The sequence below is a fragment of the Mesocricetus auratus genome, unplaced genomic scaffold, assembly GCF_017639785.1.
Source record: "Mesocricetus auratus isolate SY011 unplaced genomic scaffold, BCM_Maur_2.0 Super-Scaffold_4256, whole genome shotgun sequence".
NCBI classification, from domain to species: Eukaryota; Metazoa; Chordata; class Mammalia; order Rodentia; family Cricetidae; genus Mesocricetus; species Mesocricetus auratus.
In genome coordinates this window covers 22,938,569-23,226,926 of record NW_024429182.1, presented here as the reverse complement: position 1 = coordinate 23,226,926, position 288,358 = coordinate 22,938,569, and the positions used below count along the sequence as shown (strand labels likewise).

The following is a 288,358-nucleotide window of genomic DNA, read 5'->3' as shown; positions in this document are numbered from 1 at the left end:
AAGACAAATGACAAATAAAACCACCATCTCCATACCCAAGGGAACATATTTATTGAATATGTACATTTATTTCTGTTCTCAAAGAAACTCTGAAGCAGGCAGGCCTGGTGGTACAGTCCTGCAGTTCCAGCACTGGGGAGGTGGAGATAGCAGTATTGGCATTGCTGGGGTCATATCCAGAGTCCTGGCAGTCTTAACAAGCTGGGCTCTGTCACTGCCCTCAGTAAGCCAATTAAAGAATCAAATTGTAGCGTAGTGGGAAGAGGTTCAGCCACAGCCTCTTCTGCAAAGCCCATCTTTTGAACCTGAATGGAGGGCAGAGATACACTCAACTAAGCAGCCCCATCAGGGTGTGGGCCAGCCACCACTGACCCATCCTTGTCTCGGCTCCCACTGCCCCCAAGGCAAACCGTCAGAACTGAAAGTAGGCTTCTGCTTGCTCCCAGCATGAGACTTCTAGGGAAATTTCTTGGGGATCTTAGTTTCAGTAGTCTGACAGTCACAGGGAAAAACACAGTGTCTTTTTAGAATTTCAGTATCTTCACTCCTGTCAGAAGGATTGCAACGAGAGGACTGGGAGTTCAAGGTCATTCTTAGGTACATAGTGAGTTCAGAGCTAGCCCAGGCTACATGAGGTCACATCTCAAACAAAACAAAACAAAACAAGACACCAAACAACAACAGAAAATTAACTAAAACTGCAACCCCCAAACTTTGGAGCACAAGCTTTATGACTTCAAAGCTTGGAGTTCCAGCCATGGAGGCAGAAACCTGGACATGTGAATTTGAAGTAGCCTGGATCCTGGAAGTGAGAAAGCGGCTGATGTGGGTGGGGGTTTGCCTGGTTTGGAAGAGGATGTATGAGGTGAGGTCTGAGAGCTATGGGTCTGTTAGGCTGAGTGCTTCTCTAATAGATAGACCCTACCGAGCCTGGACATGGAGTGTGCTTCTCTAATAGACAGGTTCTACCGGGCCTGGACACGGGGTGCAGCATCCCAGAAGGATCCTACTGGCCCAAGCTGCCGCCACCGCTCTGCCCTTCCTCTGAGTACAAGCGAGTTCGCTCAGTGAGGCGGGTGAACGGAACAGATGTGGCAGGCCATGGGCTTGCCCTAGCCTGCCTGTCTTCCTGGCAGGACAAGCAGTTATTAGAGGCTGGTGACTACTCCTTGTGTCTGGGGACAAGCTGTCTGCATTTCTAGGCGACGGCTCCTTCCCAAGTGGGGAAGGAAGAGGTGCCAGGCTGTAGAAGGGCCCAATTATTGGCAGCTCTTACTTTTCAGAATGACTGTTTTTGAGTGAAGTGTGTACTTTGAATCCAATGTGGCATTTAAAAATCGAACACAAAATAATTTCAGTTCTTACCTCTAAGTCCACGTATATAAGAAGGGGATTTTTTTTTAAAACTCTCTTGCCAGAGGGTGGCTTCAGAGTTGCCTTGCTACCTTCACAATTGTTTTGGACAATGTCCCAAGGGTGATGACAAACACATGGTTTCATAAAAGAGTTTTTCTAATTCAGTGGTATTTTGAATGAAACTATTATTCAGCTTTCTTAGGATAAAAAAGTCCTAACTATTACTATCCGAGGTGACTCTGCTGGCATCGGAGATAGAGCAGGTCTGGGGCATACAATCAGTGCCAAACATCTTGGACAGAAGAGTTTCCCGGGAACTTTTGGGATTCAGAGAGCTCAGTGTTACAAGACCTCGGCAGTGTCTCAGAGTCTCAGAGAGCTGATGAATGGGGACTGATCTGACTCTGATCTTTGTGTGAATGACACTGAACCTGATTTGACTTCTGATCCTAGTTCTGTTACATACAAATTGTGTGACCTAGTGAAGTCAACTAAGTTCTCTGAGCCTTATGAAGTGGGAAAACATGTCCTTCAGCCAAGGCTATTTGAAAGAGACTAAAATGAGGTTATTTAATAAGGAACCCTGAAAGAGCTATGCCAGAAACATGGGTGGACACAATTGTGTCTTTCTACAATGTCAGAATTTATTGAGTAACTGTAAATTGTAATTTATCAAGCATTCCTATTTCCCTCTATAGGCAATCACAGGTTCTCCTATTCCATTCTTACTTACTCATATGAATTCTCTCATCACACATTATAATTCATGCAGTAACACACACCCAGAGAGACATACATGTACGTTACAGAATGTCCACGAAAAGGCTGAAGAACCCCCAAAGTTTCAAGTAGCCCTGCTGAAGGCAGAGGTCCCAGATAGATGTCAGGAAAGTCACGGGAATGCTTAGGTAAGAGTTTGGGGATGCATTTGGAGGGTTTCGGAGCCCTAGAGAGCCTGGTTATAGAGTCTGTACAGAGGTGAGCGTGGAGGCAAAGTGTCATCCAGACAAGGAACAGTACTGGATCTTTGAGTGGGTGTCACGGAACAATTGGGACCAGGCAGAGCTGAAGCCTTGGGGAGAGTAAAGTGTTCTTTTTCTGCTGGTCTCTCAGCTCACACACCGTAGTAGGTGGTTGGATGACCAATCAAATCGGTGGAGCCTTAGTCACCGTAGTGTTAGGTGTCCTTCCTTTTATGGTGTCCAGGTGAAGCTGTTGCTCCTTTCACTGTTCTGGTGCCCATGTGTTCATTCCCAATCTACTTTGATAGATTTATAGCTGGTGCCTTTTTACTTGCATGATTAAATTATCTGTCAGTTTGTGCCTCATGGGTGGTACTGGGGACAGATGGTGGTGTCTGTGCAGGGTTATCCTGCTTCTGTGTTTGTACTCAAAATGGGACCAACAGGTGCCTTGTAAATCAGTCAGTCAGAGTGAGGCACAGCCTGGGAACCATAGTCTTCTGGTGTGGAGTAACTTAGAGCAGCGCACAGTGTCATTAGCACAAGTGGTGGTTCTACCACACTAAACGTAAATGGTCCAAACATTGATCTTTGCTTCTGCTGCCTCCACCAAACAAACACAAACACAGAAACGGCAAGAGCCAGAAACTCTGTTTCCCTCTCTTATGTCAACTACCAACTGCCTCACAGATTCCATTATATTTTCCTTCTAGGTTTTATATGTGCCAACAGAAATTCCTAGATCTGTCCACCCTAATTTCTCTCTGACCCAATTTCTCGTGTTCTCTGTTTCAGCCTTGCATCTCCATTTACTTCTACTTTCATTCCCTTCTCCAGCCTGTTGTTTTCCTGTTCCAATCATACTACCTCTTCCTGTAGTTCCCAGACCAGATAGGGCTTCTTCACTCCTTGGTAAATGGTTAGAATCACAGTCCTTTCTAGCATTCTATTATTTCCACCAGTGTCTACTCCTTCATTATATTCTGAGGGCTATGTACTATGTAAGATATGAGATATCCCCAGGACCCTGTAATAACATAGATCATTTGCTAGGTACATGACTGGGTCAGTTCCTTAGATTCTCTTACTATTTTACCACTTTGTAAAGATTAGCGGCAATGCCCTAGGCACATAGCTGTTGTCCCTTAGGGTGCAGAGGTCCCCAGTAAGAGGCAATAAGTAGGTGTTAATATTTTTTTTTCTGAGACAGGATTTCTCCTTGTAGCTCTGGCTGTCCTGGAGCTCACTGTGTAGACCATGCTGGCCTCAAACTGACAGAGATCCTCCTGCCTCTGCCTCCCAAGTGCTGGGATTAAAGGCATGTCCCACTACCCCCTGTCTGGTGTTAGTATCTTTAACTCCCACTTGTTTATGCTTCCTTCCTTCCCTATTTTTTCTTTTTGTGGCACTAGAGATTAAACTCGGTGCATTGCATCTGTTGGGCAAGTACTTGATTTACTGTGTTACATTCCCCAGGCCATTTAGATTTTTTTTTAGTTTGAAAGAGCCTTTTGTAGAAATTTCCCAGGCTGGACTCAGATTGTGTAGCCCAGGGAAGGCTTGAACTCATGATTCTCTTTTCTCAGTTTCTCAAGTGTTTGGAATCACGTGTCACCATATCCCAATTGTTTAACTTTTCAGAGAAGATTTATCAGTAATCAAAATTGACTATGACACCAAATCTCTTATTTTGGACCTTGGTAGATGTTAAGCTGTACCTTTGATTAAAAGATTGATTGGGATTTAGGGAGATGGCATAGTGGATAAAGAACTTGACATGCAAACACGAGGACTTGAGTTAAAATTCTCAGAACCTATGTAAAGCCAGACACCACATTGTGCATCTGTAATCCCAATGCCCTTATAGTAAGATGAAAGATAGAGACAAAAGTATGTCCATCATCCAATGGTCCAACTCACCAAGAATACGCAGTGGTAAACAATATAGAATTCCTGTCTCTAACATGGTTGTCTTCTGACCTCCACATTGTAGTCATGACCCATAGCCATATGCCCAATGAATGCATACACATTACACACACACACACACACACACACACACACACACACACACACACAAAGAATACATGAAGCAAGGAAGGGAAGAAGGAAGGAAATGAGAAAATGAAGGAAGGAAGAGATAAAGGAAGGAAGGAAGGAAAGAAGGAAGAGAAAGAGAGAGAGGAAGGAAGGAAGGAATAGAATTGGACACAGTGATTGACTGGGTTGTGAGATTTTTAAATCTAGGATTAATATGACTTTCTTCTCTGTGTGAGGATATTCTGGTCTAGAAATTTGGGAAGCACCAGAAATATGAGTTTAAACCAATTCTGTGTTGAGTTACAGAAACTCCAGGGTAGGAATTTCTAGTCAATTTTCATTTCTATTTGTGGGAGTCTTCAAATAATCAAAGTGAACTTCCAGAAGGCTGGATACAACTAATTCCTGGCCATTAGAAATCCCAGCACAGTTTATATGTACACATGTGTATATGTGCTCTTGTATGTTGTGAACATACATACCCATTAAAATTAGCGCGTTTGGGTCTCACTTCAGTATAATTTGTGTCTTCTCCATTTTCCTACCTTAGACATTTTGGGTTTGAGTGCGTGCACAGGTCTGACTGACTACAGGTTTGTCTCGAGACATGGGAAAAGGCCTTCTTGAAGGATAGCTATCTGCATCTGACCTACAGGTAGTTTGACTTAAGGGCCAGGTCCTCAGGAACCCAGTGTTGCTGGAAGAGGCCATAAAGGAGAAGGTCATGGAATTTTCAGCTCACAAATGAACTTTGCCATTTTCTTGAAAATCTGCTTTTATTTCAGGGATACTCTGTTGAATTTGACACTATAAATTATTCCATGTGTATATGTGTAGGTGAGCATTTGGAATGCTTGCTTTCTTGGCACTCTGGGCTTCCAGAGCATTTGAAATAGAAATTGAATGTGTAATTTTATTTATTTAAACACACTGTCAGGTGCAGTGTGTCAGGTAGCATCTTGGGTCTCTTGGAGGATTGAGGTGCCTACCATCTAGGTAGTTAACAGGATGAACAAATGGTAAGTTGGGTTGCTGAGTTTTCTCTTGCCTTATCTCCAGCCCATTGAAGACAATGCCTCAGAGTTATGGCTACTGTCTGTAAGACATGGATTTGCCTGTTTGTAGATGCTGGGTGTGGGTAATGTGAAAGGTGCAATGCTTCCTGAAGGATCAGCTCTGCACCTCCAAATGGACCAAGTCTGAGGGGAGAGGACCAGAATGATAGAAAAGACTTAGGGGTAAAGAGCTTGGAAAGAAAGCCAAGGAACACAGGGAAGGATTTTTGAGTCATTGTTGTTAGATGGCTGGCCTTCTCAAGGGTTTGGGAAGGGTGGGCTGTGGTTGAAGCATTTGTAGGCCTCATGGTTGGGGTATAATCTTAGTGTTTGACTTGGGACAACACTTCGCTGACATCTGAGCATGCCATTCTTGTCATTCCTCCTTAGCCTTTGATTCTCTAAAATAATCCTTTCACCCCAACTAGGGGTTCATATAATTTTCTTTAGCTTGATATGTATAGGGTCCATTGGATTTCCATGTCTGGATTCTAGATTAGTGAATAGGCTAATGGCCTGAGTTGAGAGTTCCTGAACTAGAACTCCACTCTGCTCTGGCACTGCTGACTGCTTCATTCTCCACAACTCCACTGGCCCCAAGACAACAGACCTGGGTATTTCTCTTCTTTGCTAGTGAGCTTTGCAATTAGCCTATCCTGGGCCCCTATTCATTTTCTGCCAGTTATTTGCTTCATGGCTTAAACTTTAGTGTGGGTAAGAGCATGGAATGAACATGGGTGTAGAGCATGCAATAGACAGACATGCAGCTAGGGGTGGAGGAGAAAAAGGAAGTGGCGAATGGGACTGAAATGAAACCCAGAATTTGAGCTTACTGAATAATAAAGGTAGAAAAGACAATTAGCAGCTCTTTACTGAGCCAAGGATAAGGAACCTGGAGGAATTTGAATCTTCTAAGCTTTCCTATGGTGCCAAGTGTTCTAGAAGGAAAGAGACTTGGAGGGACGGGACTTCTCTCGGGGGCCACTGAAGATGTTGGATGTTAAAGGATGAGGAACATGCCATCCTTTCATTTGAGGCAGATGAGAAGGCCTTTCTTTAATTTATAAACAAAGTGTGACATTTCTTACCAGGTCTGTGCTGTTGTTCTTTATGCCTGGTAGGAGACAGCTTGGAGCATGCAGGGCAGGATGCAGGTATCCGTGTGCTCAGTCTTTGTGCTCTGGCTCCACCACTTCGTGTGTGAGATGCTTGTGCGTTCCACAGCAGGCAGCGCTACTCTTTTTTTTTTGTTTTGTTTTGTTTTGTTTTGTTTTGTTTTTGTTTTTACGAGACAGGGTTTCTCTGTATTGTTTCGGAGGCTATCGGTCCAGCCTGGCCTCGAACGCACAAAGATCCGCCTGCCTCTGCCTCAGTGCTACTCTTTTAACCCCTGTTTTTCTCTCTAGAAAATGGATAGAATGGTAATCACAGACTACTGCTGTTGCCAAAGAATCAGTAGCTAGACTATTAAATGCCCAGTTTGGGAAGTGCCTTGTAAATGGGAGATACTGCTATATTGAGAATACTTAACATTTAATTTGATCTTGCACTTATCAGCAAATGTGAGTCCCTCATTAATTTCTGGTGTGACTGTGCCATTTTGGCCTGGTTCTGGAGAACAAGCTGGAGGCTGGCTTTTCATGGGGGTAGCCAGGTGGGGAAGGTATGCACTGAGCTCTGGTTGAAGCGTGGCTTTCTGAGAAGGGTCCTCAGAGGGGAACCGGTTACTTAGGCCCCAGTACCTCTGGTGTGAGAACACCAGAGAACAGAAGGTCCCCAGAGACAGGTGGCCTGGCGTTTGTGGCTCAGAGCAATGGGGCAGTGCAGTCCTGAGGAAGAGGCTGCTGAGCTGCATTTTAAAGGGCTGCGTACAAGTCATCAGGCTCCACCGAAAGGGCTGTGTCCCAGGCTGCCAAGAGCACAGGACAAAGGCTACTGCGCAGCAGGTACTCACAATGCTAGCTACCACTGCTTAAGAGCAGTCTAGAATATAGAACTACCGATGGAAACAGAAGGGAAGTCTTAGGGGAAGACAGGGCAGTCTGGGATATGGTTGGCAGTGGGAATATCTGTTCAACATGCATGCAGGATCTGTTCCCCAGGACAAAGGCTACTGCGCAGCAGGTACTCACAATGCTAGCTACCACTGCTTAAGAGCAGTCTAGAATATAGAACTACCGATGGAAACAGAAGGGAAGTCTTAGGGGAAGACAGGGCAGTCTGGGATCTGGTTGGCAGTGGGAATATCTGTTCAACATGCATGCAGGATCTGTTCCCCAGCCATCTCTCTCACCGACTTCTTGGTCTCCCTGGCTTCTGATCCTGTGACTGCGCTCCTTAGAAGACATTGAGTTTTATAAATCTCAGAGGATTCCTCCCCGTGAAGTTGATGGCTTTGTTCCTGGCTGGTTAAAGCATCCAGCCCTGGGACAGAGTGTGCAAGAGCGTTGCTAAAAAGCCCCAGCTGTGCCCTGTGTCCTGCACTTGGTGTGACTCTCCATTATGGCAGTCTCCTGCTTCCTGCTGAGATCCTGTGTGGGTTTTCAAAGCTTGGGGCCTGATGAGTCATGTCTTATTTATCCCACGATTCTTGACTTACATGTTACGTGTGGTCAGTATCCCATTCATAGCTGGCAACAGTTCTTGAGTTCCTGATTTGCTTACTGTGCTGTCTGTTTTATATATATCTCACCATTTTGTCCCCGGAATGTGAAGCTTACTAAGACAAAACTGAAGTCCCTGAAGTAAACACTCAGTGCCATTATCCCCATCTTGCAGCTAAGGAAACTGAACTTAGAAAGGCACACACCTTTAATTCCAGCACTCAGGAGGCGGAGGCAGGAGGATCTCTGTGAGTTCGAGGCCAGCCTTATCTACAGAGAGAGTTCTAGAATAGTTAGGACTACACAGAGAAACCTTGTCTCCAAAAACAAACACCCCCCAAAATAAAAATAAAAAGAAAGAAAGCTAAGTTCCTTGCTCATGATACACAGCTGGTGGGTGGAGGCACTCAGGTCCAAGTAACCCAGAGTCCTAACCTCTGCTGGACTACTGACTTTCATGGTTGAGACTTAAATATTTGATAAATTTAATATGGTCCACTTTCTAGATTTGTCTAGAACATTGTCTATAATGCTTATTCCTGCCACTTAGGGGTAATTGAATGTTTCCCATTTTTAAGCCCACGCCCAAATATCTGCAAAAATAGCATCTCCTTGAATTGCTTGTCATTCAGGAGAGGGTGGGATGGGGCAGAAGATTGAAAGTATTGCATAGTGTTGTTCTTAGCATAGACAGGGCTCTTTGGGATGACAACATATATAAGCCATATCTCAAGTTCTGAAAGAGTCTGAAGCGCTGGGAAATATTTTCCTCTACTTTCCTCAGGCCAACACAGCAGTTCCTCTAGCTAAGTGACTTACCCCAGGGTGTGACGCACAGAGGATGTTCACGTCTCACAAAAAGGCCCTGGTGATTTATTTTCCCTTTTCTGTTAAAGTCATTGAATTGAATCATACTTCCAATGAAACACTTTTAAAATTCATTTATGAATATGTCACTGCTTTTACGCAGCACCATGATATCCATCTAGATTTAAACATTTATTAGGCAGGCAGGAGACACGCTTCTGTCTCCTCATGAAAACCAGTCAAAATCACCCTGAAGCCCTGTCTTGTCAATAACGTCACATACCAGCCACACTCGTCCCCTTACCTGCTTTCAGAGGACTAAAATCAGTCAGCCGAGACCAAGCTACCGTGTAAGGAATAGATTAAACTAGCATACATCAAGGTGAAAGATAATTATTACTTGTGTCAGACAACACCTGTTTTTGCAGCATTCCTCAACTTAGTGAGACTGGAGACAGGCTAAACTTTCCAGTGAATTTTCCATCTGACAGTCGCTCCGGGCAGTTCGTCTGCAGAACACCCTGACAATGTTTACATTTTTGAGGTAGATTAAAAATGTCATCTATGAAATATAGTCTGAAAATCTCACACTGTGCCACATTAACATATACAACTACAGGGCTGGAACGGGAATCAAACCGGGGGACCAGGAGAGCACGCAGCTATCTCTCCCACAGAAATCTTTTATGATGTCAAACTAACAGGTCCTTAGTGGGGCCTCCTCAGCCTTCAGTTCCAGGCCTTCAGATCATCCCGCACTTCACTGCTTGGAGCTATCATCATTTCTCAACAGCCCATGATGTTTTCTTCCTGGTAGAGAGTCAGGAGTCAGGTACCACTTGGGATTTGTTGGCCTCTGGGCCTTCTTGTCTGTAGCACTGACCATGACTTGTGATGACAATCCTACCTGGGAGAGCGATCTCTGAACCAGAGGCAAAACTCTGAAGTGATTTTTAAATTGAAATGTGACACCAGTGTGGCTTCCACAGACGGGTTAATGTCATTGCCATGTCTGAGCTCTGGTGCAGAAAAACACAAGTGCAGGAGAGATTCTGGAGCACTTTTAGAGAAGACAGAAACAGCACTTGTTTCCTTCTCTGGAGAAGTGTGTAGACCTGCAGTTTTCAGGGCGGAAATCTTATGGCTGGCATCTGTGCTGCCTCCAATCGTGGTTTCAGCTGGCATGCTCTAAATGCAAGTTCCAGTACAGGTGAAGGTAGAGAAAAAGAGGGCAGGAGGCATCCCTTTAACAAGGGTTAGGCATCCAGAGGCGTTTAAGGCACTGCACTCTGGGGACTATAATCATGAGTTTGTATTTTACAAGTCATCCTCTCAGGGCCCAAGCTCTCCCACAGCAGTGGAATCTGGCTCTATTTTCCTCAGTCTCCAGCCACCTCCCTCTTTGTTCAGCTCTTGGTAACCTTTGCACAGACCGTTTTGACAGCCTCTTTCCACTTTCTTCATCCAGTCTGTCCCCAGTCTTCTGGGTACCAGCAGCCATTTGTCTAAAGGCAAGTTAGGTTTTCCATCTCTCGTCATGACTTTCATGAGCACAGGAAAGCCTTCATCCTCCTGCCATTCCCTTAAAAAGACCTTTGTGACTATATTGGGCTCACCTCATAATCAAGGACAGTCCTTGCTTCAAGGTTGCTGATGTAATCACATTTCTATGCAAGTTACTCCCCTACCACAAATGGTGGCTCAGTGTTCATGGGTTCCAGAGATAGAACATGGCTTCTGTTTGGAACTGGCATGGGTCTCATGCCTGTGAGCCCAGAATTTGAGAGGTGGAGGCAAAAAAGTGTGAGGCTTTCATGGTCAAACATGGCTCTATAGTGAGTCTGAGGCCAGCATGGGATACAGGAACCTCTTGTCTCAAAAATAAAACAAACAAAACAACATGCAGACATCTTTTGGGGAGCCGTGCTGACCTTTCATGGTGACTCAGCACAATGCTACCTTTACTATGATATCTCTTCCTTGACTACATCTCAGAAAACTCCCTCAGACCAAAATAGCAACAAAAGATTGTGGGGAGAGGATGTTTGACGACCTCAAGGTGATGGTCTCAGAACCTCTGCTCTGGGCTGTGCAGGGAGGGCTGGACCACGTCCGTGTGTAGCTCCTCCCTGTGATCTGCTCTCCAGGCACGCCCTCTCACCTCCCTTTCTCTGTGCTTTGACCTGACATTGAACTTCCTCCATGTCTGAGTCAAAGAGACTTTATACCCAACCCACTGTGGTTTATGGAGGCATTCACTAAAGGAAATAAAGAGGAAACTCTACCCACAGGACAGTGTTGGCTTTATCTGCCTCCAGGGTACAATGATTTGTCCTGAGTGAGTCCTGGCTGAGCCTGGGTACTTATCTGTGGACAAAGGTGGCTAAGTCACGTCAGAATGGCCCTCTGACTCTGTCTTACTCTCTCCAAATACTTACTTCGTGTTTTGGAGAGACATGATGGTGGACTCCTTTGAGGGGAGGTGCAGTTTCCCAGACAGAAGCTCTGAGACACAAAAGACCCTAGTAAAGTGATTGATTTGCAAGTACTCATAGGGAAAACCTGAAAGGACAAGGAGTAGGGTGGGAAAGTAGGATTGTGATCAAGGAAGAACTACCAAGTGCAGTCCCGATGGGTATTGAACTACCAAGTGCAGTCCCGATGGGTATTGAACTACCAAGTGTAGTCCCGATGGGTATTGAACTACCAAGTGCAGTCCCGATGGGTATTGAACTACCAATGCAGTCCTGGTGGGTATTGAACTACCAAGTGCAGTCCTGGTGGATAGCATTGACTCTGTCCCCCAGGGCACTCTAAGAGTGTAGGTCACCCTTACATTGCCCTTATCAGGAACAGCAGTCATTACTTAAGGACTGCCCTAAGAAAACATAAATTCCTATGACATCTGGCACCCCTGGAGCCCAGAAAAAGAGACGCTAATAATCTGAGGACCACCCCTCTCCCTGGCAAAGCTATAGGTGCTTCTGGGAATGGGGAGCCAGTATGCCAAGAGATGATGTAGAGATCCAAGCAGGTCTGACCAGGGCTCTGATGTCCTCTACTACACCCAAAATGGTCCTGTGTTCAGGCACTTCCTTTCCTCATGTGATCCAACCATGCCCACCCAAGCCTGTCACTGTTAGTTTTATTTTCAGTCGGGGGCCTTGTACCATACATTCCTGGCCTGAAAGGAAGCCGAGCTTCATCTTGTGGAAGCTGCTGGCCATGCTGCGCTTCTCAGGTTGTTGATGTTGGAATTCCGAAGGGAGAAACCCATTTCCTCTTAGAGTCACTTGGTTGCCCAAGGATACTGGGTTTATCTGTCTCCCGGGGATGCTAGGGCTCTCAGCCTCTGTCCATTGCTGAGCTGTCAGCTGAGCCCATTTCCTGAGCACCTTGGTCTGTACCTAACCATGGTGTCTTCTCCCCTGTCTCTCCACTCTTGGGAGTCCGACTTCACTCTTGATATTCCTCACTTGGCCTACACTTCCCTGATACTCAGTAGAGGCTGGTATGCAATTGAAGTTCACGCAAAACTTCTAGCTCTATTCCCTGGACACTCTATGTGTGGGTGGCATGTCCAACTACTTAACGTTGTTACATGATATCATCCACAAAGTGTGTGGTGGAGAACTGTGCATTTGAATTACAAAATAAATAGAAAAAGAAAGCTTCATAATGTTTTGGGTGTTTGGCGGCTTTCATAGCTAGCATGAAGCCTACAGGCTGTGGATTAGACACACTTGTTTAGCCGCCACAGTTGCTTCCTTGGGCATTAACAAAAGATGCTGCCCACTCAAGTAATAACAAGGAAGACTTCGCAAACTATCTAACTCTTAAAAATATGAAATAGTGATTCCATTTTACTTACACTGATATGTAAACAGTAGTAATAATAGCAGCTAATTGTGCACCATTCATTTTACATATGCTATTTCACTTCATTCTTCCTCCCTCAATGACCTGCCAAGGCAGGGGCTATCATAATCTCCATTTCTCTGCTGGGGAAGTTGAGGTTTAGAGTTACGTAATGAACAAAGTTTACAGAGCTGAGACTAGAACCCAAGTCTGTTCTAGTTAGATAAAATCCATCACAGTGAGAGAAGGAGGATCTCCTACTCAAAGTTGAGGGCATAGGACACAGACGGATCGGGCAAGTGAGAATGTTTTTTCAGAACTTTGGATTCTGATGGTGTTTAGTCACCCCCATTTATTAGGTTCCTTACCCAAGAGTTAAACAGTAAATGGACTCTTTCTCCCAAATCCCTTTCAGATGTGCTGGCCAGTAAGGCAGCCTTCATCGCCCCAAAGTGAGTCACTGGACAAGCCAGTTGTACTTCAGTGTGCTTTTCTGGGAGAGGGGCTTAGACTTTCCACGTAGTGGTTTCTCTCTCTCTCTCTCTCTCTCTCTCTCTCTCTCTCTCTCTCTCTCTCTCTCTCTCTCTCTCTCTCTCTCTCTCTCTCTCTCTCTCTCTCTCTCTCTCTCTCTCTCTCTCTCTCTCTCTCTCTCAAATAAAAGAGCTTTCCTGGAAGCCCCACCCAGTATCTGCTGCTTTGTTTCCTTAGCCAGAACCCTATCAAATGACGACCCACCCTTAGCTGCAAAGAAGGTTGGGAAATAAAGTTTGTTTTGTTTGTTTTTTTAAGCATAGCTTTCCCAACAAAATCACCATCTTATTAGGAAGCAGGAGATGGTGGGTACTAAGTAGATAGCCGATACTGTCTGCGGCACCCCGCTCCTGTTCTCACTGTCTCATATAATTTGGTTCATAGACTATGATTTCAACTAACCTTGGACCAATATGCCAAACTCTTCTCTCTTTATCCTTTCAACACATTTATGCGTCCCCCACACATCCAAACTCAGTATGTCTTTCATAGAACCTATCTTTTCCCCTACCCACTTCTCTGTGTTTTATATTTAAGTGAACACCATCACCGTCTATCTAGCAGTTCCAATGAGAGGTATGTACGCCATCCATGCTTATTCCTTAGCCTTCACCTGTGATTGCTCACCAAGCCTGTGTTTTTGCTTCTCATTCCTTGATCTCGTCTATCCCCCCTCACCTTTACCCAACAGTGTCTGGAAAACAGAATGAATGCATCATGACCAATTAAGGTTTATACCAGAATTAAAAGACAATTCAGTGGTGGGAAATTTGTTGTTGTAATTCAGCATCCTTACAAATTAAAGGGAAAACACATAGGCTTATAGAATGAGAAAGAAATAAACTAACAAAATTAACATGCTTTGCTTGTCTGCAGTTAGAAATGAATAAGAAAACATACTTACGAGTGAATTTATTCGAGAGTTGCCAGACATGTACACTGTGAGCTATGAAATATTGTTGAAAGAAATTAAAGATCTAGATAATTGGAAAAGCATACCGTATTCATGGTGTAGAAGACCGAGGATTGTCAAGACGGTAGTACCATTCCAAGAGAGCTTTGGCTTCAGCACCATCTTTATCACAATCCCAATTTCAGCTTTTTATTACTTCCCAGAAATGGGAAAGTAGATCCTAAAATATATGTTAAATTTCAAGCAACTCTGAATAGTCAAGAAAATTTGGAAGATAAACAACTTAAGTTGAAGTTCAGCTTCAAAACTTAGTGGAAGTCTATGGTGAGCAAAACAGTGAGCCCCTGTGTTAAGAGAAGCTTTTTCTTTGCTAGCCGCTTTGGTTTATCCCCCACCAGCCACCTGGGCTCTGCTGCTTTGTAGTCCCCAAATAAACACACAAGACGCTGTATTCATTATGAAGCTGTTGGCCTTGCTTATTTCTTACTAGCTAGCTCTGACTTAAGTAATTACCCCATAATTGTTAATCTAAGTATGTCTCTTACCGGAGAGGTTTCCGGGCTTCCTACCCCAATGGCGTTACATCTCGAACTCTCTTGTGTTTCTCCTTCCCAGAATCCTCCTGGACTCCTAGCCCCACCTATCTAGATTCCTATAGGCTCAACACTACTTTATTGACAAATAACAGGCAAATAACAGGACTTCCCCAACACCCCTGGGATAGGGACAGAGGTTCAGGCTGATACAAAAGAACTGAGAGCGATTTTTGTCAGCTATGGCTACCATGACAACATACCATCAAGTGGGGAGCTGGAACAGCAGAAATGTGTTTCTTGTGCTGCTAAAAGATCTGGGGGCTGGATGTCCAAGGTCACAGCCGTTGCCTGGTGCTAGTCCTGGTGGAGGCTCTTTACCTGACTTGGGGCTTGAGGAGGCTCTTCTCACAAAGTAACAAATTCTATTATGAAGGCTTTATGACTGAATCTAACCCTAATTACATACCATCACATCCATTAAACACCATCACATTGATGATTAGGGCTTTACTATATGATGAGGGGGCCCATAAACTTTTAGTCTATAATAAGAGACATGAAATAAACCCATCGTCTATGGTCAATTTATTTTTGACAAAGTGGCCAAGGCTGTTCTGTGGGAAAAGTCGTTTTTTGAACAAATGGTATTGGGACAACTGATAGCTACATTTAAAAAGATCCAGGCTATACACAAAATGAATCAAATACTGAAATATAAGAACTAAAGGCATAACCCAGAAAAACAAATGTTGCATATTTTCTTTCATTTGTGGAATAGCTTTGAATATTCAGATACATGTGTTCATTCAGAATATCCATAGAGGTCAGGGAAATTATAAGGCACTATAGAAAGGGGCCTTAAAGGGAGGGGAGATAGAATGTACTGGTAGAAAGAGTTAAAAGGAAGTAATGGGACAGGAAGAGTTAAACTGAGGAGGGGGATGGGGAGCAGGGTTGAGAAGAAAACACAGAGAAGGATAAATAACACCAAAGGCCTTAAAAAATGTCATATGGAAACCTACTGTTGGAGAAGCTTCCTAATACACACACAAATATTTCAGAAGAGTTAAAAGGGAGTTAGTTACCTTATAACAGGGTGACAATGCCCTGCTAGACACCACAGGCTAATAAATAAAAGACTCAATATCAGGAATCAGTTACTTCTTTTGGAGTTGTTGGCCAGTGAGTTTCCAGAGACCCCCAAGCATTGCAGGGCTATTGCTGATGCTATTGGCCATCCTCTAAATCTTGATGTTAGACCCTATTGCTGAAGAAACTGTATACTTGAGTCATAGGTCATGGGAAAACCAAGCTCATTCTGACATGGAGGCTTCTTCCATAAGGTGCTATGCATGCTACCAGAGGAGAAAATCATGCTGTGAGCCCTATGAGTTATAAAAGTGACTGGCCAGGAAAGACACGCCCACTGATGCAATAGCGGCATGAATGTCATCAGAGTAACCAACTGCTTTATGGTTGGATTTAAGTACTACTCTTCAAGATGAAATTCATGTCTTGCACCATTACCTAGCCAAGAACTCATGGAAAGGTAAGTCATAGGTCCTAGGGGAGAACCTACTATTGTTATTCTGCTAAATAGACATAGTATTTGTCTGTTTTTGAGACAGAGTCTCACTATGTAGCCTTTGCTTGCCTGTAACTTGATACAGAGATCAAATTGGCCCCAAACTCACAGGATCCTCCTGCCTATGTCTTGTGAGTGCTGGGATTAAAGGCATAGAGCACCATGCTCATCTTAAAAGGACAGAGTATTAAGCTGACTTCTAGTGACTTATCACCATTATACCTGTAGATTGATGCAACCCTTTCATCGAAGAAGCTTCTATTTTGAGTAGATGCTGACTAACACAGAAACCCACAGCTGTTAGAGGAGCAGAGAGCAAGAGACTGTAGAATGCCTAGCTCTGAACAGGACATCTATACCACAACACCTTCTCCCAAGGTTCAGGGATCACTTTGGAAGAGGGAGTAGATGATTACAAGGCAAACAGTGTCTTCTGTACACTGCAGGGCAGCTGTACATGTGAACTCAAAGCAGCTACGACAACACGCACAAGATTATACAAGATCAAGCCATACTGAACCTCAGCACGGAAGAGTCTCACCACTTGCCAGGAAGTTACCAGCAATTGTCAGCTGCTGGGAGAAGAGTCAATTTTCTCCAAGAGTTTTGTCCCTGATAATTTGACCATTCTCCAGTGGAAGGCCACACATCCAAGACTATATGAGTGGCACAAACTGATCTTGATAGTTTCAAAAATATAATATAAAACAAATACATAATGTTGGGTTGTTAGAGAAGGAGGGTGGGATTGGGAGGAGTGGGAGGAGAGAATGAATATGATTAAGACACATTATCCAAAATTCTCCAGCAATAACAACAACAACAAGAATGAAAGTCATAAAATCTCCTGCCAGGCAGTGGTGGCTCAAGCCTTTAATCCCATTGCTTGGGAGGCAGAGGCAGGCGGGTATCTATGAGTTTGAGGCTAGCTTTGTCTGCAGAGTGAGTTCCAGGACAGTGAGAGTTATACAGATAAACCCTGTCTCAAACAACCAAACTAAACTAAAATGAAATGAAATCTCCTGGGTAAAGAGGAGGCTTTAGATTTTAGATTTGGCAGTAGTCATTTGGCTATAACACCAGAACTATAAGCAACAAAGGAAAAAATAGACAAATGAGAATTAAAGTGAAAACTTTTGTGCATCAAAAGAGCAGAAAGACAATCATAGGGTGGGAGATAATACTTGCAATTCATCTATCTGACACAAGCCTAATACCCAGTATACATAAATAACTCTTAAAATTGAACAACAAAAAGTAAGGACAAGTGGCCAGAAAGATAGCCAAGTGGGTAAAGGTGCTTGCTATACAAGCCTGATAATCTGAACTCAATCCCTGGAAAGAAACTGAGCCCACATGGAAGGAGAGAACTTACTACTACTGCAGGCTGTCCTACCTCCATGTGTGCTCACCAACACATCACATTCTCTCCGTCTCTGTCTCTTTCCAATAATAATTTTTAAAAAGGAAACACAAAAGTAAGAATTGAATAGACTCTTCTTCAAAGAAGAGTTGGCTCACATCTATTAAGATGATCCTCAGAACTGTTAGTCGTTAAGAAAATGCTAACAGTAACCAGGAGTGGTTGCATACCTTTCAGTCAAAGCACTTGGGAAACTGAGGCATGAGACTTGTTACAAATTCGAATTTAAGACCAGCTTGGACTACAGATGAAACTGACCCTATCTGAAGAAAGGAAGGAAGAAAAAGAAAGAGAGGGCAAAAACCCAACCAAAGAGGATACCATTCCATACTCCTTAAGACAGAGACAATAAAAACCCAACCAAAGAGGATACCATTCCACACTCCTTAAGACAGAGACAATAAAAACCCAACCAAAGAGGATACCATTTCATACTACTTAAGACAGAGACAATAAAAACCCAGAGTTGGCAAGTACATGAAGAAGCTGGAACTCTTGTACATTGTCAGCGTGAATGTGAAATGATGCGAATAGTGTGTAAAATAGTTTGGTAGCTCCCAATAAATCAAATGTAGAATTACCATTCAATCCAATGAATGCATTCCTGATATATAGGTGACATAACTGAAAAGGATGTCAAAAACATGTACAATGATTTTCACTGCAGCCCCATTCACAGTGGCCAAAAGACAGAATAACCCAGTGTCTACTGACGGACAAACGCCCTGTGGTGTGTTCAGATCACAGAGTACTATGCATCAAGGAGTGGATTATCAAAACACACTACAACCTGACTGAATCCTCACCACATCATGCTAAGGGACAGGTGGCAGGTGCCAAAGGCCACACATCACATGCTTCTACTTTGACAGTGTGAAAACCTACAGAGATTTGAGCGGGCTAATGGCTGCTAGGGATTCGGGTTGGGGAGAAGCTGAGAGGAATATCTCAATGGGCACAGGCTTGCTTTTAGTGTGACGGATAGGTTCTGGAACAAGTCAGTGGCAATGGTGGCTCAGCGCTAAGCAAGCAAGCACAAGGTATGGTTTACCATGGGTGACGTTCAGTGGGACCAGTATCACTGAAAATCATTTTAACCAGCTGGTTTAAGCACATGCCCTTATCATCACAGTGGGCTTCTGCTGTGTGGCCTTTGTATGAGACCCAGGAGGCTGGATGGGCTAAATTTTTCTCTGGACCTTGTAACTGTCGGTTGTCACAGGATCACAAAGCACAATGAATCCAGGCATATTCTTGTGATTAGAAATCAGAAGGAAAAGGAAGATGTTTGCCGAGTGTCCAATGTTTGAGCCTGGAAAACAGATGTCAAGGTTTTTAGCAGGAAGTATTAGCCTAGACCAGATGAGAGGCAGAAGGACAAGGTTAGGGCCAGAAGCCAACTGGTCCAGAGGCAACAGAGTTGGGTAAGGCGGGAGCTGTAAGAGTGTCTGCAAAGCCACCAAAGAGGATTTCTTTAGTGTTATGGAATGGGGCTGTTTAATGAAGTCCTTTTTTGTTCTTGAGGGAACGCTTGAAAATATAGAATGCTGTGGCTTTTAGAACAAATGATCCTTGGTCTCCACCATTTCTTCCCTGCGACCCAACTGTGCTATCCCAATGAATTTCCCCAGCTTCCAACTTCTTCCTCCGTGAAATGAGACTAACTACATCTCCTAGGTAGGATTATTGTGATAACGGGGGTGGTATATGCACATACATGTAGTAAAGCGCCAGAGAATAATACCAAAATTATCCAATGGTAGGAATTGATTATTCTTGGCCTGTATTTTAGCCATCTGACTTTCCTAAGACAAAGTACATTGAACTGTCGGTGAATAGCTCACTGAAGAACCAGCTATCCCTCCGCCAACCCGAGCCTCCTACAGTGGTCATGGTTCTCATGCTGTGTCTTGCCTGCTGAGGACATTCCCGTGGCTGTGCTCCCCACATTGGCGGTGCTTGGAGGCCTCCACACATGGTGGCTGTGGGAGGCCTGGCCTTTGTTTTCCTGTGTGCCCAGTGTCTGTTGAGGCTGCTGTTGTTTGTGGCTTGGCTGCTCTGCTTCCCACTCTGCCTGTGAGGAGCCGCACTGTCTGTTCTCCAAGCCAAGCCTGTCTGCTACTGCTGATTCCTGGGAATCAGCCACTTCCCTCTTTTGGGGCAGCATATCGTCACAGCATGGATGACAACTGCTGGGAAGCCCAACCTTGGCTGGAATGAAGCCATAGCTTTCAAGGCAGCCATGTGAGAGAGCAAACACGAGCTGGAGTAATCTGGTAATTCTGCTGAATGACATAGCCCAGCTTAGCCATAGTGGATACCCACATGTGGGCAGAGAGTAAAAAGACTGTCATCTTGTGCAGAAGTCCCCCAGAAAGGTACTTTGGGCAAGGACTCTTGCCATGGGGAACAATCTGCACCTAATAGTCATTTCATTGGGTGAAAAATAAAATATCAGCCGAGAAGAAACTGCTTCAGATGACACCCCAGCCCCCCAGCCCCCCAGCCCCCCAGCCCTCCTCCTGACATCCTCTCTGGGCAGACGACGAGATGTGGAGAACATGAATGGGTGAACTCAGAACAATTGTGACAACTGAATTCGATCATCATTGTCAAGGGACAGAAAGAGAGAAATGGGGGTTAAGAAGGGACAGCATGATAATCACAGAGCAAATGTGAAAACTAGCAGGACAGGGTGTCAAGGAGACTTAGAACAGCAATGTCCACTATCCAGTTTCATATTCGAGTCATACCATCTGGTCTGTCTTAGAGAACCCTTAATGTGTACTTGAAAAGAATGTGAGCTCTGCAGTCATTCAGGACTCCATGAATATTACTTAGGCCGAGTTGTTTAACAATGTCACTTAAATTATTCCCTCATTGACATTATCTTACTTCTGTCAATTACCAAGAACAGTATTGCAGTCTCTCAAATAACTGTACATTTTGTCTATGTCTTAGTTAACTTTTTTGTTGTTGCCATAAAACACTCTTCAAAAGCAGCTTAAGGAAGGGAGGATTTATTTCGGCTCGTGGTTTGAGGAGATACGTCATCACTGCAGGAGAGTCACAGTGGCAGGACTTTGGGGCAGCTGGTCACAGTCACTAAGCAGAGAGTGACGGATGCACACTGTGGCTCTGCTCCATTTCTTCATTGCACACAGTCCAGGATTCCAGCCAGAGAACAGTGCCACCCACAATGAGCACACTCTCCCACCTCCGCTAACGCAATCAAGTTCACCCTTCACAGACATGCTTAGAGGACAAGCTCCCGGGTGATTCCAGAGCCTGTCAAAGTTAACAGCAATAACAGTCACGATCCATTTCTCTCTGCTGAGTCTGCCAGTTTCACTTTGCATATTTTGAATTCTTGTTTCCACGTGTATGTCTCCTTAGGATTGTTACTTTCTTCATTGATCAAGTAAAATCTCTCTTTCCAGCTCTGTTAATTTTCCCTACTTTGAAATATTTGTGATGTGACAACATGTTTAGTGTTTCATGATTCATCTATTTTTTATTTCCTTTTCAACTTACCTGTGCCTTTAAATTTAATGCATTTCCTGCAAATAGTGCATAGTCCAGTCTGGCCAAGCCTAACTCCCAGTTGAGTGTTTATTTGTAGTTGATAGAATGATGACTGTCTCCTGGTTCCGTCTTCAAACTTGCTGTTCCATTTTTATTTGTTGCCTCTATTCTTTATTTCTCTGTTCCTAATTTTCTGCTTTTTTGTTGTTGTTGTTAAAAAGGTTAATTTAACATTCCATTTTATTTCTTGACATTTTAATTATATCTTCTCTATTGGTTGTTCTAGGTACAACAGCACACCCCTGCACATTAAAAAGTCTACCTTTAAGCCAGGTGTGAGCTCACACCTTTAGTCTTAGCATTAAGGAGGCAGAGGCAGGTGGATTTTTGTGAGTTCGAGGCCAGCCTGGTCTACAAAGCAAGTTCCAGGACAGCTAGGGCTGTTACACAGAGAAACCCTGTCTCAACAAACAAACAGACAAACAAACAAAAAAGTTTACCTTAAGTTAATATTCTATCATTACATCAAGGAAACGTGCTATGGAATTTGATTTAAGTGGCCCCGCCCCTGTCCTTTGACTAGTCATTTCCAGCTATTTCTTTTTACGAATCTTGTAAATCATATGACCACATGACTGTTTTAAATTTTTTAAAGGGATTTACTGAATGAAACAGAAATATTCTCTTATTTTTACCACATATTCACCATTCTCAGTGCTTTTCATGTCATGTTCACCTGGATTTCTATCTTGTATAATTTTCCATCACCGTTAAAATTTCCTTTAGTATTTTTAGTACAATTCTGCTTGTGGTCAATTTTTCAGATTACTTTGTCTGAAAATGCCTTGACTTTTACTCTAATTTTAAAGGACACTTTTCTGTAGATAATGAATTCTAGGCTGTCAGATTATACTTTATTTTCCCTAGCACTTTAAAAATGGTATTCTATCATTTCCTCCTAAAAGCCATTGTTTCCAGGAGCAACCAGCTGTCACTTAGTGTCCCTCTCTGTGTCATTCAGCCTTCTTCTCTGGCCACCTTTCAGGTTTTACCGGTAACGCTGGTTCTCAGCAGCTTTACTGTGGGATGGCTGGCTGGAGTTTTTCTTTTCTGTTTGCTGGTTTGTGCATGGTGTGTGTGTGTGTGTGTGTGTGTGTGCAGATGTGCTTATGTCTCATTGTCCATATAGAATGGAGAGGTCAGTACAATCTCCGGTGTCCATCTTTGCCTTGCACTCTGTTTAAGTCAGGGTCTGTTTGTGCTGAGTCTCATGGAGCACAGGCTTGCCTGGAGATTCCTCAGGTAAAATCTATATGAAAACATGTTTCATCCATTCTAGTTTCTGTGTGTATGTGTGTGTGTGTGTGTGTGTGCATGTGGTGTGATATGTGTGTATATGAGTGTGTGATATATGTGTGTACATGTGTGTGATATGTGTGAGTGTGTGATATGTGTGTGTAGTGTGATATATGTGTAGTGTGATATGTGTGTGTGGTGTGTGTATGTATGTGTGGTGTGATGTGTGATGTGTGTGTGTGTGTGTGTAGTGTGATATATGTGTAGTGTGATATGTGTGTGTGGTGTGTGTATGTATGTGTGGTGTGATGTGTGATGTGTGTGTGTGTGTGTGTGTGTGTGTGTGTGTGTGTGTGTGTGTGTGGTGACATGTGTGAGTGTGGGCCTGTGCATGCCACAGAATGTCTTTGGATGTCATAGGACAAGCCGGTCCTCATCATCACTTGTTTGACACAGGTATCTTTGTTGTTCACTACTGTGTAGATCAGGATTGCTGGCCTGTGAATCCAGGAATTCTCCTGCCTCCTCTCCCCACCTCACTAGGGAAGCACTGGGATTAAGGGCATGCTCTAATGCATCCAACTTCATATAAGTCCTTGGGATCTGAACTCAGGTCCTCATGCTTGCCCATGACCTTTACCTACTGAGTTACACCCTGTTCCTCGTTTATTTTTTTAAGTCTATCTCCTCTAGCTTCTGTTGGGTTCTGGTTGCTTACCTGAATGATTTGAACTGTCATTTTTTTGTTGTTGTTCAGTGCTTATAGTTATTTATGAATGCCAATTCAGTATAAAGGAGCCCATTATTTTAGAAGCCAGAAGTTCTTGAGTGAGTCCTCAGAAGCACAACTATTTCCTTGACTGTTCCCATCTTTCCATATTGGTATTATCTTGGAAGCAGGTTTAGAGACAGGCTTTTTAGTGCTGTTTAGTTAATTTGGAAGGTGATCCCAGAAAACCCCTTCAAGGAAGTTGAGAAGCGAGCAGGAGGCAAGAGCAGGTTTGTTAAATTATCATCTACAATGGAGGTCAGCCCTGCTGAAGATGCTCAAGAGGCAGTGAATTGTGTCTCAGAGTTACCCCAGCCAGGTGCAGCGTAGATGTCTGCCAACTCCCTGTATTGCCTTCTAGAGAGCATAATTTAGGGGAATTGTTCCCAAATGTTCACTTGTTTGCATGTAATCTTCAGCCAGACAATACAGGGATCTTTTTCATAAATCCCAGTGGCACTTAGATATGAATGTTAAGAGGCTGTGAGACCTCTTCATGTCTGCTACTCTATCCTATCAAGAAGCACATGCATACAAAACAAACAAACAAACAAACAAGGCTGGAGAGATGGTTCAGCAATTAAGAGCACTGACTGCTCTTCCAGAAGACCTGGGTTCAATTCCCAGCACCCATATGGCAGCTCATGCCTGTCTATAACTCCAGTTCTAGGGGATCTGACACTCTCACAAAGACATACATGCAGGCATAACACCAATGTACAGAAAATATATGTATTTTTGTTTAAGAAAAAGCCAAAACTTATCCTGTCTTAAAGCGTATTGGGATGCGGGTGGAGGCCTGCTTGGCCCCTCCCTCCCTTCTTTCCTACTTCCCTCCTTCCCTCCCTCCCTCCCTTGAGCAACCTAACTTGTCCCTAACTGGTTCCCTCTTCTGAGCCTGTGTACTTACTTAACTTACTGTCTCTGCCTCGAATGCTGTTCACACATCCTTGGTTTCTGTTCTACATTTAAAACTTTGCCTGTGTGTCCTCTTTTAAAAGACCTTTTTGCTTGGCACCATGTCTAAAGTAGCTTTCCACCTCCCTAGTTTAATTCTATGTGTATCATACTGAATATTTTGTTTTCTTGGACAGACTCTGTAAACTTTTCTCTGTCTTGTCTGGTCCCGCTGGACTGGTTTCTCTTCCACCAGTCAGTCCCTGATGTCCCTTTAAAAATAATCACTCTGAAGCTTAATATTAATAACAATTGCTTGGCCAATGACTCAGGCATATTACTGACTAGCTCTCACAATTAAATTAACCCATTTAGCTAATATTTTATTACGATGCTCATGGCTTGTTACCTCACAACTTGCTTCTCCGGTAAGACGTGGTGTCTCCCTGAGTCCACCTTCTTTCACTCTGTAACTCTGTTTGGATTTCAGCCTGGCTCTATCCTGCCTGGCCATTGACCAAATCAGCTTTATTCATCAACCAATAAAAGCAGCACACATTCTCAGCCTACAGAAGGACATCCCACATCAAGGCTCTCATATTGTAGACTCAAATTGGTCTGAAACTCACTGTGAAGCCCATATTAGCTTTAAACTCATTGAGTTCCTCCTACCTCAGTCTTCCTAGTGAGCGATTACAGACATGAACCACCATATTTGACTCTACTGCCTGACAGGACTTTCTTATGTAATTTACACATTTGCTTGTCTACCATTTGTTCTCTTACCAATATAATATCTGTACGAGAGCAAATGGCTTGTTCGAATTGTCATAGCTATAAATTTTTATTCTTAGTTATGAATTCTCAGCCTTAGCTTATGCCCTATTCTAGCTAGCTCTTATAACTTAGTTTAGCCTGTTTCTCTTCATCTATGTTTTGCCTTGGGTTTTTTTAATCTTTCTTTCATTCTGTATGTCCCACTCCATGTCTGACTAGCTGGTGACTGCCTGCCTGGGCTGTCCCTGGGCGTCTCCCTCACTTTCTGCCTCATTCTCTGTTCTCTCTTGAGCCTAGATTTCTCCTTCTACTTATTCTCTCTGTCCACCAGCCCCACCTATCCCTCTATTGCATAGCTATTGGCTATTCAGCTTTTTATCAAACCAATCAGGTGACTAGGCAGGCAAGGTGAAACAAATGTAACATATCTTTATATAGTTAAACAAATGCATCATAAACAAATGCAACACACCCTTACATAGTTAAACCCTTGAGTTTGTGATAGGAATTCATGAATATTTGTTGAGTAAAAAATAGATATTGAATAAATACATTAAACTTTGTAAGTAAAATTAACTGCAAGTAAAAGATGGAAGCAACCTGAGGTTATTATACCAGGTGAATAAGCTAGTCTCAAAAGGAGAAATGTGACTCCACCTACACTAAATATTTATGAGATAAGAAGCTGAATGGTTTTTGCATTGATTGCAGGGTGGTGAAAATGGGAAATTAGTGTTTGGTGTACACAGATTGTTAGTTGGGGAAGAAGTCCTGCAGAGGAATATCATGATAACTGTACAACAGTACAAACATACTTAATACCACTGAAGTCTAAGTTTAAGGACAGTTGAAAGGGTAGACTTTATATAGTTCATATTTAACCACAGTAAAAATAATTAAGTTCAGTTTCCACAGGAAGTAAAGCTGGGCTTGGAATCTGCCTCCACACTTACTTGTGCATGATCTTGAGGAAGCTGCACTACAGACGTCTATGAACTGGTCTCTTCATCTGAAAATGAGAGTAATGAACAGCCAGGCGGTGGTGGTGCACACCTTTAATCCCCGCACTCGGGAGGCAGAGGCAGGTGGATCTTTGTGAGTTCGAGGCCAGCCTGGTCTACAGAGTGAGTTCTGGGACAGTCAGGCCTACACAGAGAAACCCTTTCTTGAAAAACCATAAAAAAAACTATGAAAAGGAGAGTAATGGTAGTTCTCTATAAAACTATATTACAATGTTATAATTGTAATTAGGTAATTATGTAGGCATTTATAGAGCTATACATTTCATAAATCATTCAAAGTTTAGAAGAACTTTGGGGACTGATGTTAGGTTGATATTAATTCAATTAAGTAAGATTAAAAACAGAACATACTAAAACAAAAGTTTCATCCATTCTTTGTAGAGTGTAGTTTTCCCCACCAGTTGCCTGGGCCCTGCTGTGCTGTCTGAACCCCCAAATAACACACAGGACACTATATTAATTATGAAGCTGTTGGCCATTTGCTTGGTTTCTTACTGACAAGCTCTGACTTAAGTATTTAACGAATAATTGTTAATCTAAGTATTTTTCTTACCAGAGAAAAGGGTCCGGACCTCTTACTCCTCTGGCAACCTATATCGTGTCTCTGTGTCTCTCTTTCCCAGAATCCTCCTCAACTCCTAGTTCTACTATCTTGCTTCCCTATTGGCCAACAGTGCTTTATTCAACAACCAATAAGATAAGCACATACACAGAAGGACTTCCCCATCAATTCTTACCATCACTGTGTAACTGAAAATAACATTTTGATATAAAAAGAGTTATGAATTATTTTCAAATGAAGAACATTAAAAATTATTTTTGAAGACTGGACAGATGGCTCAGTGGTCAAGGGCATTGGTTGTTCTTTTAAAGGATCCTGGTCCCAGCATTCACATGGTAGCTCACAACTGTCTGTAACTCCAGTTCCAGGGAATCTGATAACTTCTTCTGGATTCTATAGGCACTGCATATACATACATTCTTCACAGATATACATGAAGGCAAAACACCCATTTACAAAAAATAAATAAATAAAAATATTTAAATTATTTTTGAAAACTTATAGTGTCAACAATCATAGAAAAAATACTTTGGATTAACTCTCCTGCTGTTTAAAAGATAAACAACCCTATGTTGGTTCACAGTCTGTAACTCTAGTCCTAGGGGATCCAATGCATTTTTTCTGGCCTCTGTGGACACCAGGCATGCATGTGGTACCCAAACATAAACGCAGGCAAGACACTCAGACACATAAAGTTTAAAAAACAAAAGTCAAATAATAACTATGCTTTAGATGCTTTTTAAAGACATCAATAAGAAAGAGATATTGACACTCTATTGATACAAGTTCCAAAATAAAGAGGAAATCCCCAAAAGTGGATCCTGGACTTCAGAATATTTGCAGTATCTGGATGAGGTAGCCAAGAGACTGACCAGTGCTTTCTACAGGGTCATGGGGCTAATGGAGTAAATGGTGGAATTTAAGATTATAAAACTAGCTGTCTGGTGTTTGCTCTGGCAGCACATATACTAGAAAATAGTTGTCGGGCCCCTCCCACTACTGCATCTTTGGGTTGAGAGACTTAATGGCCACCCCTACAAGCAAAAGTGAACTCTGGGTTTTCTGATCAAACTTTAAATGCTATCAGGATGAGAAACTGAATTAAGCTAAGCCTGGATTTCTAATGCACCTAACAACTGGAATAAGTAGATACGAACTTTTTCTAATACCCCAAGCCTCAAAATAATTCTACAAATAATTTTACAAACACAATGTGCAGTGCATACCCAGGCATAGGGGAAGACTCTGAAAATAAACTAAATCAGAAAAAAACATGAAGAAATAGAACAGGAATTCTGGTTTATTTTGCCAGTGGTGAGACCAAGCCCAGGAGTTTGTGCTTGCTAGGCAAGTACTATGCAAACAGACCATATCTCTAGACCCTAGATATTGGAATTCTTGAACATAGTTTTTAAATACCTAGGTTTGGTGTTCAAAGGAAAACACTGAGACTTTTTGTAGTAATCTAGTGCATTAGTCACTTTTCATTGCTAGGACAAAGTATCCAATAGATTCCTGAAAGGAAGAAAGGTTTGCTTTGGCTCACAGGTTCCGGGTTGCAGTCCATGGTCACTTGACTCCACTGCTCCAGGGCTCAGGCGTGGTGAGATGAAAGCATGTATCAGTAAAGTAGAGAGAGTAAAGGCTCTCCTCGTGGTGAGCCTGAGGGGGACCATGAAAGGAGCAAAGAGAAGGACTAAGGTAATGTATTTTCTTCAAGAGCAAACTCCGAGCAACCTACTTCCTCCAACTAGGTCCCTTGTCTCAGTTCCCATCACCTCCCAATAATGTTTCAAACTATGAATCTGTCATTGATTAGTGCTGCAGCCTCATGATCTAGTCACTTTTCAATAGAGCCACCATCGGAGGACCAGATTTTCAATATATAAGCCTTTTGGAGGATACTCTAAATCTAAACCATAGCATGCAGGAACTACAAGAAAGGACATGGTATATTTGGAAAAGAATCAAGTAGTAAATCTAGAACTTAAAAATAATATGCTTGATAGGCTTCGTAAAAGATTAGACATGGTTGAAGAAAAAGTGAGTGAAATGAAAGATATGTAAATGGAAAAAATCTAGAATGATACATAGGGAAACAGAAAATATAGAAATGCAGAAAGGAAAAAAACAGACAAAAAATAGTGAGAAAATCGAATAACATACATGTGTTTGAAATTCCAGAAATTAATTGGAGAACATGTGGAACAGATGTAAGTATGAAGAGATGAAGGTTAAGAATTTTTCTAACTTTTCACCAAACCACAGATTCAACCCAAACAGATAATGTACCCGGAACTGCTAGAAATCAAAGATGAGAAAAAAAACTCCTTAAAATGGCTGCGGAAACATTGATCATCATTAAAAGGACAACAGAGACTGCTGCTTCTCAGAAACAGCAACAAGGATTCTAAACAGGAGCAACGGAAGGAAGGAAGCAGAGGGATGCGCCTGTGATACGCTGAGAGCAAACAGCCGGCAGCGTGCTATGATAAACCCTAAAACTTATCATTCAAGAATGAGGTCAGTCGCGTACATCTTTAGTCCCAGCGCTCCAGAGGCAGAGGCAGGCGGACCTCTGAGTTCAAGATCAGTCTGGTCTACAGAGTGAGTTCCAGGACAGCCAGGGCTACAGAGAGAATCCCTATCTCAAAATAAACAAACAAATAAATGAAAGAATGAGACCAAAAAATTAAGAAAATGTACCATACCATTCCAAAAAGGAGTTATAAAATAGTTCTTTAGACAAAATGGACTCATAAAAAAAGCTTCCCTCCATTATTTATTTGTTTGGGGGTGGGGAGGGAGGCTCATGTGCACCAGGGCCCACGTGTCAGGGTCAGAGAAGAGCTTTCAGAAGTTTCTTCTCTCCCCATAATTTGGGTTCTGGGGATTGAACCCAGGTCATTCACAAGGTTGGTGCCAAATGCCTTTGAGTCATCTCAGCAGCCTCCAAATGTTGACTTCACATAAATTCCAAGATGTAGAAAGCAATGCGAACAACAACAAAAAATATGTGCCAAATATAAGTAGTATTTATATAAAATGATTATATTGAGGGAAACAGAATATAGAAAGTTACAAACACGTTATGGTGGCATAGCATTATGGAGGAAGGGTTACTAAGACACTGGTGAAAACATTATCACTTGATCAGCCAAGGATGCCAGTTAAATCTAACTGTTATCATCTTCATGCAGTGCCCTCCCTTCTCCAGATTCATACTCTGATTCATGGAGGACCAAGGCCTCTGGGAGCAGTTGTGAAGACAGAGCCATCCCAATGGGGCAGTTGTTCTTATAAGGGCGGCCCAAGGGAGGACTTGAACCCTTTCTGTCGCAAGAAGACATAAGGAGAGGTGCTATGGATTAGGGAGCAAAGCAAAGAAGCAATGAATGTGCTGCCACTTGGCCTTGGTCATAGCCTCTGGGATGCAAGAAACAAATCTGTTTATAAAACCAGTGTGTGGTGTTTTGTTATAGCATCCTGATCATACTCAAACATGATGGTAGTCCCCTAAATCAATAAAAATGTGTATTTTTTCTTAACTGATAATGGGACAGGTGGAATAATAAAACAATGTTTGTTTAACCAGAAGAAGCTGAGAAAGGAGACAAAAAGAATACAAATCAAGCAGAACAATGCAGAAAACAAATCATAGGGTGGCAGCTTTAAGCTTAGTAACTGCATGAATGTAACTGGAAGAAGTCTCCAATTAAGAGACAAAAATGTGGTTGGGGAGACGGCCATAGCAAGACTGAAGACCTCAGTTCAATCTCTAGAACCCACGTAAAAAGCCAGGCACCCGGTGCACTGTAATTTCAGAGACACTGTGGTTGGAAGTAGGGACAGGTAGATCCCTGGAAGCTTACCAGCCAGCTAGATGGCTTTGTAAGCATTTGCTAAGGGACTAGACAAGTAAGTCCCAGATTTACTAGTGTCACATAGGCTCTGTCTCTTACCCAGATACCAAGAGGAAGGAGGATGAACACGGGACAATGAAGACCAGCACCACACCCCAGGAGGGTTTTCCAGGTTATAGTCACACCTCCCCACCCTGAGTCCAAGGGGCAATGATTTCATCTTTAGGATAAAAACACTGATGAAATCTAACAAAACAAATTCTCTTCCCCACCCCTTGCCTCCCAGCCTTCACTCTAAGGCTCATTGTGAACGTGAGGTTTTAGTGGCTGAGGAGACCCAGAGAATAACACACAGGCTTTGGAGCTGCAAGATGAAAGGACCAGGCGTTCCAGAGCCGGAGATTCTATACTAACTGCTTTTGCCACTTGTGAGACCTGGGCAAGTCAATTGGCCCTACTGACCTCAGGCCATCAATAGAGTCGGGGTGATGATACCTGCCTCATGGGCTGTATTAGGGTTGCAGAGAATGGCTGTGTTTCTGTTGTTTTCATGGGCCATTCCCTCTCTAATTGTGGCACGGGCATAGAGAAACACTTAACATGCCAAGTCTGAGACTGCTCAGTTGAGTATTTTTGTTTTACAGATGAGAAAAACTGAGGCAGAGAGCCCAAATTCTTGCTTGTGATTTAATGAAAACTGTTCGTTCTCTATGGTGTTGATTTTACCTCCGTCCTGCAGCATTTGGTTGCTGTTTAGAGACACTGGAGTCACTATCGCACTTGAAGTGAATATTGTTATATTTTACATAGGGGTTGAAAAGTCACCCTGTTCAGCAGCATCAAGAGCTGGCAGGCTACAGTCATTGGCTCACAAATCCCTGGGTTGGTGGCTTGTCCTGGAGAGACCTTCCTTGTGGGGTCAGGTAGAGTTCAGAGAACTAGCAAAGAAGCGAGATTTTTAGACTCTCCAAGGTGCATCTACTCACCTCCTCTCCTGCCTGTTGTTAACCGGGTAGCTTTTACAACATCAATAAAGAACTTTCCTACCCAATTACCCCAGACAATAGGCTGAAAAGCCATTTCGACTATGAAAACTTTGAGTTGGGTTCATTTAGATTGTTTTGCTGTGTCAAATCCTCGCTTGAGTTCAAAAGTTCAGCTGAACCATGAACTTTGTGATTTCACAGCAGACAGTTCTACAAATATACTAGCGGTGAGAAAACACGCAATATTTCAGGTGGGCTTGTCACACTGTATATAACACAGTCAGAAAAGGTGTGTATAGAATAACCCTTCATTTCCAGAGCCCGGTGACTTATCGAAAAAGAAAGGGAAACAAACTATTCCTTGAGTTACCTGACCGCTGAGGCTTCCCAGGGAATGCATACTGAGTGACTAATTGTTCAGGGACACACGAAAGCCAGCTAATCTTCTTAATAAATTGTGAAGTCTTGTATACCTCTTGGTTTTAGCGGTGGCTTTTCTGCCTGTCTGGAACAGGCAGCCCATCAAAACAAAGGGGTCATGACTTCGTGTATTTGTTAAAGCTAAAATCCACGTTCTCATACAACTCGGGCTTGATTTGACCTGGTTACACAAGTGTAGGTGGAGGGAAGTTTACACAGGAATGAGAATAATGCAGCGTCTGCGCTCGGCCATTAATAAATATGCACACAGAGTTCAAGAACCCTTCATCTTGAAAGCATTATATGTCTGCGGATTATGCTCTGGCATAATACAAGCCCCATGTCAGGTCAGGGTGTCTCTCGGCTTCATCCCAGCCGTGCGACTGAAGATTTCTCGACGTAGGGACACACTCTTTGTTATGTCTCACCTGAGCTCCTGTGTCGCTTCTGTGAAAATGAAGGCGTTTCACAGCACAGTCTCGGGTGAGAGGGCCCATGTGAGTGAGGCCTTCTTGTACAGCACCTGTGTATTTCCTTGTGTTTAGCAAAGGGTTGGTCTACAGGTCACGAGAGGGAAGACACGCTCAGGCATTCTGGAAGTGAGAGGAGGGGAGGGGGTGAGAAGGTCAAGTCCTGTGACGGATGGGTGGCTTCTTGGGAGTCAGAAAGGACGAGTTTCATTAAAGCGCTTTTCCTTTCTTGGTGACTTTTACCTCCAAGTTGCCAGGGCTTTGCTCTAGCCAGCCCAGGATTCCTTTTAGAAAAATCCCCCAGTGGAGATGGGCCAGTGTTAGCCTATTGTCCTCCATGGTGTACTTTCCATACGGGAAGGTCTTGTACAATTCAGTCAAGAATAGACAAATCCACTCTTCCAGACATAAATCATCACAGTAAATGTTGTGCCTCCAACTGAGAACCCCTATAATGAACGGGTGAGTGCTGAGTGAAGACTGTGAAATTGGGTTGACCTAGTTAAAGGTGGTCCGTCTTTCTGGTGAGGTTATGAGGCTGGAAGGAAAAACAAGGTTCGCTGCTTTTGTGGCTCCGTGACCTGGGCTGCTCGGGTTTTACAGCTCTGTTTTTGGTTGACCTGCACTGCACAGAGGGGCTGCACGTCTCCCGGTGAGGCCAGGCCAGGAGCTGAGTTGGTGGTATTCTTTTAAAGGGTTTGCAAGAGAGTGAATAGTGACCGTTTTCGTTCATTCCAAAGGTATTTATGAAGGACCCACCTCGGGGGAGCCATGGCTAGGAACTGATCGGTCAGGAGGTCGGAGAAGGAGGAAAAGATTTGTATAGCAATAGGAGAGGAACACTCGGAGTGCCTGCTGGTGCTGCTGCACCCCTGGGTTTGTATCATAGTGAGTGGTAGAATAGAATAAAAGATAGCTTTTTAAATGCAAACAAAGTCCAGCTTTTTCCTGCTTACTGTGGAGTTATGCTGTGTCCCTATGACTTTCTGCATCTCTGGAGTTCTGGTCACCACCCTCAGCAGTTATTTGTCATGCTCTCTGTGTCTTATCCCATATATCCATCCATCCATCCATCCATCCAGCCAGCCAGCCAGCCAGCCAGCCAGCCTTATCATCTATCTATCTATCTATCTATCTATCTATCTATCATCTATCTATATCTATCTATCATCTATCTGTCTATCTATCATCTATCTATCTATCTATCTATCTATCTAGTTTAAGAAGAGTCGTATATTTGGAGTTTATGGTGAGGAAACAAAGACACAGAGGTTAAACGACATAATTCTACTTGTCTAGAATGTAGTGGAGATGATCTAGGGGTCAGATCCTTTGAGGAGAAAGAAATCACATCTGAGTCCTGGAGTGTTACACACAGAAATGACTGCCCTTGAGGATGGGCTCAGGCTACCAGGGGCATTGCTCAGGTCTGTACTTCCACACCATGGATGGGTTTGAGAAGTCTTGGACTGTGTTGGTAACATCCTTAGCCAGGAGGTCTCAGCATCACTTCTATAGCCATCACTGGACAAGGCTTTGAACTTGGGTTCTTGCCCACTAGGACACTATAAAAACAGACTATCCAGGGGTAGGGACGCACGCCTTTAATCCCAGGACTTGGGAGGCAGAGGCAAGTGGATCTCTGTGAGTTTGAGGCTAGCCTGGTCTACCTAGTGAATTCCAGGACAGCCAGAGCTACATAGTGAGATCTTGTCTTGAAAAAAACTAAGAAAGAAAATAAAAACAAAAACCAAAAAACCAGACTAAAACTCTTTTTAACTTGCCTCAAATTCAGTTCAGGAGAGTTTGGGAGAACCTGTCAGTGAAGAGAAAAGCTAAAAGCAGGCTCGATTCACATGGACTTTGCAACTTCCAGTCCATCCTCAGGGACATCAACAGGTCTGTGGGGTTGAAGGCCACAGCCCCGGGAAGCTGTTTGGTCCTGATCCATTCATTTTCTAGATCAGGGCTCATGGGATGTGCAGCTGACATGATATTTCAGAATGTGGCTGAGACACTGGGAGGGTTGGCTTGGGAAACTGAGTCTTCGTTAGGAGAAATCAAATGTTTTGAAAAGGCAGCATTGGAGGAGTCTAGAGCAAAGAAAACAAATAGCCAGTCACATTCACAAAGGTGACAGGGTTTCTTCATGTTTAGACAGCCAATCACTTTTCTCAGAATGGCATATTGGTACAGGGTGGGCTCAAGCAGTAGGAGTTTAGGGAAACCCTCAGATGTCAAGCCCAGGAGTTTGATATACATATATATATATGTATGTATATATATGTATATATATATAATATTTATTTACTCATTTATTGAGAGACAGGGTCTCAAGTAACCCAGGCTAGCCTCAAAATCACCACTGAGGATGACCTTGAACTTATAATCCTCCTATGTCTACCTTCCAAGTTCTAGGTCTAGAGCTGCATACCACCGTACAGTTTATTGGGTCCTAGGAATTGTATCTAGGACCTCCTGCATGCCAGGCAAGTACTGTACCAACTGCACTGCACCCCCATACTGGAGTTTGGTGTGTAGATTATGGGATGCTAGTGAAAGCTAACTATGTGTGGGGCAGGCATGAAGTCTGTTTTCAGAATATTAGCCCCATAGCAGTGTGCAGAATGGGCTAAGGAACACAAATGTGGTAAGTAATAAATGCCAGACAATTGACTACAGCAATTGTTGGAACTAGCATCTAAGTCAACATAAAGATGACTATTATCTGAACCACTTGTGTTTCTGCTGCCTTCTCTATCTTCAAACTGATGACTGGGTTCTGTTCGTTTGCCACATGTTATTTAGCACCTCTACTGTTCCAGCAGGACACCTTTCCCTCTGCTTAGCACTATCAACCTTCCACTTCACATAGGGCTGTTTCTGTCTGTCTCCATTGCGATAGCACTGTCCTAGGGAATCTAAATGTTCGGTTTGGGTCTGCTGCCTAGAGCATGCCTGGACTAAGATTACTGGAGCCAAGGAGATCTCTATCAAAGAAATAGCAACCCCACTTTCCTAGCTCTTGAACTTAGCTTCGAGAGTGGAATCCATTATTAAATAAATAAGGTATTAACCAAATCAAACAACTTTTAATGACCCAGAAAAAAAAATCATTGAGTTCACAGAGGGGGGAAAATGGGAAAGCGATGAAGAGTAGACATTTTAGTAACAACTCCCAGTGAAGGGGTGTGGGCATGCCAGCAGCAATGTGACCTCATGGAGCTTCTTAGAATAAATGCCGTTGTACAGTTCATCTAGAAGACGGGCTCTGCTTCCTGATGGCCACCTCACTCATAGGCAAGAAGAGAGGCTAAAGGGAGACCTTCATCAGTATATAATGAGTCACCATAGTGACAACCCCATGAGGGACACGAAGAATGTCCAAGTGAAGCCCACCTCTCAGCGGCTGGAGCAGGTACAGATGTGTCAACAGATGTGTGACTAGGATTTCCCACGGGGGCTAGCCAGTTTAAGTGAGGATTTAAAGAAAGAGCTATGCACTCTGTTATAGAGGCTGGATTCCAAGCTAGGTCTTTGAGCAAGAGAAAGCAGAGTAGAAAAGTATGAGCCACAAGCATTCTAGACAGGAAGTGTGGCAGGACCACAGATTGGAGCCATTGACTCTAGACTGAAAAGGCTTAAGTAACAGGTGGCTTTTTGGCATTTTGGGCTGGATTGTCATAGGACAATCCCCACCATACCGCACACATGCAAGTTGCATCCTTTATCTGGTTGACACTGTGTAGAGACAAACAGTGGTTTCTAAGCCTTCCTCAAACCTCCCTCTCCAGGGTTGGGCAGGGATGGGGTGGGGGTAGGACTACTTTTTGCCTGCATGGGCTATTTTGGCACTGCTTGAGGATCAAGTGGAGGCTGGTGTCATATTATATAAAGCCTTTTCCTTTGTGTTTGAAGAAATAATCTGAATTCTAGACAAGAGAAAGGCCTGGTCAGAATGCCACAAAAAGATGTGCCTTCAGTCTACCGAGAGAAAGCCTGGCCTTGTATTAAAAGCCGGCCTATACTTTGGTAATGAACAATTACCCCTCCCCCCCAAGAAATGCCTGCTTTTTACCAACTGTCCTTCATAGTCTCTATAGGACACGTAGACTTAGTGCAGGGAGAAGGGACTGGGATAGTTTAAAGATACAGAGGCTAAGGATACAAAGGAAAGCTTTGACTTTTAAATCACTTGGTATTGTTGCTATTGTGTGCATGTATGCATATGATGGGGAGGGGCGAGTGTGGCACAGCATGTGTGTGTGTGGACGTCAGGGACAACTTTGTGGGTTCCAGGGACTGAACTCCGCACACTAGGCTTGTGCAGCAAGCACTGCTTCCTTGGGAGTCCTCCTGCCAGACCAGGATATATGTATTTCTAATGTGGATCTACTTCTACCAACACACAACTAACAAATGGTTCCCTGCTTTCTCCGGGCCGTTCAGTTAGGACTTGGAGAGAAAGAAGTGTCTCTGCCGTGAGGTGCCATCCTTTCTAGAGAAGCCTTTGTCAGAAACAGAAGCAATGACTCTTCGGCTATGACCCAGATTGTGTCTGGGTCTCACTTTATGGTAAGGTCACTCAGTAAGGATGGAGAGACTGAAGTTCTGCAGGCTGAATCAAGTAGCCAGCTTTTAACTGCGACCATGTATCAACTGAGACTTTTTTGTTTTTGCTGACATTTCATCACGAAGTCAAACCACTCCACCCACCCATCCATACAGCAGCGTGACGCCCAAGGAGGCATTTATGAAAGATAATGGCTGGCTTTCCTTTCACCCCTTTCCTTGTTTCTGTCAGCTTTTCAGACAATGAAAATGATCCCTTGTGCTCTCTAGATCCACCATCCTGGAGGGTACTGCCTTGATGTCCTGAAGCGAGAAGCCACAGGCCTTTGGTTTCCTTTTGGAGAAAGACTTTTTTTTTAATTGAAAATCTCTCACTGCTCTGATATCTTTAGCCAAGATACTCTCATTTTCTCAGAGCCAGAATAAGATGGGAGGGTGCAGGCGTCGACGCCGGCTGGGCCCCACGTGTGCTTCCCGCTGGCCCAGCGTGAGCCGCCGAGCAGCAGCATCCTTCAACCCAGACTTCCCCCGGCCTGATTTATCACTCCCGTCTCTCGCACTGGCTTTTCACTAAGCTTTCCTTCCAAAATCTTCACCGCTGATCCAGGACTGTCCATGTGCGTTTTCGCTTTGCCACTGTTGACGCGAGCTTTGGGTGAATGCTCAGACAGCACTGCTCCTGCCCTATCTGCTGGAGCCATCTTTAATCTGTCAGAACTCAGGTCTGTGCACGAGCTGCACAGGGTGGCACGTGTCCAAAGCCACTTCCGCCCTGTCCCCTGCTCCAGCCACATGGCCTCAGGAGTGGGCCCATCCTCTTTGCATCCTGAACCAGGCAGGCCACCTCTTCCTTCTTTCTCTGGTCAATTGCATCAGAGATTTTTTTTTAATATATAAAAAGAAAAAATTGTCATAATGTTTTCTCAAGAGAACGAGAGTAGCCATTTATTTTGGCTTTGCCATACGGGTTCAAGGAACTCTCCTCCCTCCTTTTCCAACGGTTCCTGCACTTGGCTCAACCATTGCCCAACCCCTCGGAATCCCACTTGCCAAAGAGGAAAACACTCAAGCAAAACACCTTCCCTTAAATTAGTGAAAGGCTCCTTTTGAAGATCCCTAATGAAAATCAGGCGTTTGCTTTGGTGTAATGTCTTATTTCAGAAGCCGAGGCTTTAAGACGTGCAAACAGACAGAGGCCTTCCTGGGTGCTTAAGATGAACCTTCTAGATGTCTGGAGCTGTGAGTTCCAGCTTCAGGAGGCAGAGCTTGTGTGTGTGTGTGTGTGTGTGTCTGTGTGTGTGAGTGTGTGTCTGTGTGTGTGTATGTGTATGTGTGTATATATGTGTATGTGTGTACGTGTGTGTGTCTGTGTGTATGTGTGTGTGTCTGTGTGTGTGTCTGTGTGTATATGTGTCTGTGTGTGTGCGTGTGTCTGTGTGTGTATGTGTGTGTATGTGTATGTGTGTGTACGTGTGTGTATGTGTGTGTGTCTGTATGTGTGTGTCTGTGTGTGTATGTGTGTGTCTGTGTGTGTGTGTGTGTGTGTGTGTGTGTGTGTGTGTGTGTGTGTCCCTCTTGCCCTCCCTCACATAGCTCACATTTTCCTGTCATTTCAACATCACTCTAGCTGCACGGGGTGAAACTAGAATTTTTATTTTTGACCTTTGGATTTTTTTCTCCTAGTGCCTAGAGACAGTACAGCTGAACTATTAGACTACATTTTTTAAAAAATAGGTCTTGTGTTTCCCTGAATTGCAGAACATCTGAGTCTGGTCTTGAGATCTGCCTGTATCAGCAGCTGCCACTCAGCCCCTTTTCTCTGGGGTGATGGTGGGGACAGGTATGTGTTTAATAAGGGATTTTTCAAAGATGGCAATGATAAATGCCACCATGTGTCTGTCACACTCCCCAGTCTAAAACAGCACATGATTTGACCCCTCCCACTAAACTCACAGGGTTCCAGGTCCAGGTTTTGGTTCTGTAATCTTAAACCATTTATTTCTTTGTTTTGGTTTCATCAAAATGACTGAGATGGTTCTATGTAGGTGTCTCGCTGCCACTGTTGTCAGTGTCAGAATCCTCTAAGGGTCTACACGGTCTTTTCAGTTTGTCTCCATTAGGCTTAAATTCCTTGTGAAAATGTAGCTCAAAGGTTATAACCATTTGGAATATCTGGTTCTTACTCTGAGAAATAGGAGGGGTACATGCCTTGCAGAGGTGTGTTTGTGAGGACTGAAGGCACAGAATGTGTGTGTCCAACAGATCACTTCATCGATGGCCATTATAACCACGATAAGGTTATCAACAGCTTGTAGCAAAATGACTTGATTCCTTTACTCTGGAAAACAGGGCAGGGATGGCTCTGAAGAAATTATCCAAATACAAATGCACTCTCAGAGTTGCTAGACACCACTGCTACTACTGTTTTGAGACTGAATGTAGCCACTGTGACCACTCTTCAGAAGGAATTCTCTTTTTATTTCGCTTTGGAAGTTACCAGATCCTAGTTCTTGGTCTGGATAGGAGGGACTTTTACTTGCCTCAATTTGGGTCATTGCCCCATTCTGCTATAAGAGATGATAGGAAATTGAGTATTTGACTCTTGGGAGAAAGGGAATACCCTTTGTTTCAAGGCTCACATGGGGTGAAGAAGTTCCCAAAGTGTAGAGAAAAAATATCACAGAGCATCCCAAAGCCACCAAATGTCTAGCACAGTAAGAAATCTGGACTGGCCATCCGCCTTGAACATGCCCGATCCTTCCTTCTGAGACCATGTTTCTATTTGTTTTTATTTTATGTGCATGGGTGTTTTGCCTGCATGTTTGTCTCTGTAAGGTGCTAGATCAACTGAAACTGGAGTTACAGTTTAGTTGTGAGCTTCCATGTGGGTGCTGGGAATTGAACTCAGGTCCTCTGGAACAGCAGCCGGTGCTCTTAACTGCTGAGTCATCCCTCCGGCTCCCTTCTAAGACCTTTAGTAAGGCATATAAAGTCCTGCCTCTTTCTCCTAGTTGGCTGTTTATTATCAACAGACCAAACAAAAAGCTCGTCCCTCAGCAGGTATTTACATGGTTTTATTTCCTGAAATTATAATAAACAAGGTACTTGTTAGTCCTATCCAACCTCAACCTCCTTGGTACTCAAATCAAGAAGGCTAGAGTCTGGGGACCCTTGAGAAGGCAGTCTCTGACTGTGATAGAATCATGGAATATTTGGGTGAAAAGAATTCTTGAAATGGTCCCACCTAGCTCTTTACTTCTGGAGAGGAAGGATAAACACAGGACTCCACCAATCACCCCAGGGCAGATCTTACCATTCAGCTGCCAAGCTAGAGTCCCAGCTTGTAAGACACTCTGAAGGAAGGAAGGAAACTGAAATCAAGCCAGTAGAGCAAGCAGAATTCAATGTAACCTTCCTGAAGAATAATTCAACAGTGTATTGGTTGATTCATGAATATCTTTTCTTTTCTCCAATTAAAAAATATTTTTTTGAAACACAGTTTCACTATGTGGTCTCCAACTCTGTGTAGCTCAGGTTAGCGTTGCCTCCGCCCTGGGATTCCAAGCATGTGTAACCAATCCTGGCTAACTAATCTCTATTAAAAGTCAAGCATAATTATAGGTAACTGGGGAAGACCAAGAGTGGGAAAAGTGGCCTTCTCAGGGAAAAGCACATCAATTGGTTGTCCAGTCCCAAATGCTCAGCCCTAAAAACATACATACAAGCAGTATTACGTGAACCAAACAGGTTATACTTAGGAAATATATGTGTGTATATGTATATATGTGTATGTATATGTGCACATGTACATATATACATATATATGCACACACATACAATAACAATTAGTAAAAAAATAAGAGGCTATGAATTTGAAGAAGAGTGTGGAGGGGTATATGGGAAAGTTGGAGGGAGGAAAGGGAAGGGATAAATGTTGCAATCAAATTATAACATCAAAAAAGAAGGAAAGAGTAAAAGGAAAAAACAGGTATTAATTTAAATAAAAAATCAAGCACAGAGAAAAGTAGTGATGGATGCAGAAAGAGTTGATGTTCCAGGATATTCATTATAACAAGGTAATATATACTAGAAAAATATTATTACTTAATTTTAAAAAATACATCCACACCCACATATACTCTCATAAAATATAATAATACATCAAAATATCAATGATGATGTTATTTTTGGGTGGAAGGATTACAGTTATTTTTAAATGTTTTATACTTTCTTGTGATTTCTAGCACTTTCTACAATAAACGTGATACTTCTTTTACAGTTAAAAAAAAGTGTATGTGTTGCTTTAAAAGTTTCCTTCACACAGTACTGTCTTCAAAGAAGCCAATGTGTTAAAGAGTTAAATCAGTTTTAGGAGGAAGGGCTGCTTCCAGGTTTCTCTAGGGACCTTCTGGGTAGAAGGCAAATTAAAGCCTGGAAGTTTAAAGTCCATCAGTTTGTCTTAATGGGCTTTAGATGGGGGAAACTTCAGTCACTGCCCTTGCCTGGCACTCTTGTGGTTGGAGGATGAAATCCAATCATGGGGTCAGTTGGGTTTCTGCATTCCATGGCAAACCAATTTGGCCATTTCTCTGCATTTCCCAAAAGTTCTCTGACTTCTAGACAGGAACCGTGAGCACAGGGGACCTTTATTCTGGTTGCTGGTGCACATCTGGTTTCTAGCCTGTACCAGATGGGTTCCCTTTCATCTGGCGAGGAAGGCAGGAGGGGATACCCGAGCCTCTGTAAGTCCAAGGAACTTCCTCAATGGCGGCTCTAATTTTGGATGAAGTGTTTCAAGTTAAGTTTGGAGTCATAATGTCCCTCAACTTTAGGGGAATGTGCTTTCTGTTAGTTTTTTCACCTGGCCTAAAGGCTCACAACCCATCTTGAAGAGCTTTTTTTTTAAAATAAGCTGTTGATTAATATCTGATACCAAAATGTGCTACATGAATATGTATTGAACATCTATTATGTTCCCTGCATTGGGGAACAATAATGAATAAGAAAGATCTGACCCTGCACCTAGGGAGATTTTAAGGAACAGCCTGACTTTCTGCCTTCACTGCCTGGCTACGGTTCGGTTGATACCAGGTCACTGATTGTGCCAGCCACTCTAGCAACTTAGATTTGAGGGCTTACAGCAACTTAGATTTGATGGCTTAAAAAATGAAACATTGAAAAATATCCAAATTTACAAGCCCAGTGACTCTGAAAGAAAAGGTGTACTGGGGAAGGGTGACTGAGTCCTTCCAGAGGCTGAGATTGACGACACTGATGCTAACACCAACAAGGGGAAGAAGTCAAAGAGGAAGGGACCAATGCAGGATCAGACTTTGGTGAAGGCTAAACACAGACCATGCGCTGAGCTGTGTCTCTGCTCTGGGGATTCTCCTCTCATTCTCCATTCCGTATTGAAATCTTGGAGAAAGGAAGGCAGATCCACCTGCCCTCTTCTTTAGTGACCATAAACTCTCCGTGTTAAGTCTGACTGACTTGCATATTCCTTCTGTGGCATTTTTCTAGACACCCAAATGGACCTTATCAACCATCCCACCCCATCCATCCCATCCCTCTGTATCTGTGCTGGCTAGATTTATGTCAACGTGGCATAAACCATAGACATGTGAGTGTAGAAAACCTTGATTGAGAAAACGCCTCTATAATTGGGGCTGTGGGCAAGCCTGTAGAAATTTTTCTTAATTAGTGATTGATGGGGTAGGGCCTGGTCCATTGTTGGTAGTGTCACCCCTGATCTAGTGGTTCCTGCCCTGTTTGACTTCCTGTCTTAGCTTCCTTCAGTGATGGACTACAGTGTGGAAGTGTAAACCCAAAAACCCTTTCGCTCCCAACTTGTTTTTTGGTCATGGTGTTTCATTGCAGCAATAGTATCCCTAAGACATCCTCATATTCCATCCTAACCCACCCCATCCCATCCCACCCCACCTACCCCACCTTATCCCATTCCACCCCACCCCACTCTGTCCCATCTTGCCTCACTCTATCCTATGCTATCCTACGCTATCCTAGCCTATGCTATCCTACCCTACCCTACCCTTTGTCATCCCCGTCCCATTCTCTTCCTATCCATGGAACTTAAAACACCTTTTAAATCTATGGAACACAGAAATGGTGCTTTGAAAGTTCTTGACTTACATGTTTAGTGTCAGTTTTTAATTTAAAAGAAAAACTAACGTATGCAGGCCCGCATACATTATATATGTGTGCCAAGTAACCACTTAAGATCAGGGTTGAGGAAACCTGCATGGAAATGGAGACACTTAATGGACCTGGTCTGAAAAGGCAAGGGGAGGAGCCCATTTTGCTTCAGTAAAGGCTGGGATGTGCAGGAGCTGGTAGGAGCCATTATGTCAAAAAGCTGCAGCCTTGACCAGAATCAAGGTGCTGAGGCAGAAGGAGAGACAAATAGTGCTGCCTCTTTCTCCTCCAAACTGCTCATCTCTACCAGGAAAATGCAACCAGAAGCCGGGGAGGGAAAGAGACAGGTGGTAGCATCATTTGTGGCAGACCTCCAGTACACAGACCAGGGCAGAAGATGGTAGAGGATGGATTGTGTGGACAGAATGGATGCAATTAAGAGTATAACTCATACAGGTGCCAACTCTGTCACCCCAGTGTGGAACAGCTCGGATCACTGTTTCTACCACTCTCATTAAATGCCGCTTTACCAGTCAGAACAGCCCCCAAACTGAGGGTGTTCCTAGCTTAAAAGGCGAATCCTTTCTGCAAATCATGACTGGTTATCTTTGCAACAACATCATCTTCATTTCTCTAGAAATAGTCTCTTGGTACTTAACTACATATTAGAAGATCCTCCTTAGTCTCCAACCACTGTAGGAGTTACCTTACCTCTTAATTTTCAACGAAATTCTAAGGAATCCTCTCCACTTGGGCCAGTATTTATATAACCAGATATTCTTGTTTTCTTGCTTTAATTATTGGTTTGCTCCATTTACCTATTTGTAAAATTTTAGTTTTGTTTGATTTGACAACCCACACTGCAGTTTTGTTTTGTTTCTAGCTTAGAAGCTGCCTTGCTGGAGGCTCTTTTTTTTTACTTTCTTTTTATTTATTCTTTGTGTCTTTCACATCATGTAGCCCTATCCCACCCATCTCACATCCCCTCACATTCACCCTCTGCCCCTGTAGCCTCCCCTCCACACACAAATAAAACAAAATAAAATTAAAGAGAAAAAAGGAAGAAAGGGAAAATCTCATCATGGAAGGAGGCTCATTTTTATTTCAGGGTTTGCATTTTTGTTTCTATGAAGAACTTTCAAAAATAAAAATTGTTCTTGCTCAATGGAGGTAATACTTTAGGAAGAACGAAGGCCCTTCTAAGTTTGTCTCCGTGGATTTCAACATCTTCTCATTGCAGCATACAGTCTTTAAAAACCATTTTCTAGCAAAATCCTGTTTCGTAGATCAAAACTCGGCATTTCCTTGTGTTGGTGTGTTCTGTACTATTTTCTGTAATCCTGCCCTCGGTGTTTTGTTCTGTTCATATGTTTTAAAGACACCAGTGTGTCCTGCTGGGTAGATTTCAAGCTATAATAGAGGCTGACTCTCTGCAGTTTGGAAAACACTGTCTTACACTTTCATTTTGTCTTGTTTTGAGACAGGATTTTGCTGTGTGTCTCAGGCTGGTGTTAAATATGCCTCAGCCTCCTAAGTGTTCAGGTTATAGCCTGGGCTACCATGTCCATCCCTACATAGTATTTTCAAGCTAGTTTAAAAATAGTCCCAACACTGGAATCTATATTTAAGGGGAGGTTCATATGCCCTTAAAATTATTTTCAACCATCATCCAAGTGCCAGTTTCATAATTTTGCTTTCATTTTAAGAGAGCCAAATTTGTTTTACCAGAGACACTTCCTGGTAAGAGACTAGCTCCCATCCTGACTGGGGGTCTAGTGCTGACTCCTTAGCCTGTGGTTACAAGTCAGGGGCAGAGAGATTAAATGGGGCAGACCAAACCCTCTTCCAAAAACAGGTGTTGTTTTTGTTTGCTTTCACCCAGGGAAACCTGCCTGCGCTTGGCTGATAGCTATCCAGTAAAATGTTCCACTGCAGACAGTACAGGTGTCCTGTGAGGGCATCTAACCCTGAAAGGCTCACGGGAGATGGGATGTGAGAGGCTGAGATTAGACTTAGAAGTCCTCTCTCCAACAAGGACCACAAGAACTTAGCACGTAGCCAGGCTGGCTTTGAGCTCTCAAGATCCTTCCTGCTTCAGGTTTCTGAGTGCTTTGACCACAGAACTGAGTTACCGTGGGAGGCTTTTATTTCATATTTATGACAGTTCGCTGAGTCATTGATGTAACTAAGGCACAAAGTTGCTGTAGTTAAGACAGAGGGAAATATTTTATTGTCATCTCTGTGTGTTATATGCATGTGTATGTGTTTGTATGCACATGTGTACACGTGTGTGTAGAGGCCAGAGGCTGATGCTAAGTGTCTTGTTCTCCATCCATTGTGGGATCCGGAGATGGATCTCAGATCATTAGATTTGTAAGGATGTTTGTTACCTGGCGGACCACCTCTAAGGTCCATCTCTATCTTAGTTTTTGATACAGGGTTTCTCGGTCTGGAGCATGGATTCAATTGAGTTGGTTAGTCAGTGAGTTTCAGGCATCTGCCTGTCTTCATCTCCTAGTCCTGGAGTTATAGATGCATTCAGCTTTTATATAGATGCCGGGGATCCAAACTCAGAGCCTTATGCTTTTGTGGCAAGGACTTTGTTCACAGACCCATGTCCCATGCTCCATCATTGCCAGTTTAACAGGAACAAACTGGAATTCCAGATGGTTTCATAGTTTCCAATCATGGAGTGCAGACAAGCTAGGAATTACTGTCATTTCTTTCCCATGACTGTCCTGCATCTGAGTTAGTGGAAGAAGAGTCAGGGGAGAGGGTTCTTTCAGCTACTGGGTGTTGGAGGCAATGGCTGGGTGGAAGGTCTCTCCTAGTTCCTGGGGCTACATGAGGAAAAGAGTCAGCATGAACACTTGCAGCAAGGTGGACTCCAGCCAACTCATACCAGTTGATTAAGTTCCAACATGTTTCAAAAACACTTCTTGAAATATTGCATAAAGAGACAAAACAAGATGAATGCAGTGGTTCACACTCCTAATTTTAATCCCAGCCCTTGGGATAAATGGTGCAAATTTAAGGCTACATAGGACAGCACGAGCTACAATGTGAGGCCTTGTCTCACATAGGTGAGTAAGTAAGTAAATAAATAAATAAGTAGATAAATAAGAGGTTGGCAAGATGAGTCAAGCCTGCCAACCTAAGTTCCATCCCCAGAACCCACATGCTAGAAGGAGAAAATTGCATCCCCCAGGCCATCATCTGACCTTCACAATGTTGCCATGGCATGAAACTGCCCCAGTTCCAAATAACTGAATAAATGTATAAAAACAAACTAAATAGAGACATAAAATATATTCATAGACAAGACCAGAAGCCAAGTATACCTTCTTGGTACTTAGACCTTCTCATTTCCTTTATGCGATGCGGTTCAAAATTATGTTGGTTAAGTGGATTAAGTAGAGATTTTTAGGGTCTGTTGGATGATTATCTGTCTTATGTAAATATTGGTAAAATATCTCTCTGTGTTTCAGCTTTCCAGGACTTAAATTGCCCATAAAATAACTATTCTGGTCATTATGTTAGCCAAAAGGAAAACAAGGCAGGCCCCTTGATGGTTACAACTTCAGTGTAGGTTTCCTTTTGAGATATGTCCCCAAACCTTAAACATGGATACACAAATTTTCAAAAAATAGAATTAAAACAAGTTGGGGAAACCCACATAGAATTCTAAAATACCTACATCTCCCAAATAATACAAATTCCAAGGTTGTGGACCCACAGAATAAAATGCTGTGGTGGTGCCTGGAGAGTACAATGTATTCTCAAAAAATCTAGCATGTCTGGAAACTTCATGTTCTCCTTAGTAAAAAAAAAAAAAAAAAAGATTTGTGATTAAAACAGTAGTGGTTCTGCATAGACACCATCTCAAGAAAAAAAATTGCAGGTGACTTTCAAATAAACTCAGCTTTGTTTTTGCCTTTGAAAACAAATATTTCCATTAAATTTGATACACCCATCCCCAGAAGAAATAGATGGTTAGTTGCCTGCTAACTCCCACCCTTTGGTCAAGGTATTCTGCCTTGCATCATTGGCCGTTATGGTGGGTTCCCTGTTTCAAACCAGGGACCCGTCAACAGACATGTTCCCATGAAGATTAAGATTAAAGATTAGGCTGGGTGGTGTGGCTCACACCTTCAATCCTAGCACTAGGGAGGAAGAAGCAGGCAGATTTCTCTGACCTACAGAGATAGATCCAAAACAGCTAGGACTATACAAAAAAAAATCCTGTCTCAAAAAAACAAAGCAAACAAAAAGATTAAAGATGAGTCACTAACTCTGCGGACACTACCTGAGAGGTAGGCTCTGGATTGTCCAAACAGATTCCAATCTTTGTCAGTCTTGGTGCAAATAAAACAGAAAGAACAGAGAACCAAGTCTGGGGTCAGCGTGGATGGGGAAAATGGAATGCAGATTCATCTGGAGCTGTGATTAGAAGGGCCGACTCATTAGGCGGAATTTTCTCTCTTCCAACTGGACATGCACAGGAGCTGACTCTTTTCTTTTCAGCATTAACTTTTTTTCCCCTTCAAGCTTAGCCAGAGACCTCATGGAGGTCTAAACCCAAGCCAAGCCTGATCTGTTTTAATTCAACCACTGTTGATTTATGGCTTAGCAAAAAATGTCTGAGACATTTTTTTAAGCTACATTTTTTTTTACCTCAACTTAACTCTCACATCTCAAACAGGTGAAAGGGCTCAGCCTGCCAGAAGACAAAGCCAGCTTAGGAGCAGAGACAAGCTTTGAAAGCTCCAAATCTCATTGAGAAATCCCATGAAGAGTCATAGACAAGCGAGAGCAGACATATGGAAGACTGTAGGTATCACACAGTAAACGCCTTTGTTTGGTTTCCTTAGAATAGAATCAATGCAAGGCGAGAGGGAAGTTCTAGGGGAGGGCAGTTGGGGTTTCTGGTGTCTGAGGACACTAAAGTTCTCTCTTTTTAAACCTTCTCTCTTTTTCCTTCTTATCATTTCCCTTCTTCAAAAGCAAACTTAAAGTATACACTCACACACACACACACACACACACACACACACACACACAAAACCTCTTATGATCACCCCCCCCTCAAAAAAAGTGGCGAATTTTCTCTCTATTTAGCTCTGCAATGTACATTGTTACACAACACACAAAGGAATTGAGACTCATGAGCAATTACCAACCACAAATAGAAAACCCAGTCCAGGCCACTGGTGCCTCCTAGCTCTGGCTTCTAACTAGGCCAACGGAGCTCACAAGAGGAGATCCTGGGCTGTGAGATTTTAATCTGCCCTCAGATGTGGGCTCAGAGTTTTCAATTTGATTTTTTTTCTGTATGAGCACCCATCTTTACCTTAGAAATGTGAGTTAACCCTGTCAGTGGTGGTAGTGGCACACACCTTTAATCCCAGCACTCGGGAGGCAGAGACAGGTGGATCTCTGTGAGCTTGAGGCCAGCTTGTCTTCAGAATGAGTTTCAGGACAGGCTTCGAAGCTACAGAGAAACCCTGCCTTGAAAAAGGAAAAAAAAGTGAGTTAAATGAGGACCAATCACATATTTTGCCTCATTTTCCACTGTAGTGATTTCCAGTCAACCTGTTTTACAAAGAGCATGCACAGGAATAAAGAGAAGAGAAATTGGTCTTCTGATGCTTTGGAAAACATACACACGATCCATGGTAGTTGCGATGTATCTTCCTTACCAGGATACGTTTGAGAACCTAGGAGGGGCCCTTCTCTACCCCCACGTCCTTATGTACTATGATGCTCCACCAGAAACCTCTCTTCATGGCAAATGGCCTGGTTAGGCAGTGATGCTACTCTTGATTGCTTACACACACTCAAAACTTGAATTGCCTGTTTTTCTTCTAATGCTTGAAGTGCTTCCACCATTTTTAGTTTTTCAATGTCAAGAACATTATTCCACTCTTCTCTCCTGTGACTGCAGTTAACTCTTCAGAGACCAAGGCATTGTGTGCGTCATATGTTAGTTTCCATGTCCCAGACATCATCCTAGCTACACACTACATAAAGAATTAATGGGTAAGAAATAGACCTGGCCATGGAAACCAATAAAACAGAATTGTGTTTATGTACAAGAGAAAAGTGTGAGTCTTGTCATACCTGCTGGGGTGGTTTGGATGTTTGAATACTTGGAACTTTCTGGAAAGATTAAGAGGTGTAGCCTTGTTAGAGTAGGTGTGTCACTGGGAGTATGCTTTGAAGTTTCAAAGCCCACACTAGGCCCAGTGTGGTCTCTCTGCCTTTGCTTTTAGATCAAGATGTGAACTCCCAACTGTTCCTGCCACGATGCCTTCCTTTGCATTGCCATCATGGACTCCAGTCCTCTGAAACTGTAAGATCAATTTGAAGCCTCTTTTATTAGTTGCCTTGGTCGTGGTGTTTTATCAGAACAAAAAAGTAACTAGTATACATGTTTTTGCCAAAATAAGAGAACACACTTCTAAATGAATAATGAAAAAAATCTTGACTTCCTTTGAACAGCTAGCTACGCTAGCCATGTGCTCCCATAAAAAGCATTTTGTAACTACATCTCATTTCCCCCTCATGTTAAGTCTAGGGGACTTACTATGTACAACTAGATTCTATTGCTGTTGGATGTGACCACATGCTCAGTCTGGTTCACTTGATCCGGGGTTGTGACAGAGTCAGTGTTGTTTCTTATTACATGAAGATTTCATGGTGTGTTTCTGTATGTCATATCTGTGTTTCCTGTATTTATTGCTAAGAGAAAGAGACCCAGAACCAGCTGCTTCAAGAACAGAAACATGTCTTCCTTTCCCCTGTAAACGTCCTGGAGCAGGTAACAGTTTGGCTACCGGCATCCCCTACACAGTCACACTCCATATTTCATCTTCACTATCTCCTGGTAAGATTACTGTTATCAGACCAGAAGCAGCATAAACCCCTCCTTACCTTGGAGAAATTTTCACACTGGGGCATATCTAACTTCAAAGGAGTCTGGAAAGAGTGTGAGGTGGGCAGTTAGTGTGTCCAGGAACAAGAAGAAAGCACGGACTGGACTTGAGTGGAAGTTCATTGCGTGGACTGGACTTGAGTGGAAGCTCATTGCGTGCATCGCCGGCTCCAACAAGTACACTGTGAACAGTAAGAGAGCAATGCCTGAGTCCTGTTGTTTCTATCACTGGACTAAACACCTGCTGCAGGAATACCAAACCCGTGCCTTCTCTGCCAGCGCCACCTCCTTTGGTATTTGTGGCAGGTATCACTAATCAACCATAGCACTTTGCTCTGCTGAACTTGGACGTGACTCAGAATCCTTTGCAATACTGTGCCCCTGGAAGCTGGGAGCAATAAATGGGAGCTGACACAGGATCTGAATCCAATTAGCCCTTCCTGATTGTAGATATGCAAACATTGACTGGAGAAGAAAGAACCATAGCCATTTTCCTTCTGTTCCCAAGGAAACAGATACATTATTCGCTGTGGTGATTTTAAAATGTGTTTTCAAATACTTTGACATGCTTTCCTTGAAAAGGTGGAGTTCATTTCCCCTCGTTGAATGCTGGCCACAGATGACTCACTCCTAACAAGTACAATGTGGCAGAAGTCATGCTATGTGGCTTCTTAGACCAGAGGTGCTCAAACTTCCTAATACTGCAACCCTCTAATACAGTTCCTCATGTTGTGGTGACTCCCAACCATAAGATTAGTTTGTTGCTACTTCATAACCGTAATTTTGCTGTTGCTATGAATCATAATATAAATATCTGATATGCAGGATAGCTGATATGTCACCCCACACACAGATTGAGAACCACTGTCTTAAACCATCATGAAAAGGACACTTAGCTCTCTCATCTCAGAAATTCTTATCCTGGGAAAGGCCAGTTGCCACGTCCTGAGGAAACTAAAGCAGCCTTGTGACATCTACAAGGAGAGGAACCAAGATTCACCAACCAACAATCAACCATGGTACTGATGTCTAGTATGGAATCAGATCAGCCAGCCTGTCAAGCCTTCAGATGACGCAGCACCAGAGACTTTGTAAAGATCCCCAAGTCAGAATGGCTCAACCAAGCTGCCCCCTCCCCCAAACTTTGATCTATAAGAACATAAGAGAATAATAAATGGTTTAAGATACAAAGTTTTGTTGTGTGATAGTTTGGTTGAATTCTGATAATAAAAATTATCTGAATAAAGAATTCAAAGATTCTGCTTTGAATCAGAGAAGCAGCAGCTAAGTTACCAGCGACCTCCTATCTCTTCCATTCCTCCACCCAAAAGGACTGCTTTACTACTTCCTGTCTCTCTATCTGCCCTCAGTCATCCAGAACCTCTCTGGTTAATTTTGGCCAGCTAGTGGCTAGCTCCACCCCCCTTTGATTCAAAGCAAATTCTGTTGCCAGAATGCAATCAGAATATCATCAACAAAGTCTTGGGGGCTGATTTTATGTAACAAATAATGGAGATAAGTAAATATGGTGCTTGCTTTCTTGGAACAGAAGCTCAGAAAGTGTCTGGAGAATTTGGGAGCAAGAAGTGGAACAAAGATGGGACACTTCTGCTTTGGTTGATGGGCTGCTGCAGTGACAGCTGTGCCTGACTTGGACCATGCTGGGAATGAGTACATCTTTATTAGGTGACAAAACATAGACTTGACCCATGGCACTTGATGAATACGTGGCTTTCCCCACTGGCTAGAACATAGGAGCTGCACAGACTCAACACTTTTTTTTAACTCTAACACGTCTACCACAGCACACTCTTAACCTGTATTCCCACAAGGTAGGACTTGTGGTAGACATGCCTGAAATGGCTGCTCCTACCAAGTGTCATTCTAGTCACCCCATCTCTTACTGTACACATTTCTGTTCTCTGCTCTAGTCACTCAGTAGACTTCACCTGGGTGAAAGGAGATAAACCCACTTTCCCACCAGCCCCTCTATGGTAGGGATTTTTGACCTAGAGCTGTGTTGTACATGAACATGTATTAATCTGTGCTCCTTAGGAGACAAATAACTGATACATTTGAACTCTGAGTGTGTGTGCATAGGTTTGTGTGTGCTATGGTGTCTTCCTTTATCATGTTCCACTTTAATTAATTGATTGATTTTTCAGGCAAGGTCTCTCTGGCTGGCCTTGAAATCACAGAAATCCTCTTGTGTCTCTCTCCCCGGTATTAGGATTGGTGATTAAAGGCATGGACCATGTTGCTTAGCATCCATCTTTTTTTTTTTTGGTAGTGATTTATTCTTTTTAATTATGAGCATCTGTGTCTGTGTTTGAGTATGTGCACATGAGTGCAGGTGTCCACCAACAGACAAATCTTTCTGGGCCAAGAACTATTGTAGTTTGCAGGGTTCACAGCTATATAAAACTGTCAATAACTTCTCTCTCAACAGTATACATAACACCTCTAGCACCCTGAAAGCTAGCCAGGAGAACAATGCTTGGAGCTTGATTCCAGGTAGATTGTCCCATGTCCTATGACTAAAGTCACAGCAATAGGGTCTTGCCATCAAGCTTTGGTGGGCAACCAAGAGCAATGGGGCAAGATTGTTTAGGGGATCTCTGGGACACATGCAACTGACTGGGATTTTTATTTACTAGCCTGTCTTTTAGAGAGGAGCACTACATGTCTCTCCCACACCCATGGAAAGAACTTCCATTCAAACTAAGCAAAGATTGGTAATTTGTTTTTGAATTGTCAAGGAATTCTTATTATATTAAGGATTAAGAATGAGTCAAGCATTGCTGAAGGCTAGAAATATGCTAGCCTTTATTGCTGGGGGATGGGCCCTGCGCTTCTTCAGTGACTCAGTTAATGATAAGTTGCCTTTGCTCCTGTAAATAACCTCCCACCCACACTCATGCAAAGAGCTCTAATTAATCTCAGCAGGGTTACACACACACACACACACACACACACACACACACACACACACACACACACAGTGTCATGGAAGTAGGAGGGTGACTTCTGAAAGAACTAGCCTGTCTGGCAAGAAGGGCGTTAAGGACTGAATGGTTCTTAAAGGTCTTAAGGGATAGGGCCAAACCTCACAGCAGAAGCGTTGCTAAGTGTGTGCAAGACCCTGGTCTCACTCCCACACTACACAGAGGGAAGAAGAGACAGAGGAAGGAGTGAAGGGAGATGGCAGGGATGAGAGCAGAAGGAAGAAAAGAATTATAACAGTTCGTATTCAAGATTCCCAGTCTGACTGAGAGCAAAATTCAACTCTACCCAAGAGGCAACTCTAAAGTCAGAGCTTCTGCAACAGTTTGTATTCAAGCCATAGCAGTGTGTCTTTACAGGCCTGATGCTGTACTCTAATGCATCCCAACTAGTGGTGATGCTGGCCTGGGGCCACAGTTTGAGGATCACTGGCTTACCTCATCCAGGCCTTAAAAATTCTGTGTGATATTCTATTCCTAAAAGGTTAGGTGGGGAAGCCCAGGCTTAGAGAGGCCACAGGGTGCCAGAGCTAACCATTTGAAAGCAAAGTGGTGTGAACCCATGTTGCTTTCCTCCCCGATTCAACATCCTGTATTTCTAGTTTACCAACGACAAAATCCATGCATCTAAGAGCAAATCAAAGCTCTTCAGAAACCCCCAGGAAAAGTGCAATTTCTGCCTCTGGCCTGTGAGTCAAGGCCTGAATTCCAGAGCAGATGTGACAGGCAGGGTGACAATGGGCTGAGACTCAATTCCTTTGTGCACCCAACTACTTTGCAGGGGTCTAGAGGGATTGCAGCTGGCACACGCCACCCCCTTCCAGTCCCCACCCCAGACACTGACTTGAACTTTCCTTTCCCTTCTATAGTTTGTTTGGCATCCTCCCTTAATCCTCAGTGTCTTTTAGGTGGGAAGAAGGAGCAAGTCTTCCGTGTTGACTTTTCCTTTCAAATTCCTAATGATGTGGTGTCCCCAGGAATGGCTTTTCCTCCCCTTTCCCCTTGTGTGAATTCTCCAGTAAGTAGCAAACGATTTCAAATGCATGCCAATTGCGGTGGACAGCTGCCAGGGGAGAAGTGAAAATAAACCGGTGACAGGAAGTGTCACAGTTCATGGAAAGGGCAGCAAGGATACAGCACAGCGAGCCCATGACACCTCTGAGTCCGCAGGCTGAAAGATGGACCCGACAGACCGGGCAGCCACAAATCTAGTAATTCATTAAGTAAGGGGAAAGGCTCCCTGCAGCAGCTCGCTCTCCTAACCCTTTGTCTCTTAATTTTCAAACTCTGGGTTCATTCCTATGTCAGGAAGGACCGGCTTGGTCTCCATACAGCCAGTTCATTCCCCATCAACATCCTGCGGCCAATGGGCTTTGATTCTTAAGTGACTTAACAGCCCGAGGCTTCCAAGCTTTATGATACATGATCAGTGAGAACTCGAAAACAGCACCAAAAGCAGCATGAAGGATGGTGGAAACCGGAGAGACCCGCGTGGAACTCTGCCCGGTGAAGGGGATTACCAGACTGCAAGGGAAGCTTCAGGGATAAAAATGATATTAAAAGTTAATCATAAGATAAAATAAGATGTCAGAGCTGGGGTCAAGCACATCAATCAGGTCCTCAAATGTAAATAGTCTTAATTTACATGCAATTCTTAAAAAAAGAAAAGAAAAAAGAGTTCCAGAAAAAGATTCTCAGGCTGGCTGGGAGCAAAATCCAACTCTACCCGAGAGGCAACTCTAAATAAAGTCAGAGCTTCTGAAAGGATAAAAATAGAGAACAGACAAAGATCGCAAGTGCAAACTAGAGTTCAAAAGCTCAGATTGTAATCTTAATTTCTGACGAGGCAGGGTTGTGACCATGCAAGTGTGGGTGCACACTCCTGTGCAACACACAGAGGCCAGAGGGTATCTTCTGCTTCACTGCCCTGAGATGGAGTCTGCCTCTGAATCCAGAGCTCACTGTTCTCCTGCTACACTGGCCTGCCAGTGAGCTCTCAGGATCCACTACGTCAGTGCTCCAACTCTAAGTTACAGACATACACAGCCATGCCTGGCTTTGTGGATGCTGGGGATTTGAACTCAGGTCCTCACGTTTATAGAATATCCTGTGTTATCCACTGAGTCGTCTTCCCAGTCCTGAAGATAATTTATTTTAATGTTAAGAAGCTGCCAAATACACAAGCTGGAAATACAGAATGGGGGGGCGTTAATGATAATAGAAGCACAAATAATTAGATCTATGTATTCAGCTAAAGTAGTTAATAGAGGGCAAGGTCTAACATTAAACACTGATATCACTAAATAAAAAATTAAACTAATCAAACATCCCATCCACAATACAAGAACAGCAGAGTAATGCCAAATAACCTACAAGGAAGGGATTAATGAAAATGAAAATAGGAATGAATGAACTGGAAATAGGGTGACTGAATAAACCCAAGGCTGAAATAATGAATAAAATATACAAATCACTGCTAAAATGGTCACAAGAAGGGGAAGGAAGTACAAACTCCCAAAGTTAGAAATAATGGCCTAGTCATATGCATCAAAGCGGGGGGGGTTTGAAGAACAAACACAAGAAACTGTTTTTCTCAGCTCTATGCAAAATATTTGAAAATTTAGATGAAATGGATAGTTTTCTAGAATAATATAGCCTGCCTAAAATGATCTCAGAAGACAGACAAACTGTCAACAGACCAATTATTGGAAGAAAATAAAGAGTTAACCCACAAGGAAGCACCCAGGGCCAAACCATTCCAGGGGGAAAGTCTAGCAGGCCTTTGCAGATTAAGTAATACAGTGCTGATCTAAGAGTTTACTCCTGCCCATGGCTTAACATACAGATACCAAGTGGTAGTATTACAGAACAAACCAAGCAACAAAATTCACTAGTCGCTTTTGAATTATGTCAGGGATTTGTTTGTTTATTTGTTTATTATTCATGGACCCACATGTGAGGCAATTGGTCTACCACTGAGCTACAGCCCCCATCCTTGGTCTTTATTTTAAGAATTGCCCATGCAAAACCCCCATCCATTCATCTTGTTTTTCCTGTGAGAATTATATCTCATGATGAAGGTAAATTTTTCTTTATAGGAAATCCCAGCTAATACATGGAAAATACTGATAAATTTAGACTATAAGTCTGCGTAGCTCCCAGCAAACCACAAGGATCTAAGCTGTGTTCATCAAAGCTTGCTCCCTTCTCCAAGGAGAAACCATGAGGAGCAGACGCATGTCTTCCAGAGTGGAGATCCATCACACTACCCATAATGCAGCTTTGGCCCCGAATCAATTCAGAATTGAACTAAGCCTGTAAGACAGCTAATTTACAAGAAGCATGCAGGTCAGCCGAATGCATTGAGTAATATTGTAGGGATAAGATTAACAGGATCTAGAGATGGAAAACCTACAGGACAAATGACTGTGTCTTAAACAAATGCACTTCGAGGAGGAGATGGAGGACAGACTTACAGATTAAAAGAAGTTTAAGAAATATTAGCCAGTCCAACATGTGGGTGCAATTTGGATCCTGACTCAAAAAATTAGCATTGATGTGACAAGGGAAATACAGATACTGTAATATGATATTACAATTTTATTAAGTTTTAAAGGTGTGGCATTGGTATTATAACTTTTAAAGTGAGGACATACAGATTTTGGAGATATGCACTAAACATAGAGAAATGAAATCATATGAGGGCAGGAATTTGCTCCAAAAGGTAGGACTAAAAGAACTACAAATGATGGTGTAAATGGAAAAGATGGCCCGAAGGTTAGTAGTTAAGGAATCTGGGGAATCTCCCATTATGATCTTTTTCATTATTCTATTTGGTGGGAAGCTTTCAAAGTAAAAAGTGTTTTGCTTTGCTTAATACAGCTACCATTGGGCTGGCAGAAGCAACTCTGATGAGCTGAGCTTGGTCTCTGTAGCTCATGTAAAGGGAAAAGGAGAGAATGGGATCCACAGATTTGTCCTTTGACTTCCAGGTACATACTGCAGCATAAACACCCACCTCCTCTCTCACACACTTATAGATATCTCTTATAGTCTCTGGCTCTGGCATTTGAATGCTTTGTCCCCTGCCAGTAGCCCTGTTTGGAGAGGCTTAGGAGGTGTGGCCTTGTTGGAAGAAGTGTGTCACTGGGGTTGGGTTTTAAGAGCTTAAAGACTTGTTCTGAGTTTGTCTGGTCTGCCTTCCTGTTTGTGGTTGAGATGTGAGCTTCCTGCTCTTAGTTTCCAGTCCTAGCTGCCGTGACTGCTGCCTGCTATTTCCACCATTATGGGCCCAATCCTCTGGCACCATAAGTCCCAAATAAATTCTTTCATCTATAAGTTGCCTTAGTCCTGGTGTTTTAGCACAGCAATAGAAAAGTAGCGGATACACAGATACACACCTATGCACACAATAGTAAATAAATTTAAATTAGTTACCACCATAGGTGATTTTCCATATTTCCCTTATACTTATTTGTCCTTCCCAGATTTTTCACACTGATAGTAGTTTACTTTAAATCAGGAGAAACACACCTTCTACAAGTCATTGTCTATTTTCTTAGTAGCTCATTGTGTAACATTTAGTTCACCTAATATTTCCCAAATTCTCAGTTTATAGGAATAGTCTAAGTGTCTTGATAAATTAACTTATTTTTTTCATAAGCATATTCTCATTTTTTCTTAGGGATGAAGAAACAGAAGCCCAGAGAATATAAATGACAGCTGGGATAGGAGATAAAGGCAGATTTTTTTAAAATGTGCATTTATTTGTAGGCCATAGCAATAAGAAGGGATGTATCTATACCATAGTTTATACATAGAAGACAAATAAAACTTTCCAGGAATCGATTCTCTCCTTCCACATTGTGGAAGGGACTCAAACTCAAAGCTTAGTGGCAAGCACCATGGGCCATATTCTGGAGGGACAGAATATGACCTCAGCCTGTCAGCTCTAGATGAGACCCTCCAGAATCCATGTCAAGGTGGAAGGAGAGAACCAACTCCACAAAATTGTCCTCTGACCTCCACATATGCATGCCACATACCACACAAATGATAATCAATACATAAATAAATAAAGCACAATGATATCCTGATTTCAGCAATCCTTTGCTGAACTCATCCCCTTTCTTCTTTCTTAGATGGAAGCTGTTTGTGTGTGTGCTGAGAGCATTGCAGAGACACCGAGCCTGACTCTTACTCACAGCTCTGTTTGTTGGTGACTTTGGGTATCAGTGGCTTCATCCTCTGAGCTCTGGTTTTATCACCAGTAAAACTGGACAGTGATAAGAATGGGTTGTTTAGTGATGCAGTTGGGCTCTTTCATGTTGTCTCTTAAAAGGCAATGTAGCCTTGGAGAAGTCATGTGACCTCTTGGAGTTTGGGTCTTTATTTTTAAAAAAGAAATTACTGTTCTGACTCCATAGGTGGCCGAGAAGACAAAAGTCCACTTGTGACAGATATGGGGCACAGTAATAATGATGAATGATGACTGTTATTGTCTTCTTCCTAGAAGGGCCCTAGTCTGGAGAAGTTAGTACAAAGAGTACATCTACCCTAGCAGGTCGTCCAAGAGCATGGTGAGTAGACAGTCATCGACAGACACTCAATAGTGTAAGGATGAATAAAGAGAATCTTGAGGTAGCACAGAGTTCAGTAACATGCACACCCCAATTATGAATCCCTCACTATTCTGTCTGATTAATAATTATTCCCACTTTCAGGCTTCTGTCCCCCTGGCAGAGTGGATATTAACAATGCCTGGGATTCAAATCATGTTTCTCTTTATTACTTTCCTACTTTAGTTCTTACCTAGGATTTGTACCCTGTGTGCAATAGTGCCATACTATTAGCATAAAAATGCCAATGTCAATGGTCAAATAGATTTTCCCAATTACAAAGTAATACATACTCAATATGGCAGGTAAAAAAAATACAGGCAGAGTGGTGGTGGCGCACACCTTTAATCCCAGCACTCAGGAGGCAAAGGCAGGCAGATTTCTGTGAGTTTGAGGCCAACCTGATCTACAGAGTAAGTTCCAGGATGGCCAGGGTTGCACACAGAGAAACCCTGTCTTGAAAAAAAAAAAACAAAAGAAAACACAAAAAAAAAAAAAAACCAGGAAAGGAAAGGAAGAAAATTTCAGAAAAGGAAACACAATTCTCTTAAAAATCTGCCACCCCAAACTCAAGACAATCAAAATTATCACACTCTTCTAGTCTTTTTTCCCTCCTTTGTACGTTTTTCTTATATAACTGATACCAGCAAATGGGTGATACTTTCTTTGATCTCAGTATAGTCAGTCTAAGATTGCTTTAGCTCAGTGGATTTCGACTGTGTTCAACCTTGCTTCCCAAAGGACATTTGGCAACATCTAGAGACATTTTTGGTTGTCATAACTTGGAAGAGGGATGTTGTTGCTGGCATTTAGTGTAGAGAGGCCAGGCATGCTGTTGGGCATCTTTGTCATACATAAGAAAGTGCCCACAACAAAGAATTATCTGACTCACATGTCAATAGCACTAAGATTTGGGGGTCGGGGGTTTTATCTGATACCCTAAGTGTAATGTATTGTCAATAGGATACAGGCAAACTACAGCCTATGTATCTCCATGCCCTGCCCCTCAAAATGTGGAGGGTGCAGCCTGATAATGTTGTGAGAGAGCCTGAAGTTTTGGCCTCACCTCTGAGGAAGCCAGGATCCCATTCCTGCATCTGGTAGGAGTTTGGTGTGGCACAGCGGGAATGTGACACAGCTTTCCTGGTGAGGCAGTGTCCCACTTTGTCAGAGATCGGGAGGAAGTCCAGAGGCTTGGAAGGAAAACCACAATGTCGCTCCCACTGGCCATGAGAAGAGTCCGGGGTGATAAACCAGAGGGCAGAGACACAGTGGGAATTAAGGCCAGGGCAGAAACACACAAGTCTACTCATGCTGCTGCTACCAATGCATCATGGGAGCTGGCAGGGTCCCAACAAAGAGGGTTTGGCACTGGGGCTTCTCAGAGGCTCAATTCCTCCTGTCTTTCACCTCCTTCCATCCCGAGGGAGCTGGGTCAGGAACAGATCCACCAGTGAGTCTGGACTAGAGACTTCGCCCGATGCGTTCATCTGCCAGGGCTGCTGTAACAAAACGCTACAAGCCCAGAGGCTTACCCAACAGACATCTTTTCTCACATTCTGGAGGCTGGAAGTCTGAGATCAAGGTCTCCGCAGGGCCACATTCCCTTGGAAAGCACTGGGGAAAAAGCCTCACTCCTGGCTCCTGGTAGATCCTTGGCTTGTGTCAGGGTTTCTCCAATCTTCACATGGTGTTCTCCCTCTGTGAGCGTCTGTCTCCAAATTTCCCCTTTCTTATAAGGACACCAGCCATGTTGGGTTAGACGCCCTCCCTACTCCAGTATGACCTCATCTTTACTTAATTACTTACATCTGCAGCAGTGCTTTTTCCAAATAAAGTTGCATTCTGAAGCCCGGGGCTTAGGACTTGAGCATACAAATTCTCAGAGGACAGAATTTAATCTCCATCAGACGCCATGCTCAGAATGGGGTTTCAATGTCGCTAGCCAGGCAGAGTGTCTGAAGCAGGCGGGATGCTAAAGGACACTCACCAGCAACAGGCACATCCCTGAGCAGAGTTCTGATTCCCAGAGAGGATCCCAACCCTTCCTAAACCTGGGGGGAGGCAAGGATGAGGGAGCCAGAATGGCCACAGGAGATTTAAATAAGAGGACTCTTGGCAATCTGAAAGGGTGGAGGATTTAACTTACTGCCAAAAGTCCAAGTGTGAGAGGGAGACAAAGGAGGAAGGAAGACTGAAGACTGGGATAGAGGTAGAAATAGACATGACTGTTGTGTTTCACCGCACTGCCACGGAGGTCTTGCAGGCTGGGAAGGAACTCTTGAAATTATTTGATTTAAAAACTTTCATGTGTGTGCCTCTATGTCTCTGTCCCCCCCCATATGTGTGTGTGTGTGTGTGTGTGTGTGTGTGTGTGTGTGTGTGTGCATGCTCCATGTGTGCTCAGGTGCCTGTGGAGCCCAGAAGTTTCCCATGGAGCAGGAGTTGCAGGTTATTGTGAGCTCCCTGACATGGATGCTGGGAGCTAAACTCCGTCCTCTAGAAGAGCAGCAAATGCTCTTCACCTTTTCCAGCCCCCAGGGGAAAACACCTTCACAAATATGCTGGCTAAACACAGTGGGGATTCCCAAAGTGGGCCCCAGGCAGTAGCAGTTTGTAGGCTTTACAAGAAGAAGGAGTCCTATGCCAGAGTATACTGAAAGCAACATTAAACTTAATTCTATTTTCAGGAGCACCATTTTAAAGCTTCCAATATGTATTCTCAAAAGGAGCACAGAGCAATAACATTCATGCACTTGACTGCATAGAAACCTTATCTTTCCTTAGGAACATCTTGTGGGGTGTGCTTTTGGAAATGTCTGGGGTTGAAGAGATGAGTTAGTAGTTAAGAGCACTTGTTGATCTTTGATAGAACCCAGGTTAGAGTCCCAGCACCCACCTGGTAGGTTGCAATAACCTGTAACTCTAGTCCAAAGGGCTCTGAGACTCCTGCAAGGCATTCATTACATATTTTCAGGCAAAAAACATTTATACAAGTGAAATAAATATAAAAAGAACCAAAAGAAAGACAGACAGACAGACAGACAGATAGACAGACAGATAGATAGATTAAAATAGGTGACAGAAGAACCTGTTATGAGCAAAGCCAAGGGTGTGGCAGGAAAAACGAATGACAGTCCTGGGAAATTTCCCTTACAGGGCCACCTCTTCTAGTCCCATCTTCCATGTTGTCCTACCCACCTTGACCCTCCTTTTCTTCATGTCTCTATGCATCTCAAACTGTCCCCAAGCTGCCCTGGGCTGGGTCTCACACAGGCCTTGCTCATAGACCTCTTACCACAGTCTCGTAGTCTCTGTGGTCTCCTGAGTGCTGGGATTAGGGACCTGTAACACCATGCCAGGCTGTGAAACATTTTTCAGGAATGACTAATCAAAATCCTCAACACTGATCACACAGCCAACAGCAACACCTATGTAACTCCATGGGCCTATTGGCTTTAAGGCACAGCTCTCCCAAGCATGGCCTTCCATAAACAGAGGCCAAATGCAAGGGGTCTGTGGGTCCACAACAATCCACGGATATCAACACAGCAGAGAAAGTGACCATCAGATTACCCAGGAGAGGTCAAAGTCTAATGCATGCCTTGAATGAGGAGGCCTGAGAACAGACTCAAGGTCTGAGATTAATTTTCTTTCCATCTCTAATCTAAAGTGAGCCATACATTTGGTTTCTGACCACCAAGGAGAAAACAACCCAGAGAAAGTAGTTTCTATGCAAGCTGGTCCCACAGGACAAAGCAAGTAGGGAAAGAGATACAGAGGAATAAGGAAAGCCGATAGTGGGAGCATTTGATCAGGCTCTTGTGAGGTAGGTTAGTTGGGGACCCTTTGTGAAATTATGTAGATGGTGACTAGGAAGTGGAAGAGGGTCTCCACTGAGCTGAACAGGGTCCAGGTTTTATATCTGGGAAGTTAGAATGTGAGGTCATACTACGGTGGGGTAGGCCCTTAGTTCAACAAGACAGAATTTCTTTCCAAAGGAGATGAGAGGCAGAGACATGATGGCTAGAGATTATAACAATCCACAAACCAAGAAGTGGCAAAACTTAAATGCAACAAGGAAAGCTAAGCAGAGACTAAATTTCTGTTATTTGAAGCTGCTCCAGTTTGGGGATTTTGTTATAGCAACTCTAGACAAATCCATGGACAGTGTCAAGCACCACCCCCCATTCACACACACTTCTTCCTGTACCCATGCAAGCCTACAGGCAGAGAGCAGAGAATCAAGACACAGAACCTGAGGTCATATGTTGTCTGTGGGCTGGAAGCTCTCCTGGCTGCAGTGAGCTCAGATGAGCCAAAAAAAAAAAAATCTCATGACAGGACATGACATCAGCAGCGTCAGCTACCACTAGCATCCTTATTAACAAAGAGGCATTATGAGATGTTGAGTGCGTGAGCTCAAAGTCGGATTTAAATCTCTGCATTATCACGTAGAAGTTTCAAGACTGATGTAGTAAGGCAGCTTCTCTGAGATTCGGTTTTCCTTATACAAAATGAGCTCAGAACCATGCTTCACAGCAGCAGTTTGAGCACAAATGAGTTCACTATTTATTTTATATATGTCAGTGTTTGCCTGAATGTGTGTATGTGCCTGGTACTCTATAAGGGCAGCAAGTGACTTTTTGTTTGTTTTTTGTTTTTTGTTTGTTTGTTTTTTTGAGACACCGTCTCTCTACATAGCACTGGCTGTCTGGGAATTCACTGTGTAGAGCAGGCTGGTCTCAAATTCACAGCTGTATGCCTGCCTCGGCCCACTGAGTGCTGGAATTAAAGGCATGCAGCAATACATTCTGCTACAGCAAGTGCTCTTAACCACTGATTTATGTCTCCAGCTCTGCGAGCTCACTTTCATAAGGAACATGGCATGATGCAAGACACGCAGCTTCCTTCAGTAACCGTCACCCGTTGTTATTATACGTTATGGGTGGAAAGAGTGCCACCTTTGGAGTCCACTCTACTTAGTTTTTAGTAAAATATTTACAGTAATTTAAAAAAAAAAACAGGGTCTCATGTACTCCAAGTATGCCTAGTCAGTTATGTAGCCAAGGCTGAACTTATTCTCTTCTGGTGCTTTGTCTCCTGAATACTGGGACTACAGGCTAGTACCGCCATACTGGGTAAGACTTACATTTCAATTCGTTTTTGTAGCTGAATTGAAGCTGCAGGCAAGTTGTTTATTTGAATTCCATTTTCCAGGAAGAGAATAATACCCTACCATGCTTGCCGTGCCCTCCCCCAGCATAAAAGGGTCACAGGGATATCTTTGAGAGCTTCCCGTCAGCGCGGGCTCTGAGGTTCCAGGTAGAATTCCTGGAGTCTAGAAACTCCCTGTAGCTGTGAAACTGTAAGACGCCTGAGGCAGATGTGCCCTCCACTTGACCTGCAGCTGGCGCGAGTGCTTGTTCAGGGCCCCTGGTTCTGTGCCCCTCACACCTTTACACCTGGCTGCCATGACTGCATCTGGCTCACAATGAGGTCCAAATCCCGAAAGTGCCACGTAGAGTCTGAGATGCAGCGGGCTGGCTGCCGGGTTGGCATTCCTTTGCGAGGAAGCGCAGCCGCCTGCCCTGCATCTGCCCCGTGGCCTTGTGTCTGATCTGGAAACATGGCCTCCACCTGCGGAAACGTTGGCAGTCTGCGATGGAAAGGAGCTGGGGAGGGTTTCCGTGGGCGCGGTGAGCAGGTCTCTGGTCTGGATTCTCCTCGACGTGCCAACAGTGAGGTGGTGCGGCAGGTGTTTCCGGGGATGACTTTGCCCACGGAATCTTTCCAGCTTCATCACTCTCGCTAGTGTTGGTCCAGCACGATGGAAAGCATGCACGGGGCCGGGGGGCGGGGGAGGAGAGTAATGCTCTTGGCACCTCTTCTCCCTCTCCCCACCCCCGTTCTCTTTCATTCTCCAGTTAATGTTGTCCAAAATGGTAGACACATACTACGATAGTGCTCCTCAAGTATGGCTCATACTGCACTTAAAGTCACACATCCACTGCACAGACATGTTTCTGGCTGGCAGGGCCAGGTGGAGAACACCTACAATCCCAGCTCGAGGGAGATGGAAGCAGAAGTAGGAGTTCAAGGTCAGTCTTAGCTGCATAGTGAGTTCCAGGCAAGCTTAGACTACAGAGACAGGCTCAATCTCCAAAAACATTTCCATCAATGACAGGCTACATATACACAGGTGTTCCCATTCGATTCCCATGCAGCTGAAAATTTCCTAGGGCCTCGTGTTGTGGTGACATTATAGCATAAGACAACAAGCCTGATTACTGTACTGCCAGTTGTATAAAAGTCTAGTACATACTTATATAGTATGTAAGGCTTGACAACAAACTGCTCTGTTCTGGGTTTACATATCTACTATGCTTTATTTATAACAATTAGAGTATACTTTAGCTATACCCAGTGGGTAATGCTTGCCACCAAGGCTGGCAGCCTGAGTTTGTTCCCCAGAAGCCACATGGCAGAAAAAGAGAAGCAATTCACTGAGTTGTCCTCTGACTTCCACACACATGACATTGCACATTTGCCACTCCCTCCCAAATAAATAAATAAAAAGATGTTTGCTATAAAAGAGTGTGCTTTTATATTAGCAGCAATTCTGTGCATCTATGTTTCCAAACACGCCACACGGCCTAAGTGTGTGTAGTAGGGCACTTAGCCTGAACATACCTATTCATTCAGTGATGGGTCACACAACTATGAAATCTAACGATACAGTTCTCAAAATGTCCCTCCATCAGAAAGTCACATGTGGATGGATTTCCTTTGAATTTCAAAGAGCTGATTCTTGATTGGCTCGTGTCCTTCACTTTTACGACTGCAAATGTGGAGACTCTAGAGGCAGGCCAAGTATTTCCAGGGAAATTTCATCACAGGAGTTGATGTGTACTGTCAGCATAGACTACTCCCTAGGAAAAGAACGTAGAGTGTCGTTTCTCAAACACTGGTTACTAGTTGAGGTGCTAATAGTGTGCATGTCAAGGGTTAAATAAAATATATTCAAGTTACCGCCACTGTCTTCTTCATGTTTCTTAATGTGGTGACCAGAAACTTTGAAATCATATGAATGCCTCATGTTGTATTTCTCCTTGGAGGCACTGTCCTGAGTGGGCACAAAGACAAGACAGTAGAGCTGTGGGGCATTAGGTGAGGTCTAGAGAGTTCTCCCCTTTTTGTTTAAGTGAAGACTGTACTCTTAGGAGGTCTCATAGCCGTGTGAGCATCAGTGTTCATACAAAGCAAATGGGACCTGTCACATGAGGACCTTCAATGGCATCTTAAGGGGGCCCCAGACCTCTTTTCTCCTGGCCAAGTTACAGATGAAATAATGCATTGGAATGCATGAGTGTAAAAAACAAGATGGAGCTCTCACTTATGCCTTTCAAATGGACAGTAGTCCTTGTCTTGACTGTGCTCTTCTCTGAGGCGTGCAATAGAACCAGGAAGGGTCCCTGGAGATGCTTCAGAGGGACAGGTTTGGGCTTTTCCTCCCCCCCCCACCTGCTGCATCCTAGAACCTGGACACCCTGGGCCCATCTAGGATGGTGTTGCCTTCTCCCGTAAGGAGTGTTCTTTCCATTTTCTGTACATAATGTAGAGGTTGGCTACCTGTTGGTATGCACAGGGAAATCCTCTGCTTTCTTTCTTGTCTCCCTGGTTCTCTTCTCTTCCTTTCCAACTTCTCCCACTATTTGGCTACTGGGAGATGGGGAATAGTTGAAGGATGTAGTGAATCTCCATGATGAGACCCTAGCTAGCCACAGTTTCCACCACTTGACATTCAGACACTGGAATTTATAGTCTGAAGGTCTTTTTTATACCTTGTTTGTACATTGAGCTGTGTGTCTAGCGCACTCAGGGGCATACGTGAATGAATGGAAGTGTAATTTGAGAATGGTATGCTAGAATCTGAGACCTATCAAGGTGGAGGTAGTCATGTGACAGTGATGTGAAGTAAAGTCCCAGGAAGTAGCCAGGCTTACACTAAAGAATCTACAAGGCTAATTGGCTAATTAGAACGACTTGGAAGTGCAAAGTTGGAATGTCACAGATTCAGAGAAATTATCTTGGGCCTATCTTCAGTCTTTTCAATAGCTATTCATTGCCCACTGACAGGTGGAAATATTAACTTAATAGACAACTAGTTTTTTACCAACCCCAAAGCCAAGAATGTCATCAGATAGGCCAAGACTGAGAGCATAGATTTCCTTGTTTTGTTGTATGTCACTCATGTACGTAATGTCCCCAACAGCACTTTTGAAAAATGCCTTGATTTATGACTTCATTTTGTTCTGTGACTGTAGAGAGAACATATAACCACTCCCCCAATAAAGCACATTGTTTGGGGACCCCGAGCTCAGGTGATCATGCATACTTGGCTCAGAACAAGTGTTTCCCTCTTTCTCCTTGAGGGGAAAGCAGTGTTTGTCATAAACAATGGGAGGTGGGGGGGTTGTGAGGGGGGAGGTGACCCGAAACACTCCTATAGATCTCTGGGATCTTGAGACTGTCGTGTGAGGTTGAAGGTTACTCTGGTACAGGAGTCTCTGGATCATTCTGACCATGTGTCTGAAGCTCATGTGTTCTCATGGTGTGGAAGACTCTTAATTTTAAAACTCAGGACATTTACCCCTGACACCAAAGCATTCAAGACCTACAGTGAGGTCGTTAGTGCCCGCCAGTCCTCCCCTTCTCTTTCCTCCTCTCTCCTTTTCATTCCTTTCTTCTTTGCTCCTTTTTTCCACATTTCATTTCATGAGTTCAGAATTCCTGCCAAGACAGGTACTATATTGGGATTGCCACTGCCTTCTTCCTCACACACAAAACCTTCAAAGCACCCTGGTGTCTGATCTCCACTGTATGGCTTTATGATGAAAGACACTTCCCACAAGTACTTGGGGAGCTCTGACTCAGTAAGTGCTAGGAGTTTGTCTCTTCCTTAAGTCCTGCTCGTTGTGACTCCACTCCTGTCCAAGAAGAAGAATGTGGGAAAGGCTTGGGAGAATCATGCCTCTGTGGGTCATTTTTTATGGGCACAGGAACAGCCGAGCAGTCAGGTGACTTGACTCAGTGGTCTCTATTCCTGCTGTCTATTTCCTGGCAGGTGTATCAGACTCCAGTGACACCAAAGTCTGTGGCATCTCAAGTCATGATCAACTGCCATGTTTGGCCTGGGCTGGCTCACAGGCTAGGGTTTGGATGTCTTCTACTGATTTCCTCTCAGCAGCCTAGGCCTGAACACTCTGGTTGCATGTATACCTACCTATAAGCAGACCTTTCTGTGTGTAACAACAGTCAGCTCTGTCCTGCCAGCCGACTCCCAAATAGTCACACAGAGACTTATTATTAATTATAAATGCTCGGCAGATGGCTTAGGCTTGTTACTAACTCTTTCAATTTAACCCATATTTTTTTTATCTATGCACTATCATGTGGCAGTACCTTTTTCAGCACAGCATGTTCATCTCCTGCTTCCTGTTAGTTTGGCTCTCCTGCCTAATTTCTTCCTGCCTAGCTACTGGCAAGTCAATTCTTTATTAACAATGAGAGAAACACATCTTCACAGTGTACAGAAGGATTATTCCACAGCATGTACCGACGTGAATACCAGATCCTACCTACAGGGCCTACACCTAGGGGCTATCACAGGACATGATAGGGCTCCTTGGTCTTCCTTCGAGCCAGTGACCATGGGATCATTTCTTTTCAATTTTATTTTTATTGCATGTATGCATGGTTGTGTGTGGGGGCACATGCTTGCCACAGTATGTGACAGTCAGAGCAAAATTTAATTTCCTTCCACCTTTGTGTGGGACCTGGGGATCAAACTGAGATCATCAGGCATCTCCAGGATTGTGCCATCTTGATGGTCCTACCATGGGGTCGTTTCTGTTCCCTTGGGCTTCTGGCTCTGCTGTGACCCATAATCAGGCCAGTAGTGGTTCCCTGGGAAGGAATTACAAAGGCATAGGTTTTAGAACCTGGTGGCAGCTGCCACAGTATCTGTTGAACCCCGACTGTGCCACCCTCCCAGGCTGTTTACTATGCTCATCATCATCCCAACCCTCAACTTCACCAGCTCAGCTACAAGGAGCTCACAAATAGGTCTAAACAGAAAGGGGTGTGGCTATCCTTCCCTTTGGGAACCTGGAGCCTTGTCCTTCACTTTGTATGCCCAACCCCTTGGGCACATAAATTTCTCTTCTTATAAAGACATCAGGGACTGGAGAGATGTCTCAGCAGTTAAGAGCATCTGTGCTTTTGCAGAGGACCTGGGTTTAATTCCCAACCATTCCTAACTCCAGTTCTAGGGGATAATGCCCTCTTCTGGCTTCCAAGCACACCAGGCATACATATGGTACACATATATGCATGCGGGCAAAACATTCACCTATAAAATAAAATGAATAGAACTAACTTTTATTATTAAAGGCACAAGTTTTGTTGAGTTTAAGATTCACATCTAAGCCTGGCAGTGGCGGCTCATACCTTTAATCTCAGCATTCATGAGGCAAAGGCAGGCAGTTCCCCAAATTCAAGGCCAGCCTAGTCTACAAATAGAGTTCCAGAAGAGTCAGGGCTGTTACAGGGAGAAATCCTGTCTCAACAAAACAAAACAAAAATTCACATATAGGATCTCATTTTTACCTTAATGGCAACTTTAAAAGTCCTTACATATAGGAACATTCTGAGGTATTGAGTGTAAGAACTTGACTATATTAAACTTTAGTTTCCTGGGAAGGGAATCCGTTCTTCAAAGTGCTTTTAATTCTTCTCCTGAAAAAGACAGAGATTCCCCTTTAGAAACCTGTAAACCTCCCCTCTCAGGATGTCCTGTGTCCTGGTCACTGTGACTCTGCTACATGGAGATGAGTCAGGCATTGGCTCCCTGGAAGGCCCAGCCCAGCACTGCTTCAGAGCCTGGGATGCTCTGCTCTGGCTTTCAAAGCAGCATCCTTCCCACCAGAGACAGCTTCACAAAAGCACATTTCAGCAGCAAGTTCAGCCTCCTCACCAGCCACGCCAGGAGCCCTGGGGGAATCTGCATTCAACCAGAGGAAAGTGAGCCTCTATATAAGCTCACACATAGTCTGTCCAGGCTGATTGTTCCCGTAGGAAACACCCTTCAGTCTCTGCTTAAGGCTTGAGGGTCCTGGTCTTCCCAATTCAGGATGGCAGAAGTCATCGTGAGATGAGCAGAAAAGACCTGCAGACTCTCCACGTGACGTTGGCAGAGCCCAGTCCACCAGTTCTCAGTTCCAGGGTGCCCCAAGAACCAAAGCAGCCTGACAGTGTTCCTGATGCTCTGGAGTCCTGAGAGGTGGCGACTTTGGGTGTCCCCATTGCCCCGAGGGGATGCGATGCAAAGCCCTGTGGAAAAACCCTGATTTCTCTTTGAAAATGAAGCATTTGGAGAGAGCAGCCTAGAGGACAAACACAGGACATCACGATGTAAGGCAGCCAAATGCCACTCTGGACTCAGACGCCACCTGCTTTAAAAGATCTGAGACGCTCTAAGTCACTAAAAGCTTTCAAAGTAACTTTCTATCAAAATAATATTTGAACACAGTTAAATAATGCTAACAAGTTTTTAATATCAAAAAATCAAAGCACACAGTTAATTTCGTTTAATGTTGATCCAAATGGTGCACCATCATGATATTTGTTTTATTGTATTAATTTTCAGTTTCCTGGAACTAATTATTGTTGGTTTTCTTTCCTTCCCCTTCTCCCCCTTTGCTTGGATTTCTTTGAACTTTTGGGTAACTCGCCTTACATCCTCCAACACAGTTTTTCTCAGGGCCAGTTTCCCCATTAGTAAACCTATCTGCTCACCTCCCAGCTTGACATATTCCAGAAGACGGCGCTTCTAAGCCACCCTTCCTTTCGCGCTTCTCGAGTACTGCTGGCTCTCTGGGTCTCTCGGTCACGACTTAACAGTGGTTCTCAGCCTTCCCAAGGCTGCCGCCCTTTAATATAGTTCTTCATGTTGTGGTGACCCCCAACCATAAGATCATTTTCATTGCTACTTTGCAACTGCAAATTTGCTATTGTTACGAATCACAATGTAAGTATCTGTGGTTTCAATGGTCTTAGGTGACCTAGAGGTCTCGACCCACAGCTTGAGAACCACTGACCTTTGAAGCTAGCAATGGCTCCTTTCTAGCCCACGTCCTTGGCCCCATGGCCGTGTTCAGCCCCCTTCTCTCACATGTTTCTTTTAGAGGGTTTTGCTGACAGTCATGGCAGAGCAGAAGTAAGGGGAAGAGGAGGTAAGGTACTATTACACTTTGCCTGGACCCTGGCAATATTTTGTGTTAGCACTGTTGTTGCATGTGGTTTGGGCAGGATTTTGAGAGCCTTTTGGCTGGACTATCACTGAAATAAATATTATGGTGTGTCTGAATTTACTCAGGCTCAAAAGTTCTGTGATAGCTAGTTAATTAGGGAAAGAGAAACTTCCAGTGTCTCTCAGTTCTCACTTCTGAGCAGCCATATGTGTCTTCAGTATTGAAGGGAATTCTGAAGACCCCTGGACCTGAATCAGTCATTGAACTAATGACTAGGCCTGGAGATTTGTTGTGGAAACTTAACACTTTCCTTGGAGGTGGGGGTCATACTTAATATTTTTAAATTATTTATAAATACATATTTTTATTAGCTAATTGAAAATTCCCTACAAACATATTTTAATTTCTACCCCCTAACCCCCTTAACTCTTCTTATATCTACCCTTACCTACACAGATCCCTACCCACCCCAATTTCTTGTCCTTCTTTGGTTTGTTTTAATTTAATTCCCCATCAGCTCCAGTTTGGAGGTGTCATACTTTAAACCGCATTCAAGATTCTGCTTTAGAGGAATGTGTATTAACTGCTTTCTATAGAGCAGGGTGTGGGCGTAGGAGGCAGAGGACAGAGCTGTCTCACAAGCCAGCAGTCCCTCAGCTCCTACAGAGGGGTGATGGACTTTCCACAGGCAGGTTTGCCAGTGGGAGGGCGGTACCAAGACTGGACTGATGCATCTGGATCAAAAATTATCTCTCCATGCCTCCTTATCCTAACCTGGGCTTTTCATGAACAGCTCACCTTCGGGATTTTCCAAATTCTTTTTATGCCATGGCAGCAAAACAAAACAAGACAAAACAAAAAAGCAAATCCCAGAATGAAGAGAGTGGCTCTTAGCTCCTGCCCAAGGCATGATCGTGACAGTGAAGACACCCTGAAGAATCTTACCTTTATTTCTTATCCTGCTGACACAAGGACTCCAGCACCACCCTGTGGCACCTTGGTAACAGGGACTCTGCCCCAGTGCCCACAAGGGAGAGGCTGCTGAGATCTCCCTGGCTGGAGCTGGCTGGCAGAGAGGCTTGGTCAGTGTGTGCAATGGCAGAGCACCTGAATTCTCTAAGGGGCTCCCAGATGTCTAAGTAGCCTAGACAGAAGGACTTCTCTCCTGCTGCAATTTGTCTGCTTTGCAAAGAGAATTTGGAGAGGGGTTAGCCAGGGCCGAGGCAGTCTGGGCTAGTCAGCTGGCATCTCGCCAAGGGCCATCTCTCCCCTTCACCTTTTTCCTCCCCTTCCTTGGTCCCCTTTCTTTCTCTATTGGAAGCTCTGAAACAGTGACACAAACCTGGACCTCTGAAGGTCTGGGCTGGACATTTTGCTTGGCAAGGGCTGTGCAGGAGTGTAATAGGTTCATTTTCTGACATTTTTACACCACATGGGTGGGGGGAGGGCTGGTTCATCTCCCCAGCAGGATGTGGGCTGTTCCATCAAGGACGGAAACCATGGGTTCACATTGGATTAACCACACATGTCCTTACCCTCCAGGTTCTGACAGAGACTGTCTATGACCTTAAGCTTGTCCTTGATATTAAAGATAATCAAATTCAAAAGTAGATCAAATTGATATCGTTATGAATGCAGAGAAGAAAGAACTAATCCTAGAAGGTACTGAAGACAGTCCACTAACTGCCCACCCTGTGGGAGCAGGGCTGTCAAATTCCAGGAACCTTTATCCTTCTTTAGATGGCTTGTGGTAGATGGTGATTGTGATGAAATAATTCCCAAACTGTCTTGTGTGTATCACACCAAATGAGTACACAGATTGTCATTGCGAGAAGCTAGGGTTTTACTGTGGGAGAAGACGGGAGAACGGAATGGGAGGAGAGGGGAACTTGGGGGTTTGACAGGAATTAGCATTAGCAGGAGAAATACAACCTTTAAAAATAGACTTGTATTTCCCAGTTCTGCTCACATCAAAGAAAGGCCTAGAAGCAATGACAGTGATGACATTGGGGCTCAGCCCCACCCTGAGCCAGAGGTCTCTGGAGAAAGGGAAAACACAAGGCAAGGCAAGGCTGTGATGTTGCTGTATTCAAAGCACTCCAACTGATGAGATGTCAAGAGACTGGGACACCACCTTGAAGGGCCACACCAGTTAATCCCGAGAGCATTAAAAAGAATCCTGAAGGCTGGGGGTGGCTGCCTAGGGGGCCTGAAGCCCCAAGTTTTACCCCCAGCACTGTACAAACTGGATGCAGAAATTTGTAACTATTATCTCAGCACTTGGGCAAGCAGAATAAGAGTTTCAGGCCAGCCAGAACACATGAGACTTTTTCTAAAAGAAAAGAAAGGAGGAATACTGAGAGAGATAAGTAATGATGTAGGGGGGAAAATCGGATGTTCAATGAGATCCCAAATAACACTAATCAGAAAGGAAGTCAGGTGTGAAATCTTTTCTTAGCAGAATAGTGCCGTCAAATAGTTGTAAAAAAAATGACTGACATTAGGAAATGGTTATTTTCTGACCATTTCAACAACGCAAGTAAACGCACCAGGTTTTAAAGGCACTGGCTAAAACCACTAGGAACAGGATAGTTACACAGCCTCAAAATAGCATCCTGTTGAAGTCCATACTTAAAGGGAAAAAATAACATTGTTTCAAATGATCAAACTCACATGTCACCTGCAATGAGACAAACTGACCGCATATGCCTCCTGATGGAAGGTAATGGGAAAGACACAAGGCCACCTCTCTCGTGTCCTTGAACACGTGTTCTCCTTGAACCTCATCATGAAGAAGCAATCAGACAAGCCCAAATTGAGGCATATTTTACAAAATAACTTGTCTGCAGGGCTTAAAATAATCACAAGGATGAAAAAGAGGGGCAGAAGCTTTTATAATAATTAAATGTGAAGCATGTTTCCAAGTTACATTATTTATTTGTTTTTGAGACAGTGGCCTCATTATGTAGACCAGGTTAGCCTTGAATACAGAGATACAATGGCCTCTGCCCCCTGAGTGCTGGGAATAAGGACGTGACACCACACCTGGCCTGATTGGGTTTTTTAATGTTTTCATACACGCACGCGCACACACACACACACATACACAGAGAGAGGGGTGGGGAGCATACTTTAGAGAATACAGATTTGAATAGGAACCCAAATTATGGAAGAGTACTATATACTATTAAATTTCCTTTCCTTTTCAGCCGGGGTCATAGAAGGCCATGTAAGCAGTGTTTGACTGTTGAGCATCTTGAATCTCTAGTCTGATGTGAAATTTCTTCTCCCTGTGTGATAGCACATGCCTTTTGTCCAGGCACTGGGGAGGCAGAAGCAGGCAGATGTCTGAGTTTGAGGCCAGCTTGATCTACGTAATGTGTTCCAGGCCAGCCTGGATTATAAAATAAGAGCCTGTCTCAAAAGAAATATCCCCTCCTTTTTATCTTTTCCTTGAGCATACTGGTTACACTTCGAAGCAAAATGTTCTTGTCCTTTGGAAAGAAATGCCTAAGTCCTGAGGAGAGTGTTTCGACGTCTGGTACTTACTCTATGGTGATTATGAGGCGAGAAGAAGCATTTACAGGAAGAGAATAGAAAGAGCACATTTCAGAAAAAAGAGGCTAAACTGATGACCAAAATTTCTAGGCAAAGAGTATACAGCATGGCTGTCCTGTGCTTTCCCAACACACAACTTTTCTGTGGGCTCCATGACTATTTCCACTATTCTGTTCATGAAATATATGCTGATCAGAGTTTTCACTTCCTCCAACTTCTCCCAGACCTCCCCACCCTCGTACCTCCCACATCTGATACTATACCCTTTTGTAACGTGTACTCTTCCTGCCAGCCGTCTGGGTCCCACCCCTGTCTCTGCCCCCAAATAACACAGCAGACACTATATTAATTATGAAGCTGTTGGCCATTTGCTATGGTTTCTTAATGGCTAGTTCTGACTTAATTATTAACTTATAATTACTAATATATATTTTTATAAGGACTTGCCTTTTCAAGGACACCTTCCTGACATGTCCTCTCCTCCCAGGATCACATGGCAACTCTCCACTCTTGACTACATTTCCCAGAATCCTCCTAGACTCATAGTCCCACCTATCTTGCTTCCCTATTGGCCAACAGTGCTTTATTCATCAACCAATAGGACAACATATACACAAAAGGACTCCCCCATCATCCTTTTTTTTTTCTTTCTCTCCTAAAAAAACAAACAAATGCCTGGTGATGGGTTGCTGCACACACCTTTAGTCTCAGCACTTGGGAGGAAGAGGCACTCTGATCTCTGTGAGCTCAAGGCCATCCTGGTCTACAGAGCTAGTTCCAGGATATCTAGGGCTGTTATAAAGAAATACCCTGTCTTGAAAAACAAACAATCAAGCAAATAAACAAAAAAAAATACAAAAATCCAAGAAACACATGTACAAAACTCCCAGAAACCAAAATATATAAACAAAAGAACAATAAGGCAAAAAAAAAAAAAAAAGCCAGACAAAGCAACATGAGACAAAAAGACTACAAAATTACTATTGCATTCACTTAGTGTTGGCCATTTACACCTGGGCATGGGGCCTACTTTGAAGTGAGTGGTTAATATACCCAGTGAGACCCCATTGGTTAAAACTAATTTTTCTTTTGCAAGCAGGTATCAGTTGCAGATAACTTCTTGGTCAGGGGTGGGAATCTGTTTCCATTTGCCCCTCTCAGTGCTGGGACCTAGTCTAGCTTGAACCCGTATAAACCCTGTGCATGCTGCCACAGTCTCTGTGATTTTATGTGTGTACCAGTCTTGTTTGGAAAACAGTGCTTTCTTGAAGTTGTCCATCATCTCTGGCTCTTACAATCTTCTTGCCTCCTCTCCTGCATAGATCCCAATCCCCAAGGGGAGAGGTTTGATGAAAATAGCTCATTTAGACTGATCACTCCAAAGACTCTCTGCAAGATGTCCAGTTGTTGAACTCTGTGTCAGCTCCTGTCTACTATAAGAAGAAGACCCTTTGATGATGGCTGAGTGAGTCACTGACCTACGGATGTAGCAGGATGCCATTAGGTGTCACTTTATTGCTACCTTCCTTTAGTAGAGCAACAGTATTTGATTTTCCCCTAGGTCCATGGCCTATCTAGTCTCAGATTCTTGACCACCAGAGCATCGTTGGAAATGGGTTTGATCTCATGATCTTAAATTCGAGCAGAGAGTGGTTGGTTACACCAACAATGTTCATGCCACTACAGCACCACCAGCATTGTCAGAGACAGTCGTTATTGTAGGTCACAGAGTTTGTAGCTGAATTAATGATTACCCTTCTTCTTTAGTAGCATGCTGAGACCCTTCTAGTACTGTAAATGATCGTCAGTAGGGGTGAAGCCTCTACTTAGACACCAGTTCAACTTCTCTTTGTTTAATGAGATATAGAAGTGTTGTCTTCAGCAATAGGTCCTTATCTTCAGTTTACAGAGAGCAGCCAATAGACCTGATGACTTTTAAAAATCAAAAGTAGACCCTGCATGTAACTTATGGTAGAGCACTGACTGACCTGAAATACATGAGGATCTATATTCAACTGCCAGCATGGTGGCAGGGAAGAGGGTGGGCATAAAATGAAAAGGTTCTTGGAAAGTGAGTTTATGGCTATAAACAACTCTATGACAGCTTGATCTGCACATGGCAGTTTATCTTGGTATAAGGCTAGCCAGAGTAGGCATGCCACAGGTATAGTGTCTGGGAACAGAGGAAAGAGCCAAGTCTTCCCATAGGCGAGTCTCCAAGCTGAAGCCCCTCAGGCTGAAGGAGTCCTTCAGGCCACACCTGGAAGATACAGAAACTCATTCTCAGTGACTGTGCCTCCTCCTGCCCCAGAACAGGAACCCCTGGTACTTTCCCAGGTGCCACTTCACAAGTGGAATTCTAGAAGTCTCATCTCTACTGCAGAGTGTTAAAACTATCCTCTAGGGATATTCCCATAATTCCAAGATGACAGAGATGGCAATGTGTCTTAATCCCAACTGTTCTCAAAATCACTTGCAGTGCTACTAAGCCACACATTAATGGGCTCTACACCTCAAGTTTCTCTTTCAGTCATTCTAAAATGGGCCCCAGGAGTCACATTTTGAAAGAAATGTCCAGGTCCACTGAATTTGGAAATGGAATTTGGAAACCACAGTACATATGGCCTTGCAGGAGCTGCCTCTTGTTGAATACAACTTAAAAAAACAGAGGGAGGAAATGGGGAATAGGTGCAACCATATTTCATCATATGCATGTAAGAAAATTTCAAAAATAAAGAAAATTTTATACTTAAAAAAGTGGCATTCAATAAAAGTAACAAATGAACAATGAACCACAATTTAAATGAAAAAATAAGAAGCAAGAAGTCACTCAACATCAACCTTGTGCCTCCGTGTGCATGCGCACATAAGTGCAACCTCATGCTTGTGAACATGCACACCACACACACACAACTAAGAAGAACCAGGCCTTGCTCACTCTAGCCACACAAACACCTTGTGCCTACAATTAGGGCGGCTGTGTAAAGTAATACTTAGCGCTTCTGAGCAGGTTAAACAGTCAAGCCTCAGCTTGGGTCTTGAGGTTGGAAAGGTACTTTCATGTCACAGACACTGGGTATTTGATCAGGAATGTGGTCTGGGAGCCTTCCAGAAGAGTCTGTGCCGGGCTGGCAGGTTCTCAGTGCAGCCCAGCCCGTCTCCCTGGGCTTCTTGGAGAGCTGTCTGTGCTGTGAGGGAAGGAAACTGGCTACGTCTAAAAACACCCCGATCCATCTGTGGACACGAGGACCCGGGAACCTGAGGCTAACTAGAGCTCAAACCAAACTAGTGGTGGTCTAGGTTTCCTCGGTGCTTTGGAGAGAGGAGCTGTGAGAGTCAGAAAGCTTTATCACGTATGTGGGAAGCCTTACAGTTGGGTCTAAGTCACGACCCAGTGCACCGCTCGCTTTGCTGTATCTCTGGTCCAAACACACCTTGTGTGAGATGAATATGAAGATGACGAAAGTGAACCACCGGGCTGAAGTGGGAACTGCCGAGAGTTTAACCCAAGAAGATGAGGCTACAGCTCTAGGGCAAAAACACGCTTAGGAAGTTTGGGGGTTCCCTCTCTTTACCTCTTAGTCTTTCCCCCAAGGTTACTGTTTTGAACGCCTGCTTGTCCTCAAAAGACAACCATATTTATGTCTTTGCGATAATGGTAAATTTCACTTTTGCTATCAGGTTTTTTCTTATCTGGGTAAATGAGAAATTAAAACAAAAGTGGATGTAGTGGCACACCCTTTTAACCCTGGCACTCGGCAAGCAAAAGGGGAGGCAGGCAGATCTCTGTGAATTTGAGGCTAGCAGTGGTTCTCAACCTTACTAATGCCATGACCCTTTAATACAGTTCCTCATATTAGGGCGACCCCCAACCATAAAATTATTTTTGCTGCTACTCCATAACTGTAATTTTGGTAATCATAATGTAAATATCTGGTATGCAATTCCCAAAGGGTTCATAACCCATGGATTGAGAATCACTGACATAAAGAGTTCTAGGCCAGGTGGTGGTGCACACCTTTAATCCCAGCACTCTGGAGACAGAGGCAGACAGATCTCTGGGAGTTCAAGGCCAGCCTGGTCTACAGAGTGAGTTCCAGGACAACCTGGAACTACACAGAGAAACAAAGAAACACAGCTACATAGAGAAACTCTGTCTTGAAAAAAAAAGAAAGAAAGGAAAAAGAAAAAAGAAAGGGGAAAAAAGTGATCTAGGCCAGCCAGGGACACCCTGTCTAAAAGAAAGAAAAAAGATAAACCTCAAAGACACCATTGTTCATGAAATCTTCTTAAATTGATGGAACTGCAGTGAAAATTTAATTAATCAAATAATGATGCTTTTAGTATTACTTTAAGTTTTAAAAACTCACACAAAACCTAAATATCTAGACGACTTTCTCTCCTAGATACTGCAGTCTACTAGAAAAAAAACCAAAAAAACTAGACACAAATGCATTAGGCCATTTGTAGCTGTTGTCTAAATAAATACAACTTTAAGTTTTAACCATCAAACACGACTTACCACAGATTTTCAAGTCTTTTCATTTTAAAAGTATCTGTTTTTGTGTGGGTACGGTGTCCTCGACAAGAGCAGTAAGTACCCACTCTCATCTCTCCAGCCTCCATTTTCTTTTTCTTAACCAGGGCTTCGGAATTGCAAGATCCTCGATAAAACTATTGCATATATTTGCACATCTGTGCACCCTTTAAATAACAAAATCAAACAAATAAGAACACCTGTGGAGTTTTTACGGTTTCTGAAACATATTTCTCTTAATGATACTTCTGGATTTAAAAGGATTGCCAGTGGGTGCTTGGGCTTGAGCTTCCCTGAGGCACAAGACATTTGTCTCCAGAGTGCAGAAGATTCTAGTCATCGCCCATCTGTTTACAGAGAACAGAGACCCACTTGAGTATGCTTAAGATGGGAGACCCTGCCTTCACAGCCCAAAAGGAAAACACTGAGACATCCGTCCGTCCGTGGCTGGGAGTACAGCACAGAGTCCTCCCTGGACCTCTCTGGGCCTCTCAGCTTCACCTCAGCATGGCACTTCCTCTCCTCTCCCTCCCCGTTTTCTCTGCGTGTTTTAATTGCTGCTCTCGCGCAAGTCTCAGAACAGCGACCCCCCCTCAGCTCTGCCCCGGTTTTCAGTGGCAGGGTTGACCAAACCTGCGCTTGATCACTTCCTTTCCCAGGGCCTTATTTTAAGTTCTCAATAGAGAAATGTAACTGATTGCCTCATTCAGTCCTACTCAGACTTCTAAGACACAGGTTTCTGTCTGACTTACCGGTGAATGGCCTCCCTTTGGTTAAACATCACTGTGCCCAGAGACAGGTGGATAGAAATGCTCACTGAGGACAGTAGCCTCCACAAAAGAAACTGATTCCCCAATAAGACAGTGTTTGGAGACAGGTATTATGTTAGTCACTTTTGTGTCACTTTGACCAAACACCCTACAGAAAGAATTTCAGAGGGGGATGATTTAGATAGAATGATTTAGTTTGGCCGGTGGTTTTGTTTGGCCGGTGGTTTTGTTTGGCCGGTGGTTTTGCACAGCCATCAGTGCACCATGGCAGGAAAGGCCCTGAACAGCTCCATCCATGGCAGTAGGATGTGATGGCTGCAGTTAGCATGACTGCAGACCAGGAGACAGAGAATGGTGGAACCTGGGAGGTCAGGCTTTATCTTTCAGAGGCCCACCCTAGTGACCTTCTTCTGCCAGTCAAGGCTACATCCTAAAGACTCCATGAAACCCCCAAATGGCACAACCAGTTGGGAAACAAGAACTCCAAACATGAGCCTTTGGGAGATGGGAAAAATGTTGTGGTTTGAAATGTACCCCATAAGATCAGGTTTTGAGTATTTGTCCCCTGGCTGACAAGGTGATGGAGCCTTTAGGAAGTGGTCCTGGCTCGCAGAAGGTCACTGGGGAAAGGTAAGCCTTTTAGGTTATAGCTCTGCCCCTGGTTTCCACTGCTCTCTGCTTTATGGTCCATTACAGCGTAACCAGCCCCATCTCCTGCTCCTGCAACTATAAACAGAGTCACTTTTCCATGTCCTCCCTGATGTACTGAAATCCCCAGAATCCATGAGCCAAGATAACTCTTTCTTCCCTTAGATGTTTCTGGTATTTTGGTGGCAGGGATATGAAAGCAACAATAAAAAGTTGTTTTGGGCTGTGTTGGCATTTATTATTGAATCAGAACCATCAGGGATGGCCATGCTTGTTCCTGAGCTTCTGGAGCTGAGCATCAAGTAAGACTTGGTCTCCTTTTCCAGAAAGGTTGAGACAGGACCTACTTATTCCAGCATTTTGAAGGTTATACATGATGTCATCTGTCAAGTTGAAATCTTAGCTATTGTTCAACCAACTATAGCCATAAGAACATTTGCTGTCTGCTTTCGACAAAACATTATCTGGTAATATTTCACTTGGCTTTGGCCATTCAGATCTGTAGTTCTTGACACAACAATGAACAAAAATCAAAAGAGAAGGAAAACATTCTTACTACTTCCTTTGAGGTTCTCTCTTCTTTGTAGAAGCCTCTTTAATCTGTGCTCCAAGCTTTATTCTGGAGTTGAGGGTTGAAACCTCTGGGAAAGGCAAGACTTGAATTAACATGCACACTGCAATTCTAAACAACTAGTAAGAAACATTATGAGACATGTTTCTCATAGTAAGAACAGAGATAATGATGAGGAAAACAGCTTAGAGGAAACAAAAGTGAATGAAAATAGGAAACAGAGCCCAAGCCCTCGTCTTCCCTTCAGACAGCTTGGCATTTGTGTTTCTCAAAAGTTCTCTTTGAAGTTGTGACCTCTCTCCGAAGTAATAGTGTGGGCTGCTGTAGTGACGCTTCTGCGAAGTTCTCCAGCCAAGAAAGACCTCTCGATGCCTTCTGCTTAGAAGGCCTGGCTCTGTCCACAGAAACCCTTTTCCACATCAGCTCTCCCAGTCCCTGAAGGAAGTTCTGCTCCACATCTGATTAAGGGAGGGAATCCTCTCACCGTGTCCTCTTTGTGTCAAGTTTTCTTATAGACTGTCTTTGGAAAGACAGCCCACAGATAACAACACGGAAACTTCTTATTGTTTATGAAAGCTTGACCTTTAGCTTAGGCTTGTCCCCAACTAGCTCTTATAACTCATATTAACCCCCCCCTTTTTTTTTTTTTTTTTGGTTTTTACGAGACAGGGTTTCTCTGTATTGTTTTGGAGGCTATCGGTCCAGCCCGGCCTCGAACTCACAGAGATCCGCCTGCATCTGCCTCCCGAGTGCTGGGATTAAAGGTGTGCGCCACCACCGCCCGGCTTAACCCCTATTTTTAATCAACACCTTGCCGTGTGACTCAGTTACCTCTCCACAGTACAGCATGTCCAACTTGCTCTGAGTCTGCTGACAAAATCCCAGCTGAGATTCCTCCTCCTCCTGGAAATCACACCTACCCTCTCCTGCCTAGCTATTGGCCATCCCGCTCTACTAAGCCAATTAGAAGTCACCTTAGCAAAGACCCATCTTCACAGTGAACAAAAAAATTATCCCACAACACTTCTTAAGGTTCATTGGGCAAATTAGCTAACTGCCTTCAAACCCATGTCAGAGTACAGCTTTCCTACCACTCCATGCAGCATCAGAATCCAGTGTGTGTGTGTGTGTGTGTGTGTGTGTGTGTGTGTGTGTGTGTGCACGCGCGAGAGAGAACCGGTGAAAGCCAATAGTCAGATAGAAAACACATAATGCAAAATTTAACAGGTGTCATTATTATGTAAGATGTGGTTCATAATGCCCCTATAAATGCCTGGTAGGACAACTACATGGAAAAGCAACATATTCCACAACCCAGCCATCTCTAGGCTTACAATTCAGTGATAGTTTTCTGTATCTGTGTCAGATGTGCATAAGAATGCACTGGGCAGACAGTAAACACCAAATTAGGGAGAATGGGTAAGTAAATTATAGTACTTTATGGAATAAAATAGTATATAGTGATGAAAATGAAAACACTAGACACAGGCAACATAGAAAAGGTGATGCTAAGAGGCAAGTTATAGAAGCCTAGAGAGCACCCGACAGCTTTCTGTTTCTTTCTGTCAAACTCAGGTCCTAAACATGTGGGGCAAGTACTCTGCCACTAAACTCTATTATCATCCGGTGACACTGATTAGGTTTATTCTGTTTTTGTTTGTTTGGTTGGTTGGCTTTTTGGTTTTTCAAGACAGGTCTCTCTGTGTAGCCCTGGCCTGGCTGTCCTGGAACTCACTCTGTAGACCAGGTTGTCCTCCAACTTACAGAGATTCACCTTCCTCTGCCTCATGAATTGCTGGGATTAAAGGTGTGTGCCACCACCACCCAGTTTATTCCATTTTGTTTTGTTTTTGAGACAAAGTTTCATGTAGTCCAACCTGGTATCAAAATTATTAGATAGTAAAGGGTGACTTTGAACTTCTGATCCTCCTGGTTCTACCTGAATGGCTTTCACATACACATACATACACACAAAATGATTACATTGCTAAGGGTGCAGATGTATGCTGCCAGGCCTGGATGAGAGCTTTTATTTACCCAAAAGATGAAGCAATATATTACATAAGGATGTTTATATAATAATTTTTTGATGGCAGATGTCATTCTGAAATCTGTTTCTTATTGGTTGTTGAATAAAGCACTGTTGGCCAATAGGGAAGCAAGATAGGTGGGACTAGGAGACCAGGAGGATTCTGGGGAGGAGAAACACATGGAGTCAAGATGTAACTGCCATAAGGGTAAGAAGTCCAGAAACTTTTCTCTGGTAAGAGAAATACTTAGATTAACAATTATGGGATAAATACTTAAGTCAGAGCTAGCCAGTAAGAAACAAGCAAGGCCAACAGCTTCATAATTAATACAGCGTCTTGTGTGCTATTTGGGGATTACAATGTGGCAGGGACAAGGCAACTGGTGAGGAAAAACCAAAGTGGCAGACAAGAAAAAGGCTTCTCTCTACAATTTTTAATATAATAAGAAGCAATATTATTTGTAATGTAACAGGGCAGGACAGTGCAGAGTTTCCTCCATCTTGCATTCTTGCTAAGGCCATTTCATGTTTAAGCAGAATTTGATCTCCCTTATGGAAAATCCCACAGAAAATTACTCAGCTCTATTCTAAGCACCCAAGGCCAAGAAGCCCCAGCCATCTGAGTTTAGCTTCTACTTTACTGTCTGTTGTTCAGAACCTCTCTCTCCAACTATGGCTTATCCCAGCTTCTGTGAAACTTCTGGCTTGTGCAAACCTTCCTGTGCAGCTGCTGGGTGTGATAACCAATGTGGCTTCTGTCTTTAAAAGCCCCTTAGTCAGTGGTTGTGGTGGGGCATGCCATTAGTCCCCTGGCACTGGGAGTGGAGGTAGAGGCAGAGGCAGGCAGATCTCTGAGTTTGAGGCCAGCCTGATCTACAGAGTGAGTTCCAGGATAGCCAGGACTATGCAGAGAAACCTTGTCTGGAAAAACAAACGAAAAATTGTCCTTAAGCTACAAAAAAAAATCTCTTTAATCTAGATGTTCAGGGCTACACACTGGTACCTAAATTCCTCAGTGTAGTCTCAGACAGCTAGAATAAAAACTTTCAATTGGCCATAAGCTGTGGATGAGTGGTCATCTCTGTAATAGTAATAGCCCCAAATAAAAAACCATTTTTCAGTTGCTAAATGGATAAATAAGATGTGATCTAATTACAAAAGGAACATACCGCAATATGGATGAATGTTCAAAATATTACATTTAACATTAAACAAGCAAACAAACTAGTGATAGAAGACCACATACTATTATTATATATATTGCCAACTTTTGGCTGAAGATAGCTATAAATGGGGTCCACTACAAAGTCATAAAGTTACTCAAAATATTGTGAGGTGTTTTGGCAATTGGAGATGTGTATCACATTGATATATGTAATATATATATATATATACACACATACACATATCTTTTTCAAGTGTAAACTTTGTAAAATGACAATATTGTATCACAATGTCAAGAGATTGGACACACCTAGCACATGAAATTTCTGACTAAGAAAGAGAAAATAGACTCCTGGATGCCTTGGTTGGTGGAAGGCAGACTAGAAGGATAGAGGGGTGACTGCTATCAGGCATAGCATTCCTTGGAGGGGGAAGAAAGAGTCTAAATTTGATATGGTAACAATTGTACAAATGTTCTAAAAACCACTGATATATATATATATATATATATATATATATTTCAAATGGGAAGATTATGTGATGTATGCCTTGTGTCTCAGTAAAGCTCTGACTCTTAGGCAGGAAATTCAGAGAGGGGATGTTTGCAGGGTTGTCTCAGGGACAGGCCACATGCAGAGAGGAGACTGCATGAGGAAAGGTTCCAGATACGGCATTCGCCCCGTGCATGTGTTTGTTAGGAGAAGCCACTAGCATTCTTGATTTTTTTAAATAATTGTACCATACAACTTACGTGTATGTTGCCCATATCTTTTTGTAGGTGTTAAATAGTTCATAATAAAATGTTATCACTACATTAGGAAGAAATATAACCGTGGGTCTCACTCAGGTTGCCCAGTCATTGCTCTCAGTTTTCTTCAAGTTCTTCCAGGATGTCAGTGTGTTCCACAAACACAACAAAAATGTACATTTCCTCTGCACACCATCCCCACATTCTGCACACTGTCCCCACGGTTTACTTCACACGCCCCACAGGCTTTGCAGAGCATTCCAAAGCTGGGCACAGTCGCCTCTCTTATGTCGATGGCCAGGGCTCTTTAGTCCTATTCAGCAAGAACACCGGGTCTAGGGTCAATCTATCCTGGTCAGCCTCACAGCTTGCCCCTTTACTCCATTCCTATTTAAAAGATAAAAAGTCTACCTGAACCAGAGTGGCTCCTTCCATCATTCTCTACCTCCTAGTCAACATTGTTTCTCCTTGGCATAACCTGCCCCTCAGGTCTATGGTTAGCAAACTAGACAAGTCTCTTTGCCATGTATACATAGAATAGTATAATGGACACAAATACCAAGCACATGAAAACGTTTAGAACCGGGCCTGGCACATAGTCACATCCACTGTATGTGGGCTCTTGCTAGCAGAGGACGGGGTGTCTAGGGCTCTTTAACTGGTCTTTGACTGTGATGCAGATCTTTCCACCTAAGGTCACTTTGCGAAAGAGCCGTTCTAGCTGTTGGATTAATTTCCAGAAGTGGAGTAACTGGACCCAGAAGAGCACAAACATCCAGGTTTAAGAGATAAAGCCTGCTGAGTGTGGAGGCATGTGCCTGTGCTCCCAGAACTTAAAACGTGGGGACAGGAAGATCAGAAGTTCAAGATCATATTCCCTTATATAGCCAGTTTGAGTCCAGTCCCGTATCTGTGAAAACTTGTCTCAAAACAATACCACAAAGGAGGAGCAGGGTAGACAGATGAAAGATAAAGTAAATGATGAAAAGAACCAAACCTGGAAAGTTCTACCTGAAGGACATATTTGGCCACTGGGCTGTGGGACTAGGTCTCAGCACAGTGGGATTAATTCCTTCTGCTAGTCTGGACTGGGCCCTGTATGCCGCAAACTTTCTCCAGATGCAAAGGAATGAACCCTGATACCATTGGTTAAGCACCAGATACATTTGCTGCTCAATAAAATGCAAACCTAAAATACTTCCTTTTCTGTTTAGTTGGCAGTTAGGAGGAGAGAGAATCTTTTATCTTAAAACCCATCCTTTTCATTTAAACTGCAGTATTTTCATTTTTTTAAAGATTTATTTATTTATTCTGTATATGGTATTTTGCCAGATCTCATCATAGATGGTTGTGAGCCACAATGTGGTTGCTGGAAATTGAACTCAGAACCTCTGGAAGAGCTGCCATTGCTCTTAACCTCTGAACCACCCCTTTGCAGCCCTCATTTTTTAAACCTTATTTAGGACCTTTCTGAAGGTATTTGGTGCCAAAAATGTGAAAACATCCAACATGTCTTTAAAAAGAAAGTGGGGTCCACTATTTGAGCTTTTCCCATACAAATTAAACTTTAATATAACTCTTGGGGTGGAAGGTGGGTCAAGGAATACTGTATTTCTTTCTCTCTCTTATTTTTTACTTTATTGGATTTTTTTCCTTGTTGAGTCTAGTCAATAATCCACATTCTGTAGCCACTCAAATGTCAAAATGTTTCAAGAAATATATATAAAAAAATAAAGAAACGAATAGAGGCGGTCTTGTTCTTAAGTTAGTTCTGTGTCCCCCTGAACTGTAGGTGAACTCCCCGGACTTATAAAGGAGCAGCTGTTCCTGCAATTGAAACCATGGTTCATTACAAGCTGACCTTGGATTCAGGACTGAAACTTCCTCTATTTTACTACGACTATTCAGACAGGGACTGGAGATAAACAATAATCAAAATCAGGATGGAACTTGACTGGGAAACCCTCTATGTTCTTTGGCTGAATTATAGCAGCTCACAAATTGCCAGAAGTGAGGCAATGGAAATGACCCCCGAACATTCCCTTTTGAAATGCCGTGGTCCAGGCTGCCAACTTGAGCACACAAAGGCTGATTGTAGTGGCTGCTTAAGCATGTACTTATAGAAACATTAATTATCACCAATCCTATGTTAAACATTTATAGAGTTGAGATGAAAGAACTCTTTTATATCCATTTCATATATATGCATATATATGTATATATTCCTCCTTGTTAAAAAAAAAGTATGATTACAGAGTGTTTGGAGTTTGTTTCTTCTCCCTGGAAAGTCTTATTTCTAGGTCTTATTCCTAAAACACTGAGCTCAGTTTGAGGCTTACATGCTAATCAAGTGAGCAGTGAGATGGCAACTGGGAGAGTGAATGTGTAAGTGGGCGTGGCGGAGGGAACCGGGTGGGGGCTCATGCAGTGTGGGAGGTATGGGCACCTTTGGTGTGGAAAGTTTGGAACCTCAGTGTCCCGGTTTGGAATTGGTAGAATTCCCTTTGCTAAGATGAGAAAATCTAGAGGGAAGACAATGGTTCTCATGCATTAGAGGTTGCTTTAGAAATGCACGTGATAGTCAGGTATGATGACACGCTCCTTTAAACCCAGGACTCAGGAGGCAGAGGTGGTCAGATATCTGTGAGTTCAAGGCTAGCCTGGTCTACTTAGTGAGTTCCAGGCTATCCAAGGAAACAGGAATTTTTCTTTCCTCCCCTGTATATAGACTTGTGTGTACATGGATGGCACGCGCGCACGCACACACACACACACACACACACACGTTCTATAGCTGACAGGATGGCTCAGCAGGTAAAGGTGTTTGCCCTGCAAGCCTGGCTACATCACTGAATCCCACATAAAAGGAAGAATGGCAGAACTGACTCAACAAAGCTGTCCTCTGACCTCTTCACACACCAATGCAGGTGCTATTCTCCAATAATAAATAAATAAATAAATAAATAAAACAAATGAATTTAGAAGGTGCACATGATGGAGTCTGTCCTAGAGAACATGTGTTTGTTTGCTTGCTTGTTTAAGGTAATGATCTAACTATACCAGCTCAGGCTGGTTCCAAACTGACAATCCCCTGCCTCAGCCTCCTAAGTGCAGAGATTGCAGGCTCATGCTAAGGCTGCCTTTAAAAATGGCCTGTTGTGAGCTGTGTGCAAGGCATTCTTTACTCTGGAAGACTATCTCGGCCTCTTGAAGTTGACTGTTATTCGTTATGGGGTGTGGGGAGAGTGGCCTGAGCTATCCACTGACAGGGACTAGCTGCCCTTGGCACGTAGGATGGTGAGCTGGGCATGGTAGAGTACCGGAGAAGCTTGGCCCTGCACTGATAATGCTTGTGGTTTCATGAGCATTGTGTGGGTATGGAGACCTAGACAAAAGCTGAGCTGTTTGAAGAAGTCATGAAACTGCACAGATTCCACTGAATTACAAATTGAGACCTGGATCTGTTCATTTCCAGTTTTCCCTCCCCCTCCCTTCCAGCCTCTTTTCCCGGGCCTGCCAGAGAGGGTGTGTCTGCCAACAGATTACTGTCCCAGCCTCCGATCTGTGCTGGTGAGCATGAGGAAATGGGAAAACAAGGTGTTAGCAGATCAGGGATGCACTGTCTTAGTTAATTTTCCGTTGTGCTAGGACACCATGACTGAGGCAGTTTATAAAAGAAAGCATTTAATTAGGGTTACAGTTTCAGAGGGTTAGAGCCTGTCCTAGCGAGGGTTTCTATTGCTTTGATGAAATACGATAACCAAAAAGTAGGTGGGGGAGAAAAGGGCTTATTTGACTTACATTTCTATATTGGTTTTCATCATCAAAGGAAATCAGGACAGGAACTCAAGCAGGACAGGAACTTGGAGGCAGGAGCTGATGCAGAGGCCATGGAGGGGTGCTGCTTACTGGCTTGCTGTCTCATAGAACCCAGAACCTCCAGCCCAGGCATGGCACCACCTGCAATGGGACTGGGTTCTCCCCGTCAAGGTTTCTCTGTGGCTTTGGAGGCTGTCCTGGAATTAGGTCTTGTAGATCAGGCTGGCCTCGAACTCATGGAGATCTGCCTGCCTCTGCCTCCTGAGTGCTGGAATTAAAGGCATGTGCCGCCACTGCCCAGCATACAGCTGGGTCTTATGGAAGCATTTTTCTCAGCTAAGGTTCCTCCTTTCTCTTTTCAGATAACTCTAGTTTGTATGTCAAGTTGACATCATAAGACAAGCCAGCACGGATTCCATGATGGTCGAACAAAGATGTAACAGAAAAGTAGAAGGACTGATATTGGGGTTCAAACTTCAAGTTGAAGAACAGAAAGGCAAAGTATCAAACCACTAGCTCTTACCACTGCCTCGGGCTGAATAGGCTGATCCTGCTACCTCTCCTCAGCTTGGCTGGAGAATGAATGCCTCCTACTGAATACTGAAGACTCTGCTTCTATCTTTTATACCTCTCTAATGCTGGAATTAAAGGCTTGTTGATCTGTTACTCATTTAGACTGATTCAATCTCATGTATCCCTGGGTGGCCTTGAACTCAGAGAGATCCATCTATCTCTTAATCCTGAATCCTAGGATAAAAGGTGTGTACCACCACCTCCTAGCTTCTGGCTGCTGGGATTAAAGGTGTGTGCCTGGCTTCTATGGTTTTTGACTGATTTTGCTTTCTGAATCCTCAGACAAGCTTTAATAAATCGTAAATAATATATCACCACACAAGGCATGGTGGCAGAAACAGCTGAGAGCTTGCATATTAATTCAAAAGTAGGAGGCAATTGCTAGCTACTGGAAACAGCAAGCACTTTTGAAACCTCAAACTCCACTGGCAGTGACACACCTCCTCCTACAAGGTTCAGAATGTCCTTTCTTTTTAAGTTTGGAGAGGTGGGTATAGTGTTTCACACTTGTAATGCCAGCACTGGGGAGGCTGACAGAGAATTATAATTAGTTCAAGACTGGACTAAACAACATAGTAAGTGTGAGGCCAGCCTGGGCTCCATGAGGCCTTGCCTCAACACACTCATGCATGGTCAAGCACACACAAGGTTGAGTAATAGTAAGTTATATGAGGACCACAATTTGTTCAGGCATCTGCCCATCAATGATCACGTGAGCTGCTCCCACCTTTCATTATTATAAATAATGCAACAAGTGTTTACAATTATGCATACATATAGACCATACATAGCATAAATAGAAATGAATCCATTATATTGGCATATAATTGCTATATTGTTGAGTGATGCCTTTTTCTTGACAGCAGCTTGGTTTTTCCCCCCACCAGTCGCCTGGGCTCTGCCGAGTTGTAGTCCCCAAATAACACACAAGACGCTATATTAATTATGAAGCTGTTGGCCTTGCTTGTTTCTTACTGGCTAGCTCTGACTTAAGTACTTATCCCATAATTGTTAATCTAAGTATTTCTCTTACCAGAGCAAAGTTCCGGATATCTTATTTCTCTGGTGGGCTACATCATGACTCCCTGTGCTTCTCCTACCCAGAGTCCTCCTTGACTCCTAGTCCCACCTATCTTGCTTCCCTATTGGCCAACAGTGCTTTATTGACATATACACAGGACTTCCCCATCATCTCCTCTTTTCTGTCTAAACAAAAAGAAAGGTCTTAACTTTAACATAGTCAAATTATATATAACAGAACAGCTATCAAGCAAGAACACAGTTACAATATTTTGTCCATCATTTAGAAAGATTTAAAGAAAATATCATCCATCCCATCTTTGTGAATCCAAAGTACTATATGTAGCTTATCTTTTATCATAACTAAGGAAAACTATAACTATCTGTCTTCAACTCCATCAAAGACTACAGAAGGATAGTATATAAACACTAGAATTGACAGAGACATCTTGCTATCTGGACAGTCACCCGGAGTTCCTCTGTAATGTTGGGGCATCCATCTTCAGCCCATAGGCCACAGTGTGTCTGGAAGACTTCTCAGCAAAGCAGGAAATTTCAAACTGTCCATCTGCACTGGCAGTCTGTCAGTCATTTTTCTGTATCCTCAGAAAGTCTGGTAGACTCTTCCATGAAGCAGGAACCCTGTAAGACTGAGTTCAGCAGTCACTTTCCTGTGGGTCCTGCATGTCCAGTTTATATGGCAACAGTCAAGCAGTCCAGGCAAGAGCAGTTTCTTGCCCAAATGGCTAATCTTGCCATGTTGAAAGCAAACTCCATAACAAGTTTCTTTGATGTCCATATTGTTTATAAATCTTTGTTTGCTTATAATTGGTTAATGATCACAACCAATCTCTTTTTAAAGGAAAAAGGGGATTATGGTATGGAAATGAGTACTTTGTATTGGTTTTTCATTTATTGATACAAATTCAAGGTCAATTTTGTGATGTGTATATTTCTCCTCTTGATTAAGTATTGTGCTTATACTAATCTTTTAAAGCATAATGCATAATTGAATACAGACTATAGATAGTTACTCATAATAGTCAGAACTTATAGTTAGGTTAGTTAGGTTTGCTAGATATACAGAGATATATTTGAGATAGACAGACAGTCTTCAAACCTTTCAAAGACCTTCAGAAAATGGCATTTAAAATGGTTTAGGGTTTTTCTTGACAATGAGAAATGTCTGCTCCTGGCACACCAATTACATCTGAGAGGAAGATGGGCATCAAAGAAACCTTCAGCACTGGTGGGTGGGACAAAGAAATCAATGGGTTAAAATGAAAATGTCAAACTAGGACCTCCTTGGAACCTTTCCAGTGATGGCAAGCCTGGGGTGTGAGTAGCCCCAGAGCTTGGAAGGTGGCAGCTCTGTGGTCCAGGTTTAACTAGGTCTCCAATCCCATCTAAGGGTAGTGATAGAACAGAAGCCTTTTTACACCCATGTCTTCAAGAACCATGTTTTTTTTTCCTGCCATTAGAGGTAAACAAAGCAAAGAAGCCAGACCCAGACTGTTTCTGCCAGCTCAATCTTTTGGGAGCCAAGATTGGTATCTTGTTGTCATAGAACCTGAGTTTTGCATGGGGGAGGGTCTGTGATCCTATCAAGGGCCATAAAAGATCATGGCCGGAGAAGATAGGAGAGTTTTAAACAATTAACTCGAGAAAGGAGCCACAAGGAAGTTTATACTCAGGTGTCTAGGCATGTTAGCTATGTGCCGCAAGATAACCAAATCCCTGTCAGAGTCAGAGGACCCCGACATTAGCAGCTTCTGGAGAGTTCTGGCCTGTTCCTTTTAATATGGAACGTTTCACACTGTGATACTTCTTCACTATCTATGAAAAGACAGTACTCACTGGCAGGCTGGGATGCTGTTATGAAAGCCATTGCCTAAGCTGAACTGGGACTAAGCCAGCTGGGCCTCTCTGGCCTCCTCATCCGAGGCTGTTCACATGAGTTGGTGCATACTTCATTTGAACTCCCAGAATGCTTAGAGGAGGAGAGAAGGGAGGGCCCATAGATGACAGATTCGGCTTTCTTGTGTAGATACAGGGCTAGCATCAAGGATGAACCTTCTTGTGTAAGATACAGAGCTTGCATCAGGGAAGGACCTGTGCTTGTAAGGGGACTTTAGAGACCCTGTCAAGTACAGGACCAGGGACAAAATGCCACACTGAGCAGAGTGAAGGCTGGCTTTCTTCATGCCCCTTCCATTTTGCCAGTAGAGATCAGAAGCAGCATAGACGGTGTTGTGGATACATAAGGTCTCTCCCAACAAGCAGACTCTCCAGGGATTGGACATGGCATCTCACAGAGAAAAGACCATGAGTAGACGCAGTGCTGCATATGTGAAGACTAGACTCCCCTGGGAATTCAGGAAAATGATGTCGAGAGAGTCAAGCCAAACAAGTCCTGCTTTGATTAGTAGATGGGAGATGGGAGATGGCAAGAATCATCAGCTGGGGATGGTGCTCAGCTGGGAGAGCGCTGACCGCAAATACTCAAAGCCCTGAGCTCAGCTTACAGACCAGACATGGCGACCCAAGAGTAGAAGAGAAAGGATCAACCTTGGCTACTTAGCAGCAAGTTTCAGGCTATCTTGAGCTATAAGAGAATGTCTTTGTTTGTCCATTTGTTTGTTGATCTCTTTTGCAACACTCCTATTTTGAGAGTGGGATACAAAAATAAATCACCATTCCCATAGAAAGTGTGGGAAATGACCTGAGGATGTAGCCCAGTGATATAACACATGCCTACCTAGCATGTGTGAGGCTCTGGGTTTGATCGAAGGTTATCACCATACACACATGCATATACACAAACACGCTGGCAAACACACACAAGCATGCACACACACACATATGCATGCATACATGTGTCTAGATTTGATCCTCAGTTTATTAGTCTAATCTGTCTGTCTGTCTGTCTTCAGAAACCCAGAGGAACTCCTTTTCATTGTGAATATAGGACATAGTAAAATATCACATACCTAGTTGCTTCCTTAAGATTGTGGTTACCAAGGTATTACACTTGTTGAAATTTGTTTGTTTGTTTGTTTATTTGTGTGTGGGGGTGAGTGTAGGTTAGGAGTTGGTTCTTGCCTTTCTCCTTGCTGAGGCAGGGTCGGTTCATCTCCAGGCTAGCTGGTCCACAAGCATCCCATTTTCTTGTCTCTGCTTCCCATCTCGGGTTAGAGTGCTGTGGTTCCAGATGAGTGCTACTACATCCAACTTTTTCATGGGTTCCAGGAATCAAACTCCAGTCGTCAGGCTTGGGCACATAGTGTTTTTACCTGCTGAGCCATCTTGATGGCCCTTAGACTTTTATCACTGGGTAGTAGATAAGCTAACAGAGTCAGCTGACTACTGGCATGAAAGCTGGGATTCAGTCAGGAATCTCTGGTCCCAAAGGCCATTTCCTTTCATTCTAAGATAACTTTTCCTTTAAACTTCTCTTGGGCAAAAAGAAACACCTTCCATCAATCAAAGAGAAATGTAGTCAGTTGTGCAAGGTAGCTGATGTTTCTGGGCTGATCCAAAGCGTGCTGGTAACCTTCATGCCCAACTGACCATAAAGGCAAGGTCAAAGCCAACCAGGAGACCATCCATTGGCTCCTGGGAAAAATGACCAGCTGGTAGGCTGTTTCTTGGAATGTCAGAACCAAGGCAGAGAGAACAGATGCATACAATTACCAGTGTGTGTTCCATAGAAATCTCATTTCTTCCGTTACCATTGTAGATGCCAACCTGACCAGTGTTTCAAAGGCAGTGGAGTAATCTTCCAGGTAGCAGTTACGAAGAATAACTGAGTGGAGCCTGTTTCCTATGGAGTAGAGGCAAACTTGCTACCCACTCAGCTAGTAGAACATGAGTGAGAATTCTGTGAAGAAAGCTACTAACTTCTCTGGATTCTCTGTTGTTTTAATTATATTATTTTAGCAATTAAACAGGCCTCTCAATAAAATGGTAAGGGCCATCAGGCATGTGACACCACCATTATCAATGTCAACAAAATTAATAGTGATTCTTAATTCTTATCTGATATTGTGAGACAGAAAATTGTATATACTTTTCTTCAATATAAGAAAAATATAGAAATATAGTACGTATCACCAATTCTATTCCCAGGAATGTAGCCAAAAGAATAGGTGGTCAAACAGGAACTGGTACCTGTGTAATCCAGTGGTGGGATGCTTGCCTGCCTGGTATGTGCAAAGTCCTAAGTTTGACCTCTAGCACAGCAAACAGCAGCACCAACTTGCATACTTTGAGTAGCAGTGCCATTTGCAATAGCCAGCGTGTGGAAACAGGGCTGGTGAGATGGCTCAGTGGGTATAGACAATTATCACCAAGTCTGACAAACTGAGTTCCATCCCCAGAATTCATGTGGTGGGAACAGAGAACCTACACCCACAGGTTTGTTCTTTGACCTCCACTCGTATGCCATGGCATGGGTATATACACACATGACCCAACACATGCACACACAGATTAAATAAAGTGTAATAAAAATTGGGGAAACACAAATATAGAGAGAGGAGTTGAAAGCAAAAATGTAATATATCCATGGAGTGGAATAGTATTCATTCATAAAATGGAATGAAATACTGATATTTTCTACACCATGAGTTAACTTTGAAAACTTGCTAAATGACAATCCAGTCATGAAGGAATATATGTTACATAATTCTAACTGTGTCTTGCCCAGCATAGACAAATCCATAGAGACCAAAAGCAGATTAGTGTTGCCAGGTTCTGAAAAATGAATAGTGAGTGACTGCCCAGAATTTCCTGTGGCGGTGATAAGGATGTTCTAGAACTAGACAGTAATGGCATGGCCATTGCACAGTCTCTGAATATACTAAGTGCCATCAAACTGTATACTTTAAAATAGTTAAGATGAGTATAACTGTGATGTAAAAACATAGCTCTCAAAGGGGAATAAAACATAGGGGGTTTTTGTTTTGTTTTGTTTTGTTTTGTTTAAACTGGGGCCATATTGAGTGGCTACGGCCCAGAAACACAAATTTCTGTTACCCCAAATTCCATATGCCAGCATGGAGGCAGTTTCAAGAAGTTTTATAGTTTTATAGAACGAAGAAATTCATGAGTTACGGCCTGCTTAAAATACACTGGTCCGTATATCAGAGAGGGGACTGCAGCAAGGCAGGGAAAGTTTTTCTCTAGGTCTCAGATGTTACCTGTCGACATGCCATCGCATGTGACTGAAACCAGAGAACAGCTTGTGAAAGTTGGTTCTCTCTTTCTCTCACCTGGGAATCAAACTTAGATCGCTAGGCTTGGAAGCAGTTCAGTCATCTTGCTGGCCTTCCTTGGGGAGTCTTCAGGAGATTTTTGAAGACTCTCTCCAAGTTGTTCAATGTCCTAGGATCAATTCTCAAAGTAGCTGAGCTCCTGAATTACCCGGGAAGTGCGGATGGCCCCCCCTTAGTCTGGGTGTGCTGTGATTGGTCTCACTGTGACAGAGGCCCAGCCCATTGCCATTGGGCCACTCCCACCAACACTGCCACAGGCAGTCCTGGACTTGGCGCCTTGCTCTCTTGCTGCAAGTACATTCTTAGAAGGGAGAACCGTGTTGAAGGCATTCTTGTAAACGTTCTGTTTAGAAAACTGAAGCATTCAATCACGTTCGTGTGAAACCTGGCTTAAGAGAGTCAGGCACCGCTACCCTGGGGACTTTTTCCATGGTGATACGTTATACACTGGGAATCAACATACGGTTCGTGACTTCTATGAACTGTCTTTGACTTTTTATTGTTTCCTTTTTTTTTTTTTCAGAGATCGATGGGCAATAAGCCGTGGGGATGCCCAGGAGAGCAGCCAAGAGAAAGACAGGGGGAAGCTCAGGTCAGCAAGATAGTAACCTGAGGAAAGAAATAGGAAGGTGCTTGAGGCTGGCAGAGGTAAGGTTGAGCGAAAGGAAGCGGGGTAATACCCCCAGGGTTTTGTTGATTTTGCTTTGTCAGGGTTTCCCTTTGGAAGCCCACAACTTGAGTAAGCAGCAAGGTTCTGGGAAGAAGAGTCAGGAAGTAGGAAGAGACCTCAGGCTCCATCTCTTAGTTTACAGATGAAGAGCAAGCTGCATCATGGAGATGCATTCTCTCTGGCATTTGGGTGGCACTGCGGCCTGCCCCTGGCCTCTGGCAGTTGGGTGGCATTGCAGCCTGCCCTTGGCCTCTGGGTTTTGTGCCTCTCCACTTATCCCTCTATAATTACTACTTAAGCAATATAGATCTTTCGTTCAGAATGGCAGCTTCGTTTTCTCGTCTCACTGAGTTTAAATAGAGATGATAGGGTCTATTCTTAACATTTAACAATCAAATCCAATTATGACTCTTCCTTTCCCTCCTGCAAAAAACACACTATCCCTTTCAGAATGAGGCATTCACTCTGTGACATCAATAGGCCGTGGGAACAATAAAACAGCAATAAAACCTCCAGAGAAGAGAGACACTAAATATAGTCAGGTAAGCCCAGTTATTCAGGATTGTACAACAGTACCATGGAGACGAAGTAAAAGTAGTCCAGAGGGTAATGGGCGTGGGTCAGGCACACTTGTGTGCGTCTTCATCCCTAACCACTTGCAACAAGCTCTGCTCTGCCTCTTGGAGTCCAGTGGCAAGTCATTGGATGCTTTCAAATAGAAAAAGATTCTCACTACATAGCAAAGAAAAACTGAGTTGAGACATCCTGAGGGCTGGGTGTGTAACTTAATTGCTAGATTGCTAGCCTAGCATAGGTTCCTTATAAAGCACTGGGTTCCATTCCCAGCCCTATAGAAACTAGGCATGGTGGTATATGCCTACAATGCCAGCATTCCCAGCCCTATAGAAACTAGGCATGGTGGTATATGCCTACAATGCCAGCATTCCCAGCCCTATAGAAACTAGGCATGGTGGTATATGCCTACAATGCCAGCATTTAGGAGGAGGAGGCAGGAGGATCAGATGATCAAGGCCACCCTTAGTCTCAAAAGGAAAAGGAAGAAAGAAGAGAGAAAGAAGGGATGATGGAAGGAAGGGAAGAAAGAAGGAAGAAGGGACAGTGTAAAGAGAAGCCTTCCCGCCAGCCTGGTTCCAGAGCCGCATCAGTCCCAATTAAACACACAGGAGGCCTTGCTTGTTTCTTACTGGCTATCTCTGACTTAAGTATTTATCCCATTATTGCTAATCTAAGTATTTCTCTTACCGGAGAGGTTTCCGGACTTCCTACCCCATGGCGTTACATCTTGACTCTCTGTGTTTCTCCTTCCCAGAGTCCTCCCAGACTCCTAGTCCCACCTATCTTGGTTCCCTATTGGCCAACAGTGTTTTATTGACAAATACACAGGACTTCCCCCATCAGGACAGCCATCCTGAATACTGGTTCAGCTAACTGCCCAGCCATCCATTGGGTCACACCTACTTCTTTCTCCCATCGTCTGCTGTTAAATTCCCATCCTGAAAGCTTTGTCCTGCTCTGGAGTCTGTTGTATGCAGTTGTTTCTCTTCTCTGTGCCAAGAAGAACTGTGCTAATGAACCATGAATTTTAAATCATCATAATTAAGCTACAATACATCTTCAGTAATGAAAATAGGAACTACCACAATCAGCATACTTTGACCATAAGGGTTGGTTTTTATAGCATAAAGGCTCAAATTTGAGGATTAGACTGGTTGTGAAGACGTTTTCCCTGAAAAAAGACTTTCACGATGCTTGAAGAAGTGGCGGTAGGGCCGGGTGTTGGTGGTGCATGCCTTTAATCCCAGCGCTCGGGAGGCAGAGGCAGGTGGATCTCTGTGAATTCAAAGCCAGCCTGGTCCACAGAGTGAGTTCCAGAACAGACTCCAAAACAATACAGAGAAACCTGTCTCGAAAAACAAAAACAACAACAAAAAAGAAGTGGTGGTAGGTTGGCAGAGGTCATGTGAAATGACAAAGTAGATAACCTGACCCTCAGTCTCCAACCACTATGAGGACAGGGACTCAGCCCATCACACTCCCTGTGTTTGTTATTTGTGATATCAAACAATATGGTGCTAACACCTTTGTTCAGTTAATAACAGCTGCTGCAGTCTGCCTATGTAACATCTGTAGCACCAAACTGTCCAGAGAGCAAGTCTGTCTTGGAGTAAGAAATCAAAAGTCTGACTTCTGGTCTCCCTGTTCACTAGCTGTGAGCTGTGAACATCACTTTTTATGTCCTTAAAGTGGAACCAATGTAGATTCCCATTTATCATTCTGCACAAACTCAACTCCATAGATCAAGGGCCTCAGCATAAGGCCAGATACTCTGAATCTAAGAGAAGAGAAATAGGGAGCAGTCTTGGCCTCACTGGAGAGGACTTTCTGTCGGGGTCCATTAAAGTGACTTTGCTTCATCTTGGCGTAAGGTCAGAGAGTTCAGAACTACCCTTACTCTTCTAAGGTTAAAGTCATAAAACCTAATGGTCTAAGATGTGGCCACTGTAGGATGTTTGGTCTTAGGTGTGGATGTCTTATCTAAATAACCAGAGACTTGGTTCAGGGTGTGGCTACTCTTAACTAACCCTCAAGTCCAGATACGGAGAAATTTAATCTAAGGCATGGTTACTAAATGTTTGGAGAATTAAGGAAGAAATTCTGTTTGTTTCTTATATCATGATTGCCCTCCTGACTCTAGTCTGTGTCTCTGTCTTTACTGCTGTTTCTCAATCCACACTCGTCCTTTCAGGTGCAAACCAGGCAAGTGGGCCAGATCCGACTGAAGCCCCCACGAAGACAGGTTACTACAACTTTCTAAACAGGACCCCAATAGCACAGGCTCTAAGACCAACCTGTAAATAGCCAGGACCTCATGAAGCTAAAAAGCTTTTGTATGACCAAGGACACCATTGTCCATGAGAAGTGGCAGCCCACAGAATGGGAAAAGACATTTACCCATGCATCTGATAAAGGATCTACTGTAAGGATGCAGGCATTACGCTGGCCTGCCCCTGTCACCTGGCAGAATGCACTCAGACAGTACTCTGGTCAGCCCAGGGGTCCATGAGCACTAGTCTGCACGCAGATATAAAGAACCTCTTTAAAAGAAAGGACTCCGCCCACTTCCGTTCTCTTTCTCCCCCGCCCACTTCCGTTCTCTTTCTCCTCCGCCCACTTCCGTTCTCTTTCTCCTCCGCCCACTTCCGTTCTCTTTCTCCTCTCTCTGTTTGCTCTCTTCTCTCTGTGCCCTTTTCCAGCTCTCTTCTGGCTCTCTCTTCCCACTGTTCCCCTGGGGCAGACAGGACTTTTCCTGTCTCCCTCTTCTCTTCTGTCCTCTCTCTGTCTCTGTGTCTCTTTACCTCTTTTCTCTTTCCTTCCCCCTCCCTCCCCTTTCTAATAAAACTTCTTACTTAATCTCTGTCTGCCTGGTGTGTTTGTCCCCCACTCCTCGATCACCCTCGCCTGTCATGGAATCCACCATGGTCCCCCAAGAAAGGTCCCCCCTTGAGCTTTATCCTAACATCTACCATTGCATTCCATGATCAGTGTTCATCAGAGAAGCTTCCTCCTGCAGTAAATGGGAAATAACAGAGAGACTCACACCTGTGCAGAGAGTGAGAGACTTTGGAGCAGTCAGTCCTAAATAGAACGTTTTTATCAAACCCTGTCCTCTATGCCTCTATGTGGAAGAGGAGGCTGAAAGATTGTAAGAGTCAGAGGGGTGGATAACTCCAAGGAAACTGTCTTCCAGACACAACAGGACTGATACACAGATGAGCTCATAGAGACTGAGGCAGCATGCGCAAGATCTGCACAGGTTCCAGCCAGATGGGGTCGCAGCACTGAGAGGGCAAATAGACACAGGGTCCCACTCCTAACAAGAAGCTCTCTGCGCTGGGAGGTGGTGGCGCACGCCTTTAATCCCAGCACTCGGGAGGCAGAGGCAGGCAGATCTCTGAGTTCAAGACCAGCCTGGTCTACAAGAGCTAGTTCCAGGACAGCCTCCAAAGCCACAGAGAAACCCTCTGGAAAACTCGCCCTACTCCCCCCCGCCCCCCGAAAAAAAGAAGCTCTCTGCAATTGATACCTACTGACAAAGAAAAAGAGTCAGCTTTTTGCAGTGGATTGTCATTGGGTATCTCTAGTTAGCCAATACCCAATGAACTCTATAGGTTTTTTGTTTGTTTTAATGGGCTTTTTGTTTCATTTTGGCATTTTTTGTCATATTTGTTTTTTTTTTTTGTTTTGATTTTCATTTTTGTGATTTTTCAAAAAGAAGTAACAAGAGAGAGAGAACATGAAGGTGTGAAGTTGTAAGGTAGGGAGGATGGGGAGGAGTTGGGGAGGGGAAATATGATCAAAACATATTATTTGGAAAATATTTCAAATAAAAAAGAACACATTGAAAAATGGGATCAAAGCCAGGTGGAATCCAAGCACTCAGGCAGGAGGATCTCTTGAGTTCCAGGCCAGCCTGGTCTCATAGCAAGTTCCAGGATGGCCAGGACTACACAGAGAAATCCAGTCAAGGAAAATGAAAGAGAAGAATATTGTTAAAATGGGAAATCGATGGATACGCTTGTCTGTGTCTTTGGTAATTTTCTGTGCTAACTGATTTCATATGACTGAGACAGCTTTCCTGAGTTATGAAATGATGACTTATTAGTTTCCTTTAGGGCCGGAGTGCAGCTGGGCTGTAGAACCCATGCCTCTCATGCATGAGACCTGGAATTTGATCCCCAGAGTTCTCATTAAGAGAAATTGTCCCAAACCTGGGAATAACCAGAGCAGTTATTACATGCCCTTTTTAAATGACTCATTGGAGAACCCAACAAGCTCTCCTAGAGACCTCCAGATGCTATGGGAGTTATCATTTTGTTTAGCTTACTATTTATTCTCTGCTCAGATCTGACTACTTGTATTGTCCTCCAAATTCCTATGCTCCCAGTGTAATTGCATTTGGAGGTGCCCTAGTATACTTTCCATTGCTCTGATAAACACCATGATGGAAAACAACTTGAAAAGAAATCAGGATCCTTGAGGCGGAACTGAAGCAGAGACCATGGAGGAGCACCGCTTACTGGTTTACTCTTCATGGCTCACTCAGTTTGATTTTTATGCAAGCCATGAGCACCTGACTAGGGATGGCACTGACTACAGTTAGCTGGGACTTCCCACATCAATCATCAAGGGAAAAAAAAATCCCAAAGACTTGCCTACAGGATATCTTCTCAACCGAGGTTCCTTTTCCTCAAATGACTCTACTTTGTGTCAAGCACACACACAAAAAAGAGGTATATGACTCTATGGAATCAAACTGGATTGAGTAAGGCTGAAAGAGTGGAACCCTGTTCTAATAGGAGTCAGTCCCTATGAAAGACACCAGTCTGTACACACTGAAGAAACGTGTGTGAGGACACAGCTGGAAAGCAGCAAGGGAGCCCTCACCCAAAACAGTCACCAAACCTCGGTCCTGGACTCTAGGGGCTGTGAGAGGGTATGTTTTACTGCTGAAGTCAGACAGCCATGGGACTTGGTCCTGAGAGCCTGTGTTGACAATGTACGATTGCTTAAGGTTTGGTTAGGGAACTTTGGATATTAACTTGTTGAAGATTGATAAGCTGTTTGTGAGTTGTTCCAGTGAAGACATAAATTATTTCTGTTTGTAAAATGAGAGCCTCCAAGGTCACTTTTGATGTGTGGTTGTGAGCCTAGCCTTTAGCCGCTGAGTCACCTCTCCAGCCCTAAGGTCACTGCTATTGACTTGTAGAACATTAACCAGTGTATCTAACTTGGTAATCTGAGTGTGTTTTTCTGCTTTGTAAAATGTCATTGATAGTCTCACCTGACTGGGCACAGTGGTGTGTCGTCCCCACACAGTGGTGTGGAGAGGCTCAAGTTTTCCTGAGTCCAGGAGGTCTGGACCAGCCTGGTCTACATGGTGAGCCCTTCCTCCATCTCTTAAAAAAGTAAACAAATCAATGGAGTCTCTTTTCCAAGGTTGCTGTAAGATTGCGTGTAGCACGTACAGCACCTGCCAGCACTGTTGCACACAAAGCAAGCTCTCAGTCAAATGATAGACACTGGGGCATTTAGATAGGAGGCCCGCAGGTGCATTTTGTTAGAGTTCTACAATGTCGAAAGATATGGACAGTCAGTAGGTAAAAAGTCAGGGCATTTCAGAGCTTGAATTTCAAGCTCTCTTGAAAAGGTAAAGGGTTGGTGAGTACCAGGCTTAATTATCATGACAACTAACAAGTCTAAGTGGGTGGCATTTGGAATGGACAGGCACTGCTCTATTTACTGTCAGCCACACCCAGGCCCCTTTGTTCCTCTGCATTACCTGCCTGGCCCTCAGGGTTTCAGTGTTCAATGAAGAGCTATCATCTCCTTGTTTCCAGGTTGAAATAAATAACCTTTGGCAGAGATTCCAGAATCAGGACCACCTAATAGGAGCTCAGGGATGCTTTAGGGGAGTCTCAGAGCTTCCTGGTTCAACCTGTTGATGTGGGGCATCCTCGCAGAACTCTGCCCTCTTCTGTTCTCCCTAAAGAGGTCTAAGGAGTGCACTGTATACTTAGATTAGGTAACGAGGTTAGGAAAGGCTTCTTCCCGGGACATGCTAAGATCAACCCGCCTGTGGGAGGCTCTCCGTGACTTGATAGCTCATGATGCTGTGGCCTGGCAGTGGACCTGAGTTAACTTGAACATAAGAGTTAACTGGAATGTAGAGATCCACCCACTGACTGGCAGCCTGTCAATGCTTCAGTGACAGAATCAAGACTGTTTGTGTGCATTTGTGTGTGGCACAGCTTAGAGATCCAACCCAGAGCTTTGCACACAGTAGGCAAGCACTCTACCACTGAACTATACCTTTATCTCCTTGGGCTTTATTTTGAGACAGAGTCTTGCCAAGTTGCCTGAGCTATCCTCTAACTTATGGTCCTCAACATTCCTAGTGACTGGGATCAAGAATGTGTACCCCCACTCCCAGATTTTCCATACCATTTGGGAGATGGTTTTATAGATCCACAACCTAAAATTCTGAAACGACAAATGAACAAATAAATAACTTGCTTTGGAGACAGGGGCTCTTGTAGCCCAGATTGTAGCCCAGTCTCATGTAGCCCCAATTTCAACTGACTATGGAGCTGAGGATGGCCTAACCCTTCTGCCTCCACCCCCAAAGTGCTGGGATTACAGGGGTACACCACTGTACCTAGTTTTAAGATTGTCCCTAGCCCTGTAGTGCCATCCAAGCTGAGCTACACTTCTCCGTACCCTACCACACGCCCTTTATTTTTCCGACTTCATGTAATTACCCTGCTTTCCTGAAGAAATGCTGAGATGACCAATTCTTGGGTTTTGCCCTGGCCCCTCTGCAGGTTTGTTATTCCCACAGAAGCCTCGAAACCCAGCTCTGAGGTCGTCAGAGAAAATATTGACAGTCTGTGTTATAACATCCTTCTAAAGGTAAAGACGTGGGATTCTCAGGAAAATAACAAAAGTCTACATAGTGAGTGCATTATCACTGCACTGGGTCTCAGCTGTTGTTTGGCAAATGCAGACCAGCATTGTTAGCTGTGTGTCACACATACAAAGGGCTCCAGGGTCATTTCATCTTTTAACACCATCCTACAACAGGGGATTTGCTCTATCTTTACTTTGAGAATCAAGACACTGAAGCTCAAAGAAATTAAACACATTTCCAAAGGCTACCTTGCCAGTCTTTGTCCTGCATGGGAGAACTGCTATGTGAACCAGACCTATCACCTTTGGGGCTACTCTTTCATGGGGTCCACAGGTTCTCATAGCTGTGATGGTAATCTTTCTTAAGCGTATCTGTACCAGAGTTCTTCACTGCAAAAGCAAATGCCTGGTCCACTCTTAGTTGACACATTCTGGCAGGCAGGAATCTGACAAAGGGGACACAGGGCATCTGTGAAAAGGTGTTTACTATCTCCTACCTGGGACCTCCTGGAGGGGGGTTCCCAAAATGTCAATCTTCTGGCTATTGCTAGCATTTTCTAGGACCTCACCTCAGTAGTCTGTCTCTCTAACTTCCTGCTGTAAAGAGTTCTACAAGTAGGTGTGACATTTCTCTAGGGGCTTTTAGCCCCAATAGGTCTGAACCCAATAGGCCCAAGCTCCTGTTAATGAGGTCTGTCCCTCCCCCTTCCTTCCATCTTTCCTGGGTGATTGTCTTCTTCTCAGCTGGGGGACACAAGAGAAATCACAGGAGTTTCTGGCTTACTGGCTTGGGAAACCCTGGTTTCATTTCCAAAGAGTTGTGCACTGATTCTCCAACCATTCGAGCTGTCCAAGGCAGGCTGGCTCTTTCTACCACAGCCTATTTTCCAGCCCAGTGCCCAGCAGGGCTGTGATATGGGAATTCAGTCTGCTGTGGGGAGAAGGGCAGCAGCAATAGATTTGACATTATAGACAGTACATGTAAGCCCGAGGGCAGCAGATGAATTATGGCTAAAGATGGAAGAGTGAGAACTGGAAATCAGTTGCACAGAGACGAGGTTACAAGCAGTCGATGGAACTCCAACAGACTTTGATAGATGATCCTGGCCTGCCGTGTTTATTTCCAAAGCCTTTTCCTGCTTCAAGAGAGTGAATGGCTGAGATTTTAGAATGACCCGAGAATTTTGTTTCCATGAGTCATTTGAAAGCGTTTTGTATGATTTAAGATTGGGACCAGAACAAAAAATGCACTGGAGCTTTAAATGAAGGGAAGTAACATAATAAGCTGGGCTAAAGTTCAATGGCATAGTTGCCTAGCAGAGGCCCATGTTTAACTATAGTGTGCGTGTCGAGGGGAACAAGTAGCGGAAACAGCCTGCATCTGCTTCTGGTGGTGAAATTAACAGAGATGGATTATAAAACGCTTCTTTACAATGGAAATTACTAACTTGGACATATTAGAAAGGGCTAGTGAATGAAAAAAAATGTAGCAGATGTGAAGAAAACAAAAACAAACAGAACTTCCACAAATAGAACACAGAGGTGGGGGTGCATTCGAAGGTCTAGTCTCACCACAGAAGGTGAGAGGTCAGGTTCCAGCAGAAGTGCACATTAGGCCTGGTGTGACTGGAGGAAGGGAAGCACCAAGCTGAGGATAGCCCAGGCTGGCTCAAACTCACGATCTTCTTGCCTCCTGGGGCCGGATAATAAAAGCAGACTACCACAGCCGTTTGCTACCTTTGGACTCTTCAAATGGAAGCCAGGAATTCAGGCTCACAAAGTTTTCTAAAGAGGAAAGATGGTGTCAGAAACCGAACAGTTAGGTCAGGCCCTGGCCTTTGGGAAAGGTTTAGTAGTGATGCGAACAGTTATAAAGAATGAATGGACACACACATTTACATGGTTGGCTGCAAATAGCAATTTATTTGGTAAATGGTTGGCTGGCAAGAGCTAGTTACAGGACAAGAAGGTGAGCCTGCTGGGGAAGCCTGAGAGAAGATGAACTTGGAAGTGTACCATCTCCGAACTCACTGGGCCCGACCCTACTTAGCTTCTGAGACTAGATGAGCTTGGCCACACTCATTGACATTTATTTGGGCTTATGGTTTGGGAGGATGTGAATTTCAAAATCATGGCACTGATGGTTTCAGGTGAGGTTTCATGCTGCTTCAATTCAAGGCAGAGTGATGGCCAAACAGGTGTGTGTGAAGACAAAACACCAGGTAACCGTGGTTGTTTCTTTCTTAACCTTTTCTTGAAGTAATAGCCCTTTCTTGTGACAATCCACTTACCCCTGTCAGAGGGCATTGATTTGGCTATAGTTCTTTCTTGGCCCAAACATCCCTCAAGGTTCCACCAACTCTCAACAGCACTATGCTGGGTGTTGAGCGTCAACATGAATTTTGGAGGGGACAAGTATATTCCAACCACAGCACATGGTCACCACGGATTACATGAAGAAATGGGAGGGTGCTTCAGGCTGGGGAAATGCTATGGGCCTTGGGAGGGGGCACACAGACTGGTAGAATGGAGTCATTCCCTCAGTCGGCACTTTCACAGACAACCTGGATGGCCCTGCTCTTAGGGAGCTCATTGCCCTGTGGTGGCTGGTAAGGACAAGGAGGGAGACATCCCTGGGAATTCCATGTCAACTGGGGAAGAAGATCTTCAAAGAGTTTGGCAGACTAGCAAGGACAGCGACTTGAGGCTGCCAACCTTGGGAGAAAGCAGAACACATCCTGCCTGTGGTCTCAGGGACAAGGGACAAGTGCCTTCCCATCCATTTGTGGCAGCAAGGTTCAGATTGGGATGACATCTGCCTTAGCACCAGGTTGCTGGTGAGTGCTCCCTCCCTCCTGTCACCTGTGATCCATAGACCAGACTGTGGACGCGCTGGGGTTCCCTTGTATTTCTCTAGCTTTTCCTGCAGGAGTATTTCTTATAGTCTAAGATATTCACTGATTTGGAATCAGTAAAAAAAAAAAAAAAAACAACGATTTTTCATAGAGCATTTAAGCTACTGCCAAATACATTGAAAGGTTCAGGCATTACGCTGGCCTGCCCTGTTACCTGGCAGGATGCGCTCAGGCAACACTCTGGCCAGCCCAGAGTTCCGTGAGAACCAGGCAGGTGCAAAGGACCCCTTTAAAGGACTGACCCCTGCCCGTTTACTCTCTTTTACTCTCTTCCTCTCTTCCTCTCTTGCTCTTACTCTGTCTCTCTCTCTGTCTCATATCTTATCTCTCTCTCTGCTCTGCACGGGTTGGTTACCTCTCACCCCCCTTTTCCCTCCCCGTCCACCAATAAACTCCACGTGGGATCGTTGAGTCGCGGTCTGTGTCTCCTTACTGGATAAACCTAAACATTTTAACAACATACATCCCTATAGAAAGATGTCCACAGTGTATCACTGGGTGAAGAATGGCCAGGGAGCCACACAGGGCAGACAGCATCATCTCATTAGGGCCTGTTCTTGCTCTGGGCGTGAAGTTCTGCTGTCTCATCCATCTGAAACCCCAAGCCAGTGACTCTTGTGTAGTTTAACACACCCCCACCCATCTTGTCTTCAGGCATCATTCACTGCACTTATTAATGTCAAGGGCTGAATTAAGTCCCTGTGTCTCGCTCCTGGAGGCTTCCTCGGAGGCCGCTGGGGACAAGATCCTGTGACTGAATCCTTCCATCTCCTGCCCTTTGGATCTTTTCTACAGAGGCTTGTACATCCTCCAGGTGTGGTCATATTTTGAGTGGCAGAAGACGGTGGGGGGGGGCTTGCTGGGGGAGCTAAGGGGTACTTTTAGGCCTCCTTTGGCTCTCTGATCCACCCAACTTCTTTGCCAGGAGACTTCTTCGTGGCGGAGATGGTGGCGGGAGGGAGCCACAAGCGCAGCCCCTGACAAAGCCAGCTGAGCAGGGGATACCGGAGGCGGGAGGATTAGGAAACGCCCGCGCGGCTACCAGGACTCTCACCTCTGGCCAAGGGTCCCACCGTGTTTTGTTCCTCTCCCGAGTCCTTTCCAGGAAGGAGGTGGCCGTAATTAACACCTAAGTGGAAACACTTCTAGTGAGGTTAAACTCCTCCAGGAATTTGCATTTGAAAGCCTGGCTGCTAATTGCGGAATGCGAGGCTTTGTCTCCCCCGAAAGGAAACTCAGGCAATGGAAGTCTGATAAAGAAAGAAAGGGGTCCTCCCCCCCACCTCCCGACACCCCTGCTCCGGAAGTTCTACTTCCAAGCCTGGTGCAGGAGAAACTGGGGAGCAGGGCATCCCCCAAATATTGATTTGCTTTCCAAACTCCCAGAGTTTCTGAAAATGAAGTCCATTTCAGAGATAGTCTACTTGCCTATAACCTGGGACACGCGTGGCGTCCAGGTCCTGGATAGCCTGTGTGAAGATGCTCATCTAGGGGACCCAGGGAGGAAGGGTGCCCCATGAGCCAAGAGGACCCAGTTACTGTATTTATAATAGCTTTTAAAAGCCCCCTTTGTCCATATGTGATGTTCATGTCTGTAACAACTATGCTTGGAAGGATGAGGCAGGAGGATTGCTGTGATTTTGAGGCCAGTCTATACTTCAAAGGGAAACCCTCTTTTAAAAACCAAAGGGCAAAATTCTTTCTTTCTTTCTTTCTTTCTTTCTTTCTTTCTTTCTTTCTTTCTTTCTTTCTTTCTTTCTCTATCTAGTCCAACACTAGCCCCAAACTCATGTCAATCCTCCTGCCTCAACTTCTCTAATGCTAGGATTTTAGATGCATACTTTCTATCTTATGTCCAACTTTCTATTAATTAACTTCTTGAGTGGGTAATACATGAAAAAAAAAAACAAAAAAACCCAAAAACACTTTCACTTTCTAAAGTGAAAGACAGGGTGGGGTCTGCCATGGGGAACTGGCTGATTGTAGATCTGTCCAAAGCCCAAACCACCAAAATAAAGGCATACTTTCACTGAAAGAATCAGCTATAGTGACAATTGTATTGCGTGTGTGTGTGTGTGTGTGTGAGTGTGTGGTGTGTAGTGTGTGTGTGAGTGTGTGTGTGTCTGCACCCCTGAGAAGTGAGAATAACGTGATTGTGATGGAGCATGGCTTTGAGCCTCACAGAGCAAGGCCTGAGTGTGTGTGTGTGTGTGAGTGAGTGTGTGTGTGAGTGTGTGAGTATGTGTGTGAATGTGTGAGTGTGTGACTCTGTGTGTGTGAGTATGTGTGTGACTGTGAGTGTGTGAGAGTGAGTGTGTAAGTGTGAGTATGTGTGTGAATGTGTGTGTGTGTGGTGTGTGTGTGCTGTAAAGGTTCCACAATGAAGGTCAAATGTCCTTTACAGCCAGCACCCTTTCCTCTGTGTGCACAAACAGATACACATACTCCTGGCTGTGAATGTATATGTATTGAACATATCTTGCTGGGGTTTTTTGTTTGTTTGTTTGTTTTGTTTTAGTTTAGTTTTTAAAAAGATTTATTTATTTATTGTTTATACAGTGTTTTGCCTGTACACCAGAAGAGGGCAACAGATCTCATTGCAGATGGTTTTGGTTTTTTTTCCCTTGAGAACTTCAGTTTACAACTTTTATTATTATTGTTGTTGCTATTATTGTCGGAACTCCACCCTTATGCTGGCCCCACCCCCTGACGACAGCTGGGGCACACACAGTGACCCGGCTACATCATCACTGTATCGCTCATTACAGGACTCAGTGCGTGTGCGCGGCTTCTCCTTTTTAATCTCCGCTGCCATCTGTCCCCCTCCTCACCCCCTTCTTTTCCTCTCTACCAATAAACTCCATGTGGGACTGTTGACTCGCAGTCCGTGTCTCATTACCAGTAAACTTAAACAAAATAACAACAATTATTACTATTAATCACTGGGTTAGAAATGAGTTTTTGCCTATATGCTCAATAAAACTTGAAGATCTTAAATTTTTGTTTTTGACGTGTGTTGTGTATGCGTTTGTGTGTGTGTGTGTGTGTGTGAGAGAGAGAGAGAGACAGAGAGAGAGAGAGAGAGACAGAGAGACAGAGAGACAGAGAGACAGAGAGACAGAGAGACAGAGACAGAGACAGAGAATATGATGATTTAATAAGGGGAATTGAGAGAACTGAGATTCTTGTCTGGAAACTGAAACTCAGCCACAACAGCTTCTGCCTTCTGCCATCTGCCCTCCAGTCTAACAGGCACTGGGGAGGCTCCATCCCTGGACTTTGGTTAAGATTTTCAACAGAGCTTTGAATGCTGGTGTTGTCACAGTGAGCCTGGGGTTGATCTGCAGAGGGAAAAGTCACAATACACATGTACTCACACACACACACACACACACACACACACACACACAATGTTATTGTCACTATAGCTGATTCTTTCAGGGTAAAATATGCTTTTGGTTTGGTGTTTTGGGCTTTGGACAGGTCTGCAATCAGCCAGTTCCCTGTCTGCAATCTTTTATGTGCTGTATCAGAGGAACCTGCAGACACAGTGTTGATAGATCTGTCTATAAATTCAGGACCCAGGAGCATCAGAATCAATTCTACGAGGTTACAAGGGATCTTTTGAGAGGAAGTTTCTTGTCACCACCATCCTGGGCTGTCTGGGCTCTAGGTAGCCCAACTCATGCAAAGCATGAAAATCACCAGTGTCTAAGGTGCCAAGTGCCCTAGGGCATTGACACGATGGGGCACAGATACAGTCATATGGTGTGGACTCCCCTGCTTTCTCGGATGTGGGTGGACAGCTGGGGTCTTCCTTCTCCAGCCTGCATGGGGCCCAGAGAAACTCGGTACATCTGGTCACTTCTTAGGGGCCTAGCTTTGGGTTTCTAGGCAGGCTTAGCTTTCTCAGGATGTGCCTGGAACTCTTTGTACTGAAGAGCTGGTTCAGGGAGAGTAAAACCAACAGTGGCCATTCTAAGCAAATGCCAATGAACAATCCACAAAAAAAAATCAATCACGGGACAGATTGCCTAATGGGCTGGAGTGGTACCATTGTAAATTCTGCCCTGCGCCCCTGGCTCTTTTGTTTTGTGAACAGCCTGTCCACACACCTATTTTGCTATTCTTCTGTTGAGCTGTGCACAGAGATCTTGCTGATTGGGGTGAGTTCTTTGTAAACCAGGAAACCCTTTTCTCTGCAGCCTTCAGCTGAGTCTAGTCTTCTAAGTACTGGGATTCCAGGTTGTCTCACTGCTCATGGCAGAAATTAATCTTTTCATTAGCCAAAGATTATAAACAGGTTCCACAGCTTTATTTATATTATTTGTTAATTGCATACATTATTACCTTATAGACATTACACCTTTTTTGTTTTGTTTACTCGTATCCACTAGCTTGCTGAGAAATGGTGGCTGAGGCAAGACAATTTTGAGTGAGCCAGCCTGGGCTACATAGTCAGAGTATTAATAAAATAATTGTTTCTTTTGGATTTGTTTCCTTGTGATCAATGTAGAAAGATCTTCTCTACACTTAATTGATGTGTTTTAATGCTCTCTTCTCTCCTCTTCCCATACCCTCTCTCCAGACAGGGCCTTGCTATGTGGCTTCTACAGGCTTGGAACTCTCAGCCTTCTGTCTATCCAGGGCATCACGATGCCTGACTGCCTAAAGCGTTTAGACTTCTTGCTGTAGACCGTATTTTGGTATTTAGGAGGGTGACTCTTGCCTCCTTACCTTTGGACTTTCTCCAGATGAGTTTCACGTCATCTCATCAAGGCCTTGGCTCTCTCTACAGTTGTTGGGAAGTGTGTGGAACTGCAGGCTCACTTAGGGAGTATGAGCTGACAGAGAGGCCACTTTCCCACTCACTGCCATTGTCTTTGGACAGCCCATTGGAGCTTTAAAGTGTCCCCAGTCCCACTGCCACTGCCAGGCCCTGCACACTCAGAAGTCCCAGAGGTCATCCCTAGGACCTTTTCTCTTTTCAGCTCCCTCAACAAATGAAATGCAGACTTCTCGGGTTTGACTTCTGTGTCTGCTGTATGGTGCTGGAGATGGTTGCTGGAGCCTCCTGCACAGCTGGTGAGGGCTTTGTCTGGGCGGGGACCTTCATCCAGCCACCTCCGGTCCTGCCTCTCATCTTCTGACTGGGCTGACTTGCCACAGTTCGCCTTCTCCAGGCCTCAGTGCACTCATCTGTAAGGAAGGGAGCTGGGCTGGAGAGAGAAGTTAGCAGGTGATGCTCTTTCAGGGGACCCGGGTTCAGCTCTCAGCATCCCAGTCAGGTGGCTCACAGCTGCTTGTCTGGCCTCCATGGACACCTGCACTCATGCGTGCAGCACGCTCACACATACAGACAACTTGAAACACACACACACACACACACACACACACACACACACACACACACACACGAGCTTATTCCTGAGGGGCAAATTTCATCCCCCCACCAAGGCAGCTAGGTGCTCTGAGGTGATCCTCCTGCATGTAGAGATTTTTTAGGATAGCTTTGCCCTCATTGCATTTTCATGAGAAAGACCCTGGGTCAGCACAGTGTCTCTGGTCCCAGCTGTGCAAACAAATGCCTAGGCCAACCTTAATTGGAGCCCTCTGTGAGTCACTCTCAGAGACTGTGCCCCAGCAGGATGGGCAGCAGCTTTACCATCTACCCAGGGCCAGGTACCAAGCCTGCCTAAGGATGTGCCTATGGATGTTTATCAGGGTAAACATCTTAGCATCACTTGGATCTTCAAGTACAGTTTGTGTTGGAGGGGTGGTTTGAGATCTCTCTCTCTCTCTATGTAAAGACCCCAAATAAAAGAAACTTAGAGGCATTTTGTTCAGGGAGAAGACACAGGCTGGGTTCAGTGAGGTGCCATACTTTAGTAGGCATTAGGAGAAGATGATGCCTAGAGAGAGAGAATTTTTCAGAGAAATTAAGAATGTCAGCCTGGCCAGCTGGCCAGGTCACCAGTTCAACCTCCCACCCGGAGCGGAATCTCTTCCAGGCTTTCCTGCTGCCCACCATTGCACCCCACCGTGCTGATGGCTGGGTGACAGGCTTGCACTCCCGGCTAATTCCAGCAAAGACACAGTTACCATTTAGCCTAATTGTTTCTCTAATTGAAAGCCAGCGGTAAGCACTGAGTTCTTTCCCATGCAAAAGAAGCCTGAACCAGAAGAAACAGACCAAAGGCAAAAGAAAGCAAGGGCTGGCCTAAGCTGGCTTTGGGGACTTGCATCATAATGCATTTGAGTTAATTTGACTGGTGGGGGTGCTTGGTTACCCAAACACTTTAATAGGATTGAGGTTGGCTACTCTCAGGCCTTGCACGGATAAGAATGGACTAGCTAAGCCTTCTTTTCTTTAAGCAAACAGCTCCCACACTTGTACAGGCCAAAATAATTAAGTAATTAGCAAAGGCATTTGTCAAAATGCCCGGTGGGGCTGACCAAAATGACAGCTTTGAGAAGGCTGAAGAGCTTGCAAATAGCATTTTCTCTGAGCTCCGAGTGGGGGTCAGGCTTGGAGTCCATGAAGTGAGTGCCTGCCTGGGACTCTGGGGTCCCAGCACAACCTTTGGGGTTCAAGTTCACTTCCCCGTGGCAAAAGCCAAGCTCCTATTTCTAAGGAGGCCTTCTTGAAAGGCTTTTGGAACATCAAAGGCCTCTCACTCTGCAGCGACTAAGTAAAAAATAAGGGAGTCATTTTCCTTTTCAAAGGATTGAAACCGTTAGGCAGCCAAGTCCAGGGTGGAAAATAACATTTGTGGTTTATTGAAATTAAACTACAGGAAATGGCTGAAGGCTACAAAGCAGTCCAGCGTACGTATTTCATACCTACTGTGTGCACAGAAAGCTCTTAGACTTTCTGGGGGACATAAGGTCTCCACTCTGTAGAGGTGAGTATCTCAAGAGAGATTCAGGACAGGGGAGAAGTAAGGCCAACATAGTGGAGCTGTGCACATGATTTTTTCATTGTTCTCAACAACCCCACTATGGCTGCTGTATCCCCATCATTAGGGTCAACATTCATTCATAAGACAGGTCAACAGGAGACCAAAAACAGTCTTCAGGTAAAACTGACAAGACACAAGAGGCTTTGGGTATGGAGACCCAGTGACTGGGGAAAAACTTTTTGTTTGAATTTGATGAAGAATGGACAGCCATATTGAAATATGATTGGACAAAGAGTATATGATCTGCTGGGCGTAGCAGTGGGTGTGTGTAACCTGGCAGTCAGGGGAAGGCAAGAGGTAAGGTCTAAGCCAGCGTGGGTTCTAACAGGAAGACCTTGTCTGAGATGGGCATGGGGGAAGGAATGGAACAGGAAGGAGGAAAAGAGGGGCGAGGATTCCATCTTAAGTAACAGACCAGATGGAAGGCGAAACCCAGCAAGGCTCAGTTTTCACATTCTCCTTGGTCTCTCTGGATGTCATTTCTTCCTCCTTGGTTAGGTCACAAGGAAGAACTGAGAGGTCATTGGAGTCAGACACTAAACGTTGGTGACTCTGTGAAGACAGGAAGATGACCTTCCAACTGGGTATGCATGCCTGTAACTCCAGTTCTCAGCAGGCTAAAGCCTAGGATTGCTGGAACTTTGAGGCTATACAGTGAATTTAAGTCTAGCCTGGGCTACATAGTGAGCCCTCATTTCAAAAGAAAGTTGGATGTGGTGACATATGCTTTTAATCCCAACAGGTGAATCTCTGAGTTCAAGGCTAGTCTGGGCTACAGGACTAGTTCCAGAATGGTCAGGGCTACACAAGAAACCCTGTCTCAAAACAAACAAACAAAAAACAAAAAAGAAAACCAAACCAAATTTAAACAAACAAATAAAAAGCAAGAAAGGAAACCAAACTGTATCTAAACAGCTGAGTCCACTTTGATAGAACCTGGAGCTTGAACATGTCTTCAGGCTCTGGAAAGTGACCTTGGGAGTTAGAAGTGCCAGAGGACAGGCAGGGACTGAGAAAGGCAGGCAGCTTAGAGAAGAGATCAGGCCAAACTGTTCCCGAGAAAGAGGAAAACGCTGTGAGAGGTGGGATACCTGAAGTTAGAGAGGGACAATAAGTGGTCTGCTGCGGTGGTGGCGCACGCCTTTAACCTCAGCACTCGGGAGGCAGAGGCAGGCGGATCTCTCTGAGTTGGAGGTCAGCGCGTTGACATAGAAAGTTCCAAGCCGGCCAGAGTTACATAGTGAAACTTTGTCTCAAAAGAGAAAGTGGGGGGTGGGAGGATAGGTGGAGGCAAGATGGCTGACTTGAGGTCTGCGGATGAAGGCAAGGCCCGGGCTGGAGGACAGGATGGTTAGGGTGAAAAGAATTGATGCATGTGGTAAGCAAGTATTTCCTGGCTCGGGTGGTGTGGAGTTAAGGGACTGGAATTGTTGGTCTTGGAGGTGAAGTTTCTTCACAGAGCATGAGTGGTGTCTGAGCTGGAGGTATGATTAAAACTACAGGACCTCAGAAGGCCCAAGATCCAGAGGTCAGGGGACAGTCAGCGGTTAGGTCCTGGGCAAAGTCAAGGAAGGGGGAGAGGATGGCCAGAGGAAGAGAAGAGAAACCAGGAAGTGATGAGGGCTTCCGATGGAAGAGTGGCGGGCGCCTTGACGCTGGAGGACAGAGAGGAAGCCTTTGCAAACTGTTCCTGTTAGAGAAAGTGAGAAACACTAAACATTTATGCCCCCCAATCTACATATTGAAACCCAACCACTGGTGGGGGGTGGGGCTCTGGAAGTAAGGCTTTAGGGGAGTAGCTCTTCACATCATGAATGGGGTTAGTGCTCTGTGGAAGAGATCTCACACCTTCTCACATGGTAAAAATACGGTGCAAACACAGTCTTTGAACCCGGAAGCTGTTTACTCAGAAGCGGTGTTTGCTGAAGAGCTCTGACTCCTCACCTGGGCCCACAAGGTAACTAAAAGCAGGATGAAGTAAAGTCTGGCTTCTGCCTTCCTTTCACACCTGCCACCTCTAGCCTGGTCACCTTCTTAACCTCTGCACAGGGGCATGTTAATCACTCCCAGAGCGGCTATTTAGAAACGGTGATACCTAACCTATCTTAGTGCCCCTCCCGACGGAAAGCACAGAGATAAGAGTGACCGAGGCATCTTCCAATGTCCTCTTCCAGACCTCCAGAAGGTGCCTGAAGGTCTCCAGTCCAAGTCCTAACCCTGCAATCACCTTAGATTCCAGAAACGGCAGAGGCTTGCAGAACACATTGCCCCAGATGCGGGTGATTATCTGGGATGGTGAGGCTGGCCTTTGGAGCAGGGCTAATCGTTGCCTGGGAACAATAAGGATCTCAAGCAGCAAGAATTGCTTCCCACCACTTTGCAGAAGCAGAAATGCCAGTGACCCACCAGACCACACTTTAACCAGGGGTGCTTAATGACCGAAGTTATTTGGTCCTCTCCAGGACTGTTTCACTTAAATCTAAGGCTCGAGTTGGTATCTCAAAGATAGGCCCTGGGTCTCTGGCCTCTCATATGCTTTTCTTCATTCTTTGAGCACACTGATCGAATCTCTCTCCTACCTCTTTAGTTGGGATTGGGACAGGACAAAGCTGAGTCCTTTGGGACTCTGGGAGCTGTGCTCAAACACTCTATCAACGAACTCTCACCAGACAGAGAAATCTGCCTGACTTTGGACTTCCAAGCTCCCAGAACTGTGAGAAACACGTTTCTGTTGTTCATAAGCTACTCAGTTTGGGGTATTTTGTCCATTAACCCTGGAAGGGTCAAAAGGGTCAGTCTACTTGGTTTCTGCTGATGGCTTTCAGTTTGTGTGACCCTGGAGAAGTCACTGGATTCTTATCTCTAAGTCTTGTTTTCCTAATCTACAAAGGCCTCGTGGTGTGTATGTGAAGATGGGAATGGGCAGATTGTGAAAACCTGAACCCAGCCTCCGCCCACCCCGGTGCATGGTGCATGGCTAGTAAACTGTAGCTCTGAGAGGCGTCTCAGCTGAAAGAGACCTTGGTCACCTGGCCTGACAGAGCAGGAAAAGTTGACTCAGGAAGGTCACAGGTTAGGACAAATGATAGAATTCCAGTGCTGGTCATGGAGTGTAGGACTCTGACTGAAGCCACATGCAGGAAGAGGTGTAGCATTGAGGAGGTTCTAGATTCCAGACTCTGAGAGGTCCCCAGTCTGGCTGGCACTGGCTGCAGAATGGTGTGTGTGTGTGTGTGTGTGTGTGTGTGTATGTGTGTGTGTGTGTATTTGTGTGTGGGGGGTATGTGGGTTTGTGTGTGGGGGTATGTGGGTTTGTGTGTGTGTGTGTATTTGTGTGTGTGGGGGTATGTGGGTTTGTGTGTGTGTGTGTGTATTTGTGTGTGTGGGGTATGTGGGTTTGTGTGTGGGGGTATGTGGGTTTGTGTGTGTGTGTGTGTATTTGTGTGTGTGGGGGTATGTGTGTTTGTGTGTGTGTGTGTGTATTTGTGTGTGTGGGGTATGTGGGTTTGTGTGGGGGGTATGTGGGTTTGTGTGTGTGTGTGTGTCTATGTGTATGCATGCGTGTGTGTTTAGTGACATGACTGACCAGGCAAGCATGTGGTTAGCATATGAAGAGACTGGCCATTAATTTGCAGTTCTCCTGAACACTGGGGACTGACTTCCCCCTTTGGTGCAGCCCGTGTAGATCCCTTCAAGCTCAGAGTTAAGTTTGGGTGAAGCCAATTCTCACTTTCCACCCCTGCAGCTGGCTGGCTGCATGGGGCTGAGGAAGCCAGGAGGTTGACGGATGAGGGTTCAAATCTTACTCTTTTCACTTACAACTGGGGACTTGCTCCAAAGATGGCTCATCTATGATGACAATAGTGCCTCTTTCACTACGACACTCAGTGATGTGTGGACACCAGCACCACCCCTGTCCCCACACTCTAAGCAGAGTGCCAGGTGTGACAGAATACACCACTCAGTGTAGAGCTGAGTGCCATTCTGCCCCATGTTCTAGAAAGTGCTGCGAGGAAGGCCGGGGACTAAGAAGATGGCCTCTGCCTTCCCTCCTCCGAGCCCCACTAATGCCCATCTGGTTTGGCACTTCAGAGCCCTCAGAGGCAAGACAGCTGTCCTTTGATTGCAGCCTCAAGGTGTATCCGACCTCAGGTGTGGCAGCCCCGGGGGTGGGGGTGGGGGCAGGTCAGGGCTTGCTGCAAACGCCTAGAGTTTTGGGTGCTCACCGCCAGCAGGAGAAACCTTCTGCGTGGAAATTACTTTAATTTGCAGTTGACAAAAGGCAAATTGCTGGCATTTTTTTGCTAGGAGCCTGGAATGTAACCTTGCACTACTGCCCCAGACATTCCTGGTGGCAACTTCCATTAGTTGGCCCAGATTTCTAACTTTAAGCAGGCTGTAGAAAAAAGAACTTAAGTCGTTTTTTTACAGGGGCAAAGCAAAGCTGCAGTTGTGATTTAACTCTCTCTCTCTCTCTCTCTCTCTCTCTCTCTCTCTCTCTCTCTCTCTCTCTCCCTCTCTCTCTATTCTCTGCTGTTCTTGACAGTTGACAGACAGTGTTGGGAGCTGAGTCCTTGTGAGCATTTTGTCCCATGGTGCTTTGCAGCAGCCTGTAGGATAGAGACTTAGTTGGAGGCAGACCCTTCTGATTTAGTACCTGTGTGTAAGCTGACTGTGAGGTCATGGGAACAGATGTCTGCTTCACCTCTTTGCGGGAGGCACGGGATTCAGCAGGGTCTCAGTACCTCGATGAGTGAGTGAATGACTAAGTGAATGAATGGGTGGTTTCCAGTTTTTCTCAAGGCTGGAGCATTTTTGTCTGTCTAGTCGAAAACTTCCAGAGCATTCCAGAAGAAAGGGCATCCTTTAGATGCGGTGGTGCTGGTCACCTTCCACTTAAAATATGTCCCAGAGATGCCTGTCTTGGGTGGGGTTCCGGGGAATGCAGACTAAGTGGAATGCCTTGTGTGCCAACTGAGAACCTGAGGTTGCTGCTGCCATCTTGTGGACACTATTTGAAATACACTTCTATTTCTTCCCAAGAATCTTTGGCCCGTTCTACAATGGAATATTTTCCTTCGCAAAGCATTAGGCCATGTTTCCAGAGCCACCCTTAGCTTATTTCTGTTCTTATGTGGAAATAATAATAATTACGATAATATTAATAATATCATAGTTATTACGTTTTAGACTAAGATCTGCCCCCAACCTGTCTACTTTGACCTAACTCTTGGCCACTTATGGCCCACTTTCCTAATTGTTTCTTTTCCTTCTTCCTCTGTCAAGGCCTGGTGTGACAGTGCATTGGTACCCGTAACCATGTTGTGTCTCAGAGATTTGCTTCCCCAGCTGACAGGGATCTGAGAACTGGTCAAAGCTACTTAGTACAGATTTTAAAAATTAAACAATTCATTTATGTTTTGCAGGGCTGTGTGAACCTAGGACTTCACACTTGCCAATTACATATTCTTTTTTTTTTTTTTTTTGGTTTTTCGAGACAGGGTTTCTCGGTATTGTTTTGGAGGCTGTCCTGGAACTCGCTCTGTAGACCAGGCTGGCCTCGAACTCACAGAGATCCGCCTGCCTCTGCCTCCCGAGTGCTGGGAATAAAGGTGTGCTCCACCAAAGCCCTAATCACACACTCTTAAATTGAACTATGCCCTTGACCTCTGAGTACTAACTATGTATAAGGCCCTGTGTTGTCTTAGGAGAATGCAAACATTTGTTACATTGGGTCATTGGGCATGCCCAGTGTGTCCGTGTTGCCGGAGGATGCAAACTCACAGGAGAGGAGGTATGCGGTATGTTCTTAGAGTCTATTCTCTGTTTTGTTTTGAGACCTGGTCTTACTATATAGCTCTGGCTGGCCTAGAAATCGACATGTAGTTTGCTGGTCTCAAATTCACAGAGATTTGGCTGCCCCAGCTCTTTCAAGTGTTGGGTTAAAAGTGTGTGCCACCACAACCAGTCCTAATTGATGATTGGTGTAGATTTTTATCGGGGTGTTTAGCAATTGCCTTAGTTACTTACAGTCTCATTTTACATGAATCACTCTCCCCAGAAACTGCTCAGCTGAGCTGTAACCATTATTTAAATCATTGTTTATATATATATATATACAAATATACATATATGTATGTATTATATGTATATATGTCTCTGTGTGGGTCTGTGCACATGAGTAAAAGTGCCCACAGGGCCCAGGGGTGTTGGATGAGTGGTTATGAGTCAGGTATTGTGGGGTCTGGGACTCGAACTCAGGTCCTCTGCAAAAGCAATACATGTGCTTAACCACTGGACCATCTCTCCAGCGTGAGCTGTAACTACTGCTAAATTCATACCTGCACTCTGTTTGGAGCACTTGGCATGGGAGAAGCCATTTGCTGGCATCTGGGAGTGAGAGGAAGAGCAACAGCCCATCGATGGAGGCACAGGGTTAGTCTCCCATAGACCTGTGAGTACCTCTGCAGTTTGAGCTGAGCTAGTTAGTCTCACATAGACCTGTGAGTACCCCTGCAGTTGTTTGAGCTGAGCTAGTTAGTCTCACATAGACCTGTGAGTACCTCTGCAGTTGTTTGAGCTGAGCTAGTTAGTCTCACATAGACCTGTGAGTACCTCTGCAGTTGTTTGAGCTGAGCTAGTTAGTCTCACATAGACCTGTGAGTACCTCTGCAGTTGTTTGAGCTGAGCTAGTTAGTCTCACATAGACCTGTGAGTACCCCTGCAGCTTGAGCTGACATCTCCAAGTGTAGCCTCTGTGTCGGATGAAGACTTTTGAACAGTTTTCTTTTTGTACTAGATGTCATCAAAAGTTAACTTTTTAAAAACCCGTGAGATGGAATAAAAAATAGAATACATTAATAAAAGGCTGACAGAAAGCTTTAGACCTGCAGGCACATACTTTGTGGGTCTAACTGTGTTATTGTGTGTTAGGGCATCTGGAGAAACTGCTCCCCAAATACCCATACGCCATCCTTGTGTAGAGACAACGCCACACCCAGTAGCTCAGCTCAGGCAGTTGTTCTTCCTACTTCATTCAGGAACAGAAGACAGGCACATGCATCAGGCCAGGTGCTTCTGGGACAGGATCTCTGCCCTGTCCTACAGGGGTAGGCATCACAGCTGTAAGAACCAGAAACAGTGCGGGTAAGGCCACAGACAATGGAGAGACAGAAACATAAAGAGGGGAAGTGGGGGGGGATAGGAGAGGGGAGGAAAGCTAGAGAGGGGCTGGGGAAGGAAATGGAGAGCTAAGGGCAGTGAAGTCAGGGTGGTCCCTCAGGGTTGGGGACCCTTGCATTGTGTCCTGAGAGCTTGGGCTTGGCTTGAACACCACCACCACCAGCAAGCCTGTTTGGGTGCCTCTGACATGCCTGGCAGGAACAAATTTCTGTACCACCCCATAATCTCTGCCCAAGTCACCGAAGAGTCCTACTCTCTCCGAGTGTCCCCAGCAAGGTCAAGTTGTTGGTGACCACAGCAGTGTCTGTGAGTCCCTGTGGAGACTGGGACATGATCCTGGGATAGCCTCTGAGGGGACACAGCCCCCTCTATCCCGAGGTCGGTTTTACCGAAGGTGGCACACTGGTTTTCTCACCGCAGACTGGTCCGGGGCCCACCATCACTGCAGACCTGGAACCCTGTCCGTCAGCTTCTGCCTCTCACAAGACTGGCCAATAACTGACACTACGTTCTCAGCAATATTCTGGCATCTTGCTCTTCCTGAAGAGCAAGGCCTTGTTCTCTTCAGCACCCTCCTCACCCTGAAAAAGCCTGGTGGAAATGAACAATAACTCGGGAAGAGTTTAAAGAGTTTAGCTCAGCCGGGCGTTGGTGGCGCTCGTCTTTAATCCCAGCACTTGGGAGGCAGAGGCAGGAGGATCTCTGAGTTCGAAGCCAGCCTAGTCTACAGAGGAAGTTCCAGGACAGCCTCCAAAACAGTACAGAGAAACCCTGTCTCGAAAAACCAAAAAAAGAAAAAAAATGAGTTGAGCTCTTCATCATAGGTACATATGCTAGCCGGATCAGCAAAGCCCTTTGAAGGGTTATTTGATGGGATTATGTTTTTTGTTAAATGTTTCTAGTAATAATTAACAATAATAACTATTATTGTTAATAAGAAGCCCTTCCGTACTGTTACCAATAATAAAAATACCAGCCAGTCTTGATTGCGGACTCAGCAAATGTAGGGGCCATATTGAAAATTTGAGGAAACATTTTTTTTACCTTTAGTGTGGGGGTGTGGGTGGAGGGGAGGAGGGGAGGGGGAGCAGGTGGTGGGTAGCAGGATGTGCTGGCCTGTGAGCCCACGTATGGAGGCCAGAGTCACACATCGGGTGTCTCCTTTTGTCACTTTCTCTCGCCAAACCTAACGTTTGCTAGTTCAGCTACACTGCCCTGGAATTCATCAGTTCCCATTGCCATCCCTACTGCTTAGGTCACAAGCACGTGACCTAGTCTAGCTTTTATGTACATGCTGGTGATCAAACTCACGTTTGAGTGGCAAGCATTTTACCCACTGGGAGTCCACTCCATGACCCTCTTTTTAAAAAATTATTTATTTTCTTATGTGTATTGTATTTTGCCTGCATGAATGTCTGTGTGAGGGTGTCTGATCCCCTGGAGCTGCAGTTACAGACAGTTCTGAGCTGCCATATGGGTGCTGGGAATTGAATCCGGGTCCACTGGATGAGCAGTCAGTGCTCTTAACCACTGAGCCATCTCTCCAGCCCTCCTGCCCCTTTTAAACAGAAACAAAGCTGATGGTTTGTGGCAGTGTTCTTGCCCGAGGCAGATCACACTCTGGCGGTGCAGGCTGGCCTCAGCCTCTGGGCCCCTAGAGTCACCATTATAGGTGGAGGCCACTCTACCAAGCCTCTGGGCTGGGTATTTTGTTTTGTTCTGTGTCTTTATTCCCCGCCCCCTTCCCAGATCTCAACAGTTTTATAAACTGAGTGAAAACAGCTGCATTTCCTGTCCACTTGTTTTCCTAGATGGTTTGAGTCACTTTGAAAATCTAAATCTGAACAAATACACTCAACTTTATGAACAGTCTCTTTTCTCCTCTTACCCTTCAGCCTTGTGAAATTCTATTTTACAGTTGATTCTGCCCCACCCACGTCTTCTGTGTGAACTAAGTGAAAGCCCACCTCTTTTAAAAGAGATGTTACAATGAAATAGCACATACTCAATTTTAAGCAAAAACTTAGGATTTATTATTTTAGTAATTGGTGAGTCCATAAGGTGGGTCTTAGAATAGTGGTTAGAGATGCTTTCACACATTTCAAGTATATTACATCTTCTGTGTTTGTGTATGTGGGGATGTTTAAGGAATCACATTTTTTAAGTGAGAAAAGCCCAAGTGCATGCTTCTTTTTGAAAGACGTTGAAGGATTTCTTTACTTCTCTGGGGAAATTATGGACTCCACAGGGGCCCTCTGGGCAGACATGCATGTTTCTCTGCTTTTTAAGATGCTCTTCAGCCCTGCAGCCAGGACTTGGGGAGGACTCACAGAGACGGAGGAGGTCAGGGAAAGGGCCCGGGCCTTGTTGGAGGCTCTCAGACTATGCTGGGAGCTGTGTGTACAAATGGGTCCTACGTGTCCAGGAAACAATTGGCAACATGTCCTTAGGGTTTCAATATGCTCCTGCCCTTTGGCTTAGGCATTTTCCTTCTGAGGATTTGATATCTTACAGAATTAATGAGAAAATCATCTATTCAACAATGACTGCTCTGTCTCAGATATAAATTTGGGTGAACCTAAGCAAGCATCATCTCTGCTCTTATTAATAATTTAAGAGATCTAAAGCCCCCAAGTGTAAGCAGTGATTGTTGGCCATGGGTGTTTAAGGAAGGATTTTAAACAGCAAAGAACTGGAAACAAAGTATAGGGAAATTAGTTAGCCCAGTGCAGATCAATATAAAGGATTATTACTGGGTTTTCTTCTGGTTTTGTTTTTGTTTTTTTCTCATGCTGTGGAAAAATGCTTATGAAATAGAATTTTAAGAGGGGGAAGAAAAGCAAAATATAAAACTAAGATATTAAGAAGGCAAATCCAAGGCTGGGAGTTGGTGGCGCGTGCCTTTAGTCCCAGCACATGGGAGGCAGAGGCAGGTGGATCACAGTGAGTTTGAGGCCAACTTGGTCTACAAAACAAGTTTCAGGATAGTCAGGACTGTTACATAGAGAAACAAAAAGGTATAAATATATATATAAAAAAGGCAAATCCAAGGAAATCTTGGGGTTAGGACTCTAATTTTATCTTTTGAAAACAATAGAGCCGGGCGGTGGTGGCACACGCCTTTAATCCCAGCACTCGGGAGGCAGAGGCAGGTGGATCTCTGTGAGTTCGAGGCCCAGGCTGGACCAACAGCCTCCAAAACAATACAGAGAAACCCTGACTCGTAAAACCAAAAAAAAAAAAAAAAAAAAAAACAGAATAGAAGGAAGTATTGAGAATTATTAATATGACAACTTATGATAATAACATTATGAGATCTTAACTATTTCTTAAACTATTTTTAGTATGTCTTTTCAAGTTTTTGTAATGATCTTAATTACATTAATTTTAAAAAGATTTATTTTATTTTAAAATGTGTGTGCGCGCACGCACATGCGCGCGCACGTCTGTGGGTGTGTACCTGAGTGTGAGTGCCCACAGAGGCCACAAGAGGCCATTGGTTTCCTGGAGATGGAGTGTGATGGTTGTGTGCCAACCAAAATGGGTGCTGGGAACAGAACCCTGTCCTCCGTGAGAGCAGAAGTAGTCTTAACTTCTGAGCCACCTCTCTGGCTCCATTGAAAACCTTGAGAGTGATAATTGGAGAGGAAGTGTGTTCAGCCTTGCACGACATGGTGTAGAACGGCCCAGCTGCCCTCCTACAACATACCATGCTGCTTCTTCAGCTCCTGTCACCAGGCTCCTGCCTTGAGCGCCTGTCATGGCTTCCCTTCACGATGGACTGTGGCCTAGAACCCTGACAATCCCTTTCCTCCTCAGCTTGTTTTTGCTCACAGAGTTTATCACAGTCACAGAAACCAACGCAGGACAGTTGTTAAGTAACTTGATTTCAGCTTTAGATTTTTGGTCCCTTTGTTCGATCTGGTTAATAGTTCATCCGACTTGACTATAATCTATCTCAAAGTGGTGTTAGCAGTTCAGAGCGACTTTGGCGCCAGATTGTTCAGGTCTGAATCTTGGTTTCAGAAGCGAATTGTTAGGAGACAAGGGCTCCTGAACAATTCCTCTGAGATTTCCTCATGAGTGACATGGAGAAATGGACGGCTGAAATGATACCGTGTACCCTGAATGGATGGTTGGGCTCTGCAGTCTCCTTGCCTGTGTGTGCACAGGCTATTTCTACTCTCACTCTCCTGTCTGATAAAGAACTAACCTGGGCAAATGTGTTCTTGGGCTTAGTTTGGGTAGAGAACAGAGGGAAGAGAACACAGGACGCTTCTTTCTCTCTAGCTCTGCTATGGGCAATGTATGTGACAGTATCTGCAAGTCATTTGAAGTCCCTGCTCCTACTGGGCAGCACACTCCTGTCTGTCCCTTCCTCTGCATGGGGAGGTGCCTTTTGTATCAGTTACCTCTGTTGAAGTCGCTACAGGACCTCTGTTTTCTGGCTAGACATGACTCTCGGACTTATCTACCAGTGGCTTTGAATTGCCCCAAGAATGAAGCTTTTGTTTTGCATTCCATCTTTAGATGATCTGTGAAATGGGTTTGTTTACTCAAAAATAAGGTACTTATTTATTCTGAGACAGGGCTTTACTATGTAGCCTGAATAGACCGGGTGGCCTAAACTCAGAGCTCTACTTCCCTCTGCCTTTGAGTTCTGTGACTAAAGGTGTACACCCTCATGTCTACTTCAGTTTTAACCTCAATGTTCTGTTCAGAGACTCAGTTGGATTAGGAAGAGAAGTGACTCTAATCTTTTCAAAATTAAAAGTTGGAAGCAAAAAGCTTTTTACAGTAGAAAACCTTGTGATGCAAGAGTTAGGCTTGGTTGTGGACAACTGTAATCCCTGCACGCAGGAGGCACAGGCAGGATTGAGGGTTTAGAGTTAGACTGAACTACATAGTGAGCATCAAAACCATTTCAGGCCTGTGGATGTAGCTCAGTAGTAGAATGTTTGCCTCACACATGGAAGCCTTGGGTTTGTTCCCCCCACACATACAATTTGTTAATTTGTGTGTTATCTCCTTGTAATTTTCCTCCTCATCAGCAAGGTTGAGTATCTGATCGTATAGACCATATGGATTTGCACTTCTGAGCCACCCTGCTGGGTGCAGTTAACTGCATGTCCCTGGGATCTTGAGGTCATGGTCCAATTGGGACGTCTGGATTGTAATGAAGGTCTGACACAAAGGGGGCTACTCCTCTCAAGTCCGGAGTAGACAGGGCATGGCTGCAAGGGCAGAGACGGGCTCTCAACATGGGAGCTCCCAGCTCATTCTGTCTTGCATGGAGACCACAATCTGCTGATGCCATGAACAGAACGTAACTGAGTCCTACACCCGAGCCCTGAGGGTCTGGGCATCAAGGGTCCATGGCACACAGGTCTGTGTTGACTTGGTGGTACATGTCTCCAGCCCATTTCTTTACTGTGAAGTCCTGACAGACCTGTCAATATGTCAGAGAAACATCCAGTAAATTATTTTATATATGCGACTTTTCTCGATTCTTTTTTTTAAATTTTCATTTATTGTTTTTATTTCAACATTAAAATATTCACAGGTGGAGTATAGGTTCATTGACACCTCCATAGAGGATGTACCAGACAAAGCACACAGACATTCCATAATTGTAGGATTACATACTTCCTCACTCTCTGCATATTTTACACTACAGTTTATCTGGAAAACGCCTTTCTTAATATTTTTTTAATGTTTCACTACCTTAATTTCCATAAAAAGTGAACCACAAAGAATTCCAGAAGAGATACCTAAATATAACTCAACAGTTCTTAAGATTGTCAAGTCTTTATGGCAAGTGCTGTATTAACATTTCTGTCAGGAACACTTACATAAACGTTCAGTCCCTTCTTCCCTCTGTAGCCAGGCCAGGATGCATCTTCCTCCATGAATTTCTCTAAGTTGCTGTCTCTAAGATACTATGCAGAATAATAGATTGGTTATCACAGGATCTTGACTAGGTAATGAGGTAGTACTTCCCAAATTTTTAGCATTTGTGGAGCAAAACAAAAGAAAATACAGTTTTTCTAAGTGATGTGTTTAAATGAAATGACACGGGCACTAGAAAATTGGTTGAAGGCTGCTTTTACTCTAAAAACAAAGAGGAAAACCCATGGAAGCCTTGCTGCTGACCATATTAAAGGGCAAAGCCTGCAACAGATACTAATTATCTCAGCAAAGTAAATGAGATACTTATGCCTCAAAATATCAAGCCCCCTTCCTGGAGAAATCTTACTGTGATGGTCAGTGTTAATTGCCAACTTAACAGAATCTAGAATTATATGGAAGGTGAGCCTCTAGGTATGTTAGAGCATTATCTTGATTCCTTTGAGATGGAAAGACCTGTCTACTCTTCATGGCTAAGTCAAAGACTAAATGAAGAGGAGAAGGAACTAACTGAGCATGCATTCATGACTCTCAGCTGCCTAACTAGCATGTAATGTGTCTAGATGTGTGGAGTTTCTGCTGTTGCGACTGGTTGCAAAGATGGACAGTAGCCTGAACTGTGAGTCGGAATCATCCCTTTCTCCCTTGAACTACTTTGTCAGGGACCTTCACCATAGCAACAAAAAAGGAACTAAAACACTTACTGAGGAGATAAGAGTCTGAACACAAAACAGATGGGCTGTACCTTCCTGTTCAGTCTGGGTTAGTCTACTCATTGAACCTAATTCTCCTTTTCTACAGGCAGAAAGAAAAAGTTTAATAACTCTGGTATACTACTTAGCCTGTGATATTAGTGAGTGAATTTAGTTATCACCCTAACAGATTATGCCAGAGAAAGCTTTCCACATGGAGATTTTATTATGCTAAGCAGCTAGTAATGCCTAGGTAACAGATGACAGCACCATCTCTCCAAAGGAGATGGTTGAAATGCACACATACTTCTGAATTCAAATGTGCCTATTATTCCCTCTTCATCAACACTGAAGTTTATGTTCTAACTGCCCTTTCTCTAAATGGCAAGATAATACTTTACAAAACTAATTATGTTAATGAAATGCAACACATGTGATGTTCCAAATAAGGAGAGTATCCCTCAAGAATGAGTAAGGTATATAATAATTTCTTGAACACTTTGGTTCTTATCAAGGTAAAATAAGTGAGATTTCTTTATCAATTTGCAATAACACACTAAAATTACCTAAAGAATATCTGTGGGAGGGCAGGTTCATGAGGCCTGGCAGATGGATTTTTAAATTAAATCCTTGACAATTCTATAAAATGTTTAGACAATAGAACCAAACGTGGTTATAAGATAGTGCAATTCTGACATGGCAGCCCCCTTATTGGCAGCTAGTATTTACATGTCTTTAAACCATCCTTGTTAGTTAGTATTCTACCTACCACTGCCATATTGTTGTCACCAAAATATCATGTACACACCATTTAGTTTCACGAAAATTCCTTTCTCATCACAGGCCAGGTCCCTTCAGTGTGTGAGTTTCTTTGTAGCACTCTTTCCCTAAGGAACACTGCCCTATTCACTAGGGCAACAACCCTGAAATCTGTCTGTGCCTGTCTATCATTGTGGTTAAAATGAAAACCAGCGAACAGTAGTTTTCAAACTTAGCATGAAGTCTAGAAGTCTCTTGTCCAGATTAAAACAGCTAAGTCTTAACAACTGTTCACATAAAGGTCAGTGGCATGTCTACATATAATCCACTCATTATTAGAATGTAATAGTAAGTCAGTAAGTTTCACAATTTTTAACTAAAGTCTAATCTAGTTTAATATCTGACTTTACAGACATCATTCTGGTGTGAATATGTTTACTAAGTGAAAGCTCATCAGACATCAAAGTCACTGTTCTGTAGACTAAGTCACACCTACACAGAGCTTTGAATAATGACATACACTTGCTTGGAGCTCTCATACAAGCCATGTTATCAAATAACTATCTGCTAATATTTAACACAGTAGACTTAGGAGGCAATAACAATGACAGTTTGACTTTTCAAACCAGCATAATATATCCAAGTAAAGAGATGTAGAAATGGAACATGAGCTACGTGAGTTACTGGGGAAACTGAGAAAAATTCAACAAATTTGCTTAGAAAGGAAGAGATTTGAGGAAGCATCTCACAAAGCAATCCTCTAAGAAGTTCAATGCAATACAAATCCCTCTAAACATAGTCAATTATATGCCTATAAAGGTTGTTCTTTTGTCCTTAAACAATAAACTAGTCTTTTGATAAAAAGAAGCTACAACATTTAAGATTGTAATGACTTTATTTTACACTAGGTAGAGGGCACAAAGCAATCCTCTTTAATAAAGTTGACATTTAGCTTCACTCAGAACACTTTAATAATGCACATTAAAAAAAAAGTATTCATCTTACAAATTGTTCTGCCATTCAGATACACAACAGCTTGGAAAACAACATTTAGAAAACAAAAGCCAATGTAAAAAGACAGATTAAAACAACTACAACAGTACAGGTTTGATATGGCTCGGATTTTACAGCTTCCTTACTGCATCATCTAAGTCAGAGACCTGTTCCCTCAGCTGGCTCCATTGCTCCATGTTTAAAGAAATACCTTTTCTCCATGGTCTCATTCTGCCTTCTGAGTCCATCCAATACCCTCTAATATCAATTAGAATTTTTCCTTTAAAGTCCCGAGCACTGACGTATCTCATCCTCCCAATCTGAAACATGTTATCATCTCTGATGCTGCTACTCTGCTTTGAAGATGCCAAAGCTCTAGAAGTCTCACCAGGCTTTTGCTTCTTCACAGGTTTTTCTGGAACAATTTGCTTTTTCCTCTTTAACTTTTTTTCAACTTCACTGTCAGAATCACTGCCTGAAGAGCTTGAAGAAACAAGCTCCGGCCGTCCAACAACCTCCAGCTTGCTCACTCTGGACTACTCTTCCCGATTCTTAAATACCAGCAGCTATCCTAGGATTTAGCCGTTAAAAGATCTATGAAGACCTGTGTGTTGAAACAAGATTCATCCGGGGACTATCAACAGGTACCACCTGTCCTCAGGAGTCAGGCACATGCTTTTCTACAGGAAATAAGAAAAAGTGGAGGCTCCTGGATTCTCAGGGGGTATGAGAAGTACTTTTATCACTTATACTGTTTTTGAGGTAAAATATATATAACATAAGCGTTACCATTCTAAGTGTAGTTCAATGACATTAAGCCTAGCCGTAGAACTCTGAATGTTATAAAACTGAAATTGTATAATCCAACTCCCTCATTCCACTTTTCCCCCAGCCTCCAGGAACCAGCACTTTATTTCCTAACTTCCTCTAAGAATTTGAACAAAGAAGGTATTTTATTATGTATTTGTCCTTTCCCGTATGGCTTATTCACTTAATGTCCTCAAGTTTGGTCATATTGTAGGATGTCAGAATGTCTTTGATTTTTAAGGCTGTACAATATTCCCTTGTGTGTATATTCTACATTTTATTTGTCATTCATTCATCAGTGATCCCTTGAGTAGTATCTTAGTCCATTGGCCCAATATGTCAGAACACTGCTGATTTGGAAGCTTATAACCAACAGAAATTTGTTCCTGATAATGGTGGAGGTTGGGGAGTCTCAGCTCAGAGCACCAGCTGGTTCTTGTGTCTAGTAAGGACCTGATTTCTGTCCATAGCTGGCCATCTTCTCACTGTGTCCTCAGAAGAAGGGATAGGAAGCTCCTTTGGATTTCTTTTTATAAGAACATTAGCCACGCAATCACGAGTGTTCCACCCCAAAACACAGCCACCTCTTGAAGGCCCCACTTCCTAAAATCATTACCCGGGACTAGTGTAAATTTTGGTGAGGTGGGCACAGATATTCAGTGTACAGTAGCTTATTCCTACCTTTGATCATTCATGGTAAGACTGCAAAAATGGTTTTGCGTCCCTATTTTCATTCCTTTGAACACATTCAGAAGAAGTGCTAGATTGGTTGGCACAACTGTTTAGTTTTGGAATACTGGCGCTCTGCTCTCTATTTTCCTTCTCTCCCTCTCTTCCTCTCCCCCTCCCTTTATCCTTTCACTTGGGGTGCTAGGGATTGACCCCAGGACTTTGTATGTGCCACGTGTATGTACATTTGCCAAGTGTGCATTCTGCCACATCTGCCCCTGCTGCTTTCTGTAATTAGGGTTGCACAGTCAGAACTTGGGGTGGCCTCACTTAGAGTATCAATGATCGATGCGACTTGTTTCTTGGCAACCGATTCTCACTCAGTAGCTCAGGCTGGCCTCCTCGATTCTTGAGTCTCTTGCCTCTGCCTCTGGAGTGCTGGAATGATGGGTGCCCATCACCATGCCCACTTTCTGTGTCTGCATTTGTCACGTGTGTCATCTCTGACTTACAGCTGTTGGGCAGCTCCTGTTCTGTCGTAAGGATGGTACTGACCAGGACAACACGTAAAGGCCACTGAGGACTTACTCTGTCCCGAACACATCCGTATGTTAAATCATTCTATCTTCATAGTCTGTGAAGATTATTGTCCCTATCTTACACATAGTGAAACCAAGTCACAAAGAAGCAGGAACCTGAACGATGTGGGGACAGACAAGATCATTGAACTCTGGGTTCACTCTTCCAGGGAGGGAACTTGGGTTCCCTGGGGGAGATGCCGCTACTCTTGGGGTTATGTTGTGACCAAGCTGTGCTGAGCTCACAGGCTTGCAGACGTCTGGAATCCCCTGGCCCCTGCTCTCTCTAAGACAGGATTCCATCATTTATTTTGTTTATCCTGTTGACCCAGGTGAAACCTCAGCTGTGAGGCTGCCGTGCCGCATCTGGATCCAGCTGGATATCCCTGGTCCTCCTCCTGGTAATTACCCAGGCAGGACTTCACTGAAATATGAGGGGAGAGGATTACAGGTTTGGCTCTAGGACTTTGTGAAAATACATGGAAGTGGCACATTAATACTAGTCAAGGGCTGAAAGAGCCCTTGTGAGAAGTTGAGATGAATTTTGGCAAAATCAGGTTGCCCTTAGAAGCATTCAGTATGCTTAGAGGGAGCTGTTCCAAAAATCATGATTTTTTTCATTGTTTCTTGACTTTTGACTGAGATCAAATGCAAAAGTTATATATGTGCATTATCTTGGGGGCATGCACGCACACATATACACCCATACCCCCACACTCCCACATACACGCATACCCGTGCACACACTCACGCACGTGCACACACACACATACACACACAAAGCTAATTCAGTTTATTCGGATCATTAAGACCTGGAGCAAAGCATCTCTTGGAAATTTGCACCCTAGTCAGGAGAGCGCCCAGCACACATAGGCCTGCATTTCCCATTATGTCCCCATACTCTCTAAGCCTCAAAGCTAGTCCCAGCTACATGTCTGTCTTGTGTTTTTCTTGAACTTCGTGAACTCTGGCATTTCACTTCACGGATGTATATCCAGGGGGAAAGTGGCCTCCCTTTCATCTTCCTTGGGACCTCACCATGTTTAACTGAAGGAAGATTAGGGAGTTCTCATTCAACTCTGAACAAACACAAGGCTCAGCTGCAAAGATGGTGGGCACTTAATCTCTTTACAACGTTCACTCATTATGAACTCATTCCACACAGCAGACTTTACAGAGCGTCCCTTGAATGGAATTCCCATCTGCCTGCAGAAGCTGTGTGACTATAGTCCAGAGTGCACCATGAATCGGCCGGCCAAAGAAGCTCTTTAGCTCGGAATGCTTATGATGTAGAGGGTTTAAGACTTTGAAATCAGGTTGCTTCTCCATATGGTGGAGTCCTAGGAGGGACTCTCACTTTTTTTTTTTTTTTTTTTTTTTTTGGTTTTTACGAGACAGGGTTTCTCTGTATTGTTTTGGAGGCTATCGGTCCAGCCCGGCCTCGAACTCACAGAGATCCGCCTGCCTCTGCCTCCCGAGTGCTGGGATTAAAGGCGTGCGCCACCACCGCCCGGCCGGGACTCTCACTTTTTAACATTAGTGCAATCATCAGTTCCACGGTCAAATGAAACAGCTCCAGTCCTGGGGCAAACGACCTTTAGAACCAGGGTAGGACTCATAGGGGGCATGGGGCTGTCATAGGGCCAGCAACTGGGAAGCCAGGCAGACTGGCCCCTTTCTGCCCCATTGTGGGTTCCAGAACTTTGCCCACCTCTTAAATAGCTTGTTAACCAACGGGAAGGTCTGCTGGTGACATAACTTAAAATAAAAAGTGAAGAACAAAAGCAAATCCAGTGTTAGCCCATCAGAATCTCCAGCTCTCTCTCCCTCCCACACTGACAGAGATTCCTTTCCCTAGTGAAGGCTCCAGTGTTGATGGTGGCACTTGCTACAACGAGTTAGGACTGAGTGTTATTTAATTCACAGTGAAGCGACAATCAGACTGGACTGGGATTAGTTCCAGCTTTTAGCTATCATTTATAGCTAACAACCTCAATTGAGGGACCATTATCTTTCGACAAGATGAAGCATTTTCTGAGGGAGGGGAAGAAAGCCTTGCCTGCTACTCCCCGTGAATCATTTCTTCCTAGCAGAGTTCTGCTGACTTTCAGTTAATGACGCCACACAGGTATGGCGAGGAAGAGACTCTCCTGTCAGCCATTCCCTTGTCTACTTGGCAAGTGTTCTCTCAGCGAGGCATTGTGGAGAATATGGTGGCTGGAGTCCCCAGAATGAAGGCTGAAACCAGTCCGCACCTACTGGCATGATGGGCTGCTCTAGAATGTTAAATAGCCTGTATCTGTCATGATGTGTAAAGACACCCTTTCTAATTGGTCCACACCAGTACTATACTAATTGTGAAAATCTTCAAATAAGGTCCCATATCTGGAACAATGAACACTCTTTTGTGATCCCCCTTCCCACGCCCACTCTAAGAATATATCACCTTGGCCGGGTGGTGGTGGCACAGGGAGGCAGAGGCAGGTGAATCTCTCTTTGTGAGTTCGAGGCCAGTTCACTACAGAGTGAGTTCTAGGAAAGGCTCCAAAGCTACACAGAGAAACCCTGTCTCGAAAAATCAAAAACCAACCAACCAAACCAAAAAGACAAGTAAGCAAGCAACAGAAGCAGCCCCCCCAAGCCCTCCAAAACAAGAATATACCACCTTAAAATTCTGTCTTGAAATTAGCTGTGGGCCTTCAACTGGTACCTTAGTGTCAGGAAGTGATTGTGTGGGTGTGGGTTCAGTGTGACTTAGAAGGCTGGAAGACAATGTGTACCTGAGAGCCTCACCTGCGGGGAGTGGACTTCCTTAATTAAAGGTCTGACAATACCAGTAACATAGGGGTCTGCGTGTACAGTCAGAGACAATCAACAGGACATGCACCTCTTCTCCTTGAGCATGGAGGTGTCCCCGCTACCACTGGACTCCCACACCATGAGTTTGAATCCCCCTACCTTGCAGCTGCAGCTCGGGAAGTAGATGCAGCCCTTAGGTCCCTCCTACTCAGTGGGCCCATTCCCGGTTCCACATTTAAGCAACACACCCAACCCAACTTTAATCAGTTGAATGTGATATTAATGCCATGGCACCGAAAGCCTTCTGGACACTTAACACCCTCACCTCAGTTTAGAGGTGACACTATTTCTTGGATGTAAATCCAAGCTTGCTGCACCTTGGTACCCTGGGGTGCAGGTCTTAGAGGTGCATCTCATGCCTCCAGGAGCCTACAGTCAGCTGTAAAGATGAAGTACAGCTCACAGCTATCAAGTGAAACATACAATAGCAGTGTTCAAACCCAGCTTAGACTCTGTGGGAAGAGATTCAAGAAACTCCAATGCCAACTGACTCTCCACATCTAGACCTTATCTTCTGTGGATATGCACCCTGAGAAAAGATAAAATTCAAGTTTATCAAGTCTATACGGGATCTTTATCATCATTTGTCACCTTATAATGGATACTCAGGAAGGTCACAGCTAGTGGCATTAGTAGGAACACTGTTCTCTGGATTCTGTACGTGAACCTTCCTCTACCCATATGATTAATTCCTTGGAGTTAATACTTAGGAGTGGAGTTTGCTGAGTCAAAGTGCACAGATGTTTGTAGGCCTTTCGTTGTCTGCATTTCTCTAGAAATGTTGAGATAACCAGCTCTCCTCTGAGACCGAAGAATCACTTGAGGCCTAGGTGCCAAGGAGAAAGTGGCATTCAGGAGTTCTGCCAGTGAATGGGAGCCACGGCCTTTCACAAGTGCGGCTGCTATGCACATTCTCACTGAGGGAGGGTTCAGGTGACATGGGGCTGACGAGCACGTCCATTCAGCCAGAGCTGTCATTTCTTAACAGTTTGTTGTTATTGAGTACACTTGGACTGTTGGGAATTTTGGCAGGACACTAGAGGGAATTAAAATATCAAAACCATAGAACATCTCAGAAATGAGGTCAATAGTTGCATTTGCAGTATAAACTGTCCAAATTTCCAGCTACGTGGAATTGTTGCCCCGTTTCTTGCTCCTTGGTCTTGAGTGTTGTTTGACTAGGACTGTTGGTGACTTCACGACCTTCTCTTACACATATGAACAACACAGTGCTCTCACTTATCCTTGCAGACATGCTGAGCATCTTTGGTACTGGCATGGAGTCACACTGTGATGTTCCTGACTTTCCTTACTATAGTATTTCTTTAAGAGATCTGGAGAGATGACTCAGTGGTTCAGAGCACTGGCTGTTCTTCTCGGGGACTTGGGTTCAATTCCCAGCACCCACATGGCAGCTCACTGCTGTCTGTAGCTCCAGTTCCAGGGGATCTGACACCCTCACACAGATATACATGCCTGTATACATCTTAAGGGAGGCTGGGGATGTTGGGCATGTGCCTCAGGTGGTAGAGCACTTACCTAGTATCCATGAAGTACCACATAAATTGGGGGTGGGAGTGGGATGGTGGCAGAGCTGTCATCCCTGGGTTTAAATCCAGGCTCTATCATATTTTGGTTGTGTGGGCTTGGAAAAGCTACTCAACTTCTGTGACCCTCAGTTTCTTCTACTGTAAAATGGGGTTACTAGTATTGTTGGCCTAAGTTTATGGGATACACTGCAGATTCACTGTGTGACACACATACAGCATTTCAAATAGGGCAGCAGGCTGTCACAACACTAGTCATAAGTGTTAGCTTTATTATTGAATCCACTGGTCCAAATTGGCAGCACACTCATAGAGGGCTTATTGTCAAGTGGAATGCCATGGCATTCTGCCCACCTGGAACAGAGGAACTGAAATTGAAATAGAGGACACATGTGCATGCGTACTGGTGAGATGTTTTTATTTGCATTCGCCACTGAGGCTGCAAAGAGTCTCTTGACATTTGTCTGTACAGAATTCCACAACAATGGTTGCAGGCACAAATAAGCTATTCGAACCATCCCCTGTATCTCTTACAAATAAGAACGATACGGCAATAAGACACAGAGCATTTCAAGTTCATTTCAGCAATTCCCCAAACATGAATCATAGAAAGGAAAACACATAAAATGATGATTTTTAAATGGAACCAGCCACCTTAAAAAATACCCTGAAAATAAGCTTAAAGTTTAGGAAATAAAGTTTTTAATACTTCAAAGTGGTAACAGGGTAAGAAGTTGCCTGTTGTCGGAGTTTTGAGGTTTAGCCCACTAGGAACTGTCATGTCTTGGTGAAGTACTTCACACACCACCTGAGGAGGTCTTGGATGTGAAATGACACTTCAGCGTGTGAGGCTGCTGACTGACTGAAGACCTTGCTTTCATTATGCGTTTGGCCTCACGATCTTCATTGATAAATAGTTCTGAAAGGGAAACAGAAACAGTGTGAATTCATGGAGATGCGGCTTCTCTGTCTGACAGGCTGCCATTTAGCATTCAAAGCCACCCCTGGCCTCCCTTGATCTACTGTGCACCCGTTGAGTTCCAGGTCTAAACACTGGTAATCTTCCTCTGGGTGACACCAGGGTAGAGTTTACATCATGAAGAAATAACTAAATGGGTTTTTTTAAATAGTCAAGACAGATTGTATAATCTTCAACCAGAAAACACTGTGCATATAATCAAAGTCAACTTTGAAAATACTACACAGGGGAAAACAGGAGCCATACATAGAGATGCCACTGTGCCTGCAAGACTGTGTCCCCAAACTTAGAAGTATCTACAGGAAGATGGAAGGGATCTGGAGAAAGAGCCTTGGGATGCCTGCTGTTCCATCCAGGGCCATGTACTTTGCCTCTGCTCATGGTTTCCTCTGCTTGGACCATCCATTCTTCACTTAACTGCATTTAAGTGCTTCACCAGTGAAAATGTCCTTAGCAATGGGTTCCTAAAGTCAACTGTTCCTAGCTCAGATCTTCTGGTCTGCACTGCCAATATGTATTTATGCCTCCTTCCCTCGGGCTGTTTCTTCTGATCTCTGCATTTTAATTAGATGATCCATGCATTTCCCGCATGGAGGAATAAAAGTACAGCATCTGTACATACAGCCACATCTTCCATTTGGACTCTTGTTTATAACTAAGGTAACTGAGAGAAACTTAAAGAGTAGCTGTATGTGATATGGACCATCGAGAGCAAGATCTTGAAAGATAAAGTGTGGACACAGGGATGCAGAGAGGCAGAGGCAGTAACTGTTTGGAGTGGAGTGTGTGGTTTGTTGAGATGGTGCGGATCACCGGTGTCTAGACCAGGAGTTTGAGTACAGGATTGTTTGGAACAAGAATGGTGAAGCCACGGGCCTGGGGAGATGGCTTTGTGGGTAAGGTGCTTGCTTTGCAAGCACAAGGACCTGAGTTCAGATCCCCACACCCACATAAATCAGGGCATGGTGACTCTGGGGCACAGACAGCAGAGACAATATCAGTTCTCTGACTAGCCGTCCTAGCAGAAACAGTAAGCTCCAAGTTAGTGAAAGACACCATCACAAAAAATAAGTTGGCAAATGACAGAGGGAGACACTTGACCTCTGACCTCCACAACACATATATGCATGGGTGAGTACAGACTCTCTGTCTCTCTCTGTCTCTCTCTCTCTCTGTCTCTCTCTCTCTCTGTCTCTCTCTCTGTCTGTCTCTCTCATGCACGCGCATGTGCACAAAGGCATTAAGCCACCTGGAAACACTGCCCAGAATCTAGTCAAATAGCAATAAAGACTTCTTAGGGACTCTCTCCTAGAATTCTTAAAGCCAGTGATTTTTTTTGTTTGTTTTGCTTTGTTCAGACAAAGCTGGTAACTTGTTAAAAACTAAGGATGCAATTCCTCCCACTGGACACTATACTAAACTTTCCAAAGCAGCAGGGGAGTGACAGGGTTGCTGCCCAGAGGCTATGGAGCCACAGGGCTGTAGACGCCGAGGCCCAGGTTTCGTACCGGCAGTGAGTACAGGAGCACAGCCACGAACAGCAGCAGGATGAGCAGCAGAAGCAGGCCGATGATCACCCACTTGAACCGGCGCCACACGATGAAGCGCATGGTCTTGCATGGGTTTGTGAACCAGAGGAAGGAGGTTTCCGGTCGGCTGCAAAGCAAGAAATAGTTTCCTACTTAATTCATGAGGGACTGTCTACCAGACTGGAGCAGTTCAGAGACAGTGAGTTAATACATTTGGGACCAGATACAACTGAGCTATCCGTTTCAGCCTCCCTTTTTTCCTCTGTGCCCCACCGCCTTCCCAGTATCCACTAGTCCTCTTTTGCTAGCATGGGCAGTTGGCGGGGGATAGCTCATGTCCCCACACCAGGGAAGGAGAATGGTTAAAACGAGGCCCCAGCCCCTGCCACTGCATCCCCCACAGCCCACTGTGAAGAATGAAATTAGAAGGCTAATAGCTAATCCATCCCATTAAGCCAATTGGAAGGGGGGCTTTCGGACTGCAGGTGTTTGGGGACCAGACAGCATGGAGAACAAAGAGGGCCTCTCACTTTGGTGGGTCAAGTTTGGGGTTCATGTTGGGTTCATTCCGCCCCTTCCCGGCTGGCCTCTCGTCTGCCTCCTTCTCGTTGAGGACCTCCAGTGTCATCTCGACTTTCCCCTTCAGTAAAGCAGAACAGGTTAAACACATGACATCACGTTTCACAAATATTTTTACTTCAACCCAAGGAATATTCCCCAAGCTACGATTTTTATTCTTGTAAAACAATCCTTAGATTGCCTCAAATTTTCCTCCTGAGATTTCTCCACATTTCCTCTCCCATGTGTTTCTAAACCGGCTCCATGTGGGAAGCTGAGAGGACAAATTACTCTCCCCCTGCTCTCTCTCCCCAGCATCCCTGTGGCTTCAGCATTCCCACATCAATCTCTTCGCCTTCTCTCTCACTTCCTCCGCAAGTATACTGCTAAGAACAGCATCCAACGTTTCTGTAGGCTCCGGGAGACAGGGTCATGTCTCTTCTTACTATACTGCAGCCCTACCGTGTGCAGCAGAACTTGTGCTTAGTAGGAACTCAAGGTGTCTTAGCTGTGGCAGTGGGTGGATGGAGGCCACTTCTCTAATGACAGGTGCCTGCATGGTGCAGCTATACAGGGAGGAGGAGTTCTGTGTGCATAACCTGTAGAACGCTCATGGCATCCACAGAAATGTGCTGTTGTCTTGATATGTGGATGAGGACACAGAGGTCAAAAAAGGTCTCATATTCTAAACCCTCCCCCTTTTGAGACAGGGTCTTACTATGTAGCTCTGGCTGGTCTGGAATTCACTGTGTAGACCAGGCTGGCCTCAAGCTCACAGAGATCCATCTGTCTCTGCCTCTTTAATCTCTCCAAAAGGCAGGGATTAAAGGTATGTGCCAGCACATCAGACAACACTCCAGCTTTAGTTCCCAGCCTTCACTAAATTGCAATTGCCATTTTAGGACCTAGATAAACCTTCTGGGTTCCCAGCAACTTGGGAAACAGACACAAAGGTTGTTTAAGTGGAGGAGCCTGGGCAGTGACCCTGTTTGTATGTCAGGTGAAACTGAATGCCTGACCATGCTAGGGGCTTCATCTCTTATGTCTGCTTGAATCCATAAAATGAGGCTCGAGTCTATCTCAAAGGCCTATCAGCAGAATCCAAGAAGATAATGTGAAAACTAATCTCTAAAGTGACAGAGTCCATCAACAGTTTCCTGAAGACATGGTAGAGAAGCAAAGACGTGAAAACTTCTGGGGATGAATTAGCCAGACAACAACACATGCTCTCATATCTGAAAGTTCATTACCCTGACTGCAGCCTAAAGACTGGAAAGGGTATGAGGTGAATGGGGCAGAAAAGGGAGGTGGCATGTGGTCAGTGCATGCTATAGCTCACACCCAACTCCACTAAGATGCAATTAGTATGGACTGGTAAGCTATTTTAGAAATGAGATCACACATGTGAGACGGTTGGCATGTTACTTGGCTCACAAACATTAGCTAGTAACAATCAGTACTATAGAAGGTAGTGTTAGTGACATGGTGAACTGCAGTGCTGTTTCTTTCCAAAGCCTGTCTTGGACTCTCCAAGATGCTTGTAAAATATGGATTTCATTTCAGCACACCCTCTTTAGGATGTGAAAAGCTGAGGAATTCCATTTCCTACTCTGAATGCTCTGCATATAGTAACCTCCCTGTAAAAGAACCTTAAGGAAATAAATATAGGGCCACCACTGGGTTCCTGGTTTTTGGCCATCCAGCCCCCCCCCATGCCCCTCCCCTGTCTCCAAGCGCACGCCTGCAGTGTCCTCTAACTTGATCGCCTTATCTGCAGTAAGTCTAGTGATAAGGAATAGAAACGATCCCCAACCAGAGAATACTCATACAGCCATCACATGATCCCCAGCTAGAGAATACTCATACAGCCATCACACGGGAGCCATCTTTGTCTGCGTAGCACGGCCACCATCCTTTCATGGATTTCTGCTCAAAGAGTGAGGCAGTCTTAGCTTTAAAAGGGTCCATGGCTTTGAGGTCTGGGATCATGTCCAATCCGCACTTCTCTGATGACTTGGCTGGGATGACCATGCGATGTAAGTCAAGTTCCAGGAAACCTGGCACCAAAAACACAGCATGAGGTCCAGATGAGCTTCGAGCGGCTAGGCCACTGTTCTTAGGTGAGCAGAATGGTTTTGTTCAGGGAAAACAGTGATTTTGAACAGGTGGTGGGTAACTTAGCAACAGGCATCATGCTAGATGTTTAAATTCTTTCCAGATAGGTGGGAGATGGCAGAAGAAATCTGTCCCCTGCTCAAGTGTCTCACCGAGGACTCCATGTTTTCTCTCTCAAAGGCATGAGCATAAACAGTCCTTCTACAAATGCCAATCAATTAGCCATCTACATATAAGATCTCCACTTTGTATTGGGGAGGTACTAGTTGTGGCTTTGAGCTACCCCTGAAAAGAGGTCATTGCCTTTGGGGAAAGACAATTAGGTACTTGGAGCATGGGACGCCCCTTGGAACACTCTGGTACAGCTCTCTCCTGGAGTGACCCCAGAAACAGGAGCTTGAAAGAACATAATTCACCCAAAAATCCCCACCAGGAAATGAGAAATCCCAGTCAGGATCAGGGTGTCTGGAGAGACACACTTTCTGTTGTGGGTTAGGAGAAGGCATTAACTCTCCAGCCCCCGGAGAGTTTCATTCCGTCCTTTGTGAGGGGCTATGAGAAGCCCTGCTTATTTTTCCTGGCTTAGGAGTCATATATAGTTTGATGATGGGCGAAAGTTGAACTTCACCTTCAGCTGAAGTGCCAGTGTATACGTCACCAGGGTAGGGGACTGTAGAAGAGTCGGGAGACCTTCCAGGAAAGCTTGGATTTAAAATGTGGAAGGGAAAACAAGCCAAGAAGGGAGGGTTTGCTAGGGTACATGCACTGTACCTCCAGGCCAGAGGAAGTGGGATTAAGGAAAAGAGCAGCGTGGAGAAGGAGGGGACAGAGGCACAGGGGACCCGAGTAACTATTGAGAGTGAGGAGCGAGCTGGTGAAGATTGTTCCAAAGTACCAAGAAGAGAGAGAGTGAGCTGGTTGGAAATGGAGGCAGAGCTGTGGCAATCTCTGTGCCAGGTTGGCCTCTAATTCACTATGTGGCCAAGGATAACCTCGATTCATGAGCCTCCTGCCTCCTGCCTCCCCCTCCCAAGTGCTGGAGTTAAAGGCTTGTAAAGCACCATTCCCTGTTTACAAAGTCCCGAGAACTGGACGCATGGCTTTGTTCGTGCTAGGCAAGCAAAAGTACTTGCCTTTCTAGCTTATTAGTGAGGCCTTAAGGGTGTGCAGAGCCCATGAAAAGGCACCCCACAAGCAGACCACAGCCCTTGGAGGACACCCAGTCAGCGAGCACATCCCCTGCCTCCCCATTACAGGAAAATAATGAACTGCTTCCAATTTGTGATTGGTTTCAGCAATTTTGAGTACAATGTTAGAGGAATGATTGCAAGGTTAGCAGTACCCAAGTAGTCATCCAGGGAAAATTTGTCATTGTCCCATATCTGAATGATCAGTCGAGGGGGCACTCGAAATTCTGTTTGATCAATGCTCCAGAAATGCTCCTAAAATGAGAAAAGACATGAAGGATTCACATGCTCATGGTCAGTGAACTCTGAGACCCTTACTTTCGACACAGACATAGCGATAAGACTGAGGCCTCCACCTCCACACATGGTGGGACAGCCTGCTCTTCCTCTGGTATTTGGTAGGTCATCAGACTCCCCAGGAAGTCTCAGAGCCACCAGCTGGGTGACAAAACAGGATGTCCCAGGAAGTTCCTGCGGGGTGTAGAGAGTTTAACCTTTCCCCTGAAGAACACTGTGACTCTCCTAAAGCTACGTGCTCTAGGCCAGCCCCCAGTATCATCGCTGGGTCTTTATCCCTGTTGAGGTCACTCCCACCCCCATCTTCAAGGCTTGATTGACAGTCTCTCATTTTACATGCAGTGGATTTAATCTAGGGCTATGATTCCACTCTTGTTCCAGTACAGATCCTAAAATGTCCTAGGATTTTTTTTTTTTTTTAGTTTTTGAAATATACCATGGGCTTTTATACACTTGTGCCCACTTAAGACTCTCAAATCTTTCACATTGAAGGTAGGTACACGGATGGCCAAGTTCCCCCATCTAGTTTCCATGTTAGTCTGGACATCAGTTAAGAATCTGCCTCCACAGCCAGTTACACCTAAGTTCCTCTGGCTTGGGCAGACCAAGAATTCTACCGGTGATTTGGAAATCTGAAAGAAGATCATGGTACTGGTTCTCATTTTTCATATTCTTGGAAGAGGGTTCTCTTCCTTAGGCTACCAGGGGCTCTGAAAGCCCACACAGCTCGTCCCTGATTGGCTGTCCTGTGTGGGGTATGTTCTAAGCACCACAGAGGAAGGAGAGGTCAAGCCTTAGACGTGGGTCAAGAGGAAAAGCAACCATCTCTCAGGCCCTACTGACCCCAGATAGCCCCACCTCTGTGTTACTCTGCTTCACCATCTGGAAGGACACACGACTTGACACCATTTTGAGCCTCTCAACCTCTGGAAAGTCGCCTCCGTAGACTCCATTCCACCTGGCATATGCCAGATGCTCACTACAGCATCCACAATAGGTAGGGCTATTACAGCATCCACACTGTGCAGGGCTGTCAGAGGGCAAGGGGACTCAGGGCAGCATGTACAGTCTTGTAGGGCATTGGGAGATGATGTGAGCAGGAAGAGGTGTGGATGGCTGATGGGGCATGGAAGGTAGGAATGGGACCAGAGACCTGTTGAGATCACAGGATTGTTTACCACGGTGTCAGGTCCCAGACTTTCCTTGGAGAACTCTTTCTTCCCCAGTTAGTGCAGTCTGGACAGGGGAGGGGGTTGGGATAGTGGGGTAGCTGAAGACTGACTCCATCTCTTATTCCAGTGCTTGGCCTGAGCACTTCAACCTGGGCAGCAGTGGTTGCTTCAGGGAGGGACTCAAGTCTCTGATGGGCAGAGACCCTAGGGCCAGTTCTTGGATGCTGCTGGTACCATCCTGGCTCCCTTCTATCGGTGCTGAGGTTTGCTGGGAACATGGGTGCTGACTTGGGCCACCGGCTACCATGTTTCCTCCACCAGGGAAGAGCCTGCCTAGAAGTGAGGTCCATGAAGGACAGAGAGCAGAGGGAGGAGAATGTGGGACCAACTTCCAAAGGCATGCTTCTGCATGGGCTCCAGACAGTCTTAAAATGAGCCAACCTTGGACTTGTTAGGAACGGCAACCAATAAATCACTTTTTTGGTCTAAGTTCTGTAACTGAACGTCTTTCTAATTAAGTCCACCGGGGCCTTCAATCCTCCTAGAAGTGTTTCTAAGTGAGGGAATGCAAGGGAGGAAAAAGGGATGCCTCTCCTTTAACACTTGGCTTGTGCTTGGCCTAAGATGGAGTGTAACCATCTATTCATCCCTTACAGAAACATGTGTCCAGTGCTATAAAAGCCTTTGTCCTACCCCATCTCCCCACTTGCCAATAGGTAGCAGAAAGGAAGCTGCATTCCTCCTAGTCCCAGATACGCAAATAAATTCCTGTCATAGCTATGTGACCATGGGCAAGGCTTTAGCCCTCTATGGGTCTCAGATTCCTTGTCTGTACCAAGAGGGAGCTGGACTTAGTGACCTCCCAGGCCTGAGCAGGTCTGACCTCTGAATTTCAGAGTCAAGCAGACCCAAAATGTCCACATCCCGCCCACATCTTTCAAGGCTTACTTTTTTTGAGACTATACAGAGCTGCTCAGCAGGGAGGTAGTCAAACGGGAAAACAAATCTCCAGTTAAAATTGCCTTCACCATCCAAGGACCTGTAGTGGACATCTGTTTTCTGTTTGTTTTCTTCGCTGCCGGAAATCCAGCTGTAAAGCAGAGGCAAACAGACTCAGTCTGCTGTGATTGACAGGGGATCTAGCTGCAAGACTATGCAGTGATTAGGGGAGTGAAGAGCAGTGTAATGCCCGTTCTCTGGGCAGCTTCCAGTGATCCACAGGCTGGGAGCGATTTCTGGAGGGGAGGCGCCCAGTTGCATCCAAACCAGGCTGGAGCCAAATAAAACAGAATTCCTTTAAAACCAAAGCAGGAAACCCTTTAGACTGTAGTTAGCAGGGCTAAGGTGAAATTTTCTGGAAAATATCATCAACAATGTAGCTTCTATTTTGGGTAAGCTGTAGCTTGCTGGCTATGATTTTGGGCTTCACAACTATGACTCATTAGCGTCTATCATCAGGGCTCGTAGGTTCAATGAATGCAAGTTAGCTCAAAATTTTAGCATTTCCTTCCCCATATTTTACTTAAGCAAACAAAAAGAGGCACCAAGCAAGTAATCTCGTAGCTTCCTTTTTTATTATTCTTAAAATTTACTATGATCTTATGAATGAGCCAGGCAAAGAAGAGGCAAGCTGTTATTTCCAGATGCCTAGCTGAGAAGATTCGGCTTGTCAACAGCATCTTAACTTAGACCCCCGGAAACATTTCTTTTTGTTTGTGCCTGGCAGGGAGTGAATATGAGATAACCCCCCTGCTGATGGAATGCATGAATGTGTCCAGAAGGAAGTTGTCGGCACATCTGCCTGTCCCTGTTTTGAAACTGAGAACTAACACTTTTCAGCAAGGCATGGTGGCACACACCTTTAATTCCAGCGTTTGGGAGACAGAGACAGGTGGATCTGAGTTCAAGGCCACACTGGTCTACAAAGCAGAGTTCCACAATGTCAGGGCTACACAGAGAAAACCCTGTAGGGCTACATTAGAATCAATGAATTAGAATGAAAAGTACCAGCTTCCTAGATCCACAGAGGGGAGAGCCTGGCTGTGAAGCTTTGGACCCTGGGGTCCCATCTGCCCTCTCTGCCCTCTGTAAGTCAGTGTGAGGACAGGGTTCAAGGTCGTAGTTCAAGGAGCTCATCCTCAACTCAGTCTTCTGATTGTTGCCTGTGAACTAGGCACTTAGTGTCACATCATTCCCCCCAACAGCTGTGACTAAAGACTCACAGCAGGTCATATGACCAGTCCTCCCAGGAGCAGCCTAATTCAAAGTCCACATCTGATAGTCTCCTTTAGAAGACTATGGAAACCACAATGTCATTTGCTAAACATTAAGTTCTATTGCTAGTGATGACAGCACTATCAGTCACCTACCAGAGCATTCTCTTTTGCTAGTTAACTAACTGACTAGATAAATCAGTCGGAAGATTCCTGAGGCTGGGTGTCTGTAATTCAGTGGTAGAGGACTAGCCCCCCTGGAACACACCCTGACCCAACCTTTCCTCTTATCTCCTCACTCCCCTGCCCTACCATAATCCCCTCCATCCTCCCAGGCACCATGGTTCTTTCTGACTGTTAACTTTTAAGCTGATTTACTCAAGAGTTCACATTTTCTTGACTATGACCCTGGTATCTTTACCTTTTGACCCAGCGCTAAGGCTTCACCATCATCTGACCCAAGACTTGTCAGTCTCTGATTTTTCTCTCCTTTTTTTTTCTGGTAAGCCGATTTTAATTTTAAGACATGTTAGCTAGGCAAATACTTAAGTTACATGTGCTTGTCTGCAGGCACGTATCACCTCATATGTAATATCAACATGTGTCATGTTAGGCATTGTATTTATGCATCGTTCACTTTTCACATATATTTAAATCCCTCTCTTTCTCCTTTCTGCAGTTCTGGGGATCAAACTCTGATTTTTAAGGGTTGCAGAGTCACTCAATTGGTAGAGTACTTGCCTAGCATTTGTTAAGACTTAGGTTTTGCCCGGCATTGGTGGCGCATGTCTTTAATCCCGGCACTCGGGAGGCAGAGGTGGGCGGATCTCTATGAGTTCGAGGTCAGCCTGGTCTACAGAGCAAGTTCCAGGACAGGCTCCAAAGCAATACAGAGAAACCCTGTCATGAAAAAAAAAAAAAAAAAAACCAAACCAAAAAAAGCCTTGAGTTTCAGCCCCAGCGTATCATGGTGGTCTACATTTATAATCCCAATACTTGGGAGGCATAGGCAGGAGTATTAATAGTTCAAAACCATCCTTGGCTACACAGAGAGTTAGAGGCCAGCCCAGGCTATATGAGATCCTATCTAAATGACAACTAATAAGCAAGCAACCAACTAAGGGCAGCAACCCCCATCCCCCACTCCTCACCCCCAGATTTTCAGTCTAGGCAACCCTTCTACCTCTGAGCTGGGCTCCTAGTCCTGGTATTCACATTGTAATTCCAGACTTTACCAGCTACTTTTAGGTTGAGTTTTACTCTTCTGTTACTTTTATCTCAGCCCATCACTGTTTGTTTATTCCCTTGATTTGAAAAAAAATATTCTTATGCCAGTCAAATAAATTTGCAAAGCTCTAATTAGCTGGGATCAGTTTTCCTGGGGGAATGGTAACGGAGTCCTGAAAGGCCGATAATAATGAACTTGATGAAGCTGACAGTGAGTCTGAATGACAGTTATTACAGCTTTAACCCCATTTTGATTGAAGTTCACTGGGGAACATGAAGGAAACTTTGTTCTCGCTGATGACTATATCACATTTCAACACGTCTTATCTTCTACATATCAAGGAAGGAAGAACTTGGTCCATGTGGAATAGCAATAATTTTAACACCCACGGTAATGCACACCAGCTGCTAGGGGGCTCTGCTATATGCCTTGAGTAATGGAATCTTCTGGCTATCTCCAGGAAGTAACACTATCATTATCTCCATTGCACAGGTGAGTAACTGCCCGTGTCTGACTTTCCCTAACAAGCAGGGAAGATGCCAGGATTGCCACACAGGAGGTCTGACTACAAAGCCTATATAGTACCATCCTTAGCATCTTTGGATCCATGAACTTAGCATAGCAGAAACTAGCAACAACACAGATCACCTGAAATTGAATTATACAAATAAGAGAATTATAAACATGGTGTTTTCATATTGGATAAAGACATCCAGCAAATGTCAGTGGGATGCATTATTTCTTAAAAGCCTGTCAACATTGCCTACTTTTCAAAAAACACCGGCTATTAGTAATAAAATGTATGGAAGGAAATTTGGGGAGCTTTACTGGGTTTTTAAAGCCAGCTGTCTGCAGTATCATAAAGAAATAAGCAACTATGTGACTAGAGTCTCAGAAATAACTGCTTAGCAAAAAAGAATTAAAAGAAGAGGAATGAAGAAATGCTTATCAGTTCTTATAATTGAGAGATGATTCTACACCTAAACACAGTCTAGACAGTGTTCTCTTTTCTTCTGCATTTTGCTCTCTTTCACTGCCTAAGCAGAACACACTGGCAAATAACAACTTCTGGTAAAAAGAGCACATTGCTGGACACTTCAGACAGTGGTGCCTTGTGAAAGAGGAGGTCTGTGACATTCCCCAGCTTGGGAGAGTCTGTTTGCTCACCCTTTGACGTAGATGTCACTCATATCCTCCCCTGTGATACTCTTCTCATCCAAGATAACGTCCTTGGTATTCCAGATGATCACACGCAGGTAGTACCTGAAAACCAACACATTTTGAAAGTATACTTCTTCTAGTCCTGAATGGAGTCCCTGCTCCAGGGAATCAGGGTCTTTGGCTTACTCACTTCTTGGCTTTCCTGGGAGTGATGTTGAAAGGGGGCCCTGGTGGTCCTAAGCTCTTGGGGAAGACATCCACCCACATCTGAAGTTTTCCCTAAACCATACACAAAGAAAAGAAGGCTGGAGTCACATATGGGAGAAACCACAGTTTTCCTTCTTCTTGGCAGCATTGGACATGATCCTCAGGCCCTCTACCACTGAGCTATAAAACCCTTTCTTCCATCCCATTTCGTAAGAGAAACCACTTCTTTGGACTTGCTGATTTATTACTCCACATGGAACTCCATAATGGATAAAAGCACAAGCCAAGACTAAGCTTGTCTACAATGTCATTTAGGCCATTCACTTTCCGTTCTCACCCCAAGAGTGATACAGCTGCATTCGCCCATTTATATCATGACCTGAAATTGCCTTTTAATTAAATAAGGAGCTTCCTACTACTAACCCAACTGCTAGTGCAAACACACATGCGCGTGCGCACACACACACACACACACACAACTCACTCTTAAACATTTAAAAATGAGTCCTTCCCTCTCTGCTGCCACTCTGTCCGTTGTCACATTGCTTACCTAATTTAGTCTCAATCCCAATGAATTTCCCACTTACCTCAGAGTGACAAAATGGCTATTAGCTTTGAAAAAGAAAAACAACATAGTTTTGTGAGGTGACTCCCTGTGTTAGCAGTGCCACCACCCCAGCAGAGGCGCATATGAGAGGAAGAGGCAGGGCTTGGGCTGACACTTGTACCGCCATCTTGGTGAGGTCCTGGTCTGATCTTTCACTACTATGGACGGAGCCTTTCTACTTCACTGAAATGTTCTTCCAGACAGGTATGCATGCCAGTAAAAAACTATCCAACCATTCAAATCAATTTATAGCCTCTACATTATTTTTGGATCTTGTATAGACTCTGCCTTCAGACAAACAGACTGCTCTTTGAGAAGTTTGCCAAGGAAACCACTGGATTGGCTTCCTAATGCATTGCGATCAAAATGAATTACCTGGAGCCCTTGAGAGGGAATATATTTTACTACAACCCTGACTCTTTCCCAACTAATCTTCAGGCTCAGTGCTCTACCATAGATCAGGCACACCACAGGACATTAGGCATCCAGGCGTCGCCTAAGATTAAGCCGCAGTCTGAGTCTAATGCTGTAGGCAGAAGCGAAGGAGGCTGGAACCTTCTCAGGAAGAAGTCTTCCTTACTTTGTCAGCTCTTGAGACTCCATCTAGGATTGATGGGTGGGAGGAAGGGGAGGAAGATGAATAGGCTTCAAGTAGAAAGAAGGAAAAAGAACAAGAAGTAATAGAAATGTAGCACAGAATAAAAGCAAGATGTGACTAGAAGCCACGGCCACTTCTGAGTGATAAGCATGTCTATAGTCTTACAGTAGGTATTGATGATATTTGCTTCTGGTAAATTAATTATTTGTTAGAGTGTGAGTTCCTAACTACTTATATCAGAGCCCCTTGAGGTATGTATTAAAATTCATGGTCCTGGACTTATCCCAAACCTCTGGTACCCAAATCTCTGCAAGCATAGTCTGAAAACATTCACTATAACAAGCTTCTACATGGATTACTTTGTCATTGAATGTGTCTCACTTTGCCCATTTCCTGGGGGTTGACTTGTTCCCCATCATTGTACAATAGTCCCTACTGCTTGTTTCCCTGACTCTTTAGACTCAGATGGTGTCTTGTCCCCTAGCCAGGCCAAGCTCATTCTGCTCTCCTGGTTATAACTGGTTGCTCCGTTGGTAGACAGTCAGGTCACAGTGGGACAACCAACCTCTGGGTGCACAGCACAGAGGTAAGCACACAGGGGATCTCTGCAATACTCAGACTCATAGGAAGGTGGCGACAGCAGGAAATAGGACTAACCAGAACCCGAAATACAAGCAGAAAAGACAAGGGGAGAACCTGGCTTGAGTTTGTTCTGAATAGTAGATAATCTTTCATCAGTACTTAACGAAAGTCCTGAAACTCTTTTCATCTTTGGGATGAAGCTAGTTTGAGTTTCATTTCTGTATCTTTTATGTCTAATCCATCAGTGACTGTCAGTTTGTTTGAGGAGTGGGTAGTAGGTCCCCTTTACCTGGGAAATGTTGGGTTGGAAAGTGCTGTGCAAAGTCCTTGTCTCTACATGCTCAGGGACCAGCCCCTGAGTCCTGAGAATATGGAGGGCAAGACGCTCTTCAGGGGCCCCAAGGTGCTGGTGCAGGATTTTGTTGGCTTCTGGAATGCAAAGTGGCATTCAGCTTTACCAGGCATCTTTGAAGGCCAGCCCCACCATGACCCTCTTTGGGAGTCCCTCCTATTCCCTTCCCCAGAGACTATAGGAGCATTCTATAGGTCCTATAGCTCATATGCTATGAAGCATATTTCCATCACTCTCAGTGTGGCTAACTGGGTATGTGTAGGATGGATATGTCATGAACAAGCAGGACTCCACTCTTAAACTTGAGTCAGATGGGAAGAAAGCAGGTTGTCTGTGCTGCCTCCAGCATCTCCAAGGCTTCTCAGGAAAGGGCTCAAATTCAATGGAGTCCATCTCTCTGTCTCTGTCTCTGTCTCTGTCTTGTCTCTCTCTCTCTGTCTCTCTCTCTCTCTCTCTCTCTCTGTCTCTCTCTCTCATGTTTTTCAAGACACGGTTTCTCTGTGTAGTCATGGTTATCCTAGAACTCATTCGGTAGATCAGGCTGGCCTCAAACTCAGAGATCCACCTGCCTCTGCTTCCTGAGTGCTAGGACTAAGAGCAAGTCTTACCACTGCCCAGGTTTGATGGAGTCTCTTTGGGATAGAATCTCTTTCACTGCCATTGGAACATTTTTGAGCTAATTATGTATCACAGGAAATTGAATAGTTATTAGAACTTCATGCTTCAAGTTCTAGATAGTTAAAGTTTCAGATCATAACTATGACCTGAAAAGAACAGGTGAAATGTAAGACTGATAAGAAAATGTGTTCACTGCGATAGCTGATGGACAAAATACTCTACCTTCCCATGGCTTGTGTTTAGCTTAGGTCAGATATATGGTCTCACATGGAAACACTGGGGTGCTGCCTTGACACAGGTCCCTCCTCTAAATGCAGGCACAGAAACGGCTTCTTACATTGTGCTCACAGCCCATAGCTTTGTGCTCACCAAATTCATCCAGATGATAATCTCGTCCTCCGTATCGGATTCTGCTCCCGTCTTCCGAAAGGACTGGTGGCGGGAAGCCTTTGAATCTGGCTACATTTTGAAGCAACTGTGTTGGTCTCAGCTGATCTCGCCAGGTGTTGACTCCAGAACTATGGACAGCACCACAGGTCTGGAGTTACTGGGGGCCCCAAGTGCACAATGTTCCACACAAGTGCACATGTGTCCAATCACATACATCTAGTTGGGGAGGGATATGTTTACACACTTTGCCTCCTGGACACCTATCTCAGAGGTGTAAAAACCACATATCACTTTGACTTCAGTTAACTACTCATGTTTATTTTTTGTGTCCAGTTCCCTCTTCAAGAAAAATGAGGAACCTGGGATCACCATAGCCATAGAGGCAAATTCAAAAACCAGAAGTGGCTTGCTGTCTCATTGGATGCTTAGAGAGTAGCTGGTTAGCAGCAGGGGACACTAGGCAGCATAGAGTCTGGGACTGGAGGTGGATAATTAGTAGTTAATCATCAATCCTTATTTCTAAAAGCTAGAGAACTCCTGCCATGACACCTGGCTATCCTAAGTCCCTGGCATCCAGGAGCTCAAGCATAGGAGAGGCGACTGGTTCTCAGAGAACTGACACTTGTGTCACACAGAGGGGGCACTGCACTACTCCTGCTCCAGCAAACCACCATTTCAACCAACTATGATGTGAATGAGGCAAGGTGGTAGCCCTGGCTCATCCCGAGTTAATCTTGTCAAAAATGACACTGGATGGACCAAATGAGCCGTGACACACTGAAACAAGGTTCTGAGGGAGGCCGAGCCCCACAGCCTCCCCAGGAGTGAGTCTCAGGCACAGTAAACCACCTCCATTCATGGAAATGCAACTTACACGCAATACTGCTCAGGAATGCCACAGTGGGACCCAAACCGGGACAGGAAGCGATTCTCCAAGTCAATGACGGTTTCTCCCACTTTCTCATCCCGGGTGAGGGTGTCATAGTCATAGACAGAGATTTTCAGGTCTTTCTCTTGAGGCAAGTAGCAGCTCAGTTCATACATTCTAAGGAAAGAAATTCACATACAGGATGATTAGGGGCCTTTTGCGTTGCTCCAGTAACCAAGACTCAAACGAAGAATTGCCAAGGACTGGCGACATTTGGGGAGGACAACTGTTGTGTGTGGGGCGATGTGATAAACAGTAGACACTAGTAATAAACAACGAGGGAGTGCACGCTTGCTCAGGAGAAAAGCACAGGGCTGAATATCTATGTTCAAATCCCAGCTACGCCACTTTCTTAGCCTCTCTGTTCTCAGTTTTCTTCTCTGTGAAATGATGACAACAACACACATCACCTCTTCTATTCTAAGAGCCAAGTGACGAAATGTTTAGAAAACATTCAGTAGGAGAGTAGTGATTAAAATAGTATTATAATAATAATAATACATTACATTACATTGCTAATATCACCTATCACCTGGGACGCCTTTCTCTTCTCTCCAGGAAGATCAATACGGCACCTGCTCTACAGTCATTTGTCTGTACCCCACTTGATTCTGTACTCTGCTCATCAGAGACTCCCGCCCCAGGAAACAACTTGACTCATCCCTCAGAAGGAGCAGGGTGCAAGCTTGAATTTGTACGGTGTGCCATGTAGGATGCCTGCCGGGACCTCTGGTCCTGCCACAGTCTTCATTCAATTCTTAAAACTTTTTCATGGAATCTGCATTAGAATGTAAATAGCAGAGAGGTAAAACCCAACAGCAATCATATTGGTGGGTGAACTATGTGGTCCAGGGGATGCTGACTGCCTGAGTCAGCTCCAGACAGGCAGGGCTTAGCCTTCATAGTGCGGTGTTCCCGGAGGTATGCCTCTCATTCCAGGTACTTTTTACGGAAGGACAAACTGAAAGGTCCCTTCCTCTGGGCTTCCTCTTGCTCTAGTTGTCCTCTGGTGTGGACAGGCTTTTGCCCAGTGACCCTGGGATGTGGGTTTAATGGTACCCTGGAAGAAAGCCTGAATGTCCTGAATGTCTCAGAGACCTCCCTAGATGCAGCAGCTACCCTGAAGCTCCAGGCAGGCAGGTGATCTCAGGGAAAGGGATACTTATGTCCCAATTACAAACAGAGCATCAAAACCAATGTGGGCACCAGGTGCACAGTGTCCAGACATGCATGCAGCCCAGTACCCATACACATAAATTTGTTTTAAAAATTAAAAAGAAAAATAGCTGAGTGTTATGGCATATACTTTTAGTCCCACTAGTTGGGAGGCAGAGGCAGGTGGGTCTCTGTGAGCTGCAGGTCATCCTGGTCTACATGTCAAGTTCTAGGATAGCCAGGCTATGTACAAAGACACTGTCTCAGAAAACCAGAACAGCAAAAGGGAAAACAGTAAGCTGGGCATGGTGGTGCAGTCCTAGAATCACAGCACTCTAGAGACAGAAGAGGTTTGCTGTAAATTCGGTGCCAGCCTGGTCTACAGAGTGAGTTCTAGAATGGTCAGGAATACACAGTGAGATCCTGTGTCAAGGGAAACCAGACAAAACAAAACTCCAAGTATCTTGGGTGCTGCGGTTAAAATGAGGAATTTTTTCTCCCGTGAGATATCAATTTTGAAAAGTCTTTTAGTTTATTATTATTGTGTGGATGGCGTGTGGGGGAGTGTGGGCACCACAGCCCACACATGGAGGTCAGAGGACAATACTCAGGAGTTCAATGTGACCTGAAGAAGCCAGGATGGACAATGGCCAAGAACACAGGGCATGTGGCTTCTTTCTCAAGTCCTGTCCCAGAGTCTCTCGCTGAGAAGCAAGCCGCTTCCCAAGACTGAGGCCCCGGCCTGGAGCCACCAGCTGGATGCATGGAAGTCTGCGCCTCCCCCTAGACAGCCTGGCAGAGCCTGACAGCATCACTTCCTCCCAGGGTGGCTCTGAGAAAGGCTTTTCCTGCCACTTAATTAAGCTTGTGCTGGCACCTCTGGAACAAGCCATCCAGACAGGGCCGCCTTCTTGCCTTCAAAGCTGGCTCTGCCTGCTTCCCAGTCTCCTTCACACGGAGCCCTCCTTCCTGCCCTGCGTGCCTTTTCCTGTCTAGACCTTGGGGCTGGATCAGCGGAAGAAAGGGAAAATGATCACATTGCTGTGCCAGAGGATTACTTCCCCTCCCTGGGCCCGGCACTCGGCCGAGGGGTGAGCAGCATGGAGGGTGTCCGTGTGCAGGTGTCTGAGTGGATGCATGTGTGTGCATGTATACACACGTGCTGGGGGCCAAGTGGGTGGTCCTTTGTACATATGTGTTCCTTCCTGTGAGGACAGTTTGTTGGTTTGTTTGAATCTAAAACTGGATGACCAAGGTGTGTGTGTGTGTGTGTATGTGTGTGTGTGTGCGAGTGTATAGAAGCATGCATGAGAGGAAAAGGCATAGAGAGGCAGGAAAAGACAGAGAGGAAGATACGTAAGGCATAAAGTAATGACTATGTAGGGCACAGGGCAAACAGGAACAGCACTCTCCCACTTAGCAAAATTTTGGGAGAATAATACCATTTCACAGTGTGTGTGCGTGTGCGTGTGCGTGTGCGTGTGTGTGTGTGTATACATATGTGCAAACTGTTGCACTCATTTGTGCATGTGGAGGCCTGAATGTCTTCCTTTATCATTCACAACCTTTTGTAAAAAATTTAAGAACAAATATTTTTAGTTCTTAACTTTGTGATGGGGACAGGTGTGTGTAACCATGCATGGGTTAAGGTCATGGGACAACTCTTGGGGGTCAGTTCCTGTCTCTCACCCTTTTGAGACAGCATTTCTCTTGTTTCTGCTCTGTGCTGCATACTCCAGGGTAGCTGGCCAGAAAGTTTCTGGATTATTCTTCTGTCTCCTCCTCCCATCTGGCTACAGGAGTGCTGGGATTACAGATGTGCACAGCTGCAGTTGGCTTTTCCCTTCCTTCCTTCCTTCCTTCCTTCCTTCCTTCCTTCCTTCCTTCCTTCCTTCCTTCCTCCCTTCCTTCCTTCCTCCCTTCCTTCCTTCCTTTTAAAGGATCCCAGGGATGCAATTTGGGTTCTCAGAATCCCATGGCCACATCTCGTGCACACTGAGCCATAGCCTCTGCCCTCTGCCTTATTCTACAGATATGAGAGCTGGGGATCCAGACTCCAGTCCTCATGCTTACACAGCTGGCCACGGAATCTCCCCAGCCCTTCCTCAAATGTCTGGCACAAGAACATTTTCCTACAGAGGGCAGCTTAGCTGTGAATATGAAGTTCTGCCAAGGGCTTTGGGAAACCCTCGCGTCATGGACTGATATCTCCTTCTGTCTCTATCACTGGCCTCGCAGCGTGTGGACAGAGCTGTGGGGCCCTGAGTCCTCACCTGAGGTGCGGGGCTGCTAACACAGTCCTGCCTGGCTAGTGATTCTAACACAGAAGAGAATCAGACTCGACAGAATGGAGTGCAGTGTGAAGTCATGAGGACACTGGTTCAAGTATGGCCTCTGCCTGTGACCAGGAGGGTACGGGCACACTTCTCTCTCTCTGGACCTGCTTCTGTTCTCATCAGAGTTTTGTGAGATTTTTCTGAGATGTCTTCTATAAGTGAGAGAATCTGCTCACTCTGAATGCTCAGAAAATATTATTATTGAATATGGAAAGTGCTCAAAGCTGAACAATGCTTGTTTTACATAACAATCAGTCATGATGTTGATAACAGAGCCTGCTCTAACGAGATTTCTGTAATGGGGCTGGTGAGAGGACTCTTGGGTAAAGCCTCCCGCTGCCAAGCCTGATGACCTGAGATCAATTCCTGGGACCCACACCGTAGAAGGAGGGGACCAAGTTGTCTCTGACTACTACATACACACACGTGTTCATAAAAGTGACGCAAGTAAAATATTTTAAATATATAGATATCATAGTCCAGAAATAAGTCGTTTGTAACCATGAAGACAACAATGCTGTGTCAAGGATCTTGAGGACATTAAAGACCAACAAGGCAGATTATCTGTCCTGTCACTTTGCACCCTCCCCCCAGGGACACATTCACTGGATCAAAAGGAGAGAACTAGAACAGTCCAGTAAACAGAGCCTAAATTAACCCCTGGAAGTGAAAGCTGAGCCCGTCTCCATGCTTAATTAATGTCCCATGGGGTCTTGCTTCCACCCTCCAGGGACTTGGTGCAGATCTCCATCCAGAGAAGCCCATCTTGAGACTTTCTTGGTACTTGCCAGTCCTTCTACTTCTGCTCATGTCCCCAATGAGGGTGTCTGTACATGCTCCCGGTGCTAGTGCCTGGACCAGCGCAGGGTGCATTTTGTGAAGGAGGGATGCTTTGAACTGTGTGTTACCTGCCGAACACTGGGTTGAGAGTGTTGGGAATGTAATGGTCTCGGTCTTCAATGACTTTTTTGCCCAGGGTTATTTTAATGTAAGGATCACACTGTGGAGACAAGACGGGTGAGATGTTACATCACAACAGGGCGCAAACTCAGGTCAAGTTCTGGGATGGCCTTGGCTTGTCCCTGTACTCCCAACTGATGACAAAGGTGGCACCGGGGCACCCGAGGGCCTAAGAAGAGCTTGGTGCAAGGTTCTCTGGGTGGCAGGGGGCCAGCGTGCCTTCAGAACAGCTGTGTGGGTGAGAAGGTGGGGTGGGGTGAAAGCAGGGGTGACCTGGATCCGCTCACGCTGGTCCTGGGACTGGAGCAAATCTTGTCCTGGGTCACCACATCAGTAACTTGAGAAGGATGAACTGAAGAGCCCTAAGCAGCCCCCCAAAGCTCTTAGGTAAATCCCCACGGGGACAATCCTCCTGCACACATTGTTTTGATAGAGTATCTTTCTCCTAGTGAGATAACAGACGCCCAGCAAGAAAGAAGGTGACAATTACCGTGGCTGATGACTGTAATTACCCTGCTACAGGAGAAGGCCCCACACCCAAACTCTTACCAGGCCATTGTTGTCCTGGGGCTGGAGCTCTAAGCCTTGAACAATGTAAATCCTAACCGTGCATTCCTGTGGGACACTGTCAGGCAGTTCCCGAAACTGCCTGGGAGGGGCTGGCACACTGGGGTCATCGGGCAGGGGGTAGATTCGGAAGGAGCCCTGAGAGAAAGAGAGACACACAGTGAGGATGACTTCAAAGGCCCTGGCCGCTGAGTAGAGGGCTCTTCAGGGCACACAGGACACCTCTGTATCACACGGTTGGGTGATACGGGTCTGTGTTTGTGGAAGACACTCCATGCATTGGCTCTTGAGTGATTCCAGTGGGGAACGCGATAGGATTCCATAGCCATCATTTCAGAAGAAGGCAGACTAGGAAGCAGGCAACAACCTGGGCAGTGGGTGGGGGTGACAGACAGGTCAGTGGGAGGGAAGGTGGTGGCAAAAAGAGCCAAAGAGTTGAGATTATTTTGGAGATGGGAGAATCCCCGGGGAATGCTAAGGTGGCTTCCCTTCTGCAGCAGCCCTTCCTGTCTGGGCTCTACTCCCAGGAAATCCAAGCTCAGCTTCAGGTCTCAGCGAGAGAGACTGTATACTTTGTTCTGAAACCAGCTTACATATAGGGACGGGTATCGGAGTTGGGATTAGGATGCTTGGGCCTTTGTTCTGGCCATTCAGGAACATGTCATGAACCAAGCAACCACTGAATACTGGGTGTGGAGGACCCACAACTCAAGAAACAGAGTGGCACAAGATGCTAGATTAGCTTGACTCTATGCCCTATTGTTGGCTTAGTGGGAGGCTGGGCGAGGAGGATTTGAGACCCTGTGTCAGGTGTAATCCTCTGATCCATTAGCCATGTCTGCTGTTGGCAAAGGATTAGGACAAGGCAGAGTTAGGTGCCCTGGCCCTGCCAAGTGTGCTTGGGAGGAGAAGCAGCAATCAGACCTGACAGGAGGTGAACCCAGACCTGTGGGAGGCCAGAGCATGGGTGAGTCATGCTGCCCAAAGCAACTAGGGGACTCTTGACAAACCCTGACACTCGAGCTGGCTTAGAGCAGGAGCAGGGCTTGGTCAGACCACAGAGAGGAAAGGAAGGGCATCCAGGGAAGGAAGAGTGGCCTGGCCCAAGGCTCTGCGCATCCATCCAGAGGCTTGCAAGGTGTGTGTGTGACTCGGGAGTGGTTCTTCCATGCGCGAGGACACATGGCTTGTGAAAGGGCTTTGGAAGGAGTTGAGACTTGAGCTGGGAAACGCAAGAGGTGTGTTTAAGCCACTCAGAGGACAGATTAGGTTTGGTTGCAGTGAGGAGGGACTGGTTGGAAGGAGAGAGGTAGAGAGGATCTTGGCCTGAGAACTCGCCACAGTGATCTGCTAAAAAACCCTGGAGGGCAGAGGAGCAGAGGAGAAAGTAGGTCTTGGAAAGAGTTGGTCCTGGGGGACTCAAGATGACTGACACAAACAGGGACAAGCAACACCCTGGTGCCCCTTTGCCCCCTTCCTGTGGGCATGTTTTCCTTCCAGCAGAGGGCAGAGGACATGCCCAGCTGCAGACACCTGCTGTCTTTCCTCTAAGATCCACAAAAGAAATGAAGATGGATTCTAAACAGGACACGTACACACAGGGTACTCACTTTAAACTCTCCGACCACAGATGGATCCTCGTTCTCTTCGGACTTGCCTCTGTACAACTTGAAGGTATCTGAGAAATCTGTCAGGCCCTCAAAGTCGGCTACATCCTCCAGTTCACAGTCATAGATCTGGAAACAACCAAGGTTCTCTCAGTTTCCCATTAAAACACTGGGGGAGTCGAGTCAACGGCACTGAGTACCAGAAGGCAGGAAGGAGGATTCCATGGAACACCTGGGACACTCACTCTCCTGGTGGTGCAGCATAAAACAACCACTTGAGGGGATGCTGCACTTCCCTTAGGGAGATAAATATTCACCTATCCTATGATCCAGAAATGGTGATTCTAGGAGTTTACAAAAAAGAAACAGAAGCCAGTCCACGTGGTTCAAGAATGCCCACAGTGTTGGGAGAATGAGTTAACAAACTGTGGAGAGGAGAGAGGGAGGGAGGGGAAGGGAGGGGGACAGAGTGTGGGGCTGACCTGCCCCCAGCCCAGTCTGATCCAATACAGCAAGAAGAGACAAACTAGTAATAATACCACAACAACATGAGGATCAAAAGCAGAGTATGGGACCAAAGGAACCAAATGCAGAATGAGTATGGTGCGAGTCCATAGGTGAAGCCAATGGAACATGGTAGAAGCCGGATCAGCAGCCCACCAGAGGGCTGTGGCTTGAGAGGAGCACAGAGGAGCTTTCTGTCTGTGGAGATGGTCTCCCCCTTGCCCTCGGTGCTGCTCTGCACAGTGGGCAGACCATCAAAGGCTGGTGGAAGGATCACTTTCTGACCTATAAATTATATCGTGTCTTTAAAAAGACAAGAGAGGAGGATGGACAGGAGGGAGAGAGAGGGAGGAAGGGAGTCAGGAGGAGGAGAGGAAGATGGAACTTGAGCCTGTCCCCTCAGCTCAGTCTCATCCGTTTTCAATGTGATTGCTTGCTATACAAATATACCAAAAACAAAAAACAAAAACAAAAAAATATACCATGGCATCAGCAAGCAAGGACATAGTTCCTTCTACTTGGATAGAGGGCTGATTTTAATAACTAGATGCTTCCCATGTAATTTTATTTTTCTCCTATACCTTGCTCTGACTGTAGGTTTGTAGCTGACAGAGTTAGCCACTGGACGGAGAACTGGAAAACTCAGAGCATGAGCAGAATTGTTCGGATGGCCATCCCTCTCTAGCTCTGCACATTTATGTCCATGGTTAGGATGTGACAACCATGGGCACATACGTGTAACAGAATCAACTTTTCATTTAGCGAAACTGATCACTGTTCAGAAGACAAAATGAAAAATGCTGGCATTGATTGTGCTGCAAGGGCACTGTGATTTCTGGGTCTCTCTGAGCCAAACGATTCTGGATAATTGTTGGCCTAATTAGTGTGGTACCAACCCATTTCTAGCCTTCTGCCAGATGCCCCCAAGTCCCAAAGTGGTAGTCACGCAACCATAACTCAACAGCTTTCCTCAAGTCCTGGTACTTGGCAAAGGTGAGCCTGTTGCAAGAAGGCTCTCCAGGAGACCTGAGGCACTCCTGGCCCCTCTCCACCAGCACCCACCATGAGGCCTTTTAAACCCAGGGACTTAGGCATGCTGGGACTGGCTTTTCCCCACCCACAAACGTAGGCCCAAGTACCTTGAGTTTGGAATAGCCTTTCTGAATATACTGTCCACATTTTTCATGCTCCCCCGAAGAAGCATAAAATTTACTCCACCAGTCAATGATTTCTTCCTCCTAAAGTCATGTCAAAATGAAAAACATCTTTACCAACAGTCTGGATTTATACAGGAAAATTGCTGTGTAATAGATGAGAGACTATTAACTGCTCTGAGATCATATGCCTCTGTTTATACTTACTGTGGGCAGCACATCCACAATTCTGCTCAGAAGCACACCTCAACAAATGGCGTGTGTGTGTGTGTGTGTGTGTGTGTGTGTGCGCGCGCGCGCACATGCACATGTGTAGGAGTTTGTCTGGAGGTCAGAGGACAACTGCAGGTGACACTGCATGAATGCTGTTTGCCTCCTGTCACGCAGGATCTCTTATTGCCTGGGCCTTACCAACTGGGCTAGTCATCCTTCTGTCTCCATTTCCCCCGTGCTGGGATACAAATATGTACCACCATACTCAGCATTTCACTGGTTCTGGGGCTAGAACTCAAGTCCCTGAGCTTGTGAGCAAGCACTGCACCCACTGAGCTATCTCTCTAGCCCCTGATGAGATATATTTGCTTCAATGTCCTGTCCACATCTATGTCAGGAGTTTTTCTTAGATCTAATACATGCGCTCTATTAATTTGTCCCTTTCATTTCTTTGCTCTGTCCACAAATAAATTAGCATAACATTTCCAACAGATGCTTTCTATGATCTCATTTCCTTAGTTCTTTTAGCAATAATGCAAATTTCTCTAAACTAAGAGTTAGGTGAACTGGTTCTAGCCCTAGCCCTTATGTTACGAGCCACAGTGCTTTGGGCAAGTTGTTCTGCAACTCTGAGCATCAGTTTCTTCATCTAGTAAATGAGATAATAACAACTGCCTCCATCTGCCTCATAAAGTTGATTTGGTAATCATGTAATATCACTAAGAGAGCGAACTCTGAAACATTTAAAGTGTGAAACGAAGGCAGGGAGGGCTATGGTTCGTGGCTCCCACCCCATCCTTAAAGATTCCAATTCAGTCATTCTGGGCTGAGACCTGGATATTCGTTATGGTCATCCACCAGGTGATTTGAATTGTAGCCAGAGCTGTCAACCTTGTGTGCTGATGGGTGGTTCTTGGTTGGGCAGAAGAGATAATATATGAGGCACTCATAGGCCAGTGCCCGCATAGATCCTGATATTCTCTTTTCTATTTCTCTCTTTCCTTTCCCCTTCCCTTCCTGCTGCCCTCCTTCCTACCTTCCCTCCCTCTCTTCCTTCCCACACAGGGTGTTGATATATAGTTCAAACTGGCCTCAAACTAATCATCCTCCTGCCTCAGTCTCACAAGCTATGATTACAGGTGTGAAGTACCATACCCAACCTCCTCTCTGACTTATAACAAAATCACATCTTCATGGGAACTGCTTACTGTTTTTTTCTAATCTGCCTTAGAAACGTGTCACCTGATGTAACCTTCCTCTTCCATAGGGATAGAGAGGAACAAGGAGTAAGAAAGGCTGTTTCAGGCTGGAGAGTTGCTTCAGAGGTTAAGAGTACTGGCTACTCTTCCAGACCGTCAGAGATCAATTCCCAGCACCCACACAACCACCTGAACTCTAACTCCAGTGTATTTAATGGCCACTTCTGGCCACCCTGGACACATGTGTGCATGTCCCACACCACACACATTCATACAAATGAAATCATAAAAGTCCGTTTCTTATTTGTACATGGGAGGAAGTAGTTACAGATTACGTGCATGCACACACACACACACACACACAGTTACAGCAAGTTATTTGCTTTTTGCAGATCATCAATCCATCCCTGGACTTAGGAAAAAGACTACATACCAATTACAGACAGAAAATACATATATTGAAAATTGAGCCACGGGGCTTGAACATGCAAAGCCAAGCTCTTCTGAGCAACACCCCCATGAATCTTAGATGTGTAAAAATATGTATAATAGTTACCTTTTCTGACAGCTGAGCGTATGAGGTCAGTAGTAAGGAAACGTGGATGTTTGGTTTAAGATCCCATGAACATTAGGTTTAAAGAGAAAGAGAGTAAGAAACATTATTTTCCTGCACATTATCAATATTTAACAGATAATCTAATTATTCTAGTCAAGAGCATCTCATCCTTGAACATATCTCAGAATTCTGCTCTGGAAATATATCGAGAAGTTCCACACAGTACTTCAAAGCTTGGAGGTATTCACCCGTGTTGTGTTTTAAGTGGAGTTGGACTGTGCTGTGGTTGGCTAACACAGTGGGTGCTCAGGAGGGGTGGAAGCTACTCATTTTCATTCTCCCACTCTCTTATCCATGTAGTTCCAAAAGCATATCCCCAATGTGACCTCATTCTTAACCCTTCAGGAACTCTCCTGTCACAAGGTATGAATGACTGTAGGCTATCATGTCAATACCTTTTCTGTGTTTTCTCCATGCCTATGTGAGAATACCACATCAATACTGATATGAGAAGAGTCTTCTGATACAAGGATGTCAGGATTCTCTTTAGCCAAATCCCTCCCCTTGAATTTCTGCATGGAGAATTTGCATATCCAGGGCTTGTGCAGGAGTGAAAGGAGGAAGAGCTGGAGTTCATTAGATTTTGAGTTTCCTCCTGGCACTTGCTGGGACACTGGCTAAGCTCACCCTCTGGTCCAGTTTGAGAACATGCTACCCAGCTTCCCTTCCTGACATCCCAACTTCATTTCCAATGTAAGAGCAACTGCTTACTGCTCCATTTTTGTAGCTGCTATTTGGAGGGCCAACAGCTTCTTCAGGTCCTCAGTATTTCTTTCTAGACTGACCCTTGTTATAACAGAATTGCCAAGGGAAGCAGAGAGAAAGAGATGTATCAATTCTTTTTATTAGATCCATTCCAAAGCAAGATTAGGGTTAAATAATCATGGAGTGAGATTTTGGAGAGAGGAATTAAAAAATTTCAGTCTCAATGTCTTGAATCCAGATATTTAGTCTGTTCATTCATGTTTATTTTCAGTTATACAGAACTGATTTAGGGTAAAGAGTAGGCTGTGTTTAAAAAGCATCCAAGACAAGTTGCTGATTTTAAATTTCACAGCTAGCCCAGGAGGATTCCTTCATGTCCACTTGCTTATTATCCCATGTGGAAAAGGAAGGACAGCAACTCATGTGACTTCCTTTTTTTTTAATCTAATTAATGAACTTGAAAATCCAATTCACAGCACTACATGGCACGGGCCACTCTTCCCTGTGGCTTAAAATGATATTATTGTCTAAGAGTCACTTTTCACTCCAAAATCTACTAATAGAGCCCAGAGGAATTCAAGTCCTTAGATCAAGCTCCCCCAGTCCCCCTCATGCATTTAATTATACATACATGCACTGTCCTTGGAGAAGTCATTTTGCTGAGTGCTGTTGACATACTGCTTAAGCACTGGAATTGGAAGGCAATTGTTGAGACGGCCATGAAGGAATGTCTGCGCTGTCTGGCTGGCACTTGACCAATTTGCCCCACATCTTCACTCCCTGCCTTTCTTTGGATAGTGCTAAGCTCATCTGGTAAGAGTTTCCCATAGACATCATAGAGGATGATGCCACCATGGAAAGACGGCCTCCGTCCTCCAGTCCTCAGAAACAGCATAGATAAGCAGACTCCTTCAGTTTATCCAGAAACAAAGTCTAAATTGAGTTAGTGGTAATACGTATTATACATTACATGTACATGTGATACATGTAATAAAGGACATTAGTAAGCTCGTCATTGGCTCTTCCAAATCTCAACATTGCTTATCGGATTTTACAGAGACATGCAACATCTACCTTGACAAACAGAGGGACTTGGGTGTTTAGAAGAGATTTCACCTGTGGCCTTCAACTAGGTGTGAGGGGAGCATGCCGGTTATAGTCGTTTATAGTGTGATGGGAATGACTTGACACAACCATTAGAGATGGCCTGCTACTCCTCAGTAAAAAGCTGATGCAAACGAACCTTTCATAGTGTGTTGCTAGAGTGGTCTAGTCTGAGCACTGTTAAGAAGGAGTGGAAATACTGGCATCATCTTCCTTGTTCCTCAGTCCTGCTGAGGATGACTGGGTACACAGAAGGCATGCAGGAAGGATTGATTGGCAATGGTTGACGGTAGGCTGGAGGCAGAGTTTCGAGTAGGATCTTACATTGCCATTTCCCAGAGTAGTTGTGAAAATTACCATGAAGAATCTTAAGTCTATTACACATAACTTCTCCCTAGGCAACTACTGTCTTATTGAGACTAATTGGGGTTATTTTTAATAAGATAACTTAGTCATGTTGCCCTATGGGGTGGGGAATTTGATGTTGTCATCTGCGACCATGTAGAATTGCTACACAGTAGACTCAAACACACAGCCATCCAGTGCTGGCTGAGGAGTCCATATTTAATACAGTCCAGTTGTTGGTGAGTTTAATGCAGTGGGTTTTTTAAAAGGTACCGTTTATGCACATAACACATTAAAGTGCAATCATGGGCATTTTCCAGCCAGTTTGCATATTAAAACATGCTGTGAAGGTTTATTCTAAATGCCAAGAGAAACAGGGAGCTGTTTGGTGTTTTCTTTTTTCTGGGTTGAAATTCTCTTGTTCCTTCCTGTAGAAGTGGCTAGGATGGTTTTCAGACTGAGTCCTGAATAAGGATTCCTACCAACTTCTTCCATGGTGAATATAAAACCCTGGGTGTTCCATACACCGACAAACAGGGTCATTCCAGACCATGACAATCCCACCTCACATAGGCGGAAATCCTGACATGCCTGTTCTACTGCTGCAATGTTTCAATTTGCTCTAAAAGCTTCTGACACACGGTATCACCCAGGCTGCCCCCACTAGTGGTTCTCAGTTCTGTATAATGTGTTTCAACATTTACATGGGTAATGTTTTAAGTATTCTAGGTGGGGACTGAGGGCACTAGCCCACACCCTAGTTTCTTAAATTGTAGGTTATGGTCTCATTTGGGGTTGGGTACCTGAATGTGACCTGGGTGTCACAGAAAATTTGACAATAGTGAAAGGTTTCTGAATGTGCAACAATTAAAAATTAACTAAAAATGAGATGTGTAATGAATCCAGTGCATTTCTGGTAACACTCACCCATCTGCATCATGCAACTCCATTGCAGCCTTGGTTCTGAACCCACAGCCCATGCATTTTTGCCCTGTACATGCAGTTACACCACACAACACCAGCGAATACCACCTGCAACACCTTGGTTCAGATCCAAGACCAGTGTATGCTACAAGCGGAAGTATTCTTACATACCGAGATTTCTGCTCTCACAGAAACATAATGGCTTAATAATGGAGAAGAAAAACGTGGTATTTCCCCACCCTATTCCTTACCACACAAGTATTAACTTAGTTTATCTTTGGGTTGCATTATGTTGGAATGTTTGAGTTTTAAAGATTTCTCTCCGAGTTGCTGATTTAAGTCCCCCACTCTCCCTGAAAAAAAGCTAAACGAATTTTGTCTTGAATTTAGGACAGAATTTCCAACCATTTCTGAAATGGTCCTAAACGTACTTTTGCCATTTTGTGTTAGTACTGCACATTTATGGAAAGCAAAGTCTCAGCGTTGATGACTTTAACATCAAAATGGTAATCAACCCTGAAAAGTGTTGATGATGTTCTGTGTCCTGCAATACTGAATATCCAGCTGAGGTTTAATTCTTCATGTAAAACGAACAAGCTCATCTATCTCATTAGAATACAAACTTGACTTCGTTTTAGACAAATGGTAAAACTATGTCTAGCAAAGAATTACTTACAAACTTTTATAATCAATTATTAGTATATATTTGATTTATATACCTTATTTGGTATTCCTTTGTATAAATATTAGTATGTGTTTGATTTGTATACCTTATTTTACCTACCTTTATACCTGGGGTGGTGTAAAAATTTCTCAGGTGAAAAGGGGTTATAAATCAAAAATTTTAAGAAGCCCTGGTTAATAAAATGTGACGGTAATTGTGGATGAATACAAGATTCAGATCTTGTTTCTATTCAGCCATGGTGAATTGGTTTGACTACCATTATTTTAATAGCCTTGAATGGCTGAGTTCACTCATTGCTTAGACAACTGGAATACAACCTACCTTAGAAGCCAATAATGGTTTGGTGTCTTCTATTTCAATAATGACATCTCGGCATGGGGGTGCAGACATAAGGGAGGCTGCAAGACAAAGAATTTCATAATATAGGACACCTAGAACAACATACTGGGGAACATTCTATTCTATGTTCAAGCTGATCAGCCACAGGATGTATGATAGAGTAAACCTAGGTGAGACTTTCCAATGGAGGACCATACTGAATGTCTGAATGTAGAAATAACCCAGCACTCACCATGTTTCCAGAACAGCATACGGTTTTAGACATTTTATAGGGGGAGACTATGTGGCCCACTTTTCTTTGTCAAGCCCATGACAAGTGCTTGAAAAAGAATTGTGTTGGAGACCAGAGAGATGACTCTTCAGGTAAAGGTGTTTGATGCTAACCCTGACGACCTGAGTTTGCTTCTCCCAACCTACACAGTAGAAGGAGAGGACAGATTCCTGCAAGCAGCCCTCTATCCCTCACATAGGCAACATACACGCATGCACGTGTGTGTGCATACATGCATGCATGTCTTCATGTTCACATGAGTGCGCGCGCGCACACACACACACACACACACTGCAATACAAATAATGAAAAGGATTGTGTTGATTATGTATGAGTGAGTATGAGGATGGCTAACCTGTGTCTAAAAGAGCCTCGTTTTCTTGGGAAACGGGATAGAGAAACGCACGAGTGGAGGAAGAAGGAGGACAGAGAAGGTGATTAGAGAGAAGACGGGGAAGGGAGGGAAAGGAGGGAAGAGGAAAAAGCAGGCATGAGTTTCTCTCCCCAGTGAGAAGCTGCTGCTGTCTATTCAGCCCCTGTTCTCCCAGTGCACACAGAGGGAGAAGGCCCATGTCATGACCTTACATGCAGCTTCCCAGACACGCGTAACTCTGGATCTTGGAATAAGAGCAGGGGTTTAAGAAGAGGCCCTGGAGTCCCTGCGTTTATCTCACTCAGTCAAAGGCAGGTGCCAAGAGCCTGATGCCCAGGGTGGGGTCACAGGAACACAACTTTTATTGAGGAAGACCCCATGAGGTCCTAGGTCAGAACCCAGACAGAAGAAATGTCACAAAGTGGAAAGACCTTCCTGTAACCCACCCAGGCATTGAATATACAGGACATAAAGAATGGGAAGGAAGGTACTTTGCAGAGGGGGGTTTACCATGCTCCCTGCATTGGGTTAATTAAGCACTTTGTTTACATGATGTCACTCAGCCCTTTGATAATCCTTAAAAATATGCTATAATCTCCATTTTATATATAAAAACATAAACTGAAGCAATAAGAAAGCTTCAGATTAAGCCTTGATGGACGGAAGTAGGTTTATAGACTAGATCTGTTAGTCTTTGGTTTCTTTGTTATCAATCCCCCCAGAGCCCTGGGAATTGGAGGCACTCAGTACATGTTCAAGAAACATTCAGGTAGAGGAAGGAACTGGACATTTACTGAGCATCTATGACATACCAGTTGTTTTAAGGTGGAGTTTTGCATCTACCTGAGACCCACAGGTAGACAAATTGCCTAGAAACTTCTAATGTAAGCTCATCTACAACTGCAGACCACTTCAGTCACACAGGACTCCAGGGTCAGATGGACAAGGATGCATGAAAACCTTTGCATGCAAATTTCTTCCTAAGTGCCAGCTCTGCACTTTACTGGGTAGTAAGCAAAGTCTCAGGGACAAGGCAGAAAATACACTTGTGCTTTCAGGTGAGGCTACCCAAGTTCACTCTGCAGACATGACTCTATTATTATACTTAAGAAAATACCAGATTTTTCTCTTCTGTGGCTCTCCAAAGCATAGCTTGCACATCATTTTAATTGTACAGTCGCACTAGCTAAGAAACCTCAGCCTTGGGGCCCAGCCTATCTCTGGCCACCAGGCCTATGTGAGTGATTCTGGGACCAGGGCAATCTATAATATTTTACCTTCCTAAAAATTTCACATATTGGACCAAGGAACTTCCTGTCATCAAACCAATAGAAAAGATACTGGGAAAATGGCTTATTTCCAGTTATCAGCCCAGATAAATGAGACATAGGGTCACAATAGTCTTCACTATTATAAGGAAAGAGTTGACATTTTATGGATCATCAATTCAAAACAAAATGTTTGGAGATATATGTGTGTGATTATATATATATACACACATATATATATTTGATAAATATATGCAGGATCTTGCTCAAATGTGCTGGGTCTATTTCTTATTCTGGCAGATACATTTTAGAGACTCTATAATACCAATACTAAGCCTTCTGGAGGCTTACCCAGCATTGACTTGTAACATATTTGTTTAAACAGAAGATTTCCATTTCAATCTTAATAGCTTGAATAGAATTTTCACTGGTAAATGAGTAGAATTTTCCAGTCTTCAACTGAGGTCTAAACTCATGAAGACAAAGGGTCTGGGATCTTGGACACTAAAGTAACTGATTCCCCAACCTCAATAAAATATTAAGTACACAGTAAACTAAAAAAGGGGATCTATTGAATGGGTAAGAGCAAAACACATATCATTAGTTATTTATTATTGAAGTCTAAGTTAAAAATTATAGTCTGCTCTGTCACTTGCATATTAGCTATACAACTTCAGGTAACTCATTAAAGTTTTCTTGTGTGGATAACAATGGGATATCTTTTGAATGACCTCACAACATCTTTGTCAAGTGTCAATAAAGCAGGCCCATGGACAAAGAAACCTGGAATGGCACTCTCCTCCCTAGAGCTGGCCAGGAGAAACAAACCTGTAATTCTAGCACTGGAGAGGGAGAGGATGGAGAAAGCAGAGTCCAAGGTCGTCCTGTCATTTAGAAAGAAAAATCTCCTCCTCTAAGGCTCACAGACGGGGTCTCTGTCTCCACACACAGGAGGCCCTGTGTCACCACACCTAAGTGTTTACAGGCCTACCCTACACACACCCATGTCCTTGTTGGGCTCTTGTGCTTTGAAGACAAGACTGTTTTGGTCTCTTGGTTTCCCCAACATTTATGTCAATGCATGCCATTCTATGAGTGTTGGAGGTAGAATGTCTCAATCCCTTTTGCTGATGTGGGAACAGTATTCCCTGAATTTCCAGGATCCTTCTTCAAAGACAAATAGGAATGTTCATGTAGCAGGTAACATTTCCTCAAAAGACATCCCTTGTTTGTGCAGGAGCAAGGTACACCACAAGGTAACCTCCTGAGCACTGGTTTCTGCCCTTCAAAATAGTTCAAGAGTGCAAGTTGGCTGTACCATTGGCTACCTGCATTTCCCTGGAAGATTTCCTAGCCCATTGACAATCACAGCTCTCTTCCTCTGCAGTATCTAGACAAAGAATATGGTTTGCAAACATTCAATCTGACTAAGTGCGAAAGGCACAAAAATGTAATGTATAGACTTTCTCACAGACGTACCTTTGAGTTGTGGTACGATATCCTCTTTTCCTGCATACGGATCACAGCGAAAGCGGTCCAGGCGGTCAATGGTGCACTGGCCAACCACCGGCTTCCGCCCAAACTGCCTGTGGTCAATGACTTTGATCACCAGTGGAGGCATGTACAGTTCTTCCTTGGGCAAGAACTAGAATCACAAAAACAGGTGTCCTTTTTTGCCCCCAAGATCTGACAGAGATAGCTTTGCTAGTCACTTCTCCCAAGGGACCAGCCCAGATTTCTTGTGCCCTACATCCAGGGGACCCTCCATAAGTACTTCAGTGACTGGGGTGCCTGGTAGATGGCTCAGACCTTGGAGCGTCCTCTTTCAGGCAGGCTCTGGAAGATCAAATCCCACCTCTTCAGTCACAGACTGCATGACCTTAGGGAACTTTCTAGCCCTCTATGGCCAGTTAACTTCATATCAATAGTAGAGTCTTAGAATCCACGTGTGAAACACTTGGAGTGCACAAGGCAAGCATAATGTGAAATGAGTCATTGTCACTGACCCCATTCCTCCTCCCACAATCTTCTTCCTGAGAGGGAGTTTCAATGGTAGTGACTGCCCAGAACTTTAGTTATCTGCTAGCAAGGGCTTAAGCAGAATTTAGGAATGGTGGAGACACAGACATATCTTTAAGGGAAATAACAGACTGGGAATCCTCCAGTATTAGAAGTTCAAAGCCACAATGAAGTGCTCATTTTGCCTTCACTGCTGCTGTAATGTAGGGGCCTTGATGACACTGCCCTGACTGGAGAACACAGGCTGACCTGGAGGCTTGACCGTGGTTTGGATGAGTGTCTGTCACTGGCCTTCGCTGGAGTAGAGGACGGGGTTCCCAAAGCTAGGTTCTAGGCTCGAAGTGGTAAGGGGGGAGGATAGAGAGCAGACAAGGGTAGGCAGAGTGTCCTAGGGGTGAATATTTAGGGGTTCTGCTTCTATACATCCATGTGGCATCATGGGGAGAGTTCTGGCTCTGGAATGGAAGGACCCCGGACTAAACTCTGACCACACACTGCACACATTAGTTATACTTCAGTTAACCTTCTCTTTTCTTCCAAGGATAAATGTGCCGCTGAGCCAGAGTCGTGGGTAAAATTAGAGCATGGCTAAAGGCAGTTTGCTCAGAGGCCTGAGGAACCATCCTGCCTCTCTAGGCCTCAGCTGCCTCACCTGCAAGACAAGAGGTTAAACCACAGGGTCCCAAGGTTCAAGACTAGTGTGTTGGGGACAGGAAGGAAAATGATTGAATCAGGAAAAGGGGTGGACAATTCCAGCTTTCCATCTTCTTCAGTTAAGGAAGTGTCATTGTCATACATCTTTTATATAACAAGGTAAAGATGAAAACTTTTTTATTTATACAAGTTAGGATTTAATTTCTTTAAAAGTAGACAAGTTGGGTGGCTTCCTCTATAACAGGTGGAGGTGTGTGAGCCCTAGAAGATGTCCCACACTCCTAATAACCAGAGGTAACTTCAAAAGAACAAAAAAGGTTTCATGCCCTGGACACAGTCATGGCCATGCCCCATTACCCTCTCTGGGTTCCTCCACAACTTCCCTAGTCATTCATGCCCTCAGGAAGGTTCTGGTCCACATGCAGCTGCACCACTCGGAGTCAGCAAGCTGGCCTTGAGGGGTTGACTAAGAGCCCATAATAGAGACCAAACACTCACTGGAAAAACAAGTGCTGTTCATAGATACCGCCCATCACAGGAGCTGTTTGACACTTTCAGAAACTGGCTACAGATCATCTAAGGAGGGGAAGCCTCTGACATGTTTGTTATAAGGCTAGGTTTTCTGTTTGTCAGACTCTGGAAATGAATCGACTGTGGGGAGCGTAGTATACATTTACATTTCAGGTACGCACACACGTGGGAGTATACACTTGCACTTCAGCATGGACACATGTGGGAGTATACACTCACACTCAGCATGGACACGCGTGGGAGTATACACTCACATTCAGCATGGACACACGTGGGAGTATACACTCACACTCAGCATGGACACGCGTGGGAGTATACACTCACACTTCAGCATGGGCACACGTGGGAGTATACACTCACATTCAGCATGGACACACATGGGAGTATACACTCACACTTCAGCATGGACACGCGTGGGAGTATACACTCACACTTCAGTATGACACGAGTGGGAGTATACACTCACTTCAGCATGGACACGAGTGGGAGTATACACTCACACTTTGGGTATGGACATGTGTGGTCTCCCGCATAGTCTAGATACTGTACCACTTTCATGAAGAGGACAGAACTTGGGAAGTTGGGTGTCTTCTTCAGGTTTTTGATCACCACCGACTCTACTCTTTCCCCTCCGCACTCCACCACCAGGCTGGGGGATGTGATAGAAGCCATTTGGTAGTTTTTCATATTTCTTAAGCCCCAAGCTAGAATCTGTGGAAACAAGTTAAAGAGAAGGGAAGGAAACTGACATATGAAAAATACCATGCAAATCTGGGTGGTGGTGGCACACACCTAGAGGAAGGTGGATCTCTTGTGTTTGAGACTATTCTGGTCTACAGACTGAGTTCCAGGACAGCCAGGGCTACACAGAGAAACCCCATCTCAAAAAAAAAAAAAAAAAAAAAAAAAAAAAAAGCCCAAACAAGAACAACAACAAAACTTGTAAACAGAAACCCAGTCTCAATCACCAGGACAGTCTTTAAGATGGACTGACACCCATTTGTCTAAAATGCCAGTGGATGTTATCTTCAGGAGCCTGTGGACATGGGGAGGAAGTGGTTTACCCTTTTCCTCTGTTGGAGAGCTTTAAAAAAAAGAGCAGCATAGCTGTCAATGCTGACCGGTCTTCTGCAAACAGGAATCACGTTGTGATCTACGGTGGGGGAGTTTGGAGGATCAAGCATAAACCTCTTCTCTGGTAAGTGACTCTCAAGCATTCCAAACTGGTAGCTGCTGTCTGAAGCTTCCTGTGTGTGTCTTTGAGAACGCCCAGCAAAACAGAGGAGCTAACAATGCTTGTCTTATCAGGACACAAGGTTATCTCCACCGGCCTGTGTCTGCCCTAATTATCTCTCGTGTCGCCACTGTCCACAGGCTTCCCAATTCCCTGCCTCTGCCTCCCCTGAAGGTCTTCTCTCTGTGCACACAGGCACTTTCTCTTGGGCCATCTTCTCTTTCTCTGGTGACCCCCTCCCTGAAATCTCAGAAATCTGCTTATTGCTTTGTTAAGATTTTGACTTTTTATAGCTATTTTTCTTTTTGTGTGTGTGGATTTCATAGACGTGCAGCATGATGCCATTCCCTATGCTAACAGCTCTTGCTTTGTTTGAAAGAACCCTTTAGAATCAGCCCTTTGGGTTGATGAAGTAAAACTTGGAGAGAATACATACCTCAATAGCAGTGAGCTGAACCACGGGCCGGATGCCCTGAGGGACCATGTATAAATTCGGCGCTCTTTGAGAGGGAAGAATAGGAAGGTTGGAGCCATCCTGTGAAACAAGCATTGGCTGTCAAGACTTCCCTTTCATTAAAGCAAAGAGTGCCTGGAATTACCAGGATGCTTCAGGCAGCTCACGGAATACATGGGCAAGAACAAAGCGATGTACCTTGTTCCTCAGAATCAGCTCCGCTGTTACAAGGACGTCTCCACAGGCCCTGTCTCCATTCATGACTGGATGCCAGAGAAGCTTAGGCGTGATGTCTGTTTCCGAGTTCAGTTTCACCAAAGGAGAGCAAATGCTTCGACCTAAAAATTCATCTTTGCCCTAGAGAAGTAAATCACACTCAAACTCCTGATCAAATAACCCTGTGGACCTCTACCATGACCCTGAGTCATCTTAAAATTTCATATTACTTACCACTTGGTCATTGTCAAAAAGTTCTATGATAACTTTGGGTGGGTTCTGCAGAACTGTTTGGGGTTCCCCAAAGATTTCAACCTCATCAAATATAATTGTTTGGTCCCAGGTGGGATTCAAGGTGGAGTGGATGATCTCTGTGGTTTTGCTTCGATGGAGAAAGGAGACGTGGGCATATGGATCTACAGAAAAAGATAGTAGCAATAGAGTCACAGCTATCTAAGTCAGTTCATTTCTTCCCAAAGCTTTTCTAGTGGACTAATGCTTTCACCACCCATGTGAAGACAAGGACTCTAGAAGCATCACAGAGGAAGGTATGGTGAGTGAGAAGCACCTAAAGGAGACCCTGGTGTGTGCAAAGGAGTGTCTCTCTGGAGTGTGCTTGTCCCCATCAAGGTTAATCAGGCACACACTCTTTTGCATGGGTAATCTAGAGTATAAGCTTTGCAACCAGATGCATGTGGGGGCGAGTCCCTGAGCTCATGGCCTTGGAAGAAAAACTATTTAATCTTCCTAAGTATTTAATATTCCTAAACATTTAGTCTTCCATGTTTCCTTCCTCTGAAGTCGTTTCTGTTTCCCAGTAGGTAGAAGATGAGATGGTGTGAAGAAAGTGGACTCTCAGGACAGAACCTTTTAGCCACATCACCAACAAATAACAGCTATGCTTATGTTTTTGTTTCTACTGTTTTGACAAACTGATAAATACTAGTTTATTTCACGCTTTCGCTTCTACTGTTACCTATTCACAAAGTTTTATATTTGAGTGCCGGGTTTTAAGAATACAGCAATAAATAAGAAAGGCTCAGCCGCCCTCAGAATCTACAGCTTCTAACAGCAGAAATGTGCTTCCAACCTCATATGCCAAGAAGTATTCTGTGTTCTCCTACATGATAAATAATTACACTAAACCATTTCACAGTTTCCTGGAGAGGTGACATATCCCAGCCGTAAGATAACATGCAGCTTGAAGCTCTTCTACATGCCAAGGGGGAGCTTTTAACACTGCAGGAAGCCATCACATTACTAGAACTTTTCTTTATTTTGCTCCTTTGATAAATCTTGTGTCTCCGACCACAAGAAATGTGCTTCAAGTTTTATGCAAACATCAGTGAAGATTTTTCTACTTTTCTGATAGGATCTACAGTGAGGGAGTGCCCCCTGGTGGATATTATTTGAAAATGTCCTCAAAAACATTTTTGAAGCTTTGCTCCACAGACTAGGATCTAATTTATAGACCAGATCTAGATAATCTGGTCTAATTTATTAGGGGAGGAAATCTTTCACAAATACTGATTAAGAGGAGTGCTTGGGACATAGTTCAGAACTGACACAAGTACATGATAGTATCAGGCAAATGTTTTAAGAGCTGTTTCCATAGAAGAACCAAGAAAACTTTGCTGGCTTGCAGGTCTCCGAATGTAATGTCCCTAAATATCCCAGGATGGCCCCTGCACTATCTGCACCTTCAGAGGAAGGAGCACAGCCGAAGACCATCAGGAGCACCAATGTGGAAGACGTTGAAGTCAAAGCTAGGAAGTAGCTGGGGTTGGGGTGAGGGTTAGGGTAAGGCAACGGAAGAGGCAAAAATATGCTACATATGGCTCACAGCCAGGTGCTATGGGCTAACGGGTTAACTGGGTGATCTTTTTATCATCTAGAGAACATAACCAAAAATGTAAAGAATCTTAATTTACCAATTGGCCCAGGACCCAGGTTTAAAACGCAGTCATGCAGCACAGAAGTTGCTCTTTGTGGCACTTTATTGTTCAATAAGTGATTATTAGTGTCCAAGGGCCATGAGTATTCTAGTGCCCAGGAACAGTCCTTAAAGCTGCCGGTAATTCCTTAAGTAATGACTGACTGGGCTGTTTTCTTCAAGAATAACAAAGTAGTCTCCGTATGAAGGGTTTTCTTGCAAGAAATGAACACAAACCAGTTGATGGGCCGTGGAGCCAAGCTAGCCTGCCATGTATATTAGGGATTTCCCTTCACCTGAAAAGCTGTCTTTGTCCAAAGCCATGAGGTTCCTAGCTTGATAAATGTAGCAGCGCAGGTGGTAGATGTAGACTCCTGAAAAGAAGAGGGTGACAAGAAATGGGACACCGTTAGCAAGACTTTTCTGGAATGTCTGGAGGTGATATGTGCTTCAGGCAGGTGGGCCACCTATCTACAGAGCACAGAGCACAATGTCCCCAACACAGTGACTTCTTATAAAAGAAAACTTGCAGCAGTCCCCTTATTCACGGTTTTGCTTCCCCGGAGTCAATCTCAGGTCACAAGCATTGGAATATCTGTCCCCAGTGTAAACAGGGGGACGGTCCAGAAATAAATAGTTCACAGGTTTCAAATCGCATGTCCTGTAGTGGGATCAGTCTGAAAACACTCAGCTCCGTCTCACTCGGGATGTGGGTGGTGCCTCTGTCCAGTGTATCCATGCTGTATAGGCTGCCTGCCTGTTAGCCACTCAGGAGTGGTTATTTCAGTTATCAAACTGACTGATGCAGTCCCATCGCAGGGCTTGTGTTAAGTGACCGTTAATTATTTAATGAAGGCCCAAAGCACAAGAGTAATGATACCGGTACTTTATCACAGTGCATTTTAATAAGTGTTTCATATTTATCATGTTACTGCTATTTACCGGTTACTGTGTCTAATTTATAAATTAAACTTCATCACATGTATGCATGTATAATACGAGAGACCATTTATAAGCAGGGCTGCCAGGGGAGTCTTAGAGTGGATCTAATGCAGATAAGAGGCAGTGGAGGATGTAATGGGGGCTGTACTTTAAACTACTATATGCTAGGTGTGGTGCTACACACTTGTAATCCCAGCATGCTAGGCAGAGGCAGCCTGGATTACATACAGAAACTCTCCTCCAAAGACAAAACCAAACAAGTAACTGCTATAACAATCCTGATGCGTGCATGGCAATGGAGAACACTAGTCCTGCTGTGAACTTCCTGGGTTTAGTGCTTAGCTGCTTATCACAGACTCCAATGAGCCTGGGTCTCTAGCAGTCACTGAGCAAGACCTCCATGCTACGTTAGGCCCTGGTCTGGGATAGTTTTCTGCCAAAAATTTCTTTGACTTTTACATTTTTTCAAACTCCTCTTATTAATGCATACACACATGAACACATGGATGCATGCACACACAGACAGTTATACATACACACTTTCATGCATGTACACGCATACACACACACAGTTTGAGGGGTAGCAGAGTATTGTGACTGAATGCATGAATTCCAGAACCATGAATGCTTGACTGTCTGGTAGATACTAAGACCTACATAAAAATGTGCCTTTATTGATAACATTCTGAAATTCTTTAAGGCTGGCATTGAGAGCAGACTTCCCTTAAACTTTTAGCCTTTGTTCTGTAACTAAGATAATAATTTAGGGGTTTTTTTTTGCTAGAATGACTATTTGTTGTTTTGTTTTATTTTTTGAGACAGGGTTTCTCTGTGTAGCTTTGGAGCCTATCTGGGCACTTTCTCTGTAGACTAGGCTAGGCTGGCCTCGAACTCACAGAGATCTGCCTGCCTCTACCTCCTGAGTGCTGGGATTAAAGGCATTCACCACCAACGGATGACCTAGAATGAAGTATTTTAGACAGGTAGTAGAATCAGTGATTTAATCGTTCTTCATCCCAAGTATGATAGCTTTTCAGGACGTATTTTAAAATCTTCATTAAGTGAAGAACTTGAAAACCACTTTCATCTGAGTAAATTTTTATCACATTTGATGATCTGAAGAGTTTTCTAGAGATGGAAGTGACAGATACAGAATTCACAGCTGTCTTTAAAATTTACGGTCGATGCCGGGCATTGGTGGTGGCACACGCCTTTAATCCCAGCACTCAGGAGGCAGAAGCAGGCGGATCTCTGTGAGTTTGAGGCCAGCCTGGTCTACAGAGCAAGTTCCAGGACAGCCTCCAAAACAATACAGTGAAACCCTGTCTGGAAAAAACAAACAAAAGCAAAACAAAACAAAACAAAACAAAACAAAAAAACAACTTACGGTCAAAATTACAGGAGACAATGGGCGTGTTTGCTCCAAACACAGTGGTGGCACTGTGTTTCTGCTTTTCCAAGCTCTTATCATCTCCATCCTCTGTGGTGTCTGCTCCCTAAAGTAGGAAAAAATCATCGTCATCGTCATTGTCACCACCACCACCACCATCATCATCACCACCACAACCTAAAAACAAGCAATCCAAGACTAGCAAGCAACAGCAACAGTGGTGTTTAGGAGAGATTTTATCACCAACCACTCCATTTTCCAAGGTGAGTAACACCCAGGACAGTGAGTGACTTCTTCAGAGTCTCCCCGCTAGAAGGGGCAGAGCAGGAGGTAGGAGCTGATTCACCCTGCTGCTGAAAGAATGGAGAAGCGATGGATGCTCTCCAAGGCTGGGAAGAGGAAGCACAGAACAGCGAGTGTGGCGGTGTCAGAGCGCAGAGAAGACAGACTGTGCTTAGAAATGGCCCTCCCTGCCCCCGCCCCTCCCTGTGTGTCTGTGTGAGTGGGACGTGTGTGCACCTGTGTGTGTGTCTCCACGCCCAGCTGTGTGTGTGGCCGGAATAGGACACCGCGTGTCCTGTTCCGTGATTTGCTTTCTCATTCCCTGGAGACAGGGTCTTGTGGAACAGAGCTCACTAGTCTTTGGCTAGGTCAGCTGCCAGCGGCGAGCCACAGTGACCTCCTGTTTCCCCTTCCTCACTCCTCGGTGCTGGGGTGACAGTCACCCACTGCCACACGCCCCTAGTCTTTTTGACGTGGGTACTGAGTATCTAAACTTGGGTTCTTAGGCTTGCACAGCAGACATTCAACCAGTGAGCCTTCTCCCCAATCCGTGGCAATGGGTCTTGGCTGCCTTGTTGCACAGATCACCCACTGCTGTTTCTATTCATCCCTTCTGCCGACCTGCGCCCACCCCCACACCTACCTCCTTTACACTCATGTGACCATCTTTCCACTTTGTGAGCCATCCTTCTGTTCCACCACCCCCGCCCACAAGTTTGTATATTTAGCTCTTTCGGGCTATTAAATAGCTACAATTTCCAAGTCATTTGTGCCTGTGGAATTACTGGATGTTTCCTGAAACCAGGGCCCTGGCAGACATACTTGGGGGAATCTAGGAGGAATAGATATGACTCCAGTACTGTTCTGAGGACCGCTCATGCGCTACTGGTTTCTTCCTAAGATGGGAGTCACGGGACACTTAGGGCATATGCCTTCCCCCAACTTCTTCTCAGCCGTTCAGCACTGAGGTTACGGGGGCCTCTCAGGACTTGTCTGTCCGTGCTGTCTCCATCACTCCCACACTTCCTCTACACTAGTTTATTCACACTCTGGTTTCCGGTTACTTACAAGGGCACCTTCAAGTTTAAAGATGGCAGCAGCACCGTGTGTTTCTGAAGGAGCCATTTTTCTCCTCCAGCGTCTGCGGCGAAAGGTGTCTGAACTGCGCTGTTTCCAGTGGAATTTCCAGCCGATCAATGAAGCATATTCCCAGCCCTCCCGGTCTTCGAATTCTTCCATGGCCTAAAATAGAAGCATAACTTTTAATGAGAAATAATAATCTTCCTCATACTGATAAAGCAGACCATTTAGGTCAGTGGACAAATATGCAGTCACAAAAATCTACTCTCTGCCAAGTACTATATAAGGAGCAAAGACAGACTAGATAGGAGCTCTGACTTGGCAGAACTGGCCGACGGTAGGACCCAGGGAGGCAACTATAGCAACCATTCAGGCAGAGCACCTGGTCCAATACCCTCCTATCGCTCCTCTTACCCGTGCAGTACTCGAAGCTGTTTGGGTCAAATCTTTCTTGCGTTTTCGGACCAGTCTTCGCCGTCTGTGAGTGTGATACATTTTCTCTGCTGCAACCCAAGACTTGGGCTTATTGTCAGGAGGAATGGTAATTCCATACTCCCAGCCTGCAACAGAATTTGAGAATAGTTACTCAAGAGAAGCATCTTCCCGATCAGCAGATAACTTGTGAGATAACATGTAGCTCCTCTCTGCTCACAGATGTCCTCTGATGTTGTGACTGTCACAGGGTTGTGCATATGATGAAATGTGCCATGTTGAAACTTTGGGTGCCATCATGCCACAAATGTGTGTGTGTGTATGCATGCATGTATGTATGTATGCATTAATGTATGTATGTATGTATGCATATGTATATGTATGCGTGCATGCGTGCGTGTTTGTGTGTGTGTGCACGCGCATGCACGTGTGCATATGCATGGCAAATATTCCAAAAGCTAAACATTTCTCAAACCAAAAACTACTACCTCTGGGCCCAGCATTTTGGGTAAGAGGTATTCAATCTTTCTGCTCTTTTGGACTCAGGGCTCTGTGAATACCAGAGAAGTGCTATGCTATGGAACTACATTCCTAACCCTTCAGTAGAGTTTCCTGAAGTTGGTAAACCTGTCTATGTTCCAACCTGATGAAGGTAAAAGACACACAAAATGTGGTTGGTGCCCTGTTATTGTTCAATAAATGCTGTTATTATAAGATCTGGTGTGTGCATCCCAATCAATGCAGAACTCACTCCATTTGAAGTCTTACGCATAAATCCTGTTCTGCTCACGTATTACCTATCACCTCTTGGAGAAAAGAATCAATTACACTTTTCCTCTTGATAGTTCCAAATGCTAAGTCCATCTGACTTGACTATTTGTAGAGAAGGTTGGTACTGCCATACCTGGAAGCTATGTCAATCACATGACCACTGGTGGGATGACTTATATGACATTTGCCGTTCTCTTGTCTGAGTTATAAGACCTCTATGTTTGATTATCCCAGGGAGCTAATGGAGTGTGATTAGGAAAGAAAAAAACCCAAGCTCCAGATCTCTCTATATTCTTACTCTAGATTTCTAAGTATCCCCAAGTCCAGCTGGTTGACCCCATCACTCCATTTTCCACTTCTAATATCTCCTCGCGCAGCATCTGTCCATCTATCTGTTTGTGAGTCGGATACTCATGGGAATAGTCTCGGACTAACTGTCGTAGACCAGCAGGGATAGGGCTCTTCCTCCCACGGAACATTTGCTCTGGTTAGCCAAGGTCTTTCTGCAGACTCACACTCAGGCAAACAGATGTACATGTTACCTTTCTCATCTACTGCTCGGTTTATGTCGTATATCCACGCGTCATCTTCCCACTCCCAACCTGGAGGGCAAGTCAGCTCACTGGGTGATGCCGCCTTATCTCCATTCTGACAGACATACAGACAGACAGATGACAGGAATGAGATCTAAGGATGAGGAAACTTTCCTGATACTTAACTACAGAATCTGCCTGTATTTATAGATACCACCTTTGAGATTCATTTTATTCAGAAAAATTCTAATCTTCACTTATATACAATTGCTACTTGAAATTCACTCGTCTCCAGTCCAGTACCTTCTGTTTTTACTATTATAGAATAGCATTAAACTGGACCATGAGAAATTCGTGGTTTTGTAAGCCAAAATGATGGAACATTAGCATTTTACATGGTCTCATTAATACTCTTAGATGGTGCCACCTGTCTTTATAAGAGTTTATTCAGGAAAAACAAAACAGAGAAGAGATCAAGCATTAAGACGCAGGTGTTACAGTTAGGAAATGCTGCCGGAGGCTCATGATGCTGATCGTAGGAGGTTGGGCAAAGTTTATAAGAAACATTGACTTAGGTTTACATTAAAGTTTATAAGAAACACCGGGTGGTGGTGGCGCACGCCTTTACTCCCAGCACTTGGGAGGCAGAGGCAGGCAGATCTCTGTGAGTTCGAGGCCGGGCTGGACCAACAGCCTCAAAAACAATACAGAGAAACCCTGTCTCATAAACCACCCCCCCAAAAAAGTTTATAAGAAACATTAACTTAGGTTTACATTAAAACTCACAAAGAGTCACGATAACAAAGGTCATATGTAAAAGACATAAAGGTGGCTGTAAACACCCAACTCCATTTTAAAGTAAGGGGATGCAAGGTGGAACTGTGGCAGGTATGGCCTGTTTATAGATCAACAAAGATGACGTGGTGGTACCAAAACCAAGTCCCCATTACAATGCTGCTGAAAATAAGTGTGTATCGCTTCCCTGCAAAGCAGTTTGGCAACACTATCACTGTGTTTTCATGCATTTAGAATGTGACCACACAATTCCAAAGATATTTTTATAGACATAAGCGTTCATTAATTGCGTGAAAATGGTTGTATAAAGCTATTCCCTGTCACATATTTTATAAAAACCAAAGATGAAACAAAACGAAAAACCCCAAACTACCGAACCCTAAAAATCTATGAGCTGCACAAATAAACAACAATGGGGGGCCTTAGCACAGTTTACAGCTCTGTATGTGCAGTTATCAAGAGACCTGGAGCTGGGGAGATAGGTCAGTTAATAATTAGTTCAGAAGCCCAGCTTGCATATAAAAGCCAGGAGTGGAAGTCCATGTCTGTAACCCTAGCGCTGGGAGGAAGAGATGAAGAAATCTCAGGAGCTTGTTGGCCAGACAGCTGAGCCCAGTCAATGGGTTCCAGGTTCAGTGAAAATCGCTGAAATGAGGCAGGGAGTGATTGAGGGAGACACTGCATGTTGACCTTGCCGCTACATACATGTGCGCACACTTGTATGGGCTCCTCTATGCATATGTGCACACATCCACGTGAACATGCACACACACAGGTGCACAAACATATGTGAGAATACCTGTCGTAGAACTGTGTGCATAACACAATACTAGTTAGAAGAGGAAAAAGTACACTCGTACATGACAGAAACCTACGACAGTGGCTATCTTACAGAGGACCGTGGTAGGCTGGGAGGATAGTTCTCATTCCCTTGAACACTGTTTGGACCTTTTAAAATTTTTGCTGAAAAGTTTATATTTTTACTTATGGGCCTGTGTGTGAATATATGTGTGTGTGTGTGTGTGTGTGTGTGTGTGTCAGTATCCACAGAGGACATGGGATCCCATGCAGCTGTAGTGTAGGTGTCTGTGAATATGTGTGTGTGTGTGTGTGTGTGTGTGTGTGTGTGTGTCATTGTCCACAGAGGACATAGGATCCCATGCAGCTGTAGTGAAGGTGTGTGTGAATGTGTGTGTGTGAATATGTGTGTGTGTGTGTGTGTGTCAGTGTCCACAGAGGACATGGGATCCCATGCAGCTGTAGTGAAGGTGTGTGTGAATGTGTGTGTGTGAATATGTGTGTGTGTGTGTCAGTGTCCACAGAGGACATGGGATCCCATGCAGCTGTAGTGAAGGTGTGTGTGAATATGTGTGTGTGTGTGAATATGTGTGTGTGTGTGAATATGTGTGTGTGTGTGTGTGTCAGTGTCCACAGAGGACATGGGATCCCATGCAGCTGTAGTGAAGGTGGTTGTGAGCTGTCAGCATGGGTGCTGGGAACTAAACTCCAGTCCCCTGCAAGAGCATCAGGCAAGCCCTCTTAGCTGCTAACACATCCCTTCAGCCCCATTTTTTATTTTTGTTTGCCTGTATATTTCTTTAAAGTGAATTTTTCATGATTTTAAAGACTACCCGGATAATGATTTTTTATCTAAAAAATATGTACAACTCAATCTTTATGCTGTAGCAGCATCTAGGCACGGAGGCCCAGTTTTTATTGCATGTCAGAAATGATCACGCACTTGTGTGGTTTCAGTCTTAAATGGAAGACCATTTGGAACGGGGATGCTGCAGAAGAGAGGGTAGAGCATGTCCCATGATGCACAGAGATGGGACATGTGGGTGGCTCACCGCATCCGTGTAGGTGTCCTCTGCTGGCTTCCACTCGCCTCCAGGATAGCGATTCTCATTCTGGTAGACTTCATCCGTGAACTCCGTGTGACCTGCGTCAGCCTCAGTCAGGAGGCTGTGGGCGAGAGAGGGCTCCTATTACTGAGGAGAAATGGAAACAGGACCAGCAACCCCGGCTATTTCACCCTGTCAGGCCTGGAATGACACCCCTTCCCTTCTGACTTGAGACCTTTGGTTTCTCCATTCCAAATTCGGCTTTGAACTAAAAGCTTTTGACATTCATTTGGAGAGGGGGCTGGGCCAGCGAGACCTAAATTATAGAGGACTCTGCACGTTGGCAGGGTCGCTCCTTCCCAGTAATTAGGATGGAGCCAGGAAAACAGCGCTGTGAGCGGATCCCCACAGGGAGCACGGAGAGGGAGCACGGAGAGTGCCTTCCACACTTGTTATAGTATAGGCTTTCCAGCTGTTTCTCAGTAAAACTCTTGGCTGACAGTTCAAAGAACAGGGAAATACTCCTCGTGTCCTTTCTATTTTAAAAAATGGAGTGAAGCTGTGTAGGAATGTATACCCATGCCTTGCTGCTCTACGTGACACAAACCGATGTTTCTATGTAGACAGCCCAGACAGCCCATTTCAGACTCCAGGCCCTCTGGAGGCCCCCGAGTGCTCTGTGCTGACTCTGCCTGGCCAGCTTTTGCTTGGATTTAAAGCTACTTCAAAATCCCACGGAAGAAGGCACAGAGGCTCCAACTTTGCCTTGAGTTTTTTGCCAGGAACCCTCAAATGGCTTTTTTTTTCCTTTACTGTTTCTACCCTCCCTGTAATCAAACACTGGATGGGTATCAAGAAGCAAACAGGCCCAACCGCTTGTATAAATTGAAATCATACATCATGCCTCTGCACCCCAGAGAAGACCCCAAGGCTTGGCATCCCAGCCTTGTGATTTTCCAGTCACGATCCTCCTTACCTTTCCCGTCCTCACCCCCTTCCTTCTGCCCAGTTCAACTCCTCATCCCCTCTCGTGGCCAACCCCCACAGCCCCAGACAAAGTGACCAGTCCTGCACCAGAAGCAAGGACCCAGAGCGCTGGGTCTGGCAAAACAGCATACTCATTCTCCTCCCTTTTTAAGGCCATGTGATGACCAAGCTACCGCCTGAGATTTACTCTACAGGTCCCAGAACGAGCCATCACAAGGTGGCCAGGAGAGGGAGCTCTAGGACAAATGCTGCCAGCAACATTTTTATTTTATTTTATTTACTTACTGATGGTCGGTTAATTGATTGATAGATGGGTCTCATATAGGCCTGGCTGCCCTTGAACTCACTGTGTAGCACGGAATCGGTGCCTTTGGACAAGTACTTAATCTCTGTAGATCTGTTTCCTTGTTTGCAAAGTGGAGTTTGCATTATCATGTCTGGGGGGTAGTTCTCCCTGAATTGCTTGCTTTCTGGCACATCTCACTAGCTGAGCGCCGATGGCCTTTGTGACGGATTAGCTTCTTGAAGATGCTATATGGGGAGTGGTCACGGAAGACGGAGATAATGTCTCTGTCTAGAGAAAAAGGCCACCATGCCACTGTGCCCCTCACAGTGAACCAGAGAAAATGCTGATGTCAGCTACTGCTCTTGCTGTGGTGATTAAAGTCCTTTGTTTCTGAACCAGGAGTCAAGTACTTCTTGCTAGGATCCAGGAAATGGAGGTTGATGACCTCATTACTTTAAATATCTTTCTAGTTTTTTTTTCCTTCTTTGAGACTGGGTTTCTCTATGTAGTCCTGGCTGTCCTTGAACTCACTATGTAGACCAGGGTGGCCTGGAACTCACAGAGATCTACCTGTTTCTGCCTACTGAATGCTATCATTAAAGGAGTGTGCTGCCACCGTCCAATTATCTTTCATAGTTCTTACCACTGTCTATATGGCAGGGCTGTAGTAATGGTGTTGGTATTCAACACACTGCCTAGTCTGGTCTCAAGAAATTCCCCTTCCCAAAGTCTGACATTTAGACAAAAGCCAGCATTCCCTCAGGGACTTGAGAAAATAGTCTCTACCTCCTAAAAGGAGTCATTGTCCTTATCTCTGGCCAAAAAAAAAAGACCCATGACATATGACTCTTCCATTAACATATGTAACAGATGAATAAAAAAAATGAGTATTTGAAGCTTGTAGGTATGGTGGAGGAGAAGGTTTATTGCAGATATGAGGGACAGCATAGACAGAGGCCCTCTGGAATGGTCCAAACTGAACGGGGCCACGGAGTAGCAGAGTGAGAAAGGAAGGGAAGACAGAAAGGTGGGGCAGGCTAAGATAGGAGTCACAGACCAAGTGACCAACGGGCAAAAGACTAGTGTAGTCAAGAGTCTGGGTTACATAGGAATAAGAGAAGCTCTGGGAAGGGAAGCCCAGCCCTGGACTGGAGAGTTTAGGATAGGGGCAGGATATGCAGAGCCAGGATGATTACTTAGCATGCAGTTGCTGAGAACCTGGTGACCAGAGTCTGCTTTGATATGTTAACTAGGCACCTCAGCCATCTGTCTGGGGTTTGAGACCTAACACATAGCACATCTGTAATATAGACACATATATAGAGAGAGAAATTTTGGTAGTTTGAATGTAATTGACTTCAAGTGTGTCACTATGGAGGTGGGCTTTGAGGTCTCATATATGCTCAAGTTACCACCTAGAGTTAAAGTCTACTTCCTGTTGCCTTCTGATGAAGATATAGCCAGCACCATGTATGCCTATGTGCCACCATGCTCCTCGCCATCGTGATAATGGACTGAACCTCTGAACTGTAAGCAAACTACCCCAATTAAATGTTTTCCTTTATAAAAGTTTCTATGGTCATGGTGTCTCTTCATGGCATTAGAAATCCTAAGACAAATGTATCTAAACATACTTAGATCTAGGCATAACAGTTGTACTGGGGATTAGACCTATAGCCTTGTTCATGAGAGGGAAGTATTCTACCACTGAATTGTATCCCTGCTCATTTCCCTGAGTTTTACTTTATAGTTCGAGACTGGGTCCTGTAAGTTTCTGGACTTGGAGTTGGTTTGCACTCTAGGCAGACCTTGAACGTGCAATCCTCCTGCTTTAGCCCTTGAGTACCTGGGTTCACAAACCTGTACCCTACATTCCCCTAGGTGCCTCTTAGGACTGATGGTACATTCCAACTTCCTATAAATTTCTGTGGACCTAGTCCTATTCAGTGGGTAAAATTAATGTTAATAAGAATGGTGATGGAGGGGCTGGGGAGACGGTTCCATGGGTAAAAGCTCCAGTCAGCACTCAGGCCTGATGGCATGAGCTGGATCCTAAGAGCCCACAGGCAAAGTTGCATGGGGAGGTGAACATCAATAACCCCAGCATTCCCAAGGTGAGTTGGAAGACATAGACAGGAGAATCATCCAGAAGTTGTGTGCCAGCCAGCCTGGACACAGCATGAGAATAGAAACAAAAGATCTTGGCTCAACAAAGTGGAAGTTAAGAACTTCCTCTTAAAAAGATGTCTTCTGCTGTCCACATGTGTGCTATGGCAAGTAAACACCTGGACACGCATGCGTGCACACACACACACACACACACACACACACACACACACACACACACACCCTAAACAAAATCAGTGACATAGGAAGTCAAATACTAACCTTCTTTCGGGGTCAACTATCCAGTCTCCTTCCCACTCCCAGCCTTTGGGAGGCAGAAAGAATTCCTTTTTGAGTTTTATTTTTCCTGTGACATCAGAGAATTTATGACGTCCCACCAGTCCAGATGTGCCCCATTTCCCAAACATGAGAGCTTGGTTTTCATACTGTTCAAAACAGACACAATTGGAGAAATACTATCAGAGACACAGAAAGCAAGCCCGCCGTGAAATCTAACTCTGCCCAGATTTGAGGCCAGATAATGACAGAAAGCAAAAATGGAGTACACCCCCAAAATATGACTGTAAACTCAGGCCTGCCAGTGCTCAGGCAGCTTTGGACAAGTTGCTCCTACTGAGATTCAATGTGCTCATCTGCAAATGAGCACAACACATTTCTTACACTTATTCTAGAGTCCATGTGCGCAAATGGTTGTGTGTGTTCTGTGAACCGTGATGCATCATGAGGATTGTGTCCATTATTTGAACGACACTAAACAGGAGGATGTCAGTGAAACATCCACAACAATCCTCAACTTGTGAATGGGTGGATTTCGCAAAGTTTGCTTGCAAGTTTGTTGCTTAGAGTTGGACATATTTCGCCACAGGAATAATTAACAGATGGTGTTCTTTCCCAGGAAGTACACGGAGAACACACCAGAATCATGAGTTCCTTATGGGGCTTTAAGGGTTCTGAGCCTCTCCTGGGACATGGCAGGTAGAAGAACTTTCTGGAAAGCAAGTTTGGTGGCAATGGCTGACATTAGTTTACAGTGTTCACATTTTTAAGTTAAGAACATTTATTACGTGTGTGTGTGTGTGTGTGTGTGTGTGTGTGTGTGTGTAAGCCCTGATATGCATCTAGAGATCAAAGGACAATTTTTGGTAGTTGGTTCTCTCCTTTGACCATGTTGGTCCCAGGGTTTAATCTAAGGTTGTCAGCCTCATCTTCAAACGCCTGTATCCACTAAGCCATCGCTCCATGCTAGCCTTTCCCTTCTAAATTAGCATTTATAAATCCATGATGATCTGACCTTCATGCTCTCAACCATGATAAAGGGTGAGGCTTCTGAGGGTTGTGGGTATCTTTGTTTGGTCTCAAACTCGTATGTCTATCTGATATTGACCTTTTCTTTTTAAATGATTTTTTTTAATTTCATGTGCAATGGTGTTTTGCCAGCATGAACATCTGTATAATGGTGTTGGATACCCTGGAACTGGAGCTACAGACAGTTGTGAACTGCTATGTGGATACCGGGAATTGAACCCAGGTCCTCTGGAAGAACAGCTGGTGATCTTAACTACTGAACCATCTCTCCAGCCCCCTGATGTTGATATTATAGAGAAGATGAGTTGCCCAAGGCACAGGTAAGTTTTTGCCTGCAGAGGGAGGCCATAAATGTGAGTATGTCACTGATGGCGTTGGAGCAAGGGCACAATAGTATAGTCTCAGGCGTTGGTTTGAGCCTGGGGAGGAGGTATACTGAGGTGGGTATGACAAGGACCCGTGAAACCAGGATGCATGTGTGAGGGTGCAGAACAGAGGAACAAGGTTTTCTTGTTGTCTCTGCTTGGAAGCCAACATGATGCTAACACAATCCAAGCACAGACCTCGTCATGGATGACAGAGCTTCACTAGGAGTGGAAGTGGTGGCCTTCAGTGGCTTTGGGGGTGTGGCCTTGGGACAGAAGCAGTAGGTGGGGCAGTAGGAGGTGTTCATGAACAGGCACACGTGAAGTACTTCAAAGATACCCAGAAACATGTGCGCATGTATGTGTATCCTAGTTAGTGTGCCTATGTCAGCATCCATTCAACAAACTGCTACTGGTTCTAGGGCCATAAGTTGGGAAGAACATGCATCTTCAAGGTCACTGGCTGGAGGTCACCTCTTTGAGTTATCACACAAAGGAGGTGGTCACTCTGGAGTGTTCCACTGTCAATAACCCTCAGGAGGGTCTTCTCATCTGTTAGGCTAAGATTCTTTAACAGCTACACATAGGGAAAAAGAGGGAGTTCTGCCCTACCAGAGAGAAGACAGGGCTGTCATTAAAGATACCATTTCAGCGAAGACGGTGAAGGAGCCTTCAGCAAAGCTATTGAACTTCTTCTCCACAGCGCTTAAACCCAGCCAGATATTCACTCGCAACTCCACAGGCACTTTGGGCCCATTGGTTTTTTCTTGTGGATACTGTGGATGAACAATGACATCATAGGTGACATGGGTCAGACACCACATAAACTGTGACATCATGCTAAAGCCCAAAGCATGCTCAGCTTCTACTCATTGATCCCACCAGACTGAGTTTGTATTTGCTTTGGTTAAAACTGACACATGACCCTACAGCAAAGACTAAAACAGGAACCAAAGCAGTAAGTCCCGAAGTTGCATGCAGCTGCCAGAGGGCCTGGTCTTTCCCAGATCTCTGCCTCACTTCCATTCTCAAGAGCATCTTTTTCTTCATTGATAAACTGTCTCTCATTCAGTCAATCAGTCAATCAATCAAAGAGACCACTTCAGGAGGTCTACAAGGGCAGAACACTCTTCCTAATAGCATCAACATGATATTTGTCTTGTTTGGTTGACATTTGCACAAATGGGGCAGTGACATACCACTGTACCCATCAGTATGAACAGCACTCAACTCTCAAGTACAGAAGATGAAATGCCAGTCCCACTGAAGAATTCCTTCGACTTAAAAAAAAAAAAAACGAAGAACTAAAAAAATTTAAACGGATTTTAAAAAACCCAGTATTGATTACCAGTTTTGTTAAATCCCCACCCATGAGTGCCTGGTTTCTTAGTATTTGGTATGATAAATGAGGAAGTTCTCACAGGTCACCACACACATTAGCACATGACCATTAACTTGGCAAAAGGTTCTGTTATGAATTGACCTAGAGATAGGTAGGTGTGTGTATGTGTGTGTGTGTTGAAACAAAGTCTCCTGTGTCCTGTGTTTGTTTTTCTATTTTAATTTCTATTACAACAAATCCTAGGGATACAAGCTATATAAACAAAATCCTTTAGTAGTCTTCAATAATGTTTTTAATGTTACAAAGAAACACCGAGACTTAAAAACTAAATCCCACTTAAGTAAAAGACTTCTCAAGCTAGATAGTGAGGATTAACAAGGTCAACAAATATATAGAGTTTTTTAAAGCATTTGTTTCAGCTGGGCGGTGGTGGCACATGCCTTTAATCCAGCACTGGGCGGCACAGGCAGGCAGATCTCTGTGAGTTCGAGGCCAGCCTGGTCTAGAAGAGCTAGTTCCAGGACAGCCTCCAAAAAAACCAAAAAAAAAAAAAAAAGCATTTGTTTCTGCTTATCCACTGGATTCTAAACCTAACTTAGAACACACCCCCTGGCCTCTCTGGCTTCCCTTGAAACTTTGTTATTAATCAGTTTGCTTCCACTATTGCTGATGGTGATTTTAATTGAGGCCCTATTTTAAGTCCGATTCATTCTGCAGAAGACATCAGAAAGATGATGGCCCCTCCAGCACTACTAAAAGTAACGTGAACACTTATTAAAGTTGGTAGACAGCTCCTTGTTTCAGAGAGTACACTACCTTGACTCAGCCTTTTCTATATTTAAAACTTGTTATTCCTTTCTTAAATCCAAGAAACCGCTTTTGGGGTAGGCGGGATAGGGTGTCAAAGCATGCCAATGGGAGCTATGTTGAGTTCTTAGATGCAGCCTCAGACATACCTGAAGAAGCTCTTCATGGGGGAGAGTGGGGGGGGGTTATGGGTCATGGGAAGCTTGCAGAGCATATGCAGAATATTAGATGCTTGCACAACCTGGCAAAAGCACTTAAGTGTGAGTGGCAGTTGCTGGTGGCAGCCCAGATGAAGGAGACAGAAGAAAGGTTTTGCTTTTTGCCTGCTGGCCTTCACTTTCTCTGGCAAACTCATCAACTTTGTTGCTGCCACTGCTGCGTTCTTTCCCTAATATTAGGACTCGGCTTCCAGCTTCCAATGGAAACTTGTCGCACCTGCTGTGCGGCCTGCATCCGAGAATGTAGCGAGGTGGTCGGGATAGATGACACAGAGACCGGTCGGTTGCTTTAAGAAAACTTTATCTTCCCAAGTCAGCTTAGGAGAGCTCTCAGAAGAAATCTCAGGAGAAGTCTCTGGCGAAATCTCTGGAGAAGTCTCTGGCGAAATCTCTGGAGAAGTCTCCCTAAGAAAAGGGAGCTTCCCTTTTTAAGGACTTTTGCCATCCATTTACATACCATTCTTTCCACTTCTCACCCTCCTGGCTGGTGGTTTAATCTCCAGAATCGGGGAGACACCACAGGGGGCAGGAAGAGGCATCTAGCCATAGGAGGTGTGGAAGGCATGGTATTTCAGTGAGCCAGCCCTTATCTGAGCCCTATCAAGCTTTAAAGCACTGAATTGTTTTCAGTAAACATTACATAGATGCCTGCTCCCAGGCCGAAGGGGAAGTGGGTTTCTGCTCAAGGTCTGGTGTCCCCACAGAAACTGAAGACCAGTGGCTCCTCAGGAATCTCCTGAGAGCTCAGTGCCGGACTGAGACTGCTAAGACATCCAGCCTCATGAACCCATCAGTCACCAAGTTCTTGGCCTTTCTGGTTGAGCTACCCAGACACTATCACATAAGCCAATCTGATTATTCCCCTTTTAATATGTATTCATTCTGTGTGTTCTAGAGAAACTTGATTCCATGACTGGCTTCCCCACCCTGCTCCCCCAAACAGTTACTAGTGTCAGTGGAAGAAATGTATTGCTTGCATGAGACATTAAGAGTGGAAAATTCATGTCAGGAAGCAAACAACAATGTCATGCTACACTTAATGTCAGAGACATCTAGAGAGGTGTCTGTGGTCGAATGCCATCTGCCCTCATGTCACTCTCTGAAAATTATGAGCCCAGAAGAAGAGACCAGAACAGGTTAGAATGGATCTTAAACACCTTAGCTATGTAACAGATAGACTATGACAGAGCAACCCTTCCTTCAGAACAGAATTTGCACATTTTTTCCTTTCTCAATGAAGATGTACCTTCAGAAGGATGGTCTGGGTCTTCCCACAATATTTTCCAGATGCGTTCCCACCACTGGTGGAGTATAAGACTTGATGGGCAGGAATTCGTGCATAAGCCAGTCTTTTCTCTCCACGGATCATCCAGATGATAATGTCGGGCATACTGTTCTGAGGCTGGGCAGTGGGTTGGATAGAAAAGGAAGCAAAACACATGAGTTTATATGTAGAAAGACTGGAGAAATAGCAGGCTAGATATTTGGGGCTATGGTCCAGATTGTGTCTCAAAGTCTGGAGATAGATACACATCTTCTGTGGTCATACAGTAGTTATGCAGGGCAAGAAATGAGCTGTGGATGGTGGTGGGGTGGCACACAGGGGGCAAGTGAAGAGTTGCAGCCCACTCTGGTCTGAAAGGCATTTTAGAAAACACCCCCTCATCTCTAAGCATCATTTGAAGAAAACCATCGGCAGACTGAAAAAGCGGCAAGTTGCCATCTGTGGCCAAAGTTTGAATGTGTTCCTTAGGGTTCTATGTCCAAAGCTTTATTCAAGTGTTGGTCGGCCTAGTGAGAGAAGAGTAGGTTGTGAGTGCTTTATCATCAAGCACAGATTAGTGCCACTATTGCAGGAGTGGGTTAGTTATCGTAAGAATAGACCTAGTACGAGGGTAAACTCGGTTCTGAGCTTGCTTGCTCGCTGGCTCTCACTCTAGTCCTCTGCAGTGAAACAGCACAACAAAAAAGTCTTTGTCAGAGTCAGATCTCTCGGTCTTCAATTCCCCTGCCCCTAGAATTGTAGGAAATAAGCCTCTGTTCTCTACAGCATGCTCAGCTCTGTTACAGCAGCAGAGAAGGAGCTAAGACACTACCCCTAGACACTGAGAGGACTGGAGGAGTCTGCTTACACTTGTTCTTCAGTCACAGGGGTGAGAGACACCTGACCTTATCTAGCAACTACTGTGCTCACTGCACTGTGCTGTCTCCATTTATAATCATCATTATTGTTTTTTATCATTGACCAGATCCATCCACAGTCTCAAACATCATGCCAGATGCTCCATCCACCACCCCACGCTTGGTGTTATCCACAGAATCCTTCTAGAAGCAGACGACATTAGTGTAATTCCAAGGTCTACCTCTTCAGTAAGTTGCATTAATTTATCAAGCCAGTCCTCGATTTCCAACAAGGTGGACTTCACATCCGTGGCTTCAGATCTCATCTTCATAGCTGCCTCGTGGATCTGGGAGAGAAACCTGGACCGCAGCTTTCGGATCTGAGTATCCAGAATTGTGACATTGGCTTTTCCTTCTGTGACAGGCAAGGTGTATCTAAAAGAAAGGGAAAGAAAAGAAAGAGAACTTAAGAATGACATTCTAGGCGTCAAAACTAGTTCTCTTATGTTTGCACACATGTTTAATGTATGTCTGCAGGTATTTCATGAAGACTGAAATGTCAGCACTGATTCTACAGGCACTACTTGGTTTAAGCTACAGTTGAGGACATCTTTGTGGCACTGGCAGAACAGAAAAGAGAATAAAAACTTCACAGCAGTAGAGTTCAAATAACATTCCCACCACCACCATCTTTTCCACTGCCCTCATCACAGAAGGTTCTCAAAGAGTTCCAGAAAATAGAAAGGGCTGCTGGTATATGACAATTTCCACCTAAGACCCGGTGGAGGGACCGCACAAGAGAAAGAGGGATGGTTGAGTGAGGGACTCAGATTAGCCCCTGACCTCTGTGCTTCCCTCTCGCTGTGGCAGTAGTGAGACCACGGGGCAAGACTGTCACTAGTACAGGAAATTAGACTCATACCGTCCCCACTAGACTTTGCACTCATTGGCATTTCACCCAACTCCTTAAATGGAGGATGGCTTTCTAGCATGGTTTCCCTTAAACATGGAATTGCCTGTTCTGCAACATTTAAGAGACCCCTCAGCTCTCTTCTTTGAAGACAGCTTGTAGCTTTAGCACAGTAAGATATGGCCGTGCTTTCTTCAGCAAATCCTACAGTTCACAGGCATGTTCCATAGGAAAGTCACGTTTTGGTTTTATTTCATTAACAGCTGTGGTAGCATGTGAGTAAAGGGTTAAGATCATGCAGTGGCCACGTAAAGCAAAAATACACATTTGGGCCTTTAGAGCGTGAGATGCTGACGGTACAAGGAGCAGCAGGGCTAAGACGGTAAGTCATTCTCAGCATCGCTGCGTCACTGGGGCCTCTCTGTTTTCTTATCTGTACCCCTCAGTCTCTCAGTGTGAGCTGTGAGTACTCACAAAGCCAGTGGTGCTCGACTTCAACGACTCCAGTGACCTGACTAAACCACTAGAAGGCACAAGAAGACAGGGTAACTAAGGGCCTTCCTTACCCTAGAGGGGGAATGTCTGGTTCCTCTGAGCAAGCACTTACTCAATGTGCTTCTCTTTTCGACCTTCTCTGTCCACAGATTTATTAGGCAATATTTAAAATGAGTTTGGGATGAATCACTTTCCCCTTTGATTTCTAAATGCCAAAAGATCCGAGTCACAGCAATGAAATGTTCTCTGGCTATGTCTATGTACTGGTTTTTGTCAAACCCAGCTTGGGGTGTGTGTGTGTGTGTGTGTGTTGTTTTAACATATAATGCTACATGAACTTGCATGTCATCCTTGTTAGGGGCCACTCTATCTATCTCTGCTGCTCCTATTTTAGTCTAAGTGCTGCTGCTAAAGGGGGTGAAATGCTTGAGACACTCAGTAAAAAAGAAAGAAAAGCAAGCTATTTCTAAAACCATGAATTAGAACACTACTCTGAGTGGTGGGATCCATGTTCCTATCTCCCTGTGGAAGTCAGGAGCCCTTCAGAAGAATGGCTCAGGCTTGCTACCTTACTCTTCCCTCCATCCCCCATGCTTTGCCTCAGGATTCTGAGACCAGCTTCCTGGAGACCAACTTGGGCCTCCCTGGGCTACTTTAGACTTGGCAACAAACCAGAGAATGAGGCTTTTCCGGGTGATTCAGAAATTCCCCATGGAGAGTGATAGAATTTCAAGAAGCCCAAGACAATGTTCAAGACAATGTTCAAATGCATTTCTCAGAGAAATACTTGAGAAGAGTCTAGAAGCACACACAGTCTTAGAATGCAGGGATGAGGGCATGACTGGGGATGTGGAGATAGAAAGATCACTGTACCTCGTGTCTTCTATAACTTCATCTATCAACTTCAGCCACAGCTCCGCCAACTGGTTTGCAGGAATTTTGCCTTGGAGTCCTGATTTTACAGCCTCTATGTTCGATTGCTGAAGAATTAAGAAAGAGGAAAGACAGCTGGTAACTCTGCTGTCATACCCAAGAAAGCATTCTTTCAAAGGTAGGATAGAGAGTGGGGTAGGGGCATAAAAAGAATATAATTACAGAAAAGTCAGAGGCTTTGTTTCTTACTTAGTAATATTTGTTATAGCTTTGTGCTATTTACTTTTCTTCAGAATGAAATGAACACTAATAAGTTTAAACAATAGAAAAACCTTATCATATATCTTGACCTTTGAAACCATGTGAATATTTTATGTAGTCAAAAATAAACAGAAAGCAAAATCAGGAGTAGGTGAGGGAACCTAGAAAGGATATGATTGAAACAGTATGGACTTAGTTATATTTTAGGTGAATAATTGAAAAATAGCATTTTGACTATTTCTCCTGGGTTACAAAACAAAGGCAATCCAAACTGTCTTAAATTTGAATCAGTAGGCTGTTCACAATGGCTGATGTATGGAGTTCAAGTTTGGACAAATGAGTGATTATATTTAGGATGGCAGAAACTGGAGTCTCACTGTAGGAAAGATAGACTAAGTCCTTGGTAGAATATTAAAATTAGGGGCACTATTCTGGCCTTCGATATTTTAATAGATACAGAAGTAAATATACATGTATCTATGTGTATGTGTGCACCTGTATATGTGTGTGAGCTTGAGTTTCTTGGCTGACAAAGCCTATAAGCAACAATATACCAGTAGCTGTGAGCACAGTAGTGCCCAGGTTTTTAAAATGCCACTTCTCATTAAAGTAACTAAAGCAGTTGAGAAGAACAGCTCTTTCAGGGCTGGGGAGGAGAAAGTACAAGATAAGCTCAGGACACATTAGTGCTGAACAGCTGTCAACAGAGAGGAAGGGAGTGCCCTCTATGCCTAGCCAAAGTCCTGGTCACAGAAAAGCCACTATCTTTGTCAAGATTAGCCTGGAGCGCAGACAGCTTGGTCAGGGGAGAGAGGTGGTAAGAATCAGGGCAAGAAAAAACCTGAAGAACATCCTAAACATCATTAGAAGAAAGATAGGACCAATTCTCTACCAACTCCCTTCCTCAAGGGAGTTGGAAACTAATAAGAATGCCACATTTCTATTTCAACTTTATTGTTTTTATTTTTTATATTGTATTGCTTTATGTGCTTATGTGTTTTGTCTGTGTGCGTGTCTGTGCACCACACATGTACCAGGTACCCTTGGATGTCAGGAGAAGGCATCAGAACCCTTGGAATGGGAGTTACAGGTGGTTGTGAGCTGCCATGTGAGTGCTGGGTCCTTCATTAGAGTAGAAAGCACTCTCAGTCACAGCACTTTCTATCTAGTCCCCTCAATTTTATACTGAAGTTCAATTAGCGCCCCCTCCCCCTACGGAGGCGTTTTTATTTATACGTATGTATGCTTTTCCATGGTCTCTGACACTCTCTGGGGTTGTCAGCAAAATGAAACCAAAGTGATGGGATGGGGACAAATTATTCTGCTTCGGACGAGATCTTTGAGCTGCATGTTAAATCTGAGACTGATGGCCCCACACTTGGGATCTCTTACTGCCTGTGAGACTCAGGACAATCTTCCCAGCTCTACATTTATCAATGAGCTCAAATGTCCCAGTGTAAATGTGTTTTCCCACCACAGACAGAAACCAGACTGCGACCTAGGAACCTATACGAACCCGACCCTCGCCTCTCTTTCTCAGTGTTGTTGCTACTCTTGAGAGCATCAGCCAGGGCATTCACACGCACCATGCTGGTGGCGTAGAAAGATGGCAGAAAGAGGACTCACACTGCTTTTATAACAAAAAGCAGTATTTTACTTTGCTATGGAGTCTTTGATCAGGTATTTTCTCATATATCTTGGTCCAGCCCTTGTAAATATAATGGTAATATAAACTAAAATTATTTTGTTATTAAGATATTTCGATCACATATTAATGAGATTAGTGTGATATTTCCATACATATGGCATATATTGATTATCTCCAAACACTCCTTTTCCGTTTTTATCCTACAATCTAAATTAGCATAATATTGAAACAAAAACACTAATGCTGGATGGATTTTACCCATACCTAGCAGAATTAACTTAGTGTATTTAAATTGAGTAAACATGTCTCACATGTGCCACCTTTTTCTCTCTCCTCACTATTGTAGTAGACCAGTGTCAAGAAGGTAATCGTACAGATACCATTCTTACACAGTTCCACCAGAGAGACCCCCCCTCTCCCAATCTTCAAAGAAGGATCGTTCCTCCAGCTTGAGGCAAGAGCAGAGAATGCCTGGCCTGGTTCTTCCCATGGCAGAAATTATTACTGTGATAATAGTCCTTGGGCTGGAGAGATGGCTCAAAGGTTAAGAGCACTGGCTGCTCTTCCAGAGGTCCTGAGTTCAATTCCCAGTAACCACATGGTGGCTCACAACTCATCTGTAATGAGATCTGGTGCCCTCTTCTGGCTTGCAGACATACATGCAAGGATAACACTGTATATATAATAAATAAATAAATTTTAAAGAAAAAAACCCCAGTCCTACAGGTTACACATAGCTTATTGGAACAAAGCACTCTTTGTATGCAAATCATGGTGACACCATGAACTCCCTTTCCTCTGTCCTCCAGCCTTTTGCATTCTCCTGTCTTTCTCAGGAAGAAAACTTTTATCCTGGCACGTGCTCACACAAGCCTACGACTGAACTTCCTTGTGGTTAGACATATTACTGGATTCTGGCCAATGGAAAGTGAGCAGAAATCAAGCGTATGACTTCTGAGTTTTTCCCCTAGTGAGAGGTCCTTGTCATCTTTTCCTTACTTTTTTTCCCTCCCTGTAGGCTGGAGGGTAGATGTTGGGGTGAGCTGTCACTATAGGATAGACTGAGGCAATTCCTTAGTAACAAGTACAACAACCACAGAGAGAGCCTGTGTCCTGGTACCAATGAACTTCTGCTATCTCCAGACCATTCTCCTCAGCTCTTAGTCAGAAATTGCTCTTACCTTGTCGACCATTGTATTTTAAGATCTTGTGCTACAACTGTCAAGCTTGCATACTAACTGGTGCTTAGCTTCCTGTTGGGTAAAAGAAAATGCAGGACAGATAACTCACCAGCCGTTCTGCCATGACTAGGAGAGTGTTCACTGCATCCAGGCGATGACTAATGTCCTCCCAATAGGAAGTCAGAGTGACCACCGGCTTTGTGTGGGCCCAAGGTAGGTAGTAATAGTAGTTCCCTGGTATGGAAAGTCAGAAGTCAGTGAACACTGGACACTTACAGTGCACAACAAATTTACTAAATAGACGTGCTGACAGAGCTACTTATTAATCTACATGCTTGAGGGAAGGGTCTTGGCCAGGGTTTGTATGTTGTTTTGGGTGTTGGAGATTAAACCCAAGGCTTCACACAAGCTAGGACAGTTCTTTACTATGGAACCACACCCTGGCATTATTTTGATTCATCTGTTTTATTCAGGTGCAACAGAGAAATAGGTGGTTCATTCATCTGCTTCGTAAATCTCCCTAAAATAACCAGCAAATTGAGGACAATAATCCCAGGATCACACAGCTGAACATCCAAGATGGTTATGTCATATATATTGTAACGGGCGTAGAGCACACTGGAGGCTAGAGTCACTGTTTCTCCATGAGAACTGTTCTTTTAAATTATTGTTTTGCTGGAAGAGGAGCAACCACCCCACCCCATACCCTGTTCTTTGTGAACCTCGGCTGCCTGCATAGGGTTGGCATTACTCAGAAGTTTCCTGTAATTAAGGTTAGGTACTTGACATTTTAAGGCTATTTTATGTTTTTAATTGTCTTGTTCAAAAATGTAGGTAAAAATATAGCAATATTGTTGGACTGTTTATGTGCACAGACCCATACACATAAACATACTTAGAAAAGCAGAATCTTTTAAAAGAGACCTAGGTGATGGGACTGAGTAACAGTGAGGACCAGAAGTCTGGCTTTCCCAGCATCGGAGCCAGAGTATAGCCCTTGTCAACTACTGCATCTAGGGGAGATTTGGGCTGGGTGGGGCGCAGCTGCTTTAGGGAATGAGTGTTTAGTGGGGTCACCACCTTGGAATTTTTATGAGATCTGGTGCCTGTCCTGGGCATAGGATCAGGAACCTGGGATTCAGTTCCTGGGAAATGGGATCTGGGTCTGGCCATCCCCACCCCTTCCCTGCCTGTGTGCCAGCATGCCCATGCAATGGGGCGACCATAGGACAACCTGTAGGAAATAGTTTTCTCTTTCCACCTGAGACCTGAACTCAGGTTTTCTGGATTGGTGGCAATCTCCTTCACCCAGTGAACCATCTCACTGGCTCCCAAGTGTAGTAGCCACTCTTGTGGGTTCCTAAACTCCAATTCTTTCTCCCTTACACTAACTAATGAGATGCTGGGCATAATGACCACCAGAGGGAAAGTATAGTTATGCTTCCTGTCCCAGGATGTACCCACTGTAAGCAAGAATACATAAGAGAGAACACTTAACACCAGTCTTACCATCAAATACTGCACGGCTGTATTGAGTTGTTGACGCCAAGGGTTTACAGGTCGCATCAAACTTGTTGCCATAGTTCCCAATGCTGACTTCAAATTGAATGGCCTCACCAACATCTTGCAACATGGTGGCTGAATGGAACACGGCAGATAGGCTGTACTTCCTCCTTCGCTGGTATTTCTATAAAACAGGAGTAAATACGAGGTTCAATATCATTACATTTGTCTGTATTTATATGTGGATTCCCAGCAAATGCAATCCTAAGCCCAGTTAATTAGTCCTGCACTAAATGCCAGAGGGCATGTTCTTAGATCCGTCATTTCTGCTTCTCCCACGGTGGGCAGAGAGTATTCAGATCATCACCATGGAACTGACTGAAAGATGGGTAAACAATAAAAGTGTCTATAAGACACTTCTTAACCAAATTACGTCATAATAGGATGAAAATCCACAACAACTTAAGTAAATCCTAGTGCAAATATAGAAAATGGGAGTATTTTATTTTATTACTTAATTTTGCTGGTGATTAAACCCAGAACCTTATACATGGTAGGCAAGTACTCCACCAGGGAGCTACATTCCCAGCTCCAAAATGATATATTTAAAATGAATTAAGTAAATATATTTCCAATATTGATGCACAAGAAGGGGGTCTGGAAGAATATAATTCAAATTGCTAACATTAATATTGTCATAGAAGACAGAAAGATAATGGTAACTTTATTTTCTAACTTAATACATGTTTGTTATTTTGAGTCACTGAAGTGTATATTTTCTAATCAGAAATAACAATATTTGAATTTTCAATTTAAAAATAAGTGAAATTATATTCTCTCTCTCCCACCCCCAGTCTCTCTTCTCTCTCTCCACTAGTAACTTAAGTGGCGACCCTTTCCTTCTCTATCTATACCATGGCTTTATTTACTTAATTGAATGCATCACTAATTTTGTGTGTGTGGAGAGGGGAGTTCTGACTTGTATGAGTCAAAAGTTTGGCCACCTATTTACAGAGATACCCAGACAACTGCTTCAAAAACATTTAAAAAAACCTTTTATTAAGTATAATCAGACATGATTACTCTTATGTCTTTCTTGATTATATTTTCATTCTGAGCTCTCACAGCAGTCGCTCCAGTCTGAAGTGCTCCTGAAGAGACGTTTGTTTTCCATCACTAAGTGAAGCACTTCAGGAAAACATTATGTTAAAGGGAAAGATTTTTTTCGGGCATTTTGTCTACCACAGTGACCAGAATTGCTCTACACCTATCAGCATCTAGAAACTTTTTTTCTTAATTTAATCAAAATCAAGTAAACATCTCCTTAATAGCTAGTCATTGATCATGCCTTAATTTTTTATCATCGTTCTATTAGTTTGTTGAGATTTTTATACAGTGTATTTTTATAATATTCACCTTCCCTCAACTCCTCCCAGAATCTATTGCCTTATTTAAATTGTTGTTTTAAAAATGTTTATGTATGTGTATGCAAGTACCTGAGCGTAAGTATGTGAGGCATGTCTGTGCAGGAGCCATAAGGGTCATATGAGGGTGTTAGGTACCCTAAATCTGGAGCTACAGGCAGTTGTAAGCCCTCATGTGTATAGTGGGAACCAAACACTCAGAAAGAGCAGTAAATGATCTTAAATGCTGAGCCAGCTCTCTAGCCCTCAAACCCAAATTAATGGTCTTTTTCTTTTTCTTTTTTTTCCCCCTGAGACAGGGTTTCTTCGTAGTTTTGGAGAGTGTCCTGGAACTCGCTCAGTAGACTAGGCTGGCCTCAAACTCACAGAGATCCACCTGTCTCTGCCTTCCGAGTGCTGGGACTAAAGGCATGTGCCACCACTGCTCGGCCAATGGTCTTTCTGACGAAACATAAATGTGTGTATCCATCACTATACAGATGGCGCATTTCTATACACCATACTTTTAAAGAAACATGATAAAGTACATATAATAGAATTTAGCACTTTAAGTGTCAGGCTCAAGAGCATCAGGCAAATGCATATTGTTGTGCTACAGCCACTAACCATCCAGACACAGGACTCTTTTCATGTTGCCAACCTGACATTCTACATTCATCAGATAAAAATCCCCCATGTCTCTCTTCCTCCAGCGCTGGAAGCACCATTGTCTTTCTGTCTCTGAATCCGACTACTCCGTAAGCTTCCTTGAATGTGTGGCATGCAGTTATCATCTATCCCCCGCTGGTCATAATTCACTTAGCATACTGCCTTCTAGATCATCCATGATGTAGCATGTCAGAAAGTACTTCTCCTTTTACCCAGTACTATCCTGTTATATGAAAACACTTCATTTGTTTATCCAGTCACCCAGGGATGCCCACACCTTTGACTTTGGTGAATAACATCTCTCTAAACACACGTGTGCAAGTGTCTATGTGAGTTCCTGCTTTCAAACCCTTTGAGTCTGTCTGCACTTAGAACTACAACTGATAGACTCAATAGGTTATGTTTTTAATTTTTGGAGGGCTGTTTCAGGAATTTGTTTTTTGGAGACAAGCTCTCACTCTGTCTAGGCTGACTCAAACCTCCTGCCTCGGTCTCTAGGTGCTGGCATTATAGGCATGCCTCACCATGCCTGGCTGTTGTGAGAACTTCTATCAGCTGGTAGTCTTGCAGAGATAGAAAAAGAAGGGAACAGTCCCCGAGATAGCTCATGAGTCATCATTTTGGTGAAAGGTGATTTTGACATCATATAACAGAGTTCTCTAAGATGACTTTGTCAGACACTCCTCTGAGCTCTGATTTCTTGCAGAATTCTTTCTAATTCATTGGCTGCAGCTTGAGGTTCACGGTCAATCATCTGGGGAAACTTAGCCTTAAAAGCTTTCCTGTCTTAGCCTGTGTCTTGGTGGCAGAGGAGCTGGGGACCCTGACATTATTTACCAGGAGCCTGTTAAAGCACTTCAGTTATTCATGGTGCAAGAATGCTAGAATTGGATGCTTAAGTCTGAATTATCCAAGGCTTTAAAAGCAGGAAGTTATTTGTCCTAGTCATAATTTTGTGCACATCATAACTTCTTTATAAAGTACTAAGCATGATTTAAGAAAAGGGAACTTTTTGGTGTTTTTCTTTTAAGGAAACCTAATTTGGGGCCTGAGTCAGGGCCTGTGATGGTCACCACTGGCTGTCAACTCAATGAGATTGAGGGTCACCGAGAAGACCTCTCAGCATGTCTGGCGTGGAATTTCTAGACTTGGCTGGCTGAATGGAGTGGGATGACCCACCCTAAGTGTGGGAAGCACCTTCCCATGGGTTGGGGTCCTGAGCTGATTAAACAGAAAAAGGCACACCGAGCATGACAGTCACCTCATTCTGTGTATGACGGCTTGTGCAGTGTGACCAGCCACCGCAAGCTCCTGTTGCTATGCCTTCCTCACCATGATGGACTATATTCTCAAACTGTAAGTCAAAATTAACCCCCTTTTCGTTTTATGTGCACATTTGTCCGTGTGAGGATATCAAGTGTCCTGGAGTTACAGACAGTTGTGAGCTGCCATGTGGGTCCTGGAAATTGAATCTGGGTCTTCTGGAAGAGTAGCCAGTGCTCTTAACCACTGAGCCATTTCTCCAGCCCCCAACTCCTCTTTTTTAAAATTTGATTTTGTCACAGCAATTAAAACAAACAAACAAACAAACAGAAACCCAATATGGGATCCAGAAAAAATGGTTATTACTAAAGTGTAATTATCAAGTAAGCCCTGGTCTGCAGAGGACAAAGAAAGAGCATACATGCATCTGGCTGAGTTAGTCCTGCACAAGCTGATTCAAACCAAGATTCCATTTGAAAGCCCTGAGTGTTCTCACGCAATGCCTGCACAGTTGCCCACAGAAGCCTCCCAAGGCTCTTCGCCCTGGAGTACCTGACCTCTGAAAGAAGCTTGGGCTTCTTGTAATCGCCACAATTAGCCCAGAGAATGACATGCATTGTCAGCAAATGCTAGAGATGGAGGAGTCCCCTTTGGACCACTTTGCAAATCCAAGCTCCCAGGGGATTATCGATACCATCTGCTCATCTACCCCAGAGTACAGCTGCTGTAAATTAGGGTAACGAAGAGTTCTGCCAGTACTCAATCCTTTCATACTTCCCCTGTGACCTGAAAGTACAAAGAGGTGGAGAGAGGAAGAGAAAACAAACACTATTTGGAGAAACTGGATACCTCAGTTTGGGTTCTGGGACCTCTCTTGTAGCAAATCTTGGGGGTGAAATTGCCTACAGTCAGGGAAAGCTAAAGAATGCACATTATAATCTGTTAGAAACAGGTGGATGTGTCTTTAATGATGGAGCCTTGAGTGTATCCTGGTCTTGGTGATGGAGCACAAGGTAGTTGAGGTGGCCTAGGCTGGCGTTTCAAAAGTAGATCTGAGGAAGGAGGTGACTTTGTCAAGTAGGATACTGGTATAGTCCTTGAAAGTGGCTGAAGACCCGCAGGCATGGGGGACTAAAGGTCAGTGACAAAGAAGAGACATGGCATGGAAACTACTCATCTTGCCACCTTTGGCCTGTTTGGGCCAACAACTGGCTGAGAGGATGATGGGAGAATCTCCGTACGTGCTGCTTCGAGCAACATTTACTGAGCCCTTGATACTGTCCAGACCACTGGGAGACCTCAAAGGAGCTCAGTTGTGCCTGGGGGGAATACAAGCCCATAAAATGCTGGAGGAATATGTTAGTCATACACAAGGAGGCTGGGGAGGGAGACCAGACAACGTGGTTCAGGAACAGAGCCTAGATGATCCACCAGCGAAGATGGAAATACCACTGAGACACAGATTTTCTTTATAAAGACCCTTATGGGGAAGGCCTTGAAGTACGAGGCTGAAACCTCTGAGCTTGCAGAAAATGTAAAGGTCAAGATCCAGGATGAGGAAGGAATTCCTCCTATTCAGTTAAGGTAAGCAGCTGGAAAATGGACATACTTTGACTATAACATTAAAAAAGACATTCGTCTTGTTGAGACTTTGTACTAGTGTTGACAAAAGAAGTATTACATCACTCCCAAGAAAGAAGGGGGGACAAGATGGTTGCCCCAACATGCTATAACATAGATGAAAATGGCAAAATTAGTTACCCTTATTAAGATTGCCCTTAAGATACATGTGGTGCTGGGCGTTGGTGGCGCATGCCTTTAATCCCAGCACTCAGGAGGCAGAGGCAGGTGGATCACTGTGAGTTCAAGGCCAGTCTGGTCTACAGAGTGAGTTCCAGGACAGCCTTCAAAACAATACAGAGAAACCCTGTCTCGAAAAACCAAAAAAAAAAAAAAATACATGTGGTTCTGGGGTGTTTACTGCCAGCCACTTTGAAGGCATTACTGTAGCAAGTATTGTCTGACGTGTTGCTTCAACAAAACCAGACGACAAGTAATTGTGCATGCGTTAATAAAAAAACAAGAAATATAAAACAGATCCCAGACCTGGGAACAGAAATGAAAAAAATGGTGGCAGGAGGCAGTAGGTGCTAGAACAATGCTGTGTTTGCAACACTTGATCTTCTATTTTCCTGGAGCCATCCAAGGACACACCAGGCTGAACCCTGCTGCAACTCCTGCCTGGTAAGATCTGCCCACCAGGCCCTCCAGGAACAAGGCCAGTTCTGCTCTAGGGAGTGGGGCATTCTTGACTCTTTGACAACAAGTTCCCTTTCTGTTGCAGCCTTGCCAGCTCTACCCAGATGCACGATGTGGTGGGACAATGACCAGGATCATATTCTAGGTTGAGCTAACCAGACTCACTGGGCAGAGACGCTCACCTCACTCCTGGGTGGCTCCCACTGCTCCATGGTGGGGTGGGATTAGACGCTCAGCTCCTCTCTTGCCTTGGTGTGTTAGCTGTTGTTGTTTTTCACATTCTGGTTTTAATGAAATGTCTGGTACTAGCTATTTCACTATATGCATTTAATTATTTGGAACAAAGAACACAAACTCTGCTTTATGCCCCAGCTAACAAAAGACTTTTTTTATCACTTACATATGCAATGGGCAATATGCATTGCCTGTTTTGTTCTTCATTTTTGCCTTCAGTTTTAAACAAATGAATGAAACAAGCCTCTTTGGTTGCTGGTGTTTAATTACTATTTTCGGTAGGACACAGCTCTGTTCACCCTTCTCTCATTATGATTGTTTAAAGTGAAGAGAAGGAACCTGGATTTAAATTGCACTCTAATTACAGAGAAAAAAAACAAAAACAACAAACAAATCAAAACCCATGAGGTATCATAATGAGGTCATGCCATCGTGGTATTTCTTCATAAGCCTAATTCCAAATGATATATTTACATTCCAGCTATAATCTGTGACTACTCAGGCTTAATGGCCCCATGCAGTCACTTCAGATTTCCTTGGAGGCCCACAGGACATGTGTAGCTATCCATCCTCCTGCACAATTGTGCACTAAACAGCATGAAGCTGTCCCACGTTCACACCTGCCCTCCCTCTTTTTCCTTTTTCTTAATTTGTTCTCAATATGTAGTGGAAAATCTTCGGGCTCTATAGAGTTGATAGTGCTGTGAAGTGAATGAAAAGACTCTAGCTGGGACCCTAGTGAAGGAAGTGGGGTACACAAGTCTTTGAGTTGTGTCTCTGTAACAAGTAAAAAGCAGCAGAAAATGGGCTTGCCTTGTGTCTATCTCACAGCATAGACTTATGGAATCTAAGAGGCTCTTCAAGAGAATAAGAAGGGCTTGCTCTACAGGATTTAGGCTGGAAAGTCAGGATGAGTTCTGCACTCTAGGCATTTGGGAACTTTTAATCCATTTTGCTAATCAACTGGTATGTTTGTATCTTAGTCCATTCAGGTTTCTACAACAAAATACCACACCATCATCTTGATGACTAATAAATGGTGAATGTCTATTTCTCATGGTTCTGAAGAGCCAATAGATTAGGTATCTGGGAAAGGCCACTTTCGTGTTCAGAGACGGCATTTTCTAAATATGTTTTCACATGATAGGAGGAAAACACCTCTCCAGGGCATCATTTATAAGGTGACTAGTGTCATCCTGAAGCTAGAGTGTTCATGATATAATCACCACCAAAATTCCTTAATCTCTAACTCCTTCACCTTGGAGGTTAGGTTTGAGCATATGAATTTTGGGGTGACAAAAACATTCAGACCATACCAACGTACAAGGACTGTGTTCCCAAGATCATAGCCATCCTCAGAATACAAAAGCTCCACCACATTTTGGGGTTGCCATGGGAATTTTAACAAAGTAGCTGAAAGTTAGGAGTAGGGGGATACTTTCAGATCTCGATGCAGAATTGCTGCACCTGTGTTGGGCTTGACAGACCACAGGGCCTCACTCTCCTGGTGAGTATGTCCTATGGTATACAAGGGTGCACGAACATGCTCACTTTTGAGGATCTTTGATTTAAAGTCTCAGCACAGCCATACCATATTATACATCAAGAGACTGGGGTGACTCAGGGGTCATCAAAACCTAATTTCCAAAAATGGTGTTAACTGGAGAACATTATTTTTATATCTGGGGGTAGAGTGATGAAGGACTAGAAATTTCTTAATAGTTATCTCCTAATGACTTATTTTAATAGCCTGTAAATTTACTTTAAGAGATTGGCTTAAAAATCCACCCTAAGGATGCTAAACTTGACGCATTAATGTAGAAAAGATATCTTAGAAGAGCTGGGATCAGTTCCTGATTCTAGAATTAGGTGTGACCTTACATTCAAGGCAGATCATCTATCCTTCTTTTGGAAATTTTAGTGGGTGAGTCCTTAACTACATTTAAAAGCAAACGCCTACTATGGTTCTTTACTGTTTATATTACCTAAATGGAATCATTCTATATGGTAATATAAACTTTCAAGAGAGAGTTTCTTGTCCAGGCTATGTATGATCTTTGCTAACCTGGGGGAGAGAAATACTTCTTTTCCTGTGTAGAGTTGTGTCCTTTGGCTTGCTTCCCAAGAGGGATAAATAAGGGATGAATGAGGGGTGAAGAGAAAGGCAGCCTCAGGCAGAACAGGGTGGGGGGCACAGAGGCAGATGGATCTTTTGCTCTTAAAGGAGTGAAAGGACTGGTGTAGCCCAAGGGGAGCTCCAGATGTTCCAAACACATCTGACAGAAAAGTCCATCAGTACTGCTTCAGATACTAGCCTGACTGCAGTGTTCCAGGGCAAACCAGTGAACAAGGCCATGGTGTGTAGCGGAGAAGGAAGGGTCTCTTGACAACGAGTAGATGTTCTCACTGTCAGTTATGCTAAAGGGGGCAGAGTTTACAGAAGTCAGGCATTAGTTTACTTCAAGGAAGGAAACTATCCTGGCTCAGCTGAGAACTCACGAGAGCTGGACCTGCAAGCTCAGATACAGAAGTGTTCAAGGCACCAACTGGGTTCATCCATAAGAAGGCAGGGTGAAAATGCACAGGAAGGCTGATAATAAGGGAGTTAAGGTGTTATACCCTAAGTTAACATGTAAGCCCTACCTGCCCAAGGAATAGGCAACTTCTCGGGATTCTGGGAGTTGTAGTTCTTTGAAAATAACAACAAAGCCTCATGGGAAAGTACAGTGGTCTATAAGCTTTGTCCATAAAAGCCCCGGACAACGCGTGTCTAAGGCCCACTCAGCTGGGAAGTTCCAGGGAGTGGTCCTGACCAAATTTCATCTTGGTTAGCAACTTAATATTTTAATAAAAGCTTGCTTTAAATTTGGCCCAAAGTGGTGAGACTGGTTTTTCTCTGGCCAGTCTCAGGATTAACAAAAGCTGCCTGAGCTGTGGTCTCTGAGAAAGCTGCTTCGTGTCAGCCATCCACTGCTTACTGGATTCAGAGCTGACACCTTCTGCAAGGTTGCTGCTTAGTTTTTCTGCAACCTGGGAAAATGAGGGAAAGGCCTGTCCAGTTCTCAGAAAGGAGGGTGCAGCAGCCTAAGGAAGTTGGTGGGCCCAGGGCAATGCAAGCCAAGCCAGGAGAGAGGCCCTGGACAGAAGAGTGTCAGCGAGCCAGCTGCTCTCCCACACGGTTGAGATCTGTGTGCCCCAAGAATATTGACCTGAGAGTCTCAGGAACACAAAGGAGAACTTAGAAGACCTCTTGTTGAAGGAGGAAGGGTCTTAGAGCCATTGTAATGGTGGTCAGAAGTAGGCATGTCCTTATCACTGTGAGCCCTGAGGTGTTACTGCTGCCTGTGAGAGTGGGGATGGGTAACTTTGGTACCTACGCCATTTAGGGGAGGGGACTCTTCCTCACATCCTCTCCACCCAAGGGGACTGTTTGTCACTCTGTTCTAGCGAGGTACGGTAGAATATGTGGTAGCCAGTCTTGATTTAGAACTTGATTGGATTAACAAACGTAGGAGATTAGTCATGCCTCTGGGTATTTCTTTGTGTTTCCAGAGACAATAGATCATGAGGCCTTGGATATAACTAATGAATTATCCCTTGCTGAATTTATGTCATGATGACATAATCAGGAATTGGTGGCAGTGGGAGGCGGAGAGAATAGTTCACAGGGACTGTGAGATCCTGGCCTCGTTGTGTTTTCCCCCTTTCTGCTGCCTGTCCACGATGAAGAAGCCCTCAGTCACACACTCCTTCCCTGATGCTGTTCTGTCCAGTTTGCACGGGACTATACAACCACGGACAAAATGAGTCCTTCTGCTCTGAAGCTGTCTATGTCCAGTAATTTTTGTCAGAATGCCAGAGGCTAATGCACCTGTTAACATCTCAATGGCTGAAGCAAGCCTCATTATCTTCATAGGGTTGTCATGGATATATCAGAGGAATTTTGGAGGGACTTACTATGAAGCAGGTCTTTCTACAACTTTCACATAGATAACTCTCAGTGCCCCCAATCTCTTATATCCCACACATTGACATTTACCTCAACAACCAGAAGGTCATCATTTGAAATAGGCTCAAGCTTCTTTTCTGGTGGTTTCTTTTCAAGGAAAGTGGTCAATTCAACCAAGATCCTGCCTCTGTAGGCTACACCTTCTCCCTGAAAGTCAAGAACACAGGATTATCCCCATAGGCAGGAACCACAGCAGAAAACCTCTATCAAATCAGACTCAAACATACATACATAAACACACGAGCACAGTGCTTTCTCCAAGGTCCTAACGTCCTAAGTAAATCAGCTAGCAATTCCTACTAATCTAAGCCTTTAATATCTGAAGGAAGAGCCATTTACTTTCAGATGGATTCCAACTGATGCCATGAGATGCTAGGGCAGAAAAGGGTCTAATTTTGACTAAGGCCAGAGGTTTTGAAGCCATGCTCTGTGTCTGGAAGGAGTTCCTCAAGCAGGCTGGCGAGGAGAATGGGCTTGAAGTCTTTTCCATCTTAGTTCATCAGAACAGCTCTGCATTTATGTTTATTTATAACTTCGTTGTTCTTCTCTTCTCATAATAAAGAAATTGTCATGTGGCAACCAGGCAAGTCTCAGCGTGGCCGGGAAACAAAGGATGCTCTGGGTATGCCAAAATACAAGTCAAGAGTGGATGCTCCTCCCACCATAATCAGCAGTGGCTGCCCATGGAATCACTTGGAGGAGAAATGAAAGGCTCCAATTTCCTCTCTGTCTTCACTGTTCCCTTCCCAGGGCCATCTGTAATCCCCCCTTTTTTTAAACATTGGGGGATAATCAAAAGGCATCTGACTTCTGTAGTAGTCAAAAGAGAATTTCCCATCAGTGAAATGAAGCTTGAGGACAGCTTGGTGTCTCCACAGCCGTGTGTCTGCCAATCCTGGAACATGCATCGGGATGAAGCAGTGCAGGGTCTCACTCGGAAGGAGGCCAGCGCTGGCTGCTGATGTTCCTCACTAGTGTAGAGTTGAAGACAGACATGGGCGTGCCACTTACCCACTACTTGATTACTTGGTCATTAAAATCTGCTTCTTTTCTTTCCTAGACAGAGTCTTGCTGTGTAGATCTGGCTGGCCTAGAGCTCATTATACAGACCAGGTTGGCATCAAGATCACATAGATCCACCTGCCTCTGCCTCCTTAGTGCTGGGATTTAAGGTGTGTACTATCAGGCCCAGCCTTCCAGGATTCTTTTCTATCCTTTAATTCTAAAGCTTAAGAAGTGTAGGACTTCTCTCCTTTGTCATTTGAATGGTAGATCTGTGTTAGGGATGGGGACTGTTAGTGCCCCTACATGAGATGTTTATTACTATTGTAAGAAGGAATACCTTTAACCAGTATCTGTTAATCACAGCCTTCGTTGAGAAACTAACCTTCCCTGTATTCAGCTCGTCATAGGGGTCCGGGAATCCCGTGTACTCTCTGGGGCTTCCGTAAAGGTTCAAATAACAAGGTCCAAATGTTGGGACAAAGCCCACTTCTGTCTCTCCTGTATTTGCTGAGACATAAACATCATCATTAGATTTCAGGTCTTTAACATACAAGCTATGGAAATAAATATTAGTTATTAGTCAGTTAGGTAAGATGAAGTTTTTCCTTTAGTTTGTGAATTAGTTGTATTAGTGAAAACTATGAATAACATGGGACCTGCCATATTTCCATTTTACTATTACTTTAAGATATTAAACAAAAAATGGGAAAAATCAGAAAATTTATCCTTACAAAAGCAATGCTATTTGAATGAAAGAATCATAAGTTGATCTTCACATTTTTGCAAGTTTGTAACTTACATATTAGATATTTTGTCATATTTGGAGTAAAAGATGATATTGTTTAAATGATGTACCAGATTTACTTAATATCACCTGTAAATATGTCACTTAACCTCAAGTAGTGTGGTAGGTGCTATTAAAAACACTGAAAAGTTTAAGTGACTCAATGAGTTTCTTATGGTTACAAGACCTTGTGCTACTTGGAAGTGCTAAGCAGATTGCCATTTTGCTTTCTCTCTCCACTGATCATCTGATAAACTCTGTCTCTGCTACTTGGACTCAGCAGAATTACCCCTCAATAAAGGATACTGAGGGCAATGTAAGGGAACAGCCAAATCCAGAAGAAATCATGGGTGACCATAGGGGAATACAAGAGCTTTCTTCCACAGTCTCAATGGTTCCCAAATGGGAGACAGATGGATTTTTTTTCTAAAAAGCAGAGTTGGGAGCATTCTAGGGCAATACTTGGAGGTCAAATTTAGTTCAGTCGTTTGATTTTGTGTCTTTAACATCCAGTGGTGTAGGGCCAGAGTGTTGGTTGAAGCAGAGTCTCAGAGAAAGACTATTCATATGAGAAGGCTGTAAAGCCAGTGCATCTCCAACCCAGAGCCCTCATCCGTTAGCGGGACAATAACATCTGCCTTAAGAGAATTGTGATGGCCGATACTGGGCAAACTTTCAAAAAATGGCAAGTGCTGCCCAAACCAAAGTTCACGTTATGATGTCGCCTACTGGGGAGTGGAAAGTGGAAAGTACTCGACTCTTCCAACCTAGAGAGTCACATCAAAAGTGAGGCACAGGTACTTCGCACATTACTGGAATTGCTGATTTAGTAGTGCCCCTTGTCTCTACTCGCTGAACATAAACAATAACAAAAGTATTATATCTCACAAACAATTATTTGCAGTAAAGCCTAACAGAATGGTGTGCATCAAGGTGACGCATGGAACCAGGCACAAGAGCTGGCACTCAAATCTATTTTAAAATTTTAGGCATGCAGGACAAGCACACCCACTCGTGAAAGACTCTGACTCTAGCAAAACCGTATTTGAGACAGTGAAACATCAAAGGACATGCCCTGAGGCAACCGATTAATATATCCTTAGTAAGATGACAGTGGATAGGAAGCTCTAGAAGACAGAAAATTACAAAGCGTAAACCTGTGTATGATGCAGCCCCAGTTCCCGAAGAGGAGAAATCTATGTAGCAAAAATATGATGGGTTAAAAACAAGAGGAACATGGACAGTATAAAACACACATTGCAAAGTTAATGGCTGAATAAACAATTTAGCAACAGCAGGGAATCTCAGGTCGCACCCAGGAGCCTTTCCAATCCATTGTACTAGTCTCACCAGCTAAATGCCAAACGGTTCAAAGCTTTGTGACACGTGGTAGAACCAGCACATGTGACTAAACCAAATTCACCAGCCCCAAGGAGTAGGCATTTGAGGAGAGCTGGCTTCCCACAGCCATAAGAAGCGGGTGAAGTTAACAATATGGCATGCTTTTAATAAAACGCTGACATGGCTTTAGCTGGGTCCATGGCCGGAAAATGCAAGTTAATTTGGTTTGAGGTAAATAAGCAAACACCTGTAGTTAACTCTGAATTATGTGATGCAAGAGCATGGTTTGCTTCTTTGTGTATGTGGGGGTGGGGGCGAGGCAGGGGATGGGGGAGGCAGCTCCTTGCTGTTTTGAGACCCTGAACCAAGTTACCTGCAGGACCTGTAATGGCAGAAATTCCCAGAGAAGGGGGTTGAAACTTCTGGAAACAATTTCTGGGCTTGGTTCTGATGTTATCAAGAAGTAAAATACTTTTACCGGTATTTCTTGAACTACTGCATTTAGATATTTTTTAGTGATGCCCTACTTAATGAATGGACTGGTTTGCTTTTACCCATTCTCTCTACAGATGTGGCCCCTTTTGACCTGTATTGGTTTTCTTTAACCTACATTGCCCATACAACAAACAGAGGCTCCAAGCACACCTACCCTTCCTCTGTCCACTTTTAGTATCTATGCTCTGTGCTTGTGTTTTACAATTAAGAAGGGAGATGGCATTTATGTTCTGTTCAGAGTTAGGGCTGTGGGTTTAAAAAAGGAAGAAAATAAATAATTCCAATGCCACAGTAATCATTTTACTACTTGTTTTCTGCAGAGAAAGGGGCCACGATTCCATCTCCTTTGCTGAAGCTCCAGTCTTATGATCCCTCTAGCAGAGACTGTGCAGGTGGAATCTCATTCTGACTTCAGCTGTTTGCTTAAAATAACGCCACATGCAGCTTTATATCTGAACCATGTATTTCTGTTAGTTTCCCCTGCGATTTATAATTGTCTTTCTTTTTAATGTCTCAAGATCTGAAACTGGTGCCTTTTTTTTAAAAGAAAAAAATCTTATCTCTAGGACCTTCCAGGTTCTTGATGTTGGTTGGGATTTATTTCTTATTCTGTGTGTTTTTGCCTGCATGTATATATGTGGATCACGTATCTACAGTGCCTGCAGAGGCCTTAAGAGGGCATCCAAGCCCTTGGAACTGGAGTTACTGATGGCTGTGAGCCACCTTGAAGGTACTGGGAACCAAACCCAGGTTCTGTACAACAGCAGTGAGTGCTCTGAAGTGCTGAGCCTCCTCCACCCACACACTGATGCTCTTCTTAAAACACAAAAAACTAGAATAAAAGGAAACCAGTTTCTCAAGACAAAATATTATTCCAAATTACTTCATTTACTCTATATGTTCAATCTACTGGCCCTTGGGAAACTCAAGCTGCAGGTGTTGGTGTGCTTCCATTAATCTTTTTCTCCTATCATTTTAACTGCTTTTCTTCTCTTCACTTCAGTCCCTGGGTACGCACCAAACCATAGCAACAGGTACGACAATGTGCGGACCCTCTACACTGACAACCAAGACAATTCTACAACAGCTCCTGGCAAAAAGGGTTTGGATATGAGCAAGAAAGCTAAAAATGTTTAAATTTTCATTAGCTTCCTTTGTTAATCTTTTTCTGTTTATCACCAAAACATCACTGGCATGGCTCACTGGACTCACTGTTGGGGGTGGAGGGGGCGGGATCTGGGAGGATACTAAGGATTGAGTCCAGTGCTTTGGTGTGTCTAGGTACACACTGAATGGCTACATTGCCAGCCCTATCTTTCATTCCTATTTTGACACAGGGTCTTGTTAAGTTGCCTAGGCTACAGGGAAACTCCCTACATAGCCCAAGCAGGCGCTGAACATGTGATTCTCCCGTCTTAGCGCCCCTAAAGGCTGGGGTCACAGTCCTGTGTCATCGGGCCCAGATAAACTTGCCTTTTAACATATCAAGCCTCTTTCTAGGTGAGTGCCTCAGTTCCCACTTTCTGTATAAGCACTACTCGCTAAGGCACTGCTGGAACACCTCGGCCCTTCTTTTCTGGAGGGCTTCTTCGGACCCTCAAGGGACTTACCTTCTACTTCTCCCCCAGAGGCAGCAATTTTAGAGAGGTATAGATACGTTGTCCCAACGACATCATTTTTGGTAAGCCGGTCCCTGTGTAAAATAAGAGGTTACACCATCTGCCTGTGAAGTTATAGCTTCATTTCAATAATCTTTTTGTTGCTGTTTTGTTTTTGTTTTTTAGAGATAGGGTTTCTCTGTGTAATAGCTCTGGCTGTCATGGAACTCACTTTGTAGATCAGGCTGGCCTCAAACTCACAGAGATTCACCTGCCTCTGCCTTCTGAGTGCTGGGATTAAAATTGTGCACACCACAGCCCTGCTTCCTTCAATAATCCTAACAGAAGCGTTAGAGGAATTCTTTCCAGTGGCCTCAAGCTTTACTGTACTTAAGGACTGTGTAGAAAGTTTCCACCCTTGTCTGGCCAAGCTCAGTTTGGGAAGCCTGGACTAGTGGCCAGGAGCACACACAGCAACCTGCGAGTCTACCGCTGGTGACTCCAGCCACTCTAGAATCCCTGGTCCAATCTGACCGTTCATTCTGCTGTCATGAAGTTGAGATTCACAGAAAAGTCAAAGGATTTTCAAATGGCCACACTTCCAATTCATATGATGTTATATTATGAGTTCATGAGTGGATTGCAATTATGTTGTGTAAACTAATCTTGTCCACAGTAATGTTTTGGTGATTTAAATGGCTTTACAAATATAATGGGCTGTATCTAGAGATCTATCAAAGAGAGAAAAAGACTCTTCTAATTCATTCAAATGTGCATTAAACACCTGCTATATGACAAATGTTTCTCAGAGCACAGACACTTGACTAAAATTTAATTTTACATAAATTGTGGGGAAATATTCACTACAAGCACAAATATCAATTTGTGCCCTTCTGTAGGCATCCTAGAGAGACCTTTGTTTGGGCATTTCCTACGAACACCGATCTGTTCCAATCCTTTTATTCATTAGCTAACTAGTGACATGTTCATTCTGAAGCCTAAGGTTCAGTGTCTTAGGGGAAGATCATAGCATAATATCTTATAGGAAGTAACCAATCTAAGTAATTTTTAGAAAAATATTATACCCAACTATTACATCGTAATCATAATATTCAAACATGCACTTTGAATCTTTTCTGTCTATTCAGATGGGTTTAGAATCCTTAACTTTTACCTACTTCTTCAAATGCCTTTTAGTATATGCAATCTCAGATCTGGGTCCAAGGGTTCCCCAGTGAACCTGGGGCCCTCTGTGTATCCTCATCTTTGGAGGGGGCAGGATAAGGCAGGGAAGCCCATATTCACAAAGACCCCAGGCAGCTCTGGGATAGCTCAACATACACTCACCTAGCTCTAGGGTTGACAGACCAGAGTGGGTTCCAGAGCCATGTAGGGTCTAACCGCATACTGAGGGTCCCTGGGATCTCCTACAGAATATGATCTAGGGATCACCAATGCCTTGAAACTTTTACATTAAAGAAGTGGACATTTTGTCCTCACATCTCAGCTGCGATGTGTCATGAAATGAATGTTACCCTCCTCCACCTGGCATGTCATCTTGCTGTGGTACCAGTAGGGCCTTTACATAAAAGTCAGATGCATTTGACCAAAGGAGAACTGTGGGGTCACCAGGAAGTATTTGAGATCAACTGTGTCTGTAGTCACCAAGTGTCTATGGACAAGCTACCTGGCCTCTCTGAGCTTCAATATCCTTACTGTAAAGTGAAGTTCAGGGCAGTCCCTCCCCCCAGAGTCACCATGGAGATGATGATAAAGTTTGTCCATGCTTCTTCTTCAGAGGACAGACAACTGTCATTTGAACACTTCATCCAACGAGAACATTCTATGAGTGGTTTTATGATGGCCAGTTGGTTCTTAGAAGTTGGTCTAGTAAAAATACTTTAATAAATCCCCTCCTTCCTCCTTCCCCTCTCCTCTTTCCCCTCTTTTCTTTAGCCCAGGATGATCTAGAATGCACAATCCCCCCCTAAATTCTGGAATCACAGACATGTGATAGCATACCTAACTTAATGAAAAAAAATTGCTTTCAGGTAAGCAACTTTATTTTCAGACAATTTGGTGATTCTTCCTAAATATTGGTTTACTCTTTTTCTGAAATCTATTTTGGACAGCCTAATGGAATTAAATTCTTAATTTCTTATCTTTGAGTATTTTCTGGTAACTATCTCCCTTATTTTGTTTATGAACAATTGAGCCAAGATATCCAAAATTTTTCTGAAAAGCCTTTTCTGTTATTACTACTTTTCTACTATCACTATTACTATTGCTGTTGCTGTTTTATTTTGTTATTTTAAGAGCTCCTGCCACCCGGTTCCAGACTCAGCTTTGTTGTAGAGGAATAGCAAGCACAACAAAAGGTGTGAGTTAGGTCACCCAAGGCAATGCAGTTGATCCCCAAATGTTCAACTCCTGAACTGCTGAGTCCAACACACTTTTAACTCACCAGTCATACACTGTTAGTTTTATTTTTTCACACATGGAGGGAAACTGTTAAAGTAAAACAGAAAAAGTCAATTATTTCTCCATTTATTTACTAACTAGGGGAGTCAATATTCTTAGTTTTTATGAAAGAAAAGAAAATCAAACCTTGATCTGAAGATTGACAATTTGATTCCATTCGGGGTTTGCATTTTTCTCAATTATATTTGTGCAAACCTGCAAAAGTCACACACACAAACACAGTAGGTAGTCACATTTCTAACTGCTAACAACTTTTCACGTGTGTGCCTATGATTGTAACTTCAGTGTCTACTTATTAATTATATATTTGGTAACCTGTAAATCCGTCCTCTGTCACTTCCTTCCTTCCCTTTCTCCCCCTCCTTTCTTTCTCTTTCCCTTTCCTCTCCTTCCTTCCTTCTCTCTTCCCTCTCCTCTGTTTCTGTCTTCCTCTCTCCCAACCCATCCCTTTTGTCTTGGTGACAGGGACTGAACCAGGGCTTTGTACATATCTGTAGGTGCATGTACATCTACACCTCAGGCTTGAACTTTATTTTTCTGACAATAATTGGATAAAAGTATGACTTGGGTTTGAGTTTAACATTGGTCTTTGTTTCTACTGTCCGCCAAAAGTTTGTATCCATGTCTTCAAGTTTGCACTTGCTAGATGTCTACAGGTAACTGTAACAGGGACCGGGGTTACTGAACATTCATTTTACATCATTTGATAAACATCTCGGGGTTATCAATTAACCAGGCCTCTCAATCCCACTCACCAGCTTCCCGTCTACTCCTGTCTGGGCATTTCCAGTCACTCGGCTGCTTAGGTTACAGTCAGTCAGCAGACACTCTTCTCCGCTTCTGACATTCTTCCTTACATATTTGACGTGCTTCCTGAGAAGCTTTCCTGAGAAAGCTCCCAGCACACTTCCTCACAAGCATCTGCACTTGGCTGCCCGCTACCCTCCCTGCCTCCTGACTCTTACCTACTCTACTGTGGTCCCCCAGGGTCCGCTTAGAGTGAAGTTCAGAGCTCTCTCTGCCTCCGGAATCCCTCCCTACCCCATCCTCCCACTGACCTCATGTCTCACACTGCATCTACAATGACCCTCTTTTTTTTGTTTGTTTGTTTTTGTTTTTGTTCTTTGAAGACAGGGTTTCTCTGTGGCTTTGGAGGCTGTCCTGGAACTCGCTTGGTAGTCCAGGCTGGTCTCGAACTCACAGAGATCCGCCTGCCTCTGCCTCCCGAATGCTGGGATTAAAGGTGTGCACCACCAACGCCCGGCTCCTACAATGACCCTCTTAAGAAATCATATCCAGTTTATGATCCCTGCATTAATAACTAACTAGCACAAAGAAGATGCTGGCTCATCATACCTCTAACATGTATGTAACATACCTTCATACATGTCCAGGGTATGTCATTCTATGAAATAAAAGTCTCTGTCTTTGACCATCTCTGTGGTGGATGCGGCCTCCCCTATACCAAGGGTCTCTCTGATTTTCCCAGAGGCCTGAGATGAGGCTCCTCTGCTCTACTCTCCTGTCTCAGCTACTTGTTAGGGCACAGTGTTAGAGGAGTCAGGAGTTTGGGTTGTCCTTGTAAGCTTTGGTTGTCAACTTGACACAGTCTGGAGTCATCTGAGAGGAAAGTCTCTTTCACAAATTACCTAGATCAAACTAGCACATGAGAACATCTGTGGGGGATCGTCTTGGTTGTCAGTGGATGAAGGAGGGCCCACTGTGGGCAGCACCATTCCCTAAGCAGGTGATCCTGGACTGTGTGTGAAAGCCAGCTAAGCAGGAGCCTGGGAACCAGCCAGATACTGAGGCAATAAGCTGTGTTCATTTGTGGTTTCTGCTCCCAGTTCCTGCTCAAATCCCCGTCTGACTGCCCTTTAAGATGGGCACTTGTCTGGAAGCTGAAACAAGCCCTTTCCTGCTCTAATGTGTCTGCAGCAGCAGCAGAATGTGGCTGGGGATTTTGCCCAAGAGTGACGAAATAGTTGAATCTGAGAAATAGCAATGACAGTCCAGTGGTAGCTCTCACTCTTCTATCTTTGAAAGGCAGAATTTTCTAATTTGAGTGTTGTATACTTTTTTCACCCAAAATAAGGCTATGGAGAAAGCTGGCATAGCCAGATTCAAATAACCAGTCTCTCTGCAGGGTGGCCCACTGACCAGGAGCTTCTTACTAAAGATAACTAGGAATTCTCCCCCAAAGAAATCATGGTACTTTAAATGTCTGTTCTAAGACATGCACACATTCAGATCACATACGAACCTTTTTCCCAGCAAAGGAGACTTCTACAAACGGGTCCACGAGATTTTTCTTATCTGCAGTGCCACCAAATATTTCCTTCACCGTCTGGGAGAAGGCGTCATCCACTGGAAAGGAACAGGTCACATGGAAAGAATCAAACCAACTCTCTTAAAACAATGAAATTCAACATTTCCCCAACACATCAAAAGAGATTTAAAAGAATTGTTCTCTGGGTTGGCAAGCAGGAGCAACAGAAACACTCTCTGCTTTGTGAAAGAGGGGGCGGGGTGTGGGGAAGGAAATGTTTTCTCCCTGTGAAGTTTTAAAATAATCAAGAATGCCTTGAAAAATAAACTGATAAATTATTACGTTAAAAAGACTGATCATTCATAGAAGAAGAAATAGGATTCCAGACATCTGTTTGGTTTGGGTTAGAGGCAATTGTTAAATTCAGGCCTTCGTCCAATTTGGAGAATGTGTATGTATCAGGTCAGAATGATACAGGCTCAGTATGACATTTTAGAGAAATGCAAGAAAAGTCAACGTACTCATAAGTGGTGTAGTTCTCACACAAAGACACACTACAAATATGGATGTCTCTGTTTCCTCAAACTCCGATGTGGACAGAAACCAACTGAATGGACCAGTGTAGGAAGAATGACGATTTAATCTATTGAAGACATTTCTAAGGGAAAGATGGTATGGGAAGATTCTAGAATCTTTGAAAGGAGGGAAGCAAATCCTGAAGATGTCAGTGGTGACTTGGGGGAGAACCCCAGAGCCTAGTAGATAGAAGTGACACTGCACTGGCAGTAGTGATAGTCAATGGTTGGCTTGGTACCTACAAGTGGAATCTCTGTGAGTCATTTGCTTAAAGTGTCTTATCTCTCACTGAACATGTCTCATAATAGGGACAGACATAGGGATTGAGACTTGACTATTGTTTGCTCAATACCTCTTCAAAAAAATATATAAATAAGTGCATATATATGTACATACATGCATATATATGTATATATATATATATTTTCGAGGCAGGGTTTCTCTGTGGTTTTGGAGGCTGTCCTGGAACTCGCTCTTGTAGACCAGGCTGGTCTCAAACTCACAGAGATCCGCCTGCCTCTGCCTCCCAAGTGCTGGGATTAAAGGCATGCGCCACCACTGCCCAGCCCTCATAAAATATTTTAATTACTTATTTTGTATATATATTTATTGCTTATTATGTGTGTATACATGTTTTATATGTCTGGGTACATGCATGCCATTCCTTATGTGTAGAAGTCAGAGAACAACCTTAGGTGTCTAGCTTCATCTTCTATCTTGTTTTTGGGGTGGGGTCTCTTATGTTGTTTGCCATTATTCTATGTACACCAGATTAGTTGGCCCACACAGCTTCAGGGCTATAACTCTGTCTTGACATCCCACCTAGCTTTGGGGGTACTAGGCCAGTACAAACCACCACATCAGGGCATCTGAAATCAGATACTCAAGCTTGCAGACTGGTACTTTTACCCACTGAGCTATCATCATGGCCCCTGCTCAGCTATGTTTAATAGTCCAATAGTAGACACATTTTTTGTTATAAACTTTTACATTTTATTCAGGACAAAAAGAGATAGATGTCTATGTGGATAAAGGCACTTGCCACCAACCCCTAAAATCTGAATTCAAACCCTGAGATCTGTTAGGTCCAAATCGTGCCCCCAGTGGCAGTCCTGGTGACAGTGTCCTAAACAGAAGGATTATGGCCATGTAAACAGAAGGATTGTTATCAGGTAAACAGAAGTCTAGAGATGGGCTCCTGCTTAACAGGAGCCTCCCTTAGTCCACCTTCAAAGGTCACCTACTTCAGTCAAGGCCATCTAGTTCCAGGCCAATCTGAACAGACTGAATCAGTTCAAATACCCCACCCTGGTGACTGTCATATAAAATCTGCTGGCTTTTCCTCCATTTTGCTATTCTCTGGCCCCCAAGAGGGACCCTTGGAAATTTAGCCACAAACAAATCTTTCTTTCTACCCATAGAGTAGCTCAGTTCAGTGGTTTCACTGCATCTTTGCTTACAAGACTCATATTATGGAAGACAGAACGGACCCACAAGTTGTCTTCTGACTTGGTGTGTGCTCTGTCTCTGTCTCTGTCTCTGTCTCTGTCTCTCTCTCACACACACACACACACACACACACTAACAATACTGTTTAAAAACAAAAGAGGTTGAAAGTGTAAGCGCTGACTGCTTACCTCTCTTTAGCAGTCTCTAGAAGGAAACAGAGCATGGAAGATAAGAAAGGACAGAGAAGAAAAACTCAAGGAGAAACATGGATGAGCAATGGCTGTCCAGCAGCTGCTCTGAAAGCTTGCAGTGGGGCCAGATGAGTGGAAGTAAATCGAGGAAGGCCTTTCAGAGGGGACTGCAGAAGGAGCAACTATCAGCATCACAGTGAGTTCGACATGTGCCATCTCAAAGACTATTGAACCCCCCTCCCCGCCCCATGCATGAATAAGGCAGTACATACTCTGGGGGATGTCCTCAGCTCGGTAGATCTTCAGCAAGAAGGTTACCCACCGGAGGGCTATGCCAGCCGGAAGTAACAAGTTGCTTTCCACGTCATCACTGTCATTATCGCGATCTCGTTTCTCGGACTGTCAGAGACACATGGTTAGAATCACACATATGAAAGGAAACATTTCCAAAAGAACCAAGCTAGTGACGCCCAGAACTGCTTCTGTTATGATCTCTAAGGTCTGGAGTGTAAAGGTTCACCCATTGATTTTTCCTTCAGCCTCAAAACCTCTACAAATCAATGTCTCAATGTTTCTGCATCCTTCTGTCATCTCATAAGCACCCACGTTAACGATGTGTGTGTACTCCTCTCTTCTGACTTCCCTCCAGCCCATTCCTGTTCCCAGTTTGCTGTCCAGTTTCTCAGAGCTATCACTAACCCTCTCAGGTAGAAGGAAGTGATGAGGTGAGGAATCCTGACACAGAAGATGAATTCAAGATTTTCTATTGATGCAAGGATGTTATTACACACACACACACACACATTTCTTGAATTAAATACTTATTCCTGGATGTTGTGATGCACACTTGTAATTCCAGCACATAGCAGGTGGTGTCAGGAAGACTAGAAGGAATCTGAGCTACACTGGTAATCAGTAAGCAGAAAAGGACAGCTTCTCGGAATCGGAAGAATCAGGGCTGAGGGAGAGTCTGGAGTCTGAGCTCTGTTTCATAGCTTAATTCCTTTTTTAATAACAGAAGGTAGAGTATGAGGGACTCACAGGGGGTTCATCTCCAGTTCCCAGGACAAACATGCTGACTTTCATGTAACCTTTAGCACCTGAGCTGGCATCTTCTGGGTCATTGAGAAGAAGCCATTTCCTCATGATAGCATGGCCTACGATAAAGGAACAAAAGGACAGGGACATTCGAAAGATGTGGTGGCAGGTCTGTGGTTTCATCCAATTCCCCAGTCAAGTCCACATATCAACATCTCATATTCATGCCCCATCACACCTTAGTCCCACCCTCCTACCTGGTGTGACCCAAGCAAGACTCTCCAAGCTATGTAACAGTATCACCATTTGATCTTAATAAGATCACAAGATCATCACAAAACAAAGACATTATCTATTTATGAGTGTAACAATAAAAAATTAGACATCTTTATTAACCTGCCTTTCTTTATTCTCACTAATCACCTCCCTACCACAGAAGCACAGTTTTCTTACTCCTGGGATGGGTGATGCGGGTGGGACATGCCTCTACGGAAAAGCTCTTTCCTGGCATGTGTGAGGACCTGAACTCGATCCCTACCACTGATAGGACATTTCTTCAACCTCTGAGATTTTTCTTAAGCTCTAGAATTTTCTTCAGAATCAGAAGGAATTGACACTTCAAGTCGATAGGGAGGATATTACTTACCAGGTTCATCATACACAAATCCAACATCAATCTGGGGGAAAGTTAAAAAACAGTATTTCAATTTAAAGAAAACAGCATTATATTTAGATACAATGTCCTTGTTCTTAAATATCCAAGATCTAAATTTATTTATTTAGACACAGCATCCTTGCTCTTAAATGCCCAAAATCTAAATTCGCACTCTATAACAGTACCGTGCCAGATGTAGAAGACTCTTAATGAATCATTATTGAATGAACAAGCTAGACTTAGGGTTGGAAGAGACCATGAAGGCAGGGTGACCCACATGTCCCAGTTTACCTGAGACTTTCTTAGCTTCAACAATGAAAGTACCAGAGAAACTGGGACCATTAATCACCCTACAAGACATCACGTGGCCCTGTCTCTTGTCCAATCTTCCTTCTTCTCCAGTCAGTCCTAATGTGAACTACCAATGTAACCTCTGATTGGACAGCTCTATGTCTTTCCACATCTTACATCGATGATTCCATCTTAGGATCAGGTTGGTTAAGAGATTTCACCCATGTGACAGACAGGCAAGGGTACGACCAGAGGTCTGTCTGACCAAGATTATCCTAGGGGCATTTCAGTGACTGGAGATAGCTCATTCTCTGAGGACTTCCTGAAAAAATGTAGCATCTCTTGCCAATTTCACTGTCCTCTCTCATTTCAGACTTACAACTGGCTTTGCAGACAGAGCTCTGGAGCCACTGGCGAGTACAGCTAGTTTTGGGTTTTTTTTGTTTTGTTTTGTTTTTGCTAGCACCAAGCACACCCTTTGTAGCAAAGGCTTTGTTTCCACCCACAGATAGAAGTTGGCGAGGACTCTCAGTGACACACCAAGGTGCCATGCTTATGGTGAATTATATAACTATTAGTGTTATACTTTGAAGGTAGACAAGACCCATGAATTCTTCCATAAGAAACATGATGTCTGCCCTTTCCCTAGCACCCTAAGATGTCACCAAGATGTGTGCCCCGAGGCTTGGCTGTGAATCAGATTGCCTGTTATGAGTTTTCATCTTTACGTAATTGAAAGCTGTCACTACTCACCTTAAATTCCCCCATCAGACAGTCTGCCCTCAAGGAATGAGAATTATACACCTGGAAGACAGGAGAGGGGTAAGCCCACAGCCTTTGTCCAGAGGTCAATGAGCAGTGTCTTCCTGCCCCAGCCCCTTACCCGGATGCTGATGATCTCATCCATGAGTTCGGAAGGTGTGATATGCACATTGTAGAAAAATAACTGTCAAACAACACAGAACACATGTGAATATTAGCCAGTGACTCAGGTCCAGGTCGGAAATCAGTGGAAGCTAGTTAGACGGCGTCAAGCCCACGTGGCCCTCCTCTCTGTGCTTAACACTAAAGCCCTGTACTAACATTTTCTAGTTCTTAGTCCCTGTGTTTCCCTCCTCTGTGAATGGGGTGGAATTGGCAGGAGGAGGGAATGTACAAACAGGACGGACTGGATGGGCAGGGCTATGTGTTTTCCTCCCACTCACCTCGTCAAAAAATGGATTGTTCCCTCTCTTGATTCTTGTTCGGTGTGTCTGACCACAGATGTGCACTTTCACCACGGGCCTTATGTTGTTACCACACAGTTGCCGGCCCTCAATCACGCGGACACGGATCTGCAAGCACAACGCAGTGTTGTCACCACGCCTTCCCGGTTGCGTGGTGCAAAGGAATCCTCAGCTGTCGCCTTAGCTCTCTGGCTCAAAAGGATGGCTGAAACTAGGCAGGCAGTTTTTAAGGTACTGAGACCCTCAGTCTGGAAGGCGCCATCTCTGACCGTCTCCATCGTACGTACCGCGGCTGGGTTTCTCAACCCAGATGAGCAGAGCAGGAGAAAGGGTTCAGAGTGAACCTGAGAAAAGCAGGGAGGGCTGAGGCCTGTCACTGTAGCCCTTTGCCTGGTCTTAGGTGTCCCTGCCGTACACTCATGCCACAAGCTAAGAAGAATGCAACAGGTGCTGGGGCTGCTATTCTTTGCTAATCCAAAGGGAAGGAAGGTTCCGGTTACATCCCTCTGAACAGCTTGTCTTTAACAAAACTTTTTGTGCCTGTAGGACACAGGACTCTCCTTTTGGGGTTTGTGCCCTTACATCCTTTTCAGCGGTGAGCCCCTGACCATAGGAATGGATCTATCATGACATCAAGACAGTGGCTGGGTCATGGGTCATGGGGTGACGGTAAATACACAGAGCAGCTTCCCACCTGGAAATCCTGTGGCTTGTTGGACAGCATCCGCCGGCTGTTCTTTCCCTTGGCGATCCTCCGAGCAAGCTGAGCCTCTGACAGTGTGCCAGCCGGCCCCTTGGGCCCAGGGTCCCTGACCACACCATCTACCCTGTCTTCATCTCCCTGGTCCTCTTCCTCTTCTTCTGAAATATGGAAGGGGGCCGAGTTAGCAATGGTCCTCAGCCTGCAGCTGTCTAGCACCCTGGTTCCCTGGGCGTGTCCTGTTCCCCAGGTAGCAGGTGAAGGAGATGCTTTTGGTGGCACTGAGTGGCAAGCTGGGGCTCAGACACAACTGTGTGAAGAGAATGAATGTGCAGTGTATGAGGACCTTTGGTCAGACTGCCTTCAAAGACACGAGAGAACATCAGAGAGCAACCGGGGGAAAGTGCTGTGGCCTTGGATTGGCTGTAATGAGTGAGCTCTCATCTCAGGAGCAAGCTTGCTAGAGATAGGGAAATGCCATAGAGAACCAAACTTGTAGATACCCTCAAGTCCCTGTCCCTAAACCCCTCCCCACACCATCGACACTCCTACTTCTCACAGCAGGGTCCTCTGCTAGCGACTGGCCCAGGGGCCATGTTGGGATCGCTCCTGCTCAGCTTCTTAATTCATGATCACTCTGATCACCAAGATTGCCCTCACGGCAGATAAAAACTTCCCTTTTCTTGCCAAGCAGACACAGAGGTCACACCCTTCCCTTGTCTTTCTGCTTGTTTATTCAACACTCATCTTTACTCTCTTTTACCTCCCAAACACTTCACAGATTCAAGGGAGAAAGTTTTCCCCGCTTAGTAGGTTAATGCTCCCACCCTCTGATGTCTCTTAGGTCCCACTCCACAAATGTTCCCTAACTCCTAGGTACCCCCAGGGCTCCTTCTCCCAGTCACCTTCCTCTTGCCTTCAACTCTATGCAAACTTCTCTTTTCTAAAAAAAAAAACAAAAAACAGAAATCAACTCTGCCTGCCTCCTCTTCCCTCTCTTTCATTCATTAAATCTTTGAAACTTGTTGGCAAATTTTAGCTTTTCATTTCTTAACAGACAAAAAGAGGTGGTAAGATGGCTCACTCGACAAAGGGAGCTGGAGACAGATAAACCCCTGTAGCTCACTGGCTAACCAGCCAAGCTGATTCAGTGAGCTGAGGGTTCAATGAGAAACTGGCATCTCAAAGGATAAGTTGGAGAGCAATTGAAGAAGCCATCTGACATTGACATCTAGACATACACGTGACAAAACTTCAAACTTTTGGCTCTCTATATAACAGAATCTAAGAATGTCTAGAAGATGAACACCAGCAGCATTAGCTCAATCTACCTTTGGATTCTGAACCTCTCCCTTCAGTGCTGAACAACAGTAACTGTTCCATGAAGGATGAGGGAACCCTAAGGTCTTGCTGAACACACCCTCTGCCCATGCTGTTTTCCTTCCAACATGCTAGTGCCCATGCTCACATGGTACACTAATGAGACCCAGGCATGGGTGTGACCCTGAGCCACAAACAATGACTGACTGTCATGACCACAAAGCCCAATGCCAAGCTAAGAACGACTGATTGAATGGGTGTAGCCTCTTCTCAGTGCTGTCCTAACAAACGTCTACAAACTGGATGACTTAGAGCAATGTTCTCTGGCAGCTCCAGACTCTGGAAGAGAAATCTCAGGTGTTGGCAGCGGTGTACTCCACATGAAGCCTCCGAGAAAGAGCCCTCCTGCCTCTTCCCACACAGCGGCTCCTAGTGGTTCTTAGCAGTCATGTCTCACTCCAATCACTGCCTGTGGTCCTGTGACCTACTCCCTGCATATCTGAGTGTCCTTACTTCATTTCCTAAGGACGCCCACCAATCATGGGATGTAGAGTTTGCCATAACCCAGAACAGCCTCATCTTTACCAACCACATACACATACTATTTCCAAATGATGGGTTCTGAAGTTTCACATACACATGACTCTTCAGAGGACATTACTCAACCCAAAGGAGGCATCTCTTGATTCCTCCTAGTTTGCTTAACTACTTCTCTATATGAGCAGCCCCAGTTCAAACCACCCACACCACCTTCTTTCCTGGTACTCTCCATTCCTTTGGTAGTCTCTCCTAGGCGTTGGAGCCTGTGATCTAACACTGTGGTTTCCTGCACACCCTTCCAACCCTTCTCCTTCTCTCATGCATCATATCCACATGCTTCTTCAACTCTGTACTTCTCCCTCTGCACCTAGACAGCTCAACCAAGCTGAGAAGGGCACACGCAGTCTCAACTGGTCTCACAAACCTTAAGTGGACATATGGGGTTGCCTGGCAATCTCCATCACTGCTAAGACAAAGTTTTCTTGGATCCTGATCTCAGAAGGCAACTATAAGCCACCAAGGTCAAATCAGTTCATCTTTCCCAACTCCTAACTTGTGCATTGCTGAGAATACATCCAACATAATGCACAGGCTAGGCAAGCATTCCACTCCATGCTACACTCCCAGCCTCCAACACCCAGCAGTTATTTTTACCTGGAAAGCTTCATTCTCTGTTAATGATTCTACTTATTTTATTGAGAGAACAAAGCCCAGATGCAAATACCTCCATTTTCTCAACTACAAATCAACCATCCTACTAACATGTATGTTCTCTCCTGAAATAACTATGACTCCCAACTTCAGGCCAACTACACATTTAGATAGATAGATCTCTCCTCTTGCTATTTAAAATTGGCTTCAACTACAGAGTTGATTCCAGGACAGCCTAGACTACAGTGGGACCCTGCCTTAAAACAACAAATAAAACTTACTAGTTAGAGACCCTACATGTCATTTAATCCAGTCTCCTGATTGTGCAAGGAATTAGAGGACCAGAGAGAGTGATTCACCTGAGAATACACCAATGTTCAGAGTCAGATCTGCCGACTCATTGCAGCTCAGAGTCCTTGTGTCCCTGTACAAATGCCACCCTGCTTCCTAATAATGGCAGTGTTACTTGGTCAAGTCTCTCAAGCTTTGATCACCTGTGCCCTTCCCAAGTGCTGGGAGCTCTTTGCATGCAGCATGTACAGGTATCAGTAACTTTTTCTGAAGTATATCAAATTTGCCTTTTTGTTTATGAAAGGATATAAACTTGAAACACTGGAGTCAGGCTATGAATGAAGTTATGCTTTTCTTTAGTTGGGCAAAATATGCATTAACAGATGGTTCTTTAAAAATAGATGTGAGGTTTTAAAAATAGTTCTTCTGGCAACAGAAATGTACAGTCTAGTCAAGCTGACTGGCAGAAGGTGAACAAGTTGCCATGGAAACGAGTTTCCAGGCTGCCAAGTCTATATAGACTGGCTCAGCCCATCTTTCTGTTATGGGATCAGCCTCCAAGGTGGTTAGTGAAGGGGACATCTTTGATACAACATCCTGTCAGTCAACCACCAATGCCGCCAACTCTGAATCTGTCATTATGACATAAGGACTCACCAAAGCATTCCTTCAAAGGGAACTGCTGCAGGTTCTGTTCTTTGGTCAATTTGCAGAGGGCTTTCTCTGACTATCTTACCTTTGTGCTATATCGCTAAGGTTTCACATTTCTTTACAGCAGCCACGGTGTGAGTAGATGCCTTTAACAGCACTCACCACTGCCAACAGCTGCTGGCAGATGTATCTCAGAAGAGATTTTTTTCCATTCTGTGTCTTCTGAGGTCTTTTCTGTGATGCTTGCATTTTAATAAGCAGATGTTTCTTTTGTATTCAAAAAAGATAGCAAGCTAAAATTTACAAAAATTTGAAATTATTTATATAAGTTAAGGGGAGCAAGGGGTGATGTTTCTATCCCAGATGCCCTGCACACACCATTAAGGTGTGCGACAGTAAGACTGGTCACTGGCTGTGGTCTTATCATCCATAATTACTTTTCTTCTTCTACTCTTTTCCCTCCTTCTGTCTTCCTTCCTTTTCTGCACATCCTCATTTTTAGCCCAAGCATGAAGCCAGCATTCTGAATGTCACCTCTGACCCAGCCTTGTTGAGGAATCATTTTACACGACAAGGAATACTTTAAGATTAATGGGTCTTGTTCTTTTTTATAAATCAAGAAATTTTCCCTCATCATGTTATACTGACATTGTCCCCTGACACAGCCTCTCTTTAACAGTACAGTGCATAGCGATAGTCTTTAAAACCCAAACTCAAGGAACCCAGGTGCTGATTCATCTCCACCTCAATCCAGCACATCAGGACTGTGGAAATCCCTGGAGGAGACTTGGCACGTGCTTGCCCGGTGCCTGCCATCGAGCTGCAGGGAGGCAGCCTTTTGGCCCTGGGCAGATTCTCCATCTACAGTGCTACTAGGATACCAGGCTTTCACAGATGACATCATGGCAAGCATTGGGAAACAGCCTTGGTAAGGAGAACCTGTGAGGGGGAGGGGAGGCTTTCACCCCTGTGAGGGTCACTAATTCTAAGGAAGCAGAGACTCACTCTAGGGAAATCATATTGCACACCCTCCACCTTAGGTAGTTTAATAGACTTGTTCTGAAAACCTTTCTGTTTCACTGGGACAAAACTCATTTTCAGCATCACTGTCATCCCACAGAAACCATCAAGGAAAGTCAAACTCAACTTTTTGAAAGACAGGTTTGTCTTATAGACCTTCCCTCTACCTGAGGTTTAAAATCCCTCTGCAGAGTCCCTAGGCTGCCCCTGTCTAGAGTGACATCTGATGATAAAATGACCAGGAGGACATTTTGCTTGTGCTGAAGGAAAGATGCGACTAGTGGACAGAGGGGATGTTTGGGGGAGGAGAAAGGATCAGGGCTCAGAGAAAAAAAGTCCAAGGGCATGAGGCTGAGAACACATCCCAGCAATCACACCTTTGGGAGCTGTGACACATGGAGGAGGGCAGAATGGGTCTCACAGCCTGGGACACCGTATTCAGTGGAAATCTCAAAACTGAAGCAACTCCACAGTGATTCCACAGTCTGTGTGTACTGGATGAGCACAGAGAGAGCGCTTGCCATGGGAGCTGTTTCAGCATCCCCCCTACTGGAGGAGCATTTTGTAAAGGATTATACCTGTCGGGTGGGCAGGGTGCTGTGGGCACTATAAAGGCGGTTTCCTTAGAGGCTCTGTGTGCTTTAGCTGATTCTCCTTGGGTCACCAAGCAGGTCAACTTACCACCCATGCCTGACACGCTGGTCCCGCTCGGGTCATTCGGATGTGGAGCTGAAGGTGGATTGTAGCCGATCACCAGGTCAATGGTGGCCTGAATAGAAAGAATCCGTTGCAAAGAGAATCAAGGCAGGGAAAAGAATACTACAGACTCAGTATGCACAGTTCAGAAGGGGTAGGAGTCTTGGAAGAGCCGGGCAGAAAGTGAGGCTGGAAAAGTGGGGAGGGTGATGTCCCACTTGACTAGGTAAGCCAGGGCAGAGGGAGAAAGGCTGCTTTGTCACAGGTTGCCAAGGGCAACCTCACTGACTGCAGTAAAGCTGTAACAAGCCTGTGTGAACTTGTAGCAGCTTCTGCCCTGCAGTGGAGATGGCCTCTGTTCGTAGAGTTACCAACAGAGATGCCCATTTAGAGTGCTTACTTCATCTGCTGCTCATGAATGCTAACTGCTGAGATTTATTTGTATATTTCTCTCCAGAAAAGAATTTTAAGTAACTAGCCAGAAGGTATATAGTAGCATAATCGTAAGTCAGAACCGAAAGGGAAACCAAGTCTGATTAAAGAAAAGACAAATGTACAAATCATAAAGTTACAGATAATTGTCACCCCTACTGTATTAACTGTGACCCCAAGATACCTAACAATCAAACAAAAAGCACAACAAAGCAAAGCTCATGTCTTTGTATTTCATGAACTTGTAAGACTTTTAAAAAAGCTAGGAAACAGCTGGGCGGTGGTGGCGCACGCCTTTAATCCCAGCACTCGGGAGGCAGAGACAGGCGGATCACTGTGAGTTCGAGGCTGGGCTGGACCGACAGCCTCCAAAACAATACAAAGAAACCCTGTCTCGTAAAAACCAAAAAAAAAAAAAAAAAAAAAGCTAGGAAACAAATTTTTCAATCGCCCCTTCCCCTTCAGTACCTCAGATGAGAACCAGCGGCCCAGAAATGATAGGTAAGTGTTCTGTCTGTTAGCTATATACTCAACCTTGAAGCAGGGTTGCTAACTTTTATTTCACTAAGCACCTACCCACCAGTCATTGCCTAAAAGAAAGGCATTTTAATACCCAAAGCAAGGAAAGACAAACTTTAAAATTAAGAACGTCCTTTGCAAATGAGGATTTCCCCACCCCAGCTCCTATCCCCAACACACACATCAGGTTAAAAGATAAAGTACAGGGGCTGGAGAGGTAGCTCAGTGGTTAAGAGCACCAACTACTCTTGCAGAGGACCTAGGTTTGATTCCCAGCGCCCTCACGAAGGCTCTGTAACTCCAGTCTCGGGTGATCTGACAACTTCTTCTGGAATCTGTGCTTCCTGTATGTACGTGGTGCACAGACCTACATACAGGCAAAATACTCACACACATAAAATAAAACTAAGGATTAAAAAATGTTTTTAGTTTAAGGTCATTCTGATCTAAAAAGTGAGTTCCAGGACAGCCAGGGGTGTTACACAGAGAAATCCTGTCTTGAAAATCAGCAACAACAAAACAACAAAACAAAACAGAATTCTAATATTTAGGACATACCAACACTTACAAATGATTCATTATTTTTCTGAAGTCCAAATCTAAGTGGGCCTCTCTTCCTTCATTTATGGGTTTGCTATGACTAGTGACTCTCACATATCTATGTATAGACACATGTGTCTGTATTGCTCCTGTTTTTTTCTTGTCTGTTTATCAGCAAATGTTTCCTCATGGATCAGCACATATGTTGCCTGAGACTGGCCTGGGAACACTAAACAGATTAGTCAATAGGGCAACCCAAAGACCCATAGCAACCCAGCAGTCGCAAGAACAGCATTTTGGCTATTCATTCCATAGATCAAGGCTCAACATGAAGGCTAGGTGCCGGCACCACGGGGCTCAAACTTAACATGAGAAATTGTACTTTTAAAACCCAGCAGAACGCACGGTGACTCATCCCCAATTGCTGTTTCATAAGCCTAGGTCCCAGTTGCTTCAGTATTCCTAGGGATGCTTAGGAATCTCAGTAGGTGGGAGAGCATCCCAGGGGTAGTTTTCATCTCAATCCCAATGGATCTGCTGCTTTGGACAGTCCATGAGTTCTCTTCTGCACGTTATAAAACACCAGCAATCTGTAAAGCCCACAGACATCCCATCTTGCCTTGGCATTGTTTCTCTCAGATGGGTTTTGAATGGTCAGATGGCAGAGGGCATCATCATTTCTCTCAGCCGGGCTTTGGATAGTCAGATGGCAGAGGGCATTTTGGATACATGTGTTGTGATCAGAACCCTGACTCCTGGCAAGTCTCTGGGTTTCACTGTGCAGTATTGACTGTCCTGGAACTTGCTCTGTAGACCATACTGGCCTCAAACTCACAGAGATCTGCCTGCCTCTGCTGGGATTAAAGGCCTCACAGAGCAGTGCAGCGACACTGTCATCCTCTCCCCTGGATTCCCAGAGGCCTCGCCTGTGATGACACTTACAGTGATGCCTCTAGTATAAAACTTTGGCCCAGATTCACAAGCGAAGTTAAGTTGGTTGGATAATGAAGGGGTTAGAAGTCATGGGCTGAGCATAATAGTGTTTGAAGACTTCTTAGTAGTCATATGGCATCTAAATTTCCGTTATGTGAGGAAAACACATTTGAATTTTTTTTTAAACACAGGATCTCATTGTGTACCCCTGACTGGCCTGGAATTCCCTGTGTAGATCAGGCTGAAACTCTCAGAACTCAGCCTGCCTCAGCCTTCTGATTGCTGTTGCTAAAGGTGTGCACCATCATACCCAGCTTTGAATTCTGGTTTTATGTCAACAATATGTGGATTTATATAGAGAGGCTAGCATCAGAAAATATTCTGCAACCAATGTGGTGACAAAGACCGTGATTTGCCATCTTAACACAGGAGGAAACAAAAACCTTCTGTTTGTCTGATATGTTAACAAAGCTACCCAAAGCTAACGACAACCATTCAAATACCAGTACCCATGTGGATAGCATTGAACTTTATCCAGAGGGGTCCAGCTTACCACATGGGTTTTTTTTTTTTTTTTTTTTTGGTTTTTCGAGGCAGGGTTTCTGTGTGTAATAGTCTTGGCTGTCTTGGAACTCTGTAGACCAGGCTGGCCTCGAACTCACAGAGACCCGCCTGCCTCTGCCTCCTGAGCGCTGGGATTGAAGGCGTGCGCCACCACCGCCCGGCTTTCAAATCAAATCAAATCTCAACTTTTCTGGCACTGTGACTGAGAATTGAGGAGGATAAGACCCATATCGTTGGCAAATGGATCTTATGAAACCAAACTTCCAGTATTTTGGGTTGTGAGCTAATTGTCAAACGAGTCTTTCCTAAGTGAGGTTTTACTTAGCCATCTTATTTTGTTTTTCCACAAAAGCAGAGAGCTCACCCCAGTGTCTTGTCCCTTTTCATTTAGCAGGGTGATCTGTTTGTAGGGCAAAGATCTGTTCTGGTCCCCGATCAAGTCCTTCAGGGAGACAGTTGCAGTGCCAATTAATCTGCAAGGGAGACAAGAAAACACACAACAGGCTAAATGGGGGAATGCATTCACAGACCATTCGACCACCCAATTCCCTCACATCCATCCATCCTTGTAACTGCCCTGGCAGGAGTGCACATGCGCTAAAGAGAGGCATGCGCCCCTCCCTTTTGTCTATCTGACTATTGAAACCATGGTCCCCAAGAAATTGGAATTTCCTTGGGATTCTTGTGCAAGGAGAAGGAAAAGGTTAAAATATGGTCCCAGCCAGAAGAGGAACTTATGGGAGACTAGCAATGATAGGTCATTGATGGGTAGGACCATACCACTTGATCAGGACTACTTAGTTCTGCATGTCTGATGTTCCCTATTAACATAAGCCTCATGTCAGGACCCCAAAGATGGACTTTGCGGGGGACAGTTACTCTCCCCAGTGTGACTACTGAATAAACTTCCTTTCTCTGCCTTTTGCTATTAGTTCTCTCTTTAATTGACTTCCTGAGGACAGGTAGCAGAGTTTAGCTAGTTAGGGACACCAGGGCCCAGGATTTGATCCTAACATCTCATTAAAACCACCACATAACGTGAGTGTGGGCCAGAGTATTTCACAGCGAACAGAACATGGGTTACTTCTCCATGACAAGGGGCCATGTGAGAGTCAAACTAATACAATCCATGGAATTCTGAGTATCATGCATGAGGGGGGATGAGGGAACAACTGAATATGGGCCCTAGACTCCAGAGAGAGAGATGTGAGAAACCCTTAGTAGGCAAGGGAAGCAATCCTCTGAAACGGGACTCAAAAGGACCCAGACACTGCCCACTGGACAACATTTCCCCATGCCAACCTTCTTGAAGTGTTGTTTTAAGTCTAGGCTTCCCCAGGCTAGCCAGATGGGGCTAACTCACTAGCCCATGCCCTCTGCTGCAGCCTCCAAATGAGGATGTACTCTCTGCTCTCTCTTCCTGGTCTCAGGAATCACTGCAGATCTCTGTCACTCACTCTACGGCTCCCTGTTGCACAAGACTCATGGGCAGAAAAGTACACGTTGTGCCTGTCTCTGCATATGATCCCTGGGCACACTGGCTGCTTCTGTTTTGCTCAACCCATTGTTGGCAGGCACTTAAAAGGTCTTTGTGAAATGATGGAAATAATGAGTAAGTCCTCAGATACTGCGAATGCATATCTAAACATTTTATACAATTAAGGCCTGTTTTTAAAGGATTTTTTCGTATAACACACATCCACAGGGAGTTAATACTAAAATGCTTGAAGGAAAAAGTAACCCATGTAAAACTGTAACTTGGAGGCTGTAACCTGAAGTGTGTGTGAAGGAAGGGACCAGAGAGGCACAGAGCCTGGATGCTTTCATTTCAATGTGCAGACTGCAAAGGCGGATAGAGAAATAGGAAGAATGAAGCCTGTTACTTACAGCTCGCCTATGTTTGCAATGACTCATGTTAATAGGAAGCAATGTTACACAACAGAATATCACTAGCAATAAAACGGACAGCTTAGCACTGAGCCCCAAGTGATGGAGATGATGATTTTTGTGCCCGTGGTGCCATGCAAGGCATAGTGCTAGACAGGCACCCGGCCACGGAGCTACATCTCCAGGCCAAAAGAGTCATAGTTCTGTTCATTCTGCTTTGTTCTGGAGACAGGGTATGTAGTTTGAATCAGAACGGTCCCTATAGACAAATATGTTGGAATACTTGGACCCTGTTTAGGAAGGGTTAAGTGTGTCCTTGTTGGAGGAGGTGTGTCACTGGGGCTGAGCTTTGAGGGTTCAAAGACTTGCCATTTCTAGTGGACACTGCTCTCTGCCTCTTGCTGTGGATCAAGGTGTGGGCACCAAGCAGTTCCTGCTCTCCTGCCTTCCTCCACCATTATCTAATCCCTGAAACTGTAAGCACAATTAGTGTTTTATTTTGTTAAGTTTCCTTGGTCATGGTGTTTTGTCACAGCAATAGAAAAGTAACTAAGACAAACAGGTTTACTAAGTAACTCAGGATGTACTTGAACTCACTATATAGCTTAGGCTGGTCACAAAGTCATATTCCTTCTACTTTTGCATCCTGAGTGCTGACAATTCTGACATGTACCACTGTGTGTGTTTGCATATGTATGTATGTATGTACATATGTATGTATATGTGTAAACATGTATGCATGTATGTATATATGTGTATGTGATGTGTGTGTGTGTGTGTGTGTCAGGGTAAGCCAAATATGGCAGCACACACTTGTAATTTGAACACCCAGGAGACAGAGACAGGGCAATCAAGGGTCCAAGGCTAGCCTGAACTATATAGTAAGACCCTGTCTCCAAAGCATCCCAACAACAGCACATGGTTGATTATTTTCATGTAATCCTAGGTAAAGTGCATTCTTAGGCATAAGTCAAAAATCATAAAAATGTATTAATTTCTTTAAAAAAAACAGGAAGTAGGTTTGGAATACAGCTCTTGCCAATCATATTCAAGGCCTGGGTTCAATCACGTGCACCACCAGAAACAAAATAGGAAGTAAAGGCTGAGGTCAGTGTGTATATATACTTTCTGAAGCCTTGGTGTTGGTGCAAGCACATAAGTTTTGGAGTGACACATGCATATCCATGTCCTAAGACTTCAGACTGTAGGATCTGTGGCTCTCCACATACCTCAGTGACTTCAGGGACTGAGCTGTTTTACTCTGAGAATAGTTGATTCTATTGCCCAAGACCAGAGCATCATGGCAGTTTTGCACAGTCTGCCTAGTAATCCCAACTATTTGCCTATGGTTTCTTGAAAAAGGATATGTTCTGATACGGAGCTGTATGCACACACAACTCTCAGCATGTGAGGACCATCGCAGGTTCTCATCTCCTCTGACAAAGCACAAAACAGCCCCTGGTCAGCAACAGAAAAGGCATTTGCCTCTAGAATCAGGTGAAAAGTGAGAAATGACTCTCAAAGGTTGTCCTGACTTCCACTATGCATAGTGGCATGGGTACTCCACACACACACCACAGGCACTCACACACACCTCCACACACACACCACAGGCACTCACACACACCTCCACACACACACCACAGGCACTCACACACACCTCCACACACACACCACAGGCACTCACACACACCTCCACACACACACCACAGGCACTCACACACACCTCCACACACACATCACAGGGACTCACACACACCCCCACACACCACAGGCACTCACACACCCCCCCACACACACCACAGGGACTCACACACACACACCTCCACACACATCACAGGCATTCACATTCACACACACATCACAGGGACTCACACACACCTCCACACACACCACAGACACTCACACACACCTCCACACACACACCACAGGGACTCACACACACCTCCACACACATCACAGGCACACACACACCTCCACACACACATCACAGGCACTCACACACACCTCCACACACACCACAGACACACACACACACCTCCACACACCACAGGCACTCACACACACCTCCACACACACCACAGGGACTCTCACACACACACACACACATCACAGGCACTCACACACACCTCCACACACACCACAGGCACTCACACACACACACACACACACATCACAGGCACTCACACACACCTCCACACACACATCACAGGGACTCACACACACACACCTCCACACACATCACAGGCACTCACATACACCTCCACACACACACCACAGGCACTCACACACACCTCCACACACACACCACAGGCACTCACACACACCTCCACACACACCACAGGCACTCACACACACCTCCACACACCACAGGGACTCACACACACCTCCACACACACCACAGGGACTCACACACACACACCTCCACACACATCACAGGCACTCACATTCACACACACATCACAGGGACTCACACACACCTCCACACACACCACAGACACTCACACACACACACACACACCACAGGCACTCACACACACCTCCACACACACCACAGGCACTCACACACACCTCCACACACATCACAGGCACTCACACACACACACCTCCACACACATCACAGGCATTCACATTCACACACACACACCACAGGGACTCACACACACCTCCACACACATCACAGACACACACACACCTCCACACACACCACAGGCACTCACACACACCTCCACACACACCACAGACACACACACACCTCCACACACACCACAGACACACACACACCTCCACACACATCACAGGCACTCACACACACCTCCACACACACCACAGACACACACACACCTCCACACACATCACAGACACACACACACCTCCACACACACCACAGACACACACACACCTCCACACACACCACAGGCACTCACACACACCTCCACACACACCACAGACACACACACACACCTCCACACACACCACAGGCACTCACACACACACACCTCCACACACACCACAGACACACACACACACCTCCACACACACCACAGACACACACACACACCTCCACACACACATCACAGGCACTCACACACACCTCCACACACATCACAGGCACTCACACACACCTCCACACACATCACAGGCACTCATACACACACACACACACCTCCACACACACATCACAGGCACTCACACACACACACCTCCACACACATCACAGGCATTCACATTCACACACACACACACATCACAGGGACTCACACACACACTTCCACACACATCACAGGCACTAACATATAACAGGCACACACACACACACACACACACACACCTCCAGGCACATCAAGACACTCACACACATATTGACACATGACAAGCACTTATACCATCTAGTGAAACACACACCTCACAGGCACACACACTATAAATACAGGTAATAACATCCTACAGATAATAATAACACACACACACTCACACACACATCACAGGCACTCACATAACATACACACACACACACACACTACAGGCACTCACACACAAAAAATAAATAAAATGAGTTCTCCCTTCTTTTAAGGAAAATCTGTCTGACTTTGTCTAAACATGCTGTTTGCCTGGCAAGACGAGGAAACAAGAGTTATCCTTCACAGTCCATGATTCATGATGTAGTTCTATGATTAAGAAAATGACATCACACACTTGAACATGTACTGATTTGTTTTTTGTAAAGCCAGCTAGAGCCAGAGTGACCTGAACCTCTTATCGGCAGTAAATAAATCTGAGAACAGGACAGGGTACCATGAGGAAAAAGACAACAGGTAAAAGGCCTGATGTGGGATCAGGCCAGTGTCCTAGACCTTGACACTAATGACATTTTGAACCTGATAGCATTCATGTTGTGGGGGGCTGCCATGCACTTCATCAGACATGAAACCCGCTTGGTGCCCAGGACAGTCCCTTTAGCTGTGACCACCAGGTGCATTACCTAGAGTCCAGGAGGACAAACTTGTTTTCACCCCGGTAGAGAGCAATTGCTATTGTAGCCCTGAGCATTGTGTTCCAGCTCTCTCTGGGGCCTTGCCTTAGTCCCTCCACTCTTTTAGCCACTGTATTTTTGGCAAATAGACAGACAGAAGTGAATAATTTCACAGGCTAGGCTTACACATTTGATGTGTCCTATACAGGTCTGTCTAGGAAACTTTTCCTAATTTGTGGCTAACTGGAAATAAGAGGGTGGAGAACACACGAAGCCCTCTTTTTATGCTGCTCAGTGGCTCATAACCTGTTCTGACTCAACCTGCTGGGTTTCCTTCTCCAGGAGAGGGCAGCATCAGACGGCTGGGCAGGAATGGAGGCAAGCAAAGTAGCCAATTATAAACGCTAACCTCAATCCCTTCTTTTGAAAAGCTTGAGTTCCATTTCCTAAGATTTACTTTCTTGTCAGAAAATTCTGGTGGTTTATTGTGGGAGGGGCATGTAAAAGAGAACATGTGTGCGTGTGTGTGTGTGTGTGTGTGTGTGTGTGTGTGTGTGTGTGCGCGCGCACACGTGATTGTGCAGGCGTGTGAGACTATGTGTAAAGACCGTGCTTTGTAAAAGCCTGGAACGATAATCTGAGTTGAGGAAAGATGTAAACAGATGCAGCCCTGAGCCCTTTGATCAAGCTGAAGGAAGACTGCCTACAGCCAGTCCTACAGCTCCTCACGGGACAGTCAGCCAGCCAGGCCTGTTTTCCGGACCGTTGCCTGGATACAGAAAACTGTGAGAACATGGGGAATGATAGCTCGGCCTCCTACACAAGGGACAGGAACGGTTCATTCTGACCACAAGCTTATTTCCTTTAAAGGAGGTGACGCTGAGCCAAGACCTCTTTTCCTCTCTATTACTAATGTGATGCTGTAACCAGGCCAAGATGATATGCTGTGTCGGTAGTGGGGACGCCTTGCCCTGTGTCTCACAGAAGAATAACAGTCTCTATGGACTACCCCCAAGGCTATAGCAGATGGGCCACAGTCCCAAAAGGAAACTACAGTGGAAGAGATGCCAGGGTCTTGACTCTGCAGCTCTTTGGGGAACTCACAAGGTCAGGGTGCATCTGACAATGAAGGAAACTCAGCCACTGCTCCTTCAGTCTGTGACTGTGGTAGAACTCAGAGTCATGTCTCTGTGCGTGCTATGGATGTAATTCTAAGTCACAGGGATGGCCTAGCAACTAGTTGTTAAACCTGGGGGCAGGGCAAGTTGAAAGCCAACTCAGTTACTAGACAACTTAGTTCCGTGGTGTCAGTTAAGAACCTCTGTTCCCCTGGAAACATGCAATTGGTTTTAAAAAGAGAAATGGAAATGTTCTCCCCACAGGCTGGGCCCACGTTTATAGCCACATGCCTTTGTGGTGAGCAAGGACTTTGCTGGCTGAGGGCCTCAGCAGGGGGCGTTTGGGGAGCTCACATACACAGCACACATGGTCCCTTCTCTGCGCAGCCCGGATACAGCCCATGGGGACTGCTGGAAATTCCTCCACACATACTCACTGCTGCTGGCTCTAGGAACTGTAAACAGTCAGAGGACTGTCAACTTCTGGGAGGAATCATAGCCTGCAACTGGGCTGGGGACAAAAAAAAGTTTCCAAGCTGTTCCCAAATCTCCTGCGGAAGATCTGTAGAGACCATGCTATCTTCGAAGGCCCAGGCTCTGGCAGCCTGAGTTGGTCATTTTGGCTGGGCCTGTATGGCTTTGTATCACTTCCTCACACTGGGTGGCCACCAAGTTCCTCCTGGGTACAGAAAATAAGGGAGGGAACAGTCACCTCCCTTAAGAGAAACCAGACTGGCCCAGGAAGCAGGGAAGCAGAAAAGGGTTCTTTGCACAGCCAAGCTTTCTCCTAGGGCCTTCTCCTAGGCAGAGTGTGCATTTCCTCCTCAGGTTCAGATCTGCAAGGGACCCCACTGAAGAGTAACAGCTCCACCTCCCCGATATAGCACCGTTAATAACTATCAGGCTTTCTCTCCCACATGACGGTGACAAGGACCACCCTGGCCTGCCTTCAGCGATAATCCTCTTAGGTTTGCCGGAATTCCCCTATCCCTGATGTTTCCTCTTAGAAATTTTCCCTTCACTGACCCCTACCTGCCCCTTGGCTGTAAGTTCACATTTGACTGCTATGTAGGGACTTGAACCCCCTCTCTCTCCTCTACCGCAGTTCATCCATCCTGTATCTGTGGCGATGGACCTAGGTATTCTTCCTCAACAAGTGGCACAGAACAGGTTCCTCTTCGACATGCTATGACAGCAGAGTCCCTTACTAAGGTAAAAGCCGCTCAAAGGACTCCCTCAGTTCTGAGATTCACTTGCGCCAGAGGGACCCATCCTCACTGGTCTCTGATTCTGGTCCCAACTGTCCCTCAGAGTGTACTCTCAAAGCTCCCAGATGCAGCAGCAGCAGCAGCAGGTCCCTGCAGATTCCCAGAGCCTGGAGCTGGATTATTTCTTAAGTCTTTTTCTTTCCTTTTATTTTTATTTTATGTGTATGAGTGTTTTGCTACATGTATGTTACCGCACTGCATGTGTTCTTATTGGCAGTGTGGGGACCAGAAGAGTGAGCTTGATCCTCTAGAGCTGGAGTTACAGATGGCTGTGACCCACTATGTGGATGCTGGGAACTGAACCCCAGTGCTCTACAAAAGCAAACGCTCTTGACCATTAACCTCTCCAGAGTCCTGGAGTGATTCTTACATTCATGGTCTCACGCCAGGAACTCTCATGGGGCCTGGAAAAGGCGACTGGCAAAGTAGAATCAAGAAGTGTTTAAAAACCACTCAGTTGAGAAATGTGTATAGAAATCCAACTATTTCCAGAATAAACTGTAGTCAACAGAACTCTGCCAGTATCTGGATACCCCTCCCAAGGCCTTCCCTTCTTGCTCCAGACCAGGATTCTTAAAGACAGTCCCGAGGCTTTCTTGGCCATTCAAAGGCAGCATAAACTTAAAAAAACAAAACAAAACGCAGACATAGTGATCCTCCACAATGTTCCCAAACCTGATGTGAGCAGGCCTTTTCTGCACTCTCCACAAACTCCACAACCTCAATATTACTTCTTACAAATGACTATAGACAGGCAGGTAAGATGGCTCGCCAAGTAAAGGCTGCTACCTTCAAATATGATGACTGAATTTGATCCTTGGTACCCACCCATATGGTAGAAGAGCACTAATCCTTGCAACTTGTCCTCTGCCTTCATCATATGCACTATGGCATGCATACACACACACATTCACACACACACACACACACACACACACACACACACACATGAATACACACACGAATACACACACTCACATGCACATACTAAGTAAATATAATTGTGATTAATGGCTGTACCCTGATACCTTTCTCTTTCCATCTGACCAATTCTGTTCTCAGTGCTCAAGGGTTTCAATCTATGCTTGCCTTCTACAATAAGTCAATGGAGTTCCCAGATTCTTGCTGTCTAATTCTCTAGACATTAGATCAGTTTTTATCATTCATAAAGACATTCCTTCATCCATTCACATGTGGTCCTTAGAAGGAAAGGGCATAGCACAGTATAGTGATTATGAAGACAGAAACTTAACTAACTTGAACTCAACTTTGTACTATAGTCCATGTACAGACTAACTTCCTGGAGCATCAGATTCTATATCTATAAATGGGGATGATAGATCTTATCTAATGGTTCTGAGATAATAGAATAATATCAAAGTCAGGCAGTGATGTGCATACCTTTAATCCCAGCACTCAGAAGGCAGAGGCAGGCAGATCTCTGAGTTTACAGGTGAGTTCCAGGACAGCAAGGGCTATACAGAGAGACCTGCCTCAAAAAAACAAAAACAAAAGCCAAAAAGAAGAAAAAGAATGAAGAGGAAGAGGAGGAGGAGGAGGAGGAGGAGGAGGAGAAGAAGAAGAAGAAGAAGAAGAAGAAGAAGAAGAAGAAGAAGAAGAAGAAGAAGAAGAAGGAGAAGGAGAAGGAGAAGGAGAAGGAGAAGGAGAAGGAGAAGGAGAAGGAGGAGAAGAAGAAGGAGGAGGAGGAGGATAGGGGAAGTCCTGTGTATATGTCAATAAAGCACTGTTGGCCAATAGGGAAGTAAGATAGGTGGGACTAGGAGTCAAGGAGGACTCTGGGTAGGAGAGACACAGGGAGTCAAGATGTAACCGCCATAGGGATAAGAAGCCCGGAAACTTCTCCGGTAAGAGAAATACTTAGATTAACAATTATGGGATAAATACTTAAGTCAGAGATAGCCAGTAAGAAACAAGCAAGGCCAACAGCTTCATAATTAATATAGCCTCCTGTGTGTTTATTTGGGACTGATGCGGCTCTGGAACCAGGCTGGCGGGAAGGCTTCCCTTTACAGAAGAAGGAGGAGGAGGAGGAGGAGGAGGAGGAGGAGGAGGAGGAGGAGGAGGAGGAGGAGGAGGAGGAGGAGGAGGAGGAAGAAGAAGAAGAAGAAGAAGAAGAAGAAGAAGAAGAAGAAGAAGAAGAAGAAAGAAAGAAAGAAAGAAAGAAAGAAAGAAAGAAAGAAAGAAAGAAAGAAAGAAAGAAAGAAAGAATAACATAACAAGTACTTAAAAATCAGCTTTAACTATTTCAGATACCACTCTGGAAAAGGAAGCTAAGAAAAACATAAGTGGATACTTAGAGGAACCTCTGATCCAGACTCCTGCCCCACCCAAATCTTAAAAGACATGGGGTAGAGCAAGTGGGCATGAATAAACATATTAGATCTCTTAGAAAATGCTGGGTATAGTAGCCCCTGCTTATAATCCTATCACACCAGAATCTGAGACAGAAAGATTGCCATGAGTTTGAAGTCAGTCCAGGCTAAACAGCAAGACGGTCTCAAACAAACAAGGGACTGGAGAAAAGGTTCAGAGGTTAATGTTAATAGCATTTGCTCTGTAATCACGAGGACCAGAGTTCAAGTCCCAGAACCCACATGATAGGAGAATGCTGGGTTTTGCTGGCTTCCAGCTTAGCCAAGAAAACAAAAGTACCAGATTCAGGGAGAGACCCTGCCTCAAAGAAATGGGCAGAGAATAATACAGAAGGACAATGATGCCCTCTTCGGGCCTCTGCATATACATCCATGCAAGCACCACACAAACATATACACACATGAATAAATACAGAAAAAAGAAAACTTAAAAAACAAATAAATATGAAACTACTAGAGCAAAACTTAGGGAGCATACTTACAAATATAAGCATAGGTAAGGACTTTTTGGACAGGGCTTTGATCACTCAGGAAATAAGACCAATAATCAACAAATAGGATCTCATGAAGTTAAAAATCTTTTGTATATCAAAGGAAACTGTTTATCAAATGTGTGTGGGGGAGAAGTTATTGTTTTCTTTTGCTTTGTTTTTCAGGGCTGAGAATCAAACCCAGGCCCGCGTGCCTTTTCCTCTGAACTATACCCTGTCCTCTGATCAGACATGACCTCTATAAAAGGTGTGGGGTGTCCCCCAGTGCCTCAAACTGTTGCTGGCATGAGTTAGGCATCAGTGAGTGTTTGCGGGATGAGTGAGTAAACTGACATTGTCATTGAAGACAGTCCAGTGACGCTGCAAATTCTAAGTTACAAGCTTCCTCTACTAAGAGCTCACCCTCTGAAGAGCAACAGGATGCTCGCGGCTGCTGCTCTTCTCTTTCATCTCCCGGCATGGCACATCTTTCTCCAGGTCTGTGCCCCATGCTGACCAACTCACAAGACCAAAACGGAGGCCCTGGGACTTTTAGGAATGACATTGGCCTCCCTCAGGTCCTGTGTAGTTCAGTCTCTTATTAGGACAGGGCTGCACACTATCATAAGTTACCCCTATATCATGTAAAATAGTAGTTTCTTTAGGCTACATCTTGCCTTGAGAGGTTCCATTTACAGGTAGCTTTTGAGGAAGCCGGATGACTCTGCATCCTGGTGGACACGTGAATGGCGCCATCTGTCTGACACCTTCACAGCACAGATCAAAAAATGACCTATTTCTGGGAGTACAAAGTGCTGCACTATAAATTTCTCACCTCACAGGGTCACATGGGCATATTAAAATCATAGTAGGAAAACCAGGGCCAAGAACTTATCAGACATGACAGACTGAGGAAGGTCTGTACCCCATTAAAAAGATGGGCTTCTAACCCTGTGACGGTGACCCATCATCGGACTACCTGTTACACAGTCAGGGGATGGACAGGCAGAGAACTCGCAACTATCCTAAGGCCTTCAGTTTCATTGGGTCCCCACCACTGATGCTGCTAGCTGGAATTGTCCCCTGCCTGTTTAACTGCTCACCCATCTGGACCTGCTGTCCGCTCATCTGCTCAGCTGGCCATCTGCCCTGACCAGGTCTTGCCGTCCTCACCTCACTGCTGCAGCTCGGCTTAGATCCTGCAGCCTGACTCTAATGCCAGCAGCTTTCCCAGCCTCTTCTGCAGCTGCCTTTGATTCCAGTCTCACGCCCAGCGGGACTCCTTCACATTTTATCAGTTTCCCAGCTTTAGCCTCTAGGATTTCTTTGAAATGTCTTGCCTCTTGAGCCCTTTGTAGCCATTCTGCAATGATGCAACATGCATGCGTGCACACATACACACATACTTACTTACAAAAAAACATTTACTGTGTGATGTATAACATACCATCTGAGAGCTAATATTAATAATTGAGGTTGGAATGAAAGAACCTGTGATTGTCTCAGTTCTAGCTGTCAAGGAAAGCGGGATTATATGGCAAATTGCTGCCAACAAAGCCACCAATAACTTACGACTTTACTGTTAGTCCATAACTCTAGATGCTGTAGAAATACACAGATATTTGTCTGTGTTTCTGAGACCTATCCAACGTCCAAAGATACTCATCAGTAACAGCTCTGTCTTCTCATACAGGTGTTGCTCTGACGAAAATATAGGCTTTTTATTTGTTTGTTTGTTTGTTGTTTTTAATCAAAACGAGGGATTCCTCTCCACAGTCCTCCTGCATCTGCTCGGGTTTTCACTCGGCTGCTGGGACTGCTCCCAGCTTTTCTCTTGTAAGAAGACTTTTCCTAAGAGCTCTTCTCTTTTAAGGAAAACTATAGCCCACAGCTGCTGACCTCTCACCAGGCTCTCCCAGGAGAGGACAGGACAGACGCGTCATTCTCAGGAGGGAGCCAAAGCCATGAGAAAAAACAGGATTAAAGGCTAGAAGGCAAGTTCTTTGACATACCACAGAAGCAAAACTTCTCACAAGTAGGACCACACTTTGCCCCAGAATTTTTTTCATTCCAAACCACAGTTTTTCTGCATTCTCCAATTGAAAAGCACTTTTGCTCAGGAAGTTAGTATATTTCACAACTTAAATTTGCCATTTTCATTTTCTATTTCATATCTCGTAAAACCATGTGTGCATGCTAACATACTCGTGCTCACCAGGCTGTCCTGTCACTCTCTCCTTGCATCCTGACCCTCGACCCTAGAGCATGTGTGCACACACTCATGCACACACGGAGGGAGAACAGTTCTGACCTCTGTGTAAGAGGGTTCTAGCATTCCCCAATTAGCTCCACTCACTTCCACTTAGGGAGCCTGGTGACCCTCTGTGTTTTTCTGAACCCCTTCGCCTTATTTCTCTTATCTGTCAGTCAAGGATATGACAGTCTGAATTGTTACAGAGATTAAATGCAGCTACGTATGTGTAATAAGGGTTTCTGTAAACCCACAAAAACAACAATTATATTGTTCATCAGGAAGTTGAAGTCATGCTTTTCTAATTATATCAAATGTGCCCTAGCTACCCTTTACTAAGAAAGTACTGTAGCTAACTTCTTAAAATTGAAGGAACTTCTCAAGAGTTACCCAACTAGTGAGTGACAAAATGAAATCCCAGCTAAACTCAGGATCAGGCAGCTGGCCTCTTTGCAGTCTCTTATGCAAGAACTTGGTAGTTTTCCTTCTTGGTGTATTACTAAGCTTTCTATCTCCTCCTTCTAATGCACAAAATAGCAAATCATAGCCTTGCCTAGGGACCAACATTCTGACACTGCTGCTAACTTTACACTGTGCATGTGTGTGTGTGTGTGTGTGTGTGTGTGTTAGGGTGAGGGGATGTGGTGGTAGTCTTGCATGAACACGCATACTCATGCAAACAGGGAAAGAACCCTGGAAACACAGGTTCCTGCAGAGATAATTATGATCATTGTATCACAGACATTGTCATTTTCATTCTCCAGCAGCCCAATTTGGATCCTGTTTATAACGTCCTTGTCTCTACTGCCTACACACTCCTCTATCTTCTTTAGTCTATAGACTGGAGCTCCACAGCCCGGTCTACCATCCACATCTATCACAATACTATCCAGGTCAGTCCCTGTTCCCCTCCTCTCTCCCTTTCTTAGGCCTCCCCCTCTCGACCTTCCTGGGCATCTGTAGAATCCTTCCTGCATCTCTCCAACTCCGAGGGACAGCCAGCATATTCCTGGGACCCCCTGACTGCACTGTACTAGGGTACTCAGCTGGCCCATATCATTTCTCTCCCTTTCTCAAGACCGCAGCACTGTGTCAAGAACACCTCATATCTGAAAACTACCAGCCCCTGGGTTGTGCCCAGGTTTTTAATTGTGTCTGGTGGGAGGGTAAATACGATCCCTGTCATATCGCGTTCACTAAAGCAGAATTGCTAAACTATGTGTCCTTCAAGCATGGGGATTCTGATGCTGGGAGACAGCAAGCAGTTTGGCCAAGGCCCACTTCCTAGTGACTGAGAGCTGGATCTCTAACCAGCTTCGTTCTATCAGTGTTTAGCATCAGTGCTCTTGCCTTCCTATGAGCCCAATCTTCAGCTCTACATCTCTTGGAAAGGCCACCAGACTTGTGAGGACACTTGTGTCCCTGTGTTTTAATTGTCCTAAGCCTTTTGTAGCCAAAACCAAGTGTCTGAGAACTGTTCCAGAGAGCTGAGGTGGACAGGTTCTACACAAGTGATCTGTCACTAGTGGGCCGACCTGATAGCCACAAGGTAACTGTAAATGTTAAACGCTGCTCATAAACACACTTGTTCACACATTCCTTCAACAAACATTTATTGAGAGTCCTGTGCATGCTGGGCATTGTTAAACTGTTCACGCTACAGCATTGATCAATACAAATATGGAGCCTGTAGTCTGGCAGAAGGAGGTAAGTGACTAACTTACACAAGAGCGAGCCTTGAAGACGGAGCTGAATGCAAAGCTAAACACAACAGATGTGGAGATAGCACACATGCTGAGCACTTGTCTCAGACCTGGCCTAATGTCTGCTTTCCCACGTCACCTCTGTACTCATTCAGAGCTACATAGGGCAGAGCAGTGATGCTGTGAGAGGCTTGGCTCCTGTGCTATGCTTTGGTGATCAGAGGACCAATGACAAGATGTCACACTTGCAGTGTAAGGGAAAGAGCATCCCATGCAGAGCGGGCAGTAGATGTAGTGTCCTGCTTGGTGCTATTTCCTCCTGGGCTTCCTTTGTGAATGGGCACGTGTGTACATGCATGTGTGTGTGTGTGTGTGTGTGTGTGTGTGTGTGTGTGTGTACATATGCACATCTCAAGAACTAGCAAATCTCTCTCATTCCTGCCCATCCAGGAACCAGACCACTGCTCTGTAGGAACTCCAGTGGATGACAAGGATCAGGGTCCTCAGACTCTCTGAGTCCCAGGTGTCTGCTGCTCTCCTAAAGTCAGTGTGAAGAGTAAATGAGATGTGATCTTCGACCACATTTTGACCAATGTCGTGTATAAGCATAAGCATTAACAGCACAAACAGACTTTCTTAAAGGAGGAGCCCAGGAAAAGCACCAATACTCTGACACTGAGAGTGGGGACTTCTTTTGTAGGAGAGGTGTTGCCTCTTTTTTAGAATTAGGGAGAAAAATGCTTCCATCTTAGCAAAGTCAGAATCTTGTCATTCTACCTACAATTTTGTTCCCACAGGTCCAAGGCTTCCAGGGTAACAAAAAAGTTAAGATTCCAAGTCTGGATGAAAATGACTGACCATCTCAGGCCTGCTGAGTGAACTTGAACAGACCACTCTGAAGAAAGGCCCTGGATCTCTGGGTGCCTATTTGTGGGACATCGCTAGTTCTGGTCTCCACTAAAGTTCTTACCACACGAAGTCATTGCTTGTCTGTAGAGGGAGCTACCTTTTGTCTGGACCAATCGTTCCACTCTGACCTCTCAGACTGGACTCCTAAGAAGATCCTGTCGTGTGCCTCCTTAGAGCACAAGGCTTTCGCCTCTTCTCCCGCCCTCACTGAAGTGGGCCAGACTGGAAGCAGCTTGGAGAAACCAGCTGGCTCCCAGCCCGAAGCAATATCCCTGCTGCTGCCGAGCTCACCGGGGCAGCCTGGCTAATCTCTGTGGGTGTGGCCGCCTCACACAGGCCAGCCCAGGCTGCCTGGCACTGTTTGCTGACAGGCCCTAAGCAATAGAACAGCAGAAGCCAAGTGGGAACTTGAGTTTGTACTGTCAGTCTCCATGGCAACAAGTAAGTCAGCACAGAGAACATTCTTAAACTGGCAGAAAAACCCTCAGCCCCACCCTGAAAAGCCATCCCTCCCTAGGCAGCCAGCAGATCCCCAAGGTCAAAAGTCCGGAAAAAAGTCAAACACACAGATACTTTGTACAAAACATATAGCTTATTTCCAGATGCTTTCCCTCCCAGAATGTACAGGTAATTTGACTGGCATAGATGTATCACTGGATTGGTGGAAATGTCTAGAGAGTCAAAGGATATGCATGGTCCTGGCATGCTCTTAGTAGGGTAAATCACAGATGACGGAAATACACCCTCTGCTCCATACTGAGCTGACTCAGGCCAGAATGTCAAGACAGCAAGCAACTACACAGAGAGACATCTTTAGGGTAGAGAGCTGATCTCATTTAAAAACAAAAACAAACAACAACAAAACACCTGCCCACAAGGTGGGGCAGTGCAGCCTAAAGTCCATTTTGTCCATTTTTTCAGGTGAGTTGTCCTCAGTCTAAAACCTAGTGTTTCTGGGACGATAGCTTGTGTGCTGGTCTTATGTCAACTTGGCACAAGCCAGAGTCATCTGAAAGGATGGAACCTCATTTGAAAAAAAAATGTCTCTGTAAGGCTGGCTGTAGGACATTTTCTTAACTAGTGATTGAAGGGGAGGGCCCAGGCCATTGTGGGTGGTGCCATCCCTGGGCTGCTGGTCCTAAATTCTATAGGAAAGCAGGCTGAGCAAGCCAGAATGAGCAGGTCAGTAAGCAGCTCCCTCCCCTCTACAGCCTCTGCCTCAGCTCCTGCCTCCAGGTTCTTGCCTTGCTTGGATTCCTACCCTCGCTGCTTTTGAAGGTGAACTGTTGAAAGGAACTGAGTGGCTGGATGGTGGTGACTCACACCTTTAATCCTAGCACTTGGAAGGCAGAGGCAGGTGGATCTCTGTGAGTTTAAGGCTAGCCTGGTCTACAGAGCTAGTTCCAGGCTCCAAAGCTACATAGAGAAACCCTGTCTGGCAGGGGGAGTGGGGGGGGCTGTGTGTAAAATAAACCCTTTCCTCCCCAAGTTACTTTTGGCTGCAGTGTCTTATCACAGCAACCATAACTAAGACAACATGCAAGCTCCTATCACCCACTTACCATCACTCAGCTGAGGTTTGCAGACTGCACCTAGTGTGGGACCATCAAGACCATGGAGCCATAGGCAGGTGCGTTTCTCTGAGGAAAAAGCACTGGCAGAGAGTACGGGGTATAGACAGAAGGGCAGGGTGGGTGGGCACCCCCTGGGAGCCCTGGAAGTCAAGGACATTGGGTACCTTAGTCACTGGGAGGAAAAGGTGGAGGGAGGGATAAAAGAGTGATGAGGGCCAGCCTCATGTTTTCCTAGAGCTGACCTGTTTCTGCTCATCTGCTCTGCACAGTGAACATGAGCTTTGCGTGTTCTTTATAGTGAACACATTCTCATTTGTTCTTTACACCCAGAAACAAGAGCAGCACATCTCAGTCACAGTCTGGAGATACAGTTCAGGGGGAAGAGTGTTTGCACGGCGCACATTCAAGCCCTAGCACTGGATAGAACGGGCATGGTGGTTCATGCACGGTGGTGCACGCCTGCAATCCTGGCACTTGGGAGGTGGAGGCAGAAGGCTCAGAACTTGACCGTCAACCTTGGTTACAGAGGAGGTTAGAGGCTAACCTGAACTACATGAGATCATAGCTCAACAAAACAAAAAACAAGGATAAAGAGAAAGCTCAGAAGATAAAGACACTTGCAGCTAAGCCTGATTACCTGGGTTAGATCCCTGGTATCCACGTGGTAGAAAAAGAAAATTGCACGCCTTCCCCAACTCCTGCAATAAGTTGTAAAAACCTGTACCTAAGTGAGATGTGCACAACTCCAAAATCTAGGTGGGCCCTCTTATAACAGAACTCATCATAGCTCTTTTGTTCAGACAAAAAAAAAAAAAAAAGAACATAGAGAGAGACTGCACAACCACTGTCTCAGCCCTTGGAGAAAGAAGTAAGCACAGAGTGTAGAATGGATTTTGCAGGCTGTGCAGGCCCTGTCTTGATGATTTCAGGCAGATTGATCCCATGCTGAGATGACATCATTTTGGATACGCTGGGTTAAAACAGTATGATGAATTTCTTCTTTATTTTCTTTTGGGGGGGCGGTTCCGAGGCAAGGTTTCTCTGTGGCTTTGGAGGCTGTCCTAGAACTAGCTCTTGTAGACCAAGCTGGTCTCGAACTTACAGAGATCCGCCTGCCTCTGCCTCCCGTGAGCTAGGATTAAAGGCGTTCACCACCACCACCTGGCTTAGTATGATGAATTTCTCTGGCTTCATTTTTACTTTGCTAATGTAGCCACTAGGAAAGCACGTGCGCCCTTTAGCTATTCCTATTGGAGGAGGCTTGTCTAGAACACTGACAATTCCTCCATTTGCAAAGAGAGGAAGAGAAGGGCGTACACACTGCTAGTGACAATTGGAAGCTACCATGGGGCTCTACTAACCACTTCCCCAGAGCTTTGAATTATGGGAACTAAAACTCTCTTCTGGAGGTTAAGGGGGAAATTGCTGTTCATTTAACAGTTCAAAACTAAGATATGCAACATAACCTTAAAAGGCTAGATTGGAGCTGGGTATGGCAATGCACCCCTGTAATCCCAGCACTTGGGAAATGCAAGCAAAAGAATCCAAAGTTCAAGGTCATCTCTTGCCACACAGCAAGTCTGAGACCAGTTTGGGACACGTGAGACTCTGTCTTCAAAACAAACAAACAAAATATTACATTGCTGTAGTGTAAATCCAACTACATGTTGCTTCTTAGTCTTAGAGAGTGGGTAGGACCGAAACATTCTAGAATAAATTTATATACTTTAAAAAACTGTTTCAGTCACAAGGGGTGTAGGTAAGTAATAGAGTTTATTTTAAAAGGCCTACATTGTGGGGTTGGGAAAATGGTCAGTGGGTAAGACACTTGGTACACAAGCATGAGTTTGGATCACTAGGACACATATAAAAACCCAGGTTTAATGGTAATGTAACACTGATGCTGGGGGTCAGAGACAAGTGGGTTCTGGGGATCACTGGCCAGCTAGCCTCAAATACTACTACTACTACTACTACTACTACTACTACTACTACTACTACTAAATAGTAATAGTAATAATAAAAGTAGAAAAACAATTCAGGAAGATATCCCAGTGTTAGCCTCTGACCACCACATGTTTTAAAACTGAAAGTTCATCTCTCTCTCTCTCTCTCTCTCTCTCTCTCTCTCTCTCTCTCTCTCTCTCTCTCTCTCTCTCTCTCTCTCTCACACACACACACACACACACACACACACACACACACACACACACACACCCACACTAACAAATCTCTATCTGGGGAGCAGATGTCTGTTGAGACTCCCTGACACCATTGAGTAAAAGATTCCAACAATTATGTTGACCATAGAATTTACTGTCAAAGCCACAACCCCCCTACAGCAAATAGGGTACTAGTAGTCACCGTGCCAGGAGATACAACCAGAGCATGCAGCCTGACTCTCAGCTTCCTAAATCCTCTCATCACAGCCTTCTGATTGTGCCAAAAGTGCCTGACGTAAGTCTTACATCTTTAAATGCACTAACACTGGAAGACAAGGTGTTTCTTGTGATTCAGTTGAACACTGGGCCCTTCCCCCCCAAAATCTGTTTTACTATAGCAGTACACCCAATAAACAATGACACCTTCTAATCATGGTTGAGAGCAACCTGCCTTCCCATGAGTTATGGCCCCATCAAAGGACTTGGTTACTCGGAATTAGGAACCCAAGACAGGGTGCTGAGTCTTGGAGGCCAATGTCCTGCTCTGGGAATGAGACGGACTCCATGCTGCCTTGTGCATGTCCTGCTCTGGGAATGGGGTGGGCTCCATGCTGCCTTGTGGATCTGTTTTATCTCCAGGACATGGAGTGTCTTCGTGAGTACCAACAGGACCCTCCCTGTTGGAAACTCAAAAAGGCAGTGAGTAATATGAGCAGTCTGAAGAGTTTAAAAGATGAACAAGACACTAGAACTGAAATGTAGCAGGGAGTTGAATTTGAATGAGATGTGTATGTGCCAGCCAGTTCCAAATTCAGGGAGAAACCCTGTCTCAAAAAAATTATTTTAAGTAAAATGAGGTCATTAAGACTAAGCAGGAGGGGCCAGGTGGTGGGGCACATGCTTTTAATCCCAGCACTCAGGAGGAAGAGGCAGGAGTATCTCTGTGAGTTTGAGGCAAGCCTGGCCTATGTAGTGAGTTCCAGGACAGCCAGGGCTACATAGAGAAACCCTATCTTGTAAAGCAAGCAAACAAACAAACAAACAAAAAACAAAAAGACTGAGTGGAGGAGACCCACATGCCTGTCCAGGGTGGCCTGCCTTCGAGGGGAGAGCACGGGCCTCCAAGCACCACAAGGGTGCTATTATAGTGAGCAACTATATGGTGGGGTATGGGAGAAAGAGAGAATGCCTCATATCCTGTGGGGAGAGGCAGGTCTGAAGAGGTGAAGGCAACGAGGAGTGGGCTGGGGTGGGTAGCTTGCCATGGTGGTATCTGGACCTGGGTTGCTGCCAAGGCCCGTGTCTGCGTCTGCGTTCCTGCTGCAGCCACTGTCTGTGTTGATGTTCGTGGTTCCTGTTACCACTCTTAGGATGGGGATGCACGGAGTTGGCCCTGCTCCTCACTGGCTGCAACACTAGGGAGAACTGATTTTGCCCCTCACCAGCTACAGCACAGGAGAACAGGCCCTGCACCTCACCTGGGCAACACAGTAGAGTTCACCCTGCTGACAGGGGGTGGGGAGTTAGAGGGTAGGGGAGCGTGAGTCAGCCCTGAAACTGTGAGTGTGAGAGACCTGGCCCCACCCCTCATCTGCCAGAGTGGGCAAGGAAGAGATACCCCCGCCATCGCTACCACCACACACGCCTATGGCAAATGGAAGAGTTGACCCTGAGGACATAAGAGCAGGAGAGCTGTCCCTGCCCCTCACCAGCTGCTGCACTTGGGAGAGTGGCCCCTGCACCTCACCTGGGCAGCACAGTAGAGCTGGCCCCGATGGTGGAGGTGTGGGTGAGGCTGCCCTAGGGGCAAGAAAGCAGGAGAACCAGCCTTGCCCCTTGCTCCTTGCTGCTTAGGGTAAACAAGCCAGGCTGTGTTGGAGAGCTCTCCCTGTATTGAGGATGGGGGAGAACTGGCAGACTGACCAGCAACCACCCAGACCGAGAACCAGGGCTCCGAGTAGGCCCACCCCAGCATCCACCGCATCTGTGGTCTGCTGGAGCATGTGGAGGTGCCAGTCCTGCAGACCCAAAGCAGCAGGATCTCCATGACACAGGGGAATAACAGAATATCCAGGAGGAGTCCCAGTCAGGGTTCAGTGCAGAAACCAGAGGCCTCAAACCAGACCAATGACTCTTTGCAATGAACTCTTGCAAGTAAAGATACATGGACTAAATAAAGGACATACTGTGTGACTCACTGTGTCACACTGCTTCTGTGATGAGATTTTTCTTTTCTTTTTTGTTTTATTTGAGAGGGGCAGGTTACGGGCAGAGGGTGGATATGAAGGGATAGGGAGATGGATGGGACTAAGATGCATGATGTGAAAGCCACAGAGAATAAATTAAAAGTTAAGAAAAAAATAAAATGAAGTAGTGAAGCGACTGAGGAGGACACGCCAGTGTCAGCATCCCTCTCCATGTGTCTGATTGGGGAGGACACGCCAGTGTCAGCCTCTGGCCTCTCCATGTGTCTGATTGGGGAATGCACAGCACACGTGTGTGTGGAGAAAGAGAACTGTCGCCCACAAGTTGTCCTCTGACTCCATGCATACTGTGGCACATGTGCCTACACATGCACAGCTCCAAAGGCTCTGACACTCTCTGACACCCTGTGGGTCAATGGCAACACACACACACACACACACACACACACACATGCACACCTACACACATACACATACACACACTAGCAAAGCATGCACAATCAGAGAAAGGAACTTCGTAAGAGCCAACATAACTGCAACTCAGATAAACGACCAGAGGTAAGAGTTGACTAACCATGGCTCCTATTATCACTGAAAGCCAAGAGGACAGGGTGCAGAGTTGGCCCTGCCCCTCGCTGCCTGCAGCACTGGGCTGACATGGCTCATAAAAGGGTAAGGGCATGGGGGCATGGAACTGAAGCACTAGTATATTAAAACAATACTACGGATTTGTTAGTAAAAATGCTATAATATGTGATTCAACAAAACAAGTACTAGTAAGATAATGTGTGCCTTAGTGTTCTCATTGCTGTGAAGAGACACCATGACCATGGCAACTCTTATAAAGAAAACGTTTAAATGCTGTGGCTCATTTATAGTTTCAGAGTTTAGGACTGTTAACATCATGCTAGGAAACAGGGCAGTGTGCAGGCAGCTGTGGTGCTGGAGCTGAGAATACTACATTTTGCAGGCAACAGGAAGTCAACTGGGACACTGGGCAGTATCCTGAGCATAGGAAACCTCAAAGCCCGCCCCCACAGTGACACACTTCCTGCAATAAGGCCATACCTACTCCAACAAAGCCACACCTCCTAGTAGTGGAGTTCCTATGACATTATGGGGGCCAGTTATAGCCAAACTACCACAATATGTAAAATATATTGTAACTTACTTATTTTGTCCAATTGTCTCAAAGTCTTTGACAACAATCACAAGGGAAGATGAAGAGTCCAGTGGTATCCCCCTCAAGTCAAATTCCAAAATCTGTTCACAGAAAGGTTATGAAAACAAAAAGGCTGTTAATTTAAGATATACTGGGCAGTAATCTTCAGTAACAATCTTTTGAATAAATTCTACAGTTTGGGAACCAAGAAAAGAGACTAGATAGAGAGTCAGGGAATGTGTGGGTCACTCCTGGCTTCCCATTTTCTAGATCTTGGGACTATAGCTGGGTCATCAAACCTCTGACTCATGGTCAGAAAAATGAACTTAACGCCTACGACAACAATTGAGAAAATACTTCCTTCAGTGGTTATTTTTAAACCCTGCTCTTCTTATGCATTATTATTGAACAGTAATGAATAGCCCAGAAACCTGACTGATTGGCTAGATAATCAACTGATTATTCGAAGTAAGCAATTTGAATCTCCTTGTAATGCCTTTGGGATAGAAGTAGAGGTTTGTGCCGGGCGTTGGTGGCACACGCCTTTAGTCCCAGCACTCGAAAGGCAGAGGCAGGTAGATCTTTGTGAGCTCGAGGCCAGCCTAGTCTACAAAGAGAGTTGCAGGACAGCCTCCAAAACAATAGAGAGAAACCCTCTCTCGAAAAAACAAAACAAAACAAAAAAAAAAAAAAAAAAGAAGAAGAAGAAGAAGAAGGAAAGAAGGAGAGGTTTGTCTCACAGTTTCTGAGAACAAATCTACCAATCCAAAGGAGTAAGGGGCTGGTATGTTACTGAGGTTTGGGTTCAGCTACAAAACAGCAGGTAGGATACTTAATTGTTCACTACATTTGCAAAATGAAAGGGGAAAACACATTGGAAACGAAATGGAGTAAGGCAGGTGATAACCTAACATGACAGCAAACCTGTCTTCCTGAATCCTGTGGATTGAGAGGCAAGTCAGACTATCCAACTCAGAGGCAATGAAAGCATGCAAATGTGGTTTTGCTTTGTTTTGTCCTTGGAGCTGCCTTCCAGGTACTAGGAGTGCACAATAAGTTACCAGAGACCTCTTGTTCTCATAGGTGCCCAGATGTAGTCCTTATATTTAAACATATTAAAAGAAGTTGGCAGAGGGAAGAATTTAGGACTGGTGAAAGGGAAGTCTCCCTGTGGTGACTCAGGGAAAACAACAAAGACATTGCTCTGGTCCAGGAAGGTTTAGCCCAGCTTTTGAAAGAAACAATGGAACTGGTCATCAAAAAATTAGTCAGATTGGGAAAATCCTACTCTGTGGGAAGAATGAAACATTTCATCTGTCTGTAAAAACATGAAACTCTGAGTCACTTATAAAATAAATGCAAAGTCAACAGTGTGTGTGTGTTAGGGATGCAAATAAGCTACATGATTTCTTTTCAGTAGAAATGTTACACAGTCATGAAAATACTTTTGAATGATACTAATACATGCTTGGGATATGACAGTGAGAAGAAATAGCATAGGAAATCACTTCAATTTGTAATGCATATTAGTGTTTCAGACATCAAATATGCTCATTGAGAAAGCAATTATTGATACATATAAAAGTTAACTCTTTGTTTCTAGAGCAGTGATTCTCAACCTTCCTACTACTGTGACCCTTTGGTACAGTTCCTCATGTTGTGATGACCTACAACTATAAAATTACTTTTGTTGCTACTTCATAGCTGTAATTTTGTTACTTTTATGAATCATTGTTGAGAATCCAAAAGTTGAGAACCACTCTGCCAGAGAATTAGGTCAAAGTGTCTTTTGTAATTCTGTGTTAGCTAGTTTTATGCCATGTTGACATAAGTCAGAGTCATTTTGTTTTTGTATTTTTGAGATAGTTTTTTGGTTCTTTGTCTTTTTATTGAGACAGGGTCTCTCTTTATAGACCTGGTTGTCCTGGAACTGACTTTTTAGGTAGACCAGGTTACTCTTTAATTCATAGAGATCCACCTGCTTCTGCCTCCCAAGTGCTGTAATTAAAGGCTTGCACCACTGTGCCCAGCTAATGCCAGAATCATTTTGGAAGAGAGGATCTCACTTGAGAAAATGCCCCCACCAGATTGGCCTACAGGTAACCCTCCTGTGGTGTGTTTTCTAGATTGATGATTGATGTGGGAGGGCCCGGATCACTGTGTACCACCCATGAGCTGGTGGTCCTGCTGCTGTAAGAGGCTAAGCAAGCCATGAGGAGCAAGCCAGGAAATATCATTACTCTGAGGTCTCTTCTAGTTCCTGCTTCCAGGTTCCTGCCCTGCTTGAGTTCCTGTCCTGACTTCCCTGGATGATGGAAGCTACAAGCTGAAATTACACCCTTTCTCTCCTAGGTTGCTTTTGACCATGATGTTTTATCACAGCAGTAGAAACCCTAACTAAGGTGATTGTTTACCTGAAGTCCTACAACTTTTAGCAGAGAACTTTACTTTTATCACATAAATCAGTGAATGCCATTATTTAGCTACATAATTGAAGTATTGAGGGATTGATTGTCTTTTGATGAATGGTATGCACACATGGTTATACAGGGATCTTTCCAAGACTGGAGATGTTCTAATGTTCGCTGTTTTACTAAGGAAGTAGATGGGGTCATAGGTCAAGCTTGTGACTAGGCTAGGACTTCTCCCAAGCTCTGTGCACACGTCTCTGATATTCAGGAAATGGGCACAAGTGCTGGCCACCACTGAGCCGCTCTGATCTTTGGGAGGCATGAGGGGGTTGGAAGGGATGGGGGTGTCACGTAGACATTTTCTTCCAAAGAAGAGCAACAACTGACAGCCCAAAGAAGCGAAAATTGGGCAAGCTTATCCTTTAAGACAAAGTTGAAAAAAGCAATGGAGTCACCTCATTCCACACAGGGTTGAGTTCATTATCAATTTTCTTTGTTTTCTTTTTCTCATCTGCAAATAAAAAAAAGTAAGAGATTCAATCAACTAGAAATAATTAAAGATCATGTACCATCCATTTGACGCCCCTAAAAGCCATTCCTCAGAGCCTCTCATGCCACCCATTTACCCCTTTGTCTGCCAGCTGTGGGGAACAGAGTCAGTTTTCCCCCACCTTCCGAGCTACCCAGAGTTAAAGGAAAAGGATTCAACATCATGGAAGTGCGGCTCTGCTCCGCCCTCCCTCACGAGGGCCTTCCAGCTGCAGGAAGAATCTAAGGGGACTGACCTTTGAGAACTGGGATGGCCATTCTACAGATGAACACACTGAGGATGGCACATGATACCATGAGCTCACAGGTAGAGTGGGGCCTGATGGAAACCTGAGATTTCATATCTGGAATCTTCATTGTCCCAAAGTTGTTAAGATACCGCCATGGCTTAGCAACTGAGCTGGGTGCCCTCCCAAAGCCCCACCCACACAGTCATCCAGAAAGGAGTTCTGTCTACAACCAGTGGAGAAATTGGAGGTTCCTTTCACTCCTGGACCACCTTTTGAGACCTAAGATCCTTTTGCTCTGTGTCTGAGCCTGGAAAGTCCATCTATCTTAATGAGAAAATGGATAAATCTAGCCAGTGCCTCGAGTTTTCTTAGGGGCCCTGTGTCTATTCTCCACTTCTTACCAAAATAAAAGCTTGTCTCTGAGTACCATATGCATTGAAAGTATCATCTCGGCTCCTTGGATACAATGTGTTTTTTACTGGTTACTATTGTCATTCCTCCTTTCACAGCTAAGGCAGATGAGGTTAATAACACATCCACGGCCGCCCAGTCACTAAGTGGTAGGGTTCAGGTTTGAACCCAGGCAGGGGCTCACTCACTGGTGGTGTACTTTGAAGTCATGCCTAACCATTGCTTTTGTTCTGCTGCTGAGGAGCGTGGGGGTAGTGGGTTCTGTTCAGCTGCTTTCCACATCACTTTCCCTCCCAGCACACGGCCAGTGGGGGGACTAACCACCAGGGGTGGGGACAACACACTAACCACCTCATTCTTCCAAGACCTCAGAATAGCAATGCTGTGAGTCATGACCCTCACTCTGCTAAGCATTAACTTTTCCACTTGAGTGGGCATCACATGGTCCAGCTGGCTTTCTTAGCTTCCCTCCTAGAGGAAGAGAAATAATGGGAGAAACGACCAGCCAGCTCAGGCCAAGGCACCTCACAGCAATGGTTCTCTAAGTGAGGTCTTCCTCAAGCATTAATCAACTCCTTCATCCCTCCACCCAGCAAATATTTTTTTTTAAATGCTACATGCCAGGTATTGAACTAGCCACAGAGAGAAATACAAAATCACCAGCCTGTATGTGCTCCTGGCCCTCAGGTAGTCTAATGGAGGTGTGTCCAGAGGTAACTGACAAGAGAAGGATGATTTCAGTTGCCATCCAAGGGATACAGAAAATGAAAAATCAGAAGGAAGAAAGGTGATGTTAAGTTTGGGTACTAGAAAAGACCTCACAGAGGAAAAAGGCGGAGTCAGGGTTGAATGAGAGGAGGGATTGACGGACAGCTCACTTGGGGAAGTGGCAATGAAGTGGGCAGGCCACCTGGAGGGTGGGGGCAAGTCAGTCACCTCAGGGACACTGCACAGCACAGTTGGCTGGAAGCAAACGGGCACGAAAGGTTGTATAAAAACTTTATAGTCAGACAAAGTGAGCCTTGGATTCCACGTGGTTTCATTTGGCTAATACAAGCCAATGGAGGAAAGAGAAGATTAGAATCCAGCCTTGAGGATTTTCAGAAGTTCATGATCCAACAAGGAAAACCAAGTTATCCCCAAAACTTCCAGCACATGCTGCTGAGCACACGACCCAGACAGATGTTGAGAACAATGGATATTCAGTAAAGTCAAACAGAACCTGGCTGACCACAGACCAGCTGGAGCTATTCACCTGGAACTTCCAGTAGATTCCAGACTGGTCACATGACAGACATGCTGAAGGTGTTGCCTTGGGGGTGGAGATGGGGGCCCAGTGAGAGCCAGACATTGCTGAGCTTCTACAGGCTCCTTTCACGAACTCTACACAAGATCACAGAGCTAGGAAGAAGGCTTCTAGCCAGGCCTACTTCAAGAGCTTATATTTAACCCATGCTCTCTCCTAGTTACCCAGCAAACAAGGAAGAAAGAATGAGCATCAGCCCTCCCTCCCCCCCAGAAATTAACTGTATCTCTCCCAATGAGGAGGTTCTGATTTGCATCAAAAGGTGAATACATTGTATTTTATTGAAATTCTACTCTCACACATAGATACATCAGTCCAAAAAAAACAAGAAAAAGAAAAACTAATTTCTTACCAGCAGCCGCAGGCAGATATTTATTCTATTCAGTATAGTCTGCCTCTTTTCTTCCCACCAAAGGTCACAGGGGCAGTCTCTGGACATCAGATTAAATGGCCGGAAATGCCCTCTCCCTTCACCCCATCACCTACGTCGGTGGGCTGCCACCTCTGCGGTTTAGATAAAGGTTCCTCCCTTTGGAAAGGAACTGAGCACTTTCATCCCAGAACAAAACAACAGACCCAAAAGCAGAACACTTTGGACCATGGCTGCAGGCATTCTTCAGGGCGTTTCCTGTTTTCTGATTAGCGGAGCCTGCCTCTGGCTCTGCTCCGAAAAGCTAAAGTCTTGAGTTCCTTGAAGCTCTAGGTTTGATCCCCGATGCTGCATAACCCAAGCACGGTGATGCATGTATGTCATCTCACTACTCAGGAGGTGGAGGCACAAGGATCAAAAGTTCAAAGTCACCTTGTGATGGGGGAAGTCCTGTGATGATCACCCACTATCAGAAGTGAACAGCAAGCCAATGGTGGACCTGGGATTTCAACCTTGTGGTTAAAACTCAGGACAGTTTCCACAGCTGGAGGATCAAGGTAGGGCTGTGACTCCTTGGGCTGGAAAGACAGCTCACCAGTTAAGAGAGAGCACTGCTCTTGCAGAAAGCCTGAGTCTCATTCCCAGCACCCACGTGGGACAGCACACAACCATGTGTAACTCCAGTCCTCAGGGGATCTAACACCTCCCTCCTCTGCAGGCAGGAGTACTCATGTGTATAGACACAGATACACACACACACACACACACACACACACACACACACACACACACACACAGGCACATACACAGATGCACACAAATAACTAAAATCAATCTTAAAGAATATGACTCCTAGAGGGGAGGTTGGAACCTGGGAAGAGAGGAGGGATGGAAGGATGCACTTGGGATGTATTTTATGAGACAAGAATAAGTTTTTTTTTTAAAAAAAAAAAGGAAAAATAGCTCTAAAATTACACACACACAAAGAAGAATAGGACTCTTTGAGGGTCATGGTTATAATGTATTAATACTATTGTTCAGGTGACCCACGGAGTGCTTGCTACTGAGTAGCTTATCCACGATTGGCATAACTGGGCATCCTGGGTGTGTGTGAGTGTGATAAGTAGGGTTTCCTTGGTAATTAAAAGAGAGCTTGAACACCAAGTCTGCAGTGCTGAGTCTAAGCATGGAGCAAACAGCAGCCATTGGAGTGTTTCTCACCAGGGCAGCACCCCGTTTAGCCTTCCCTAGGATGTTCCCAGGCTCCACAGCCCCAAGGAACAGGAAGTGCCCCGTGAAGCAAGGAACAGGCTTGGTGGAATAACCCCTTCATGGCTGCGTTCTAGATCTCGGTGGCCACCAAGGGCAGCTGGTACATGGGCAGTGACTGTCCTGATTGTCAGTCAGCCTGGCAACTGAGAGGATGGGGCAATTCCATGGGGACCAGGGGCCAGAGCTGTCTGGGGTCGGGGGAGGAGACTTCTCGGGCCCCAGCAGTTAAAAGGAGTCCTAGTCCTGGCGAGTTAGCCAAGAGAATTCTCTGGGGCCGTGTCTGACTTTTTTCATTCCACCCTGGCTGCCCCAATGCTTCAGAAAGATGTTGCCAAACGAGTTCAAGGAAAGCTCACTGGGGCCAAACCGCAACCACTACACAAAGAAAGAGCTTTGTACATTTCTGAGGCAGCCGATAACACAGACACAGGAACACCCCAGGCCAGCAGGCTGGGTTCCTGCTCCTCCGTCTGCAGCCCGATTGCCCCACTGGCCTCTGAGATGTCCTTTCGGGTTGTGAGCTCCTGAATAAAACACTATCCCTCCGAGGGACCTGCAGTGAACCCTGGCAGTCTGAGAGACTCACAAAAGCCCCCACTTAGAGCCAACCTGGGGAATGGTACCCAGCCCCACTGGCAGCCAGGCTGATTTTATGTGAGCCTCCACTCTGTGTGGGCACAATAATTACACCCATGCCTAAACTTACTACTGGGGTACTAGTGTACCCATTTTAGAGATGAAGGAAGGGAAGCAGGCTATGTTAATTGATTTGCCTGAGGCTTCCTGCAGGGAAAAGGGTAGGGCAGTCTTTTGCCCCAGGACAGTTTCACTTCTAAGCCTGCACTCTGAGATGCTCCTGTAGGCTGAGTCTTTCTCAGGATGTCCAACCATATGACCTGCTTCTCCCTATTCTATCTAGATGTCTCCTCTGGTAGGTCTTGGTATCTAACATTCAGGAGCACCAGCTTCCACATATAGGATTTATATCTGCTAGACGCTTGTAAGGTCTAGAGGTTACCTGTTCAAGTTAAATTTTAATGTTTGAGACAGGGTCTCACATATCCTAGGCTGGCCACAAATAGTTTGCCTGGCTCAACCTATGTTCTGGGATTACATGTATGCCTTTATGCAGAAATTGAACCCAGGACCTCGTCTATGCTAAGTAAACTCTCTCTCTCTCTCTCTCTCTCTCTCTCTCTCTCTCTCTCTCTCTCTCTCTCTCTCTCTCTCTCTCTCTCTCTCTCGCTCTCCCTCCCTCCCTCCCTCCCTCCCCCCCCCTCTCTCTCCTAACCTATTCTCATTACCTTCATTTTAAGACACAATGAAGTTAAACAGTTCACCCAGGGTCACCTGCCAGCAGGAAACAAAGGTTGAATACAGGAGTTAGAACTCCTGAGCCTCTCAGCCCCTCTGATTTCTGTCTGACTGCTGAGTTCGGGAGACACATTTGCTAGAGAGTGAATCCAGGCTGGACTTTAGCAAACTCTCATCCAACCCAGGTGAGGACAGGGATCTTAGGAGGCCCAGAACCTCTGAAAAGGGGGACTTAAAGGCCCACCAACATGGAGGCAACAAGCATCAGATGAAAAACAAAACGTCTGAGATCATGGGAGCTTCCTGTGAATCAGAATTAGTAAATGCTTCAGTCGGCCAGTCCCTTCCCAAGACACTGTATCAAAAGGAAGTCAAATAACCCCAGAAAATTTTGAAAGCAAAAGCAAAGCAGAGTAGAAATTGTGACAATCAGATCCCGATACTCCCCGGAGGAAAAACAGTGACCAAATTTACCCTGAGACTCAGACCCTGTGCTCCACAATAGGCAACCTCTCGCTCCACAGTTAATCTTGGGTCTTTGAGGAGGCTTTCATCATTGCCAACAATTCAACACATTCTCAGCTCTCCTTCCTAGGCTGTGGTTGGTTCTGGCCCCTAGCTCCTGAATAGGCTGGCTGGTTGTTAGTCACAGACCTAAGGAAGGATGGGGAGTCAGGGGTGAAGGTGGGCTGCTCCTTGTCAGTGGTGTCTAGGAACAGAGGGTAGAATTCAAATGAGAGATTCCATGTGCAAAGAGAGCCTGCTGTGCACTGAGCTGAGGGAATGGTCATGCCCAGACTATGACCCCAGAGGCAAGCCAAGGTTGTTCCTTCTCTGCCTCTTCCTGGCTACACAGCTCTGCCCACCCTCAGTCTCGCTGAGGTGTGCACCCTCCTCACTTACAAAACAGAAATAAATATGCTCCAGCAACTCTTAGGACTGGGAACAATAAATAAGACCAAGCCCATGAAACAACTTTGGATGTTGTGTTTGGGGAACGGCTTCTTCTCCAAGCCATGCCACTCATATAGAAATCATCAAAAGTCTCAGACAAAGCCTTGGAGGTCAGAAGTGTCCAGACTCCGACCCTAGTAGGGCAAGAAACCAAGGGCTGAATCTCCCAAGAAAATGCAATGATACAAAGGAAAGAGCCTGGAACCAGGCATGGTTCATGCTTTTGATCCCAGAAACTCAGAAGATGAAGGCAGGGGAACCTCTGCCATCCTGGTCTACATAGAAAGTTCCAGGACAGCCAGGGCTGCATAGGGAGACACTGTTTAGAAAAAAAGAAAGAAAGAAAGAAAACTGTATTATGGTATTCCTTTGGAATAATTAGAGTGCCAACCGTGCCGTGGGTAGGAGAGTGTCATCCAGGCTGAGATAACACTCAGCTCCTCATAAGAAACAACAGTGTAACAACAGCGTCAGTAGAGGGTAGTGTAGTGTAGTGTTAGAGTCCCAGGTCTACCTGGCACCAGCTATGAGACTTTCACCTAGATACTTAACCCACTCTACCCAAAAATGGTTTCCCCAGCTCTGAAGGATTTCCCTTCTGGACTGAAGAGCAGGCTCAAGGGAGGAGCACGGCGGAGGAGAACTTGCTGAGCAAGCATGAGGACTTGAGTTTGGATCTCAAAAAAAGGAAAAAAGGATGTGTCTGCTTGTACCTGTAACCCAGCAATAGGGATGGAAGATAGGGAGATCGGAAAGATGGTGTCTTCCAGTCTAGCCTAGCCTAAAGACTGCAGGCTCAGTGAGAGACCCTGTCTCAAAGGAGTAAGTGAGAGCCATAGAGGATGCTCGGTGTCCTCCTTTGGCCTCCACATGCTCATCAAGCACACCTGCCTGCATACCTGTGAACAAACAGACATACAACATAGACACACACACACAACCTAAAGAAAGACTGCACAGCCAGGTGGCGGTGGTGGGCAGCACACAGTATAATCCCAACACTCAGAGGGCAGAGAAAAGTGGATTTCTGTGAGTCTGAGGCCAGCCTTGTCTAGAGGACAGGACAGCCAGGGCCACACAGAGAAACTCTGTCTTCAAAAACTAAAAACAAACAAGAAACTATATATTTTCAGTGATAAAATAAATTAATTAAAATGAAGCTAATAGACGTAAAACTGTTACACAGTCCATCATCAACATGAGGACAACTTTGCAGGCTTAAATATTTGATTAACCAAACCCTGCTCTGCGTACAGCACAGCCTATTGGGTGCCTGTGGGCAGGGTATAAGCCCAATTTGCTCCCCATTCTCCAAAGAGCTAGGGTGATGCCTGACATAGCAGCCCTCACCCATAGTTATTGAATAATTCATGTTTGTAAGGCCCAAGCAGATGCCACCAAGAGGGAGCGACAGGGAGGGCCCAGGCAGTGAGGAAGGATGAGCAGAAAAATAACTTTTTACATTATTTATTAGAAGAAAGATAGCAACAGGCATAGTGGTGCATGCCTTTAATCCCAACACTTAGGAGGCAAAGGCAGGTGGGTCTCTATGAGTTCGAGAACAACCTAGTCTACAAAGCACATTCCAGAACAGCCAGGGCTGTTACACAGAGAAACCCTTCTTGGGAAAAAGAAAGAAAGGAAGAAAGAAAGAAAGAAAGAAAGAAAGAAAGAAAGAAAGAAAGAAAGAAAGAGGGAGAGGGAAAGAGGGAGGGAGGGAGGAAGGAAGGAAGGAAGGAAGGAAGGAAGGAAGGAAGGAAGGAAGGAAGGAGAGAGAATTGCTTCCTAATCCATACTCAGTGTTACTGGGATGAAAATGATGGTGTGGGTAAAAAAATAAACAAAAAGAAAAACCTGTGGTGAAATGAAATGAGGCCCCACCCTGCCAGTTAAATGTGAGATTAAAAAAATACTTGGTGTATAATAACTTAGGCCTTAGTTCCTGCTAATAAAATAGTCTAATCTTGATTATCAGTAAAACTGATTCACTGCTAAGCTATGTTACCTCTGAGTCACAGCCTGTCATAAGTGTTTGTATTACCTTGTGGCAAAGCTCGGTCAGGAGGGCTAGGTTTTGTTCCTTCTCCTCTTAAAAAATACATTTTGTTCTTGGTAAACTTTCTCATGCTTTCTGACTAGATCCAAATGACCCCAGCATACGGAACAACCCAGTCCTTGTAAAGGAGGCCGTAGCATTCATTTGACTTGGTATCAGGGCCCTGCTATGTGCAGTCTCCTCGTATACACTGGGCTCCATCAGAGCCCAGGGACAATCTGGAATCCAGTTAAACCCAGCACAGCCTCTGCTCAAGTTCCCTGCTTGCAACATGAAGATGAAAGACTTCCCTAAGGAAACAAGGGGGATTCAATAGTACACACAGCGGAGGCACGCAGGAGCATTGAGTAAGAGGTACTAGAGTGACATGAGGTGACCCCTCAGGCTGGCCATCTAGCTCCAGGACAGCCAGGACTGTCACAAGAGAGACCCTGTCTCAAAACAAAACAATAAAGGCTCCAGTCCAGGTCAGGAGTGGTCCAGTGAGCCCTCCCTCTCTGTACCTCTTTAAGGTACAGCTTCATGGCTCCCAATCAGCCTGCAAAACCCCCAAAGTTCTAAACACCCCAAATCAGGTCTGTAATTAAGGGACAGAGATCTAGTCCCATTTGGTCCTGTGGTCTGTGACTCTCTGGTCAGATGAATGAGAAAAGTCAGGGCCATTAATTCAACTACTACTTGTTTCCTATAACCCGTCTTCCAGGCATCCAGTTAGTTTCTAGAGAAGGAGACCCAGGCCCGTGTTCATGAACTGTACTGTCTAATGGAGGAGGCAGACAGGAAGCCCTCAGCCCAGCAGATGTGGAATGCTGCCATCACCTGATGCCAGGGAGTATCTCAGGTGAAGAGAGAATTCCAAGACCACCTGATTTGAGGCTAATGACAATCTGATCTCCCAACATGCATCTGTGGGAACAGCAGAGTGACCTTTGCCCTCAGCACTGGCTGAGAAGCCCAGACCAAAAATGACCTGTCAGTGCAGAGGACCAAGGCCGATTCCCATGTGCCTTCAGCTTTGCTTTGGCTGCCGGCACTGGCTCTGGGCACAGCTCTGGCCACTTAACCTCAGCAATGTGTAACACTGTAGCCATTGTCATTGTGCTAATGAGGCAAAAGAGCTGAAAGTTCACTCCAAGGGGAGGCGCTATGAACCTCCGCGGTCCATTCATTGAGACAGCTATTGTCAAAAAGCTGAGAAAGTGTTGTCAGGAATGCTGAGACATTGGGATCTCCACGCACTGTTGGTAGAACAGCTGCTGTGGAGCACAGCAGTAAATTAGAGACGAAACGTTGGTAGGACCCAGTAATTCCAACTCTGAGTTCCTCCTGCCCCCCAGAAAATGCACAAAGGCCCATACTTGCATCCTACTGTTCACAGCGGCATTGTTCGCCAAAGCCCAAAGGTAAGAGAAGCATCATGAATGTCTAATAACAGAAGTGTGTTGAGATGATACATGTTATGTCTTTCACCACGGCTAAAAACAAAGACCTTAACCTTGTGCCTAAGAGAGGTCCTGGCACACTCTCACCAGTAAGTCAGAAATAGGCTCTGTCTTAAGATTCTAGTGGAGTCGGGCAGTGGTGGCACACACCTCTAATCCCAGCATTTGGGACACAGAGACAGGTGGATTTCTGTGAGTTTGAGGTCAGTCTGGTCTACAGAGTGAGTTCCAAGACTGCTAGGGCTGTTACACAGAGAAACCCTGTTTCAAAATATCAAAAAGAAAAAAAAAAAAGACGGGGGGAATCCCACTTATTCTGAGCAACTAAACCTGTCCCTGAGAAATGTCCCCCAGGATTCTGTGCATCCCTCCAGAGGTGGGAGGAGAGATCACAGGAGAGGGAGGGTATGAACTCTTGAAAGCATTTTAGATATTTTATCACTACTGCTCCTTATAACACCCTAGGAGGGGAACATTTATAGATGAGGAAATGAAGGCTAGAAATACAATTGTCCAAAGATATTCACCTCCTAGTAATAAAACCAGGGGTGAAACTTAACCTCCCTAGTCTGGAGACCATCCCTTTCCACGCATTCTGTTGATCATAACAAGGGACTCTTTATGTAGGGGGTTGGGTCAAGTGATTGATTGAAAACAGGTCTAGTTCCCTGAGCTGAAAGGAGATGAGCCAAGTGGTTCAACTTGTAGGTCTTCAGGTCTCACACCACAGTAGATACATCTGGTATACCTGCTACACTATTTACTCACAGTGGATTGGGGTGAACCAATCTGACAACTGAGCCAGCTGGAATCACTCTCTCAAGGTCTCACTTGGGGGGAGTAGGGGGCAGAGAGGAAGGGAAGAGTGAGAGAGAACACAAGTCCTTGCCTGACATGAGTCTGGCTCCTGCAAGGCCCATAACCTGTACTCTGTAAGATTCCTCTATAGCTCTAGAAACTTCCACCATTCCCTAGCTTGAATAGGCAGGCTTGTTCTGGCAGAATGACTCCTGACTGTGACAGCTTACCCTTCCAGATTGGACAGGGGTGCAGGGAAAGGGTGAGTGAGACCCACATCTCAGCTTGGCTGAGGAAACGGGGAGGCTAGCTATATTTGCTTTCAAATATCACTTTCGCACTCTCAGCTGTTGTCCCTGATTGCCTCCCTCTTGATGGTCTCTCATGGAGCCACCCCACTCACCGCTGCTCACCCACAGGGTGAACTCTGGGCACAGGGCAGTCCGGTGTTCCATTTCACGGTGAAATGCAAGAGTGGTCCCATTCCCCTTGGAGGTGTGGTTTCCTCACTAATTTGGATGGATCAGGCTGCTTCCTTAGTATCTTTCATTAGCTCTTCCCTTCCAATGGCAGCTGAAGGAGCTCCCGCTGCCCTGGGGAGCATTTGACTCAAAAAACCTAAGCAATCTCCTAGACTATTGGAGATGTCATTCACGGAGAGGTTTCCCAGTAGTTACCAGAGAATCACAATTCCCTAACCAGACAACTTTTGTTCATCTCACCACATAAATCCACAATTCCACTGTCCTTCGTGATTGTTTCAAAGCCTGGGACATTCTCTTCCTCCTCCCTCCATCCCTCCCTCTGTTCTTTTTTTCATTCATAAAATTTCATTAAGCAGCCCAGTCAGACCTTAAACTTGTGATCCTCCTGTCTCAACCTCCTAGGTGCTAAGATGTAAACCTTGTCCAGAGACCTTTTAACTTCCAGTTATCCTTCAATTAAGACCAAATTAAATGTCAACATCTTCTCAAAGTTTCATTTCCTATTTACTCTTTTGTTTGCGTGATTGGTTAATTTGGTTTGATTTTTGAGACAAGGTCTCCCTATATATGCCTGGTCTGGAACCAACTATGTAGACCAGGCTGGCCTTGAACTTGTGATGATCCTCTTGCATCTGTTTCTCAGGTCTAGGATTACAGGAATACGCTTATTCTAGTCTGTATCTCATGCTAATGTCCTAATTAGTTGGTCTCGTAGGTCGGAGAACAGAACATGTTCAGTCTGGTTTTCACTTTGGTTCTTTACACTGTCTGATACACTGTAGGACTCTATAAAGACAACTCTGAAACTGGAGAGAAATTTAGAATTCCTATGTGCCAGGACTACTGCATTTCCACCCTGCAAGCTAGGCAGACACCCTACTTTGCTTTTCTGGTGCTGTGTATTTGGCTGACGTGTTCTGATCGCAAATGATCATCAAGGAAGACAAGGCAGGAACCTGGAGATGGGAACCAAAGCAGAGACCACAGAGGAGTGCTGATTTCTGACTTGCTCACTATCCTAGCTCGGCCTGCTTTCTAATGTAACTCAGGACCAATGGCACCACTCACAGTGGACAAGAAAATGCCTCCACAGCCTTGCCCACAGGCCAATCTAATGCAGATAACTCCTCAGTTAAGGCTCCCAGGTGACTTAGTCTGTGTCAAGTTGATAAAAAAAAAAAACAAACTAACCAACACTGAGTATTATGTAAAACACTGAAGATGTTTCATTTGCTTCTGAGCAAATAGGAAATAACTGGCAATTAGAATTCTCCTTCAGGCCTTCTGGCTCTAGAGCCCAGGGCCCTTGCTCTGCAATGGCCAATTAGAAGTTAGTTGATAAAGGCTTAAGGTGACAGATGTCCTACAGCTATGTCTGTGAGAACTGTGCTCAAAGTACACCCCCTGTTCAAAGAGCAGCTGTTCAGTGAAGCAATGAAGTCAGCAAGGTGGCTGCTGTCACACCAGAGTGTTCTAGACAACATTTGTACTGTGGACCAGCACATGCTTCTCACACAAATTTTCAGCACGAAAGTCAGCAGCTTCTCATAGTTCTTCCTAGGTATAAGAATGCCAACGGCAGTTTGGCTGAATAGCAGGTGCTACAAACTGGCTATGCTCAGTGTTCAGGAATGTGTGGAACAGTAAGTAGCTCTTTTCCCAAATCCATCCACCGAGCACCAGAGAGAATTTTAAGTGGTAATTCTCCCTGAACAAAGGAAGATGGCCCAATCATCATGGCCCCTTCAGGATTATAGGCAAAGGCTTTATTACTCCAAGATGGTTTTAATCTTCTGCCAGCTCTTTTTGTTTTCGGTGGTCAACACTGAAAAAGCATATTCCACATCAATGTGTCAGGTGTTGGTGAAGCATGAACTTCCAGTGCCACTGGGACAGGGTTTAGAAACACTAGGGGCAGGGAGAAACCAATAATCAGAAAAGGAACCAGAAAAATGCAATGCCCCTGGCTGAGGACACAGGGGTGAGATACGTTGTGGCAGAGGGAAGGAAGAACAGGACATGTTAATTAATTTCTAAAAGCCAGCTGTGGTTTTGCAAATGACGGAGAGCCAGAGAATGCGCCTTTGGGAAATGCACAGTCCCCATGCTTCAGCAGGGTGGGGCCACCATCCTTTAGTAGTGAGTGCCCAAGCCCTTTTCTCCCGGAAGTGAGGAGAATGACTCAGTAGATTAAACATTTTGTCTTCCTGAGTATTTGTCGATACAATATCATGGCTCTGTTGAAGTACCCATGTTCCTAGATCATCATTAGCTGGGAAGAATCTTCTAGACTCTATAATGTACCATAGGTGGATCAAGGTTTATACGAACAGCTCACCTTCACAGACTACAGCGAATAAGCCCTGTGAGATCTTCCGCCCATCATATTTCACCATTCTCAGCGCAATCTCACAGCTTTTTAAAGCTTATCTAAAAATTCTTTTTAAAGTTACCTCTGGACAGTAGGAGGATGGCTCAGTGGGTAAAGTGATTGCTGAGCAAGGGCAAGGACCTGAGTTCGAATCTCCACAGCCTACATAAAGTACACAATATGATTCTATCATTCCAATTCTTTTAATGAAAAGACAGGAGAATCCCCAGAAATTCGTGTGCCACCTACAAACAAGAGACCTGCCTCAACAATGTGGAAGATGAGAAGTGGCACTCAAGGCTGACCTCTGACCTGCATATGTGTGCCACTGGCATGTACACTGTATGCACACAAAAAGAAAAAGAAGAAGGAAAATGTCTCAGGGTTTTGAATGTTTCTCATACATGGAAGGGGAAAACCTTAGGGTAGTAATTTTGCCAATTTGCCTTGATCTGATACACACACACACACACACACACACACACACACACACACACACACTACATGCTTACTATATTCCCCAATCTGGCTTTGAATTCAGACCTTCAACCTTCCTAACTGTACCTCCTGAGCTCTGGAAGTTCAGACATGTACCACATGTCCAGCAGTGTGGTATCATATTGCAGTGCTGCACTATATCTCAAAAGTATAAACCATCACTGTGTCACATAAAAATAAATTACACTTAAAAATAGAAAACATGCAGCAGGGAATTTCTCTCTCTCTTTCTCTTTCTCTCACACACATTATATTAATACTCTCAAATGAAAATAAAATCAAATAACAAATTTCAGATGGTAATTTCTTTTTATTTATTTGATTTTGTTCATCATTGTACTTATTATTATTATTGCTGTTGTTGTTTTACACTATTTGATTTTCTATTGTAACTATATAATGAAATTCATTGAAATGCATAGACTTCCAGTCTAGTTAATTTTAGTATGTGATATTTTTCAATTGCAAGTTTTTTATAGTAAAGTTTCAAGTAGTAATTCCCAATATCAAAGTGGCTCTTGCTAAGAAACAGGCAAATGGGACCAGGAGATGGTTCAGGGGGTATAGGTAAATGAGAACAGGCAAGTCCCTATCAGAAGACTCACATGCCATGAGGATCTCTGCAGATTTATTCCTTCCAGAGAGGCCATTACTGATCTCCACTCCCATCCCCAAAGATCCTTAAGGAAAGGAAGTGGAATTTCCTTACGCTTTCAAAGTTGGGACTGGTCACAGTGACTTGTGTCTTTAATCCCAGCACTGGGGAGCCAGAGGCAGGCGGATCTCTGTGAATTGGAGGCCAGCTTGGTCTACATAGTGAGTCCAGGACAGCCAGAGCTACGTACTGAAACCCTGTCTCGAAAACAAAACAAACAAACAAAAAAGAAAGGAAAAGAAAAAGGATTTCAAAGTTGGATGTGCTAATTAGAAGAGGCACTAAAAGTAGCTAGGCTTACACACTAAAAATTGTTCAAGGGAAATAAGAATATAAAAAATTACCTACTAACCGAGCAATTCCCAAGTGGACATCTGGACAGTGGCAGTAGACATGCCACAAGGAAAAGTTCTGCAAGTGGCAAGAAGACAGGAAATTTGGGGGCAAAATAACCCTATCGTCAGGTCAGGGTAGGAAAAATGCTGTTGTGGCAGCCATGTTTCCTAGGAGAGGGATGACCCAATGAATAAAACACGGCCACGTTGTAAAGGCACGCCAGGGTAGGAATATACAAGAAGGATTTCTCTCCACTAACCTTGTCAAGAAAATTCTTTCACACAGAAGCAAGGGATGAGTCAGAGGGAACACGAAAATGTATGGTAACATCCATCTACCAATATGACCTTTTTGTTTTTGTTTTTTGGGGTTTTTTTTTGTTTTTTTAGAAACAATCATTTTACATATCAGTCTCCCCCTTCCCTCTCCCTTCCATCCTCCCGTGCCCCCTCCCAACCCTGCCAACCTACCGCCCCACCAGCTTCCAAGGACAGTGAGGCCTTCCATGGGGAATCATAAAAGTCTGTCACATCATTTGGGGGAGAGCCTAGGCCCTCCTCTGCCAAAAAATGACCTCTAGAAAAGACTACAGGCCAACAAACAAACAAACGAAAACTTCACAGCATCAGCCCTTCAGAAGTGTGCAGAAGTGTTCACAAGAATGGAACAACTTGCATGTCTCCAGTAAGAGACTGGATGAGATTTAAAACCAAGAGGAAGGACTGCAGTGAGAATTTTCACTTTTCAGTGGTGTAGCCCCTTCTATAGCATTGTTTTGTTTTATTTTGCTGATATTTGAATAATTAAGATATGATATTAACTAAATTTTAAATCTTTTCTTTTTGTGTGTGTGTGTGTGTTAGAGTGTGTGCTGTGTGTGAGTGTGTATGCCTGTGTGTGTCTGTGTCTGAAGTGAGTGTGTATATGTGTGTCTGTCTGTGTGTGTGTGTGTCTGTATGTGAGTTTGTGTTCCTGTGTGAGTATGTGTATGAGTGTGTGTGTGTTGGGGGTGGGGGTGGTCAGAGGACAAGTTACACGAGTATGTTCTTTTTCTCCATGTGGGTTCCAGGGACTGAACTTCAGTCTTGGTAGCAAGGGTTTTTAGTCATTGAGCCTTCTCGCCAGCCCATACTTAAAATATCTAAATGGAGCTGGGCAGTGGTGGCCCACACCTTTAGTCCCAGCACTCTGGAGGCAGAAGCAGATGGATCTCTATGAGTTTGAAGCCAGCTTGGTCTACAGAATTCCAGGACAGGCTCCAAAGCTACAAAGAAACTCTGTCTTGAACAAAAACAAAAACATATCTCCAAATGGTGTCTCAGAGTTCAGAGGTCTCAGAGGTCTAATTCCTGTTGGCCCCCTGTAGGCTGGTGTAATGGAGTCCAGGAAAGCCAAAATAAAAGGATATCAAATATGTATTAGGGAACACTCACGAATAGCAATGAAGTTAGAAAGCCCCACGGTCTTCTGTCCTGGAGGCACAGGAAGCTGTGATCAGGGCTCTGCCCACCACACAAGAGAGTGAGCACACCTCTTCTCTGCACTCATCAGTCCATACCTAGCACCTCAGACCACGCTCAGAAAGGGCTGGTCCCCCAAACGTTATTGGCTGAATGAATTCCCACAACAGGCTCCAGCCGCACACTCTGGCTGTGTACAAGGAGCTGGAGGCAGATGGCTACCTGTAACTCTCAGACAAGCTGGTTTAAAATTTAGAACGGTTGGTGGAACCCAAGCAGGAGAAAAATGGCATAAGCTCTGTTGCCTTCATAATCTTCTCATCCAAATTCACAGAAACACAACCAGCTTCCTGGTTCATATAAACCCCGGAGCAACAACACAAGGCCTGAGGTCAGCTCCAATGCTACATAAGGCCCGAGGTCAGCTCCAAGCTAGTTGGTGACTAGTATGTATGCTCCCAGCTGCAGCGTAGTTGTGGGCTAGCAGCCCTCTGCTGGGGTTCAGAGATGTGGTCCTCAAATTCCCAGCAGTGAAAGGCTAATAAGCTTATGATGCAGCAGAACCTAGGCCTATAAGAGCTAGAGACTTACAAAAAGACAAGCATGGTATGTTCTCACTCATATATGGATTTTAGACATGGATCAGGGGAGTGCCAGTCTACAATCCCACTGCCAGAGAGTCTGGGAAACAGAACATTTAACCAATGACTGATGGAAGCAGAAGCAGACACCCACAGCTGAACACTGAGCTGAACTCCTGGAACCCAGTGACCGAGAGGGAGGAGTGATGAGCAAAGGGGTCAAGACTGGGCTGGTTTAACCCCCCAGAAACAGCTGACCTGAACAAGGGGGAGCTCTTGAACCCCAGATGGATGGCTGGGAATCCAGCATGGGACTGATCCAGACCCCCTGAATGTGGGTGTCAGTGAGGAGGCCTAGGCAATCTATGGGGCCTTGTAGTTGATCAGTATTTATTCCTGGCTAGAGGAAAAAAAAAAAAAAGAGCTGGAGACTTGAAGGATTTAGATCACTGGGGTGTGTCTTTGAAGAGGTTTCAAGACCCTCGTCTCTTCCTCCCCCACCTTTTCTGACCACGGTGTGACTAGGATGGCTCTGTTGCAGACTCCTACCTGGAAGTGCCCCCCTCCCTTGGAGGCTGAAAAACAATGCATCTGCTCAGTTATAGCCTGAACCTCCAAAACCCTGAGTCAAAAGCAATGTTCTCTCTTCCTGGGTGGCTGGCTCTGTCCTTGTCACAGTACTGGAAAGCTGATGGACACAGCCTCACAGTATTCCCACGAGCATCATTGTGCCGGTGTCCTCTTCCTGCCACCACAGGAAGGAGGCAGAGATGGTTTTCCCCCTGGTCATTTATGAACATTGACACCACCACGTAAGATCCTCGGTTCTATCAGGACTTAGTCCTACTTGGTTTTACAAAGCTCTCAAAACTGGACACACAACGGGAAAGGCTTTGCCATCGCCAAGGTTTTCAGGTTGCTGGGAAAGAAGGAAGGCAAGAGAATCATATCCACTACTGTCTCTCTCATACCTTCTAAGACACTGGCTTTCAGAACTCACTGAGAGCAGATAGTCAAAGTTACAACATCTTAAAGCCAGAAAGAGAGGCCAGGTGGTGGTGACACATTCTTTAGTCCCAGCACTCAGGAGGCAGAAGCAGGCAGATCTCTGTGTGTTTGAGGCCAGCCTGTCTGCAGAGTGAGTTCCAGGACAGCCAAGGACATTACACAGAGAAACCCTGTCTCAAAAAAAGAAAAATGCTAGAAAGAGAGTATGCAGAACATGCCGGAGCTAAGGAAGCTGAGACCCCAGTGGTTAGAGCAGGGATAGCCAAGGTTATCAGATATTTATGAATGCTGGCGAGTGTCCAGATGTGCAGGACCAATGCAGCTCAAGGGCAATGTGTGCAAGACCCTAGATTTGATCCCCAGGATGGAGAAAAGGGGAGACCCCAACAAAAAGAAATGCTTGCCTACAGCTCAGATGTTCCCATATTGAGTTCAATGATCTTTCTTGTGCCAAATGAATGAAAGAATGAGTGAGTGAATGAATGAATGAATGACTTTATCACACAATCTCTACAACCAAAGGCAATCAGAAACGTGATTGTTTGGTTAGACCACATTTGCCATTTTAAAAGTTTCCCCCATTTCAATTGAGCGTTTTCATTCATCAACATATTTTCAGATAATTAAAATCTTGTTACTTCATATTTTTCCTAGATAAATTAGAATTAAGTGATAATTCCAGATTATCCCGTAATCTACAATTTGCCTCAAAAGTGACCTCTTAAGTCCCAACCCTTTTACATGCCAATGATGAAAAGCTCAAATTCTTTATGTTATGTCAGTGTTGGGTAACAGCTTTAAATAAATAGGTTTTTAAAAGTCAAATGACTTCCCGTAATCCAGAGTAAGAACTGTAAACCACACTGTCCTGTAAGAGTTTCAATTTTGCTTCCTAGTTCTTGTCTTCTTCCTTCCTTCCTTCCTTCCTCTCTCCCTCCCCCTTCCTTCCTTCCTTTCTTTCTTCCTTCCTTCCTTCCTTTTTCTCTTTCTAAGTGAACAGCCATTTAGCAGCTTTGAGTTTTATGTCTTTCCTTTTCTTGCTCCCCCTTGGGAAAAAAGATTTGAGAAGAGAAACAGAAATAGACACAAGGGTGGAGAAAGGGGTAAACTACACAGAACCTGTGAGGGAGAAGTTGTCAGACTCCTGGGGTTGGAGGGACATGTGCCAAGGTGTGGTAAGGAAATGCCTGCCTGTCAAAGCTCTAGTCCAGCAGGGTGCCCCCACTGAGAAGAGAGCTGGCAATCTTACGGGGACCATGGCCACAGGGGAAAGAGACAAAGCCCCCAAGTCCAGGTTTGCCTCAGCCCTCCAACCCTGCCGCGGTCACCTGCCCTGCCTGGGGGGGGAGCATCCTACCAGCCACGGGGCCCCTCCACCGAAATCACAGTGTCATAAATAACTGCTTGGAATTCCAAGAGGCCTTTTCAAGACCAGCCAGTCTAAACTCTCCTCCCTTGTTTTGCAGAGGAACACGGAGACATAGAAGAATGATGAAGTCATTTGCCCAAGGTCACACAGCCAGACAGACTCCCAAGCCGTAGACATGTTTCAGAGAAGCTCCTTCCGGTGGGCAATCCCAGAGTTACAGAACATACCCAAACACCCCAACTCTTGGAGATACAGAACATTCATAACGCACCTAACGCCCAAATGACGGTAAAAGCGGCATTGAGCTGGTTAATAGTGCAATGATGCCTCCAACAGTTAATGAAGTGCTCCTCTTCCTCCGTTACTCATTTCTCACAAGAAGAGAAAGTTTTAAACATGCACCCTCATCCATGGACACTAACTTTGAACTAACAAAGCCCTTCATACCTGAAATCTAGAGAGCAGCATATAGAAACCACCCCAAGAGTTCACAGACATGCCAGGTCTCAAAGCCCTAGAGAAAGTTACACGCCCTCAGCAGCGTACCTGACCTGCCCAGGTAAACCTGGAACCGCCAGGGGAACAGAGAGAGGACTGGCTTCACCATTCACCAAGTACTGACTTGAAAAGATCCAAGAGCCTAGCCTTCTAGAAAAGGGCTTCAGAAAGAGAAGAAAACGTTGCCTTACCTTTAAAGATGACAGAAACGATAGGATCCGGTTTCCCAAATTTCGTTTTAGGGATGTTAGTGGCAGATTCCACAATCACTCGAAGCATGGCTCTTCGAGAAAGCGAATTGCAGCCAAGAGGCTGGGGAGAAGACGCGGGCGCTGGCGCTGGGCCCTCCGCCCCGGGAGAGGATGTCTCCAGGCTAGGGGAGGTTTCTCCAGGGCGGGGAGGGTGGAGGAGGCGGGGTGGGGTGGGGGCGCTCTAGAGGATTATTTGCTGAAGGCCCAGTGTAAACTGATATCCACACTCCCAGAGTCCACGGCTTATGAATTCAGAAAATGTGGACCTGAAAAAGGACACCGAGACGAAAAGTAATTTTGTGCAGAGCAAATTAAAAAAAAAAAAAAACATAGGTTTGAGACAAACGGCAGGCAATTCTGGAAAAACCACAGAAATGTTGTTTGCCTCTTAGGAGCAACTTGTGGAAACCAATTCGTTGTTTTTCCACCACCTCTTGCACTGTTTACTGAACGCCGTGGAGTCTTAAAACTACTTAGTCGGGTTGTAATTTTACTTTTGCCTTTTCTTCTCGAGCTGGTGGACACGCCCCCTCAGCAGCATTAAAGACCTTTAAAAGGCTGCCAACAGGCGCCCCCTACTGTGTGGTGCAGGAATGACTGAGTTGATGTCCGAGAACAGGAAGAAACGGGTTATACAGATTTGATTATCATTGGTTCCTTTCCTTCCCAACACATTCGCCATAGGTACCCTTCGAAAGTAGGATTCTAGCTTCTCTTGACTACAGAAAGCTAACAATCTTCAGTGGAAATGGAGAAGGGGCTGTCCACTGTTGTGAGTATGCACTGCCTGCTTCTAAAGAGAGTGGCGTAAGGCTATGCAGCCTGATGGTTAGAGCACATGAGTAGTCCTTTACCACTTAGATCTACTTCACGGGAGCAATTTTCTTAGCTACTCTCTCCTCCCAAGTCCTTATTTGAAAATAGATATAAAATAGATATGTGTTGTAAGATGCAAGTCCTGTGGGACTTGGCAGAAAGCATGTAGAAAAATCACACCTGTCTTGCTAGACTTTCATGATTCCATAGTCTTACTGTTAATGGAAGTTGGTAAGTCAGATTATTGTGTTTCAGAATGGCCAGATCAGGCTGTGGAAAAATAGAACCTATTTTTGCTTCTGGCATACAACCAAGAAGAACCAACTGGAAGAAGACAGTTCGAACATATTGGGAAAGTACAACTAAACTTACAGAATTCTATCTCTGTAAGTTTCTCAAATCCTTATATAAAGTAAGGAGTTATATACAGAATTGTATTTAGTGGCCACAGACAGTCTAGATGGAATTTAGAAACATTGATTTTGTTTAATTTAATTAGTTTTTCTCCTTGTAGTGTGAAACGTTTCTCTAAAAACAAATACATCTTAAGTGTAACAACTTAACTACCCTCCGAGGACATCACACTGCACAAGCCCCTGGCTGTACCCCACATGTGAAAAACATTTTTGTCCAGTAGAAAATCACACAGATTTTCCTTCATTAAGTTAGTTCTTTGACAATTTCATACATGTGAATAATGCATTCTATTTACATTCTCCACCTTCCCTTTCCTTCCTTCCTTCCTTCCTTTCTTGGTTTTTCAGGACAGGTTTTCTCTGCTTAGTTCTGGTTGTCCTGGAACCTAATATGTAGACCAGGCTTGAAATCAGAGATCTGTGTGCCTTTACCTTCGGAGTGCTTGCATTGAAGGTGTGTACCAGCACCACCCTGATTCCTCAGCCCTTTCTTATGCCATTTTCGCTCTCATCGACCCTTCCTTTCTACTTTCCTAGATTTTTGTGACCCATCTAGTTTAACCAGAGCCATCTGTGGGACCACTGAATTAGGACTAGCCATTAAAGCCAGGTAGAGTCACCAGTAGGGACACAGCTAAAGACAATGCCTCTTCCTGGCTTCAAACCTGTCAGAAGCAAATAGTCCATCGAGTGGGAGTAGGGCTTCCTGAGCCTGTCCTCCATCCGTGGCTGGCTGCTGAAGCCTCATTCTTATGCCTACCTGGTGTATGCACGTGCAGTTACTTAGACTTCCTGATTGCACTGGCTCAGGAGACTGGATTTCAAGACACTGCTTCAAGGAATGGCACAGAACATAAATATGATGAGAGGTTATGGCTGCGGACACTCACCAAGGACACTGCAAGGAGTTTCACATGTTAAGCGGACCTTGGACACTGGGTGAATGCATTACAAGGATGACTTCTACTTTCATTATAACAACAATGGCCCACTTCAAGTTAGGAGGAAAAACATGAGTTCTCTAGCAGGCAGTGGAAGGTAGAGTGAAAATACCACCCCCTGAAATGGGCATGATAGATTAGATGTACATCAAAGGCAAGAAGAACCATATCCTAACTCTAGGGTCCTGGAGGACACGTCGTTTTGAAGATACCAGAGACACTGGCAGAAAGGTCTCATCCCCAAGAACTTCAGTCCTTTGTAGGCCAGTAGATAGAGATTCTGTGACTTTGTTAAAGTTTCTATTGGTGAGATAAAACACCTTGGTCAAAAGCAGCATGGGGAGGAAAGGGTTTATTTCATCTTACACACTGAAGCTCATCACCTAGGAAGTCAGGGCAGGAACTTAATGAGGCAGGAACATTGAGAGGTCATGGAGGGGTGCTGCTTACTGGCTTGCTTGTTCAGGTTGCTTTCTTATATCATCCAGGACCACAAACCTAGGAATGGTATCACCACAATGATCTGGGCCCTTCCCCATCAATTGCCATCAAAGAAAATGTCTACTTCTTTTGTGCGAAGTTGGCAAAAAAACAACTAGCACATTCTGGTATAAAACTAGGCTAATGTCAGTGGGCATGATAAAACCCCAGAAAAACACATCACAGTGGGGGTGACTATATGTCAGGAGCCAGATATGAGGAATTATCATAATAAGCATCCACAGTGGAACAGCAGTCAGTGAATGCACACAGTATCACAGCATCATTCCCGGGAAACAGCATCCCAGAATAGAAAAGATGGGTGTCAAACAAGAGTTCTGTTTAGCATCATCCAGATGCTCCCAAGGCTGTAGGCAGGCACAGGACACGGAACCCAAAGAAAGATCAGGCCTCTAAGAAGAGCCTCCTGTTTCCATAGCAGGTGTTCATGACAAAGACTTCTCTAGCTCATTCCTCAGTGATGGACTATTATCAGAAAGTGTAAGAGAAATAAACCCCTTTCTCCCCAAGTTCCATTTTGATCATGGTGTTTTATCACAGCCACAGAAATACAACTAAGACACTGAATATTTAATTGTAATTGACAAATTTTGGTCATTGATATAAGCACAGCATGGCCTTGGTCACTGGAGTAAAAGCCTTGGCTGTGAAAAATCCTTCTTCTCCCAAAACACTCCCTAATAAAGGTCCTGAATGAATTGGTGAATGAACTGTGACACATCCAACTGTGCAGGGCTAAAAATACACATGCTAGCTAGCTATGGAAAGGCATAAAGGAAACCTAAATACTACTAAGTGAAAGAAACCAATCTGAAAAGGCTCCGTGCTGCATGATTCCAAGGATATAACCCGCAAAAGGCAAAATGATGGAGGCAATGGAAAGACCAGCAATTTCCAGAAGGTAGGGAGGAGAGAAGCAATGAACAGGCAGAGCTCTGAGGACTTTGTGGACAGTGAAGCTATAGTATTCTCTATGGCATTATAATGGTCGGTACGTGTCTATACGTACTTGTCCAAACCCATAGAACACCAAGAGTAAGTCTGCAAGGGAACTATGTACGTTGGGTGCTAATAATGTGCAAACAGGTCCATTAATTATAACTAATATGAACTCTGGTGGGGGGTATGTTGGAGAGCAGGGTGTACATGGAAATTCTACTTCCTATCTGAGTTTGCTTTGGTTCTAAAGCTGATCTAAAAATAAACCCTACTTTTAAAATAAACACATGGATAAATCAAAGGAATGCCTTCAGTGATTAGTAAGTTTTCATATTGATAAAATTTTAATTTCTCAAGAATTCATGGTTAGGCATTCAAATTATAAAAGAAGGAATCACAGCCCGGCATAAGTGATTTATAATACAAATTTCCAGCATCAATGTTTTAAATTTTCTCAAGTCTCTACAAGACAAATATTATTTTAAATGTGGCTTAAAGTACCCTAAGCATATTTGATAAGATGCATCCAATTTGGTCCTGTAAAACTGTTAGGTAAGCCATGAGAAGGATGAATTCCCCAGTTCCTAGCATTTATCTCTGGGTTCTTTCATTTGGCATGGAGAGTCCTGACGGAAGGCAAGGAAGGGATTCACACTCTGCCTGCAGGAACTTGAAAGAGAACTCTGGGAATGATAGGGGTTTGTGTTGGAGGTGGTGCACGTGCAGAGACTGCTGGTCAATTAACTCGAGTCTGACATCACAATGGCTTGTAACGTGTGTGCATGTGTGCTGCAAACGAAACTAAATGTGCGTGCCTGTGTGTGTATCTGTATGAGCCTCTATGTGTGCCTTTATGTGTGTGTGTGCCTTTGTGTGTCTATGTGTCTGTGTGTGTGCCTGTATGTGTTTATATGTGCCTGTGTGTATGCCTCTGTGTGTATGTTTGTCTGTATGTGCCCTTGTGTGTGTGCCTTTGTGTGTGTCTATATGTCTGTGTGTGTGCCTGCATGTGTGCATGCCTGTGTGTGTATATATGTGCCTATGGATGTGCCTTTTTGTGTGTGTGTCTATGTGTCGGTGTGTGTGCCTGTGTGTGGTGGGCCTGTGTGTATATGTGTGCCTATGCATGTGCCTTTTTGTGTGTGTCTAAGTGTCTGTGTGTGTGTCTGTGTGGTGGGCCTGTGTGTATATGTGGCCCTGTGTGTGCCTGTGGAGAAGTATGCTCTGGGTATTAGACAGTATGTTCATTACTTTTCTCACAGGACTGACAAATAGCTAAGCTGGAGAAAGGTTGCGCTGGGCGGACAATCATGGTGGTGGGAATGGGTGGTTGAGGCTGTGTGGTGTTGTTGAATATTGCTATAACTAAACAAAGATTTGTTACAATTGTTGATGCTGCAGAATATTGCTCTAGCTGTGTAAAGTTATGTTACATTTGTTTATGCTGCATTTGTTTAATGATGGAAAGATGTGTGTTTAATTAGGTAAAGATGTGTTACATTTGTTTCACCTTTAATGCCTCAGGCACCTGATTTGTCTAATAAAAAACCGAACAGCCAATAGCTAGGCAGGAGAGGGATAGGCAGAGCTGTCGAGCAGAGAATACATAGGAGGAGGAATCTAGGCTTGAAAAGAGAGAGGAGGAGAGAATGAGGGAGAAAGAGAGGGCCAGAAGCCAGAGGTGCCAGTCAGCCAGACTCAAGAAGCAGTGAGAGTAAGATATACAGAAGGAAAGAAAGGTAAAAAAAGGCCCCAAGACAAAACACAGATGTAGAAAAACAGGTTAAGTTACACGAGTGATCAAGAAACTGGCCTAAGTTAAGGCTGAGCATTCAGAACTAATAGTTAAGTCTGTGCAATGATTTGGGAGCTAGTTGGTGGCCCGAAAGAAAAAGCCAGCCACAGTGTAGTTGAAGAAACAGAGAGAAGGGAGATATAAGAAGGGTCTAGGATGAAATAGGTCCCTGAGAAAATGACCCCCAAGATAAACTTCCTCCAACCAAGCCCTACTTCCTACATTTCACTACCTCCCAATAATATTATAATATTATATTATGGATTCACTTGAAGGATTCAGCCATTGATTAAATCAGAGGCTTCATGACTTAGAAACATCAACACACACACACACACACACACACTCACCTTGTACCTCACTAATCTCCTACTCATTTCTTCTTTTTTCTTTCTTTCTTTTTTTGGGGGAGGAGTGAGTTTTCAAGACAGAGTTTCTCTATTTAGCAGCTCTGGCTGTCCTGGAACTCATTTTGAAGACTAGGCTGTCATGAACTCACAGAGATCCACCTGCCTTTGCCTCCTGAGTGCTGGGATTAAAGGTATGCACTGCCACCACCTAACAATTCATGCACTTTTAATACTCTAACAGATGTGGCATCCTCACCACCAACTCTGCCACCCCACCTTTTGTCACCTCTGGCTGAGTGACAGCATCCTCAGTAAGCTACTCTTGCCCCAACTGCTTCATTTGCAGAAATTCCCTTGATCCTAAAAACAAACCTATAGGTAGGTTCCCTTTTCACTTTACTGGTAGCAAAATTAAGACATAACCATTAAACAACTGGGTACATTTATAGCTCATAAATAGTGGAGTTGAGATTCAAGTTGAACATAATCATAATGGGCTTCATTTTCACCCACACACTAGAACACAGACTCTGCCCTTGGGTCATTAAGATGTGTTTGCTGGGTATTAATGTTCCCCAGTTTCATGTCAACCCGGAACCCACCTATGTCACCTCATTTGTAAAATAGGGTCTTTTCGTTGAAACCCTGTCAAGATGAAGTTCTACTGGATTAAAGTGGGCCCTCAGTCTAATATAACTAGTGTCTTCACAAGGAGGACATGGGAGAATGGTGTGCAAAAAGAGGAAAAGTTGTAATGACACATCTCCAAGTCAAAGAATGAAAATTGTCAGAACTACCCAAGCCAGGAAAAGTGGTAGAGAAAGTAAGGGGGCAGAATAAATAACTTTGACCTTGGTTCTAGACCTCCAGCCTCCAGTACTATGAGCGAATGGGTTTCTGTTGTTTAGAGGCACTCAATTTGCAGTGATTTATCGTGACATCACAGGAATCTAATATGGCACTTCTGTTTCCCTGGTGTGGTGGCCCCAATATGCTCAAGGAGTTGTACTACTAGGATGTGTGGTCTTACTGGAGCAGGTGTGGCCTTGTTGGACGAAGTGTGTCATTGGGGTTTCGATGCCCAAGCCTGGCCCAGAATCACTCTTTTTGCTGCCTGCCCCATTTGGATGTAGAACTCTCAGCAACTTCTCCAGCACCAAGCCTACCCGTGTGCCGCCATGCATTCTGCTATGATGATGATGGACTAAAAACAAAAAAATAAAAAAAAATTGAAAGCTTGATTGGGAGTCAAACTGACTATTTCCTGAGTAAAATTCTCTGTCCGTCTACTCCTCAGCTGGGACCTCACATTTGTTTCCCTACCTCTGCCGTTTAAGAAGAGTCTGCATTAATCCCTGTGAGTAGTCTTGAGCCTGCCCTGGAGCACCAGGGAGAAGAGGTTCAGAGAGCAAAATGTTCATTGGAACAGAGAGAAAATTTGGGGGAAAAATAAAGATATGAGGAACAAAATAATAGGGACAGTAAAGAGAATTTAACAGAAGAATGTGAAGATAGATTTACAACATCTAATTATAATTCCAGTTTCTCAGCTTTTTAGGAATGTATTGTCTAACAGTATGGCATCCATGCACGGTCTATTTTAAGACCTGTTTGATGATGTATTTATACAGAAATGATTTCGGTTAACAACTCATATACATTTTAGGATTAAAGTGCTATTTTTTACTCACTTAATTATAGGGATTTGCACAGTGGTGAATATTATTTTTAAGTAACTTCATGCAGTTGTCTCAGTATACATGAGAGATTAGTTCTATACTGTACCATGGATACATCCACACATGCTTTAGTCCCTTACATGAAATCAAACAGTATTTGCATATAAATTATACGCATCCTCCTATAAGTCACCTCTAGATTTCTTAAAATGCCTACAATATGTTAATTAATACTGCATGAGAAGTTATTGTACTATATTGTTTAGGGAATACTGGCAATGAAGAAAGTCTGTGTATATTCAATAAATGTTTGTTTGTTTGTTTGTTTTCCCTCAAATACCTTTTATTATATAGTTGGTTAAGTCCCCGAGAGTGGAATCAATTTAAAAGGTGAACGAACTGAAAATAGTATTTTAAAATTTTTATTCTTTTAAAGACCTGCTTGGCAGTGACCAAGACTACACAGAAGTCAGGGGGAAATAAAGTATTTCAGAACATCTGGCTCTTTTTTTGTCACTATTCATGGTACTTTGGGAAGCTAAATATCGGAGTGAACATGACCTTCTTGAGAAAGTGTTAGTCAGGAACTTGGGGGACAGCTCAGTCAGTAAAGTGTTTGCTCTGCACGTATGAAGATCTGAGTTTGATCCCTGAAACCCACATAAAAGAGCCAGACAAGGTGACATGTGCTTGCAATCTCGACACTGCTCGGGAAGCTAGAGGACAATCCCTGGGCCTCACTGGTCAGTCAGCCTAGCCTAGGGGTGGGCTTTGAGGTCTCTTATGCTCAAGCTTCACTCCGTGTGACAGGGAGACCATTTCCTGTTGCCTTCTGATTAAGATGTAGCCAGCACCATGTCTTCTGGCCATGATGACAATGGACTGAACCTCTGAACTGTAGGCTGCCACCTCAACTAAATGTTTTCTTTTAAAGGAGCTGCTGTGGTCATG

At 44.5% G+C, this 288,358-nt stretch overlaps 2 protein-coding genes and 1 long non-coding RNA gene across 7 annotated transcripts; 1 reads left to right on the top strand and 2 right to left on the bottom strand.

Moving 5' to 3' along the window:
* The first annotated feature begins 95,910 nt into the window (after positions 1-95,910).
* On the top strand, positions 95,911-99,428 carry LOC121134264. The gene is made up of 3 exons (XR_005871334.1): positions 95,911-95,997; positions 96,089-96,213; positions 99,003-99,428. It is a non-coding gene; the product is annotated as an uncharacterized LOC121134264 (long non-coding RNA).
* A 29,717-nt stretch (positions 99,429-129,145) lies between these two features.
* LOC101843358 (activated RNA polymerase II transcriptional coactivator p15-like) lies at positions 129,146-134,207 on the bottom strand. Its single transcript, XM_040741892.1, has 2 exons — positions 134,146-134,207; positions 129,146-129,664 (listed from the first exon to the last, which is right to left on the bottom strand). The coding sequence occupies exons 1-2, from the start codon at positions 134,205-134,207 to the stop codon at positions 129,265-129,267; spliced, it is 462 nt and encodes a 153-aa protein (XP_040597826.1). The 3' UTR covers positions 129,146-129,264.
* Positions 134,208-135,994: 1,787 nt separating this feature from the next.
* Positions 135,995-280,117, bottom strand: Myof (myoferlin). 5 transcript variants are annotated; one of them, XM_021224763.2, is made up of 55 exons: positions 279,911-280,109; positions 260,212-260,267; positions 257,355-257,446; positions 234,636-234,744; positions 231,269-231,356; positions 226,109-226,275; positions 225,394-225,522; positions 225,072-225,134; positions 224,942-224,992; positions 223,889-223,919; positions 223,246-223,361; positions 222,477-222,603; positions 219,983-220,086; positions 217,846-217,914; positions 217,703-217,746; positions 215,251-215,333; positions 212,962-213,000; positions 211,403-211,527; positions 210,046-210,162; positions 200,185-200,362; positions 198,785-198,909; positions 195,586-195,692; positions 193,550-193,742; positions 192,433-192,588; positions 189,464-189,595; positions 187,411-187,574; positions 183,756-183,870; positions 181,120-181,225; positions 179,789-179,934; positions 179,363-179,536; positions 178,010-178,118; positions 175,977-176,054; positions 173,982-174,163; positions 173,730-173,888; positions 173,514-173,612; positions 172,393-172,554; positions 170,119-170,284; positions 166,710-166,786; positions 163,962-164,018; positions 162,566-162,577; positions 160,583-160,681; positions 158,943-159,068; positions 157,315-157,470; positions 156,714-156,805; positions 152,261-152,431; positions 151,366-151,514; positions 150,316-150,455; positions 148,223-148,311; positions 148,039-148,134; positions 144,379-144,520; positions 142,117-142,216; positions 140,526-140,716; positions 138,632-138,741; positions 138,081-138,228; positions 135,995-136,512 (listed from the first exon to the last, which is right to left on the bottom strand). In XM_021224763.2, exons 1-55 carry the CDS (start codon positions 279,996-279,998, stop codon positions 136,474-136,476), a joined length of 6,243 nt encoding a protein of 2,080 aa, XP_021080422.1. In that variant the 5' UTR covers positions 279,999-280,109; the 3' UTR covers positions 135,995-136,473. The 5 variants fall into 5 exon arrangements, with proteins under 5 accessions (XP_021080422.1, XP_021080428.1, XP_005063698.1 ...); XM_021224769.2 differs by lacking the exon at positions 212,962-213,000; XM_005063641.4 differs by lacking the exon at positions 163,962-164,018 and having other exon boundaries at positions 279,911-280,108.
* Between the last annotated feature and the right edge of the window lie 8,241 nt (positions 280,118-288,358).

Excerpts from the sequence above, each read along its gene's own strand:
- Myof (XM_021224763.2), bottom strand. The coding sequence starts at position 279,998 with ATGCTTCGAGTGATTGTGGAATCTGCCACTAACATCCCTAAAACGAAA. Across the intron at positions 225,523-226,108 it reads ACAAGCCACAGGATTTCCAG|ATCCGTGTCCGCGTGATTGA; the intron begins GTGGGAAGCTGC and ends TTGTGCTTGCAG. Across the intron at positions 150,456-151,365 it reads TTATCATCTGGATGAATTTG|AAGCCAACAAAATCCTGCAC; the intron begins GTGAGCACAAAG and ends TTTGCATTCCAG.
- LOC101843358 (XM_040741892.1), bottom strand. The coding sequence starts at position 134,207 with ATGGGCCCACTGAGTAGGAGGGACCTAAGGGCTGCATCTACTTCCCGA. Across the intron at positions 129,665-134,145 it reads TCCCGAGCTGCAGCTGCAAG|AGTGAGCAAGCTGGAGGTTG; the intron begins GTAGGGGGATTC and ends AGAGTAGTCCAG.